Raw genomic sequence first — 288,358 nt, forward strand, 5'->3', positions numbered from 1 at the left:
TTGTGGCACGTTTCACACTTACGAGTGATCTGTGTGACAGTCTCCATGGTCAGGTGCACCCCTCAATTTGAGCCCATCTATATGTTGCATGCCTTCTATGCATCACACAACCATATTACACGGCTAATGCCCTATGGGAATGGCTATAAGAGTGGAAGAAGACCAATTGTCAGAGCAGGGGTAAACCCATCATATAGATACTCACATGCCCCAAAATCATGTCTCTGAAGAACATTGAAACAATGAACAGGAGGAGAAGGCTGTCAAAATTCAAGTAGCTCAAGTGAACCAGGACTGGGAGCATGAGGATGAGTTAATTCTAGCTTGATGAGCCCACAAAATAACGGGACATCTAGGGAGAGATACAGCTACATGATGTACTTTTAGAGCAATAGTTTCTTCACAGACAGTGATGTCCTGTCACAATGAAACAGCCCAGATGGATTTACACTCGCACAGACAATTGGTGTTCTTCCACTTCTGTAGACACCCCCATGGGGCATTAGCCACTTTTCAGGAGTCAGTATAGAGAGACAGTACTAGCCACTTTTTTCATTCAGCAATCTCTAGGGCTAGTTGGATGTCTTTCCCTTCTGCAAACTGACTTGACTTACCTCCTTCAGTGGCTTCAATGACTTGAAAAACTTTTTGTTTTTTTCCTCCCCAAACATTTAATATCTCCTTTGACTGAGATATAATCTTCTTTGTTGATAATGTCACATAGTCCAGTTTCCTGGAACTACACCCATAAGAAAGCTGTGAGTAGGGGAGTTCATGTAAGTAAACTGCTGTCTGTTTTGTGAAAATAATGAAGTCTTGAAATGTTCCAGGGAGATTTCAAAAGTATAAATTAGTATCAGCACAGTTTATGCTAATATGCTGAAGTTTTCTGTTAATTTTTATAATGTTTAACAGTAAAAATTCTTTCAAAATACGTAGAGTTTTTTCCATTTCTTTGTGAGACAAAGACCTCAACTCTTCACAACTTTGAGGCAGATATTATGTGATCAAAGCTCCTGACAGAAAACTGGAAGGATTTTCAGGTCAGAAGAGGCATCATTTAGAGAAAATAAATAGATAACTCGTATTTGAATAAAGCAAACCTAAAGTACAGTGGTTGTTGGAGAGATGAATATACTTCTTTTTTCACAGTCTAAAAGCAAGCATTTTATTTTCCAAACTTACTTTTAACCAAATTGCAGAGTCTGAATTACAACAATCCCTGACTAGTAGTCCCCTCTGGCCATAAGAAGCTCCTTCTTCACCTATGAAGTCTTACAGTTTGTAGTCTGCTCTTTACTTCAGCCTCCTATCTCTTTACAGTCTCTGAAAAGTTTTGTCTAGGCAGGCTCTGTTGTTTCCCAGGACAAGAATGGTCTCCCTTTTCCCTGAAGAGGGTCTACCTGATCTAGTCACCTGAAGAAAAATACAACAACTGTGAATTACAGTGGATGAAATAAACGCTGTGCTTCAGTATATAAAATTAATCTGAAAAACTATGCTCAGTAGAAATACAATATCAATATAATATTCAAGCACAATAGTTCAAGCAAACCCTAAAAAATTAGTAAGTGATATTAAAATTATTTCTACTTCTTTGGACCTTCAGTGTATTCTAATAGATGCATCAACTAAAATATGTAAACTCTTTGTAGAATATGTTCCCAATGTTTGTTTTTGTTTTTTTTTTTTTTTTTTTTTAATCTTCAGTAAATGTATTTAAGGACTAATTTGGATCTGGGACATCTATACACCTTATAATTGATTTAACAGTTTTAAAATATGAACCTTCAGTTTAACTGACTCAAATTTTTTATTTGCACATCTTTTTTTTTTTTTATTTTTGAAATTCATCAGTCCACTTCAGAAAGTTATGTAAAGGAGAACAAAGAGTAGATTTCTGATCCTCACACCAAAATATAAAATGACAGTATAAATCTAACAAAAAATATGTGAAATGTTAATAAGACTTACATAATTTATTATCTAGTGGTGATCCTGGCACCATTGTTGATGGTGGAAAATTGATGATCTTACTGAATTATATAAGGTGGAGCTTTGGTTAATACAGTGAAACATTAATTGAGGAAAAATATTGTTTGCAATTGTTGCTTCTGTTGAGTAAACTGTACAGCACTTTTGGATATAACCCATGTCCTGAGGACAAGGTAGAGAGAACAGTTGACACTACAATGAAACAGATATACAGAAAGGAAATATAGGAGAATAAAAAGTCTTCAAAACCAGAAGATGAAGTATGGTGGGTTAAAGTTTTGCTACTGGATTACTGAAGGCAGTAACAAAAATGTAATGTAGTGAATTCATCTGAATGCAGCTAATACATCTTAGCTCTATTATGTATCATAGTATTAGTTAATTATGTTTATCATATGTTTAATTATGCTGTACCTTGCCCACCTGCCAGATACCCAGTGTCGTGGTTTGAGCCAGGTTGGCAGCCAAACACCACACGGCCACTCGTTCCCCCTTCTCTTCTGGCAATGAGAAGGGATGGATGAGCCAGGTTTGGGATTTGAGATAGGAACGGGAGGGGCAAATGACCCATTATGGTAATGAGCAAAAGGCAGACTTGTTAGAGGAAGAAAAAAAGAACATACATTTATTACAAACACTAACAACACTTAACAGAGTAGGACAGTGAGAAGCATTGCCACATCTTGAGAACACCTTCCCCCTACCCCTTCCTTCTTCCTGGGTTCAGCTCTGCTCCCGATATCTCTACCTCCTCCCCAAGCGGTGCAGGGGCAGGGAATAGGGGGTGCAGTCAGTATTGCCACTTCTTCCATCTTCAGTGGGGGAAGCATCAGGAACTTCTTCCCCCTGCTCCATTCTGGTCCCCCTCTTATAGGAAACAGTCCTTCACAAACTTTCTTTGACATGAGTCTTTCCCATGGGCTGGAGTGTTTCCTTACACTGCTCTGGTGTGGGTCATCAACTTCCTCCAACTGGAGTCCTTCCCACAGGCTGCACCCCTTCCCGAGCTGCTCCAGTGTGGGATGCTCCCACATGCTGCAATCCTCCCAGCATTGAACTACAACAGCGGGTCTACCTTTTCCCACAAGACTGCAGCCTTTTTTGGGCACAGCCACCTTTATCAACCATGTGAAAAACACAGGCCATAAGTCAATGTCTGCTCCACCATAGATCTTCATAGGTGGCAGCGGGGGGCCGCCCTGCCATCTCATCACAGGATACAGGGGGTTCTCTGCTCCGACACACCTCCCCCTTCCTTTCTTCCTCTGTTCCTCCACTGACCTTGGTGTTCATGCAGCTGCTACAACTCCTCCTCACAAGTCTGACTGCTCATCACCATGTCCCTTCTTAAATACGTTATCGCAGAGGTGCAGCTGATTGGATCAGTTTTGGTGCAGAGGTGGAGCTGACTTGGAGCTGGGGGAGCTTCAAGAAGCTTCTCACAGGGGGTCACCCCTATAGCCCCCTCCCCTATTACCAAAAATCCCCACCACTCACTCAAAACCAGGACACCCAGCCTCCCACTCTCTCATTCCCTCTTCTCAGCAGGATGAGAGGAGAAAATAAAATGGAAAATCTCATGAATCAAGGTAAAGACAGGGAGATTACTTACTGATTACCATAATGGGCAAAACAGACCAAACTTGGGGAAAATTAATTTAATTTATTATCAGTTAAAATAGATTTGGATGGTGAGAAACAAAGATAAAATCTAAGATACCTTTCCCAACCTCCTTTTTTTTTAGACTCAGCTTCACTCCTTCGTCTCCAACTCTTCTACCTCTCCACCTCAAAGCGACATAGGGAGATTGGGAATGAAGGGTTGTGATCAGTCTATAACAGCTCCTCTCTGCCACTTCTTCTTCCTCACACTTTTCCCCTGCTTCAGCATGGGTGCTTCCTATGGACTGCAGTCCTTCAGGATAAGCCTACTCCAGTGTAGGCTCTTCACAATCTGTGGTTCCTTCAGGAAACTGTTCCATCCCTCTCTCTACTCAGGTTGAAGGGAAATACCTGCTTCACCATGGTCTCTTGCAGGGGCTACAGGGAAATCTCTGCTCCTGCCTGGGCACATGAACCACCTCCTCCCCCTCCTCTTTCTCTCACCTTGGTGTCAGTAGGGCTATTTCTCACACTTTTCCATGCCTATCTCTGTCCAGCTTGACTGATGAGTTCAGTCTTGGCCAGAGGTGGGTATGCTGGATCTGGCTGAAACCAACTGTGTTCAGCATGGGGCAGCCCCTGGCCACTTCTTATAGGGACCATGCCTGAAGACCCCTGCAGCTAACACCTTGCCATGTAAACTCAATACAATCTGTAATGAACAAATAACAAAAACCTTAATTCTGAACCTGCAAAGCTGGGTCCTCAGGTCTTTCCAAGTCTAAGTGTTATATAACTATTGTTGATGGCCAAAGTAGCTGAAGTACATGCAAACCTCTCTGATTGTGAAACTAAAAACACTTAATTTTGTCTTGTTCCTTTCTTATGAATCTTTTTGCATCTCAAGGATATGTATCATCATGTTTAGTCTGGCTCCATGACACTGTGTCAATCACAATTTGTCAATCTAATCTGTAGTTCCCTGGGCAGCTGTGACGGATTGTGAACAGGAGAAGAAAATTTACCTATCCATTACAAACATGAAGCTTAATCTTTCGTGTCTGTAATCTCAACAAAGCCAAACTAAAAGGCAGATTCTTTTTTTTTTTTTTTTTTTTTTGGCACCTTCATATTGTGTGACCAGACTTGTGCTTATTGTCTCAGTCAGAGACTGGAAACCTGTACATACATATGAGTTGGTGGGGGGCGGTTCAACCAACTGTTAGTATCTGAAATTATATCCTTACTTTATTCCCTCCGTGACTTGAACTTCATTTTTCTTTCCAAAAAAATAAAGAAAATGATAAATGCTGTATTTATGTGTTTGCTCCTAGGAAATACTACTTATTTATATAATATTTGTTAAGAAGCAGTTCCAGCTTGCAGGTTCATAGAGGCTCATATGCATCCCTACTACCAGAAAAGTCCAGGAGTAAGTCTATACTTTCCATCCACTCATGCAATTCAGCAAGGAATTGCTACATAGTAGGAAGAGTAGCAACCTGGACCTGACCCAGGCAAGAAGTCTTTTTGTCTTAAAAAGTCCAGATCCCATTAAAGTCCATTACTTGGCTCGATTAGGAAGAAAGTATCAGTCCTTAAAGCTCAGTATTAGATATTTCTTTATTCTTTTTTAATAACTCCTCTGGAGTTATAAAACAGCACGTAAACAGTTGATGTGTTACGTTTCAGTGCAGTAAGCATGGAACAATTCCTTTTTATCTGTTTAAATGCAGATTATTTCAAATAACACATATCCAAAATGATTTGTCATTTCTCCTAAAATAGATAAAGAAATTAACTTTTTTATTTTCTTTTTTAAATCTATAAGCATGAATGTCCAAGCATATAAGCACATTATTAAGTCAGAGATAGAGTTTGCTACATTAATTTTCACTCTAAAATTAGGTTTTTGTCTCACAAGTCCAATGCTCTTCAAAAACAGGTTGGTAACAGTTCCTTTATATTTTAAATATTGTGTTATCCTTAAGAAAATATATATAAAATAACTAGTAGATAAGGTTATTTAGGTTATACTTAGGGCAGTACTCATCTTCAAATAAGACAATTACAGAAATTGGACATCTTAAACAGAATTCTGCAGAAAACATGTGTCACTCTTCAACTCCCAACTCACCAAAAGTAGTTCTCTATAGTCACTTAGACATTATGATTGGTAAAACATTCAGTGAATGGTCAAATATATTAAGAGATCTTTCATTCTTCTGGAGAATGTGGCTCCTAGTTGGACTGCAATGAACTGAAAGAAACCCAGGATGCAAGGTATTTGGCTTTTATTTAGCTGTAACACAGCAATTAATTCTGAGACATATTCATCACTACTTTGTAAAGTGTGAGGTAAAAATCCTCTCTTGAAGGATTTAACCTGACTGAGGACTGACATTAGCAGTCATAAAACAGGTCTCTGTTGTTGGTCTTCAGACTTTTGCTTGGGCTGTTGTCCTTCATTGTCACACACTGACATTGACAGCTGAGGGGGACTTTGTGCCCCTCTACATGACATTGCCATTCCCCCCCAAGCACATTTATGGTATGCCTTTGCCCACTGACTCCAACTGCAATAAGGTTTCTTAAGTCAGTATTTCCCAGAAGCTCCTGAGACTTATCTGCATGTTTATGCTATACCTTTCTCTCTCTTCCAAGACATCATTTAACTTCCTTTTGGGTAGAATGTTAATCTTTCTTCTGCAGGTTGAGATAACATATAAAGCCTTTGGTGAATCTAAATAAGAGATGTGCTACTAGTAGACAAGTATAGGAAGTTTATCTAGATGTCGTTAGGCAATGAACTAGTCTAGGCAAGGGTGCCAGTCAGCAATCTCTTTCAAAATTGTGTATGAAGATTTCTACTGATTCAGGATCCTTTTGGCAGAAAGTGTATATCACAGAAACAGGATACTCATGACAAATAGGGCTTCAAGAAAAGAGAAAAGTCCTTTGGCAGAACAATAGTTGTTTAGTGTTAAGTAGAGATGGGAGGCATCACAGAAGGGATCAGATATATATAAAGCCTTGCCTGCTGTGAAAGGAAAGTGCTTATCTGCCAAAAAAATATTATGATAAATAACATCATACAGAAACGAAGAAAAGAACCCAGGGAGTACTGCAGAAATGATGTTTTCTTGATTGATTTTATTTTTATTTTTTTCAGTAGTCTGGCAGAGAAAGTAATGCTAATGTTAGTAATGCTTTCAAACAATTCTAAACTATGTTGAATGAGCTGTAGACAGTGCAAAAACATGCAGAAAGACAGTCTGGGAATAAAGACAGAAAAGAGGCAACTGAGTTTTAATATGGAAAGATGCAAGCTACCAAAAGCAATACTGTTAAATCAGGTTGAAGAAAGATAGCAGTGCACAAATTGGACCCATTTACAATATGGTATAGCTTATAAAACTCCAGAATAATTTTGATATGTGCAGGTCTTGTCATGCAGAAAAAAAAAAAAAAAAAAAAAACCAAAACAAACAAACAAACAAACAAACAAACAAACAAAATAGTCTGTTTCTCTCTGGCTTTAGATTAAGCACAATTGGAATATTAAATAAAGTTCCAGACACCTGAGCACTACAAAGATAACAACAAGCAGTGGGATGTTTAGAGTGGTTCTGAAAAGAAAATAAAAAATTAAATGGATTTAGGAAAGAATAAAAGATTCAAGTACGAATTATTCATATTTAGAGATATTTTGTATACTTCCTTCTGGAAATCATATATTGTATCATTATGTGTTTTAAAGATTTGTGAGAGAAGTGAGATTTCATTAGTTTATGTGATTATATTACATTTCTAAGCTATTTTTCATGTATTGTCAAAAAACAATCCAAACCTCATTTTGACTGTGTTAGATTCAGCTTCTCTAAAATATTTCCACTATATGACCTGATTTAATTTCATGTATGCCCTTGCAGAATTGAGTAAACAATAGCAGTCTCACTCTGCAGATGACATCATGTAAACAAAACAACCTGGGTTTTTTGTTTGGTTGGGTTTTTTTAAATAAAAAAGCCACATAAAAAGGAAGATTGAAAAGAAAGATCTACTAAGACTGTGTGGTAGCATATAGTAAGTTGCAGATCTTACTTCTCACCTAAACTTTAATGCAAACTTCTTAAATTGGTCTTCTTTTATCTGTAAATATCTCTGATCTTATTTTTACAATAGAGATAATTACATTTCTGTACCCACTAGGAATGATCAAATAAGATGTATGGTCAAGTATACTGTATTGCAAAGTGGGGACAAACCTTGAAAATTAATGAATTGAATCTAATATCTTGGAGGTTTGACTTTCCCAAGTGTTAGTTTCCTAGAGGTTTCACTTACAGATATTTAGTTGATCTGTAACAATTTCAGCAGTCTAGGTGTTTCACTAGACATGCAGGAGCTATGAAAGCTTGCAGGTCGTGCACTTGTACTGTTGTAATTTAAACCCTATCAGTCTTTCTCTGCCTGCTCTCAAATGTGAGACTGCTTTTACTTTGTAACTACAATTTATCAGATATAGGGAATACTGTACATGATAGAAAATGTCAGCTTCAGGCATTCCCTCCTTTTTCAGTTGTGTTATTCAGTTAAATGGATGCAAAATTTAAAGCTTTTTATTTTTTACAGTAAGGACAATGTCTCTCCACAATCTTTTCGTATACAATAAAAACATAATTCATTCAGCATGAACACACTACCTTAAGCCTAACTTTCTGAATGGCATTGGACAGTTGTTATTATTCTTGCCAAGGCCCTATTTACCTCTGGGCCTGTTTATACTTATGCTCTTTTCATTCCTCTGCAAACAACTACAAGTTTTGGCTGACAGGAATTGAAGGGAGGCAAGTCCCAGAGAAAGCTGACTCTTTCATTTACTTGTGCTGCCAGCCTTTTGTTCCTTGCTTGCTGAAAAACAGAAATGACTCTGATTTGGACACAGTGACAACTTGGTTTTTATCTGAGGTAATCATTCACTGCAGTGAAGAAGGTAGAATATTTTATATCTGTTAACTGCTTCCAGCTTCATGTAAATATTTGAAAGACAAAATAGATTTCCATTCCACTTTTGCATCCCTCTACTGAAAAGAAGCTTACAGACTCTGACATTAGGAAGCTGCACCTGACTACGGAGACCTTTTGGATGTTACAGCAGTGGACTGATGGGCTCTGGAAACTGCTTTTGTTAAATATGAAAAGCATATGAGGAGCAATAGAGTAACATTATGCAAAACCTTGTGGTTTATCCCAAGGTTTTTGACAGAAAATTGAATAAATTATATTATACCTATTACTGAAAAATATATATGTAGAATTTAGGTGATTGTGTCTACAGTAATTGTAACATTATTGAAAGACTGAGATTTCACAACCTCTTTAAGCAAACCTAAATATGGAATTTCACCAAAGGGAATACTTCAGTCCCCCATACATAATTTCTATATTTCTATTGCTCTACTTTCTTGTTTGTGCTAGCACTAGTTTTTATGGTGCCGTATGGGAAGTTATTTTTCAGCTGGATTAATTTCTTAATCCACATGGAAAAGAACAAAAAAAACAAAGAAATTCCAAGAAAAAAAATCTGTACAAATACCACAGCTACCACAGAGGGAGAGCAGGAACTTGCAGATATGTACATGGAGAGACCAGAATCACCATATTCACTTTAATCTTGTTAAGTGTGATGGGAAATTATGATGATGCACAGAAGTGAAATTAAATGTCTGTTTCAACATCTTAACAATGTCATTTTTATGCACTAATTGCTTATACTTTTTTTTTTTTTTGAGAATAATGTCTATTCAGATCAATAAATTTATTACTATATTAGTTAGAAGTGAATCTACTTTATTTATCACACAGATTTGTCCAAGACGTATACTTTAATTGCTTAATGTGACTGTTACCAATTAAAATAATTTATGACACAGGTAACAAGTATAAAGATTCATGTCTTAATGTTTTGGTGAAATATCATGTCTTAGTACTAGAAATAATTTGAAAGAAATATTTTAACTGGATATGAAGCAAAGAACAGCCAAAAATTTTTTACAGTAGTGGTAATATAAGAATATGGAATCATAATGTAAAACAGTCGAGTTGCAATAGATTTAAGTTATTTCCTGGTGACAGAGCTACTGTAACTATTCATGTACTGTTAGCTCACCACAACTGAGGCAGAACATTTCAGTTTAAATAGCCATAACAGCATTTTAATGAATTCTACCTAACAGCTGAACAGACCTAACAGCAACTATGTTGTCATTCATGGCAGCTCAGCACATAGGTCATAACTTCTCGTCAGGTTTTAAAGTCTGGATGTTTAAAACTGTATTCATCTGTGAAAGTGAAATGTCGTAATGGTAAGAATCTACAGAAATTCCTACATCCAGTTATTTGAAGGGAAGTTGTATTAAATTCTGACTAAATTAGCTATCATTTATGAACAGATAAAGATGCTGAGCAATTTTTTCCACATTCAAGAGAAGCTGAGAGCAATTTCTATCTCTCAGAATATTAAAAAAAAAAAAAGCAAACAAATTTTTTATTTTGTTCTAAGTGTCCATTTATTTCTGTGGGGATAAGGGATAGATCAGATATAATAATTCTATGAATTTTAAACACTTGGATATCTTCTAGCATGCAGTAAACTCAGAACTGGAATCCAAATGTATATTCTCTGAAGAACAGATTATCTTTGATACATTACCACAACTGTGTAAATGACCCTTGACAAAGAGTGAATGTGATAGAATATTTCTCAAAATATGCTGTTTATTATAATTTTGTGGTGGTATAGTGTGGACTACAAGGAAAGGAATGCTTTTATTTGAGAGGAAAAAAAAGAAAAAAACAAATGTGATGATCTTTCACATATCTTAAAAACACCTGTTATTACTACAGATCTCTTGAGAAATACCCTGCAAACAGATCAAGAAAAAGAAAAGTCAAAAAAAAAAAAAAAAAAAAGGTGAAGAAATAAGAAAAACTCATTACAAATAAATCATACTAGCTCTATTATGAACAAAACAATATAGGTATTTCCTTACTTATATCAGTGTGGGAAATGAACCAAGACAGTGACAAATAAAGATACGTCATTTTAAACTGGATTTTCAAATGTATCAGTTTCCAAAAACATTATATGAAATCATAGTTGGACACTAAAATATGTAAATTAAATAAAATTTGAAAAGCAGTATCAGGAGTTAAAATCCAGTAATAAAATTTAATGTGAAAATATGGTACTAAATACAGTGTTGTTTTTAAACCAAAACTGCAATTACATTGTCTAGAGCATATTTAAGACCCTATGTAAGTAACTGAAGTTGTAAGCACTGATGACCAAGCAACTCTTACTTGGGCTTTTTTAAATACATTTTTTTATTAATCAAATTTTAAATACATGTTTTTGCAACGTATACATATAGCATAAAGTTCATAGATATCTAAGATCGTAATGACAAATATATATTTGTTCAGGTATCTGATTTGATGGCGAGCTCATAATAAATTGCTGTACTTACCTAAAGTCTATTTTTAGCAAGGTAGAACTGATATTAAAGAAATGGTTAACTAAATTCTGATGAAGAATCATTTGTTAGACATATAACTTCTAACTCATAAAAATCACTAAATCACTTCTGGGATATTTTGACAGTTTCTGAAAGAACTGTTTTGTGATTAGAAGGTTTACAGAAAAGGATTACAGTATCTTGTGCACAGAGTAAGAGGGGAGAATATGCACAATATTAAGTTTTGTTCTGATCAACCAGAAAAGCTCTGGTTTAGCTAATCTACATATTTGTGAAGAAAAGTGTGGGAAATGAGGTTTCTTCTCATGAGTACCAAAACTATACTCAGAACATAGAATGGAATCTATCATTTAGACTGGAACAAGAAGCGCTCCTAAGTGAATTCGAATTTCACTGCTAGCTGTGTTGTGTTCAATATGAAGCCAAGAGCAAAAAATGTTATGGGTTTCAACTCAGCTATCCAGTTAAACAAACATGGAAAAGAAGGAAAAAGTATTCTGTGCTGGCAGCTAAGGATCAATTTCTTTAACAGAAAATGTTTGCTGTTGCACAATACTATCCAGAATCTTTTTACCAGTTCAATTAGCAGAAACAACTTATTACGATGTTTGATCATCTCTCTTAACTAATGAAGTCAATAAAACTCTGAAGCAGCTCCAAAAGTTATAGCCTCAGCTTTAATGGCATACCATTAGTGAAGTATTCAAATCCAGCGGTATATACAGATACCTATACTTCTTGCCCTATTCGTCCAAATGTTGAGAGAAAAATACCTCAGGGGCTTTAAGGATTTTTTTCCATTCCACCATTGTATAAGAGAAAATACATTTGTGATAAATATTTTTGTTTAAGAGAAATATTTTATGCAGAGAAAGCAAGGCAAAACATCTCCTTTCTTTCCTATATCTAAAAAATATTTAACTAATTCACAGATATCTAAACATAATAAAGTGTGTCATCAAAGGGCTCCCAGAATGACAGTCTGCCTTTCATAATGACTGTGGAAAGAGTCAATATAATTTATGACTGAGAAAATGAAAGAAAAAATTACGTAGTGTCATCAGTATTGTTACTGAATATTCATTGCATCTTTTTTTTGTTTAATTAGATTATCTGGTTCAGTAACATCCTTTCCAGTTTAGTGGCTCCTTATGGTGACTCTATTTGATTTTTCCTTTGATTATTTGCAAATTCATGTTGTGCACACTGGTAGCTATGTACCAGGACAGCATAATTTCTGCTCTCCTCTAAGAATGACACATTTAGATTGTGTACCATCACTGTTCATGACGCTAAAATAGTTCTGTCTCTGTTACTCATACTGTTTTATACATTAAAAAATATCATTGTAACAGACACTCAGAGCTTTAATGATATCTTAGTATTGTTGAAACTGCTGATAATGCCTTGAATTAGATATGATAATCAGGATGGAAAACTTCAATTTATTACTCAGGCTTTTTACATCCATTTTGCTTGTGGTTAAACGACACTTGAAGATCTAGTAAATTGTTCTAAATATACACAGAATTCTTTCTTAAAAACATTCCAAATTAATGATATGAAAAAGGATTCACAGATACATATCTAGAGGAAAATCTATTTTTCTTCTTCCGAAAGACACACCATGCCACCAGGCTAGAGGACAGAGAGAAGGATCTCAAAGAAAACAATCTTTATACCATCTTACATGTATGAACCTCTTCCTTTCAGACTAATTTGCACTGATCTGAGCAGCTTTAACTATACTATGTTATACTCTCTGTTTTATATTAGAAAAGTGGTCCTGGTTGACACTGACAGTAATTATCTGCTTGCATATAAATTATACCAACTGACATCTCTCCTGTTTGTTGGACTATGCTGGAAAAGAGCCAATTGCTTCCCATGCTATTTTTCAGAAAAAAAAATGTACCACCATCTCCAGCAAGTTTCTTCACAATCTTTGGAGAAAACTGTGGATCATCTGACTGCTGCTTTAACTCTCAGTTGAAAAGCTCTTCAAAACATTGAAAAATTGTTTGAAGTCTTCTAACTTCAACACATTTCCAAAACAAAGTACAATCTTCTACTTTAGATATTTTTTGTTTATTAAGTAACTATTTACTTAGGACTCTAAATGTTCCTATGGGCGACCCCATCCAGCACCTAAGCACCCACCAGCTCATTCCCCTCTCAGTGGGATTGAAGAGTGAATTAGAAGTGCAAAAGCTGAAAACTCATGGTTTGAGATAAAGACAGTTTAACAGGAAAAACAAAGATATATGTGTAAACAAAGAAAAAGAGGAATCAATTCACTACTTGCCATCAGTGGGTGGGTCTTCAGCCATTTCCTGGAAAGCAGGGCCTCAGCACATGTTAATGGTGGCTTGGGAAGACAAATATCATAACCTCAAACGTCTCTTCCTCCTTTTTCACCTGAACTTGTATTGCTAAGCATGGTGTCATGTAGTAAGGAATATCCCACTGGTCAGTCAGGGTCCCAGCTATGTTGTCCCAGCTATATCCTCTCCTATCTTCTTGCTCACCCCAGTCAAATTACTGTGGGGAGCAAAGTAGGAAAAAAAGAAACTCGACATGGTGCAAGCAGTGCTTATCAATAATCAAAACCTACAGGCTTCTATGTAGAAAATTAACTCTATCCCAGCCAGACCCAGTATAATAGCTCAAAATTATTTCTTTGAACACAAAATGTTATGAATCCACAATAGCAGTGCCATACTATTTGCAATGTTAATTTATTTTCCATTTTGGAATCGATGGAAATAATTCTGTCCAGGACAATGACCAATACAAATCAGTCATTTAGGTTCTTTCTACAGACACATCTAAGTGTCTTATTCTGACTATTTGTGTTACACAGATGGGCTCAAGTCAGGATAGAAAGACAGCTGTAACATCAGAGAAAAGGAGGAGATACTAGGAAGTTTTTATATAATAATTTAAACTGGATTATTGAGTCTACCCTTTTTTAGATTATTTGGTCTACTAGAGTGTGAAAATATGAACTGAGTTAACAAAAAATCCTAAGTCTTAAAAATGTGGTTTTTTCCCCTTTTGCCTGTAACAAGGCTTTGGGTGTAACATGTTAGCTATTTTGTTTATGTCAGTCCCTGATGGGCTGTATTATCTTGCTAGAATTTCTGTAATTCAGACAACATGAATTTGTGAATGTCTAGGTCACATTTAGATAATTTTTTTAACAGATACTGTTTATTTCTGTGCAAGTAATTGACCAGATTGTCCTTCTTAGGAAACAAGTTTTTGCTGCTTGAACCCTTTTCTCTTTAGCTGTAGATATTTGTCTCATTCGGACTTTCATCATCTGCCTGCCTTGCTGGTATGTGTGTTCCCTGTGAGGTTTGGTAGTGAAGAGATGGGGTGGCAACCCTGTGCTGTGGGGTCTGTATGGCCCATCCTAGTCCTGAAGGCTGTGGTCAGTTTGCCTTCAGTCTTTGCAAGGGAGACAAGAAGCAAAGACAAGTTTTCATTGCTCTCTGTGGGAATAGGCCCATGCTGACCTCCAGGTTACTCCAGGAGAACAGGGATAACTGCTGAGACTGAAGAGCTCTAGCTGCGAGGACTGTCTGGGACAGGAGTCCAGTCTTTGAGGACCGGTGGCTCATAGATGGGTATTGTCATTCTCTCAATGGCTTCAAATACTTTGACACAGGACTATTTGGTAATTGCAGTGAAAAGCTCTAAAGGAGGTAAGTTGGTGGGATGTGACAGAGGCTAACATATCATCTGAGTGAGAAGAGAAGGGTTTCTTACACATAAAGAAAGGCCCTTGTCACTAGAGACTAAGCAGACATCTCTTCCCACTATTTTCCTAGACTTTATGAAGGCTGCCTCCACTAAGCAGTGGCAACCACTTACACAGTCTATTTTCCCATTTATCTCCTGCTATGTAATAAAGCAGTAAATAACACCTTGCCTTGACAGCATCCTCATTCCAATATTTCATTCAAATTTCACACTGCAGCACTTGTCCACTATACTCTCTCCAGCAGCCTGTTCAAGTTTAAGCCTGTTAGGTTTTCTGATGGGCAATGGAGGCAGCAGGGAAAGCCACATACTAATATTTAGAGGAGGTCAAAAAGAACATAGAGGGCAAAGTAGCTCCTGTATCCTAAAGGAATAATGTGCATCTCTCGTGCGCAGAACATCTGTGGGTGACCATGAATAAAGCAGTACCTGTACAAAGACTCCCAAAGAAGTCAGTCTGCACGTCTTATACCTTACAGAAAAGGAGGTAAAGGAAGCTGGATGTCAACTCACTGTGCTTTTTTGTCCAGAAATCTGCTTAGCCACCGGAACAAGTTTACCACATCAACATTGGGGGTGATGTTGTACAGTGGATGTTAACCAAACATGGATTAAAAAGGAAAGTTAAATAGCAGGCACCATTTTTTTTTTCTGAAAAGGGCATAAGGAAGAACAGAAAGAAGGCTTAGGATCTTTAGCACCATCTGTTTCAGTCTACTGATCTACTTCTGTTGCACCAAACAACTTACTAATGGACACATATTTTTAGATTATTAAAGCTCATAGAATTAATTTCCCCACACATGACACATTCTCTTTTTCTGAAATTTGTAATAATTCGTATGGTTTTGACCTCTGCAACCTCATTTGTTAGTTTTCTTTCTGGGGAACAAACCAAAGGAAATCTTGAAGTAAAAGAAAACAAAAGTGAAATTGTCCTTAAACTAATACAATATGAGTAGTTTATGACTGTATGTGATGTACAGGGCTACTATAATTTATAACCTTGGACACAGATTCTCTGTCTGCTATCATTTTGTTAAACCAACTAATGTGTTTTTTAACTTTCTCCTGGGGTTGTAAAAATGTAAGCTCAGTTGACTTTTTATTTCACTACTGATCAGGTTAACAGTACCAGATGAATCTTCCTGTCCACAACACTGAGCAGCCTTATAGTTTTGTCCAAGACAAACGTTAAATGTAATCTGAAGGTCACTGGAAATGATGCAGTAGTTGCTGGGAAACACTTTATATCACTTTACTTTTAAGCAGTCCATTTCCAGATGAAACTGAAAGAGATGTAAGAAATTGATTGCAGAGATGAAGAACAGAATATGTAATATTAGCAGCAACACTGTTAACAGGCTACACAGGAAGCTTGTGGTACAGTGTTCCCTCACTCAGTTTAAGCAATTAGATATATAGACAGTAAACATATGAAAGCCACAGTTTTTACAATTTATTGGATAAGGCATCAAACTGACAAGTTTAGTCAAATTCAAAGCACAGAGTTTGTGTCTATGACCTCTTTCATTACCTGTGTAGAAAGCGTGCATTATCCATAAATCTAGAGTAATTTTTCCTTTCTTCTTTTCTAGTTTGTATTTCCATATGACTTTCCCTTTATCCATCCAGGCTCACTTTTTCCCACAGAGCCTTTTTGCAATTCCATCATGAGCTCTTTCCCAAAACCATTACATTTTACGTCACTGATACCTATTACCATGTTCTACTTTTATTCTAACTTCTGTATTGATGAAATACTCTCTCACTATGAGGAAAACACTGATAACTGTTTGGAGTGTAGTTTCTAAAGCAGCGAGTACTTACTTTTTTAAAAAATCTAGATTGTGGTTCTTTAGTTTGCTTTTGAGAATGTCCAATTGCGCAATAAGAAAAGCCTTACTGAAGTCAGTTACATGTTCTGCTGTAACCTGATACAGGTTCCATCTTACAGAAAATAAGACTGTTTTGTCACTAGCTGAACTTTGGCAAAACTACACTGTCTTTTTCATCTTATTCTCTTTCAATATAAATAGATTGATAATAGATTCTGTCCTAGTTCCTCAAGGTGCCATGATCTGTAATTCTTTTACATTCCTTCCCACTGCTCCACCTCTCACTTCTCAATAGTTGATACAGAATTCCACATTCTTGTCCTTTTTCTAACCACCTGTCTTCTATGATCTCTTGGAAAAAATCACTGATGTTTTATCAATCTCTTCAGTTAGATTTTTTTAAGCATTCAAGTATCAATTTACCAGGCTATTATTACTTAAATTCAAGTCGTTTATCTAAATATCCTGTACCCTGCTCTTTTCAAATTTTCCCTGACATACTTATGCTTGTGATAAAACTCGATCTGTGAAGTATCTGGTCAAAACTATCTTTTTTTTTTCCCTTTCTTTCTTTAACTAAAAAAACAAAGAAGGTATTGAATTTCGTCTGTTGTGCATAATCTCTTTTTTGTTCTCCTTTCCTTCTGAATAAGAGACTTGTGCTTCCTTTTGATTTCAGTTTCTATTGTGTTTATAAAACCTCTTCTTTCTGTACTTTACTTTATAGCTAGCCTTTCTGATTATTTTCATGGTTTCATTTTTCTGTCATTCCTTCATACTTACCCTTTGGCAACAGTATTTTTGTCAGCTTGTAATTTTTCCCCATTTTTTTTTGCCTTAATATTATTGTATTTCTGATTAGATGGTAGTTTATTGAATTAACTACCTTTCCTTTGAATTAGAGCAGTCTGATTGCTGTTCTTTTAATACTGTCACTTTCAGGACATGCCAGTTCTCCTGTAAAACAACTTAATAGATATAAAATATACTTTCAGATATATAAAACACTTAAAGATTGCCGTCCCACCTACCCCCTTCAAATTGTGGTCTGCATCTGTGAAAGTTTCTATCCTTACTCTGCTGCCATGGTCTGTCCTTTGCTCTAGAATAATAAAGATTATAGTTGTACAACTGTTTCAATACAAACTATTTTCACCTGCTTAGTTTTAGAAACCACAGAAGTTTCCAGTGAGCTATTATTCTACATTTGATCTTGAGTACCATAAAGCACTACATGACATTTTAAATGCGGTAGATAATTTGGAAGATAGAGTGTACCCCAGTACCTTTCAATAATTTGTATTGCTTGGTACTGGGTTAACTGAAGTGTCTGGCTTTAGTAACTGCAGTCCTTTGCATGGTTCTGTTTCTCAGCATAAGAGGCCTCACCTTTTTTTAAGGTCTGGCTTTTCCAGTTTCTATTGTAATTTTCCCCTATAGTATTCTTTCTATTTTCTTTACATTTTCAGTATTCTATAAGATAAATAATATTTACTTTCTGGTGGATTTCTGCCAAATCTGTTAAACTACTCTTCACTAAGTTTTGGATAGATGTATTTGGTTTACATGTCAAGGTTTTGGTAACAGGGGGCTGCAGGGGTGGCTTTTTTAAGAAGACACCAGAAGCTACCCCATGTCCAACAGATCTGCTTTCAGCTGCCTCTAATGGACCCACTGCAGGACAAAGATGAGCCAATCAGCACCACTGGTGGCACCCCTGTGATAACATACTTAAGAAAGGGTAAAAAATGCTGTGCAGCAGCAGGGAGGAGTGATAAAATGTGAGAGAAACAACCTTGAAGACACCAAGTTGAGAGAAGAAGGAGAGGGAGGAGGTGCTCCAAGCACTGGAGCAGAGATTTCCAAGCAGCCTGTGGTGAAGACCATGGTGACAGATATTGTCCCCCTGCAGGCAATGGAATACCACAATGGAGCAGATATGTAGACTGTGGAGGACCCTATTCAAGAACAAGTGGATATGTCCTGAAGGCAGCTGCAGCCCATGGAGAACCCATGCTGTAACAAGCTCCTAGCAGGAACTGTGGCCTATAGAGAGGGGTCCATGCAGGAGCAGGTTTTGTGGCAGGACCTGTGACCCCGTTGGTGACCCATGCTGGAGCAGTCTGTTCCTGAAGAACTGTATGTTGTGGAAAGGACCCACACTAGAGTAGTTCTTGAATTGCAGCCTGTAGTAAGGACCCATGTTGGAGAAGATCGTGAAGGACTGTATCCTGTGGGAGAGATCCCATACTGAAGCAGGGGAAAGTGTTATGAACCAATTACAACCTGATGGACACCTGAAAGCCAGACAAGGTTAACTGACCACAATAGAACAAGACTGTAGGGAAGGAGCGGGGGTGGGGGGCGTGGGGGGTGTGTTTGTTGTTTTGGTGTTGGGTTTTTTAGCTGAATTTCATGTCTTGCCAGAGGTTGCTTCATGGAATGTCATCTATGAAAAGAATCCAAAGTTTTAATTTTGTTATATCAACCATTTATGGAGTTACACATTAACCTTGAAGTATTTGTAAATCACTGCCAAAGCTTGTATCCTCAACCTGAAGGACTAATAATATCAGCTGTATACTCATCTCATTGATTTACACTAGTAAAGGACTGCCATCACGTCAGTCTTCTATGAGGAAGATACATGACTGTCCAGAGCAATTAGTAAAGTAGCTTACACTGAAGATAAAATAAGGTTTGGCCAAAATGTAGAATTAGTATTGGCAATATTTCTTTAATATCTTTGACTTGGTTCCAGTTAGGCTTGATAATTCCTGGACTGATTGTCAAATAGGATACAATCCCTCAGAAGGAGACCTTTAACTATCTCATTCTTCATTTTTTGATGTTGGAATAATTGTAAAAATCTTCTTAGTATTGAGACATATAGTCTCTCTCATCTGGTTGCTCTGGTCATATTTTTTCTTTTGGTCTCAGTTCCAAAACAACAGTCCTTAGCTTTGAAGGACATGTGACTTGTATGAGTCTACCAAACAGTTATCTTATGAGGTAGATGTCACCTGCTTTTCTACATGCAGAACAAGTGTTTTCCTCCCATGACACTACTAATACTCTCTCAAAGCAGTTATTTTTTTCCATGTTGCATAAACCTATTTGATTAAATCCTCACAAATCTAGACATGGGAGCCACCACAACCTGAATAGGTATACCATCTCTTTCATGTATGCCACCTCAGAGTACATTTCATATCTTGTGCCAATCACCTCTGTGTGTATTTGTTTGAGGTTTTGTTTTGTGTTTTCCTGTTTGGTTGGTTGGTTTATTATGGGTTGGGAAGGGTCAGGGTTGTTCTTTTATCCTACTGTCAACACAAATTCCCTTCCTTTCAGGCTAATTCTCCGGATCTTTGTATGAGCTAGGTCCCCATGTTTGGTGGTACAGCAAGAGCTTGTAGCAGTGTTTGCTGTGCTTTCATTCCTGATTACTTACACAAGAAAACCCATCTAGTATTTGCTTTTGGTCTTCTGGCAAACATACCTACTTGTGAAAAATGATGGCTAGAGGTGGTTTGGTATATATAGCTGAAGAAAACTATTAAATTCAAGAAGCTGGTAGAGTTCAGCCACTGTTTTTTTCCAGGGGCAAATTTTTTAAACTTCCTTAGAAATTATAATCACAATATTAATAGTTAATCTAAATGTGGGGGGGGGGTTGTTATTACAGATTAGAGTGGAATTTTTGCTAGGTTTTGTTGGTTTTTTTTCTTCTCAAACTTCATGGTTTCTGTGCCATTGAAAAAAAAAAAATCTGTTATTTATGTTGTGTTATGAAGCCCATTGTTTTGTTCATAGTGGTGCCTGATTTTGTTCATAGTGGTGCCTATAGTATTCAGCTGCAATGACTGAGTCAGTGTTTAAATCCAACAGCTGGTACTATATGTCAGCACTTGAGGTAAATAACACTCTTAGTGATGTACTTGTCTGTCCCAATAAACATGTTCATTTGAAACTGTCATTGCGAGATGTCATGATTTATTACAGCTTGAGTTTCACTGGAATTTGCATTAAGTAGAGATATACAACAAAATGGCTAGACAGAAATCGTGGCCTCTCTTCTTTAACTTACTTTTTGTTACATTATTTTAACAGTAGGTCATAAAATTACTTGTTTTAGTAATATTTCATGGCAACCTATAGTTTGCATTCTAATTTCTTATATTTTTAAAAAAAACTTCCATGGAAACTTTGGTGCCTGAAAGAGGGTAGCTCTGAAACTTTAAGAATGTAACAATAAATAATTTTATATTCTTTTTTTAAGACTGAAATTACTGAAGATGGAAATAAGCTAGATATTTTTCTTAGCTCACATCTTCCAGGACTCTTGATCATACAATCTGTTTAGGATGACCTTCTATATCGAGCTTGTTTTTCAGAATAAGACATTGAGGGAATTCTCCATTTTAAAAGAACTAAGGTCATAGAGAGTACAACATAATCAGTCTCAACAAAGCTAGTTTATTTATTCAATGGTTTGTCCCTATCCATCTGTTCTTGAGAGCTATGATTCAGGGGAACTGTGAAAATTCTCCAGTGAACTGAGGATGTAGCAGAGAGGAAAAATGGAAAAGAAAATAGGAATTACAGAGGAGGTACTTACAAATATTTTAGAAATAGAATAGAAAAGATCAGTAAGGAAATGAAATAGTTAACAGAACTAATCAGAAATGGAGGAGAGCAGTGAATTTTCAAATGAAACTTTTAAAAAAAAAATATCACACAGATAAAAAGCCCCTTAACCTCTGGCTGAAATACAAAGATATATGAAAAACAAATGAGAATCTTTTCCTGAAAAATGAATACACCAACAGAAAGATAGACAGGAGACTATCATCTCTTATGTGTGTAAATATAACAAATATAAAAAACAAAAAACAAAAAAAAAAAAAAACATGAAATTGATGTGAACAGAACAATTGGTTTAACAAATGGACATGAACAAAAATTATTTTGATTTTTTCACTTAAATAAGCAACTTTAATTGGTAATTTTATGACAGTACTAGATCAAATGTCCAAGATCTTAAAGTTGTATAACAATTTAAATTACTGTTCTTCATTATTGCTGTTTTTCATGTATTTTAATTGCCTAACTATTTTGGAAATTAATTAGGTTTTGTACTGTTTCTTTTATTTTCATCTCAAGTTATACTTCAATTTATCTTTTGATAATGCCTACAGTCTTCTTGGCATGCTATTGTATAAATGAAAAAGTCTCATTATTTTTATGTGACCTGATGCACTGCTTGCCAGAAAACAGTCATAATAACTCAACAACCTAACTTACTGAAAACTGTTCTTTGGCCAGTGGTGCAAGAGGATCTGAGAAAATTAATAAACTCAGAAATGTACACACAAATGAAGAAAGAAAAAGGAGGGAAAATGTTCAGAGAGGAGATACACATTTTTCAAGGTAGGCTTAAGAATTTAAAATAAGTGTCAAAATAAAATCTTTAATCAAATGATACTGTGTTGGGGTATGGGGACAAGACTGAGTAAAATTGTTAATCTAGTATAAATTTGATAATCCGGTAGAAAACCAATAAAAAAGGCTGAAGAAGAAAGGTAGTATCTGTATGAAATCAAAATGTATTGATCCAAGTTTTGAAGATAGCTGGAACTTTCTTCATTACGAGCAAGATGTTGTGGCCAAGATGACTCTGAATCCCTCTTGCAAAGCCTGCAGTAATGGAAGCAGAGGGAGAGCAGCCAGGAGAGGATGGAGGTTCTTGACTCAGACTCCCCTCAGCACACACTGTGCAGAGACCCCTCCAAGTCTCAAAACTGGACACAGCCACAGGCAGATGAAAGGCACAGGGGAAGGCTGTTGCAGCCACATCTACCACCTGGAGCATGGTCATTGCATTGGGCAGTGCTGATAGAAAGTTTACAGTCCTCAAACCAATAAAAGTCCCATGCCTGTATTGGTTTGTACTTATGTCAGACTAGAGCAATCATTTTATACATCTGTGCTGACCTAGAGATTGAAATGCAAGATCTTTTTTTGACTTCTACTACAAGATTACTACATCTGTGCCATGGACATATGTCTTCACAGCTGTGAATTTTAGGGAGAAATGCTGTATCACTAACAATCTTTTTTGAAATCCAAGATCTATTCCTCTTTCTGTACATGTAAAGTATTTGACTTCTTTCAAGTTTTTTTTCTGTAAAGCAATTTAAAATGGCCTAATTCTTCCAAGTCTCTGTAGCTTCTGAAGTAACCAGTTATCTCCAAATTTTTGGCTCAAGTACTTGAACAGTAAAGACAATGTTAAAAATCTCTTTTCATATTTCTACAGAATAAAAATGTTATAATTCAGTTATGTATATTACTGATGTGTCATCTTTCTTTCAGATGTGAAAGAGCTAAAGTTAAAAGAAAAGGTCATTGCTCATAATGATGGAATTAAAACCGAAGCAAAAATACTTAACTAAACTAGTGTATTACCAAGCAAGACATAAATGTAGGAAGCATAATAGATAAAGACCTATAAAAGAAAATTTAAAAATCTAACAAGATAATGAATTTTTTCTTCAAATATTTTGATTCAGCTGGTCATTGAACACTGACTTATATTAACTGTTTTGAGTTTGTTGTTGTACATCAAATCAGAAGCAAAATCTAAGAAAAAAAATGTTTCTGCTAAATGACAGTTATTTTGCTCTGTTCTACTGAAACAGAGTACAAAGGGGTTGTTAGAAGAAAGAAATAATGTGACATTTTATCACAGGTCTAAGTGATGCATCACAAATGTGATACACATCTACCCCTTAAGAATGATGAGCAGGGAAAAAGAAACAGTGTCAGATCATTTTTTCCTACATAAGTCCTAGGAACAAGGAGTAAGAGGGTCACACTTCACTGCCCCAGTGAAAATTGCATACAAATCCTCCACAGGCTAAAGTGCACTTCTGAAATTATAACCCTGGAGTTTCAGTAGATGGGCTTGGTGTGTAGCAGAGCTGAAGACAAAACAAAGCATCTTCTGCTTCTCCTTGTACATCTGTAAAACCTGTCCTTCAATATCCAGTACCCATTTCAGCTACAGCCAAGAACTGCTGCATTCATTTGGGCACCAGCACCGATTTGGGTGAGCCCAGAGGTAATATGCCAGAACTGCTTCATTCAAGGCAAGCCTTGTGCACAAATACTTGCATATGCATGCATGAAAGGAGATGAGACTTCTTCCTCTCCTTGTATGACTTAATTTCCCAAGCTTGTGCCTCAGCCCTTCCCACCTTTATACACAACTAGCCTTCCACAAATCCCAGTTCTCTGCATACCCTAACACTGATCCTGAGTGCTTTGCTGAAATGGAGACTGGAAACCTCAATGTCTGTGTTGGGTTTGTGTGTGGTGGGATTTCGGTAGCAGAGAAGGGGGCTGCAGCAGTGGACCCTGTGCGAAGCTTCTAGGAGGTCCTACTGCTCCAAGTTGGACCTGCCTCTGGCCAAGGCCGAGTCAATTAATGATGGTGACTGTTGCCTCTGTGATAACATATTTAAGAAGGGGAACCAGCAGAGGAGGAGGAGTTGTGAGGGAGGTATCTATGCAAACACTGAAGGCAGTGGAAGAAAAGAGGAGGAGGCAGGGAGGTGTGCTGGAGCAGAGATTCCCCTGCAGCCCATGGTGAGAGGGCAGGCTGTCCTCCTGCAGCCCACAGAGGACCCCATGCCAGAGCAGATGTTTGTGTCTGAAGAAGGCCAAAGCTCTGAGGGAAGCCTGCACTGGAGCCATCTGTTGCTGGGATGATGGCAGCCTGCAGGAAGGACCCACAGTGGAGCAGTTCATGAAGAGCTGCAGCCCTTGGAAAGCCCTTGGAAAAACTGTTGGAAGAGTTTGTGGATGACTGTTTTCCATGAGAGGGACCCCACACTGGAGCAGAAGAGGAGTGCAAGGAGTCCTTCCCCTGAAAAAGAAGGAGTAACAGAGACAATCTGTGATGAACTGACCACAACCCTCATTCCTTGCCCCTCTGCACTGATGGTGGGGGAGGAGGTAGGGAAATCAGGAACAAAATTGAGCCTGGGAAGAAAGGAGGGGTGTGGGGAAGGTGTTTATAAGATGTGTTAATGCTCTCACCAGTTCTACTCTGTTTGGTAAATTAAGTGGTGGTGGTGTTCAAAGTAGATCTATGGGTTTTTTCTTCTCCAGCTAAGTCTGTCTTTTGCTGGAGACCATAATTGGTGAGTCATCCCATCCTATCCTTGTCTCTAATCCTGGAGCTTTTTGTTACATTTTCTCCTCCCCATCCCTCAGGGAAAAGGAGTGATCAAGAGGTTGAGTGGTGCCCAGTTACCTGCTGTTCTTAAAAGACAACAGTGTCATTGAACATAATATTTGATGTGTCATTCACAGCATTTCATAATGTCTTATTTGTATTTTACTGATAGGATTTTTTTCTGATTCACACTTATTTTTACATGGCAAACTTATCCAAAAAGCTGAGGTTTTGTTTTGCTTCTTTCCATAACAGATGTGAGGAGGAGGAGAAAACATATATTCATAAGAATTTTCAAATACAAAGAGCCTTCCTCTGTCAAAGAATAAATATATAAGTGGACAAATTGTTCTTTATGAAAAACAATGCACAAAGGAGTTCTACAGCCAAATAAACTAATGACATATTCAAGAATTGTTTATAACTCAAATTAATTTTATTTTAACATATGAGCAAAGACCCTAGTTATATGACTTACTCTGTTATTTTCATTTTTGTTCTTCACTAAGCTAAAGAGGTTTTTAATGTGCACATATCAGCGAGATATGACAAAGAATGGTACATCAAGTTATTTTCTTATAATTACATGAAAACTGTAACCTAAATTATGAATCAAGGAAGAAGCTGTGATACATGAAAAAATAAATCATATATGAAGTAAATTTGTCTCTCCTGTAGTACATTCATGAAGTGCTAATTCACAAATGAGCACTAACAGTTTGTGTGATGTTAAAAGTTTCTTGCTTTTGTCTTGATTCTAGCTTATATACTGATATATTAATAAAACTAATTGATCAGAAACTAGATAATTTAGCCCATCTGGGGTGTAAGACCTCCCTTCCTCCATTCAAGATGTTAAGTTTCTGGCTAATGTAGCAGATTCCAATGTTGTACTTGGAGATCTCCCACACAGTAGTTTAAATGCTAAATTTTGCATATTTCCAGCATTAACAATTTGCTAGTCAAAGATGTAAATTAATCAGGATTAAAGCTAATAACTCTTGGAATAACAATAAATCAACATAAAACAGTACTTCTTGGTCCTAAACTCTTATCACAATGGTCTTAATGTTTTGTCCTTTGCTTCTTTTATGCGAGTTGTTTATGTGAGTACTTTTTTAACAGCATGTGATGGTTTAGTAAGGACTTACTTTTCAGGATATATCCGTTTTCATTAATATGAATAAGATACAAACATTTCAGTTAGAGACTGTTTTTGAGCAATCTTCCAGCACCCTCAACAGTAGGTTGATTTCCTCTGCTGAAGGCCACATCTTATTGAAATATCCCTTTAGTCAAGTGTAGGTAGAATAACAGGCAAAGCAAACTAGACTATAGAAAAAAGATTTTAAAAAGTATTGCAAGCTCCAAGCTGTTCTTTGAGAAACTGAGTACATTTCATTCCCTTGGTGACCTGTAAATATGAATTGAAATAGACATTTCAAATAAACTTAAACTGGTGAAAAGTGTCCAGCAACTTCAGTGGGTTTTACATCAAACTCTACATAACTGAGATTTCTATGCCTATCCATAGGAATTCTATGAGCCCCATTAACTTTGATATATAACATGACTCTATTAAAAAAAAAAAAAAATGTTATTTTCTCTGTCTGTTGTGACCAGTTTGAAAAATGGTTGGAGAGCTTCTGGTTCATGTTAAGCAGATATCTTTTGCCAAATACAGTTTAGCAGACATGTGGAAAGTAATCTCTAATCCTCAGTGTTTTTAGTTAGCCTTCTTTGAAAACCAAAGCGACTGTGATTTAGAAGTGCAAGATGGGAACAGAACTGGAATCTTCTTATAAAGCTATGATGTCTGTTAACCCTTTTTAAAGAAGAAGTGTTTATATTATCAAATTTAGTAACATTAATATTAATATTAGTTTATTACTGTTGTCTTATGATTTACAAATTTTTACTTTTTTTCTTACATTAAACCTACTGCTGAGAAATTAATGGTATAGCTGTAGCATAGGGGAAGCCATGTATGTAGACAGTGTGCTGCTGTGAACATGGGAATGGTATACACATTACATTACAATTCTCTTGTTTAGTCTGTTCCTTAATGTGGGACCCTGTTTTGATGTGATTAATTTCTGCATTCTGCCACATCACTAGATATGCTGCTTTAGTCTTTTAAATCTTGCAGTTCTATATCAGATCTTCTCTGTCTGGGCATTGCCATGAGACAAAAAATAGCACGTTAGGAAATATATTTAAATGTTCACCTCAGTCAAAATTAAGATGCCAATGTTTCATCAGTACAAGAGCTATACACCGAATTAATGCTAACTCCTAGTATTCTGAACTCTAAAACAATCCAGGATACTATGTCAGTTCTCTTGTGTACATAACTTTTAATTTCCAAGGTATTTCATTATTTGAGGAGAAAAAAGTTGTCAGAATAAGCAAAAATCCAGAACAATCTGCTTGGGAAACTTTGATAAATACACCTACTCTACACTGCTGCTACAGTTCATTGGCTCTGTTTTAAGAAGACATGAAAAAAAAAAAAAAATTAAAACCAACAAACAAACAAGCAAAAATCATGGCTCTGGTCTTCTGCTTTACCCAGAAGACCTGGATGAAGTTGAAGCATCAACTCAGAAGAGTCCCCTGTGCTGTCCTCTGTGTCCTACAGAAAACCACAGTCACTCACCCACCCTCCCCCTACTTGGGAATGGAATCAGAGGGGCAAAGGGAGACTCATGGGTTGAGATAAAAACAGTTTAATAACAGTAACAGAATAATACACTGACAGCAGTATCAACAGGTAACGTACCATACAGCTGCTCACCACCCACCCGCTCCCAGCCAGCAATCCCAAACACAAAGGCACCACAGCCACATTCCCAGAAACACCAGCCCCTCCCACCCCGCTCCTGCCTTTATATAGTGAGCACAATGTCACATGACATGGACTATTGGCCAATCCAGGCCCAGCCCTCCAGCTGTGCTCCCCCCGCCCCCGCACACAGGTGAGGGCACTGGGACCTGGGGAGCCCCTGGGGTCTCAGGGTGCTGCACCTCCTCCCGCTGCCGAACCAACGGGAACTCTAGTCCAGCCCCAACCAGGACAGCAGGAGATAAATCTGTATAGTTGTGTCAAATATTCCTTGAGAAAAGGGGAAGAACAGGACTGTATGGCCTCCACCTTTCTTTGCATTTCTTGCTGTCATGACAACACAAATCACTGATTCTTCACCCAGTTCTGTGTTTGTTCTGGGTGCTATGAGTTAAGAAAATGTGTATTTTGCAGGTTTCTTTGCTATTTTGCTTTTCCACACTTCACACTGTGTGTTAGCTAGGAAATGTACACTTTATGGAATGAGGTCCGAATAAGACAAAGAACCAAAAGAAAGAAGCAGAACAAAAGAGCAATTGTATCCATCCTCAATGGAAGGAAAATTCCCTCCTGGCCCTGCCCTAATGGCAAATTAATTTATCTCCTGAAGGTGAAAAAAAAACACTAAACAAATAACTGGAAGACTTCAATGGCATTACTGCACAAAAGCATTTGATTTCCAGCTGCTGTAACATATAATGCTTCAGAGAAAGGTAAAAGAATATCCCCTTCCAATACAATAATAAAAAAGCTCAGAGGCGAAATTTTACAGTGCCTTGCCATCTAGAACTTAACCACAAGTGAGGGAAAGGTAAAAGTACAGTGAAGGGTGAAACTACTTGGATCTGTATACTGAATCTTCACACATGGGTCTCATTTAATTAAACCCTTTATATTCTTCCTGCTTTGAAAAGGATGTTTTGAGTACAACAGAATTAAAATTACTTATATATCAGTAATAAAAATGAAAAATTACCCTAGTGAAACTAGCTTAATTCTTTTCAGTGCCAGATTTTCTCTGTCATATACTGTGTATCACATTTTTTCTCTAATGGCAAGTGAATGGCTTTTCTGTGAGTTTTTTGAGAAAAATTCTTCTGTGGTTTAATAACTCTTACTGTTGGGCATATTTGTTGGATTTTCATTTTAAAGGTTTTGAGGTTGTTGGGTTTTTTTCTTTTTTCCATCATTCCAGGTAATTCTTGTATACTTCTGTGTAACTTGCTTCCTTTTTAGTGTTTTCATCCTAGGCTTCTTGCTGAATGTTTCCTTGAACATTATTTAATCAGGTACATGTGCTTAGTTCCCTTGCTCTTTCTCTGTAAGTCAGCCTCTCCAACCTCCTAAATAATGTTTTGTACTGTTCTCTCTTTTGTATGTTTCTGTAACTATTAGATAATTAAATCTTCTGAACTAAACACAGATGTGGTCACTAGTCATTTACTAGTTCATTCATCTGTCAATGAACACAAAGAAGTTTCTTGTTTAGTTAACTGGACTTGTCTTAACTTTATATAGTTGGTTCTTACCATGCAACAAAACTTCAGTGACATCAGCTTTAAAAATATTTTTTATATATATATAACAGACAATTAATTTAATTGGCTGTACACCAACAATTCTTAGTTTCTCTCCCTACTTCTTTCTATTTGAAAATCGAATAATATATTCTGTTTAGGAGACTACATGTATTCCTCATTTTCTGTCATATTTCTCAGTTGTTCACTATATTATTTTGTCCCTTGAAACCAATGTACCTGAAAAAAATCACAGTCATGCTGCATCTCTTTTTTCATAGTGTCATTTAATGAAGACACAATAAGACCTAGAAGATTTATATTTGCATCCATTAAACACTTACCTTCCAATGGTAATTTTGCTTTGATCCCCATGTTTAGTCACTCAGCCAAGTTCTTATCGTAGGACTCTGTTCACATAATAGTCACATAAAAATTATTAACAATGAAAGCGCTTCAATATTTAAATATAAATAGGTAATGGCCAGAGGTTTTTGTTCAATGGATCATTTTATGTTGCCATCATTAAAAAAAATGAAGCTTGCTGTGCAAGATGTATCATCAGGTTTATTAGAAGTAGTAAACAGAGACAAACTGTCTGTTCTGGGCACCAGCCTGTTTCTTTTTTTAACAGTAAATTATCCTTTGGAAAGTGAAGTTGTATCATCATTGTACAGAGAAGAAACATAAGTACCAGTCTTAGTGAGAGATTGTATGTCACAGAGATTCCCCATGTATCTGCAAGGGGAAATGGACTGGCTTTTGTTGGTAACCAAATTCTACCACATCATGCAGATTAAATACATTACTAGGGCAATAGCTAAGATATTTGCCGCTCTACTGATTTACTTCACCAGTTATTGCCATGGGACATCTTGACATTCAGTCAGCGATTTCTCCCAACATGTTCAAAAGTTTTAAACTTCTTTGTGAGTGTATATTTCAGAGAAATAAATAAAAAATTACTAAGAACACTGACAGATGTAATCTAAGCCAAATGTTCAAATTTTTTACCATGGAAGGTAACTTCATATTACAGTAGTTTTCTCAGGGCCCCTCATAAGCTTCTGCCTGACCAAATATTATGTAGCACAAATGAATGCAAAAGTGGTATCTCAAGTTGCTTCAAACTCTGAATAAAATGAAAAACAAATCACAAAGAAGTAATGGAAAAAGTTGTGGTAAATACCTGTCCTGTCAATCCAGAAAGGGTACAGAGATCCTTTTGCCAGTAATCTTTCATGTACTTAGGAGGATACATAACACTCAAACTGTAGAAAGAAATATCAAGAATTAGGAAATCAGGCAATTTGTAAATTTTTTGGGGGAAAAAAGGGAAAAAACTCTTCTCTCCCTAGTTTTGACCTATTGACAATAACATATTGATAAAACAGCTAAAATGAAAGTTGTTGCAATGAAATATGTAACTTTAATTGTTCAGGGTTTTTGTTTGTACTTTACTAGTAAAAAGCAAGAGGGGATTTTTTATTTTGCTAAAATAACATAATAAAATTTTGATTTCTTGATATAATTCAACATAATTATTTGTCTTTAGAGAATCATGTCTATTCCAATTTGTTCCAAAGCTGAAACTAGAATTCTCTTGCAAGCTATATTATTTTTTAATTTAATAGAAAAAAGGTTTCATGTGACACACTTCACATGAAAGAAAGACATTCTTGGACCAGTTTTAAAGTGCTAGGAATAGTGCTGTATAATACTACCACTCTGCACGTAAACTAGAGTGGTGCCAAGGGGAGCTTCTCTAATAGCAGTAGTAAAAATGGAAAGAAAGGACAATGCAGAGAAAAGAAAAGGCAATTTGGGTGTTCAGCTGATTGAAAATACCCAAAATGAAATAACAGCCATGAGCACTTTCTTGCATTTACACTTAGCAAAAGTACTGAACTTTTGAGTTCAGTTATGGATCTTTCCTATAATATACTTCTCTTTGAAAGATTAATAGAGAAAATCTATGCGCTGTCCTATCTTTAACCCTCTTTTTAATCTCTCATAAGAAATAACAATTTTAACATACAAAAGAAGCAGGCATTACTTCTGTAATTTAGAAATCTTCTGCACAAAAGCAGTGACAAAAAAGATCAACATTTTGTGTCTGTCAAGATTTACAGGAGACACATCCTCTTCTAGGGGTTCTCATGTATGTCTTTTAAAAGTTCATAATGATTAAAATTTTAGCAGAATATAGCTGAAAAAGTCCAAACTATGCTTAGACTGGCAGAGATGTTTTTTAAGAAGTCAAGAAATAAGGATAAATTCAGTAACTATATACATCAATAACTTCATTAATGAGAAAGTGGATAAAAATGAAAAAGATCATATTGTAAACTGTTTTGAAATCTTGTGCAACATCTGTTAAATGAATTGTCAGAAGTATTAGCACCTAAGACAAGCGTGAATGTTTAATATACACTGAAATAACTCAAATTATCTGTTTCACAACAAATATTTTATTGTGTGAGTCTACTGTGGCTAGCATTTTAAAAACACCTGTAAATTTTGCCGTCAACAGTGACTAAAACAATTACAATCCCAGTTCCCACTGAAATGTAATTGAACTCAGGGTTTCCTGGAGGAGTCAATTTTCATCAGCAAGCTGATGTCCAGCAGCTGTCCTAGAAGAAGGAAGAGGTCCCCTGAGTCTCAGCATCCATGGATGTCCAGCCTCAAAAGAAGAAAGGACTTAAAGCCCTCCTAGCAGACAGTATTAGTGGCAAAGGCTTTTAGTGTGAAGACGTTTAAAAGTTTGCTTCTATTTGGAAGAAATCCTGGGGAAGTTAATAGCTGAATATGAGCTATAAATACTGTTCTAGAAGTGGCAACAGTGGACAATGTGGATGGAGCTTATATAAGCAATGATCTGTATGTGCAGGTATGTGTCTCTATTTAAGAGATACAATTGTACTGAGTAAAGCGGCTATGGAGTATTGCCTTGTATGAAAACAAGTTATGTGATGTGTTCAGGGTCATGTGGAAAAGCTGGAGACTCCTGCATTCAGTTTCCCTAGTTATGTACAATTGTACCTTTGCTCCTCTCCCTTTGGTTTAGGGTCAGAAATTCAGTATCTTGGTTATGCCTGAGCTAAATCAGTATGTTAAAACTTAAGTATTCTCCAGAAGAACCCTTGCTACTATGGTTGTTTTTCAAAGTCCTTTCAATGTACTTGCACTCTCCAAAGATTATCCAGAGATAATAAGTTGTTGTGATTTTTCTTATAAAAATTCATTATTAAACATGACTAGGAAATATCTTATTACACTTAAAAGGGAGCTGGAAATATATAGTTTAAGAAGTGTTACCTGAACTTTAATATATTTCATCTCTAACAATGAGACGTAATCCTTACATCTGATAAGCATTTTGAAAATTTTAGTTAATAAAAATAATATTGTAATTGAATCTTTGTAATTATGAGTCTTTTAAATAGTTGTTGCCTCACAGGTGGCTTGTGTTTGTTTTCCTCTCCATCAATAGTAAAGGCCTGGGATTCTAATATAGAATGTGCAGTAAAATACCTATCTTGGTCTCCTCAAGCGCTATTGGCTAATGAGATTTGACTGCTTTGGGAAAGCCGATCTCCAACAACCTTTGAATGGAATTTTTGGTACTTTTGACATCAGGCAAATATATTTGTGTATGTGGCAATTTAGGTTAATATGTTAATCTAAAGTAACTGCTTGATTTTATTTTTTTTTTCCCAAAAGCCTTTGAGCAGTTAATATTTTCTCTTGGTATCAATGAACGATTTCTTATTAGTAACGTGAAGACAAAGATATAATTAATAATTGATTTTAATTCCCAAATAATTATTTCATTATGTTCTATTTTCTTTAGGAATATATTCTGTGTATGTATACGAAATCTAGTCAAAATGTTTCTGGAGGATCTTTTTTCTTTGATTACTCTGTTAACTGGAAAAATTAAGTCTAAAGTAAACTAAAACTGTAGGGGAATTTTTGTCAAATATGCTAATCATTCAATCCATTTTTTTTTCCCTTTCAAAAGAGTTCTAATTAATGGACTAAGGTTGTATGAAGGGAAGTGTTTAGGAAGAAATGAGCTTTTCCTAATACTTGGGCTGACATGACCAAAGAACCTGTATGTATGAGAATATCTGCAAGGGAAAATAAGAGCTCCTATAGTAAAGTTATAAACGTGAGGACAAAGAATTCTGAGATTTTTCTCTCTTTTTTTTGTTTGGTTTTTCCCCACCTTCTAGCAGAGAGGACACTCACAAATTCTGTATCTAATATATTATTTAATATATTTCCTTACTTTCCTATGGTGCTTCAAAAACACCAGGTATGTATGGTCCGTATTGAAATTCTGGGGATGCTGTATCACAGAGGAAAGCTGCATCCAAACAAGCAGAAGAAGAAACACTTATTTCATAAGAGAGATAAATCTCCATATAGCAATCCTAAAATGGAGTATATGGGCTTCACACTACCAGAAGTCTTTACCCTCCATATAAAACTGAGATTAAAATTAGGGATTAAAACCAAGAGCTAGAATAAGAACCTTACTGAAAAAGTGTGACCAAACTAAATGTAGAGTAGGAACAGAAATTTTCAGTGATTTATATTTGCCTTCAAGCATTGCAGGACTTACTAGCCTCAGTATCAGGTCAGGGACAGAGTTTAGCGTGTGAGAAAGATAGGACTAACAGCAACAGTGGGGTAGATACATAGCGAGGAGCCAAAGGAAATAAGTGCTGTAGACTGTCCTCTCCCAGGAGTTACAATTAGGTTGAACATGTGTGCTGTGTTTGTGTGGCAGGGGTTTTGGTAGTGGGGGAAGGGGCTACTGCAGTGTCCCTTGTGAGAAGCCTCTCAAAATCTCCCCCTGGCTGGACTCCCTCTGCCCAGGGCTGGACCAATTAGTGATGGTGGCTGTGCCTCTGAGAGAACATATGGAAGAATGGGAACCTGAGAAGGAGGTTGGGACTTGTGAGGAGGAGTTATGAGGAGGACACCTATGCAAACACCAAGGTCAGTGGAAAAAAGGAGGAGGAATGGAGGAAGTAAGCCAGAGCGGAGCCCCCCCTGTATCCTGTGGTGAGACGGCAGGGCCGCCCCCCCTGCCACCCATGGAGGTCTGCAGTGAGCAGAGGTTGACCTGAAGCCTCGGTAGGAGCCCACATCAGGACAGGCAGCTGTGTTTAAAGGAAGCTGGGACTCTGAGGGGAGAAGAAGCTTCCACTGTTGTTGTTTGGTGCTGGGAGGACTGCAACATGCAGGGGTGACCCACACCGGGGCAGAATGACAACAGCTGCCTCCTGTGGGAAGGACTCATGCTGGAGAAAGTTCATAGAGGACTGTCCAATGAGAGGGGAGCCATGTAGAGCAGGGGAAGAATGTGTGACATTCCCTCCCCCTCCCCCCCAAGAAGGAAGGAGTGGTGGACTGACTGTCACCCCCATCCCCTGTCCCCTGTGATGCTAGGGTAGAGGAGTTAAAGAGATCACCATCAGAGCTGAGACCTGGAAGAAGGGAGAAGTGGGGGGACATGTTTTGGGGATGTTGTGGCACTTCTCACTGTCCCACCTTATCTGTTAAGTGTTGGTTTTGTTAGTGTTTGAATTAAAGTGATGTTCTTTTTCTTCCCCTAAAGAGTGTCTTTTGTCCATAACCATAATGGGTGATCCACCCATCCCTGTCCTTATCTTGATTCCAGAGCCTTTTCTTCATTTTCTCCCTCCCAGTGCTGGGGGGGAAAGAGTGAGTGAGCAGCTGCATGGTGCTCAGTTGCCCTCTGGGCTCAAACCATGACAGCATGGCAGAGTTATCTGGTAAATATGTCAAGTTCAGGTTAGATTGAGGTTTGCTTTAGGACAAAAAAAATTTGGACAAGGAAAAAGTACAGTAAAATTGGAGCTCATAAGAAGCAACAACAAAGTATATTGACATTTAGTGCCAGGTCTCAGATATGTCTTATGCTTTGGCAGGGGTCTGCAAAATTATGCCAAATTAGGTTTAAATACAAGGTTAGATTTTGAGTTCACAGAAAAACAAAATATACAAGAACAGCCAAAAGAACTGAGAGTGGGCAAAATAAATCTTTATTGAATTATACTTAGGCTCAAATATTTAGATCTTCTGTCAGGCTAGAGTTAAGGTTTGAAGAAATACTGGGTTACAGTGTGAATAGGACCCCTAAGAAGCACCAAATAAATAAATAAATGAATAAAAGGGTTATTAAGAAACATCTTCAATGAATTATACATGAAGCTTTAAAGGTCAAAGTCAGGGTAAGATCTGGGAGAATGAGAAAGAGAAGAGTTTTCATAAGGAGTATGCGAAGTAAGGTGATTATGAGTTATGAATTCTTCAATTAATGTTCTTACAGTTTGGATCCGTCAGGTTTCCAGTTGCCAAATCCTTGTAAATCAAAGACCAGTGATAAGCATCTCTGGTGATTCACAAACAACATGAAGGCATATAGAGCTTTTAGGCCTTTGTCTACAACTGAAATTAGGGTTAGGATATAGATTAGAAGAAAGCAAAGTAGTAGTATGTTCTGATGGACTCTATATGTAATGGTTTGATGTGAATGTCAACAATAAGTTGTGCATAGTTTTTACTGGCATTGTTGGCACCTGAACAATGTAAATAAATAAACAGGCAGAATAGCTTGTTGCATCCAAAATGTTGTATCAGAGGGGTTTTATTATTTCTGATTTTACAAATGTGACTGAAACATTTAAATTTTGATGTCTGGCCAAAAAACACAAACAGAAAATAATAATAAGAATTATGAGATTTTTTTCTGTCTTTCGGTTTACCCTAAAGAATATATTAATTTAATTCTACTTACACATTCAGCTTCAAGAAGTCAGATATGTTCAGGTAGTCACATGTTTTGAAGTTTGGCAGTATTTTCTGTAGCTGACACTGAATTTCAAGTCTATATTTAAAACTGAAATAAGCAAAAAAAAGTCATTCAATGTCTTTTGGAACACATTTTGCAGAATCCAATTTCCAGAGTAGCGAGCTTCCTGTGCACCCTCCTTGCTACCCTTAAGCATCTTGAACTCAACTGTTTCATGGTCACTCTAGCCAAGGGTGCCCTTGAGCTTCACAAATTTCCACCAGCCCCTCCTTGTTAGAGAGAATAAGATCCAGCAAAACACCTCCCTTTTTTGGCTTTTCTCATTATCTAGATATCACAGGCAGATTCAATCTCCTTCACTGAAAGAAGATTTAGGTGCCTGTGTATTTGTGTCAACAAAATAATTTCTCGTGCTCCTGGATATTGTCCATGGTTGTTTCTAGGTGAGGTCTTGCCATAGGCCATAGTTCATCCCTGTGGTTCAGATGGCAAAACCTAAAAATGCAGGAGAACTCTTATGAACTTCCACTAGATACATAGAGCAGACAGTTGTGGCAACTTTAATTTTCTATCTTACAGTTTTTGTTTAGCACAATGGTGAAACAGGATATGCCTTTCCAAAAGAGACATTTTAATATCAAATCCGCTGTCTTGGCATTCAAGTCACTTTGCTATCATTACTTGCCGACTGTGGTTTTAAAATATATTTGTAGCTTATATCTACAGATTTAAACAAGGCAGATATGTTTCCATATTTAAAGATCACTACTGAATTAGATATATTCTGTGATTTTTATCTTTTTTCTTTTCTTGCAAATAGTGTAAAATTATTATGTACAATAAGATGATCACCACAAACCTTATTACTGAGCCACTGGCTAAAATTAAATTATTTCTGTGTGTACAAAAATTACCTTGTTCTTGGGTATGCTGTATTGAACTCCAGATAAGATCATCACAAAGATCAATACTGAACTTCTATTAAAAAAATGTCATCTTACCCCAAATTCTTTATTTCCAAAATAAACTTACCCTTAGGAACAAAGAGTTCAGCTTTAACAAGAAGATGGGTTTTTTCAAAAAGTAAATAGAAGGTTTTATTTCAAGTATGGATTTTCTCATCTCTCAGAATATGACTTTGGTTTATAAACACTAGCAAAAGCCATGGGATACAACTACATTAATTTCACTTTCTTCTTTCCATATGCAAAAGCAACAGTTGTGTTAGAATCAGAAAATTCACAGCTGTACACAGAAATCTATTTGCCTGTTGAACCACTTTAAATAGTAATTGCTATAAAGATACCACTATACATTGATCAGTTGTAGCTAATAAAATACTCTTAAATCCTTGAAACGTTATCAGTAATTGAAGAAGTAGGAAAAAAATGGTTATTATTTTGGTGGCAACAAATGTAATTATGAAATAATACTGTTTCTCTTTTTTCATTCTGAGTAATTATCATGGTTTTGGATTTCAGATCCATAAAACTAGATGTTTGGTTTATTTTCTGTTCTTTCAAGCACTAATTTAAAATGCCTGTTGAGTGTTCTTCCTTACTGAAGTGTAAATTCTTTGGATAGTTCAATCAGAAAATTTGACCTATAGCAGTTTAGTTCTTTAATAAAATTTTTTTGACACTTTTTATGCCTCAAGAAATGCATAGGAACAGCTATTCAGAAAACAGTAGAATTGTTGCTATCAGAAATATTGACACTTCTTCATGAAATAGTACTCAAGAACTTGGTGCCTACACAGGAATATGTGTGGCCCTATTCTTAATCTGAAACATGCTATAAATTCAGTTCAGATCCAAATCCAAACACTATTTCCTTAGCTACATTTTTCATTATGTTGTCTTAAGACTCTCTTGAATATATGTAATTGAGATTGTCACCTCTGATTTTCTTATGACCCGAAAGGAAAACAAAATTGAAGTCAGTGAATGGAAAACAGTATGATATGTTCCTGCGCTATTTGCAGCTAGATGTATTCACTCAACCTTTTGCTATTTCAGAAAACTCTCAAGCATTTTGGTCAAGCAGAAACGCCTTGCATCAGCTATTGTGAGAAATCGTCTTCCTTAGCCAGACAGTCTGCTCATCCAGACTGCACTGACAGTATTTTTTACTCTTGATGTAGTGGCTACTACAAGGACGTTTTTCTGCACTTTAATGTTACTTCTACAATTTTAAGAACCATGTTATCATATAGACAGATTGTAATGAGTCCTTCACTGAAACTTTGACTCCTTTTAAATGGGTACCATGTTGTTATATTTTAAGGATAATTATAAGACCTGGGAGTTAATCTTTGAATTGACAAGATTTAAATGTTCTTTCTTCTAAAGTTCTAGAAGAGTTTTGTTGGTAGACCTGCAGGAATGTAGGTAGTTCCAAATAGATCATTAATCTCAGTACTTCTGCAAGTAGCTGTCAAAATATCAAAATGAAACCCTAGTGTTAGAGTTTTGGATTAAGCATTAAAGTCAGTATGTGGAAGGTAAATACTAACATTGCCATGCATCTGTATTTAAAATTCTGAAATTTGACAGCGAGTGCTATAATTTTAGGTTGCCTAATATTCAAATCTGAATGTAGTTACTTTATTTGTTGGTTTGGGTTAGACATGAAGCTGTTTCTGAGTGTATAGAGCTGGAAAATACAACTTGTTTGTAAGTTTGCTGCAAATTCATCTCTAAATAAAATATAAGCCAGTTCTACTGCACACAAACATCATGGTGTCAGACCTTTTGGTAAATGTATATGTGTTTGGGTTTCTTTTTAAATATTAGACATCTAAAAATTGTTATATTCTAAGAGAAAGAGCCAAGGACATTGAATAAGCCTTTTGAAAATAACAATCCTTTCTCTTTCTGAGCTTAAATTTTTTAATGTTATTTGTTTATATTATTTATAATTGAATAAAAGTGAAAAACACCATCAGCCAGTATGATCATTCCTCATGATTATTCAATGCTTTTCTTTTCTTTTTTCCTTCCAAAGATTTTGCCTGAAAAATCATGTTTGCATATTTTTCTAGAAATGGAAGAGGATTTTATTCTAAACCCATCCTTCTCTGTCGGATGCTTTAACTAATCAGTACCACTCATTACTGCTCTTGTTTTCTGATGATGAACTACTCAAGGGCTCAGATATCACAGTTTGACAACTCAGGTGTGTAATAATTAGACTACATGTCCCATTTCTAAAAATTACTTTGAATCTCTAGTCAATGGCATGAACAAACGTCAGTAGTTTAAATGGTTTTGCCTTTTTTTTTTTTTTTTTTTGTCCACACTGAGAGTATATATTTAAGCTTATCAGTATTCACTTCTGTTTTATGGGGCCTTAGGCCAAGCAAGACTAGTTGATACATTGCTATTGTAAATTAGAGATAAATGAAATTTCATTAGAGATTTTCTGAGAATTCAGTGTTTATTTAATAATTCAACCTGCAATTGCCTTTTGTTAAGATATTAGGAGAGTTAGGGAGTGTATTAGCATTTGGGGGGAAAAAAATAATGTATCAGAAAAATCACCTTTCTTTGAAATTATTAACCTTTCTAAATCTACAAGTTCTGGCTGACCCACAGTGCTATCATCAGCAGTAATGGAGTTTCACAAAGAATACTGTTGTGAAAGACAAAACTTTCTACAATAATTTTGTAAAGTTATATTTCTGCTTGTTCTGTATAAAAAATGAAATGTTGTTTCACTTCTAATAAGAAAGATCAGTTGTCTTTTTATGTATGCTAAACATCCTTCCCTCCATGCTTATTCAAATTCATAGCGAATTGTACTGCAGACTCATTTTATTACGCAGATAGACATATATAGCTTTGTCCTAAATCCTGTCTGGTAAAAATAACTGAATTTTAAATAACCAGTATATTTTATTTAATATGCAGGTCTAGGAACTAACATTAATTGATAACATATCATGCAGATTAAATTAGATATATCCTTCTTAAAATTTGGTAGTTTAACTGTAAAGGTTATACTTATATGAATACAGTGAAGTTGTCTCAGCTGATTTAATGATGAATGACTATGGCTTAGACTCAGGATTGCATATTCTTGGCTTTACTCCCTCTTTCATTATAAGTTAATACATACAGGCCTTTTAGAAAATCACCTTTTTCTTCCCAAATAGCATATGAATTTCAACACATCTTAAAACATATATTGATTAACATCTGAAACTGTATTCCAGGTGATCCTTCCTATTCAATATAGTGTTTGGAAACTGAATATGTGAAAATATGTATTCCAAAGTGTAGATAAGGTCAACTAACCAAGTGTAATAATAGTGATATACCTCATTTTTTCAGAGTATGGAGACATTTATCTTTGATATGTTATCATTATAGAAATTCATGAGCAATCACTTAGACCTATTCTGAAGCAGCTTGTTCCAGTTGTTCTCCACTGTACGATTTATGTTTTTCAGCTGTTAAAATATCTATATATGATTTTCTTCTATGTAGTATACATCTTGTCCTTGAGATACTATGATCTTTTAGTACAGCATTTATTGTGCATTATTAAGGTTGTTTCATACAGTACACATTTCATTAGCTGTGGTTTAGTCATCCTCAAAGTCTGTTTACTTCAGATGAAGCTAAGACAGAAAAAACTAAACAGGTCCAGGATTCATTTCCTATGATAATGATGACAATGACATTTGAAATATACCTCACCATTTCATTTTCACATTATAAAGGATGGATGCTTTTATATACATTTTTATATAATTTATAGTATAATTTATATATTATTAAATTAAAATACTTTTGTAGTTTGTACTTCATACTTTTATATTAATTTAAGATTTTTCTTCAATTCAGAATGTAACTGTAGTTAAACTTGACTTCAGGAAGCATTTATTATCTCTACACTTAAAAAAATCTAAGGTAATAAAACCAAAGTTAGGTTTAGTGCTGGTATGTGTGGTTCTTCAGTCGAGATATATAGTAATTTTTTTTAAGTGAAACATTTTGACCAAAATTGGATATAAACGATTATTTTTAGAAAAATGTCAAGTCATGTAAAAAAATAAAGAAAAGTCTTAATGCAGAATTTTGCTGGAGTCTTCCATGCCAGTTGTGGATCAAGTCCCTCATGGCCCTGTTCTCATCTATGGATGCTCTGTGAGTGAACCCTTTCCTATTGGGATTCACCTTTTTTTTTTTCTTTTAGAAATACAATATGAAGAGATATCTTGAATTTACTGTCATAATCCAGAAGTTTATGACACTTTCCCATATGCTATCTTTCCCATAAGATACACACTAAGGATAGATAACAATGCTCTTTTAATTTATCACACCTTTACTTTCAGTGGAAAATTCTTTTTTTTTTTAACATATTTATTGTTCTATAAACAATTTATTGTAGAAAACTAAATGTTTTTCTCATTCAGGAAATCTTTTAACTGAAAATGTTATTTTCTTCCACTAGAAACCATTGATTTCAAGAAATAATAATTTCAAATCCAATATAATTATATTGTGGGTTTTTTTAATGTGTGGTCTTTGTAGAATATTTCAGTACACATGAAATTTTTGTTAGCATTGTATTTCTGGTCTTATAAACAAAAAACATAATGATCACTAAGAATTGCACTTCTGCTAGTAGTAGTAGTGGAACTTGTAAAAACTCTTTGGTTTGCAGTCCTGTATCAAGAATTATACTTTAAGAGTGCAAAGTAACTGTGACCCAAACTGATGACACTTCCTGAAAGTGAAGTGATAATTTTGACTCTATGTATTTTTTTAACACTATAATAAATGATTAATCAATAGATGTTTTAATAATGATTGCTTTAAAAAAAATAAAATATATTGACATGTATTAAGATCATTATAACTTAGTGTCACCTGACACTACAAAGATAAATGTACCCTTATCACCTACATGTCACTTAGACGACATGTGTCCTTCACAGCTCTAAAATATCTTCCTTAGTTTTATAAAAGTCTTTATATAGCACACCATTTTTCTTTGATTCCAAATTCCTGGTTTTTCTTCAAGTGATTTTGCAGCCTTCTCTCTAGTTCTTTGAAAGTAAATTATGGTCCGTGGTTTCCTGGCTCCTTTTTATTCTCTATTTGGCTTGTATTTCTGTACGGTCTTTTTTTGTTGTTGTTATTTTTTACCACATTATTGTTTATACTTTGTCTAACTTCTAGCAAATCTGTCAGACATTGGTTCCATGTCATTCTGTAGTGTTTCTCATTATGATGAGATAGAGAGAGTGACTGGTTTGCTACGACCTCAGCGAACAATTCAGTGAATCACTATTTATCAGAAAAGCTAGTATGCAGAGAGCCAAATCTTCTCATTATCATAGTATACAATATATGTCATATTCCACTTAATTAGACTAGGTACTTTATTGGCATGTCTCTCAGGGATATCTGCTGACTTAGTCCGTGAATGATAGCAAATAGCAGTAGCTGAGGCTTAATTAGAACACTATTATCATAAATCTCTCACTCCCTTTTTATTTTTAGCAGGGACCACTATGACTAATACCACCTGATTAAACAGTGCTTAATTAGGTGTTAAAAATTGTGATGATTTTATATCCAATAGAATAGATGCCAAATAGCAATGTTAAGAAGAACCCTTATCAAGCAAAGAGCTTGCAACTGGTGGGAACAACCTGTGTTCCTGATATTTAATTGCAGGGATCTTCTCCTTGAAATTAAATGTTCTGAGTAGGTGTTGGATGTGACAGTGTTAAATATTAGTAAGTGAGGCTTCAGGTTCATGCTTTGAGACAACAGCATCAGTGTACAGAAAGTACCAGTTAGTTTTTCTCTTCCTCTATGTGATGCAGAAGACGAGTTGACTAAGAAGTTTCAGTGTTTTTAGTATTGACCAGAATATATTTACAGTGCTGTAACGTCATTTTTAGAAAGCTGAAGGTTTGTCCTGGGTTGAGTGAATGGTGGAGTTTTTTGGTGGCAGGGGAGGGGGTTATCGGGGCGGACCCCTGTGAGAAGCTTCTCGAAGCTCCCCCAGCTCCAAGCCAGCTCCACTTCTGTTTGGGAAATTGAGCCAATCGGCTGCGCCTCTGCGATAACGTATTTAAGAAGGGACATGGTGACGGGCAGTCGGACTTGTGAGGAGGAGTTGCTGCAGCTGCATGAACACCAAGGTCAGTGGAGGAACGGAGGAAGAAAGGAGGGGGGAGGTGTGCTGGAGCAGAGACCCCCCTGTATCCTATGGTGAGACGGCAGGGCGGCCCCCCCCTGCCACCCATGAAGATCTACGGTGGAGCAGACATTGATTTACAGCCTGTTGTTCCTGCTCGGATAATCAAGGTTCTGTGCCCGAAGAAGGCCGGGGTCTCATGGAAAAAGGTAGCCCCACTGCTGTAATTCACCACTGGGAGGATTGCAGCATGTGGGGGAGTCCCACGCCGGAGCAGCTCGGGAAGGGCTGCAGCCGTGGGAGAGAATCCAGTCGGAGGAAGTTAGTGACCCATGACAGAGCACTGTGGGGAACGCTGCGGCCCATGGGAGGAATTCAAGTCAGAGAAAGTTTGTGGAGGACTGTCTCCTGTGAGAGGGGGACCACGATGGAGCAGGGGGTAACAAGTTTTGGACACTCCCCTCACCGAAGATGAAGGAAGTGGCAGCACTGACTGCACCCCCCATTCCCTGCCCCTGTGCCACTGGGGGAGGAGGTAGAGATATCGGGAGCAGAACTGAGCCCGGGAAGAAGGGAGGGGTGGGGGGAAGGTGTTCTCAAGATGTGGCAATGCTTCTCACTGTCCTACTCTGTTATGTGTTGTTAGTGTCTGTAATAAATGTATGTTCTTTTTTTCTTCCCCTAAGAAGTCTGCCTTTTGCTCGTGACCATAAAGGGGAATTTTTCCCCATCCCAGTCCTATCTCGAACCCCAAGCCTGGCCCTCTGTTCCTTCTCATTACCAGAGGGGATGGGAGAGAGAGCTGCTGCATTGTGGTTGGCTGCCATCCAGGCCCAAACCACGACAATGTTGTATACCAGAATTTTGTGTACTAAAAACAAACAAACAAACAAACAAACAAAAACAACAAGAAAACCCCAAACAATTATCTTCTTCATGTCCTCTGAAGTATTTGTATGAAATGCTAGTGGTGGATTTTTGGTTTTGTTTACTTTTTTTTTTTAAAGCTGTTAAAAAAATACTTTACATTATTTTGTCAAAGTGAGAAGTTCACTGAAAAATTGAGATTAGGATTGGTACTGAAATGAGTGCAAAAATGAAAATAATAGTGTCTGGAGTTCCTGAAACCTTTGTATCATTCCTCATATTCACAGTTTACTCTAAACAATCATAGAAAATGGTTTACTTGCTCATAATTTGCATTTGATAACTTAGTCTTAAGTGTAATATTGAAAAATTACAGGAAGACAATAATATAGTTTTACTTTTGATGTTGCTACAGAGCAGGGGAAATTATTTTTGCTTCTTAACAGAAGAATGATTGTTAGCAGTAATTGAGGAGGTAAATATTGCAAACATGACTCTAGGTGTAATTTATTTGCTTGCTGTGGCAGATTTATACTCCCTGGTTAGGACCACTGGTACTTCTGAATTGATGAAGTTCACTTTTAGTAAACCTCGGAAAAAAAAGTCAGGAATTCGCTATGGAAGAAGAAATCACAGGTTTGGATCAAGATTGGAAAGTAATATAGTATGATGTAACTCCTTACAGTAATGGAAGAAAAGAAAGGCTTTACACCTTGAGCTTTCTTAAAGCAACAGAGATATTGCAGAGTAAACAAATGATTTAAAAATACATGGATTTTCAGTGTTATACATTATGATATTATGGAGCTGCAGTTTTAGTATGTGAAGCCATGGTTTATCTCTGCTGCTAAATTAGTTTTTGAGAATTTACATCAATTATTTTATAATAATGATGTGCTGATATGACAAAGGGTAATGGTTTTAAATTAAAAGAGGGTGGATTTACATTACATAGAAGGAATTTATTTTTCTTTATGATGAGGGTGATGAGACACTAGAACAGGTTGCTGGGAGAAATTGAGAATGCCCCATCACTGCAAGTGTCCAAAGTCAAGTTGGACAGGGCTCTGAGCAACCTCACCTAGTGTAAGATGAGGCATAGCAAGGGGTTGGATTGAATGATCTTTAAAGATCACTTGAAACTATTCTATGATCTCTAGTGGGATTTGAATCTGAAGTTAAAAAATGTTTCTGAAAATCCTTACTTAATTCCTAAGGGAATAAAGTATGAGGATAGGAAAAAGCACAGGAGAATTTAGGGGGAAACAAGATTTTTGAATAATACTTTTGATTTAATGAATAATAATAACTTTCATATTGATTGTGTAAAAACCAGTCCTACCACTGTCACTGTAGCTCAGAACTTTTAAAGGGTGGCTTAGTACACCTCAACAGTGTGAGTGTAGCCCTATGCAAGCAGGCTATTCATAAATCAATCCCAAACCCCAGAAATGCAATGCAGAGGCAAAGTCCTGATTTATTAGCTCCCATATAAAGTTAATGTAGCTCTAATGAACAACAGTAGTGTGAACCTGTAGTTGCAAGACGGCTCTTAGATCAGATGGAGTTAATGCTCATTGATATCAGCCTAAAGTAATTAGAATTTTAGGATAAACAACATTATTTTGTGTATATATGACCATGTTTCTGGAGATGGTAAGCCCTACTTCATTATTTAATAAAGAACCCATATGTTCTGTTTTTACTGGTGCTGGAGGCTGAAGTATTTTGTTTATCAAGGGATAAATCTTTTCTAATGGTTTACCTCTGAAAGCAGATGAAGGATATGCATCACTTTTGTGACTTCCTTCATCCATAAGATATTTTTTAATTATAATTTCATATCAGCATTTGTATATAATGTCTAATACAAAACGTGAATGGAAAGTAGATTAAACTGTTTTAGCAAACTGGCTTGTTCAGTAATTTTTGGGGTGGTTCTTGATTTAAATTAAAATTTTTAGGTCAAATTGTCAGTCAAGCATTTAAATTGATTTTCTATCACTATAAGATTTTATACTGTGAAATTCAGATAAACTGTACTTGGAGAAGAATGAGATAAAACTAATGACTAATAAGTTCCCCCTCTTCATATTGTTTTTGTTGTCACTTAAATCTTTATGTGTCTGAATTTGGCTGAAAGCTTTGATGAAGATCCTTCCAGATACTTATGAGCTCCTGATAAATAACATCATGAGCATGCATTATCTCCTGATGAGTTGTGTTTTTTTTATTATTTTCAGATAAATCTTACACTCTAATACACACACACAGAGCTCTACTTGTCCTTACTACTATAGCAGTTGAGAATGATAATAAACATGTTTCCCAGCCCTGTCAGTAGAGCGCTGTGATCCGCTTCCCCAGCTGTGTCAGAACATGCAATTCAATCCCTCCCAGTGCAGTAAGAGTTATAAAAAGGAATACCAATAATTTGGAAAAAGATAACTTCAAAGCAAAAACCATAATAATTATGCAACTACCCTCAGTCTACAGACAGAAAACAGCTTCCTTCTGTTTGCTTCTTCCTTTGGCTAAGTGTTTCTATACATCTCCTCAGACATCACGCTTACTAGCTCTCCTTGGGAAGCTTCTGGTAACTCATCTTCTTCTCAGTACCCTCTTTTTACTTTGTACTATAGTCCCAAATAACCTGTAAACACATAATACTAGCTAAAGATCCAAAGCATAGTAGATCCATGTAGATCTCTGTACCCAACAGCTTGAGCTGTTGTGTTTTATATAGGAAACCATTTATTTGGTAAGTGATCGTAGAATTTCCATCTTCTACTTTTATCTGCTCTTGAATTCATATATTATGGAATATGGAAATACTCTGTGAACTCATTATTGGTTGTATTGTTTAATTACACAGAGAAAAAGGCTGTACATCACTAATTTGGCATGATTATCCAATCACTTCTGATCTAATCCTAATTAATAACAGTTATTAATATATATCACCTTAACTTTTGTCATATTCTTGCTTCCTGAAACTACATCATTTTTGTAGGTTGAAGGTTTGTCTAGTAATAAAAGTGTTTTAAATAGCAATGATATAAAAACTTCCATACTTTTTTAGAGTAATTTTGTGTTGCTTTTTTTTTTTTTTTTTTCCTGGATTTACTAAATTTTAGAAGCATTAGGCATAGAAAGTGAACTTCCTTTTCAATGATGACCAAACATATCTCTTCACACTAAACTGACTAGGATTTGTTAAAAATAGCATGAATCTCCCTTTTCTTTGTATGTGTAGACTCTTATCCATCCACTTCTTATCACTAGCTAATCTTTTCTTGTAATTTTTGAAAGAATGATACATGTAAATCATTCACCACAGATAATCATAAAAATACCCCAAGATCCTTGCTTGCTTCGAGTCAAATCCTGCTCTGGTATCATTAGACTCTTGTGTATGTGTTCCCTAGTACAGTAGTCATTCCATTTATGATGAGCTGTGTACTAATATGTGTGGTTTGGTTTCATCAATTACAGATTAAAATGGAGCTCTCGAGAATGGTCTTTGACACAGATTTCAATATACTGACAGGATGAACAGGACTGTAAATAATATTATGGACTGAGACTTCTTTAGCAAAAAGTGAAGCATTTGGAAAACTATTGCAATAACCCATATTAAAATTTAGATTTTAAGTAGGCTTTCAGTAATAAGATAAATATTCCAGCTGCAAGATACATATAGACTTTTACCATTCCCTTTATTTAGAGAAATTAAATAAACAGAAGGTGGGCACTGCCAATTTTGTAATTATTAGATTATTTTTAAACAATGCACTATTCATTGAGTGTGGAAATTATGATGAATACTAACATAACTCTCAGCTGAATCATTGCAAGCTCCAGCTATAGAGAAAATAACTTTGACCTGTCTATATTTACTATGTATGTTTGGACAGATTATGTTGTTCATATTCTACTATCTGTACACTTTCTTTGTTCATATGGAATAATTATATTGGTAGCAGTTATATTTATGAATTATTTATTTCTTCACATGAAGAGAAACTTTATGTCCATAAAATGTTTCAGATGTACTTTTTCATGTGGAATTAATGAATACCCAAACTAGAAAGTAGTTGACACTCATTTTGAAACCCATCTCAGTCTTAACATGGTTTGAGAGTCTTAAGAAACATTACTACACAGTTGTGTTTCTAAATTTAGATAATGGGTTATCCTTCAGAAATGCTGTTTGTTGTAGCCTAGCACATATGTAGGAGGTTCTTTCCACAACAGTTCAAGCACTTAAAGTCTTGCTAAATCAGATGTTACCAGTTTTTCCGTCTTTTATGTTTGGTTCTAGTCTGTCTATTCCTTCTAAAATAGCAAAATCTCTTTTGAGCATGATGGGGTTTTGGTTTTTTTTCCCTTTATTTCCTCAAGTTTTTCTAGAATAAACCCACACTGCCTTAAATCTCTGTGATGTTTTCTTCCTAATTTTATGATTTTCTTTTTGCTGTTAATCCTATTAAAGATTGTATTATTCAAGGTAATTGCATGCCAGCCATTTCCTGTAACACCTGGTCAATTTTTTTATTACCAGATGGTTGTGATGATGCAGAACAGAACATTGGGATGTTGCAGTAAATATATTTGGGGGGATATTATTAACAAAGTGTTTTGTTTGTTCTTTCTTGACTTGAAACTACAAAGAACTACCTCTGAGACATAATTGCCGGTTGTGGTCACACTACATCTTCCTGAAAGATGATAATCTTGGAATATCATTAATACTGTGTCATATTTTTTTAAGGTTTTTAGAGCAGTCAGTGGAAATAAAAGTCATCTCAAATTTCTCTGAAGTCAAATTTCACAGTTTATGTATTAAAAAATTACAGCAATAAAATCTTTCCCTCTACCCTTTGCCCACTGCTGCATGCAGTCTATTAAAGTAGAAGAAACTTATCTCACTCTAAGAGACTTTGGTGAATAATTACCTTTCAGATGAAGCTTGTCCTTTATAATCTTTTTTTTTTTTTTTTTTTTTTTTTTTTTTTTACTTTGTTTGGAAAATTATTCTGAAATTACTTTTGAAGCTGATTTTGTTACTTCTGGGCACTTCTGTAAATAGGAGTTGCATGGATCAAAGAGACTTGACTTCAAACTAATTGAGCTCAGTATCAAATAACTAATCTTGGCACAGCAAATAACATATTCCCTGATGTGATGGAAAAGGCTTGTGCACACTGCTGTTGTAAAATGTATTTTTGTTACAAGTATATATTTAAAGTATAGCAATCTGCTGCATTTTATAGAGTTTTAAAATTGTCATAATAAAGCAAGGCATCAGGGATTCTCTGTCATTTATCGCCTGTTCTCTGAGTATTTTTTTCAGATAGACATGACATGGGAGACTTAGGGTGAGCTAGCCACAAGGACCGAGTTGTACCATTCAGAGACATCATGTTTTTAATGTAGCTATGAAGGGGGATGTGTACACTAGGTAGTCTGTGATTTCTATTTTGCAGCATGCTTGCACATCTTGTATTGAGAATTTGATCGCACTAGTGTGGACCAGATGTGACTTATGCCATGGACCTCAGGAAAGAGGGTACTTGCTGCCCCTTGGTGTGCCAGGCCCTGCTTGGTAGCCCAGCCCCTATACATTGATATCTCTCCAAAGGGAGGCCAAGAGGCTCCTGTACCATGTCAGGCTCCTGGGCGTGGATGCTCCCCCCATGGTGCTATTATCTTCACTATTGCTTTCTAACTTAGATAGTTGATAAAACTGGTCACATTACCCTAAACTAATCTCTTTGACATCTCCATATCTAAAGCCAATTAGTGGTTATTACCTGGGGTACTAATACCTCCTGATTCCCCCTTGTTCCCCAAATGTGTCACAAGGATGAGAAGCCTGTTAACAGTTCAGCTGTGCTTCTGTGTTTCTTTTATGTGTGCACCTAATGTCTTAGAGCAGGATAGACGCAGGCCAGAGCTTTTGCCTAAAATTTCCCCAAAATAATCATCCATGCTTGGTTTGTTTTCTCAGTGCACACCACCATCCTCTACTAAATCAGAGCTGGACAGAAATAGTCAAAATCTCACTTATCTGTACAGTATTTCACCACAGGATGAGATGAACCCTGTTTTCTTCATGACGCTGTTCATCTCACAAGGTCAGCCTTAAAGTAATGTGAGTAATTTCAGGTAGGAAAACATTGAGTCTCAGGCTTTGAATTTTATACAGAGATGATTTATGCTTTCTCTGACACCCACTTGAAAAGGTACTAGGGTAGAGAAGCACATAGAAAAGAAGAAATTTCCTGTTATACACCATCTGTTTTGAGCTACCTGTCTGTTAGAGAAGTTGTAAACCTGACTGCTTAACACAGGTTTATAGCTTTACATTCCTGCATCATTTTTAAAGTGGCTGGGATAGCGAGCTCAATAAAGTCAATGTACTTGTTTTATAGAAATAAACCTCTTAGAATTGGTCCATGTAGCAGGCTATAATTTTCTTGAGAAGGCATGTCAAAGGGAATACAAATAAACCATAAACTTTGCATCAAGGCCCCTTTTGCTCTGTCACATTGTGGCTCTCAAGGCTGCATGTAGGCTGCATGCCTACTTCCAAGCAGCAAGAGTTCCTGTCTGAATTTGGAAGACAAAAGACCTTTCTCTCATACTTTCTTAGCACCAATAATCTCTGAGATTATGTTAATCAATTCTATTTTAGTAGCATACATTCATTTCATTAAGGTTTGGGCATAAAATGAATGCATATATTTTCTGTCTTGCCCGTTTTTCACTTCCTTGCTGTTTTTGCTACAGTATTATGCCTTTGTAAATCTGTGATCCTCTTTTTTTCCTTTTCCCCTCCATCTCCCCACCCCATTCATTCTCTCTCCCTTTTGTTGATTATTTTGATCCTACACAGTTCTCCCTGCCTCATGTCTGCTGTTCTGCTGTTTAAACAAAACATTGCCTTTCTTCTCATTCAGAGATTCTACCTTCTGCCCACCTCAGTAATATTAATTTAAATTATGGCTCCCTTCTCTTTCTCATGTTTTTCTCTTTCATATACATTGTTTTGTTGTTCCATTCACATCATGATTCTATCTTTGTCACCATAGACAACTCTCCTGCTTCATCCTTCACCCCTGAATCTGGTTCCCCCATGCTTTCTGTTTCTTCCAGAATACTCAATGTAATATTTAAAAAAAAACACTAAAACTTAATCACATCATTTTCTTTTCATCCCCTGTCTGTTACAGGACAAAGGTGGAAAAAATATCAGCAGCAGAAGGTGAAGTTTATGTCTGGAGAACAGAAACATTTACAAGAGGGGAGGTTTCCAATGGTGTAAAATGAAATGTCACACACTGAAATCGTCTCTTAGATGTCCTTATTTCAGAAGGTGTTCTAACATATATTTTCTACTCTGTTGCTTATATAGACTGTTAAATCCAGATTAATGAACAATTCTATAATTAGAATTAATCCACAGTACACACTTGTCCTTAGTTTTCAGTGGAGGTTTGCTACCATCTCTATATACAAATATGATCTTTCATTGCATTTTCTATTGCAATGAAAAAGGAAGAAAATCATGCTCTGTTTTATGAGTATAGTATTCTTAAGAGGGTCTAAGTTGAATTCTGCTCTCTTTTTGCTCATTTTGACTCAGAAATACAGTTTTCTTTTTACCATTTAAACAGTAGGACACAAAGATATGCAGTAAAATTATGTTTTCAATGTCTTCTTAAATTGCCTCTTTCAAAAATTTGAGAGAGAAAGTACTTATCCACTTTTGTGGATACTTCACTGGTCAAAATGTCCATGTAGTGAGACCAGATGAAAGTTTATTCTGACCTGCATATGTCTTACTAAAAATTACCAGCATTTCTGTCAATTTCCTCATGTTGATATAAAGTGCATCGTAGGTTACGTATTTCAGTATATCTTTACTACTACAGAAGAGATGAAGTTTTTGACTTAGGGACAGTCCACAGAAAAAGAGGTATTTGGACTATAAAATGGATACCTTGAACTGTACCTAGAAAGATGGTAGAAACTAGTGAAGATCCTGGAGACCAGGGATGATATGGTCACTGTGAAAGGATTCATGGAAGTAGAGCAGAGGCTGTTGAAGTTCTTAACCAGCAGATATTATACAATTTTTCAGTGGAGGGTTCTATATAACAAAAGGCATTTTAAACCATAGGTGGTAAGATGAAGCCTGTCTTATAGCTTTTATTCACTGTGGACTGTGTCAAAGATTTGAAAAATAAATATTGAAACTGAGGCAGCCAAATGAGACAAAGCAATGGTAAGAACTTTCTCTTTTCAGTGAAACTTTGAAAATCTTTGAAACCATCCTTTTATATTTTTCCTCTTTTCCATTTTACTTATATCAGGTAATTAAGATAGAAATATCAGGCTTGAGTCATGAGCCTGAAGTAAGCTAGAATCTCTTTTGGAAAGCCATCAAAATTATAAGGTAAAGATAACAATGAAGTGATACTTTCTATGAATTTAAAGACAGTCTGCACAACATTTAAAAATATTTACAACCACTGACAATATTTTGTAAGCAATATCTTGAATAATGTTTCTGTCCCTGTTATTGTTAAATGGATTCTGTTGTCTAATGCATTCAAAATGAGCATTGACATTAAATTCCTTGTAGCCATATATGGAAAATACTAACAGGAAGAGAAAGAATATAAAACTATTAAAGCACAAGTTGTACTTTTGAGCTGATGGGAGGAGTTAAACAGTGTCAGTATTTGAGACCAATAAACATGCCCCCTGTACCCCCGATCTCTCCCATCTTTTTTGGCTATTTTGAGCAATGCTTTGCTGGTAAAGGATTGAGCTGGCATCATAAGTTGGTAATATTATTTTCCTTCTGTAGTAGAAAGTTCAACAGTCTTTTTGTGTACCTGTGGTAGTCATCACTATCTTTCTGCAACCCTATGCCACCACTTCCAGAACCATTTACTCAGAAATGAAGCTGTTTCAGTTGCCACCTACATCTAACCTTCCTGGCAGTTTGTCTTCTGCATCAGACAAAGAAAAATATTTGACGAGACATTTTAAATAACTCAGAACTCAAAATAACCCAAAATTTCTTACCAAGACACTTCAATAATTTTTTGACTGACTGGAGGAAAGCAGGATGGGGACAGAGGTAACATATTTATATAAATTTAAGTGTAATGCTCTACTATATCTTTGTTATAATTTGGTCTTCTGCATGGACTTTTTAATCAATTCTTTTGAAAGTTGTTTATCTGTTATTTTCTTCTTTCTTCCTACACAGTGATTATTACTGCTTCTACACTATTAATTATGGTTTAGATTTAATATTCTGGTAAGGGTTTATTAAGAAAAATATTTTTTTTGATCAAACTAGACCAAAGATAAGGTAACCCAGATAAAATACATGCAACTTCCTGTGAAAAGTCTTGTGCTTTTGAAATGTAATCTTTTTCTATATCCATGTTTTTTTTTCTCCTGCAAAACTCTCTTAAGCTATTTAAGAAAAAAAAAAAAAAAAAAAAAAAAGAACAATTCACCATTAAAATGCCAAAATTTAATGTTTCACCTTCCATTTTCCTCTCTAAATATCCTTTTTGCAATGTTTATCCCAAATTTTTAGATAATGAAGTTTGTATTTTTCTACAAAAAAATTACTATTTAAAAATATCCCACAGATATTTCAGTATATACAGGAGTTTTTAGCAGATTTTAGAAAGCTCAGGTGGGCTGTGGATTGAGCATGGAAAACATCTGTTTACAGGTTTGTAGCAGTCTGCATTTTTTATTTGATGTTTTTCAGACTGTTTTTGTGAAACCTAGAACTTTTTGTAATGAAAGCATCCTTTGCTTGTTCTGTCAATTACATGCAACCTCTTTCAATCTTTGCTGTTTGTTTAGCAGAAATGTTATGGCTTGGGTTTTGTCTGTAAAAGCTTTCTTGGGAAGAACGGTCTTCTCTGCCAAACACTCAAAGACAGTTATCTTCCTCATTCTCATCCTGTTTAAGACCTGGAATACCATCTCCCCTCAGCATATTTTGCACTGTGCAAACCTCTCACTATATAGACAGCTTATAAAATGCAAAATTAGTTATTGTAAGAAACAGAGAAATGGTACCGATGACTGGTTCAAACATAGTAAACCAACTTGTGTTCTTTAAAATACCTGTAAGAACTGTCTACTATTTATTGGGACACAAAAGTATAATTTGTTACTGTCTTCAAAATTTATTAACATAACGTTACCTACACAGTAAACATAAAAATTTCATTTAAATATAATTTAAGAATTAAATCCAAATGATATGTGATATATTTGAATTAAACTCCCTCAGTGTTTTCTAATAAAATTCCAATGAAGGAGTCACTGTTCTTTTTTTGCTGCTGGTTTAACAGATTTCTTCTTACTTAATGAAATACAGTTAGAAATACAGAGTTTGCCTTATAGGTGTGTGTGTTGAGTTTGTGTGTGGTGAGGTTTTGGTAGCAGGGAAGGGGGCTACAGGGGTGGCTCCTGTGAGCTTTTTGAAATTCCCCTGGCTCCAAGTCAGACCCACCTCTGGCCAAGGCCAAGCCAATTAGCGATGGTGGCTGCACCTCTGCAATAACATATTTAAGAAGGGCAACAAGCAGAGGAGGAGGAGTTGTGAGGGAGATACCTATGCAAACACTGAGGACAGTGGAAGAAAGGAGGAGGAGGGAGAGGTGTGCTGAAGCAGAGACTCTCATTCAGCCTGTGGTGAGAGGACAGGCTGTCCTCCTGCAGCCCATGGAACTCAGTGGTGAAGTAGATGTCCACCTGCAGCCCATGGAGGACCCCATACCAGAGCAGGTGGCTGCATCCAAAGAAGATTGAGATGCTGAGGGAAGCCTGCACTGGAGCCATCTGTTGCTGGGAGGATGGTAGCCCACGGGAGGGACGCATGCTGGAGCAGTTCATGAAGAAAAGAAGCCCATGGGAAAGGTTTAAGTCTGAGAAATTCATGGAGGACTGTCTTCTGTGAGAGATATCCTACACTGGAGCAGGGGAAGAGTGTGAGTAGCAGCAGAAACAACTGGTGATGAACTGACCGCAACCCCCATTGCCCATCCCCCTGCACTGCTGCAAGTTAGGAGGTAGAGAAATTGGGAGCAAAGATGAGCCTAGGAAGAAGGGAGGGGTGGGAGGAAAGTGTTTTTAAGATGTGGTCATATTTCTTACTGTCCTACTCTGATCTGATTTGTAAATTAATGTTGGTGATGTTCAAATTAAATTGATGTTCTTTCTTCCCAAATCTAGTCTGTCCTTTGCCTGTGATCATATTTAGTGAGTCATCCCTCGCTGTGCTTGTCTTGATCTCTGAGACTTTTGTTTCATTTTCTCTTCCCCATTCCATCAGGGGCAGGAGGAGTGAGCAAATGGAATGTGGTCCTCGGTTGCCTTCTGGGCTTAAGCCACAACAGTGTGCTTATGTTCTGGGGGTGTCTGAATTGATTCAGCAAAGGTACAACTTTCTCATAAACCATGGTTATGAAAACATGGGTCAGAGTTAAAAAAAAATAAATTTTCAGAATCCAAGGTATTCCCAAGTTTTTTCTATCCAGAAGAATAAGAGCTATTACACCTAATATTTTTTTTCTTTGTTATAAACTTGAACATTTCTATAATGTTTTTGTTGGTTACATATTTTTAATTTTTGTGTTTAATGTGCCTTCTTATATTTTCAAATTATATTGACTACCAGTTTTTAATATAATTTTCTGAAATACTGGTCTTATGAGATTATGCTTCCATGTATCGACAATTTTTAAGAAAATTATTTATAGCCCTTTTATTCAAAATAAATATATTCTTCACTTAAATATCTTTGAAACATCAGTATTGTTGTAGCTCATGTACCTGCTTAATTTGGAAATTCCACTTATTTCTGGACTAATTTAATAATTATTATTACCAAAATTACGCAGAAGAAAATGTTTCTATTCACATAGTGAACTGATGTGGCAGTAATGATATGCCTGTCTGCTTTGGTTATAATGTTTGAATGTTCACTTCTGTCTGAAAAGAGAAAGTTATGAAAAGTTGTAACACATTTTGTAGTCCATGCATTATTTACTTAATTATTTTTTAATTTTCTGAATACAGTTGTTTAGTACATTTAATAGTAAGGAACTCCTGCTATTTCAAATTTTGTTCAAATTTTGTGAAGACTCCTGTATAATCATATCTGACCAGATGGGTGGGAGCTTGTGACTTGACAACATGTTAATAATCGTGGCTTTTTAAGCAATTATCTGACAGATAGAAAGTAAGATTAAACTGACTGAGGTAAAAGGGAATTTTTAAGTTAAGTATTTTCTATAAACACACACAAGATTATTGGTGATACCAGATCATTGACGTTTCATTTTATATATTTAATAATTTACCAGTAAATTAAGGAAAGAAAACAAAACAAAACACCTTTCTATTCTATTTGTCAGCCTTCAGTAGACTTGATCATTCTTTTTTAGATTTCATATCACCTGCTGTAATGCAGAAGCAACCACTGCTGGAAGGCTATCTTTGTCTAACTATAAGCAGGCCCTTCTTACAAATTAATAGATATTTCAGGATCTTCATTATTATCTTCATTATATTACCTTTTGACAATCTCATTTAATCATTTAATATCCATTAAACTACACACAGAAATGTGGGCAAAAATCCTTCAAACAGCTTGATAGCTCTCTGTCAATGTAATCTTCGGCTTGGGAGTGATTATGTGAAGACAAAATCTGGAAAGTGTGCAACTACATAGGATGTAGGAGGCATTATTTAAGGGTGTGTGCATGTGTGTGTACCTCTGTATCTCTCTATATAAATAATCTTTATAAATCAAAAAAACTTTCCATTCTCCATTCTCTCTCTCTCATTTGACAGACTGTCACTTTGGTTTACAGCCAAAGTGTCAGATACTTTGCAATTAGACAGTGATGTTTCCTGGTATTTCAGAAATCTAGGGCATTAGGATGACCTTCACCTTCTTTGGAAATGTTAGAGATGTGGCTTTTGTTGTGGATTTTAAGGTCAGTTTAAACTGTGTTAAAGGGTGTTGGGAAGTGATTTGTGACATGGGAGTGAGTTTAGGTTTGGAGTAGATGTTCCTTGAAAAATACCTGCTATCTGTCTGTGAAGTTCTTCCCTTCACAGTTTGCTTTCAGGCTAAAATTAATCACGTTTGTCATCTCCAAGATTTGACTATTTCAATTCATATTCTTTCAGAGTGAATTTCCTGAAAAAAGTCTAGACAATAAAGGATATCTTTGCTGTTGCAGAGCAAAATATTGTGTGCCCAGTGTCACTTCTATACAGAAACCTCTTAGGATGCCTCACTAATTGCACAAAAGAAGGAGCAGTTCACCAGGCAAATGACTGGAATAAAAATTCCATAAGTAACAAGAGATTTTTCATATTCCAAGTATTTAGTATTCATCCTCTCACTTTCTATATTTTTTTGGGTGTGCCACTTAGGAAAAAAAAATAGGTGTTTAAGAGATGATTCATATAAACTGCCTCTTTATTAATGTATCTTGAAGATTTACTCAGCAAGAAATCAAGTATTGCAGACTGTCATTCTTTTTTTATCACTTCCACTTGTTTGAAGGTTGCCATTAAATTTTCCTGTTCAAGCTGTGTATTTGTTAGCCAGTGATCCTCTGTGTGTTATGATGGTTGCATACACCTCTAATTTATCTCTGTATTTGAAATTCACCCAGCAAGAACTGCTTTCCAGTGCTTTCTATTTTTAGCCTAATTTTCCATCTGCCCTGTCAAGCTGAGTGGTTGTATAAACAATGATACGGTTTCCCAGCTTGGCTTTGATTCTCAATTAAAACACAAATACAAGGCAAAAAGCATACTAACTCATTTTTATGAGTTTTTTTTATCCTGAATGTTCATACACTCAAAGTATAAATTTCCTATACAGTTTCCTACAAGTAGGCAAATATAAAATATCAGTTCCTGTAGTTTTTCAAGTAGCATAACTTCATAAATCTGAAATTTGCTTGTAGAGTGAAGATGTGGATAATGGTTGGCAGGACTAGCCAACCAATCTATATATATGGGTTTTTTTCCCCCTCCAAATCTTTCTACAGAAAGGAATAACCAGGGTAGTGGTGGATTTGCTAAAATCTGCAATAGATGATTGATTTGCTTTTGTATTTAATTTTTTGTTACAGTGTGTTCTACTAAAAGGGAGAGATCTTTAAAAGAAGTATAAGTATTAACTATCTTTTTGCCGCTTTCCTACTGTCCTTGGCTGTGTGAAAATATGAAGCAAAATGAAAACACAAGAAGAATTCAAGCATGAAAATGTGACTGCCATTTCTATTTGGCAAGTTAAGGTAAAACATTATCTCCTTGGTCGCTTTTTAATATTGCACTTATTCTTGATAGCTCATGAGTCATAAACTTTCTAGCTTTTGATCTACTATTCACCTCAGGAGCCTTAGCTAGAAACCACTTGAGAACACCCAACTTCAAAGTCAGTTAGTAGGAATGTGGTGCTGTCAGGACCATGTAGAGTAATTGAAAGGGCTGGTTGAGAGGTGCTCTTTGCACAATAGGCAGTATACCTGTCACTCAGTATGACCATGGTTGCCAGGAGGGCCAGAGAAGTCATTACAAATGGACTTGCTGGCAATCAGAGATGTGTCTGAGCCCTTCAAAGCAGGCCGTTTGTGAGCAGAGCCTGCCACTGGCAGTGTAAGAGTCCGGTTGGGGCAGATGGTAAATATAATTGCTGAAAAGATGATAAGATACTGAGGCTAGTATGGAGACCAATGGTGATTAGATACTGCTGGATCCCACAATACAATAGGAAGCTAATCCTTCAATCCTTTTTGAGCGTATTAGCTCATGTTGGTTGGGGTCAAATCAGTAATATATTTACCTTTTACACTGTTGCTTTAACAGACATATCACATTTTCCTAAAAATACAGGAAGAAAAAAAAAAAAAAAAAGCTCTTGCCAACTATGTGTTGATTTCAGTAAATCATTCCACTATAAACACAACTGCAGTCACGATCTGAAGAAAGTGTTTAAAAAATACATCTTTCAACTAATTCAATACAGGACTGTTAGAGATGTTTAGTTTCTACAAATTTTTCTCTGCAGTTCAATCTGGCAAGTAGATTATACCATGTTCAAGAAGAGCTGAGATCAAACAGGAACTTTTCATTCAACAGAGACATTAGTAACGATCTTTCTTTTCTTACACACAGTTAGTAGAGTTAATTTTATTTAGTATGGATGAGGCTTGCATCAAACAGTTGGTTGTTAAATGAGCAATTTTGGTGTAACTAACTAAATAAGCTTCTTGTAAATAACAGTTGAGTGAATAACCACTGTTTCTGTTGAATAAAACACTGAATGATGTTTGACTTTCAGTCACCAAGAGTTTAGGGTTTTTTGGTTTTTTTTTAGGATCAGTATGTTTAATACATTTGGTAGCTTTTGTGTTGCAATGGTAGAAAATTTTTTATAATCTATTTGGCTCCTAACTCCTGCAAAGTCTTTGTGGCAACCTCAGAAAGAGAGGCAATAGGGACAATTTTTAGAGGTGCCAAATGTATTTCAGGAAATTTTCCCAAAAGATAAAGTTATTGGGGTTTTTGTTGAAGTTAGAAAATAATTATTTTCCAGAGAAAACTACTATTATACATTATTGTGTCTATAACATCTTACATTGTTTTAAGATACTGACTTCTAATTTTTTTCACATTTTCTATCACTGGTATAATATCAACAATGAGCACAGTGGTGAGAACATGTAGAGGTGAGGAATCAACTTCAGCCAGAAGCAAATTACCAAGGAAAATAATAATTTTGTTTTGTTTTGTTTAAGGTCTTGGGTGTGGGGGAGGGGTGTTACATTATTGTCTTTGTCTTTTCCATGTACTTCATCAGTAAATTAAGTAATGTCAGGGTTTATTTTATTACGTTTAAATCACCATTATTCAAAAGAGATTTGTAAACATTCTGATGAAGACTTAGACAGCTTGGAGAAAGCAAATATTTTATGGAGAACTCCAGTAAAAAGCAGAAGTTCCTCTAAATAAGAAATCATTTCCTCTTAAGAAAAATTAATTCTGATTTTACATCAAGGTAATAATTGTAAGAAACAACTATTCTAAGAAGTATTTAGCATTTTCATTTTATCTACTTTCCTTTCTCTACATTTTTCTTTTACTAAAATTTTCCTTTCTGAATTCCATCAGAGCGACTATTATACATGTGTGTTCACAGACAATGTAATGTTTCATGTATGTCAATACTGTCTGCACCTGAAGTCACTAGAACACCATCTGTGTAACCCTTCATAGTTTTATTGTTTAAAAAACCTCAAATTTAAGAATATCAAAATCCTCTACAAGGCAGAATTTTACTTTTTCTTTCCAGTGTCAGGCATTATGACATATACCTACTATTACTAAAAGTGGTAGCCATAGTAAAAATTTCAGAGAAAATTAAAACTAGCAAATGTTTTCTGCATAATGACTTAGATGTTAGAGGGAAAAGGGGGCAGATGGCAGCAGCTGAACAGATAAATGTTAATTATATAGTGATCAGTTTTTCCCTAAGGAAAAAATGTTAGTTGAAGGTGAAAGGTTAGTGCTTCTCTTTCCCCTTTCCTCTTTAGATCTTTTTCAATGCCACCCATGGATCTTAGAGGAAAATGAAGAATCTGGTCAGGAGCACTTAGTACTCCAAAGTAATTTAGTGAAAATGATACATATACTACAGTTAGGTTTCAGTTCCTATGGGAGGTGTAAGAAGAGAGCCAATTTATTGAGTTCCCACCTTTTTTTTAATTATTATTATTAACTGAGGTAATATACTATTCTCACTCAATTTATAATCTCTGAAGATATGAAAGTTCAAAATATACCCAGGGATTAAAAGGTTGCATCTAAAATTTGAATGCTGAAAACAGAAAAATAAACCAAGACGACTATTTACAGTACCTGGCTGTAGTAGTAAGAGTGGCTTGGTGTTGCACACATCAGACACATTTATTCCATGCTGCACTATCCAATAGTGATTTCCATGGAGATGAAGGTACACTGCCATTCACTAACAAACTCATTAGGCAAGATCTGCCTTCAGATAACTACACAGCTGAAGTCATACCTTTGAATGACATATGGTAACACTTTGATTTTCAGATTACTAGAAACATTATTTTGAGCAAGTAATGAATAATTTTACTCAGATCACCTTTACAAAGTTCTCTGGCAAATCGAAGAAGTTGCTAGAACATGTTCAGGCTAGCTTTTCTTCTCTCTGAGAATTTATATTATTGATTATATAGAAGTAGGGAAAGGGACAAGATAAAAATAAGTTTGAATGAGACATAAATAATTAGTATTATCATTTGATCTGTTTTCATTTCTTGCATTTTTTCTTTTATTATATCTCTATTGCAAATTGCATCTGATCTATTACTATACATACTGTTCAAAAGGAGTGTAATAAGTTTCACACGTGTGTTAATTGTATCTGAAGTCACTAGAATGTCATCTGACCAATTAATAACATTTTTATTGTTTTAAAAATCCTCCCGTGTCTTAAAAGCATAATATTAATTGCATTAGAACCAGTAGAGATGAAGGATTTAAAACCTAGTATATTTATAAAGAATAGGGGTAAAATGCAATGGAATATAAATAAAATTCAAAGTTATTTTTCATGCTGTTCAATGAAAAATAATCAGTATTTGGATTAGAGATATGAAAGACAACAAAACCAATAACAATTAGCACCCCTGTTATCTTGAAAGAGAAAATGACATCTCTTCTATTGTTTTCATTTGCTATAGGTAAATAATACACTACAAAAAAAATAATATATATAAGATTCTCTTATAATGGGCTTAAAAAATAGTGTTTAAATCAATTTAAAATTTTGTTACACGATATCTTGCTTGAGGATTAGTTAAAAAGATATGTAGAATTCAAAAGCTTAATTTCAAACAAAACTTGTCAGCTCAACCTTCATTTTATGATTCAGAGTTAATGGGATATTAATAAATGATTCCTAACATGTTAAATGTAGAAGAAATTTATGGTTTTCCCAAACTGTGTCATGTAAAACAATGACCAACTCCCTTAAAAATGAAGCAAATAAACCTTACAGGTCCATATCTATACAACACTGTTGATTTGTGTTATGGGGACATGGACTAGAGGATAACAATGTAAATATATGCACATTTACTTATTTCCTATATTTGTTTAATATACCACCACCAGAAAAATCTCTGTAGTTTTTTAATTTCGTTTTTGAAAGCAGCCTTTCAAGTACTGTGTGTACATTCCATGTTGCAATTCACCATTTCTTCATCTCTGATATGTTACAGGGAATTTATCTCCACTTGTAGTTCAATAAACTATTTAAAAACTCCATTAGAGTTGTATTATACTATTTGTGAAGACTTTTCAGAGTATTTTGAAAGAATGTAACTTTGACAGTCTACTTGATCATCACTTCATTGAAAATATTATTAATTGCCAGAGAGTAACAAAGCAGTGATTTTTTAAGAGTTGTGGAACAGAAATAGCCATAGTTCTTGGCTATGTGGTTTTATCTTTGATCTCCATGAGGTCTGTCACAAGCAAATGTATTTGTTTTCTTTGATTTTGGTAGCGGTCGCAGTCGCAAATAGAACTTATCTACACAAAGCAGATAAACAGGCACTTCTTTATTCCAGCACTGAGGACATAACTCCACCAAAGACGTGTTCACCGACAGGTACAATCGCAACATATTTATACACTTTTTCAGCAGAGTCATGGTTACATAAGATCAAAAAAATTCATAAAGTTTAGTTTGACCTTAATAATGATTGGATTTCAGTTACCTCACCTATATATTCCTATTCTACAGAAATCATTGGTCATCTTTACTGATTGATTTGAATAGAATGAGGGGAGGCTAATGATTAGCATATTAATGTTATTTCCTGGAAATCATTATCATATGCAAATGTCTCTAACACATGCTTGGCTATGTTGGATGGGGTTCCTCTGGTGGTCATCGATAGTCTTCCTCACTTTCTCTGCTGATTGAACTCCATCCTTGTGCATGCTCATTTTATCTTTGGCTGATCTACCAAACCAAACCCAGTTTCTTCTGGTACCTATTGTTTTGACTCAAGGTCCATAACCAGTACCCATTGTTTTAATTCAGAGTCCATAACAATTCTTATAATGTTCAAGGCACACACCATACTAGCTACCTATTCCTAAGGGCCTTAGTGTGCTTTATATTCTCATAGCTGCTATAACTCTATTTTAAAATCAAAATCATATTCTAAACTAAAATCAAAATAATATTCTAGGATTCAAGCTATTTTATTAAGGTAACTGCAACAATTTCAATATCTTACTTGTTTTTTTTTAGAAATTTGCGGGGCCTCTAAGAACAGTAAACTGAGACAAAGTGAGTTTTTAAAGACAAAATAGGTGCGTGTCATCCTGTTGAAGGGCTAGAAAGTCTCTTTAATTCAGGCCTGAATAATCTTGAATGATTACTAATATTATTAATAATATCATAGTTCTAATAATGATTAACCTCCTTGTTCTGTTAAGGACCTCAATTTATTGAGTTGCCTTCTTTTGCCTTGTACAAGAAACTAAGATTTATATATCCTACTTTGGGAAAATTGCTTAAACTTAAGGTGGGCTTGTCTTAGCTCCCTGGAGGTAAAGGTCTTCTGATTCTGCTCTATCAAAGACTCTCATAGTTATCCCACTCTTATTGCAGGGAAAAGCAAAAATCATTTGAAAGGAGATAGGATTTAGGATTTTCTAAGTACCTGTACTATAATACAGTAGCATACAGTTTTATCCAAACTGTCATGTCTTAATGCCAGTATTTGCAACTTCCACATATCTTGAGTAAAATGAACTTATTTTTGTATAAATATTTTTCTGAAAAGGAACTATTTTTAATAATTGCTAACTTTAGTATGCAACATATGAAAAACAACTGGTGTCAAACTCTTCAAAGGATGCAGAGAAGACGTAAAGCAAACTGAAGGTGGATTGAATAGTCTGAAAATTTTATTTTCTGTTTTCTACCTCTGTTTTATTAGGCTAAAGTACATGCAATAATTCTAGAAATAAATTAAAATAAACAAGATTTCTTGATACAGGTTATTGTATTTTTTGAAAGCTGATCATTCACTCAATTTTCATATTTAAATCTCAACTAAATCAAGTAAACCATTCTCCAGTTTCTTGTAACTGATAAAAATATTTCTATGTTGGTAAAATGCAGACTAAAATTTATGTATAATTGCTAAGTGGAATTATTTAATGAAGAGGATCTAATTGTTAACATATCAGAAAATGAAGTTTTTCATGTTCCTCTTCTTTGGTATAGGAGCTTTCATTCTACTAGAACAAGAAATTACTTAGACCTCATAGAATAAACATGATCTAGTAGATAAATAAGCTGACTAGATGTGCAGAATGAAAATTAATCCATCTGAGGCCTTGAAAGAAATTATTTTAGGCTTCACATAGACTGGTACCATTCTGGTGTTTCTCAAACTGTTTGGGCAAAAAAACCCTAACAATTTCCACAGTGAACTCTGTCACACTGGAAGAAATTTAGGAAGCAAGCGAGCACCAACAATAAAAAGGTGGTTCTGATTGTCCATAGCCGGGGTCCTTCTGTGTGGTCTCATAAAGGAATGTTACCTAGGTAGAGTGGGAAAGAAAAAGTTTCAGTGTCTTAAAAATGGAATTTTCAGATAATTCTGGAGTTCAATACTGATCAGGTTTTCTATTTCCTCACCTATCATCTTCCTCACAACTCCATTTTTCTTATCATATGTAGATAATAGTATTCTGAAAGCAACATTTCGACTTGTAACTGCTCTATAGGCCTTTGTGCCCTGCTTTTCATTTCAAATTCTTATGTCATTATTATAAAAGTCCATTTTATAATAGATCTAAGTGAATAGCTGCAATTTTCCTGTGCCAAAATTTGAAGAAAAGAAAATGGTATCATAAGTTACAACTGTAATGGAAATTCTTTGTCACCTGTAAATATGGGCATTAGAGTGATGTTACAAGTAATGAAACTATCCCTGAGTTAATAATATAAAAAGCAAAAACTGTATGATAAAATTGACTTAATAACAAATTCTCTGATACTGGTGTACCTATAGAAGTAGAAGGATTTATTGATTATTTTTAATGCATACAAAGGCACAGTGATCTTGATTTAATAATCTATATTTGATGAAAAACCTAAAGAAGTTCTCTCCTAGAAAGTGACATTATTTTTTTCTCATTTAGTATAGATTTTTTTTTTTTAATTTATAAAATTAGTGATCTATAAAAAATAATCTAAGAAATACTCTTTTTCTGACTGATAGAACTGGCTGTGCACTGAAAACTGTTTCAAGATTCTAAGGTTTTTTATAACTAATAGATTTATCACCTTGATAAAGTGAAACAGAAAAATAAGATCAACAGTGCAATCAATAATATGGTGGTTATTTGGAAGATATGATAATTGTTTTAATGTTCTCTACAACTTCAGTGTAACACTTTCTAGTAGAGTCCATTTCACTGTCAACTGTCTTGTGGGCCATCAGCAGAGTTTCTAATATTTCCGCTAGGCTGAGATCTAAACCAGCATGGTTCTGTGGGCTGGGAAACTCACCACTGAAGAACATAATTGGAAATAACAAAATTACTTATTATGATATGCTCACTAAACAGGTAGTTCTTAAAATCTTGCAGAACTGAAAGATAAGCAACAATGAGCACATATGCAAACAAGCTGTAGTGTCCAATGTAAAATGCGAACCTAGATATGACTTTTTAAAGAAATAAAGTATAACTTTTAATGAAATAGTGTATAATTTTCTTGTGGAATAGAACTAAAGAAATGTTTTCAAATTTAGATTATACATTACTCTGTCAAAGTCTATAAAAAGTGACTTTTTGCAGCCTACTGTGGTTACAGTTTTAGCTATTTGGTAGAAATTTCCCCTGGCAGGGTGTAGAAATAAAGAAGAAATAAAAAGCACCTGTGCTTCCTCTCCAGTTTCAGTATGAAGAGCATGCTGGTAGCTGCAAAGATGGAAAAATAATAAAATTAATCCTTTAATGGTAACAATGAATCTCTTGTGAAATCAACATGATGCAGAGAATCTGTGAGAGCAGGGCTGGTGCAGGCTGGCTCACAGGAAGGAGGTCTATCACACACCCAGGTCACTTATAGTTTGACCAAACCTTAGCAATATGTTTTGTCTATCTGATTTTAAGCAAAAATGTGTTTTTACAGAAGAAAAAAAAAAAAAAAAAAAGCTTTGTGTCATGCATTCTTCTATAAAACGCTTTTTTTATATAAAAGTTTGTCATGGGATTAATATTTTGTGCTGACGATGTTTTTTATTATGTTGGTCTAAAATATCCCTTACTTGTTCAGACAAATTAATCAGATAATAAGTTATCAGAGCTTGTATAGGGCTTTTGAGAACGTGTGTCAAAGGATTATGCTGATAAAAGTATGTTTATAACATTTTATTTTAAAGTCATATTACCAATAAAATATGTATTCCAAGTTCTAGGACAGATCTGAAATATCTGTGCTGACATAAAAAGCTAAGGACCTGAAGGCATTTGAGGCCACGTGTGTATACATAATCCTCAGTAGATCCAGTTTTTAAATAGAGACAGTTCATTTTTTAAAGTTAGTTTATTGCTAAGAAATTATTCTCTGCTGACTCATCTGACCTTGGAGAAAAACAGCTGATGATTTTCCCAAACCAAAATTATTTTACTGCAACAGCTAAATTGCTGACCCAGTTTTGAGGGTGGACAATTCTGAATAGGAGTATGTCTGTAAATGGAATATGAAATAGCTTATTTTCTTGTTTGTCTCTCATGAATATATTTCTTCAAGCTAAATAACTTTCCTCTCATGAGCATATACATACAAACATGCACCTGATTTATGTCAGTATCTAATCACAGGTAAAAGACATTGCTGGTTCCCATGACAACTGCAGTTCATTATATTCATTGACCTTTTTTTCATCAGTATTTGCCTTATTATTCAGCACAAAAAAATTCTTGTCATATCAATAAGAACTCTAATACTTATAGATCTTAATGCTTTTCCTCTGTCCAATCTAAGAGATATTACTTTTCAGAAGTCCAGTTTGTCACTAGAAAACTTAATTTAAATGTAAGAAATATTCAGGCTGTTCTTGAGTGTTATTTATGTATGCTGCATCTATTATTTGAACATACAGGCAAAAGATTCTTCTTCCATCTATTTTGACAGGCTCAGCTCTTCAGAAAATTTATTTTATCTTTAATGTGAGAAGATGATTCCACTGGTACTTCTGGCACAAACTTAAAACTCAAAACACAAAGGAGCTAGCATGTATATTTTTGTCTCAGAGAGATAAAATTTATTGTAGAGAAAGATCTACAAAAATATTGTTTGATTTAAAAAAAAAAATCATAGTGGAAAATAAACAAATAACATAAGATGCAATCCTTCACCGTATCACTGTGTAGGGTCTGAACTTGAACTTTAAAATATATTTGCCTTTCATATGTGTTTATTCTGCTATTTGTAGAGCAAATGTGGGCCTTTTTGTTTTACTAGCTTAATCCAGTTCAAGTTTTAAAGCCTCAGGTGTCTATGATTTCTTTACCATAGCATAAGACTATTACAGACTTTGAATGTGGAGTTTTTTTCATAGTATTTTATATGTATGCTTATATTCTGTGTTTGTGTGTGTGTATATAGGACAGTAATTTTATATAACTTTTCTGTGCTTATCCATAAACTAATGGTAACTTAAGCATACTATGTCACAAGCGATCAGGAGTAAAACAGCAAAATACATCTTCATTTGTGTTTAAAAGTGTTGTAAATGGAAGAACACATTTTATGAAACAGTTCTAGCATTTGATATGAGACAGGTAGTTCTGTTTGAAATGTAGTTCAGACATAGCAAACTAGAAGGAACACACAATACAAAGTGACATTATTGTTTAAAATACAGGCAGTGAAGGATTCTTCTGACTTTTTCTGTAACTTTACATTTTAGTGGTCTCTTTTGTAACTCTCAAAGACAACTAATCCATGTTTTGTTACTCTATTTATATTATTTACACAAATTACTAGTGTATTAGAAGAAATTCACAAAACCATGCTCTTAAAAAAAGTCAGATCAGCTCAGAGGCTTATAGATTGGGGTTTTTTTGGGGGGGATTCAAATCATATTAAACTTTCATCCTGTGAGAGTGAAATGAAAATCTTCTTTTTTGAGATTTTTATTACTGTAATTATAATTTTAAAAGAATGATAGCTGATGTTCACTTCATTCAGAAATTTCATGGATATGAATTAGAAAATAGATATGCAGCTAATCATAAATACATTGTGAATTACTGTGTTTTCTGTTTGTTGAATTTTAAAGTTTTCTAAGAAAAGAATCATCTGTTTCAGTCACTTTTCCCAAAAGATCTTCCAAACACTTTCCGAATCCACTATTATGGATCTGGAAATGTCTATTCTACAACTCCCTATTACTGAAGATTCATAAAACTAACTCCAATATAGACAGGCACCTTTGGGCATAAAAAGTTATAATCAGAATAAACCTGAACATGTTTATGAGTTTAAGTAATCAACAGTCTCACAAGAGGAGGAGAAGCAAAACTGATAGGAGACTAAATTTTAAATTCCAAAAATGTGTTATATATGTACACAACATTCTGTTTATTGATCCTTCACTAGAGAAAATGGTAATCGCACTCTGCGTAGTTTACAGATTTGCCAGTACTTCGGGGAGGCTGAGATACTGTTTACTCTGATTGTGTCCTGAGCAGGATAACCTTTCAGGATCTCTGACTCAGTAAATCTTTTCTCCTCTGTACTCAGTAGCTGCCTGTCTTTGGCTGCCAGTCCTCTCTCCTCCATCTTGCACCACATTACTGACTGCAGTCTTATCAGTCCAAACCTCTGCATCCACTGTTCCAATAGGTTTGATTACCAGCTATCTCCTATCTCAGCCAGCCTGGTAGAAGTGAGTATATGCCTGATGCATTTCCAGATTTTTATCTAATATTGTATGTGCATCAATTGTCAGGAGTGAAAAAGACATGTTAAGTGAATTTGAAATCAGACTAGTCACTCTTAAACACAGGAGTAGAATAATAATAAAAAAAATAGATTACCTTGTTGCTATGAAAATGTAATATGTGTAAAAATTTTCTATTTAAATTAAAAGCATTCTTTATTTTAGTCCCCTCTCCCCCACAGTTTTTTCTTGAAAGGAAACACTTTTTTATTAATGTTTTTGGCTCATGATAGAAAATGTTTATTCCTTATATCTAATCATAATTTCCCATATTCCAGCTCATTTTTTTTGCCTCTCATCTTATTACTGTGCACCTCTGAGGAGGATCTGTTTCCATCTTCTCTGTATCCTCTGATTAGGCAGTTGTAGACAGTGATAAGATTTCCCTCAGCTTTCTCCTTTCAAGACTAAAGAGACCCAGATCCCTCAGCCAAGGGTGATCCAGGTCAAATGATTCATTCAAAAAATACTTCTGAACTGTAGATTTGGAGATTTTAGGCTTAGAGATTCTTCAACCATATACTGTTGTATCACATACCTCTTAGATCATATCCTTTATGTTATTTTGAATAATTTAATGGAGAAAAAATGAACGTGTTCTAGAAGAGGTCCAAATGAGAAAAAAAAAAAAAAAAAAAAAAAACAAAAAACAAAAAACAACATTATCAGTTATTCAGCTCAGTTTATTGAATACTAGAGATCCTAGAGGAAGCACTGAGCGGAGAATATACCTCATGTATCTCTAGCTTAGCAAAGTTTATTCTTCTAGGTGTCAGTGTAGGATCAATGATGGATACTAAAAATGTACAGCTCTGGAACTTTTTCAAGTAAGATTGAAATTGTTAACTTGGTTTCAGGATGCAGGTTGCCATTCGAAAATACAGTCAAATAACTTTTGGACTCCAGATGTCCACATCTTGAAATATGTGCTTGTCGTGGTTTAACACCAGCAAGGAACTAAGCACCACCCAGCTGCTCTCTCACTCCCCCCTGCTGGGATGGGGTAGAAAATTGGAAGGGTAATAGCGAGAAAACTCATGGGCTGAGATAAAGACAGTTTAACAGGTAAAGCAAAAGCCATGCACATAAGCAAAACAAAACAAGGAATTCATTCACCCCTTCCATGGACAGGTAGGTACTCGGCCACTCCCAGGACTGCTGGTCTCCATCATGCATAACTGTGGCTTGGGAATCAAAACACCATCACTCTGAACCTCCACCCCTTACTCCTTCTTGCTCCGGCTTCATGTGCTGAGCATGATGCCATATGGTATGGAATGTCCTTTAGGTCAGCCGGGGTCAGCCGTCCTGGCTGTGTCCCCTCCCAACTCCTTGTGCACCCCCAGCCACCTCACTGGTGGGGCGGTGTGAGAAGCAGAAAAAGCCTTGGCAATGTGCAAACACTGCTCAGCATCAGCTAAAACATCTCTGTGTTATCAACACTGTTTTCAGCACAAACACAACCCCATACAAGCTACCATGAAGAAAATTAACTCTATCCCAGCCAAAACCAGCACAGTGCCAGAAATCAAGCTTATCACTTCTATGGTTATGCATTAATATGGGAAAGAATTTGTTAAATTGCAGCTTTGTGTCATTTTTACTTTTATTGTTCAGTAACTATTTCTTCATGATCTTGTTTCATTTCCTTTTAAATAGTTCAAATCCAGTCATCTTTGTAATCAGCCTTACTCCCTGAGGTACATTAAAATAAGGAGAATTGTTTGGAACAGGTTGCTCAGAAGCTGTAGAGTTTCCATCAATGGAGGTATTCAAAACCTGACTGGATATAGTCCTGAGTAACCTGTTTTGGCTGACCCTGCTTGTGTAGGGGTTTGGACTAGATGTTCTCAAGACATCCCTTCCAGCCTCAATGATTCTGTGATTCTGTTTTCTAGCTCATCAGTTCATACTCTGTTATTAACCTTGTATATTTTCCTGTGGGTAAAATTTGCAATATGGTTAAAAAAAAAAAATAAAGTTCCTGTACTTGTAGCTATTTCAGAGCAATAGCTGCATGAAATACAGGTAAATGAAGCCTTTCCAGAACAAAAGAAAGGATACTCAGACTACAGAATCTAGGCCAGTTGCCTTCATATATTTTTCTTTTATCCTAGTGTGTGACCTAGATGTATCATATTTAGTTTGTTTACATTATATCCCTTGAGGGAAGCTGTAATATTTCCCCAGATAAGATTTTTGTTGGTCATGGGAGTTGCAGAGGAATTCTGACAGCAGATTTTCCCTTGGTTAAACACATACACAGAAACTATGCAGAATTGTAGCATTTTTGAAAGACATCTTTACATGTCCACTATCCCAGTCTCAACTGTTACCTGTAACTATAACCAGAGGGTAGGGGCATGAGAATCTGGTATTTTTATGGTAATACATTCAGACATACGGAAGTTTTTCAAATGTTCAAGATCATCTTAAATCATGTATAAAAAATAGCTTGTTAGAAAAGCTGGAATCTAAGATATTGTGTGCTGTATATACAATACAGCAGAATAAATGACAACATTTTTATTAAATGATATACATTCTCCTTCTGAGATTAGAGCACCATTTACTTTAATTTAATCAATTTAATTAAATGGAAATAGTGGCATAATCCCTCAGGGAGTATAAGGTTCACTTATGAAATATTCTGTCAAAAATATTTGAAATGTGAGCATATTTCCATCAGTGAAGAGCATGTTTAAATATGAACTCCCAGAGCTAATGCAATTTCCCAGCTATGTCCAAAATGTCAGCTTTTGTTGTACAGAGACAGGATAAAAAGTGAGCACAGTAAATTTACTTGCGTATAAAGTTCTCTTATAATTTTATGTTATAATTTCACACTGATTTAGAAATTAGTAAAAGCTATGTGATATTAGATAATCACTTGCCCAAATAACACACTAAGTATTACCTTAGGAAATGGTTTTCCATTTTCTTGAGATCATTTTATTATGGAAGAGAGGATAAAGTTCTCAGAGTAACATTTGTTCATAATTCAGCAAATTATTATATAATTTGGGTGTTATTTTCTGTAATGATACAAAAGTCTAAAGATAAAATTTCATAGTTAAGAGATCATTGTTAAGGATGTCAAAATTGTAAGTGTTGATACTTACAGTCTGTTAGTAAGCTGTATGATGAAGTTTTTAATAGAAATTAGGTTTTTATTTTAACATATATAAAAACATTAAATTAAAAAAAAAAAAAAAAAAAAAAAAAACAAACAAACCATAGCTTAAAGCAATTATCATAGAATCATCAGAGAATCATAGAATCCCAGGTTGGATCTCTAGGATCATCTGGTCCAACCTTTCTTGGCAAAAGCACAGTCTAGACAAGATGACTTATCACCCTGTCCAGCTGAATCTTAAAATTGCCCAATGTTGGGGAATCCACCACTTCCCTGGGAAGATTATTCCAGTGGCTGATTGTTCTTGTTGTGAAAAATTTTCATCATGTCCAATCAGAATCTCCCAAGGCATAACTTTTACATATTACCCCTTGTCTTTCCCATGTGATTCTTTGTAAAAAAAGGAGTCTCCATCATCTTTGTGGCCACCCTTTAAATACTGGAACATGGTGATGAGGTAACCCATAAACCTTCTTTTCTCAAGGTTGAACAAGCCTAATTCTCTCAGCCTTTCTTCCTGTGGCAGGCTTCCCAGTCCCCTGATCACCCTTGTGGCCCTCCTCTGGACCCTCTCCAGCCTGTCCACATCTTTTTTTTCCAGTGGGGACCAAAACTGAACACAGTATTCAAGGTGTGGCCTGACAAGTACTGAGTAGAGTGGGATGATGACTTCTTTATTGATGCTGGTGATGCCCTTGTTGACGCAGCCCAGCACCCTGTTGGCTTGCTTTGCTGCTGCATCACATTGTTCATTCACATTGAGCTTGTTGCCTACCAGGACCCCCAAGTCCCTTTACACAGAGCTTCTTCCCAGCCAGGTAGATCCCAGTCTGTGTTGTACTCCTGGATTATGTTTTCCCAGGATCAAGACCTTACTCTTGTCCTTCTTGAACTTCATCAGGTTCCTCTTAGCCTATTCATGCAGCCTCTTCAGGTCTTCCTACAGGGTGGCTGTCCCTTCCAAAGTGTCCGCTTCCCCACTCAGTTTGATATCATCATCAGACTTCATCAGGGTACACATTATCCCATCACCCAGATCACTTATGAAGATATTAAACAGTGTTGGGTCCAGTATAGATGCCTGGGAGACCCCACTTGTGACAAGTTGCCAGTTTGAAAAAGTGTTATTTACCACACCCTCTGAGTACAGCCTGTCTGCCAGTTCCCCACCTACCACACAAATCATTTGTCTAGACTGTAACGCATCAGTTTGTCTAGGAGGAAGCTGTGGAAAAAAAACAGAAGCCTTGGAGAAATCCAAGTAGACAATGTCCACCACTTACTCATCAACTGAACAGGTTAGTTTGTCATAGAACTTATACACAAATTATTTGTAATACTACATTTTCAAATTATTTATATTAAACACAAATTTAGAAAAAGTTGTTCTGCTCAATTATGCTTTACAGCACAAGTGAGACAAACATTGATGTAGAGAACAAAATGAGCAAAGAATTCCAAAGTGAGTTTACAGGAATTGTGATGACTCTGATTTGGTTTAATTAATCCATATAGGCTCTGAACAAAGAGACAGGAAGAGGATAAAGGACTGCAAGGCCCCATGGGTGGAGTCCAAACAGACAGAAGCAAACATCCCTGACATGTAGCCCTGTCCTGTAACCAGATCTCGTCTCTTCAACCACCTAATTTCCTTTGCAAAACTCCAAAGTTTTATTCACAGATAGGTGACAAGGCTGTAGATATGGTGGAAACATATTAGAATCACAGAAACATTTGGGTTAGAAGGAATCTTAGGATGTTTGTACAATTTCCGTCGCAGAGCAGGGCCAGCTTTGACATTAGAGCAGGTTCCTCAGGGTCATGTCTGGACAAGTGCGGTGTATCTCTGAAAATAGGGATTCTACAGCTTCTCTGGGAAATGTGTACCTAGTTTATAACATTCACATGGTGACTTTTTCTTCCTTACATCTAATCAGAATTTCCCTTGCTGACATCAGCCAGCTCCTTTAGCAGCTTTGGGTATGCCTGAGCCAGTCCCTGTTATTGGGACATTCAATCAGATTTAACACATCATTTTTAGTGAAGCAGAAATCAATATGCTGAAGACACAAGAACTTAATATTTTAGTAGTATTTACAGAAAGCATATATTAATACAAGTACATCTAATCCCCTTGACATTCTGGAGATGATTCGAGCTTTGGTTTGTGTTTGGCAATTTAAGCCACTGTGGGAAGTATCTAGTGTGCCATTTATAGTGTCTAATAAAGAAAATCGGAAGTTGCATAACTGATAAGAGAGAGCTTTTTTGGTATCTCTCCTGCAGTCTTAATCAGAAATAAACACACAGCTTTGTCAAAATGCTTGGGGTTTATCTTGCTTATTGTTTGTCTTTGTCTTTTGGAAAATTTTGTGCACCATCTTCCTAAATATAAATTTTTGAAGAGGAAAAAGTACCCAACACCAAAAAATCCCAAAGCTTTGTTCCTAATCATTACAGCAATAAGAATACTGTCATTGTCAATATAGAGGCAAAGCAGGAAAAAAAGAAGTGCAAGTAAAGAGACTATCACAAAAGATTTAGAGGTATAAAACTAATATATACAAAATTAACTCTGCATTATCACTGGATGGATCTCAAACAGGAAAATAGTCTCTGAATAAAACCTGATGATGATATGATGATATTTACCTGATGTATAATGCTTTCTGATTAAGAACGTTGTTTACTGTGTATTGATTTTAGTCTGTATTTAATCAATGTTGTGGAAGAGAGAAAGAACAGATGTTCCTTAAGAATACTAATTGCATATAGGGCTTAAGACTGAGGTAAAGAGAATTGGGACTATGAATTACATGGATCACAGTAATTCCTTTTCCATCATTACTACCTAGGTACTTCTTTTGCTGCTTAGCATTAGCAAGTTTTTCATACTGAGCTTTAAACTCTTTAAGATGTAACATTTAACTAGCAAGTTGGCTGCAGGGTAAGAAGCCCCCTGGTGATCCAGTCCTTGCCTTTGTGTATTAGCATAATGTCTGTAGTGAAATTCTAGTAAAGTGTATAAAGACATCTGTCCATATTTATGAAGGATGTGGTTATGAATTTGCTGTTTGAACCTGAATGGGCAACTTTGGTTTCAGAGGAAATCTAGATTAATCCTCTCTCTGCTGTTCATTTTGTGGGCCTGTTTTAGGTTTCTTATGAGCATTCTTCATATTGGTGGGTAGTGTTTCTGGAAGACAGGAATACATCAATGATTGTTTCTCTTCACTTCTTGTTACTTCAGTGTAGGTTTGATTTTTCAGCACTCCTTTAGACTGTGTCCTGTCTACACAGTTAACCTGTTTGAACTATTTTGTGTCTATAGCTTTCAAAATTTTCTCATCTAAGAATCATTATCAATTTCAGCAGTGAATTTCTTTTTAGATTTGTCTGCTTCAAATTTGTACCTCTGGGAATTGCAGATGGATGGGACCACATATTTATTTGGAATCTCTTGAACCACATATTAGTGTTAAATCTACAGGTGATCATCTATTCAACTGGATTTTTATTTAAGAGCTATATAGGTTATTGATCTTCATGCACATATTCAGGGGCTTTAGATAGGAATTCATCTGCTTTCATCAACATAGCCAAAACCATTGTTTTCTTTTGCTCAAGTGTGGCTGGAAAAAAAATTTTTATTTGTAGAAAAAATGTGGAAAAGTAAGAGAGGCACATTGTATTAAATGACTCCTGCTTCAAGCATATTTCACTACATTTTGACTTTTTAAAATTGGTTATTTTTTCTTTTAACTGCAGATTTTGTTCCACTATCAATTTATTTACCTAATGTAATATATTTAGAACAACTTCTGAATGTTAACATCTCTACATGTATAACACAAACTATGTAAAAATTAATTCTTCATCCAATAACCCTAATTAAGCATAGTCTTGATTTTAGAGTGAAAAAAACCCAAATCAAACCAAAAATCCTTGATAAATATACTCTCCCATTTTTTAATTAATTACATGTTCTGTGTATACTTAAGCCATACAATTTATGGAAAGTAATTTTTCTATTATTTAGGCTTTCTGAATGATGCACGTATTAGTGTAATGGGTGTCATACTGAGATGCTAATATCATTCCTGCAGGTTTTCTCTTTGTGGATAAAATATTTTTACGAATGTTGCAGATTATGCCACTTTCTTTGAAGAGGGATTTTTCTCACTAGGGAAGACTTTGTAATATATTGTAATTAAATGTAAATACATTTAGTTGTTATTAATCATTCATAATTATCAAATTATAATTATAAAATTTATCCCTGATGAAGTAAACAGTGTATCCTCCCACACCATTTTCTCTGCTTTTAACTGTGAAAAAAATTATAAATACTTGTAAGAAAGGTTCCATGACAGGTTAGGAGACAAGCTTGTTAAGCACATCAAAGGCTGTTAAATTGCATTACAAGACCAAGAAACATAAGACGATCATTTGTTGAAGAGAAGATTCTGATGTAGTTCTCAAGAGACATCACCAGCTTCTGCACTTTCCATCTGCTCATCTTTGTGCAGCTTGGCCTTTAATCTCTCATGTGACTTGAAACCACAGACTTGCTCAGCAATCTTTTGTTTTCTCTGGTATATAAACCAGGTAAAAAGGCTTTGGAAATGGTTACAAAGCTCTGAAATGATACTCTAGCTGGCTCTGAATGGACTAGTTTGGAAACAAAATAACCATACAGACATTGTGGTACCCCTTGCAACACATGAACTCCTGAGCTCAGGTATGCTAATTAGACTTATAGGGAAGCAGTGCTGCTTAGTCTGCATGAAATGACCCGGTATTGCTGCTTCTGACACCTGACGTTCAATTGTGTGTATGGTTTGGCTGTTTTGACATACAAGTTTTTTCGTATTAATCTCAAGTGGCATGTATTTTACCTCATAGACAACCTTACAGATTTACTACCTCACCAAACATGGGTCTTTCTTTTTTCCTTTTTAGATCTTCATTCTTTCTTTTTGTTTCATGTGGCTGTCAGTCACATCCATCCACCCTGCATACCCTTTTTGGTTTTTCTTTGGGTCTGCTATTTAACTCTTCTTACTGCAAAAACTTAATGGTATCATGGTTCTGATTGGTTTCTGTTTGCTTCTTCATCAGGTGGACACCAACTAAATCTTTGAAGACCACTGCCCATTCCTTGTCACCAATGAAAGCAGTAAATTACTGGAAAAACTAAAGGTCAGCAACATTGCTTTGCAGGGTCCTAAGAAAGATAATACTCTAGGGACTGCCTGCAGTCTTAAAAGACTAAGTAATCTAAACCAAGATTAGGAAAAATGTTTTTACTGAAAGTTAGCTCTGACATATATTGGTGTATTCACCTTTCATACTGTGTGGAATTATTTGCTTTAAAAAAAAAAAAAATATATATATATTTGTTTTTCATCTGAACAAGTACTGTGCAAAAAAAATAAAAAGACTTGGAAGCTACCTTCTAGTCTAAATCATTAAGATAGAATTCTCTAAACTTCTGGAAATTTTTCTGAAATGCAGACACATCTTAACTAAATCTAATGGATGCTATTATTTAAGGCTAATGGAGGCTTTTATTGTTTTGCTAAGAGCAGTAGAATCAAAAAGCCAGCTAGAACCAAAGGAGAAGGTCAAACAATATCTTGAAAACCTTTTCTCTGTTCTCAATTTTTCAGTAGCCCTACATGTAGTCCAGTAAGGGCCAACAGCACATAAGAAACATAGAAGTGCATTTGAATTCATCCCCAAAACCAGACCTATAGGCCATGAGAAGCTAATCAGCAAAAATTCTCATTAAAATCCATAGAGAAGGAAAAGATCCTTTATAGCATGATTCAGAGTAGCATCCCACATTTACGCATGTAAATATATTCTGGATTAGGCCCACCAAGAGAAAGAAGGTAAAAGGTAATTAATTTCCAAAGCATGTTGTCACCATTTGTCAATAATTATCCATTATTTTACATGTTAATTTGTCAAAAATCTAATTTATCATGTTATCAGCTTTGTAGAAAAAGTCTTGGTGGTCCTGGTGGACACAAGCCAGCAACATGTACTTGTGGCAGAGAAGAATAAGTGTCCTTCCTGGACTACTTAAGGGGAGGAGTGTTGCCATAAGGTTGAGGGAGGTGATCTTTGCCCTCTGTTCCGCACTGGTGAGGCCACACTTGGAGTACTGTGTCCAGTTCTGGATGCCTCAGAGCAAGAGAGACATGGACATACAGAAAAGAGTGCAGTGAAGGGCCACCAAGATGGTTAATGAACTGGAGCAGCTTATTTGTGAGGAAAGGCTAAGAATGATGGGATCGTTTAGACTAAAGAGAAGGCTCAGGGGGGATCTTACCAAAGTATATAAATACCTAAAGGGAGAGTGCAAAAAGGACTCAGACATGCTCTTTTCAGCAGTGCTCAGTGACAGGACAAGAGGAAATGGGCACAAACTGAAACACAGGAAGCTCAGTCCGAACATAAGGAGAAACTTCTTAACTCTGAGGATGAATAAGCACTGGCACAGGTTTCCCAGAGAAGAGATAGAGTCTCCCTCCTTGGAGATATTCAAAATCCATCTGGAAGTAGTTCTTGGTAATTGGCTGTAGGTGGTTCTGCTTGAGCAGAGGGGATGAACCAGGTGACCTCCAGACCTCACTTCCAACCTCAACCATTCTCCAATACTGTGATATTATGACCTTATGGTAATAAACTCACATTTGCATATCCAAAGACAAAATAGAAAGAAAATCTAATTATTATTCTGCTGTCCATTAATCTTTCTGACTAACAAAAGTTCTTAAAAACTTATGTCTGCTACCAGAAGTTCCACTGGCTAAGGAGAAGAAAAACATGATGGGAGTAAGGGGGAAGGAGTACATGAACACAAGTTTCATATCTCAGTTTTGTTGTTGCTTCATCATAAGGGAGATAAGGATTAACACAAACAGTATGAAAAGCCTCCCAGTGGCAGCAGTCTTCTATTTCAGAAACAGTTATGTATGGCAGTCTGTAGAGATGTCACTACAAAGAGTGCCTCAAGCCCTATTACAAGTGACCTCATAAAACTTTCCCTTCCAATGTGTTTCTCTGGAAAAACATCTCCTATTCATTTTGTGTTAATGGAAACAAAAAGGTGTGGATGACACCTGTATGTCAACATGCCATGTTACTTTGAAGCTCACATATGAAGAAATCTCATTGCACCTCAGTTTGTCATACATATTCTGTGTTAAATCAGTATCTGTTTTTTTGACTTCTCAAAATTCAGTGATTTATTCTGTTTTAACTCTGTTTCTACTATACATCTCAATTAACTCCTAATTTTCTATGAAATTAGTGCCTAAACTCTTAATCTAAGAATTTTTGTCTATAGTAGTTTTACCCTCATGGTACTTATGCTCTCTGTCTGTCAATGTTGCCTCCTGGTTTTCTCAGCTGGATTCTTCTCCCAAAGGACATATTGAAAAATGTATTCTCTGTGCCTACCAAAAGCAGTTACTCTTAAAAACATAGTCTGCATCAATATCAATGTTTATCTGATAAGATCTAGAAACATGGAGGATAGGAAAACTTCACATTTTTGCTTTTTAAATATTTTTAAATTACAGTTCTACTTTGGAGATTATCTCTGCTTTGATTTTTTTTTTTTTTTCAGTCTAGCATTACTTAGCTTAATAGTAATAGCTTTACTTCAACATTCCCTCTTCTTTGCATTTTTCTTAATTAACCATTCACACTTGAAGATCCTGCTTTTTTGCAGAACTTACAATTCTACAAAAACATACCTGTTAAAAAAAGATATCAATCTTTAACATTCTTAGTTTTTCATATTCTTCTAAGGAACTTTTAGGAAAGTTATTATTGTTCAGATGCTAAAGTAAGATGTTTTGCAACTGAACAAAATCCATTAAATGAATCAATGACAGAGTTTTGAAATTAGGACTGTTATTGTTTATAGTGAATGAATCAAACTTGTAGGGCTGTTAATTTATTCCAGAACTTTCTTTCTTTTCCCAGGCTGTACTTTCCTCTTAATTACATCACTTACTCTAGTAGACAGTTCTAATTAAGGCTGCTTTGTCTTGATTTACAACATACAAATATCCTCATCTGGAATCTGCTTAAAGCCAAAAATAGTAAATCATAAATCATTATCAATTAACAGTTTATGCTACAGTATGTAATGAGAAAAAATTGATTCCTTAGTGGTAATTAGTAAACACTGAAACAAATGTGTTCTGTAAAGACGTCCTCCTAGCAGTATAATATTGGCATAGTCAATCAAAGCAATATCATGATTTCTCCAATACCCTCAGAAGCCATTTATGGTTCTTCTGCTGATATATAAAACGGGTTAAAGAAAGTGTGCTGTATATATTGTTAGACATATGCAGTAAAAAGTAATTGATAATCTCTCTTAATAGTTTCCACAAAGTCTTTTAATACAGCAAAACATGTAAAAATTATCTTAAAACTCCTGAACATATGCTTAATTTAAAATATATCTTTTGACACATTGATAAATAGATACTTTTCCTGAATAAAATTCTATACAACATGTATATTTTTTTAACCTATGTTCATTAATTATCGTAATTCTCACCAAGCTGAAAATAATTGCTTAGTTTATGAAGAATATATAATATGATCTTTGTATATACAACAAGGAGTTTAGATCTTTTAGATTTTTAATTGGAAGTGGTAAATAAATTTACTCTAAATCCTGACAAAAACTGTGGAAAAATAATAAATTCAAAATCATATAACAGTAGGAGGTATGTGTGTGCTCTCAGAATTTTTCTTTCAGCTCTACTGCTGATGGTGATTTTATTAACTTTCAGGTTGAGAGAGCTAAAACTGAAAGAATTGTCCAGTGAATTGTTTCCTCTGCTCTCCATTTGGTATAACAGTCTTAATATATATTAATCGGTAAGTATTTTTTACGGATTTTACATGTGGCATTATTTTGTAGTCTATAACTTATCCTAATTTTTGAAACCAAGAGATTAAGAGACAAAGATCTATGTACAGTGTTATTCTACCAAAACATGTAGAGGGAGCAAAGAACTGGGAAGTGTTGCAAATTTCTTCTCATCTACATTGTACAGTTGATAGTAAGAAAATACTACCCAAAAGAGCTCTGAAAGGATCTGAGTTCCAGACATATTTGTCCTTTCCATCCACCTTCATAGGTTCCATTCACAACTGGAATAGAAAATCTGATTATCTTGGTGAGAGAGAGTCACTGCAGCCACTTTGTTAGACAGACCTTACTGGCAGTGAACAGAGATATATTTGACCCTGCATATCACATTTTAAGTGTCATGTCATGGGGGAACTACTTAATTTTGGTGGACTTTTTCCCTCAGAAACCTCTGAACCCTCCATAAATAACATTGAATGTGTTTTTTTAAAAGTGATCACCAGGGTATATTAAAGTGACAACACGTTTGGCATATGAGTTTAAAGAATTGGTGAAGACAGGTAGTTTTAATGAAGACATTTGTTAAACAATTTCCTACAGTTTTATCAGTAAATCACTTAAAATATCTATTTTCCAGTTATCACTTGGTACCTTGTAGGTTTAGAGCATGCAAGAACTATTCTATCCTGAACCATCCTGTAGTATCGCAAGAAAGTATGAAAATACCGTCATCTGCACCTGCTGTCCTCTTTCGTAATTCACTTGGCAGAAATAGTGAGTTTAAAGCTAATGTGTTTGGACCTCCACCAGTATTGATTATTAAAAAACTGCATGTCTAACAGTTCAGTGCTTGCAATGTTTGGTTAGTATTTTCTGAATACTACCTTTGTGTGTGTATGTTCTCTTAGCTTTTTATTTTAATGCCTCCTTGCAAGAACTGAGTATTAGTAAACTCCCAGTAATAAAAAAGGATGCTAGGAGATACTATACACCTATTCAAATGGATTTATAATAATTTTTGCTGTTATATTCTTATCCACCTACATTGCTAAATAGTTCAATTGTTAAATCCTGAAATTATTGAAAATATAAGGCTGATGTTTTAATTTCTAAATACAGCACAGTGTAATTTAGCCTCAGAAATCAGAAATTGGATATATTTAAGTCATGATTTATGTCTTTCAAGACATAGGGGGAAGTTGTTTATGACGTTTAGGCCTCCTGGATTACTTTCAGGCATTTCAGAATTTTTTTGGTCATCCTCAACCATCAGACTACTGTACACATAGCAGCACATTTATACACAGTTGTGTTATGTTGGTTCTTCATGATCGAAATGAAAGGAACCCTAGAGAAATGTCAATTGTTTAACCAGCAATTGGAATTTCTTGGATCAGCATCCATGATATCATGCCTAACAACTTCCTGATTAAATCAATATCACTGTGGTCCAAGTTTTGTTACATATAACTGTGTGATATTGTATTCTTTAAGCAATCTCATTAAAATGTAAATCATCATGATATTACTATTTAATTATTTTTTGGTGGTGAAAAGGGACAAAGAATGTTAAAAAGCTTTGAGAAGTACTCCAGTCTATTTCTATCCCAAATGTTTTGTCCTAAAGGAAGTATCTTAGAAAACTGTCATACTGGGTTTTAGTATAAAAGACAGGATATTTCTTGAATCTTAGCTTTTTAAAAGTTGTTGGCAATAACAGTGTTTCCCAGCAAAGATCCTAAATAATAAATGTTCTATTGTTTTTGTTTTTTTTTTGTTTTTTTTTGTTTTTTTTTTTTTTTTTAATTTATATTTCACTGCTTAGTGAGCAACCTAGAAGGGGCAAGGTGGGTAGACATGGTCTCAAGTTGCGAAGACATATTCTCAAGACATAACTCCAGACATTCTCTGATATGATTTTTTTTTTTTTTTTTCAAACAGGTACTAATCTAAACAAGAAATGAAGAAAACAACCTATGTCTTTTGTTTTGTTTTTTTGTTTTTTTTTTAATAAAGAGATAATGAAAGAGATCACTATAGGTGACAAATTAAAATTGTGGGTTTTCAACAAAAACATGCAAGCTTTATACTGCACAAGATAAAAATAATTTCACTTTTTCAGCCATGATCCTATGCAGAGTTTCTAGACATCATCTCAAGTTGCACATACAGGGCCCCCAAAAGATTGTTTTGTCCTTATACATCAGCACAGCATGTTCTTATTTGGAAGTATTGTTCATTTCAGCACAAATGACTAGAGGCAAAGTAGGCATCAACTGGTCTTTAGAGTCTGTTTACTGCCCTCTTCACTCCAGTAGAACAAAAAAGTTCTAATGAAGGGAATGATCCATGTGAATCAAGGTAATATGTACAGTGAGGGGTGTGAGGCTCTGGGAGGAAGAAAGATAATTATAAATAGGGAAATTGAAGACACCCTTCTCTTCCCATCTGCAAATAGTAGAAGAGTGTGGAGGGAGACTTAATGCTTGCACAGGAACTGTGTGGGAGACTAGTTGACACATAACAATTTGCTATAAAATTAATTAAGGTATAATGCTGATTTGCATTGTAGTATTTGTTGTGGCAGTTTGAGATTGTATTCTCAAATAGCAGTGCAACGTAATTATTCCAATGGAGTGTAGGCTATCACCTTAGATATTGTCAGTAAAACACACTCTGATTACAGCAGAATGGTTTTGCTGTGTCAGTCAGGAAAGCAGTAGCTGTCAAGCTTTGCAACATAAAATATTCAACCTCAGAAAATTAACAGAGTTGGCTTAAATTATGGTAAATTATGACTCAATTTTTGTGAAATTATAGCACTACAGAAGTCTAATGAAAACATGTATGATATAGTACAAGAGATATACGTTTTGTTGCATATGTTTGTATGCAGAATATGTATGACTGCACATATTCTCCTATGTGCGGTCACTCCTAGTTACTTATGACCATCTCTGCAAATTTAAGAATAAAAATAACCCCACTGAGGGCTAGTGTGAAAAAATTGTATTCCTATGTACTTCTTGAGTACTGCTGTACTACTATGCTACTACTGTACTGCTGTGTACTACTTGTTCCCTTATCCTGTGGTGGTGGGCTTGTGCACTGTATACATTTAGTGTAAGAAGAATATAAAACTCAGAGAAGCTTTATTGAGAGATATAAAGTTCTGAATGGATCCCACTGGGCCAACATAAAAGCCACTGCTACTCTCTGATCAAATTAAACATCACTTGATAAGTCACATATATATACTAAATATATAAGGAAAACCAAATTAACATTATATATTACTGTACAATTGTCATTACAGTATCTTCTTGTACTCTTTTCTACCCAATAAGATTTACAGAAAGTGAGAACTATTAATGGGGAGCCACACAATGTCCACTCTCTTTTATATTGAACAAATATTACTTTGATTTTAAAGTAATGCTATGTTTTACAGCATGAAATACTTGAAGAATTGGATTATGGCTTCAAGTCTGACATTACAAAACACATGTATCAGAACACAGACTTGTATAAAAAGTCTAAGTGTACCACGTTTTATTAGCACTTTATAAAACTGAATGTGTTTTAGCATTACATTCTGTTACAAGGGGCTGTCTTTTCTCCCCATACAGCTACTGTGTGGTATTGTTTTTGGAGGACAGTGGCCATGTCGGACAAGAGCAACAATTTGGCTACATTGCAAAAGGGACATGAAAAGAGGAAGAACTGAGAGTCTTGTACAGCTGTTGAATGATGAGAACATCTTGACCTTCGTCAGTCAGAAGCCTTGGAAGTAGCAAATAGGAATGTAGAAAAACAAGATAAGGGTGCTGAGCTCTGCTTGAAGAAAACATACCAGGTTACGGTTGATGGGAAACCTCTGGTCGTTTCTTAAACAGTGGAAAGTTTTCTACCTTGAGATAAAACTGTATAGAACATTGTGTTTGTGCTTGTAAGATTTAATTAACCAATAAGCTTTAGGATAGCAGTAACTAACTTGTAGCCAATGAATTGTCTGGTGTATTATGGACAGGGGATAATAACCAATCAAATGTTAGTCTTAGGCATGTGAACAGTGTGTGAAGAATGCATGTAACCAATCAAGCCTTCTGTTTATGTGTGATCAGTTCCTAGGAAGATTTACAAACACACTTGTATCGGCAATAAAGGGATTTCTATTTATGACTTATAGAGTTGCCGGAGTCTGTGATTCTCCTCACTACTGAGCTACTGAGCAAGGATAAAAGAGAAATTCTGATGCTGACTGCTGAACTGAGAAACAGATCTATCCGCTTTTCAGCTTCCATCTCCCATACTGTAATCATTTATGATAGGCAACAGGTCTTCTACTTTGTATGTTGATTTCTCCCTTCCATGTTCTCTTCACTGCCTTCCTATGTGTCATATTGTCCCTCATGCTTCTCAAAGGTCCTTTAAGAGGCCAACTACCAAGCCTTCTATAATACCTACTAAATCATTCTTTTTCCACTGACTGTAAGTCATCTTCGGTTTTATTCTAAAACAGAACATTCTTTAAAGGCATTATTTTGAAAACATAAAATATTTAAATGTTTGATTCCTTTGAGATCTGATGCAGTACTTGCCTAACTTGCCATTTTAGCACCTCAGGCACGTCTGTGTCTGAAAAACCAAAGACAATAATGGCCTTCATCTTCACTGTATGTTAGAAAAACATAGGTTATACTCATTTTGTGCTTATAGATACCTATTGTCTCTAGAGGTCCAAAAAGTGCACAAATAGCCTTTTTAATATACAGAGCATATGAAGGCTCATCATTGATTTCTCAGCAGATAGACCAATTAGTCTGTAATATGTAATTCCCTGTCAACAAAGTTTTCTTTACAAGAATCATCACTAAGAACTTGAAAAGTATTCATCTTGGTTCTGTTAAATCATCCTACTTTGTGCGTGGATATAGCAAGGTTTAGATATTGATTATGCATTACCATGTCACAGTATTATTGATGTGAGCCTGAGTTCTGCTGACCTACTAAGGTTGCCTTTTCAAAAGTCTCAGTAGATTCAGGTTTGTAGTTTCATGAAGGAGTTGGGGCAATTCTATCAAACAGAATTACTTAATATTATCTTGTGCAAAACATTGTAATAAAATAACAAATAATAATAAAAATGAAAGCGGCTTTTTAGATTTTATAGCTTAGACTTGTTCCCAGTGTTGACTAAGATTAGTTACTTTTTGGGTGAGATAATGAAGAACACTGAGTATTTATCCATGGAACAAATCATCATTAATTTTGGTTCAGAATGACTTCCTTTCTTTGCTCAGTTTTCTTTCTGTCCTTGGATTCAAAAAATTCCACAGGCTTTCAAAGTCAATTAATATTTAATAAAACATGAAGCAAAACTTTTATATCTAAAGTTGTTATGGTGAGAAGGGCCTTGATTTCAGCAGGTAGGTACTACCATTTCCCATACTGTAAAAATGATCATAATCAAAAGAGATTAAGACCTTTCCTGTTTACTAAATTTAAGACCCAAATAATATCTTTATTTAGAATGTACTATTTCAAATAATATAGACAGATACACTACCTGTGCCCAGCAATACAGTTAAGTATTTGGCTTTGCCTTTTATGCTATTTCTTTAACTTCTATCATTGAATAAAACAGCATGTATTATCAGCCAGGCAAAGAATATGGTTGAGGTCAGAAATTTGCCTGTGTATTTTGTAGCATAGCAGTAAGTGTAACTTGTTCTGTGGACTAATTCAGAGAGTGCATACCTAATGTAACTGGAATAGAAAATAAAGTACAAATAATATGTGCTACAGCTACAGAAACAATGGAGCAAACTATCATAGTTTCATGTAAGATAAAAACATAAAGATAGGTATTATAACTTGCCAATGATGAATGCTTAATGACAGAACCAATGCTGAAAGATCTTGCCCTTTTTGTCCTCTATTAAGAGTTTTATTCCTGTAGTGGTTTCCCAGTGATAGTATGTTTTTATTTGGGGGGAGGGGTGGTTTTATATTTTGTTTTAATTATTTCATATGGATAAAATAGTAAAGAATTTAATATAAAGTCTATGGCCAATTGACATGTTGTATAATAAAAGTTAATGGTGACTGGAGAATTTAAGAGGGTTTTTTGCAAGGTAAAGAAGAATTTAAATATTGTCAAAATTTTCACTCAGACATGAGACATGCAGTAGAGTTGTTAAGTGTAAACAAATTTGAGGAGTTTGGGCCCACTGAGGGTTGCAGATGCTCACCATTTATCAGGATCAAATCTTAAAGTGGTTTTGATTTACTACTACTTTGAACTTTCATTCTCATGCTCTGTCTATTTTCTGGCCTTTCATGTTTTCTTTCTGTTCTAGATACTTCTTTTTTGTTTAAAAACATTTATACTGATTCTTCCTCAGTTTTATTTGAAAGCTCAGTAAGCTTAATAGTTGTTTCTTCCTCCCTTTTGACCCATTAAACTGAATTTCCACCCCACTTCTCTCTAGTAAGCTATTCCCTGATGTTCTTCCACTCTGGCTCTGGAGATTGACTCCCTCTTTTTCATTTAGTGCTGGTGCAGAAGTCCATTTCTGAGAGCACATTGTCTTAACCTGTTGCAAAATGGATAGAGCCAGTAGAATAGTTTCCATTTGTTGATAATCATACCCAGTGATCCATCCTTTTCATTTTTTCTTTTCTTTTTTTTTTTTTTTTTGTTTCTTTTATTTCCAGGCAGGCAAGGAAGAAAGGAGAGGAGAAAAGAAGAGGAGAGGAAAAGACACTTGATTTTTCTTAGAATTTATTTTCAAAGTTGGTGTGTAATAAAATCCATTCTAGTCTGTCTTTTGTTGTTTTTTAATATATTGTGAAATATAAAACCAGCCGTTACAGCTGCTGTGTTTGTACCCCAGTTTCTGTTTAACAGCAAGAGCTGAATATACCACTCTAGCTTTTATAAATTAAATTTTAAATGTTGTCACAATACTTAATTCTTCATCAGACCTTTAAGGCAGGCAAACAAAAATATGCTGAATAAAAAAGTAGTATAGAATGATACAGGAGAATATTTATAGATCTCAACATCAGCAGAATGGCACTGCTGTGCAACTAAATAATAACAGTTGTAAACTATCAGATTAGGTGTGATGAATTTAATTCATTAATATGCTATGTCTCTTCTGAGCTCTTTCATCAGTGTAAACCAACATAGGTTATGCCAGCTGTGAATTACTAAATTGGTAATCACAGCATAATTCTGATTTTGAATGAGTGATTTCAAAGTCATTTTATTATTGTTGTCTTCTTACTGGCTAACAAGTGACAAAACAGATCTTAAGTTTTAAACAATAAGTTAACTTCTATTTACATATCTGTTCTATTGAATATCAGTTCTATTGAATAAATAACATCATGCCTGACATACTCTATATAAACAGAATTAGTCTCACTGTTTTCCTGTAATTCTCTTTTTCCTTTTGTAAAATATATCTCTGTAATGCTTTTCCTGCTAAAGTTTGTCTATAATATGCAGAGGATATTTTAGAATAAAATCTCACCATCATTATGTACTAAATTGTCTATGCTGAATAAAAAAAATGGTTAGGGAATGTAATGCAAGAAAAACAATAAATGGTGAATAGAAAATAATTCTTCTAAAGCTCCCAGATCATTCATGAGTATACAGATATTTTGACAAACAAGTTCAAATTATGCACCTTTCTGTAAGAACTTGTACAGGTTTTTAGTATTCACACTGTAAAATTTATAATATATGCAGCATTCATAAGGTATGAAAGATACATGTTAACCTTATACATACGTCTGAAAACACCAGTAAAGAATTACATCAAAAACTTGTTTGTGGTTGCTTCAGAGCAGGCAATATTCTTATGCCTGCTTTTCTCTCGGTGGCCCGTAAAGTGAAATACAGTAAACTTAAAAAAAAAAAAAAATAATAATATGTTGAAAGTTTCACTTTCAGTATCTCAATCACAAGGCATAATGCAGAAAAATAGAGATCTGGTGCCTGAAAAATGAAGAATAAAAAGACAAACAACTAAATTAGAGGGAATAACAGGGTCACAGATCTTGCAGAGGATAACCCCTAAATCTGAATTTATGAACAATCCGTAATCAGAACATGGCTTAAGTGCATTCTTTATTTTAAGCATATACTTTGAAATCATTGCCATCAAAGTCATATGTCTCAACAGAAACTTGATGGCCTCATGTAATTGCAGGTCAGCAAAGGAGGTGGTAAAATTTAGGATATTTTAGAATAAAATCTCACCATAATTATGTACTAAATTGTCTATGTTGAATAAAGCAAATGGTTAGGGAATGTAATGCAAGAAAAACAATAAATGGTGAATTTTTATTGTTTAGCCCTTCAATGTTCAAATAAACACTGAAAAAATGTATAATAATGTCTAGTTTATTCTCTATTTTATACGGTTCTGATATTTAATGGAAAAGAAAAAATAAGTAAAATATTTTTTACTTAATCCTGGTCTTAGACTCTCTTGCTACTCAACAAAACAATATGCTATTCCACTGATATAAGTCAGAAAAAACAGAATGGTCTAGTCTGATCATCTGTATACCACAGACAACAAAACATCATTGATTAATTTTTTTATTGTGCCTGATATCTTATGATTAAATAGGGAGATACATTTTAGGAAAAGCATAGGCCTTGATTTAAAGGTCTCAGTGGAATATATGAGTTTATTCTTGGATACTCCCTCAATTATATGATTTTATTTTCTCTCCTCCATTACCAAAAATGCACTTGGTAAGACTTGCTGTTGTCTTGTGGTTACTTAAATTTTAGTGACAGACCAAATATTCAAATTGTGCAAATATTTTTAAGCAAAACTAATTTCTTTATGTGTGCATGTAGTTAAGAGAGGAAAACCAGAACCAGATTATATGAGATTCTACTACAATATGGATATTATTCTAAGTAAATTTTCTGTCTTTACTCATTTTTAACAAGTAAGCTTAGCCAGATTTCTCATCATTGGCTTCTACTGCTCACAGGGTGAAAGAAGTGAAGGCAAAAGCTTACTTCAGGAGGACACTTGACCATTTCTCCACCTCTATCTACTTTTTCATATCAGCAAAACAGACCGGTGCTTTGAGGTCCGCATATATGGAATAGACTCAGATCCTAATGTTTTCTCACTGCCTTCACCTCAAGGTTCCTGGCTACTCTGAGGTAAGCTCCCTCATTTCCTGGTAAAGTTAGGATAGCTTTGAAAATTCTTTTCCAGCTAAACTACATTTTCAAGAAAGTTTGAATTTTAATTTTTTACAAATCAGTTCTTTCCATTAAAAAACTTCCAAACAAGCCCACAAAACAAACAAACAAAAAAAAAACTTTTTTTTTCTGTTCTGCTCTGCTGCACAGCCAGTAATTGCAGCCCCAGTGGTATCCATCCCATGGCTTTTGTTCCCACTCAGCAGGCAGTTCTCTGCTTTGTACATTTCTTTGGTTCATTCAAAGGGAAAAAAGGAAGACTCAGTCTTACCTCTGTGCCCTGCAAGATCATGGAGCAGATCCTTTTGGAAACTGCTAGGGCACAAGGGAAATGAGGAAGTGATTGTTGACAGCCAATATGGCTTCACTAAGGCCAAATCATGCCTGACAAATTTGATGGCTTTCTATGATGGGGTTACAACAATGATGGATAAAGGAAGAGCAATTGATGTCATCTAATTGGAGTTGTGCAAAGCATTTGATACAATCCCACATGATATCCTTGTCTCTAAATTGGAAAAACATGGATTTGAGGGATGGACCACTCAGTGGGTAAAGAATTGACTGGATGGTCGCATTCATGGAGTTGTGGTCAATAGCTCAATGTCCGAGTGGAGAGCAGTGAAGAATGGTGCACATTGTCATGTGTGTATGACTTTTATAATAATGGGGATATTATTTTCCCTATAGACATGTTGCTCATGATGTCAAGCCAGCTTACATCCACACAGTCTTCACTTACTGCTGTCACAACAATCTTGTTTATACCTCTTGCTAACTTTAAATTTGCCTCTCAGCCTCCCCGTTAACGTTTCCAGATATATGGAATACTTTGCTCTATATTCTTGAGCTGTGCACCAATTCTTGCTGCAAAACTTACATCTTTTAACACATAACCTGTAAACACTCTTCTCTCTGCTAGCATATTCTCATCTGCTGTTAAAATATCTCTTCTCTAATTTCTATTGTACTGTCATGTTTCTTTTATGATTTAGCTCTACAGGAAACATTCTTCTATCATTCCATATTAAAAAATCATTCACAATAGCTTCTTTTAAGACATGTTTAATCTGTGTCATATATAAACATGTATACATGTATATTGTTTTGGGCTACTAAGTCTACAGAAGGTACAAATTCTACAGATATTAGAACAATTTTATATATTCAGGATGTAATCAACATATTTTTTCATTCCATCTAAAAAGATGATCACCCTGTATGGAAGCACATAGAAATACTGTTAATTAATACAAAAATATTTTGCTGCTCCCTAATATAACCAACCTTTCTCCTTTCTGTAAAATAAATTGATTTTCTGGTGTTGATTAGAATGATCATTAGTGTACTGTGTTCCATTAAGTAAAAGATTAATTTTGTTTAATCTCATTTTAATTGAGATATTTTTAAAGTGAAAATTTAGGTTGTTTTTTTAGTTGATCCAGTACAGCATGACCCATGTAAATATTCAGTGCATTTAAATATAATTGTCAGCTACATTAAAAATAGGCTCATAGTTCATAGAGTAGGAAATTAATCATCCCTCTCTGTAAAAATATATATTTTGGCATTGTTCTGGATAAGACCTGGATGGAATCCCTTTTCATGGTTTGAAAGTCCTCTATCACTATTTTTACTATTTTTGGTTATTCATTTATTGTATCTGGTTTGCATCATAATGCACTGTTCTTTCATGAATTAAGCTTTCTTTGTCCTGGTGCTGGTATACCAAGCTGTTTACAACTATGATTTTAAAACTCTGATTTTAAATTGGAAATATCTAGCCTGAAAATGGTCAAAACCTGAAACAGTGACTTGGCACTGTTTTTAATACAGCTGATGTCTTTGTAAAATGGAACAGCAACATAAGATGCATTCATGTCATCTACTGCTTCTCACTATCTACTCCAGTTCATTCTGGTGTAAAAACCAATGCCTCAGCTCTTTCTACATGTAGTTTAAATCTATGGGTTGGACTTTCAACCTCCTGAACAGATGAGTGATTTCTCAAAGGGCCTCACACCAATGGAAATATATATAGTATAATTGACTCTCCTCTGCAACTAATGACTTTTTGTGCAAACATTTATTGCTTTGCTCTAACCATGGTGTAAAGCAACTTGTTCAACTCTCCTGTTCCTCCCTTATTAAACTGAGGAGAGGAATGGAGCAGACACCATTTCCTTTGGGGACAATACAATGAGATGGACAGATGCATGGAAGTAATAGCACTGAAAGGAGTTTGGATGTGAAGACAATAAACAAGAAAGATGTAACTAAACAGGAAAGCTAATAAAATAGAATGGGTTCACAATGGTATGGATGGAAAGTTAACTCTGATGTGAATCAACAGGAGGATGTGGTTACAAAATAGCTAGGAATCATATTTGATACAGGAGGTGATAATAACTTGGGAGAGCTAGAGAAAAAGATCTCACAAACATTGGAGGAAAAAAAGCAATATGATTAATATATAATTTAGGTGGCAGACACAGGATAAGAGAAAGAATTGGAACAACTCTTGATTCTGAACATGATGTGGAAACCAGTGCTAACACCAACCACATGCAGTGAGCAAAAGCATGCTCAAACAGGACAAGTTATGATAAAGTTGCACCAATGAACTTCACGTGGGAAACGGAGAAGTTATTAAGGTCCTCTTCTCAAATTTATAAGCTTTCATATATTTTGTCAGAATACACCTTTATATTAGGTCTTAACAGAAGACTGATTTACAACAGAAACCTCCTTGCTGTTACCTGTTACGTTATCAAATGTTTCTTGAGCTTTCCAGTAACAGTGTTTGCTAGTTTGATGTAATACTTCCTCTTGTGACTTGAAAAATTGATTGTTTCTCATAACAAATGTTATGGGTTTTTTTCTTGTTTATAGTAATGGTTATTTAATTGTATTATATCTTTCATTTGAAAATGATAAGTACATTAAAAAATGAATAATAAAAAAAAAAAAGCTTTAAGAACAGTGTATAAGAATAGAAGTGATTGATGGTGATGATGATGATGATGATGATGATGATGATGATGATAATGTTTATGAGACTATAACAGTAGCCCATTTAGGTACAATTTAAAAGCCATGTTCCCAGAATGAGCATAAGATGATAGATTTTCTCAGTTAAGTGTCAATTTTGTGTCTGAAAAAAATAACCTTTCATTTCACGGATACAATAAAAATAGAATATGAAGCTAAAATACATTGTTCTTTGAAAGGAACTAGTCTTTATGCTTTGTTTTGGTTTCTTTTCTTTTCTCAGCAATGTAATTTCATATACCTATAAATTTAGTATTGGAAGATTTAAATGAAACACTGTAGTTTTCATAATACTGAAGACAAAAGTAGAATGATCATATCCCAGATCTGAGTTGTCTGGAGTAACTTCTGCAACTGTCAAGCCTACAATGAAGCCAGCTAAAGCAAACAAAAATAGCCATAAAAATTGCTAGCTTAACTGTGGATTACCACAGGTAGTGTTTCTGCTGAAGTACTGAACATTTTCATGTCATCAGGGCTCTGAGTGATTTCATATCATCTTTTAGAGGAGAATTTGAAGTATAATTCTACCACCTTCAAATACAAACTTTTGGAAAGTTAGTTGGAATTTGTTGGGTTGTTTTGTTTTGTTTGTTTGTTTATTTATTTATTTATTATACTACTATTCTTGTGTTACTGGTAAATTCTGCTTTGCCATATTTTAATCTGCTGCAATGTCAAGCCTAAAATTTTACCACCTCCTTTGCTGACCTGCAATTACATGAGGCCATCAAGTTTCTGTTGAGCCATATGACTTTGATGGCAATGATTTCAAAGTATATGCTTAAAATAAAGAATGCACTTAAGCCATGTTCTGATTACGGATTGTTCATAAATTCAGATTTAGGGGTTATCCTCTGCAAGATCTGTGACCCTGTTATTCCCTCTAATTTAGTTGTTTGTCTTTTTATTCTTCATTTTTCAGGCACCAGATCTCTATTTTTCTGCATTATGCCTTGTGATTGAGATACTGAAAGTGAAACTTTCAACATATTATTATTTTTTTTTTTTTTTTAAGTTTACTGTATTTCACTTTACGGGCCACCGAGAGAAAAGCAGGCATAAGAATATTGCCTGCTCTGAAGCAACCACAAACAAGTTTTTGATGTAATTCTTTACTGGTGTTTTCAGACGTATGTATAAGGTTAACATGTATCTTTCATACCTTATGAATGCTGCATATATTATAAATTTTACAGTGTGAATACTAAAAACCTGTACAAGTTCTTACAGAAAGGTGCATAATTTGAACTTGTTTGTCAAAATATCTGTATACTCATGAATGATCTGGGAGCTTTAGTAGAATTATTTTCTATTTGGACAAGCTCAAGCAAATACTCACTGTTCTGAAAAACATTTGAAACAGACAATTTTGAATATTCAAATTTAGCTGTGACTTTAAAGTCACTACAGTCATTATCCTGTCTCACCTCTTTGTGGCTATGAAATTAGCTTTTAAGTATTGCTGAAAAAAAAAAAAAAAAAAGAAAGAAATTAATAACTTTGAATGTTTTGACTGAAGTTATATCTATGATGTGAGAAGGGATCTTTCAGGCATAGTATTGCCATTGAACCCAAAATCAATCAGCTCAGTGTTAGCAATGTGATTTACCTTAAAATATTGCACCAAGACTCATGCTGATATCTATGTAAGGCAAAAGATTCTTGTGATACTTCCACTGTAGCCTAAATCAGAAAGTCTTGAAAGTCAAATCATAGTTAAATAGGTACATATTCACCTGAATCAGCCCATCATTATTCAAATTATTCAATCACTAATTTAATACTAATGGGAAGATTTGCAGTCAATAAATAATTTAATGAAGAGTAGGTGCTTAGTTTGTCAGACCTACTACTGGTGGAAAATATAAGTCCTCAACCTGACTATTATCTGACCAGCTTACCTGTTTTGAAAAAATGTTATTCACAAATTTTTCATAGTGGTTTAGAAGCTTAAATTTGTCTAATGCAATAGAGATAAATAAAATGTCTGAATCAAACCCAGGATTTGATTTCCAAATTTGATAAAGAAAGTTATTGAAATACTTGGTCACCAAATATTTTAATTTTCTCTTGGCACCATTTCAAGTTTATTTTTTTTGGTTTAAATGATGATTTACTTCTGAACATCCTTATAACAATTTTCCTATGATATTCATATAGATGTTTTCTGTGGAGATTATTTAAATAATGTACAGGTGCTTTACTTCCTAATGCCTTGGAGCTCAACACATCAATTATTAACATGCAGCTTTTAAACAGATACTTTACAAATTTGTGTAGCCAAAGAATTATCCTCTGTTGATATGTGAATTCTAAACAAATTAGTTCATTTATCTATGATTGTAAAAATACAAAATACTTTGGGGATATCTGTAGATGAGAGATGTAAGAAGGTCAGCATAATATTCTTCAGCTAGTGTTAAACCGCAAAGCTTCAGTACTGTGACTCCATGTGTTAGGAAACACAGGAATTAATTCTAAATAAATATGTGCAATAAGTGTGTTAATGAATTTGACAAAGCATTCTGTGATTTATAATCTTGTGTTGATAAGAGTGATGAGCCAATTTTCAGATTAATTTTTCTCATGTTATTTCAAAGCCCTGTAGCAATGTAAATCTGCCCAATGTTTCATAATATATTAAGAATATGACATTTTTAATCTTCACTTTAGGGTGTCATCAAAATTTAGGATTTAGTTAATCTGTCAGGATTTGTTTAACCATTATGAAAGTATTTAAGACCGAATGCAATTATGCCTTTTCATGATATTTAGCAAAGCACATACACATGCACAAATTACTCTGTTCCTTTAACAAAACAAATTCTGTTTTTCTACCAGCTGGCACTGTTTTCCACCAGAAGCTGTTGTTCACATAAGAAAGTATAAGTAAACTAAAACCATTCTAAATTATTATTTTGGTTTTTCAATGTTATTTACCAGTGAGAGGGTTATAATAATATTAAAAGAAGAAATATATAACAACATACTGGAAAGGAACACACAGGAAACTGAAGTTCAATTAGAATAGGAAATTACTGTTCTGCCAGTCTACTCCCTGAAATGGTGTAAAACAATAAAACAGTATAACAATAAAATAGGTACATTAAGTTCAAACTATTTTCTTTTCCCCAAACTAGACTTATTATTATAGATCAGACAAAAAAGCTAACAAATGAAGAAACAATAACTGAAAAAAAAAACAAAACAAAAAAACATTTCTAGTGCATATTGCAGATTTTGTTTTGATTTCACAACAATAATTTAAAATACGTTTATTTCCTGCACCTTGTTCTGCAGGAGCAAAGTCTTGATTTCAGGTACAGTCAGGTTTAGTTCCTGAACCTAGAGCCTTCCCTCACAGCCTGCACTGAAGGATCAGAGCTCTCACCAGTCTACCAAAGCTTTATAATTTACAGGACTCACCTGGGTGCCTTCTACCCAAGTTTTGGCAGTGTAATTTGTGGCTCTTATTAATAGAAGATGAACAGGAGTAGAATAGAACCAGATCAAAGCAGTTTCTTTATGCTAAACCAATGTGAAATCTAGTGCCCAAATCATTTATTGCTTCAGGAGGCAATAATACATGAGGCCTCCTAATTAATTTCAGCTATTGTATCTAGGAAGCAAAATTAACTAACAGCTACAATGTTCCAAAAAAGAGTGAAATGGAAGTGGTATGCGGAATTTACTTCTTAATTTCTTAACTCAGACACAAATATTACAACTGGTTTCCAAAATCTAATGAAAAATCTCAGACAGAATTCATCAAAGCCTCTTCAGCAAAAATCACAAAAACTGAAAAAGATGAAATATATCAAGAGAGTGTGCTGACACTGGGAGAGATTTCATTTTAACAGTATATTTTAATCTCCCTTCTCATGTGATTAAATGGTGACTGACTTACCCAGGTCATACAAAATAAGAGTCAATGAAGTGGCTACCTCATATTTTTACAACTAAACTTCATTCAGTGTCATGTAGAGAATTTTAAACTATTTTACTGGGACTCTGAAGCCTATTCACTGCTGCAACATGCTTTCTTAGTAAAACTACTCAGCCACTGAAGAGAAAGAATAATCACAACCAATAGATTTTTGAAACATCTTCAAAATAAAAGTATCTCAAATTGAAGTAGTACATTATACTGGATCTAAGATCAAAGCAGCTTTGCCCAACTTTCTTAAGAGATTTAATCTGCTATCCTAAGAAAATAAACTCTGAAGAGCGAATTGTTAAAGAATATATAAATGATTTGGAAGCCTTTATCTGTGGACTAAATAACAGCAATAAATTAAATTCTATGAAAAAAATTTTCCAAAAAATATTCTTTAGTTACGAGCTCAGAAGATGTGAATATACCATTTGGCTCAAATTATGTTTTCATCGGTTTTTAGCATTTCCATCACTACAGTAAACTCAGTAAATTAATTCATCTTCCAAGAGTATTAAATTTGTTGTTTCCTCCTACTGGAGATATATTTCATTTGGTTATCAGGTTTTGTCTCTCATTAGTAATACTGGTTTTCACAGTATTGACAGGTAAACTGATCTATTTTCCTCCTAAAACTTCTTTGGATCTCCTCCTTTGTACCTAGAACTAGAATTCTGTACTCTCAGTTGCTCTGTAATTTGAGTTTTTACTGTGTTTCTGGCTATTATGGAAAAGTTAACTTACCTCGAAAGACAGTTTAATTACTTATTTCTTCAACCATTATTATTCCTATATCTACAATGCTTTGTCTTTATCAATTGTATCTACATATTATTATTTACACAGCAGTTTTAATTTATTTTTTACAGAATGTTTCTCCTTGTGACAAATATTTCTTGATTGATTTCCTAATGTGTAGTAATGGTGGTTCACTACAATCTACTTTGGTATAATAAAATATTTATTTGGTATCAGAGCTGAAGTAATATTTTTGGAGAAAGGAGGTGAAAGGCTAATTCAGTCATTTTAATGGGATCAGATACTTATACTTAAAATATTTACTATAAGTGTAAATCTTGAGTTATACTTTTGGTCCCTAACATGGAACCCTCTAAATTCCCATATTTTAATAGCTAATAATTTATTCATAAGTGAGACACAATTTTGTTTATAAAAGGCAGTTTTCATAGACTTTTTATGTTAAAGCAGCCAGATAACTAAAAATAATTCTTCACACTAGCAAAACAGGCAAAGAAGAAATATTGAATTTTCATGTCGATGACGGATGAATAAGTGACAACTAATGTTTCATTCAGTAGACTGAATTGCCATTGTAAACATAGTTATTTATCTTTGAAATATTTATTTATTCATGAAAGATCCATTATTAAAAAGATAACTTTATGAGTTTGGACTAATTTTAGAAAACAGTTGCAAATCAAATAAAATTAAAAGAAATAAATGGGATTTTTGGTTTTGTATGGTCTAGTAAACAGCTGTTCAACTGATTATCAGTGTGATTTTGGAGCATAGCTTATTCTACATTGTTTTCAGTGATGCTAGAAGAACTACTGTGTGATTTTATTCTGCATTCTGGCATGGTTATGATTACAAATTAAAGTATCCATTTTTAATCTGAATATTTATGTTTCCAGATAATAGCAAGACAGGATAAGATGTAAACCCATCAGACAACAGAATCCAAACTGAAAATTATCTGGGCAAATGGAGGGTCATTCTGTGGAAAAACGGGTTGTAACATATATTTAAATTTCCACATTTTGGTAGAAAAAAAAATGACAGGGATGACAGACTTATAGCTAATAAAAATAAGGATGTTATAGTGGACACTCACCAGTTATTCCATGCTTTCCCCAAATAGGCTTAATTCCTTCTGGGACATATAAATAAGTTCGTAGGAAAGGGAAAAGAGAGGAGAGGAGAGGAGAGGAGAGGAGAGGAGAGGAGAGGAGAGGAGAGGAGAGGAGAGGAGAGGAGAGGAGAGGAGAGGAGAGGAGAGGAGAGGAGAGGAGAGGAGAGGAGAGGAGAGGAGAGGAGAGGAGAGGAGAGGAGAGGAGAGGAGAGGAGAGGAGAGGAGAGGAGAGGAGAGGAGAGGAGAGGAGAGGAGAGGAGAGGAGAGGAGAGGAGAGGAGAGGAGAGGAGAGGAGAGGAGAGGAGAGGAGAGGAGAGGAGAGGAGAGGAGAGGAGAGGAGAGGAGAGGAGAGGAGAGGAGAGGAGAGGAGAGGAGAGGAGAGGAGAGGAGAGGAGAGGAGAGGAGAGGAGAGGAGAGGAGAGGAGAGGAGAGGAGAGGAGAGGAGAGGAGAGACCATAAACGAACAAACCCACCAAACCAAAATCCACTCCAACAGCAGTCTTAGTTCCCTGAGCTATCCATAAAATAAAGTTCCTGAAAAATGGTGTAATTTATTCTAAATATGAGAATACTTAGAGATCATTAATAACAGTATAATAGTTGCATGAAGCAATATAAATAAGAATCTCTAAAGTAAAAATAAAATTAAGTCTAGAAAAAAAATCATTTTAATCTAAATTAAAGTCTGACATAAGATGAAAAAGAGCAGCATTTTCTTTATTAAACCAGAAGTAATTTCTGTAAAAAAGTAGTTAAAATATATGTTCCCATATCACATAAGTTTTGGTCTGAAAGTGTTAGATTAAGTAACAGAACTTCTATTAGTATTTGAGCAACAATTATGTTTCTTTGGAGACTTTTGTTTTAGATTTTTTTTGCAACTAAAAAAAAATAAATGCTTGCATATTTCTACATGCTTTTTGTTTGAATACTTGTCTTTCTCTAGTAAGAGAAAAACTTGAAAACTTGTTTTATATTCTGTATGTATTCCTACCATTCATGTAAGATTTGATATTAGTGACAGGTGACTCACGTGAATTTACCACTTTATGACTTCATGTAATTTTCTGTCATGTTTCCCTATCTGTTGCTCTTCCTGAAGACCTATTCATTGACTGATCTACTCTTTGATGATGGTAATGTTTTGCTGCTCTGATCATGAGCTATTATATTAGGTATAATATAAATCCAGAGCAAAATAATATGTCCTGTCCCAAGGACTCAGAGTCTATATATAATTGTAAGACTTTCACACATTATCCACTCCTTTTTAAAATTGTCTTTTCCTTCTGTTTTTCCCTTTTCACTCATGTTTCCCAAATACTGAATGTATTCTTAGGGGTGGGGTGGGAGAGGGGAAGATTACTGGGGAGAGGAGAGTGTTATTTAGTTTGCACATAAAGTTTTTCTCTTGTCTGATATATAGACAGGGAATAAAAGTCATGAATACTATGACAACATCTTTTGACAGTGTTTAAACACTGGCAGTAAGGGACAAATAGAAGAGTTTTATTATTTCAGAAACTAAATTTATAGGAAAATTAAGATAACCCTCAGTATACTAGCTAGGCAGTTTTCACTTCTGGTTCAGTAAAGGTTTGGTTTTTTAAACCTGACTTATGCAAGATGTGTTTTTTATAATCTAGTATCTCTATTACCACCCACTGGGACTACTATAATAAGATCCCATTGAATGTGGCAAACTCCTCAAATGTCAGGAAACTCATTACAGCTTGGCAACACTCAATTTCTTGTGAAATGTTTTCATTGAGTGGATTTTTCTTTGAAAGAAACAGAAGTTGGTCACCATCAGACATCTAATTGCTCTCAGTAACTGCACAAGTGGTTTCACCAGACAAGGTATGTGCTTTAAAGCTCTGAAGCTGTCAGAGCAAAAACTACTGAGATGCTCTGAAAAGGTGTGTTTCTTCTTTTTTATTTAATCAAATCTCATAAGATTTTCTGCATTTATTATGGCAAGTTAGCAAAAGATGATTCTGTCTGTTTTGGTAAAGTGTAACATTTGAAGTCAGGAAAGTGGATTTAGTACCAGTATCTATTTAAGCAATGATTGTGTATGATGCCAAATATGCAAGTAGATAAACAAACCATTTATCAAGATATAAGATTTCCAGCACAAAATCTACAGCAGCCTCAAGAAATATAGCTAAGCTGTTCCATCTGATTTGAAAAAAAACCACATACCTCACTATTTTAGCAGAAAGTAAATAAAATGCCTCCCTAAAGTCATTGCAATTTTATCTCAGTGCAATAATTTATTTATATTTCTTTTCCTCAGGCATAGGAGTTAACCTAAGTTTTTAAAAATTTACTGGAGAATAATAAATGTCTAAAATTAATTTCAATTAGCTGCCAGTATTTTGAACTTTTTTTATGATGATCTTAAAAGTACTGCTGTGGCAATATATTTTCAGTTTCTTATGATGCATTATACTTTCACAGACACAAAAATTAGAAACTTTTAATTTTTCAGAATTGTCCACTCCACATTTCCTGTTATTTGTACCAAAGTTAGAAGTAATCAAAAAAATAACATAGAAAATAGAAAACAACATAACATGGTGTATTGTTCATTTGCCCTAGACTTCAAGAACATTTTTAAAATCTGATAGCCATGAAGAAGAGTTTTGGAAGTCTATAAAATAAAAATAAACATTGGTAAAACCAGTAGGTTAATCTGAACTCACTTGGAATAAGTCGCACAGAAAAGCACAAGAAGTTTTTAAATTAAATAAAATGAAAGCAAAATGAGAGGATTAAATTCCCCATGCTCTTCTATTTGTAAATTCCAGAAGCAGAGAAAAGACATAGTTCACTCACAGTAATATAAACCTAAAACCAACAAACAACTAGGTTTTCCAAACTGTTGTGGAAACTCCCAAACCACATAACAATAAAAACAAACAAACAAACAAAAAAGCAGCAAAATTTATTTTTATACACAATTAATCAACATTCCGCAAACATACAAACAACAGGTCCAAATATCCGTGAGAGGAGAACAAATTATCACCACACAATCTTCTGGGGTTTAACAACTTAAAACACCAACCAGGGGTTTAACGACAACCCAAAATGATCAATCACTCACGTAATAAGAGGTGAGGCTCCCCCCAGGGACTCCATTTATATTCCAGCCGAATCTGACCTGTGGTCAATATCAGCCCCTGTTGGCCAAAGACCCAAACTACTGTAAAATCCTGAGAACAAGAGCACAGGAAAGGTTCAACGGCCAGGGAGCCACAATTTCATTGGGCCGGTGCACCTGCCACACAAACTATTGGAAACTTAAGATCATCTTGGAAATAACAATACAGTAAAATATAATAAGGGTTTTCTTCATAACTAATGCTTAGAGATCACAGCAGAAAACAACCTCCATGCAAAACCTGTCTCTCAGCAAAAAACTCTTTCTTTAATCTGTTTTAGTTTTCAGCTATATAGTCTGTGTCATTGTTATTATTCAACTTTAAAGTCAAATTTTTAAACATATTCCTGCAAAATAAGAATTATAGGTCTCTGGATGAATGTCAGTAATTACTATTTATATACTGATTTAATTCCAACTACTTGAAATGAACTCTTTCACATATTTTAAAGTAGTTTGCTGTTGAGAATTTTTAGGAAGATTAAGATACCAGTCCAGACTAAATCATGACATACATCACAAAGTCCCCCCAGGTATGCTGATTGATGGGCTTTCAATACTACTTTTCTTAACAAGACCCTATTTGATAACGGTGGTGACTGTAAAGAACACGGAAGCCACTCTGATTGTAAAGATTTTCCTGAGGGTAGCTTTAAAGGGATGAAATAAGACTTTGAAAACTGAGTAAACGGATGATTCTTTGATGCTTGACTATGGGGCTCTTGCTAATTTCTGAGACAAATGAGCATCCATTTCTGAAGTCAGCCCTGACTGAATAGGATGGGCTAGGAAGAACAAGTGAATCTTAGTAAGAAGTTCAGTACTGCTGAGGTGTGCTTGAGGATGCTGGGTCAAGAAGAAAAATAACTAGCATGATCATCACAAAGATAGCATATAGATAGGACACAGACACTGGCGGAATTGTCAGTTCCGTGGCAATTTATTTCAACATTTGAAAAAACCACCTTCCTAGGCTCACTGCTCCATTTCTCCATTTCAGAAAAAGATCAGTAAAGACTTTGTTTCTTTCTCATTTCCCTCAGATTCTGACATGTGGGCATGATCCAGCATGTGTAGAAGATCTGCAGGAAAGAAACCATTAGAGTTTTTAGCTTCTCTTTCATCTGCTATTAGCTTAGTAAATTCACTTCAATTCAATCCCTAGAGCTTACCCTGTCATTATTTTCTTTCACTTTACACACATGCTTGTCTTCATTATGAAAGCTGAAGGGAATGAGAAACTTGAATATAAAAATTAAATACTTGTAATAATGTTTGAATATTCTAGTATTCAATTAATATACTTTTTTCCTTATTTTCCTTATAAAATATCTCTTACTTCTTTTGGACTTACATTAGCCATTAATGATCATGTAAAAATCCTTTTTCCTCTTCCTCTTCTGGAGTTTTGTTGTGTTCTTAATGCCTCGATTGTAACATGGTGGTGTTGTATTGATATATACCATATATAATCTAAATTTTATACTCTAGTTTATTGATAGCAGAAGCAGACTTTCTCTGAAGTATGCCTATATTCCCTCTGGAGTGAAATCACATTTTAAATTAAAAGGTTTCAGCATTAATTTTCTAATAATAAATCTCACATCAGCTGTTGAATATTTTTAAAATATGATAGCTCAGAATATTAACAAAATTAGTATCCACTGCTTATTTCCAAAATTAATTTGTTTTCCCACAAAGGGTAACAGATGCAAAATAAAATCTTTAATTCACCTGACAGTAATGTATATCAATATAGAGATGCAGACTACAGGGTAAAAAGAAGATTTGTTTTCCACAAAAACAGAACAACTCTAAAAGGATTATTTCAAATATGTCAGCAATTTCCTCAATTATATCTTCACTTTTAGCCTGCCAGACACTTTCTCTTTTCTCACTCTACTTTCTACATTCCCTATTATGTTGTTGTATTAACTTCTTAAATACATCGTCAAATATGTCTAATTAAAGGATTACATGGAAGGATTAATTCATTTTAGATTCCAGACTCCTTAATTACTCCCAGTTCAAGATCTTGAACATTATCTGTTTCCCAGATCTGTCTCCCTGTGAATTTCAGAGAGTGCCTGATTGTCTAGTTTAGGCTATATGGTGAAAAATCAAGTGAGAAGCAGGCATGCATTTATACATGCATTACCAACAGTGAATTGAAGGAGTCTTCAAGAGATTTTTGAATCAGTGTCTGGCATAAATTGGCAGACAGTATAGTAATCTGGTTGTTCAGTAAACTCCTTTCCTGCTGCTTTTTAGAGCTGCTAGGATATCCTGCCTTATATTAATTAATAACTGATGGTAGAGAATGTAGCAGAAGTTCAAGGGATATTTGTTATTTGTGCAAAAGGAATGCAAGCTACAAACCGGTGCATACCGTAAAATGTAAACCTGGTCTTCAAACCTGCTCATTTTACAATATCACTGGTAAAAGAACCTCTCTAGATCTGACAGAAACGTAGAGCTCTGCTGTTCCTGAAAGGGGGACTCTGTCTTAAGAAGTTAGTATGTCAGCAAAGATGACATCATGGGACTAGTTACCCTCCAGGTTTCTCAGTTCATGTCAATAATCCTGAAGGACTGAAACATACTCTTTTAAATCTGTGAAGCAGTCTGCTGGTATTATATAGTCATATAATCAAATATCTAGAATTAGTTTTTGATAAATTGTTCTTACCCTTAATGCAAACCTAGTTGACATTCAATTATTCTTAGCTTGTCAACAGGGGGTACGATGTTCACTGGCATGTTCTGCTGCCTCCATAACTGCTGCAGCCCTCTTCTGTGCTTTTGCTTCATCCTTTTTACACTCTTAAAGGAAACAGAAGTTCCTGGGCAGAAGGGATCTGGCAGAAAGGTGAAGGATTCTAAGTTGGCAAGTTCGAAGATTCTTTCAAGTAAGAGAGTTTCATGGTCAAGAACTTTGAGGGTTAGAATTTTGTGTGTGTGTGGTAAAAGTGAAGCTTTATAAGCAAGTCACAAAGATAGATATTTTTTTCACAGTTTGAAATTATTTAGTTGCCAAATAGCATTTTTTAAGTTTTCTTATGGGAGAAGATGTTAGTAATGGAAAGTGACCCTTCTGTACTGTTCTATGCAATGTTATGCTATGCTACGCTACACTATACTACTGTGACTTTACTATACTAGTAACAAAATGGTAGAGGGTTTGCTGTCTGTCCCAAAACTCACAGATATAACATGGCCTCTCTTTACAAGGGTAAATTCTGTTGCTCTGCAAAACAGGGTTATGATGTGTGAACTGTCCATCAGAAATGATCCTGGCAAGTGCTGTCTCCCACGTCTGCCTTGGCACTGTTTGTGAAGCTGGCAAGTCCCTGACCCAGGGCTACACTATCAGTCTAACGGTGCAGAGGCCTATGTTTTTCCCCACAGTCAGTTTTTTTTTTTTTTTTTTTCACTCATATAGGTATATCCAGAGATTACACTTGCCTCCTACATGGGTTCTGTTTCCCAGTAGCAGTTTTTTTACTTCCCTAGCATTTTTTCCCCATTGTTCACTGTGTTAGCAGACACCTGTAGACCATTTCTCAGTGACTGCAACCCTGCTTCAGTGACACACTGCACTTCAGCTGCTAAAACTTTAGTCTGATACCGCCAGGTAAGACTGCTAAACTTTTCTGATTATAACATGTGGAAGTGAGAGTGGGATAAATGTGAAAAATTGTAATCAAGTCATACACATATGTTGACTGTCAATGATAAATGTATATCTTTGCTAGAGTGCTCAGTTTTGAAGAATTTCATGAAACATTAGAGTAGTTTGTTTCTTGATTTCTCTCTTTTTATACAAAAAAAAATTAACAAGTACACAAGAAGTCTAGATGCTACAAGTACATCAGCCATTATAACACATTACAATTAAAATTTAATACTGGAATGTTTATTTAACTGCCAAAATATTAAAAAAAAAAAAAAAAGTGTGGTATGAGGAAATTTTTTTTTTATTATTTTGCCAGGAAATATAGTTGAAAAGATAGCCCTCTAATTTATTTGCATGTTTCCATTACACTAAGTCGTTGTAGTGCATATGTTGCAAGTATATAGCAATGATATTCTTTAAACTGCACATCAAGATTTGGCTCAAGCACATGAAAAAAAGAATGAACACTTAAAATTCTAAATTTTGTGGGTTTCAGTCAAATTGAATTCTTACAGATTTGGGAGAGAATGCTCTTAATTACAGGCTGTAAAATTTGAGTTGAGATGAGGAGGAAAGGTATGTTCCACAAATTTTAACACTGCACAAGGGTTAAGAACACTTAGTCTCTCTTGATACCCTTACTATTAAATGATAATGTGATGGATCCTTTTGAGATGGTGAAGAGTTTAGATCTTTCCCCACTAAACCTTATGAGTTTAAGCCCCTGTGATTAGAGTTCTGTACTTCTGCTAACAATGAAAATACCCCTTCATATCAATATAATATTAAAATATTTATGCTGGAGCCCACCAAAGGGGGAGTGCTGTAGTATTAACATAAAAAATTGTACTATAGGATCAGACTTATTCATGGTAAAACCCAGAGAACAGGTTCTGGGGAAAGAATGCTCCAGAATGGTCTCTCACAAGTTCCTCCCTAATATCCTGGTGGAAATGAGATGTGGTCAAAGGAAAGGCAAATCTGAAAGCAGTAACAAGCTAGTGTGCATTTTATTTTGAAATACTTCTTATAGAATGAATTTTCTGGTTTGCAACAGAAATACCTCCTCTACTGGGGAGAAGCCACATCACTTGTGATCAATTTGGGTATCAAAGAAACACTGGTCTGTGACACCTCTTGTTGACTACAGTGTAGTTTTTAGAGGACAAATATTATAGGTCAGGTGATCTTCATGGTGAAAGAAAACAAATGCCATTGCCATTGACACATGCATATAAAATATGCTATGTATAAGTTTAATATGGTTATTTAATTTAAAAAAAAAAAAAAAAAAGAAAAAGAAAAACAAACAAACAAAAAACAAAAACAAACAAACAAACAAAACAAAACAGAAGCATTATTTTAAGTTTTCCTTATCTGGTTTCTCAATACACTTCAGCCATTTTGTGCTTCTTGTCATAAAGAGTCAACTGTTTTAGAATATCTTTTTTAATTTTCTCATGAATGAAAATCTATTTAATATTCCCTCAAGGAAATTTCCAAACAAAAACCGATAGAAGCACAAGTGTTGCCCTGTGTGACATACATAAGAAATAAAAATAATTGAAAACTTAAACTGAATTAAATTGAAATATCCCACATTATAAAATAAAAGTCAGAACTTCAGCATCTTATCCTGACATTTCATGCTTTTCTTCTGAAATGATGACAAATGTTGTGTGATGTTTACTTATCATTTATTTTATAGGCCCTTCAGTATCTTCTCATGTGAAAACAGAAAATAGAATATGGTATCAATAAAACATCAAATTCTGTATCAAGACAGGTATTCAAAAATCTCAGCAGTATGGTATTTCTTTAGAGTGTCATATTTATCTGTTTTTTTAATATCTTTAATAGTGAAATTAAATTCAGTCACAGTTTTGAAGCTTAAGATTATTATCCAAAAAGTTTGTGATCTGCTGTCTTTTTATTTAGTTCTCCATTTTTCCTCTTACCAGGTTCTGCTTCTTTTCCTTTATGTTGTCCTTTTGTCTAATGAATCTCGATCTGATATTCCTCATTCCCAATGGCCTTCTCTTACCAATGATATATTAACAGTGTCTCTTGAAAGTTGTTCTATCAACTTCTTCTGGGCATTTCCCCAGTTCAGAAGTGCCCCAGCATGCACTGCCCTCAAGGCATTATAAAATATGGGGTTAGAAAGAGAGCAGGTAAGTTCTCTCTTCTCATTTGCTTGCTTTATTTTAATATGGCAGATACATTTTAAAGTAGCAGAGGTTTACTTAGCATATACTAAATTGACTTAAAGATAGTTCAACTAAGAATCTGTTAAATATAAACTCTAAAAAAAAATCAGCTGTCACATAGTGTTTCTGTTTATAAACTCTTTGAACATTCACTGAATATATCATTATTCAAAACTAGGCAGCAGGTATTGAAAAATAGTAATTGAACTAGAACAGGCTCAAATAAAGAGAATTCATTTAAATTCCACTCAGTACATATTGCATGATCAAAAATATAATTCAAAAGACAAGCTAAAATAGGACATGCCATAGAGAAAATGTTATGAAAATATGTAATCTTGAAAATCTTTACCCTGTGTAATAAAAAAAATAAATAGATAGACTAAAAAAATAAATAGATAGACCATGAAGATAAAATAACCTTATCTACCATCGAATAAATAGGAGAAATATTATTTCAGAGTGCTTTTATTATATGCTGATGAATGTATACTTATGATACAATAATCTGAAAAGTCTGCAACAGTTATCTGAATCTTATCTTCTGATTTTCAAGACCACTGAGCAAGGATTCATCTTTCATACTTTCATCTAATTTCACCATCTCCTTTATTTCTTTTTCAAAAGGGGGATCCACAGACTTTAACAGGGATCTAATAGAATAATCTATGTCAGTCTATGGACTAAACCCAGGTTATACATAAGAAGATGCAGTTATGCTGATTCATTTAATCTGCTAGTTCCATAAAAGAACTGAATAATGACAGCTTGTTGATTTAATTTAATCGTCCCTTTGATTTCTAAATGGGTAATTTTCCAACTAAATACTCCCTGCTGCACTACTTTAATTTTACAGAATTTTAGATTTCAGATACCTAATGCCCTAACATATATATATTCAGGTTGATCAACCTATGGCTGATCTTTTAATTTTCAATTTTCTCATCAGAAAGTCAAATTTCAAGGAAAACATCTTGAAATTGTTGTTACATAGATTTTTCAATATGTTATAAAGCTAATTTCTTTATAAAAGCTAAAAAATAAAATCATCTTTGAGATGCTTCACTTTCATCAAGTTTAGAAAAAAGACCAAAACAAAATGAAACAAACCTAGGGAAATGAGTTATTTCTTTATGAGGTGTGTGATCTTCTTTAAATTAGAACTGCAATATAGCAAGGCCTTAGTACAAACATATCAGGGTAATACTTGTGTCATATTCATGTTGTATCACATTCCATGATCTCCTATCTACAGATAAATTAAGCTATGCTTCTTCTTACAGCATTGTGTATGTTATAGTAACACCAAAAAACAGTTACAGAAAAACATTAGTTTTCTATCATGGAGTTGTCTAGGAAACAAAGTCAGGATTCAAATTTTGTCTTAATAATTCTGTGGATAGAATATGGATTAGTGTATCCAAAATGGTCTTATCAGGCAGAGACAGAGACTAGAGTCTTGTACCCTGCCTGTTAAATAGTTCATCAGAACTTCTATTGCTCCAACTTTGATACTTTCTACATTAAGAGAAAGAAAAAATAATTGCTTTGTCCTTTATCAGAAGATTCCCAGGGAGATTGATTATATGATTGTACAAAGCACTCCAAATATACGCTTTAGTCTCATGTTTGTGTATGGATTTGTGTATATATATATATATACACACGTACATACAAATATATTCATACATACATACACATTTTAGCAATACCGTTGGTAATATTTTCATTATTTCATGTTCATGTGTCTAAAGAAATTGAAAGGGATTCTTAATGCCTTGTTACCACATCCAGAAGTGCAAGGGTCTTTTAGACCACAAATAAAAATTAATTTAGCCAATCCATGTTAAGAATGTTATTCAAATATTTTTTTTGCTTTACCTTCTGTCTCAGAGAATACCCGATAACCTAAATATAACCAAATAATTAGTTTTATATTTATGGAAAAAATTCATAGCTTCTTCTAAAACACCGACTTTAAAACAATCTTTGTGTTTGTTTTTGTAAAGTACTCGGTGCTATGCAGCATACAAAAGAAAATGTGATCTTATCATAAGCAGTCAAAATAAATGGCACAAATCAGATACAAACTACACCAGATGACCTGTAGACCTCTAAAAAGAGACATATACTTTTATTCTTTGTCATTTTAATTTAATGGATAGGTGACTATTTTTGATAAGTTTCCCAGAAGATTTTTATAGAGTGCAGTCAAGTACATAAATTTATTTTGCATAGGACATCAGATAAAATTGGGGTTTCACAGTTCAAAGTAAGTCAGTATGACAGAAGTAGGTAGGTTCAGGAAGGTGAGTAGAAGACTTATGTAGTAGACTTTCTCATGGGACATTGAGAAAAATGATCAAAACCAGATGAACCAGTGAGGATTTTTAAAAACAACGTTGAGAAATGAAAGTGTGAACATGAAGCATGTAATACCCTTGGGGTTTTGTATGTGTTTTGTACATATGAATGCTATGTTTCTAAAACTAATAAATACCATTTGTAAAGTTGAGGCTCTCTTACTGTGAATAAAATGCCCCAAAACTCTGAGATTATCTCTTGTATAATACCCAAAACAAAATAATGTGGTTCAGGGCTCCCTAGATAAGAGGTCTTTGTCTGTTTTTTGATAGCTGGTCCTTGACCAAAGTAGTCACCTGGGGTAGGTTTTTTGGGGGATCAGGGTCATGCACTGATCCTACAGGGTTTGGATAATCCAGGCTGGGTCTCAGAACAAAAAACTTCCACGTGGTAATCCTGCCCTTGGGGTCACCTGGAAGAGCAAGAATGAGGAAGCCAAGCTGGTGCTTCCTTCCTGTTTGAATGCCTGGATGCACTAACCACAAAGTAGATTTAGTTTGTGTACACGTACTAATGATGCAGACCTATCACAACACTTCCGGGTGCGTGATAAGTGCCTTTAGCCATTAGATTGTAAAGCACAGAGCGTGTGACCGTCTGGCTCTGTATATCTTGGTGCTATTCGGGTAAATAAAGGAGAATGACTTTCGTCACATTGGTGTGAGGTCTAACTCCAGTCTCGCCCTCTGTACGAGGTCCCTCCTACAGTCACCTTTGATATTTTCTTCATTATTATTGTTTATAGTTGTTTCTAATGAAAATAATGTGATTTTAACTTATTAGGGAGGAGGAACTTCCCATGTTTTCAACAGTACATACTTTTCCATAAAAACGTTATCTGGTATGCATTGATTAGTTTACAAGTGTGCCAAATGCAAACAATTTTTCATGGTTAGTTTACACCAAAACAGAACCTATAACCATGTTATTCTTTTTTTCTTTACAAGTACAGTAGTAATCTGACTGGTTTGGAGTACTATACTTTCTTCAGAAGTCTTCTTACTGTTATTTATGTACTATGTCATATGAAACCTTAAATGATAAGCATAATATCTCACCCTAACCTATCTAGCTTCTTTTAGGCTATGACAATGCTGCCCAGCAAATAAACCCCAGTGCTCACAGTAAGTGTAGTTCCTAGTTATTCCAGACCAGTGGATACATTTTTGAGCACAATATAGCCCTCTGTCTACGTACATAGATGAAAATGACATAGCAAGGATAGGCACATGTGATGGAAAACTACATAGCAGACCACAGAGTATACCTGCTTTACAGTATAAGCAGTATGATGCCCTTATCACTTTGTTTCTCAGTGCTCATCACTATTTACGCATACAACAGAATAAAAGTCTGCTCCTTATTCCAGAAGTTCAAACCCAGTCCAAACTAAACTTCTTCAACAAGTGGTTTGAATATTTCTTCGCTATTACCTCATTTTTATTCAGGTCCGTTTTTTCTCATTTCCAGCAGTATCCCGAACCAAAACTGACAAGCGAATATAGGAAAACTTTACTATTTTCACATCATATTTGATCATAAGGAAGATATGACACACACAGTATGTTCACATTCTGTACAAATAGCTGCTGATTCTGAATGTGGCAGAGACTGGCCCTTTGCAAAACCTGCAGAAACAGACAGAAACAGGTCTGAAAATCTCACCTAATAATAAATAGCGATTCCTCTGTGAGGAGGGTAGTTATGTATGAAAAGGTAGATAAATAGCTTGTAAAAGGGGAGAAAACCTGCTAAGAGTTCTTAAAAATTGAGCTGTGTTCTTTATCACTTAAGGGCATATTAAATTTCTCTTTAAGCAAAACTTTTCCTTTGGGTACCTTCCATTCTTCAAAATTAGAAGATATCTGCATGTATACGGGGAGATTATTATAAATATCAACTATTAATAACACCAATGTCCTTTCAACAAACAAAATACACACAAAAGTGTTGAAATATACTTTTACATAATATTTATTTATTCATTTTATAACAACCCTATGATTTATTTCCTCCCTTTCTGTTGTTACTCATCCTATCAAATCTAGCCTTACGGTTCTTCAACAGTTTTATTCTATTATCTTCAATACTATACAGTGGCCTGGAATTTAATCTCCATATTCATACAACATTTTAACTAATTATCACGGTTTAACCCCACACAGCCACTGGATCACTACCCCCCCACTAGTGGGACTGGGGAGAGAATCGGAATGGCAAAAGTGCAGAAACTCATGTGCTGAGTTAAAGACATTTTAGTAGGTAAAGCAAAAGCCACGTGCACAAGCAAACAAAACAAGGAATTCACTCATCACTCCCCATGGGCAGGTAAGGGCTCAGCCATCCCCAGGACAGCCGGGCTCCATCACGGCGACTTGGGAAAACAAACATCATCACTGTGAACATCCCTGACTTCCTTCTTCTTGCCCCAGCTTTATATGCTGAGTATGATGTCACATGGTATGAAATATCCCTTAGGTCAGCTGTCCTGGCTGTGTCCCCTCCCAATTCCTTGTGCACCCCCACCCGCCTTGCTGGTGGGGTGAGGTGAGAAACAGAAAAGGCCTTGGCGCTGTGCAAGCACTGCTCAGCAACAACTAAAACATCCCTGTGTTATCAACACTCTTTTCAGCACAAATTGAAAACAGCCCCATACTAGCTACCATGAAGAAAATTAACTCTATCTCAGCCAAAACAAGTACATTAATAAACTTATTTTTTTGAGGTTTCTTCAAATTTCAAACTTGTTCTAATGCTGAAGGGTCTATGTCTTCAATGATTTCTATAGTGAAGACTGATAGTGTTTAGAAGTGTAACTGAGTAGTCTATTGTTCTTGTCAGAAAATATAAACCAGAATTTTAGATGAGGTTAATGAGTGTAGTTCTACCAAAGTCAGTTAAAGTACATGACTTTATAGTAAACATGCCTAAGGATAAGATTCAAACACCAGAGTATGAAACAAAGCATTGGAGTCACCCAAGAGGGTGGTTGAAGGATAAATCTACTCTGAAGTACAAACAAACTATCAGACCTCACTTGACCACCTTTCTTATTCTTATATTTCATCTGAAAAGAGAAATAAATATTTTACCCCTATAGCCTTTACCAAAGATATGGATCTCATAGATTAAAAAAAATATTGTTACAAATTAAATTGTTCCTAACAGGGAGACATATTAATTTGCATGTATCGCATCTGAATGTATATACACATATGTACCAGGGAATTTGAAATTGCTGTGATGGAAATGTTATGAAGAAAATTTTAAACTGTAAGTTTATTCAATTTGTTTTTTATCAGCACTTTCCTTGCTAGTTGTAAATTCTACATTCTATTCATCATCATCACTATGTATGTAAAATTATTTGTCTTTTACACTTGTATCCAAAATTACTTGTGAGAACACACCACCATGACTCTATATATGGTTAGCACTGATGTCTGGGGTCCTTGGTGGTTCTTAGATGTCAAGGTGGAGGTTTTTTGGGCTCAAGAGCTCCTCAGTGAGAGAAATGAAAACGTAGGTGGGCTTTTCTTCTCTGATTTTCCTTGCTGATATATGATATTTTTATACTAACAAATGAGGGGATGTCATCTGCTACCCACACTGTTCATCTTCTATTCTTTTGTGTTGCCAGTCATCCTTTGCTTTCAGCAGCATGCCCTGCCTATTTACAGTCCCCTGTGCTTATCATCTTCTTTTCTTGCATCTTTCAGTTTCTTTTATGCCTCATATGTGCCATTACTCCCACCCTTCTTTGCCCCTCTGGTGGTCACATTGCTCACAACCTTACATAACACACTTACCTGTAAGTGTTGTCATGCTATACCTGGCTATGCCATCACAGTGGTACAGAATACATACGTACTGTGGTTTGTTATATTTCCTCAGTACACTGATACTTGGGTTCAAAGCAAGTTGTCCTGATGAGTATATTTTTAATTTATAGGTGCCATAGGCCTCTGTTTTGGATACATATGTTCTGTAAAGAGGTACACTATATTCAGACACCATACTGAAGAAGCCTTTTTGAAGCTTTCATACTTTTTTAAATTGACTTTCTGTAATTTTGTCAAATAATTACAATAATATGAAAGAGGTGAATATTCTAGAAGTGTGGTTCACTCTTTCTTCCTCTTGCTCTTACTAATAAAAACTTTTCAAATGCTTGTACACGCTGACAAACCCCCAGTTTCAGAATTCAAACCACATCTAGTTATAGGGTATTTTATATTCAGCCAGTGCTATTAAAGAAGTGTATTTTAAATCAGTCGTATCTTATCAAGGCAATTTATATTGCCCTCCTACAAGTGTAGTAATGATTTATAGTAAGTGTCTTTACCTCATAAAATAGTTAAATGAGCTTGCTGCTTCAAAAGTGCTTAAATCATGTTGCTTTCTTCATTTATGAAACAATTTATGTTTTCAGACACACAAGCATAATGGCATCAAAATCTGTTAATTGTGGTATCTCCTTTTACATGCTCTTTATTTATATCCCTGTTTGGTTTAATCTTTTTTTATTGTATTTAAAAATTATTTTTCACATTATAGTTGTATTTACTGTAGAGAGTTTTATCTACATCATCATTAATGTTAATTAATTGTGAATTGCATGGTTTGCTATGCCTTTTAAGAGTTTCCTTTCTAATGATTGACCTTTCAGGCAGAAACATTAGTGCAAATTTTAGCACATTTTTAACTAGTGTTTGTAAAAGCAGCTTTAACTTGTCACTTTAAAAAATGGGTGGCTTTATATTTCTTTTCTTGAGTGGTAATTAAATTATTGTAGCCTTGGTGGGATACAGCCAAGGACAATATCTTCTTGTGTTTGTTCTTCTGCAAATATCAATTAAATACAGTCTCTACTCCAGAATGCAGACAGGGATGGAAGAAATAAAGTCAATTTCTTTTCTTCCTTCATTCTGAAGATGGAAAATGAGAGCAGAAACCTACTAAGTGACTTTCAGAAGGTCATGTATTAAGGATATGACAGTATTTGCTCTCCTGATTCCCACTTTGATAATTTATCCAGATCACCCTTTGGTTTTCAATGCTTCACCTATAATATGTGACTTGTTGACTTTAACATGGAAAAACTTGTAGTCTCATCAAACACATGAAAGGTGTTGTGTGGCTCTAGAATATGACTCTCAAGCAGAGTGCTGTCTAACTCTCTTGCCTATTTTCTTGTATGTTGATGCTCAGCATGCTTATGTAGAGGCAAGCAGTCTTGTCAAATCAAATGCTTGATGTCATATGTCTTAAACTATGCCACATATTAAACACAGTTTAGAAACAAATTAGCTAATTAGATTTTGCAAGCTTACTGTATATATACATACATACTATATATATGCAGGCAGCATAAACTGCATGGGTTCCATTATCTCAGTGGTAAGGAAAAAGTAAAAATGCTCTCTGCAAGAAACCTATATTAAATGTAAATGTAAAATGTAATGTAAAATGTTACTTGATAATGTTTATATACTGTAATCATAATCCAATTAAGAAGGGACATAAATTTTGTTGTTGTTTGTAGAGTATAAGGTAAATTTTTCTATTTCTGAATAAAGCCATACTTGTCAGTGTCAGCACTTGTTCAAGATTTGTAAATGTCTGATAGACAACACTACAATTTCAGTTACTCTCAGTGCTATTTTAGAACTTTGTATACCTTCCTTCACAGGAGAAAGGTTTATATATTTGTTTAAAATCACCAACATGACTAAGAACAGATGTATTTTGTGCAGATTTAAACTACTTTCTCAGACTGGTGATGTTGAGGCAGAGTTAGTAATTTGTGAATTTTCATACTGGTATTGGGCATACACTAAAATAAGGGGAAAAGAGAAACAGTAGCTATAACTAGCTCATAATGTATGATACTGCATTTTAAGCAAGTGAAATTATGTCAGTACCTTTATACTGACACAGCAAATATAGATTTGATACCACCAGCAGATAAAATTGACCAGCAATGGGTGAAATCACCTCAACCATGAACAAGTATGCTATATAGCAGTCAATACTTTAACATTTGAAGTATAGCTAAAGGTACATTCTTCTGCTGCTCAGTCTAAAAAATTAAACATTATTCACAGATTACTAAGATGCCTTTGTAATATTCACTTTACTAAGTAAACTCTGACCATACAGAAACTATACTTTTTTTACTCTTTGAGACTGAAGCAGGACAGACTCAAAACATCTTTGTCAGAAGTACAAGGGTTTGACAGGCTCAGGACAGTCCTTCAAAACACTTGGGAGCTGTTCTAGAGAACCAGATAGTAGAAGAAGCTTTGTTGGCATCAGTGAGGCAAGGCCAGCTTTTGGTCTGTACTGCAAGCAAAAAAGGGAACTATTGGCACTCTCTGCCTTGTAAAAGGAGAGAGGATGTTTTTCCATGGAAACATTAGTGAGTGTTAATGTACAATGTACAATATGTACATTTACACATACCCAAAATAGCATGCCTTTCTGTTTGGAGGACATCTGTTGCTTAGATAGTCCTAATCTAAGGAAAGACAGTACCTTTTTACTGATGTGATCAACTCTGGGAGGCCATGGAAAAACTTTAAGGACACAGTAGTAGATACTGAAATGTTATACACTTGCAAAAATACGTACATTAATGTGGATCATCAGTTATTTTAAAAGTATCTGGAGTCTTTTATTTATGTATGTTGACTGAAAAAAATCAGGTAACCTTTGTAAATGTATACATGTGAGCTAAGGCATTGCACTTTACAAGTATGCTGAACATGTAAGGCTCTGCTGGCTTTGTCACTTGCTTTGTGAACACCAGACCTGCCTGGGAGCTTTGACAAGTGATATTTTCTAGCAGTCCTAGATAAAGAAATGAACAAAAGGTCCATCATTCCAAGAGTCATACAAGGAGACTACAGTTCCTGCTATTCCTTCCATTCAGGAAAAAAAAAAAAAAAAATGAGGGGGAGAAATGTCATTAATTGTATGTATACGGTTTTTGACTAAATACACACGTCTGTACCACAAGGGAGATCAGCTCCTTGTTATACAGTAAGAGCATATCTTTCCACTATGCTTGGTAGTCACATATACACATTTTATTATAATGTCTGTCTGCATCTACCACATGCCAAACACACGTTCTCCTTTCATTGTGTGGTGAATGCACAAACAGTTAAATATTTACATGTATGTTTGTGCACATGTGTATGAGTGTTCCTGTCCCTTCATCAAATGTGTGTTTTTCCCATGTCATGGGAGATTGCACTTGCTTGCCTGGTTGTTTTAGATGTTATCGAGTGCTGGGTTTCTGTGGTGGGGCTTTTGGTAGCGGGGGGGATACAACAGTGGCACCCTGTGAGAAGCTGCTCAAAGCACCCCCAGCTCCAATTCGGACCCACCTCTGGACAGAGCCAAGCCAATTAGCAATGGTGGGTGCACCTCTATGATAATGTATTTAAGAAGGGGAACCTGAGAGGGGGGTGGGGACTTGTGAGGCAGAGTTGGGAGAAGGATAAACACCCAGGTCAGTGGAAAGGAGAAGGAAGGGGGAGAGGTGCACTGGAGCAGAGACCCCTGTATCCTGTGGTGAGATGGTAGGGCTGCCCCCCTGCCACCCATAGAGGTCCGCAGTGGAGCAGAGGACAACCTGAAGCCTGTAGAGTAGCCCACACCAAGACAGGCCACTGCACTTAAAAGAAGCTGGGACTCTGAGGGGGGAAGCAGCTCCCACTGTTGTAGTTAGGTGCTGGGAGGACTGCAGTATGGGGGGGGTAACCCACACTGGATCAGCATGGGAACAGCTGCATCCCGTGGGGAGGACTCACTCCAGAGCAGGATCATTCAGGACTGTCTCCCATGAGCAGGGAGCCACATGGAGCAGGGGAGGAATGTGCAGTGTTCACCCCACCTCCCAAGAAGGAAGGAGTGGTAAACTGACTGTAACTCCCATCCCCTGCCCCCTGCGCTGCTGGGAGGGAGAAGTAGAGAGATTGCAAGCAGAGCTGAGCCCGGAAAAAAGGGAACATGGGGAAAGGTGTTTTTAAGATTTGGTAATACTTCTTTCTGTCCTGCTCTGTCTGCTAAGTGTTGTATTTGTTAGTGTTTGAATTAAAGTGATGTTCTCTTTAATTCCCCTAACAAGCCCATGACCGTAATGGGTGAACACTGTATCTGGATTGCTCAGCCATTTGCTTTATTTTTCTTCCCATTCCTGAGAGGAGAAGGAGTAAGTGAAGGGCTGCATGGTGCTCAGTTGCCCTCTAGTCTCAAACTACGACATCAAGTTAAACAGGAGGTGCTTGTAGGGGGACTTTTCAGCTAGAGATTGGTTAAATCAATCACCAGAAAAAGTAATCTGACTTAGTACTACTTTTTTAAAAGGTAAGGGTGACTTATATGAAGAGCATCAGATAATGAAGTGTAGACAGGATGGGTTGTACTGAAGGTCATCTGTGGCCCACAGGGCAGAGGTTTAGCATAGTCACCTTGTAATGAAGAGATGATGTTACAGGGGTTCAGGTGTAGTGGGTCTTCTCTGCCATTACTTCTGACCTGTCGAATGAGCTTCAGCAAGTTTGTAAGAGTACTGCAGAGGCATAACATCCATTTTAAGGGCTATTTGCATCTGACATGCTGGCAGATTTGTATGTGGGTGTTTTTATCACTGCTACTTCTTCTTACAGAGTGTGAAATATACTTTTGAAAGCAACTTCACAGTAGACAGATTCTACAGGAATTCTACAGGAAGAGATTAAAAAAGCACTTCATCTTGGAATTTCTGAATGTAAACAAGAATTCTTTCTTTCAGCACCCCCGGTATGATATGTGTAGGTATGGACATTGCTACAGTAGTGAAACAACTGGGGGTGGAAGGAGAAAAAGAGAGGGGGAAGAGAGACTGTAAGCACACTTAATAACTCAATTATGAATGACTGCAATACACTGAAATGTTACTATTGTCTCATTACCATGTTGACATTGTAGATAACTTTCCAGGATGTGATTTACATCAACTCGTATGCCTGAAAGCAAGATTGGTACCTTGCTCTTTGTATTTATGACAGATGTGATATGGTTACATTTTGAGAAACATCATAGTTATACTTTTCAAAGATTTGATGTTTTGTCAATATTGATTTAGGCTTCTCAGTATCAGTGGGGTAAAAAATAATAAAGTTCTGTTGCTGCAGGGACATGAAGTAAAGATGTTTGATTGATTCTTCCATTATCCAATGACAGCTATTATGGAACAGGGAATAAAAATGGCAATTATATTCTTGCTTTATAGAGGAAAAAGAAGGAAAAAGAAACTGTTCTAAGATTTACAGGGTTGATATATGAGAGCTGAAATACACCAGATACAGGAACTAAAATGATTGGTCTCGCAGTCCTGTTTCCAGATGCACAGTATTTAGCCATAATATTTGTATTCAGCAATTAAAATTAATATGAAGTGGTGTTTAGCTATATTGAACAAAAAAGTGCATCCCAAACCAGAAAGCCCATAATGAAATGGTATAGCTGTATACTCATTAAGGTACGAAGTAGGTTTAAAGAGATAAAAAAGTCTGCAGACACTTTTTAAATGTTTCCTTTTTGCTTAGATTAAATTTAATCATGATAAAAAGTTTTCCAAACACTCAAACACAGCATAAGGTGCTGCTTATTTTTGTACCTGCAGACAGTAGTTGTGCAGACAGTGATGCTTTTTTTTTTTTTTCAGTACTTTATTTTCACACACTTATATTTCAGAGACAGAAAGTACATTTGTGCAAAACTTATTTTTCAATCTGGGAGAAAAATATTGCTTTGTATTTTTGAACTTTGATATTAATTCTGCTAAACAGAATTTAAATTGCATCAGATTGAATTTTATTTTGAGAAAAAAAAAAAGAAATAATTTATGATGTTTAGGGCTTTAGACATAAATCCCACATTAATATATATATATTTTTAATTTGCAACAACCCTTCCAACTATGTAATAACATCAGTTAAACAACGTGGGGTGGTTTTTGGGGGGTTTTGTTTGCTTGTTTTTTAAGACAGCCTCCAGATACATAGTGGAAGATGGATGTAAGTATATGTAATATGTTCTTGTTTCTTGAGACAAAGCAAAATTATTTTGTCAAATTATTCTTTTAATTCTATTAAAATATCATCTACGGCTGCAATTTTGCCAAGAAGGTTTGTCTATTTTGGGATTCCAGTGATAGAATTCATATTTTATTTGCTTGTTGTTGTGGTTTGAGCCTACTCAGCAGCTAAATGCCACACAGTCGCTCACCCACCCTTCCCCCACTTGGGAATGGAGAGGCAAAGGGAGACTCGCGGGTTGAGATAAAAACAGTTTAATAATAGTAACAGAATTATACACTGACAGCAGTATCAGCAGGTAACATACAATACAGCTGCTCGCCAACCAACCAACCAACCAACCAACACCCACCTGCTCCCAGCCAACAATCCCAAACACAAAGGCACCACAGCAACACTCCCAAAAGTGGCAACCTCTCCTGCCTTTATATAGTGAGCATAAATGTCACATGACATGGGATATCAGCCAATCGGGGCCCAGCCCTCCAGCTGTGCTCCCCCCGCCCCCGCACACAGGTGAGGGCACTAGGACTTGGAGAGCCCCTGGGGTCTCAGTGTGCTGCAGCACTCCTCCAGCTACTAAAACAAACACGAACTCTATTCCAGCCCGAACCAGGACACTTGTCTTTGTTTTAGTTTATTTAATTTTATTTGTATATAAATGTAATATTGAAAACAATTCCTTAATATAGGTTGTTGATTACACAATCTATTTTAATAAAAGAAAATTACATAAATTTCTCTTTATTTCTCAAGTGATCTAGCTAAAGACAATAACAATGTTACATACTGATGAAGCTGAAGGACAAGATAGAGAAGAAAAACTGCTTGTTATTAGTGACCATTCAGTTGACATCTGTTTTCATAAATCATGTCTTCCTTTGTTCAACAGTGCAATTTCTGCTCTTTTGGGTAGCTCTTTGCAACTTTTGGTAATCTACAATGTATGCTGTTACAATTTGCATTAAATATTTTCCCAGCTGGATAACAGAAACCCCCTCACCTGGTAAAATCTCTCCCTTCTACCATGCTAAAAAACTTCAGTCAAAACTCAAAATTATTTTTTGGCCACTGGGACTTAGACTATCTCTCTCTGTTTTATTGTCAGCAAATGCTACCCTTCCAGCCTCTCACCAGCCCCATAATTCACCCCTTCCTTTGTCTCCACTTCCCATTGTGTGTTGGTTAAGTCATAGATGTGTGGCCTATGTCAACTGGACCACAGCCATTGAGTGCATACGTGCTCCCAGACTGTAAATACATAGTCAAATGTTATCCCACAGTGTGCTTTGTTGATCTTGCACATAGTATTTCAAAAGCCAAATTAACATTATAGCACTATTTCATCCTCTATCTTAATTAAAGTGTACCCTCAGTAAGTTTGACGACAACACCAAGTTGTGTGGTTCCATCAACATGCTGGAGGGAAGAGGTGCCATCCAGAAGGGCCTTGAAAGGCTGGAGAGGTGGACCTGTGCAAACCTCATAAAGTTTAGCAAGGCCAAGTGCAAGGTCCTGTATATGGGTCGGGGCAATCCCAAGCACAAATTCAGGATGAGTGGAAAATGGATTGAGCAGCCCTGAAGTGAAGGCTCAACATGACCTGTCAATGTGCTCTTGCAGCCGGAAAGCCAACCACATCCTGGGCTGCATCAAGAGAAGTGTGGCTAGCAGGTCGAGGGAGGTGATTCTCCCCCTCTACTCCACTCTCATGACACCCCACCTGGAGTTCTGTGTTCAGCTCTGGGGACCCCAACATAAGAAGGACATGGACCTGCTCAAGTGAGTCCAGAGGAAGGCCATGAAGACAATCAGGGGGCTTGAGCATAGCCATCATGAAGACAGACTGAGAGAGTTTGGGTTGTTCAACCTGGAGAAGAGAGGGCTCCAGGGAGAACTTACAGAGGCCTTCTAGTACTTAAAGGGGGCCTACAGGAAAGATGGGGAGGGACTCTATATCAGGTAGTGTAGGGATAGGATGAGGGGTAAGTTTTAAACTGAAAGAGGGTAGATTTAGATTAGCTGTAAGGAAGAAATTCTACACTGTGAGGGTGGTGAGGCACTGGCACAGGTCGCCCGGAGAAGCTGTGGTTGCCCCCTCCCTGGACAGGTTCAAGGCCAGGTTGGACGGGGCTTTGGGCAACCTGGGCTGGTGGAAGGTGTCCCTGCCCATGGTAGAGGGATTGGAACTAGATGGTCTTTAAGGTTCCTTTCAACCCAAACCATTCTATGATTCTATGGACAGTAGAAATAAAATTCCTCTTTAAATGGTAGCTGTCTCTGTTCTCAGGGAGATATAGTTCCTTAAGAGGTTTAAGCTTCCTTTTGGTGGTTGAATTGCTTGTTGACCATCCTCAGACTAGGCTGTGACCAAGCTTTTATGACTAGTGATGTTGTGGTGGCAGACAGATACTTAAACTTATTTTCTGGTGAAACATCTAAAAGACAGGCTGCACATTTTAACTGGAATATTATAACTAGACTAGGAAGACTGAGGAAAAGCAGGAATCACTTCTTATTTCTAGAATAGTCAAAAGGGTTTTGTTTCAGACAGCAAATGATAGCAGCTGGCACATGTACCACACCTTTTACAAGGATCCTAAGAACACTGTAAAACTTTAAATAATTCTGTGGTGTGAACAGTAATCCATTACATTTTATCAAGTTGAATAAGTCATGTCCTAGAACTTCAAAAAAGGAAAATAAAAGTGAAGATAGACATCAGTCAATAATGTAACAATACAAAAGAGTAAACAACTAGCTCTACAAAATATTCTGTCAAGGAAATGCATAGCAATTGTCATTTTTCAATAGATAACATACTCTAATATCTGATCTCTAGCAGTAAAAAACACTAAATACCATGAATGTGGGTGTGTATATCTGACACAACAATTTTCAGAATGGGCATTTTTTTCCTATGTTTCTTCAGTGATACCCCCCCATTTCCTTATGTTATCAAAATGAGAAAAATATTTATTTTAGGTCAATTCTTTCTACAGTAATTAGAAGCTCCCAACCACCTATAATAAAAACTGAGGAAAATTATATATATTTGAACTCTTCATTAGCTAGCAGATGACAAATTCCCTGTCAAACTTTTAATAACATTTTTTTTTTATGGCATGGGAGAAATGTAATTATCTTTTGAGGTGTTTTTTGACGGGATCTTGTAGTGTCTTTCACTATATCAAAAATACTTTTCGGTGAATGTTAGAACTACTAGAAAGCCCTTCACTTTTCCTTTTTCTTCTATTCTTTTCTTTGGACCCCAAAATTTGAAACATATAAAACTATCTGGTTATTTTTTTTTTTTTGCTTAAGATTACAACCCACTTTTCAAGCATATGAATCTGTAGGGGTTTCAGTGAGGTTTTTTTCATAAACTATCTGACATGCACTATACTACAAAAATGTGAAATACTTTGAAATTTCATAAACACTAAGCTGCTAGCAAGAAAAGAAAAAAATGAGGCCATTTTCGGAACAGAAAATCACTTTTGTTCCTTCTTAAAATTAAATGGATATCTAGTATTGCTTTAAAATATTGACGAGTTATAGCTATATGATTACCATCAATTCATTGGTTGAGTAACTAATTATTTCAACCCTTTGTAAATACTGTATTACAGTGTAATAAAATCATTACTCTACCTTCCTAACAAAGAGTTAGTCTTAAAAAATTACCTAAGAAATAAAGTACCAAAAGCCAGGAATGATGGATCGTAACCTCAAAAGCCTGGGGTTGTGACTTGTCCCAGAATCATTAGTCGCCGTGTGTGTAATTTACTCACCATAGCCACCAGAGTCTGTTGGCAAAGGGAGCAAGAACTGTGTTTGAAAGCTGTTTTCAATTTGTTTTCTAACACAGGCTGAAACATGTTTGACTTGTTGATGCAAATCATGTTCAGTGCACTATTGTGAGAACATGTTTCGCATCTTAAAAGTTGTATATGCTTTCTGGATCAGGTACTGAGCCATTTCAACCTCTTTTATAAGTAAGACTTAGGGATTTCCTATTCCATATATCATGCCAGGAGGCCTGACAGCAGACATAAACCTTCACATCTGCCTCCAGCTTTCAGGTATTATCTAAAAGGAGGAGAAGGAAGGCTCAGTTCAGGAGGACATTATAGAACAACTGCTGCAGGACTGCTGAAGAACTGAGTGCAGCGCAGCGGTGTGGTCATGTAAGTTTGTCCTGACAGCGAGTATTTGTCAGAGCTCCCAGGAAAGGTGGAGCATGGCTAGTGACTGATAAAGGGATGTAAGAGGAGGAGTTAGAAGTGTTTGTTAGTAAAGGCCGCATTTCAGATATAAGCAGGTATTAAAGCATGTATGGCATGAACCATTGTCCCCTCGGTCTTTACTGTAACACAGGACAGCTACTTGCAAAATGTAGACAGTAAAAACATTCCCTGAGTAAACTCTTACAGCACTGTGCATTTAAAGTTCTTTGTCCCTCTTGCCTCCATGCAGCTGGTGATGGACACCCTCTTTTACTGACTAGCAAAAACTATAAACAGAACAAAGGGGATTATTATAAGCATTTTTTTGCTGTAGCTACCTCTTACCCTTTATATATGCCTGCTGAAAAATTTTCATTCAGTCTCTGGCCACTGTTTATATATAAATCAAATCTACATGAAAATTTGTATTTGCAAGATATTTTTCATTAATTTAAAAAATGAAAATTGGCTTTTTAAAAATCATAAATATATTCAAGGACTTGAATCTTTTACCAAAAAACCCTTTAAGTTAAATAATATAAATAAAGCTTCCTCCATTTTTGTAATGTTTGAATGGAAATACCATTTCCTGAGCAACTCTGATAGTAGTTCCAATTATTTTCTCTCTAACTCGTTTAGTGGATAATTTATCTTCTCATGCTCTGTACAGTAGTGCGATTTTTCTATGAGTTTTGCAAGAAAACGTGGTCTTCCTTATTCTTATGCCTGGAACACCATCTAAAGTGGTCATATTCCTGGATGTTGTCTCTCCCTCTGTGCATTAATTTACTCAGTCCTCATGGACTGAGCATAACTCTGTGTTTTCACCTGCCAGAATGTGACTGAAGGAATCAAGATGAGTGACAGATAACCAAAATGTGGAACAGCTGCTATTGATGTCAGTTTTTGTTATAGCTGATGGGTTTTATTGTTTTATAACTACAGTATCACTTTTCAAAATAAACTTTCTCACTATGCATGTTCAATTAAATCTTAAAAAAAAAAAAAAAAAACAAACAAAAAAAAACAAAACAAAAACAAACAAACAAACAAACAAACAAACAAACAAAAAAAAATAGAATCTCAATTAAAAGAGGCTCTTCCAACACTTATCATCAGGATTTGATTCTGGATCTATGGCATGAATGTACATACTTTTTTGCCTCTCAAACTACAGTAGGTCTTATTTATTTACGTTTGACTGATATAGATGGGGCGTAGCATGGTGAGAAGAGGCCAATCTACTTGATAAAAAGCAATAGCAGATTTCAGATAAGAAACCATCAGTTCTGTCAGAGGACATAAGGAAGGTGTGTGTCCTAGGGTAAGACAGTCAAACTCACAATCTTCAGTGACCTTTGTGAAATGCAAAACAACTGCAGGGGGGAAAGTTCAGACCACAGAAGATGAAACAGATCAAGATGATGTACTTCTCATGTTGCCATCATTGACTGCCTACTTAATTTTAGGCACTTCTTTTAAATTTTATTTTTTGTAAAAAAAGACATTGTGTTACTAGTATTAGTAAGGGGGAAAAAAAAGAGCTTTGGACTCACGATGTTTTCACCTAAGAGTGGTTGTCACTATGCAAAAAACATATTTTGATACATAATGGGGAAAGCACCAGGGTATGTTTTAACTTTGTCTTTTCAGTAGGCAATTTTTAAATAGTATGATGAAGTAAGATGCCATGACAGCTTGTCTTTAATGCAAAAAGAAACTTCTGCACTGCAGGTAACAAACTAGTGATAACCATACTGAACAGAACTCAGATCAGAAAAGGTAAATATTTAATACATTTATAATTTATTTTAATGAATAATATTAGATTACAAACCCAGGAAGATTGCTATTCCTTTATTCTGAAATTTTTTATGAAAATAGTTATCATATTTTATGCGTTGTGACTTAATTAGTTTCATAGTAAAGCTTAGAGTTTCACATTTCAGAGTTCAGCAAAACTATTCAAAGAGAAAAAAAATACTCTAACATTTACATAGGACATGATGTAAAACAACAAAACCAGAAATCTTTATCTTGTCATCTTTTTTTTCAGAAGCTGTCTACTGCACACTACTGAAGAAAAATACAACATATATTAGGAAAAGAATCAAACTTGTAATTAGCAGCAAACATTGACTGATGAAATTAATATACTCATATGTTATGAGTTACAACTGTTTTCTTCAGCTGAAGCTCTGACCTCTGAATCTTTAGACCATTGGGTGATTTGTCAGAGATATCTGTAGTAACATATTTCATCACACTTTCCTTATTTTTCCACTTACATCTTCCTAAACTCAGTCATTAAGGATAATAAATAACTGTTTCACATATTCCAGGAAGATATTTTTATTACAATATATGATTTTATTGCTATCTCTCTGCCAGATCAATGACAGCATGTTTCCCATCACCCCAATTGATTAGTCAGTGTGGAATGCTGTAATTTACGAAATTAAAAAAATGTTGGCTGTATGGAGCCCTTTATGAAGTTTAGTGATATTAATGTGTTGTAAGAAAGAAACATAGGAAAATTCTGCCTTAATGCCTATGGCACTATATACATGATCTTATCAAACTTAGAAATGCAAACATGCTCGTGGCTTTGTGATGGTTCTTTTCTATGTGAAAGTTTCAGAAGGAGAAAAATGTCTGAAGATGTGAAAAAATGTGGGGCCTTTGTGGAGCATGTTTTGATATTTTGTAGGTTGCCTTGTGAGGTAGATGGAACTGGTCCAGTGAATTAATGGAGTCAACAGGACATCTGCAGCACATAAGGGACACTCATGTCATTAGATCTGCAGAGGGTCATGGAACTGATTGAATGACATGCTGTCACCAGGAGATAGCAGTAAGAAGTGCTGAGAGCTGCAGCAATGAATCCAATGCAAATATTCATTTCAAGAATATAGCTGTAGGTCACACGAGAAAATAAAGGTGAGCAATTTGCATAGCCTTGTCTATAGCTAAGGCTTCGCTGAGCTATTAAACAGTAAGAAAACATAGATTTAAGAGACACATTAGCTGGCAAAATTTGTCCTTTTTGTTTCAAGTTAGCTAATGATCAGTGAGAAGAAACTGACCTTTGCAAGTCACCTAATGCAGCGGCAGACACAGGTGTTATTTTTCATTATTTCTGTGCATCAAATGACAGATACAAATCAGACATAATCATTGTTGAGGGCACAAGTGTCCTTAAATTTAGCCTTGGATTAAGTAATAATCTACCTTGCCCAACGTGAGCTGGAACAGACTCAAGTAAGACTCATTTACATTAATCAAGCACTCTTTGGGCTAACGCATGCAGAGCATTGTCCTGCTTGTGCCTTTCTCAAGTGCATCACTGTTACTGATTTTGGTGCCCTGGGGAAACTGAGAGTACTAAAACCTATGCAAGGGCAGTACAATGATCAACAGAGATTTTCTTGAGCTTAGAGTTTTCATCAGATCCATTTGTGAAGTTAAGGGCATTCACATGCCATCACCTGGCCCTGAAAGAGCAGCAGCTGATATTGATGAGTGCTGCTGCCAGGTCTCCTTCACCACAAGGGAGGAATCTGCTTCCAAAAGGCCTCTGCTGTGTGCAAACTGCTCACACCGGAGTCATCAGTGTGAAGACAGCTGAGAGGGAACTTGGAAGTAATCCTGCAATGCCACTCCTCCATCCTGATTCAAACAAACAATTGTGGGACAACTGGTATTTAAGAGAATTTGGACGTTCAGTGACTAATGCATCTCACTGGGCACCTGAATCGTTGGTACCAAAGCTCTGCTCTGAGATTTTCTAAGTGTTCCTGTGTTCATTTCTTGCCAAGGTCATGAAGAACTGTGTCAGTGAAGGACTTGAATAGAGTCTTTTCATGCTCACGCCAAATTGACACAATCACACTTCCAGTTGGAAACAGCCATGGGATTGACAATGAAAAGGGAGACAGGATACAAGCTAGAAGGTAAAGAATTATGCATGATGTTTTCACATACACGGGCTATCTCTTCTCATGAATATAGCTTTCTTGGTAAAGGACGTTTCTGCTCTTTACTTAGTATAAATCTCCACAGTGGACAAAATTTTTATTTCTCAAGTTTTTCTTTTTTAAAAAAATATCTCTTTAATTGGAAAATATGAAAAGTATTTAAGCATTTATGATGCATAAATATATCTTCCAGGTGTGAAAGCAAAAACTTTAGGAAGTTTTAAGTTGTTGATGCAGCATAAGCAGAATAGCCTTCCTGTCTTTCTTTTATAGCTTACAGAAAGAGATGGACCCACTAGAGAGAACATAAAACATGTCCGTACGGTGTAGTGCTGCTTGAGGGGGCCTGTCTTTTCTCAGGGACCCTAGGGAGGTTATCTACATGGGCTGGTTCTTCGAGGCATACCCTTTTCCCTCCTGAACCCTCATACAGAAATCATTCATTACAGGTGAAACTTAGTTACATATGTGTCCTGGTTCGGGCTGGAATAGAGTTCCTGTTTGTTTTAGTAGCTGGAGGAGTGCTGCAGCACACTGAGACCCCAGGGGCTCCCCAGGTCCTAGTGCCCTCACCTGTGTGCGGGGGGAGCACAGCTGGAGGGCTGGGTCCGGATTGGCCAATAGTCCATGTCATGTGACATTATGCTCACCATATAAAGGCAGGAGAGGGCTGGGAAAGGTCTGCCACTTTTGGGAGTGTTGCTGTGGTGCCTTTGTGTTTGGGATTGATGGCCAGGAGCAGGTGGGTGTTGGTCGGTGGGTGGTGAGCAGCTGTATTGTACATTACTTGCTGATATTGCTGTCAGTCTATTATTCTGTTACTATTATTAAACTGCTTTTATCTCAACCCCTGAGTCTCCCTTTGCCCCTCCGATTCCCTCTCCATTCCCAAGTGGGGGGAGGGTGGGTGAGCAACTGTGTGGCATTTAGCTGCTGAGTAGGCTCAAACCACAACAATATGAAAGCCTTGCTGGCAAATATACCTTAAATGCCTACACATCTCAAACTGTATAGGTTGTTGTGGCCCTCTGAGGTGGTAGTGGGCCAAGATGAGGGCTATGTGAATGACTTAAATTGGTATCTGTCTCTACTCTGTTCTTTTTGGCTTTTAAGTGACGACAAAATATTTTGGAAGGGGAAGAAAAAAAAAAATTGGTATTCATATTGAATGATTACTTTGTCTTGTAAAAATGATCATTTAAGATCCTACATAAAAATATTTCATGCCAAAGAAAATTATCCGTTTCATCCTCTATGACATTTTCTTTATTTTACTATTATTATTTCTTTTACTTCAAATGTCAGTAAAACCTGAAGTAGAATATTTCAACATGGAAGGTCTGAAAGTTTTATTTTAATGACTTATTTTAATGTTTTCCTCACCCTTCAATGATATTAGTCAGTGAATCTGACAAAAATTTGGAAGTTGCTTGTGCCAGCCTGGTTACCCTAATGGTGAGGAAAAAATCAATGAAGAATTCCATGCCTATCTAGCATTTTTGGTCCTCATTTAGAGACATTTGTCATGCCGTTAATGTTTACAAAGCAGTACATCCTCTCTTGCTGGAAAAATCCAACATTGCTGCATTTACCTGTCTAATACACAGATAAACAAGAAGTGTCACTTTGTTTTTGGAAGATACTATCAAAAGCAATGAAAAATTACAATGTATAAATTGTCTTATTAGCCTCTTGCACTGAGCCAGGATGAGATCTCGCTGCTTGCCAGCAAACAAGCCATCGTGTCCTCCCAGTCCCTTGATGTCCCCAGTTGCCCCTGTGAGAGGCGTGGGGCAGGCCTGCTTGTGTGCAAGCTCCTCTGCATGCTCACTGAGGGGTATGGATCTGCACGCCTGCCTTAACCACCCTCAGCCAGCCCGCAGGAGGCATAGCATTTCAGACAGAAGCTGAGAGATTGTTTACAATAGAAAGTGCTTTCGTTTCTGTTTTATTTCTTTGTCGCTGGAATGGGACAAATACATGCGTGTCGAAGACCAGTTCATGCCGTATTTACTTCTGTTACAAGCACAAAAAGTACTGATAAACCACAAAGCTATTATTTGTTATGATCTAATATCCTGCAAATTATAAGAAGTGGGATTTGTTTTGTTTTGGTTTTGTTTTGTTTTCCATGTGAGGATGAACTTCTTAGCTTTAAACATTTTTTTTTTTTTAATGTCAGAGTACTTGAGATTAGACCTTAAGATAATTGTATTATGATTTCTATCTCATTTATTACCCTGTCTCTTCTTTTTTGGACATGTTTTGGGAATAAGCTGGTTCAAACAACAACACAAATCAGCTAGACTTAGAAAACCAGTACAGATGAAGGTGCATTACATTATGAAGTGCCAAAGCTAGAAAAGTCCATTTAATGGCACAAGTAAGCTTGGAATTTCAGCTTTCAGATAGCATAAAATACTAACTTTTCACTCTAGTGTTCAAGAAATATTGGCTGTTAAAATGCATGTGTGAAAAGCTTGTAAGGAGGTTTTATTTGTAGGCCAGTACAAATGTTTTCCGTATCAATATGCTTTTCCAAACATTGCTCCCAGACTACTGATTAGACAGGACTGAAGCAGTGACCTGTGTAATTGACCACATAGGCATAGAAAATCTACAGGAGTGATTCTTCAGGATCACGCCTTGCTGTCTCAGATTACTTTCTCCAGAAACCCAAACATGAGTGTGTATGTACACACACACTCACTCTCTTCTGGGATGGTAACTGTCCTCTCCAACACTTCTTTAGTTGACTGAAGAGCCAAGAGATGCTCATTGATCATCTATATAATCAAGCTACATGTTGTGTTTTCCTGATTCCAACCCCTAACTTATCTTTCAGTGAAGGTATGCTGCTTTTGGCTGGGACTGAGTTAATTTTCTTCACATTAGCTAGTATGGGGCTGCGTTTTGGATTTGTGCTGGAAAGAGTGTTGATAACACTGTAGTGTTGGCTGAGCACTTGCCTGATGAGGGGAAGTGCTGAATGAATACCTTCTTGTGTTTTGCTTGTGTATTTGGCTTTTGCTTTACCTATTAAACTGTCTTTATTTCAATCCACGAGTTTTCTCACTTTTACTCTTCTGATTCTCCCCTTCATCCCACCAGTGGGGAGCGAGTGAGCAGCTGTGTGGGGCTTAGTTACCAGCTGGGGTTAAACCACAACTGAGGTAACTAGACTGATTACACACACTTTTTCCCCTGAGATACAGAGGAGCTGTCTCATGATGCTTTTTGCTGTCTACAACAGGCTACGGTGGCAGAGGAGAGTGAAGCAGATATTTTCTCAGTCCCTGAAAATCTCTATGTAATGTAAGGATGATTTTTCAGCTAGCATTCCATGGGGTGCATAATATAATATCCATTTGTCTTTGAAAGAAGATTATTTAAAAAAAAAAAAAAAAAAAAAAAACAAAAAAAACACACACACTGATTTTAGTATTTATTTTTAAATTAAGGAGAGCTTGTGTATTTCTGACAATAAAATATTTTTTAATGTACAAATTCCTTTCTTTTGAACTAAGCACTTCATACATATGCATCATCCTTTAAAATTTGTATAGATAAGTGATTGTTTTTTTCAGGTCTACACAGTAAAGTTTTCTTGTGATGTCACTTACCTGTGTAAAAGATGTTTTGAGATGTTTAAGCTGCTTCATATCTATTTACTAGGTTATAGCTATGGTACCAACTGAGGAGGTAGACAACTTCATAACCTAATGTACTTGTCTCCATGCTCATAAAAATTGAAAAATTGTTATGGTTAGAAAACAAAACATAAAAATATAGAAATTTCTGAGATCAATTACCTTTTCCATAAAATTAATTCATAAAACACAACAAAAGAAATTAACCAGAAATTCACAATATATTATCTATCAGCATTGTTTATAATTTCATCTATGGTTGATTTACCTCCTATCTGGGTGCTGACAATGATATAAGTAAAATGAAAAACAGTTTTTAATCTACTTTTCAAAGAATGAAGGATTACATTCCTTTGGAAGTCTGTTCCTGCAGATCTTAAGTGATGGTGTTTGATTGCACTTGTGGTTAGTACAGCAAATGCAGTCTCTGATTTTTGAAGCAACCATGTACTTTTTTTTTGACCTTGCCTGAAATATATTATTTCAGTACTTTTTTTTTTGAAGTTATCTCATTCTGAAGTAGTTGCAAGGCAGACCTTAGAAAGTTTCAGGGGCAAAAGAAAAGGGCACGAAATGAAAAAATAACACTTTTTTTTTTAGATATAAATTTATCAGAAATAAACTGATGGGTTAGTTTCTGTTAAGGACTGCTGATTTTAGACACCATTGACTAAATCATTCAGGATTTGGTCAGAAATTTAGTTAAAAGCTCTTTAAATATCAAGCAGTTCAATGCAGGATACAGCCTTTGTCTAGAACTTTAGGTTCTTCAATAGTTTTGTAAAATCTCTGCAAAAGGAATTTACAGTGAATCAGTCTGCCTAAAATGTAAGTGAATATTGGAAACTTCGGTCCTTCTAAACTTCCTTTGTGAAGAGCAACCTAATGACACTAGAGAAAGAAAAAGTCAACTGTGCTGTTTCATGTTATGGCTAAATCAAGCTGCAATTCAAAGCAAACTAATAACCTACTATTGATGAAAAGGGGAAAGTCTTATTTCCTTTCTATTTTCTTTTTTTTTTTTTTTCCCAGCCATGCTATGCCTTCCCTTTCCTCCCCATGTTCCATGTTTGATGAATATTTATCTAATTCAATTTGTTAACATGCCAACAAATACTTTTTTTCTTTTCTTCCTAACTCAGTTTTCTTGCCATTTAGTAACTAAAAGAGGTTTGCCATCTGATTCTTTGAGTGCTGCAGCCAGCACAAAACAAATGACAAAAAACACTGAGAGGGTTAAGAAGACCTCTCCCTTTCGATGACAGCAAGCTGCCGTACCAGCCAAGTCCAGCTGTACCAGCACGATGCCAGAGGTGGTGAGACGGCATCTTGAGACTGTGCTCACAGCTGGAGGATGTCACTATGAGGCAGTACCAGGAGGAAGTCCCTGAGCCATCTCTCCCCATGTAGATAGAAACACGTTACAGATTATTTTCCATTATCAATTATTTTTGGCACAGTACGTGAGCCCTGGAGCACAGTTATGTGAATGCAGACTGGCCCTGTGGAGGTCAGCAGCTTGTAAGAGACTGAGTACAGCACTCCAAGTGCCTATTTGGCTACAACATAGATACCTTTTTCCCTCTATCATCTTTTTAAAGCTGTTCTTTTCTGAGCAGCTAGGTAAGGACAAAAGAATAGGCAGTTTCTTTGAACTTAAGCTCAGTATTTCAGGGATTTCTCCTGAGCAACAGAAGACTAGATTACAACTCTTTGGTGTCAGTAAATACAGGCAAATAACTTCAAGACAAGAGACTAGAAGAGACCCATCTCAGAAGAATTATAGGCTGGAAAATCATCCAACATAAGGACTAGTGGAGGATTCCAGTGTTGGGCTGAAACAGGAAGAGAAATGGGTTTTCACACAGGTGTTATGTTTTTCAGGTGACTATCCCAACCACAGTTTTGGAAGTGTCCATCTTTCCTGTCCATCTTCATCTTTCAAAAGCTAGAGGTTACAAATATAATTTCCAGCTCAGTTTTACTCAAGATCTCCAAGCTCTTGGGTCTTTGCTGAGATTCTGCTGTGCCTCATCTACTGTCCTTTAAATACATACAGGAATTGGCTTCTTCATACCTTTCTAAACAGATAAGTGTATTTGTATCTTCACCTCGGAAACAAAATTACTAAGATTTATGTAACAGGATAATAAAACATAACAAAGGACCTGAAGCTATCTGTCTAAGGGGTAATTTAAACTCCACTTAGTCTTCAATAAAAACAAAATAGCATACCATAACCATTTACTGCATGTACTTCAACACAATTAGCAGTCTAAGTGCTCTGAAGAGCTTCTGGAACGTGTTAACATGGAGTCTGAATTTCATTTTACTGAGGAACAGTGATCTTTCCAATATTTTGGGGGCCAGTGCAAAAGATTTAATGTTATTTTTATGTTCATTTATAAAAGAATAACGTTGGCTATTAATAAGAGGTGAAATTCTACACCTAGTTGTTACTTCTTTTTTTAGGTATGCTGAACTACATACAGCAACCTTTTAACCGAGGTATGCATATATTTAACTATATATATTTATCTAATGTGTTTGTGTCAATTATGGAGGACAAAATTTACACTATGTAAAATTCAATTCATGATAACGGGTTTACAGTAAAGCAAAATATATTTAGACTTTATAACTTACAGTTTTGAGTGTTCAGTCTAGATGTCTTTAAGATCTTTTCCTTTAACAGGAAATATTAAATGGTTTGGTTTCACAGCATTAGGACAAGTTAGAAAACTGTAAGGGATTCATTGCTTCTTTCTGTGATTAGAACATAAACCCCTTGACCAAGAACATATGAGTAATATCAGAGAAAGACAAATATGAAGCTACAATGACAAGGAAAACAAACAGAAGCTAAACACCTTCTTACATCTTGCTTCAGTTTTTTAAGCAATTCTTAGTTGACAAATGGTCTTAAATCAATATTATTTTTTCTTAAAAAAAAAAAAAAAGGTAAATCCCATTTATAAAATACTCAATTTTAAAGGAAAACCAAAGTCTTAGGGATCTCTAGCGACATCAGCAATAACATAGTTTATGTTGCTGTTACTTTCAAAGAAGAAAGCTAGCTGCTTCTATTCAAGGACAGAAAATGCTTTGTTGAGGTATAAAAGTGTGTGTACAAAATGTGATATACTAATTGTAATAGCTATTGATGTGCTTATATTGGGCCTAACTCATTGCTTGAGGCAGTAGGTACAGCTGGCTTCAACAGAGTTGTGAATGGTCTACCCGTAGACCTGGGCACATACCTTTTTCAGGAACAGCAATAATCTTCAAAAGGATAATCAGGTCAAGAGTAGGTGATGGAGGATGTAAACATACATGTTAGTTACATTATTTTCCTAAGTGGTTCCAGAGGTGGGGTTCTTTTTGGCAGTGGCAGGTCTTTTCACCTTCACAGAGATAAAGATTGTAGTAATCATGTTGGCTTAGAATTTGTCAACAGCTCTTTTGCAAACATATACAGAAAAAAAAGATATAGTAAAATCATGTATAACAAAGTTAAAAGCAGTTAACCACAGTCTTGGTTTCTTTTTCATTCTGACATTTTGGAATTTTGTTTAAAAAAGTATTATTCTAAAAAAAAAAAATAGCATAACTATGTGCAGAACCAAATTTGTTTTTTCCAAAATATTCAATCCGTTAATTTTCTGAATCAAATAGCAATATAGTCAGCTTTATTGTGTAAGAAGAATTAAATCTGTGATGGCCCAATGGCAGACACTGGGCCAGACCAGGAGGAGGAAGAGAACTCCTTTCTGCACGAGGTTGGGAGAAACAACTGCAGGCTTCCAGGAGTCCCAGAAGTCCTGGGACCTTGGGGAAATGCTGCATGAGTGAGTGGGACCGAGGGAATGGGATTTTTCCAGACACTCTGCCTGAAAGAAGTGCGTAGCAGTGAAGCTTGGCCTCTTGCTCTCCCTTCTTCACTACTCCCAGATGCCCAGGAACTGAAAAACTTGCCTTTTCTGATGCAGTTCAGTCTGATTACTTCATACTGAAGTAAATAACCCTCCCTTTTCCCCCTACTCACATATTCCTTATTAATCCTATTTTATCCTTATTTCTGGCTACTGGGAGATACAAGGATGATGAGGAACAGGCCAGGTCCTGGCTCTTAAGCAACAAGAGGAGGACAAGGGTGGAGAGAGAACTTCACTGCAGGGAGGGAGAAGCTGATGATGAGAAACTCCAGCAGCCTCTTTAGCAGGAACAGAAGGACATGTAGGGAACCAGTAGGAGTTAAATCAGTCTATTCCCACCTCCTCTGGCACAGGCTAAGGTTTTCCTCTCCTGTGCTTTGCTCAAACTCTGCCAAATATCTGTTCTCAGCAGTGATGAAAGACTAAAGAGCATAAGTTCTATTTTTGTTGTTTCTTTGAGGGAAAGAAAGTGGTCCAGCTTTTTAATGTGTTTAGACTTTTACATTTGAAACATTAATTTCTTACGTTTTCTTACTCAGTATTTTCATTATTTGAAATTTTAAGAAATAAAAGAAAATCACATTTATAAAAAAGGAAAAAAAAATCATTATGTACTTTCTGTTTATAACTTCTTTCCACTTACAAAATGTTCTAGTAGATTTAATTAATTAAAAACAGCAAACAAACAAACAAAAAAAACCACAACAGTCTTCAACACTTCACAGAATGGAAAAATTAAAGTATATGATAACTTGCTCAAGACCACAAAAATGTCTGTCTCAAATATATGGTTAGTAGTGGGTAGTCTTGAAAATATTAATGAAAATTGTTAAACATTTAAGAATGTCTGTGGTCTCCTTGTGTACAGATATTTGTAGATATTGACTATAGTAGATATTGATTTTGAAAAAAAAAAAACAAAAAACAAACAAACAAACAAACAAAAAAAAAAACAAAAAAAAAAAAAAAAAACAACAAAAAAACCACTTACTGTCATGGTCATAAAATGTGTCACAAGTAGAGAAACACTACCATGAAACAACAGTATGTCAATGGTTTTTGAACAATCAGAAAAAAAGAGAATTTCAGTTTCCATGTAGTAATGAGACTAGACCCCAAACTGACGTCCAATCACAAGCTACTCCAGATTGATTAGAGAAGAAGCTACAGAAATAGCATAGAGGCAATACAAATTTACAGGTAATTTTCTTTTAAGTTTTAGAAGTTGTAAACATGGTTAATAATGACTTTTGTATTATACAGCAGATAGTTGTATAAATGGTATTCTTTTTTGATAAACTACACATTTAAGAGCTCCATTTTCTATGGTCTCTGTGAGGTAATATATCAAATTCAGACACATTAATAAAACTGACTAGTACCCAAGAAAAAAAACTGACACAGCTGCTTGTTTTCAGCTCTTGCCAGAGACTCATAAATAACAATACAACCACGGATCTGCCATCAGTAAAATGATTGTATTATCTTCTGAGTAGTCTTCACATCACTGAATCAATTACTAGTTTAAATTCTCCTTATTTCATCTTTTTTAGAAACTGCAGAGGTAAAAACAAATTTAAAAATTGTGATGCAACTGAAATTTTTGTACTTCTAATGCCATGTAGATTGTGCCTTTCCAAATATTTTTTAAATATTACTACTATAGGAATGTGTGAATATTTCTTTAATAAGGAAGTATTTACTGCAGCTCTGTGACAGAGTAGGTGCTAGATTTCTGCTCATGGTCTCTGTCAGTAAAGGTAGTGATGAAATCCTGAGCATGATGCACTTCCTCCCTGGGGTTCTCACCCAGCATAATTTCCTCCTCAGTGACTATAGCCATCAGGACACCACCTCCAAGAAGGAAATCTATAAGAGGAAAAAAATAAAATGGCAATAAACAACAGCAAGGCAGTACAATTACATCAGTATTTCTTGCACAGCACTGTCTCCTGAGGAAATTTGAAAGAAATCTTCATTAATTTAATGGAGAGGGGTATTGAATTTTAATAACTTTGGAGCAATGGTAGAAAAATCCTCTCCCTTAGATACTCTAAGGTAGAGTCAAAGTTTGACTGACTTCAGGCAGTTCTCCGGGCATTTCTCTGCACCATGAGAAATAAAACCAGACCTGTAACAAGGTCAGACTGTGTGAAAAAGGGTTTTGAAAAAAACCTGATTCCCGAGAAGGTATTAGTAAATAAATTGTCAGATGTGCTTTCCACTGTCACATTTTGCTACTTCTCATGTCTCACCAATTCTTTCCATGTGCTTTGGAGAGAGACAAGAACAAATACTACTCCTGGGACATGCAGAGTTGCATAAGGTTTGAGAACTACACCAGTTTTAACATTGACGTGTTATGTATTTGAGGACTTAATTCTTGCAGTTAAATTGAACCATTGTCTGAAATTACCATACTTAGGATTCTCAGGCTTTTTTGTTGTGAAAGAAAAGCAGAATCATGGAAAATCTCCTTTTCTTGAAAATAGATCAAAGAAGATATTTCGGTACAGGAAAATGAAGAAAAGAAAACAAGGAGCAGTTGAGGCAGATTTTAAATTGGGAAGTAGCAGGTAATAGTGAATAGACAAGAAGTCATTTGAATACATAAAGCATTTAATCACACAATGAATGGTTGGAAACTAGGCAAAAAGGAAAAATCCGTGCCAGGCTTGCTGAGATGGTGATGAGAGAGATGACAAAGCACACGGGAAAGGAGCTATGGTAACAGTAACAACAGAATGGTTTCTGTTCTTCATAAACCATAATTCTTCCCATTGCCCTCATCTCATTTCTTGCAAAGTATGGAGCAGTTGTAATTCTCATTCTTACAATAAAAACAAAGTTTGCCTTTGAAGGTGAGGGAGTACAAAATCAGGCAATCATATGCCACTTTTTTTTTGTCTCAGAAGACAAGATGGTACACAGCTGACTTGTACTCACCACTGTCTGAACAAATGGATCTATTAGGAGACTTTTTTGCACATGTATTTACTTTGTGATTATTGTAGTTTGTATACCCATATATAATTACAATTACTATAAACGTTATTGCAACAACTCTCCATTGTTTATGGGAAAAGCCTCCTTGAAGGTACAGTACTGATTAATTTCTATGTAAGAGCTGCACTTGAGGAGGAGGAAGCCAGGAGTTCCTATTGCTATTCTTGTCACAAAGAATAGATAGTGTGAGAAAACACAGCTCTAATGTTCAAATGACCATGGTCTTGAATTATATAAGATTTGACTCCAGGCTTGTAAGGGATATCTGCTATAGCTGTCTTGGAAAATGGATGTTAGATGCAGGGTAGATATCTTCTATTACAAGCTCCTATGAGAACAAGAACTTTGGACCTCCTCTCACACTTTGTAGAACAATCATCATCTGAAAGGCACGGTCAGTTTACTCTGTTTCATTTTTACAACTCTGTTGTCTCCCAAATAGATACTGCTTGATACATCAAGATACATCCTTGACCTTTGCATGGCAAAGCATCCTCTTAAGTTGTATGAATATCAAAAGCAAAGCAGATTCTACAGTTGGTACAGGGGAATACATAGCTGGGTATTTATGCTGGGTTTTATTGAAGTATTTCACATGTACTTTCAAAGCTATTTACTACCTGTGTACATTTAGAGTGTCATGAGCGCTTGTATGTGTAAACCTTCATATGTGCATGTTTATTTATATAAATTATTGTGTAAATAACTGATCTTTTAAATTATAAATGTTTCAGGTCTAGTTTTAAATTCATTGGATTGCATTTTTTACTAGTTTTGTTCTGTGGTTGTTGGTATTACTACACATTACTGACTAAACAGGTTTTTTTTCAAAGTATTTGACACTGTTCCCTATTATTCATATATTCATTGAGTTGAACTGGATCCAGGAGCACTCTACTGCTTACTTGTTTTCAAGATCCTTAAGTTATGATTGCTGTCTGAAGGAAAAGAAGAAATTTCTCTCAAACAGATATTTTAAAGGCTGGGATTTTTTTGGTGGTTGTTTTGTCTTGCTTTGTTTTTTTTAGTGAGGCCCAAAGAAACTCAAAACAAGAGCATTCAAAGAGCATTTTTTAGCTCTCAAAAACAACTGCTCTGCTTCTATCAGTTAGTATCTTTGAGATTCTTAGCCATTTAAGCTTCGTACATTTGTGTCATCTTCTGGGACTTTGTTGTATTTTGTTGTGTCTCAACTTTTCAACTGGTGTTGGTTTGCATAGGGCTGTGCTATTGTTGGGGAGAGGGGAGAATGAAGGCATCTCTACAATCTGATTACAAAACCCAGATATTTAAAATGCAATGTTTCCCCATTTAAATGTGAGTAATTTTAGGGACAAATATTTTTTTTCTGATAAGTTAAGTAAGTCTCCTGAAAACAGAAACAAAGCAAACCAATGAACAATATATGATGATTTAGACTGTCAATTTCTTACCTTCACTTGTCATCAAATAAATTAACAGCCATGTACAGATAAGTTACCACTGAGTTTACAGTCAAACTCTCACAGTTCTCTCAGAAGGAAAATCAAAGCTTGACATTTTTCTTTCACTGAATGACATATTTCAGCAGGATATCTTTTTCAGAATTACATCTGCGAACAAATTAAAATTAAAGCCTTCTTGCATGTACAAATCTGCAGGAATTTTCCACATAAATATAAAATTCTAATCAGAAAATTTGATAAATAACTTTTCCTGTATACTGTAGAGTTTGCTTTTATATACATCTAAACTCCTTTATCCTCATTTTGTACTATTAAACAAAAGCTATTGTTTTATATGGAATATCTACCTCTTAAAATTTTCATTACCCTTGGTATTATTCATAACTATTATATATCTGAAAAGTACAAAGCTCATCTCTGATGCAAATGCAAAAACAAATAAGTTATGTATTAATGAAAATAAATTATTTACAATATTTACAGGGAGTTTAAAATAACTACATAAAATGCATCTGTAACCACATATTTGAGTGCAGAAAAGAATGAGAAAAAATAATGTTAAAAATATAGAGGTAGAGAATATAGGTCTAGAAATCTCTTACACAACAGTAAAATGCAATGCAAATCAACTACTGTCTCAACAAATGGATGGTATGTGAGCATGAAACCCCACCAGAATTGAAATATGTTCTTCTCTATCCTCAGGCTACTTATTGCTATTATCCATTTTTTTTTCCTTTTGGACTCACCTTTCAATTTCAAGTGTTCTTCATTCTTCTCTCACAACATTTCTTTTTCTTTGTATAGCTTTATTCTACCATGGAAAATTTAACAAGACTAACTCATTATTTCATATATAAAAGCTTGCCAAACTGAAAAGATACACATCAGTAGAGCAGAAGATCAAAACACATGGTCAGAATAGAAGTCCCTTTGAGAAAAGAAGTGTTAAAAAATATATAAGCAGAAAGTATAAAGGTTATGATAATTAGCAAAAACATAAGATGGTGGTGATTCAACAAAGATACATAGACAAAACCAAACAGAAACCTAAAGCCATAACAGCAAAACACAAGGAAAAAGCCAAAAATAAGACAAATTAATGTAATAATCCTCATTTCTGACTAATATAAACTAAATTTATTCCAATGAAATAACAGAAGCAAAAACTACTTTTCTTTTTTCCAGTTCTCCAAAAGTAAGACAAAAATTAAATCTTTCTTTTCTTTTTTTAAAACTACAGATTCAAGAACAAAACAATTTTGTATTAGAAAGTACTGACTGACCTCAGATACACAATGTCACCGCAGTCAGGCAATCATTAAAGTCAGCTGACTACCACCTCATGTCTAGCAGTTAATACACCATTATTTCTAACCAACTTCAGTCATATCGGAAACTCTATTTGAAAACAGATTGAGATATATTTGAAAATATATTTCAGTGGGATTTTTATATGGTACTGTAAATTTCTGAAATTATTTAAAGTAGTTCATATTTGCTTTTTCAGTTTATTTTATGATGTTCTCTAACTTCAGTTGGACTTACCATGGATTACAGCTAGATAAATTTCACTTATAGCCATTTTTAAAGCTTTAGTTTATACATGTATGTTTCTTTATAGGGTGGTAGGTAATAAAGGACTTCAGTATCTCTTAAGGCTAAAGAAAATTACTGAACCATCAGAAACTATTGGAAAATGGAAGTGCTAGAGTGGTATTTTCCTGTAAAATTTCAACTACTTATATTTCCTTAGGAAGAAAAACTTTTAGTCTGTCAGGATCTTTGACAGCAAGCAAAAGGGATATTTCTGTATGTTTTATACCTTGTGCAGCTGTTAGGGAGTTGCTGTACTACCCACTGGTGCCAAAAAAACCCCATAGCCAGGTCACTCCTTGTTTCATGTACTTGTAATAATGTTGGTATTAAGCATCATAAAATTTATTTGGGATATATTGAAATAAAAGGTGTAAATAATTTAATCAAATCCTGTGATTACTGATCTTTGAGATAATATTGACCAATGTACTAAAGCTGTTTATATGGTCTGGTGAAAAATTAGAAAATACTTTTTTTCTAGGGGAGCACTGTAAGTGAAATAATAAAAAAGTTTTTCCAGAATTAAGTTTACCATTAAGTTTAGATGTGATTTAATCTTTGGAAAACAGTTTTAAAATGCATTTTGATAAGTGATATATAGAGAAAGATAGGTGTAGATATTGTTAGGTAGGAGATGGAAGCCAGGTAGTCTATGTGGACCCTGACTGAGCTGCTTATTAGCTGTCAGGAAAGGCCAATCCCACAAAAACATCATATATGTTCTATATCATAAATGGTTTTGCCCTTCTGTCTTTGTACAATACCCTTAGCTTCCCTTGTTTATGCTTAGACTTTGTTAGCTCATTAGAAGAAGATTAGCAGTCGTGGAAGAAGCACTAACTTCTATACATAATTGTTTGCAGCTGCATCCCCACTGAGATTTCACAAGAGGTGTTGTCAGAAGGTGGATATGAATATGCCAAAGAAAACCTGGTTTAATGACTTTTGAGCGGAAGACTACTGTCCAGAACTCGTTTTCTCTTTTTTTTTTTTTTTTGTAAGTTACAAAATTTCTTTTAGAACTCCAAACAGTGTGAATGTGAAAGTGGTGGGTATTTCTCTAGCATAGGTGAAATTAATTGGGCTGCCAAAAAGAAAATAAATATTGAGTCTTCTTCTGACTTAGTTTTGGTCTAATATAGAAAAATTGTACTACATGTGAATGGTAGTCATATAATTAACTGTGGTAAGTGCTCAGAAACTAGGTGAAGGAGGGTATGCAAGATTTTTATAAAGCGGAATGGAGAAAAGAGCTAACAGGAGAAACGGGTGATTGAGAATTGTAAAGGTTATGAACAGAAGATCATTAGATGACCACGATTACCACTTTTAAAATTTATTTTCAAAATAATTATGTTAATGTATTTTTTATTTAGCATTGCTTTAAGGTAGAGGTGATGCTAAGTGCTGGAGGAATGTAAAGGACCAATATGAATTTTGTCTGTACTCCACAGAAGGTTGAGAACACATATTTTTAATGGATCGAGACTGATTATCTTCACAAAACTTCACATCACATGTATTGCTGTCTCTTAATATTTCTTTCTGTACCTTGTGTTTAATATCTTTTTGACAGAATTATACCAGGTCTTCTGAAAATGTTATGACTGGTCTCAGTAAACTCCTACTCAGCTGAGAAATTAATGTCTTGCAGAAAGTTCTGCAATGCTAAAAAAGGAACATATCTCATAATACTGACTTTTATTTAGTCATGAAATAAAGAAGAGTTTTTCTGCTCTCTTCAGTAGCTTATTTCCATTAAATTTGTAGGAATGGTACTCTCTGTCAAATCTGTGTGACAGATTAGTGGTAACTTTGGAAATTAAAAAGGAATGAAAGACAGAGGCATTTAAATGTATTTGTCTATACATAAAATTTATGACATGCATTCCACCTCCTTAAAGAAGTAGACTAAGATGTCTTTCAACTAAAAATTAAGGATGAAGATATGCCAGGTTTTTTTCCCCAGCAGAAGTTAGGTTGTACTTACAGTAAATTGAAATCTGAATTTCCTGCACTTCCTAGACTTGTTGTTTAAACTGGGAAGGAAAATTGAAGTATCTAGTACTTTACATTGAGACACCCATAATGCTCTGTTTCAGAACTAGTGAAATTATTTCCTTCAGAACTTTTAACCCAAATAACATGAATGTGAAATTGTGAATATGGGCATTTCACTGCATTTTGTTTGATCTGCCATGGCTCAAATCACATGTAAATGTCATTTGCCTCTGGTGGCATACTGGTCCATGTTGTACTTTAGTCAACTGATGACTGCTTTTTTATCCCTTCTGAATATATTCTCTAGTTGGACTAATTCCAGCTGCACCTGTAATTGACTCCATGTTTAGATAGGAAAAGAGACTGTAGGACATATTTTGGTGTCAGTCAGTGGGTTTATGATATATACCATTGTAACTGCTGTAAAAAAACTGATTCTTCATTTAGCTGAGCAAAATATCATTAAACATGACAGTATTCTTAGCTGAAGTTGTTATGTATGCTTGTTTTGTGTATTTTTATTCCTTTTTGTTGATGAGGGAAAAATAGTAAAGAATAATTTTAATATAATCAGTGCAATTTTCTCAAGGAAGAACAAAAGCAGGTTTCATTTAAGGAACTGCTCCTACTGGCAAAAGAGAAGAAAACAAGCAAACAAATAACAAAGTATATGTCCACATTCTATCCTTTTTCTAAGTATGCATTGTAATACATTGAAACAGAAAGTCCATTTCTGTTCATTTTAATGAACAGAAAAATCTTATACTTTAGCAGACTATTAACTCCCATAGTCCACTATCTTCCTGCAGTGTTTTGGCAGAAACAAGTAATTCAGAAGATGACTACTAGAAAGGTTAACAGTATAATTTAGGGAATCTGATCTTATAATTCCTGTCCACTGATGACTGAGTTCAATATATCCTTTATTTTAGTATAACTCCTCACCTTTTCTTGGTTCCAGGAATCTTCTTGACACAAGACATCATGTACACCAAATTCCACATCCTGATATCTAAATAGATGTATTTTCTGGTATCAGATTTACAACTGTTGATTTTCTTGTCTATTATCATTCATTTAAAAAACAAAACAAAACAAAAAACACCACCACCACCTATATTAAAGAACAAAAACATTTTATAAAAACTAATTTTTTATTTTCTAAAGAGCAATTATTAGTAAAATGTAGGAAAGTATTTTGTCTCTCAGTATGAAAATCAGCATCCATTTTAATGTGACATTTGACAAGTAACTAGGATATGTAATTATATGCATTAAAAGTAGTATGTAGCTGTGAAAAGTGAGATAAAGGTAATTTTTCAGAAACATAAAGAAGGTTTGGTTACAGGTAATATATAATCTTACTTGATAATTTGATTATGATGTTGTTTACCTTGTTAGGTTAGTTTGTGGTTTGTTTTTGGTTTTTTTTTAGGGGGGGAGGGGGGGGGATATCCACCTAAATTGATATATCAGAAGTTTTCTTTTCCTAATTAATTACATAATTTTGAAAAAAAAAAAATCTGCTTTCTGTTTTTGTGAGGGTAGCATGAATTTTTAATTCTTTTTTATTCTGAAGTTCCTATCATAGCATAAAGTATTATTGATTTCCTGTTAAATCATTTCTCTAGTCTACTACCAATTGGGCTAGTACTGAGCATTTTCCAGATACTGATGATGTATGCATGAGAACTGTAGGAAATTAATAAAGAATAGGTCAGAAGTCAATTTGCATTGGATTTAGATATCCATTTATTTATTTTAAAATCTCATTATAATTAGTTTTCCTAATGAACCAAATGAAAGTTTTGTACTATTGCAGTCTTCTAAGACTCCTTTTTTTGAACAACATAGTATGATGCTTACAATTTTAGACCTGTTTACACATGCAAAATCTAAAGAAAATAATCTGTTGCATTCCAAAAGCACTTATGAAAATGCAGTATGTAACATCGCAAAACAGTGGACTAAACCCCTAAATTTTCATATCATATTTTGATTTCATTCCATGCTTCACACCCCACCAGGGCCATATTGTGAGTGGATTTGCTTGGGTATGATGGGTTGAAAGGCGCTATTAAGCAGGTGCCATTAAGCTCTTTATTATCTTATATTGTCTGTCTTTTCTATGGATGTTATTCCCTTGCTCATTTGGTTTGTAATCTTAGTAATAGCTTGCTACTACTTATGCTACTGCTTCAATAATTGTTTAATGTTCTTTCTTATTGTTGTGAATTAGCTAGGATTAATTCATGTGATCATTTAAATCAGACAGGCCTAGTAGTTTTCCTGATGGTGTGTTTTGTTTTATTTTTTACTTTTTTTGTGAGTCAGTTCAGTCAAAACAAAACTTGTTGCCACTAATGAAGATGTACTTGAATTCACAATCTGATTTTATGATGTGTCATGCTCTCAATGGTAAAGGAGTGTAACTGTATAACAGTAGGTCGATTTGTCAGGCAAAAGGATGCAATAAACTGCATAACCATTTTGAGTCACGTGTGCTGTCTTTGGCAAAGCCAAAGGGCTGAGACATGATCCAAAGGATTGACCGTCGTCCAAGGCCGCAGTACATCTATGAGCGGTTCCTGCTGGTTTTACTTGTCTTGTTCTTGTGAGAGCAACTTCATGCTGGGCTGCACAGGTGAAGTCACTCAACCACCTGCATCCCCATCCTGTGTGAGCACCCGGGGCTGGCATGAGGGAAGCACAGGGCTGTGAGGAGGAATGAAGAAAGGAAGAAGAGAGCAGGATCCCTCTGGTGAGCTAGGAGAGGTTAGTTTAGAGTTAGTATAATTTCACTGGTTACAAAGTGTCTCTTGTCTGGGTGATTTGCTGTCCCTTGATCACTCATCGCTCCTTTCTCCCCCCTTGGCAGGGCTGCACCACATGCACAGAGCCTGCATTTGAGGCCGTACCTTCTTTTCCCTTCAGTGGAGTATGTTAGCTTTTATAGACAGTCCTCTTTTCAAGACTTTCAGGCAATACAGACAGATTTATTATTTTCCCTGGAAGTTTACTGTATTATATCCTTGTCCAGAAGACAGTACATGGCTATTTTTCTCAATTAGAACAACATTTTAATTCACTTCCTAGATATGCAAATGTTTCTTTACAAGAGAAGATAATATCACTTATGTTTGCTTGGGTAACTAACAATTCATTGTCCCAAAACTCCATTTTCCCCATTGGACTGTATATCTTCTCCTGATCTGCATGTTAACAAATGTATGTGACACATCTAAAGGAAACATATGGATATAGATTATTATAGGCTCTAGATTTTTAACAGACATATAAATGCTCATCATTCATGCTGACTGATTATTTCCTAGATCTAGTATAGATATAGTGGAATAAGTAGTTCAATAACACATTAAAAATGCTTCTATGCTCTAGTAGTAGCATAATATGGAGTTTTTCAGTCCCTTGAAGGATGTATAAAGGATAGGTCTATTTCAAAATTATCCTATTCTAAATTCTTTCCTTTAGAAAAAGGTTATGAAATAATCTCAGTTCTGGTGACAATATGTATGACCATGAGAAACAGTTTCAAATATATTTATATTTTTATCTCTGGTCATTTCATTTTTTGAATAGATATTAATTTTGGTTTGTTCTTTTTTAATTCTCAGGTTTTGAGTTTTCATCCTTCTGTATTACTTTCTGTCGCTTGAGTAAAAATAAGTTTTATTTACCTTTTTCAAGTTCCTAAATATTTTAAATTGGAATTTTTTTTCTTACTTTTTGTCTTTTCCTGCTCTACCATTTCAAAACCTGTCCATAGTACAATCAGTGGCAGCTAAACAAAACTAAAAGAAAAGAAATTATAAAATTCTGCAACATATTTGATATAAAAATTAAATAAGGAAATATTATTATTGAAAATATATAATTATGTGACTAGTTACAGAGTTGAAGTTATGTAAGTTGTGCTTTTAAGCATTTTACTGGTTTTGTGGATAGATTATTTTCTGTAGGCATATGATTTTAAACTGGCACACAATTTCCAAAGCTTTGAATTCATGATAATGGTTTACCATTAAAAAATTAGACTTTTATGTTGAAATTATTGCATTATTATCTGACAGTAATATTGGTGTGTATATTATCTGCATTGTACAATACTACTGCCTTTGGAAAACTGACTTTTTCACTCATCTTCATTAATTTTACTGAAGAAAACCAGGGTAAACCAATTTAAAAATACATCATAGAAATTAGTATATCTACTATTATTTTTTGGATATGCTGCTCAAATTCTGTTGGGGGTTTGGGCAAGTTTTTAACTTGTTTTCACTGTTAAGTCCCTTCTCACCCAATGCTAAATAAGAATACAAGTGGCAGAAGGTACTTAACAGTCTAGTTGTGTGGTAATTTTCCACAGGTAAGATGTGCCAATGACTAAAATTCTGCTAGAATACTTTATCTGTAAATATTGCACAGGAATTACTGTCAATATATAACTTTATCTGCAGTTTGTTTGGTTTTTTTTTTTTCCTCCTTCTCTTTGAACCACAGTGATTGTTGCAGATTGATGATTACCTTTGCTTGCACATCTATCCATTCTTGTTCACCTATAATTTCATCCCTTCCTACTTAGTTCTTTAAAAATTGGTCTGAAAATTGAATGCTACTCTTCAACAGCAGCACTGGGATCTGTCACATCTAGATCTAGTCATAATAAACGTAAGGATATTTAGAATGGTTTCCTACAAATCCTTTGAAATTCTACTTTGTTTATCATGCCACAACTCTAATTTTCCTGACTGTGAAAATTTATACATTTGTATTTCATCATCAGCTATTATTGCTGAGCTTTAACTCACCACGTTTATGAGCTAGTAAGGTCGTACTTCCACCATGTTTCTGTCAACACTCCTATATCATTTTTCTGTGTTAGTCACAGCTTCCAATTTCTCCTTGTTTGTCCTTCATGCTTCTTGTCTTAGCATGCAGGTATTTTATTATATTTGATCTATGCTTGAAAGCTCTCTGGGATTGATGTACCAGTATCCTTGTGAACTATTTGAAGGTTCTTCTTCCTTGTCTACTGTTAAAGAGCCGTTCTCTTTTTCAGTATGATAAGGAGGAGAAAATAATATTTACTTAATAAATGTAATTGATATAGCCACTGAATTAGTGGCTCAAACCAACCAGTTGATCTGAACTTATTTAGATCAATTGTCAGCTCTTGTCACTGCTTAGAGACAGCAAAACATAAATGTATGCCACATTAAAAAAACATATCACATAAAAAAAAAAAAAAAAAAAAGAGGGAGAGAAGAGTAAGAGACATTGAGAGGGATTTAGGAAGCAGGCTGCTGCCCTAGTATCATACAAGATGTACCTGTCTTATTCCCTAAAGAGTTAACACGTGTGTATTGCTCCTGTCCAGCCTGAAACTGCATGAAAGGTAGAAGAGGGATCTTAACTTATCTCACTTATCTTTATACCAAGAAAAACCTCCCAAAATAAAGACAGAGAGAGAGTCTGAATGCTGATCTTCTTGGATATGCGAGGCTACAAATACCACTTACTGAACACCAGCTGGCAGGGCCAGGCTTCCTGTAGCCCCTTCCAGCCAGGCTGGAGCTGCATGGGAGTGGGTTAGCCTTGCCTTCTTCATGTCCCAGGCATGGGTCCTCACACCTGATGTGAGCAAAATGGGCAATGGGCAGCAGCCATAAAAAATTTGCAAAGGATGAAAAGAAATATTCTATTATCAAGTGCCTTCAAAAGAGAGAAGCTTGCTTCACTTTGGATTGCAATATAAAGTGGAAAAGCTGGGTTATGACCTAATTAGTTTTCCAATAAAAAATACTTACTAATGAAATAAGTAAAAATCACTAATGCACCATGTGAAAATTAATAATATATAACAATTTGAACAAAATGTTGGTGATCTTTATCATCTGAAACCTACGGGCAAAAGTTTCAAAAGCAGAAGCCTCCTTCAGTCATCTAATTGTTCTCAGACTTTGCAATTTCATGTACAGAACCTTCATTGTAGAAATTACAGTTATCATTGACTAAGACTGTAATCTTGCAAATGCAGCCATGTGACTAGTCCCCATTGAAATTAGGCATCTGCTTATCTCAAGCTAGTAGGAGAGTAGATCAGGAACTTCAGATTGTTCTGTTTTGTCTTAGGGGAAAAAGGGAAAATAATTAAAATGATTGTTCTAGAGAATGCAAATCAGGCTGGCTCATAAAATGAACACAATGGTATTTATTAAAATTATCAGGCAAACAGTTTAAAATTAATAAAAGGAAATGTTTTTTAATATAATGAATAATTAGACTATGAAATTTGCTGTTAAGTGATATTATTGATGCAAATAGCTGAGCAGACTATGAAAAGTATTATAGACTGCATATGAATGAAGACTGTATGGGCAATAAAAAAAAGAATATGCAGAAAAATATTAAGTGTTATTGGTTGCCATAGTGCATGTGAGAATGCAACGATCATCAACTGTGGTCAAGAAGAAAGGGAAATTAACTTCTCCGTATCTCTATTTTTTATTGTCACTGAACATTAGGGAAGATTGATGTGCCATTGAGCATTTATTTTCTCTGCCTTGATGTATTCTTTCAGCTAACACATTTTGATTTATAATACCCTTGAAATTCTCATGTTGTAACTCAGCAAAATTTAGAACTTTAATTTGAAAATCTGAAATGCTAAAATGCTACTCTGAGAACTCAAAACATTCATATTAAAATATTTCCCTAACATTAGAGTAAGTATGATCAGTTGCATAGAAATAGCCCAGAAACCAGAGAAAAGTAGGCATATGAAAGTACTGCGATGTCCAGATTTAGATTTGTTTTGTTTTGTTTTGTTTTTTTAATGGAAACAGGAAAAACTATCAAGTCATATGATTCATAGAAGCCTTCCAAAATAATTTTACTGAAGTTCAAGAACAGAGGTTTGCAGTCCAGTCTATAAATCGTTTTGATATAATCTAAAAGACCAACAAAGTGATAAAGTTAAAATGAAGTATTTTTATTTCCCAGAGCACACTTTATCAGAGTGAAACATTAAATTGCTTTGATTTTGTCAACAATATTTTTTATGAATTTCCTGCTTTTGCATACTAATTATCTGATAAACCTAACCATTATCCCATGATTTTTTTTCTGTCTGACTCTGGCAGTGAGATTACCAAGGGATAGATTCATGCATTTTCACAGAGAAGGAACAGAAGAGAGTTTTAGTGATATTTCAGTTGGAAGCATACCTCTTCTTTGCCTTACAGGACTTAGATTATTGTCTATCATTAGGCTTGCTTAGTCTCCCACAGATTTTTAAGGAGAGAGGAAGAGTTAGAAAGCATCATGTGAGTGACTACTTTGAGGTAAGAACTAGGAGGACGATGAAGTGACAAAACAATAAAACCAAACCTGTTTCTTAATCTGTCGAAAAAAAAAAATTAGCACATCCTAGTTCTATGGAACATTCTGGTAAATCCCTCATATTCATTTTATCTCTATTTGCAGATGGATTTAGTCATGAATTCTTGTGTGTAAATTGAATGATATAGTGAATATTATTCTAAGAAACAGGAGTTTATTGCCCAAGCTTTACTATAAATATGTAGATGGTTCTCATCCTCAGTTAAGGTCCATTTGCGTTACTGAATAGCATTGTCTTCTGCTGCAGGTCTATTCAAAATGGAGCATTTCACCTTGTAGTATAAATTGAACTAATGAAACAGTCAGAAAGAGTAGACTTTCTTCTCTGATGTCAGGGGAGGTCACACCTGTGGGCCCCACCTTGTTAAACTAGCAAACTTGTAACATTGGTCCAGACTAATGTATTTTTTGCCCCTGTTGAATCATGGATCTGGTTATCAATAGGAGATGGACCCAGCTGGGAAGTCTGCTGTGATTAATGTTGTCCCTGTATAAGGGGCAGATGGCACAATTCTCATTGGCTTGATAGATTTATTAATTCTGCCTCTGGAAGAGGTGGCTTGCAACATTCCTTTCCCATGCTTGACAATAAAAAGAAATCTGCATGGTTGGGTGTTGAGGCACTGTGCCAACTGAATCTGAAAATTGAAGAATCAGCTACTTCTTTAGACAGAAGCAAGAATTACTGGCATGATACCACAGACGTAACTTTAAAAAAAAAAAAAAAAAAAAAGGAGGATGGAAATTATTCCGCCATTTATGGGAGTAATGGATAGTCTTTTTAATAGAGAAGTTAAATATTCTGCACCCTCTTCTGGAAAGTGTTGTGATAATTAGGTCTGTATTAATCTTTCCATTTGTTTGTTTGGCTGCTGAATTGGAAAAAACTGTCTGGGATCAAATCAATTAAAAATTTGAATGGTTTCAGTAGATAAACTAAGCAATTCCCATGATACTATATTTTGTGTTATAAACATGTATCCTTGTGCATTCAGGGAGCTAAAGAAGACCATATGTTGTAATATTTCGCTGGTTGATAAAAGAGATATACCACAGCCTTTTCTCTCTCTATTAGCTTCCCATTTCTTTATCAGCTAAACTACTTGACCTTTTTCTGAACTTCCTAATAGATTTGGAATGACCCAAACTTCATTTTCTATAAAATGTACTATTTGTAACACAATAGAACAGATATATCTAGCTTTAGTGTCAAGGACAAAAAAAAACAGCAGAGATACCAGAACTAACAGAAACACTGAATGGGACCATAGTCAAGCCTTGTACTACACAAATCAAAATGATTGCTCAGTTCTTCTGGTCTTATCTGAAACTGAATTCTCAGAATTGGCATAGCTTTTCTTCTGCCTGATGTAGTTACCAAGAGAAAGTATGATAATATCTATCAGAAGAGTGCTTGTTCTTGTTAAGGATGATTTTTTTTCATTGGGGAAAAAAATCTTGCATGATGTACATTTTATTAATATCTCCCATTGCTTTGTGATTTTTGTCTCTCCTCCCAGTGTTCTTCCTCTTTTTACTTAGATTCATGACACAGTAACTCCTTAGCATCTGTAAGTAACCACCAACAAGGTTAACAGAGATTTAAGTAGTTGTATTTTTTGCAGCTGGTGAGATTAAGGAAAGTTCTAGGGAATCAAGAAGCTTCTGTGATTATTACACCCACTGCTTTGACAAGAAAGGATGAGAATTGTGTAATGCAGATGGTTTTCATCACTAGCGATAGTAGAATCTGTTCTTTTAGCTGCGGTGAAAACAAAGGTGGGCTTCCCAAAACAGCAGGAGGTATGCAAACACACCCACATAGACCACAGATGTGCCACTGGGAAATCAACGAGAACTAATTAGTTGGATTTCCCTGGCTGGTGTTTGAATGGCTGACTTTATTTTTTTTAATTCTTACTTTCTTTCTTTCCCCACTGTTACTACTGCTCTGAGAGCAGCAGAAGTGCCCAGCCTGTAAAGAGCTGGTTTGAACCACAAACTGTAGGAATGCAGGTCACAGGTACTACAATATCCATATTATTTTTTTAAATCAAATGATAACACAATATTTAAAGGCATATACACATCTTTTAGCTATTACATTTGTAAGTGTATGAATACAAATGCAGAGTCTTATCTTCAGGTCATGTAAATAATTTCAAGAGGAACATGGATACTCAGCTGAGTACCTACGCCATGTCTTTGTCTCTGATGAAGTATCTACTGTTGAGTATTTAAGAAAATAATTTGTGTCACTTTATTCTTCTTTGCTTAAAACAAAGGCATTGTTGTCTCTTAAACTCTCATAGCAATAAATTTTCAAGACTATTGAGGTGGTTGCCTAGAAATAACTCTGAGTAAAAACACCAGTTTACTGAACATATTGCTAACATTTATCAAGTGTTCTTGTCTAATAATTGCTTCATTTGAATTTTTTCTGCCTTCATGCAAATAATAGATCATCTTGCAAGCCCTGGCTGGAAATCCATAACATGGGAGAGAAGGAAGAGATGTCACTTTTGCTCTATCTATGCCCATGTTATGTAATTTATTCATCTCCATCTCAGTTTGGGTTATAAAGAGGGAAAGGATTAAGTTTTGAAAAATCCAGGCTTCATTATTGGCATTTCCACTGGCAGAGGCACTGCAGAAAGTATCATAAGCTTATAAGAAGTATAAAATGAGTATTCCATAATTTATTTCATATTTTATTTCCTTTTTCATCCTGTAAATTATATTTGTTTATATATTAATAACTTCTAACATGTCTTATACATATGTTTAGATTCAGCAGGGGTAATCCTCCCAGATTTTAAAAAGCAGTATATATCTTTATCTAACATGTAACCCATCATGTTTCTTCCAAAGTTCTACCTGACAGAAATCAGAAAATCTACCTCACTTGTTTCATAAAGCCAAATTGATGTATGCAAGTCTCTGACATTAATATAATGGCAACATTGCAATAATGAGATAATATAATTAAGAAACATTTTTCCATCCCCTGCCTATACTACAGCTTAAAATGTCACAACTTTTAGAGGCATTACTCTTTTTTGAATCTTTTAAGTGAGTCTGGGTTTTGGACAACAGCAACACAAGCTCTCAGCAGAAATACTGAAAAGGTCAGCTGATATTCTACATTGGTATTGCTCATCTAGGCTTTATTTTTTCTTAAATGGCTTATTTTCTTTTAAGTACAGTAGAGTTTTCTTTGTTGATCGAGATGGCTGTTCAGCTTAATTACCAAAAATTCCTGCTCAGAAGAACTTTTCAGTATTATTTATGCTATTAATTAAATATTAATGTCTTCTCTCTGAAGACATGCTTGACATGCCCAGCCCAGTTCAGGGGAGATACTATCTTCTATTAGTTAGTTGCCCAATGGGAGGCTGCATCATACCATCCTAGTACATGGTACATAAAGCTGGTGTAGAAAGCAAATCAACAGGAAATAATGAAAGCACTCTGTAGATCTTTATACTCTTAGAAGGACATAGGGATACTAAAAGAGTTTATTTAAACTAAAACTCTATGACCTTGTGGTGGAGTCTTCCAATGATTCAGTTATATTTTGTTCCTAATGTAACTCTGCGTCTTTGAGGATCTCTGTTTGATCTTCTAGCAGATTTTAGTTTCGCCAGCTGCCAGCCTCACTAAGCACCAGTCACCACTCCTAAAAATTATTTGGGGAACATTCCATCTACAAGTGGATTTCCAGTTCAGTATATTCTAATTAACCAGCACAACTTAATCATAGAGATCTTGACATTGTTAAAATTAGTTCCATTTGCCAAATTCTATGAAGTCAACCTTTTCTTTAAGTTAAAAATATACAGACTATATCTGGATCAATTATACTTTATTTCATGCTGAAAGTAAGATTTTTTTTCTCCTGAGGTATTTGATCTTAAACTTGGAGTCTTAACACAAGCCCTGAGCAATTAATATATAAATTAGACCATCTGGAATGGCATTTTATTTCTTGACAGTTATTCTTTCAGCAATAACATTTGTTGTCAAATGATTTTTTTTTGATTTTTCTTCCCTTCCAGGACTGTTCTATTAGCCTTTCTGTTATTTCCCAGGTGCACAGCTTAAAATGCTGAACTTTTAAATACAAATGGCAGCAACAAGACTTGTATGTGGCATATGTTCTGCTTATTTAAATAAATTAATGTCCTCTTGTAAATTTTATTTTTTTAAAATGCTTCCTGCCTAATATGTTTAGCCATGATGAATTTTAGTGACTTATTTTAAGAGGACAAGTGAATCTATTTAATTTCATCTTGATTCATTTGTCTAGTGGAACATGATTGTACTAAGTAAAATATTCATCTTGATTGCCAAAATCTGTTCTATAGCAACCGTATTTATCTCCAATACCATTAAAAGGATCAAAGCATCTATTCTTAAATTATATCCTCACCCTATAATGATAAAAGCTTCTTTCTTGCAGTTCTCATTCTTTTCAGCTTTTATGAACAATAGGTTTATCCTTCCATTTTCTAGGCCATACAAAAATGTTTATCTGCTTTCTGTAAAATAGATGTCATGGATTAATAAATACTTTGTAGGAAAGATGACATTGTGTTAACCCAGAAAACCTTAATAACAGAAGATATATAGCTATATATATTTTATTCAACCATCCTTTACTAATTGGGTTGAACTCCTTTTTCTCCATAATTTGACACACAAACATCCTTCTTTTTCCAAGGAAATCAGATAAATCTTGAATGCTGTAATCAATGAATGCTTAATCAATACATTCTCACTTTGATGCACAGAGTTAGTACAGTCTATCATCAGAATGCTCAATTTAAATTTCTAAGGAAATATTAGGTCTAGATTATATCTCTTGAGAGCTAAAAGGTACTTCTTTGAGTGGGATTTTTAAAATAAAAGGAAAATGTATTTGCAGTTGCAGTGTACTTCAGCTGAACTGTATCCTACTAGAAATATGGCATTAAAGTGAAAGAGACTGTCAACTAGTACAAAATGGTTCCTTAATGGTATGATAAATGTACAGGAGTTTTGCAGTGGACTGCATGTGTGTGTTGGAGGGAGACAGACTGTTAGTTATGCAGTATATTAAGTAGAAAGATTTTCTAAATTCCTCTAATTTACAAAATTTATTTTGAAAGACCTTAGAAACAATAATACTGACATACTTAAGTTTACCCAGTCTCTAGCCAACTGCAATGAGGTGGGGGGTGAGGGGGGAAAACAAACAAAAATAAATAGGATTTTTTAGAAAACAGACAAGCAGACAACTTATCTATTAGTTGGCCAGTCCAAAATATACTTCCAGTTCTTACTACAGGGAAGTCTCTGGGAGAAGTTCTAAGACAAACTTCAGTAACTTGGTCTCTTTGTTTTTCATCTGTAGACTGTACGGAAAGCAGATATTCTAGGTACCTGATTAATACATAAGACAGGAATTGATACTCAAGCTATCCCAAATTTCCCATACATCTTGTATGAAGTTTTGCTCCTAAATCAACAAGAAAATAGAAATATACTGACTTGCAGAGGTAGGGATTATATAATAATTGAATCTATGTTGTGCAGAGCAAGTCCAATTAAAAAACATTATTATGTACAACACAGCATGTAATTACCCAACACACAGACCATGACAAAACATGCCTTTGAAGTGAAGCACCAGATGTATCAGCTGTAATTTGCCAACATCAGGGCACAATGCCGGCCCTCACAACACTGCACACTTTGTTATGCTCAGATTTTGTTAGACATCAGTTTCAGTGTAGGGAAGATCTAGAAAGATTAATTGCTTTGTGGAGACAGAAGTGGGATGTTTTACCAATGATGTTCTTGAAAGAAGAAAAGGAAGTAGCAATGCAATAGAGAATACAGGATTTTTTTCCTTTTAATTTGTAAATACAGTTTGCGATACACTGGAAAGCACTGAATGCTCACACTTTCAAAATCACTGCAGCCTTTGGCCAAACGTCTGTTACTGCAAGATAAATCTAGGGGTTTTTTCTCTGAAAAATTGAGGCTTTTAAAAAATTATCAAGACTCAGACTGATAAGACTAACTTGAGGGTCCTTCCACTTTCTTATCTGTCCAAATCACACAAGTGAAAGGTGCTCACCAGTGTTAAAAATATAACTTATTGCTGTGGTTTAAGCCCAGAGGGCAATTGAGCGCCATGCAGCCACTTTCTCACTTCTCCCCACTGGTGGAATGAGGAATAGAAAATATATCAAAAGGCTCGGGGATAGAGACAAGGACAGGGAGAGATGACTCACCAATTATGGTCATAGGCAAAAGACAGACAACTTGGGAAGAAAGAACTTCAATTTAATTTGAACACCACCACCTCTTAATTTACGAGTCAAACAGAGTAGGACAGTGAGAAACACAACCACATCTTGAAAACATCTTCCACCCACCCCTCCCTTCTTCTGGAGCTCAGCTTTTCTCCCAGTTTCTCTACATCCTCACCTGCAACAATGCAGGGGAATGGACAATGGGTGTTGTTGTCAGTTCATCACCAGTTGTTTCTGCTGCTACTTCTTACACTTCCCCTACTCCAGTGTGAGGTCCCTCCCATGGGAGACAGCCCTTCATGAACTTCCTCTGCTGTGTGTCCTTCCCATGTGGCTGCAGCTCTTCACGAACTTCCCCAGCGTGAGTCTCTCCCATGGGACCCACAACAGACTGCTCCAGCATGGGCTTCCCTCAGAATCCCAGCCTTCTTCAGGTGTGCAGACACCTGCTCTGGCATGGTGTCCTCCACGGGCTGCAGGTGGGCATCTCCTCCACCACGGACCTCCATGGGCTGCAGGGGTTCAGCCTGCCTTCTCACCATGGGCTCTGGCTCTGGCACACCTTCCCAACTCCTCCTTTATTCTACTGACAACAGTGTTCACATAGGTATGTCCCTCACAACTCCTCCTCCTCTGCTGGTTCCCCTTTTTAAATATGTTATCATAGAGTCACAGCCACCGTCACTAATTGGCTCTGCCTTTGCCCAACTTGGAGCCAGGGAAGCTTCTAGCAGCTTCTCACAGCAGCCACCTCTGTAGTCCCTCCCCTGATACCAAAACCCCACCACACCCAGACCCAACAAACTTATGCAGGAGAAAATAAAATGTAAGAAAAATTATAGAGCTCAGAATATCTACTGACTGAAAGAATTTTTTTCATTCTGTGCATTAGTGCTCACATAGACAAACATTTCCCAAAACAATCACCTTTATGACTCAAGAAAACTGCATATTTTTATCATATTTTCTGCTGCCTGTTTTGCTGCAGTTAGGAATCTTTTAATTATGTTTTTAATGGCTTAGTTGAAGAAATATCCCTTCCATAAAATCAGTAGGATGCACAGTAAAACAATTGTTATTTTAGTCCAAGGAAGCAGCCAGACTTCTCTATTCTGTGGAGATGGGCATTGCAATCTAACATGATGTTAAGCTAATGATGGGTAAGATAAGCATTCTCATGGTGGAATTTGAAAATACTGCCAAGTTCTTAATGTTCAGAAAATGCCTGAAAACTTGCATCTGCTCTCTTGGGAAGCTGCTATAACAGTGAATTCTATCCACAGAATATTTAACATTTTTCATTGCTCTTAGATGGCATATGTTCCCTGAGGTAGCTTACATAAGGTATCATATTTCTAACTTGAAACCAAATTAAGATCAGATATACAGTAATTGTTCTTTGCTGATGTTTTCAGTCATTCATCATGGATGGCATATTAACTTACTCTGCTTATATCTTTGGGCACCTAAATGAAGAACACTTCTTTGCTGGGAGTCAATACTTTCGTCAATCCTAAGTTTTTTTTCATTCTAAATATTGCAGGTTCCTGACTTGAAAATTTGTATTTTATATAAAAAGATCAAAAAAATGGGGAGAAGGATGTCACATACCAGCTGAATGAACAGATGGTTAGGAGGGAATTTTTAGAGTCATCATCTGGCTTTGTAGAAAGTGGAAGGGAAGTTTGTGGCTTCTCAGAAAAAAACTACTTTACAGTAGTTCTGAAGTTCCCTGGGATGAAAAACTTCAAGCTTTGGCTGGATCCTGGCTACTTCAGCATTTCATTGCTCTTGTTGAACTCTGTCAAATAGAGGAAAATACTGGCAATTTTTATCTTGTTGATGACTGCTTCTAACATTCTTTAGGCTAACACATGATACTAATACATTTTTCTTCCTCCCATTGTGCATTCTAGAGTATGACAAGTATATGAAGAAATACAGGGGTTTTGTATTTGTTCAGTACAAATGCAAATCAAATGAAGCAACAAATATGATACACATAGGAGTGCTTATGTGAGCCAGTGGATTTTAAATACTTTGGTATTGGGGGAAAGGCTTGATTTTTTGATTTTTGTTTTTTTTTTTTTTTTTTTAACCTGCTGTTAACGCAAAGGAAAATATAGCATTGTAGTCATAATCAGAAAAACAAATTTCATTTAACAAATCAAGATCTTCCATCTAGTTTATACAATCTGGATCAGTTTAGGACAAATAAAATGTTTTTGGTTTTGTTTTGTTTTGGTTTTTTTAATAATTAATTCAAATTGCCTTATTTCTTTGATTTGTAAATCTTTTTCTCTGAAGAATGTTTGTGAGATACCAGCAGCTGGATTGCTGGTTCTTTTTGGACAAAGCCAAGACAGAGCACACTTTCCCTGAGTGGTTATGTATTATGTTATACGTGATTCATTGTAAAGTATCTCACAAATATCTTGACATGTGTTTGGTTACCCATTTCTACTACTACATTGCAGTCCAAAGTGTTCTAGCTAGTTTCCACTAAAGCACAGTAACCATGTATGCTAACCATAAGAGTTATTGTGGTACTTTGACAGATGTCACACTGGCTCTGCTTCACTCTTTGTTCTCTATGTTTGTATTTTGCCTTTGGTTTCTAGGCCAACTCAAAGCCTAAATTGTATTTGCCAAATGTTAGGTGATTTCATTTGTGTTGTTCTTCATAGTTTTGACTAATACAGTTTTTAGCACATGAAGATTCATCCAATGCTGGAGCCCTTTTCTAGCAGATTGTTTTTTTCTCATTTTAGACTTTGTTGTCTTTACTTAAATAATTCTAATATGGCTGAGGGTAGCAATTGTTATACCTGTTTTGTATTTAAAATCAGCCTTGTTCACAGCAACATGGTGTTCTTCATTCAAATAGATTAGACCACCATAACATTATATAACAACCAGGTGGCATCAGCTTGCATCCCCCACGTACAAGCACTGACTAACAGACCTTTCAGTCTTCAGGGTGGGAGAATCTGAACATTCCTTCAGCATCTAGCCTGTTCAGAAATAACTTTCCATGGACCATTCCCTGAGATGGTGGTTCAGATCTTTTTTCATTAGGGAATGTCAGAAGCAGAGCTTATTGCTGTTCTCATGAACAGAAACATACTAATCCTTTGTTTCCAAAAAGCTCTGACAAGTGTAATTTAATCTAAGCCAAGGAAAAGTGAAAAATGCATGGAAAAAAAATATTTTTATAAAAACTGTAAAAAAATAGAGTTCTATAAATGATTGTCTAAGCTGCTACAGAAAGAGGTGCATAACCTTGTGAAACAGAAAACATAGTTAAATGATCACTTAAAACCTGGACAATTCATTTCTCTCATGCTGAATGAAGGAACTGTGTTGAAAGAAGAGTGTGGAGTTTTGTTAGGTTTTGTTTCTGATTTGCTTCCCCAAAATCCGATTAGACAGAAATATCAGTTCTCCCAAGAGGTGAAAACTGAACAGTATGTTTGTAAATGTTTGAAAGGTTCTCTTGCATACCTTCTAGTAAAAAAAAAACCTCCTTTGACCAGATCAAATGTGCTGACACAGAACTATGGCTTTACCCTCTTGAGAGTTTTGTCATGAAGTCAAATGTTCATCTAATTTTGGCCCTTTTCTTAGACATAGTTCCTTGCTTCTTAGTTTGGAAAATACATTAGTCAGTAAAATAGTACTTATATATATATACTTACCACATATAGGTATGTATGGGACAGATCAGTTATGCTTGTAGACTGTAATTTTAACTTCCTTACACAAAAGAAGGTCATTCTTGCAGATAAATACATATCACTCTATGGCTAAAGTAGAGAATACAAGAGAATACAATCCCACTTTTTTTTTTTTTCTTTTCTTTTCTTTGTACTTTAGCTACCCATGTTACCTTTTAAGAAAATATACACAACAATATATAAAGATAATTTAAAATATGTAACACAACTTCTTACAAAATATGATATAATTATTCTGGATAAATATTTGTCTGTACGTTTTTTATGTTAATATTTACAAAAAAATATTATTAAACATTTTAAGACTTTTTCTATGGAAGTTAACCTCATATTTTTTTTTTCTTTGGCGTTGGTTGTTGTTTTTTCTTCTTTGCTAAATGTCCCAGTCCCAGAATCACCTCGTATCATACAGAATTTGTTTATTTTTCATTGTTCCTAATTGAACATAATTTGAAACACCATGTGCCATTATTGAAGTTTAGTATTAAATAAGCCTTTAAATGGTTTTGAAAGGTTACAGAAGAGTTAAAATTAATGTTGGGTTGTTTTTTTTTTTTTTTTAATCTACATATTGTATCTGCCTCATCAACTTTTCAGTGTGTCTGCTAATGAACTACATGGTGTTCTAGCAGACCCTGAGGCAGAAGCTGGGAGGAGTAACAGTCTTATGAATAAATGTTATTAAAATCATTACATGACATGCTATCCTGGCATGATGTTAATCTGTTTGGCGATACAGTTAAGATGTGGTGGCAAGGGAATTTAGTGTTTCAGCAAATGTTGTAAAAAATTAAATTTGAACTAGAGAGCTGTTGTCAGAAAACTGATTTGTTATCATTCATCTTAAAAACTTGATCTGTCACTTGTATTAAAAAGAATAAAAAATAAAAGAAAAAAGAAAATCTGGATACTTGGAAGTTTTATTACTTCCTTGTTTCAGTATCTCAATTATTCTTTGGAATATAAAATACATTTTAAAAGACTGAATTCTGAAAGTAATAAGATGCTAAAAAGCCATTTTCTTATTATTGCTATTATGAATGTATGTCTGATGCCAAAAAGCTCTATTCAGTGCATGTGATACTAGCTGAAGTTTCCTGTGATTTAATTGTCACTTTAGTTATAAGATACATGCCTAGTGCTAAATCTCATGCCTCATCTGAATAGCACCTCGGGGCCCTTGATATGGGCACAGGCAACATGCCTCAAGCCCACTGACCCTCACGTGTAGGGTGTGATGACACTGGAGCACTGTGCAGTGGCTCTGACACTGTGCAGGAGCTGGTAGTGGGCACAGAAGCGGATGATCACGAATACCATGTGTTGTGGCTTCCTCCTTGTCGGAGAACCCACACTGGGAAAGCCTGCTCTCTTGATACGGGACGTGACTCCAAACCACAGCTTGGTCACAATGACCAAACATGGATAGGTCTCTCAGCATGTTCCAAACGTACTCAGGCTCTACCACATTCTTCAGGGGGATCTCTATTATGCAAGTGTTTCTGGTTTATTAAAAATGGATGGTGAAAGGGGAGGAGAGCTGAAGTGGTTTAATCTGTTTGCTCAGCTGTTAGTTTGTTGGGTGAAGTATGGGGAAACATCTCGCAGTTTTTCCTGTAAAACTTCAGTCTTGGTGAAGGCCACTGTTGAACAGATGATACAAGGAATCACAGTAATCAGAAAAAAAAAAAATCACTGACTGTTTGGGGTGAAATTTCTGTCATTACCTGGGATGAGATTTAGCTCTTCAGCTCTGCAAGTATTTTGTTTTCATATCTTTGTAGTCCATGAAGAAAAACTGGCATTTCTAAGGTATAGGGTTATTTTGGTAGTTGTTCTTAGGTAAGATAAATCATGACATATAAATGGTTTTTTGTTTTAATTGATTAATTTAAGAAATAGAAACTGGGGCACCATTCAGGTATTTAAATATAAGTGCTTAGTGTACCTTGAAATGTTATTCCTCTGTAAGAAGCAGAGAGATACAACATCAGATTTGTTTTCAAAGGTGCATTTCCTTACAAAAGGAAATACATCCTTATAAAATAGGATGCGGGATGAATGCCAAAGCAGATTCCCCACAGTGTCTAAAATGTTCTTAAACACCTATGTTTCAGCAGCTGAAACACGTTTCCTAGTTTGCTTGTTGATGACTCCGACATCATTGCTTATATTGGGTCAGTCCCATTTCTAACACTAATGTAAAAAATCATGATTGGTGCATCCCTTTGTTTTTCTTTGGCCCTTTAAAATATAGTAAAACACAATTAGTCTTATACCTAGGTAGGCAGAGCATTGCCACTGTTTTCTGTGTTAAAGTGGATTATCACCATATGTGAAGAATTCCTGGGGTCTTTTACACAGAAGGTTATCACCCTTTCATATATGGCCCAGATCTATAGTGATATAACCCTTCCTGCTTAGAAATCTGCTTGGAAAGTTCTAAATGACATACATTTACATGTGTTTACAGTTCCACTTTAAAAAGGTCTAAACAGTGTTGTTTTTATTGATTTATGTTTTGACTGCAGTTCCTAGTTCCTGAGAGCAGTATAAATTGTTGCGACTTTAGTAAGTGTGCCATCAAACTCGTGCATTTCTTTTAGCACATACAAAAACTGGGCACTGCATTACGTTGTGATATAATGACTTACATTTGAATTTAGTTTTATTGCTTGTGCATTTTCCCCATGAGGTAAATCAGAGCTTGACTCTAAATGTTTATCACAGGCTGTAGGCAGGTTTTGTAGCTCTGTCAATAGATGAGTTTCTTATTTAATTCAATTCTGTTGATTGTAGTATTCCGTATAAATCATGTCAGATAATTAAGAAAGTTTTAGTCTCCAAAAGAGTATAAATATTGATATACTTACCTTTTTTTGGTAAAGTCATAGTTTTATATCAACTGAATTGAACCTTAATTTACAGTGTTTAAGTATTAGGTAATGCATACATTTCAAGATTAATGTGGTACTTAACATGTTGTAGCATATTATCTATGCTTTTAATATTTTAAGGAAATATCTTGGGCATGAATTATTGAAAATTGCTTAACAAAACTTTCATAAAAAAAAATATTTTAAACTCGTGTTTTTTCAGGGGTTTTTCCAATCCAAATATGTTTCCTGATGCTGATAATTTTACATGGATCCTGTACTGAAAAACTATCGTCAGAGCAGGGCAGCTCAGTTTACTGGTATTTAAGAAAAAAAAATTATGCAGTCATAACTCCAAAGTAAAATATAGAAGAATATGATCCTATAGTTACCAAAATCCTGTCACTGATGCTGTTGGTGGGAAAAGAATGAAGTAAAACTTGTGGCCCATTGGTGTAGTTGAAAGATATCATTAGCAAATTACCTATCAGCTTGTATTATGAAAGATTCCTGTAACCTTTTCTTGGGCAAAATCATTCTTTCAGTGACATCTTCATTATTTGCAGCCTCAGTTGACATTCATGGGCTGCTCAGCCTCCTGCTGCAAAAGTGCTGCCTTGTCTCCCCACCCCGCTGCGCTCAGCTGCTGCTGATACATGCTCTCATAAATGCTGCTACTCCTTTTACACACTTTTCTTCTGTAAGGAAACTGTAGCATCATGCCTAGACAATAACTAAGATGTGAGGGCCAGGCTGCCATCACCAGGAAAAATATGTCTTTGCTGAGTGCCAAGGGAAGACAAGCAGAGTTTTGCCTCTTCATAACGACGCATAGCAGCATGGGACAAGACTTGGGAGAGTGGAAGAGGAAGGCATTTTTACCAGATCATCACTTTCTACCTCCAACCACATTTTTGGAACTTCTTGCCTCCTTTGTCAGGGCCCTGAGGGCACTGTCAGCCCTGCCTGCCTCTGCCCATCCACCCCAGAGCTCCCCCCACCCTGCCTACTGCCCAGGACCCCATTTCATGCCCCACAGAGCCATCAGACCCAGCCCCAGCGACACCCACAGCGGGGCCAGTCTCCATCTCCTTACAGCTTGGCCCTGCTCAGTGATGGACCCTAGCAAGCTGGGCCCACCATATCCCCGCCCAGTTCCCGATGCCTGGGGCTGGGGCTGCCCTCGTGCCCCTCAGCTTCCCTGCTCCCGGCTGGGGTGCTGGGACAGGCCCTGGCTGCCAGGCCCTGCCCTGCCACCCCCATGGGGAGCTGCCGGCCTTCACGGCACAACAACAGCCTTTCCCTTGTTCCCCAAGACAACAAGCCTCATATGTTATTGCAATCAGACCTGTAAATCAAGGACTCCGAGTGAAAGTCTGCTATTTCATTAACAAATCCCAGTACACAAAATTTTTTAAATGCTGAATTCCATGTGTAATCATTAGCATGTGCACTTTAATTACGGTATCAGAGAAATATTAGTATTTATGACAAATTTATGTCTTAATCTGTGAACATGTCAGCTGTGCAACAGGCATGGTTGGAGTTTGTGCAGAGGCTCAAAAGTGGCAGCTGAGGATGAGGAGCACAGTTCCTTGCACATAGTTCTCCCGTCTGCAAATGATTTCCCTCTCATCATGTGGAGGAGGGACCGGCGGTGGAAATAAGCTCTCATCAGGAACCATGCTTCAAGCAGCACGTGTCCTTCCTCCCAAGGACTACCCTGACACAAGAAAAATACTGCTAGGAGTGAGGGCAGGGCCATGGCATGCAGCACTGGGGGATATCTTGTCATGAGAAACCTTGCAGCGGGAGTGAGTTATAGGGAAAGTGAAGTAATTCTTATGGTTGACAAGGCAAATAAAACACAGAAAAAGAGATTAAAATGTTACAGAACCTGCGAGCTGATTTTTCAGTATATTTTTTTTCCTTTGCTGCATACATGAGACTTCATCACCATGCATTTCAGAAAATTGTCATATTTGCCTTTGACACACAGCTTCTTGTATGCATTCTGTCCTTTTTTCACCCCTCCCCTCCCCCCCAGCTTTTTAAATTTATTTATTTATTTTATCACTCTTACTTTTTATTTTACCATGATACAATAGAGACATGGATGGGAAACCTATTGTGAGTGGTAGTCCAGATATGGACATACAAATTCAACATGTTAACCTAGTAAAGCTAAATATAGCACAAAGCCTCTCTTTGGGGTTTGTTTGAGTTTTTTTATCTACTGCTGATAAGCTGTCCTTTTCCCCCTCTGTAATTAGGCATTTTGAACAACATGATGTAAAAATGGCTTTTTGGAGTAATGCAGAATGCAAAAACTGGAAGCATTAGAAAGCATGCTATAGTCTTTGCTTGTGATAGTCTGCATTTGCATAATGTCTCCTGCAATACTTTTATTAAGGTTATGATGCCTTTTAAACAATGCAATGCTCCCAAGTTTTAATTTAAAGAAGCCATGTCCTGATCTTCTCATGTTTAAAGCTGATGATAACTGTCTTTATAAATGAATTATCATTGGACCATGACCAACAGTATCTGAACTGAATCCATTAATTTATAGTTCATCTTCAAAAGCAAGTCTGTCATTAACCTTTTTGTCCTCCATCTCTTCTCCTAAATAATTTGCTACATTCTTTATCAAACATGAAGTGCAACAACCTGTACATTTTCAGTCAAGCTGCTGAAGAATTTTTGACTAATAACTTTCATTGAGGAAAGTTCAACAAAACTTGACACTCACTGAGAAGTTCAGCTAAATTTTGATCAGCACTGGTACCTTAAATGTGGAAATTTCTGATTTAAATAAGAAAAAGAGAGGCAGAAAGGTTTCAGAACAGCATGTAACCAAGGAGGGAACAGAACTTTCTCACTAAAAGCTAGGTCACAGTCCCTCTGAGTTCGCTCAGAAACATAAACTTGCTTCCCTTTGGTGTCCCTCTTTCTTTCTGCCTGTTCAACACATGCCCTGTTCCCTGCTGTTTATTTACACTTCCAATCCATCTCTGTGATTGTTTATTATCTGTCTCATCAATAGATAGTGAATGGGCTGGGAATGACCGAGTGTAATAAAAGGAAAATTAAATGTCCTAGGATAAAACATATGTTGGGAAAACAAAACAAAACAAATCAAAACAGCAAATGAAAGAGGAATGGAAGAGGAAAATTAGTAAATTTGGGGGGAAAAAAATGAGGCAGTAGGAAAGAGGCAGAATAAAAGAGCTCTGTGAAACAGCTGAAAACAAAACAAAACAAAACAAAACAAAAACAAAACAAAAAAAATGTAATTTCCATGTCAGCAAATTTGCAAATCCTATCTGTATTATGATAAATTATTTGAGAATAGTATTCATAATTGTATACTATCAGATCAATAACAACTAGATTATTTTATTTATGTAAGCATTTTATACATGTAAGCAGTTATGAATGTCATTATCACTCAGATGACTTGGCAACATTTGCATAATCATTTTTTGTGATGAATACTTCAGTATTTGATGCTTCGTACAAATTTGATTCAAATCCTCTGTATGTACTTACTTGCTGATAGTCAGAGTACCAATGTAGACACTCAGCAAGATGATCTGTGCTTCATTGTCAACTTGAGTGAAATTTTGGCTCCTACAAAACTGATAGGGCTGTACATGAATTGGCAAGAGGTTGGATGAGTCCTAGCAGCAGCCGGGCTAGCTCTGGATCAAAAAGCAGGGTAACTGTGTTAAGTATAGTAGTGCTGTGCTTGAAGAAAGTCCTGTTGAGAGGTGAACTTATTTAGTACATGCATTATCACTGTGTTAATGCGGTTATTCTGCCCTAGGACACACAGTAACACTTCTCTTTTGCTCCCCACAAATAGAGAGAAGTAATAGCTGAGGTAAGAATTAGCATTTCCTATACTGTCCATGACCGTAGATTTGCTGATGTTTTCTAAGGCTTTATGGTTATCAGCAATGTCCCCCTATTGGAGAGAACAAAGAGCAAATTCTGAGAAAAATGTGTCCCATGAAAACAGAAGCTGTAGTCTAGTGACATATATTTGAGCACATATTCATCTCATGTTTCTTGGAAATTTCCCAGCTTTTTTTTTTTTTTTTTTTTTTCCTCCATGGAACACTAAGATGATCTTTTCCCTTTTAATGCTGTGTTTGGCTGATGTCTCTGAAGAGAAGTACATTACTAATACAGTAGACTCCTGTGTTGTAGGGAATCTCCATCTTTATGAAAGCTGTCACCTTTCATAAAAGAAAGTACCTCACACAGCAGGTTACAAACTCTTCTGACTTGATGATATAGGAGGCTGTGGAGGTAACTGTAGCAACAGGGTCAGAAAAGGCTTAGGCGCATTCATGGGCTGCAGCTTCACACTAACAAGTATGGAAACTGTCTTGGTAGAGATATGCCAGCTAACATCCCTAACTCCATAATGGCCATGCTCCTGTGATCTCCTGAATTAACCTCTTAAGTTAAGAAGAAAGTACTATGTGAAATTATTGGTAAATATAAATTCAACATTGTTTCCATATATATTCATATTGGTAACCACATTTAAAGAAATCTGGTCCAGCCAGAGAACCAAAAGATTCTACTTAATCCATTTACCTGGTTTCCTTAAAGAATTTATGATAATTTGAAATAGATTTTTTCTATCTATAAGTAAAACAATATTGGTAGCTCTTAATGAACTACTCTTGTTAGAATAGGAACATCATCCTACAGCTCAATTTAATACAGCTGGATTACATTAAATGTGTTCATGGGACTTATTTCAGAACAAGTATCAATGTAAGATGTTATTTGGTAATAGCTTCTATATATTAATATCTATATGGATTTGTTAATCTAATTTTTATTAATAAATAAACCAAAACAAGTATATGTGATGTTAGGAATTACCAAAAAGCTTGGTTTTCTGACAAAATTAGCCCAACTTTCCAGCAGGACCAAAAATAAGTCAAAATTAGTAATTGGTAAATCTGGAAATTTGGCAGTTGATAAATATGGCAAAGAAAAATTGATAAAGCTGGCAATGCCAAAGCTTTTCAGAAAGCACCACCTTTAGACTGGTCCAAGTCTTCATGTACATAAGACATTTTCCTGAAATATAAAATAACACAATCTTTTCTTTAGTGTAGACAACATAAAATAATCAGTGAGCAAAACTGTATTTGACAAAAAGCACAAATGCCTTCCCAAGACTACAGTTCTAACAAAGAAATTGTACTCCACAAAAAAAAAAAAAAAAAAAAAAAAAAAAAGAAAGAACATGTGGTCTAATAGATAAGAGTCTACTCATACTGGTTAACTGATAAAGCCATACAAATCAAATCAGGCTTATCAAGAGCTCTTGACTTGAAAAGAGAAAAATTACTGTTATCGTTATATTTTAAATATACAGTAAGGGTAAAAAGGTTTATCAGTAACATGTAAATGTTCAACCAATGGAAAATGAATAGATAAGAGTGAAAAACAATTAATAATAAAAAAAAAATACTTTTTAATATGAGACAAAGAGAGAGTTATTCCCTTAACTGAAGCAATCAGTTTGGCACAAGACTGAAACATCTTACGTGTTCTTGACAAGGACTGCAATATTTCTTCAGTGGGATCCTCAGGTCTTTCTCTTGGAGTTATAGAGTGAGGTACTACATATAGTCAAAAGAAGTAAAATCACTTCCGTTTTTCTGATAGTTCTTCTACAGTGACCAATAGAAATTCCTGAAGAACCTAAAAATAAGAATTCAGTTACTAAAGTAGAGTTCACATTGTTCTGTGAAGACCATATCTTACTTGATAGGAGACTGGTCTTTATGACTTGAAACAACATGATGCTTTCTTCTTCCACTGCAGAAAAGACTAAGGAAACTTGCTATCCTGACACCATCTTCTCGAACATCTTTTATTTCACTACCACTGATGGCCTCCCGTCATATTCTCTTTATATTTAGGAGTATAATTTGTAAGAAAGAAATATGATTTGGAACATACAAATTCAGAGCAGTTCTACCTTCTCTATCACACAGAAGACTGGACTAGGATGATCCTGGTATTGACTTTTTGTCTTTTTAATCTTTGAATCTCTGGGAATTTTAATCAGTTGCTTGTAAAGTATGCCAGAGATAAGTATACCCTCCTAACACAATGAACGTCCATATAAAAAGCCTTAACAAACTAATATTTTTGTGTTGCCAAACCATTCTAAGAAAACATTACTGGAAGTCATTCTCAAATTCCTTCGTATTTTGGACAAATTATCATCCACTCATGGCTGCTTGGCTTTTGGTCCTCCTTCTTCCAGGTTTTATTTTAAGTAAATATGGTACTTGATTATACTAACAGTTGCATTAGGGACCTTGAGGTCTTGAAGTGAGAACTGATTTAATATAAATTCAGTTTCATATAGATGGCTGAGCTACTTGACTGTAGACAAATTATGTTCCCTTTTAGAATAAAACAGCAATACAGTTACTAGGGTTATCTTTATTTTTATTGACCATGAGCTACCCACATCTTATTTTTCCAGGTTATGTCTTTGACATCAATTTCTTTGCCTGCGTTTGTGATCCTTTTAATTTTGCTGTTAATTGTAAGTTTGTAAACAGGTGCATCACGATAAAAGACATAATGAAGATGAGTAAAAGGCAATCATGAGAATCCAGATAAATTTTTTTAGCTATTCAGCTAGTTTAATCACATAAAATCTTCTGGAAAGCTTAAATAATGGTCAGAATTTTATCTCTGTATTCATCAGCAGTGTCATTGATTGGATAGTTGCAGTGTTTGAATGGTCTTTGACCATGTGACAGTGTAGTACATACTGATGGCTGAAAATCATAGAGCTATTAGTTACATGATATGAGTCAGGCCCTCAGTTTTCAACAGAATTCTTTCTTCTTGAATGCAAAATAAAAGATAGTTTTTCAAATATCCTAACAATGTTATTTCCATATAAGTTGAATTTAATAAATTATTTTGTTTCAGACACTGAAATGTTATCTCAGTATTTGTTATGGTCCTTAAAAATGAATAAATCCTGTTGAATTTTTAATAACTAAGCTCTGACAAAACATAAGCTAAATATTTTTGCATCTTTTAGTATCATGAGGTGCTATATAACCAAGATGTACTTGTTTTTTATGGTGACAATGAATAAATCCTACCAAAAGTAGGAATTATTTGTGAATCAGCCAATAAGATCATTACCTGAATCCATAATCAGAGAAGACAGCTTTAGTGAAGGTGTGAGTTATCAGACTGCATGCTTCTTTCAGCATTTTTTGATAACATTACTTTCACCCTTATGGCTTCGTGGGAGACACTTAATTTCAGGCAACATTATAGGGACAAAATGATTGTACAATAATAGATTTCTTTGGTTGCATGACTTTGTTCTCCATATTTTTATAACATATTGCAGAGGGGCCAAAAGATTAACTATAGTGGCCAAACCCATTAAAATGTAGGTAGCACATTATTTCTTCTGTAAACTGCAGCACATCACATTGGATGCTGAATTTTTCTGTTAAATCCAGAGAAACACAGAGAATCCCATCTGATTCTTTCCCTGCATGTGAGGCACCATAAGCCTTTTATCCTTTATAGGATAAGCTGTAACTGGGAGTTAGCTGTAACTCATACTTTTAAAAATTTTTGGTTTTGACAGCTGCACGTATGTTAACTCTTTCCTGCTTTTGCATGGTCTCTTGGGTGACAATCAAAAGCCAGACAGACCCCAAGACTTTCTACAGCTTTCCACCAAACTGACAGCTATAGTAATATTCCCTGGAAGAGCATGCATGTGGCTGAGAGTGGCTAGTAACATGCAAAACGTATCAGTCTGTATATGCCAAACTATGCACTCCTGATACATTGGGACCCCAGCCACTAATCTTACTGCAAATCTTATTTTCAATGACATTTAATTGGATGGACCTCGTTCCCTTCAAGTTCATATCATGTGCTAGCACCAAAGGGGGAAACAGTACTGACTTCTTAACCTTCATTATTTAAGTGTCACTGAGATTAATTCTGCTGAAATAACACTTAATAATATAAGACCAGAATCACTGTTCAACAGAATAACAGGCTTCAATGAAATTGTTCCTTCTCTGCATGGGAACTTCAGTGTTGCATATATGATCTTTATATCACTACATTTATTCCTGCTTTGTTGTGCTTTTCAATCTTATTTTCAAGAAAGCAGCAAATATATTGATCTGAATTATTTTCCAGATAATTGCTACATTATTACCTTAATGTGTTGCTGACACTTTATTCCTTATAGGCAAAATGGCAGTCGTCTTTACTGAAGAAACAGTGGCAACTAAAACCACTTTTTCTCATTCCTCACAAATGCTGCAAAGATATCCTTCTTATTATCTACCATCATTAATACTGTAAATCAGCTAGATACATACATATCTTACACTTTAATTAAAATTTTATAAAATTGCTCTCTGTGTCTTTCTAGATTGATTACCTACTACTTTAAGCCACTCCAGTAATTTCATTAAGTATAGCATTTTTGATATAGAATATTTCATAAATGTTTTCAGCATAGTATATTATGCAAAAACTTTAGAAACAGTTACATTTAACAGCTATTATACCCACATGTTGTTTAACATAAGCCAAGTTCCTTCAGGGACAGCTTAACTATCCCTTCTGCTCTTACAGAGCAGAAGGTAAAAGAATCTGTGTATTTCACTGTGTGCTCTGCCAGAGGTAGAGCTCTTCAGACCTTTGCAATAACTTTCACCATAGGTATCAGAAATCATGTCTCTGCATGTTTATGAGGGCAGGATTTTGGGTGCAGGCTGTTATTCACAGAATACTATGTATATTTTTATACAGCACAGAAAAAAAATGCCATTTTAGTTATTATAATCTCTGTAGGTTTGATTTTTAAAAGATTTCTTCTAAATATCAATTTGTACATTTTTTTTTCCTATAACTTATAAACTCTATCACAGTGTTTTGCTGTTCTTTTTTCAGAGGAACTAAAACTGGGTAAAAAGTCTGGTTGGGGGAAATTGGACGAGAAGGACACTTTCTAACAGACAGTGTAGGATATTTCTGTTTTTCACACCTGCAATCTTCTCACACAGAAACTGGCATTCATAAATCATATCAATGTTCATTATTTATAAAATTCCTGACATGAATTCATTCTTCTGAAAACTGTGCCACTTGCTATTCGTTTCACATGGCTGAAGTCAAGTAACCACAAATAGCATCCTATTGTCCCTACTTTGAGAGGCAAGTATAGCATATGAAACTTGTAGGATATTAGCCTGAAACCCATTCAAATAAGTTCTAAAGGTGTGAGACTTCTTCCTCTTGTCTCTAAACCCATCTGGTTTTGGTGTTGCATATTTTCAAAAGTTTTTATATTTTTTTCCAATGGTATAGCAATACCAAATCAGGCTGTCTGATTTATTTCTACCACCTCAAAAGTTAAAGAAAGGAAAATACTAGAATTTCCTATTGTTGGAGCAGCAGAAATATTTTGGTGCCCATAGCTTCAAAATTATGGAAGTAATTTCTTTGAATGTAGTTTGTTCAATATTACCAAGTATGCAAAAAGAGAAATTAGAGTTGTGCAATCACACAACTACAAGACATAGAATGGAAAACACTTGTTTAAGGACACATACTTGTTCTAATCACTCAATTAATTTACAGTCATTTGCTTTGTTTCTTCTAAGTTCCCATGTAACATCAGAAAATTTAGACTCTGAGTAACAAAATGAGGGAAGAAAGTTCTGTTTCATCTTAAGAACGAGGTTCAAATGTGTACCTCTACAGGCTTCAACACACTTTTGTAGTCAATATGCACATTCAGATTCCTATTTTTAAGCACTAATATTTGAACATACTGGCTGTTAGGAATATTTGGAACACAGCAACTGCTATTCCAGTAACAGTGGCAAATGCTGCAGAATGTAACTATTTCTCCCTGCACTACATATAATCTTGCAGTTTTCTTCCATGAGACACCTTTGCCTCTACCTTGTTGGCTATGGTTATACAGTAAAGCATGAACATGAATGCAGAGAAAACTTGCAGTGACATCAGGATTACAATGATAGTCTCTTCCTGAAAATCCTTTGACTCTATGTAACTATGTAGCACAGAATGAGGGGGCATTACGCAGCACTGAACAGGTATTGGAGCAGAGGGTAGGGAAGCAGGCAAAAAGAAAAGAAAAAAAACAGGGCTCTCACCACTGTCTCTGCTCTAACTGTATTTTAATAGAACAGTGGAGGCCAGCGAGCTGTCAGTGTGGCACCATTCATGAGCACAACTGTAAATACACTTTAAAAAAATTGGCCATAAATCATGTTTTGTCACTGAAGAACATAAAGGAAAATTATAGGTTTTCCACTGACACAAGCAGGGGAAAAAAAAAATCGTGGCTCTAAAGTCACCTCTATTCTTATTTTCCATTCTAATCTGGTAAGCTTTTCATTTTGCAGCTGAGCGATTGATTCAGTTAGGCATTAGTTTTCTTGGCTGGCTTGATATCAAAGACTTTAAGCATTTGCAGCCAGAGTGGATTCTTTGTCTGAGCAATCATAGGTTGTATGGGAAACTGCAGTGCCTGCAAGGAGGGAGGGCAGCAAACCCACCAGTAACAAGAGAAACTTAGACACCAAAAAATTGCTTCTACATGATACAAAACCAAGAAGCAGCAATGATCTTGTTAATAGCTCTTTTTCTCCCCTCTTGACCTCAGCTGATTTTTACATGCCCTGATACAGCCTTGCAACCTAATAGTCACCTTCTGCACAGAGGGGATGCTGTTTGTTCCACTGCAGTAAAACCTGTCTGTTGTATGAGGAAAGAGCAGTAGTGATTGTAGAATTCAGCCCTTAATACTCATAGACCAAGCTCTGCAATTGCTACCACTTATGAACAGCACTGAAGCATGAATTTTAAAAATTCATAAAAATAATGTTTATGCCACCAGATCTGTTAATTATGTCAAATGCTTAGATCCAAAGTTATGCTTCCAAGTCCTTATAAGGTACAAGATCTGGATAATGCTCAGTTTTGAGATTTGTTCCCAAAACCTAGTTTTCAGGAGAGGAAAACAGATGTGTAGGCTGAATAGGAAGGACAGTAGCTCTAATATGTTCCAAACCTGGCTGATGAGAGGTCAAGGATTCTTTTTTGTGCTAAGGCACTCCTAGGAAGTTTAATGTAAGATACAGGCAGACATTATTTATCTAAATCCCTTTTTATTAACACATTCTAAGTCACAGGAGAGAAAACCTGGAAGAAATGCACAGTCTAGAGCATGTGACAAACATCTGACAAAAAACCAAAACTCTTGAATGTAAACAGGTCTTCCAAAATGAAATTAAAACTTAAGATTTTCATGTGTCACTGAGACATCAGAAATGGCACAAAATAGAGAAACAACTGTAGTTGTTAAATAATTAACTAAAGTTAATTTCATTGTAGTACTACCATTTGCTTGGGATTCATATAAATGATTCATTGTTAATAGATTTGATATCCAGAAAAATTAAAATAATTCATTTATTCTGAATGAAACACCTAGATTTGTTAGATGAAATGCAGCCATATTATGTATTCATCTCATTCATTTCCTTTAAAATTACAGAAAGCCCAATCATTAAAAAAATAATTTAAAACTATGCCTCAGAAGGCAGAGTAAGGATGCATACTGTTGCATTCCCTCAGGCAGTGTAGCATGCTGGTTCCAGCTGATGACAGACAAACCATACAAAAAACTACAGCAGAAAAATTAAACTAGTGTAGAGGCAGGGTATTCTCTTTGCTCTCACAGACACAGGTTCAAGACTTCCATTTCTTCTCCTTCTGGGTTTCCAGGTAAGGGCTAAACAGCAGCTGGACCTATACTTCAATGTCGAGCACAAGTACCCCATTTATTTCCTGTGTAGTTGATAGGACACTTCGTGATTTGCAGTAAAAGGCAATGTGTCATCTGTACACATGACAGCAAAATTATAACTCTCACAGCTGAGAAAACTACATTAAGGCTTTCCTACTGATATGGAGAGTCAGTAAAGGTGAGAGCTGGTATTTTCACCTGAATAACCTAGTGACTTACAGCCATTGACACAGGTCTTTCCTTTGAGGATGTGATATCCCATATAAACTTTTTAAAAAGCAACATCTGGACAAAGGCACAAAACTCAGATTTTTATTTTTCTCCTTCCTAATGAATTAATAAATTTAATGTTACAGAAACACATTCCATGGCTGATTTAATGACTTCAAGCCATTTTTCTCCCTCTTTCTCTGAATTCTATGTGCCTTTTTTGAAGAGATATATTTCAGATATAAGAAAACTGTAGGCATGACTGTATAATTTAGAAGCAGGACCAACTGAGCATTGAGACTAGGAATGAACCTCTTAAACAAACAGAATTAATTATATTTGTTCTCATGGCTCTCATGTTACACACATACAGATAGATAGATAGATGATAGATAGATAGATAGATAGATAGATAGATAGATAGATAGATAGATAGATAGATAGATAGATAGATAGATAGATAGAAAATGTCAAGTATTTTAATTATTTGTCTGAGGGAATATACCTGTCTGAGGGCATCAATGCAGACAGATTTATGAGTCCTGTTGATATTGACAAGGAGAGATCTCAGGAAATCAGAAAAAAAAAAACTTTTTTCAATTAATTTACCTCAACATGAGTATTTTATCCTGCATAATATACTGAGCAATTTTAAGCCATTTTCACTTTCACTATGTGTCAGTAACAATCTTATCAAAAGTATTGCCTAGACTCAAGCCTCAGATTTTACAATTAATATATTAGATGTCATTTCAACATGTGTCTGAGTTTTGGCATATGGGGTACTACAAAACTTCCCCAGAGCAGCAGGTGACTTCAGTCCTAGCCAGAAGAAAAGCTTGATAGAATCACCCTAGGCTCATAAGTAGTCTCAGCACACCAGCCACATGAAACTTGGACATAAGAGAGGGCAAGAAAGAAAAGGAAACATGGAAACAAAGGATAAAACAAGCACAATAATTTTTAAGAGTGAATTAAAAAGGAAGAAAATGACATTGAATAATATGTTGTAAGTATCTGTTGAACTATCTGGGATTGTATTTATCAGAAAAGAAATGCAACAGAAATAATATTGCCCCCTCCACTTACATGGAGTCACCTTGTAGATCACTTGATCTTCATGATAATCTACATCATGTCTGATATGACTATTCCATTGTGTATGTGCCCATTTCATTCTGCTCCAAATGATAACAAGTCTGGCAAAACAGTCTGTTTTATGATACCAACTCGCAGGTTGATCAATAGGCGAACAGAAATTCCCATATTTTTAGCACCTGTGCTAACATATATACATTTGTAAAATAGAGGAAGTTCACTGCCTCTGACTGGCTTTGTGAAGCCTCAGAAGGTAATTCAGCTTGCATAGAGTATCTAAAATCTTATAGACAGAGAGGTGAGAGAAATAGTGACAGTTATCCTGCTGTTGGATGAAAAAAAGAAGCACATTAATTAGCTCCTTTTTCTTCTGGCATGATATTTTATTACAGAAAATAATGTACATTCCCACACATTTGCCAGGAGGGCTACACAATGCTCTTTCCCACCTGCACCTACTGCTGAAACTTGCTTTAAAACTCTAATGTACTCTGACACTTCTGAGTACCCTGGGAGAGCATAGCTGGCTTCCTCCAGTAATCCAGCCTGTTAGCAGGTGCTGCAAATCTAAAGGCAGATGTTAATTGATTCACACTGACTGCTTTGGCAGGTTCAGCTTGTTAGCCTACCCTGAATGTAACTGCAGTGGAGAGTATTTCCCTGTGCAGAGGAACTGGGGGTTAAGTAGTCCTGGTGTGCTAATAAGACCCAGCCGCAGGAGGCAGATAAGCTTCTGCCTGTTTGAAACTTTGGCTTATAGTGTAACTGGAGAAAGACCAAAGTATGAGGAACATGTAGGTATGGGGGGATGTTAAACCCTAGGTGACATTGGGATTATCTTTTCGTGTACAAGCAACTATGTTTTTTAGCTTTGTTTGCTAATCCTAGTTTTGGTTTATCTCTTACAGTGTGTTGAATTAGAGCTATGCTTTACTATTAGATGTTGTGATTAATATTGACTCTGTCCTTTAGGAGTTGTAGTAAAGACAGTTTCAGAATATGTGGTTATTTCCAGTTTGATAGAATTAAGTTTCTGCATGTTGCTTTTCCATAGCCAGTATCATAATAAAGTAAATAGTGGAAAAAGAGGTAAAGAATCTCATTTTATGAGATGACAAGCACCTTGGGTCACTGAAAAGAATGGGATTCCCTATGTGATGGGATCTAAGTTAGGAAATCATACTGTATTTTTTTTCCTCATGTGAGAGCAAAGATGATAGATAGATAAACCTTCTATATGCCTTTATAGGAAAGTGCAAATAACAGTAGGCTTCTTTTTCACATCAGTCCTAAAATGCTTGTGGTATGCAAGGGCTTGTTTTATCTTAGACCAAATGTGATTTGAAACTATTTTCTTTTAAAATGACTGAGGAAAGAACATTCAGGTCTTACAGCTCTGTATTTTATTTTATAAAACAGTCTTCTCATGAAGCTGAGAGGAAATTCTTTTTTTTCTTTAAAGGTATATTGTACAGTTTCTAATCTTATAAATTAGTATTTCCCCAAGACACACAGAGGAAGTCCCTGTGTTTAGATCTAAGGAAAAAAGTAGCCTAAAAATAGGTAGAACTATCCCTGTGAGTGAAGACACTCACAAATGAGTCCTCTTGGCTAGTGAAGATGCAGCTAGTGAATGTTATAAAGATGAAATTACTGTGAAAAAGAAGTAAGTTATTCTTAAGAAATACCTCAAAATCCATAGTTTAATTTTTAAATCTTGAAATAGTGAGAAAGCAGGTTGGTTATTTTGAAGTAAGTATGGAGGAAACCTGATTTTTTTCACATTATACAAAATTACAGAAAACAGGCACCTTTCAGGTTCTGTCTGGAACCCCAATTACGATGGAGGTTGAAAGCAAGGTATTCTTTTTTCCACCTCAGTTGTTGGCACTGCATACTGATCTTGCACTGCCTTTTCTCACTCCCGCTCTAAAAATGTCCACAGTGTCAGCTACATTATGCACTTACTTTTTTTTCCTGTTTACTTCAGACCCCAAATTGTATGTTCATTTTCTGGTTTAGTAAATAATGATCAGCTAAATCTCTACTCATTCCTTCTAAATTCATAGCAACAAATTTTTTTCTGTCTTTGTGGCTGGGGGAGGGGAGTGGGAAGAGATGCTTGGCTGTTTAAGTGATCTTGTACCATCGTTCAACAGAGATAAATTTTTAATCCACTACAGAGAGGAAAAAGAGCGTTTGTGTGATAGAGGAGATACTAGCATAGTGAGAAAGTGAGATAACTGTTGGAAAAGCTGCCTGAAGGGCCTTTTGTTCTTCCAAGTCACCCAGAACTGGAGAAGCATTTGAAGTGTGATAATTTAGCCTCTGAGAATCCTGGATTTTAAAATTTTTTTTTTTTTTTTTTTTTAATTGAATCAGACAAATGAACCAAGAGGATATGCTTTTGCTGTTTAGGAGGGAATAGGGGGAATGGCTCAGGAAAGCACTGAATGTTTAAGCAGATTTGAGCTATCCAAGGTTGGAATTATAAACGACAGCTTATTTTACCTAACATGTTGTTTGTCTCATATAATAAATGTACATACTTAGTTTTTCTGGCTCAAAACTACTAGCATTTTATATAATATTACTGATATCACAGTTTTGACTAAAGATGTAGAATTTTTGACAGTCAGCTATTCAGCTCTCTTGTAGCAGTTATCACACTGCCTAGACACTCACACAGAAATGATACTTTCCAGTGTCTTAGTAGATATGCATTTTAGAGGCACCAAGTGTATCCACCCAAATAACTGTAAAAAAAAAAAAAAATAAATTCTTCATGTCTCTACTGTAGGACTGACTTGTTTAATTTACAGTGGGCAAGAAATTTAGAAGTTTCAGTACAACAGGAAACCTGTTGCCACATTTCTTCCCCTTAACTTATACTTCCAGTATAATTTCCCTTAAGGTAATGATAACTTCTAATACTTAAAACTGCAGGCGGCTGAAAATCAGCGGCCAGGTGGACTGTGTTGAAGTAGATAGTCCTTACCGCTTCCATTTGCAACCTGCCCAGGTATTGTTCTTTGTCTATAAGCCGTTTCAATACACTTCAGGCAAAAAATCATTTTAGAGAAGGAGAAATTGTTCTTACTTTTTAAAGGTGTATGGTGACAGTGTACTTCAAGGAGTATTTGTCTCTTGTCACAATTCTATTGGAAAAATTTACAGGAAGTAAAAGGTGGTCTTCATTATGCCTGTGACAAATATCGTCACAGTAAACAGTGAGGCTGGAAATACCTAACTTCCCCCTGCTCACTCTACACTCCTATCCCTTGTATTTAAAGGTTTGCTGCTGTCAGGTATGCTGCATTACCATTGATTTAGTTAATGTTACTGGGCAGCATTACTTACTGTAGAGTTACTGACTTCTTGTTAACATTTCCAACTAAGAAATGACCTGTCACTGTGCTGATTGTAAGTAGTTATTGCTCACTGTTGTTATTCTAAGCCTTATTGTACTATTTAGGTCCATCCTTCCCGTGCACCTGACTATTCTTTGACAAATAAAGACCAAAACTGTGATCTAATACACTAATAACCTTCATGTGATAGTCAGTAACATTCCTCAGCACCATGCATGAAAGATTACTTTGGTTGCCATAGTGATGTCAGCATCATTTGTCTCTAAAAGCTGACACATTTTTTTTTCTCAAGCTCTTTAAATGTTTTATTGAAAGACTGACAACTATTTGATATTGATCAGGGAATGACTGAATGCCTATTGCCAGCAACAGCATTGTATCATTCACTAAAATGTGCTTTAATGCACAGACTCAAGCACTTTTATTTTTCCCAACCTTCTTATTACTTTTTTTTTTTTTTTTTTAATAATAAATAAGGATGGCTTTAGTAACTCACCAGAACAATGATGCTACAACTTTCTTGTTTTGGGAGTACTGATGCAGATTGGTCACTCAGGTCACCTTGTGATGGTTGAAATAATCCTTCAAATAGAAGAAAATATTTATGTGTAGTAAGTCACATAGTGCACTGGTTTTGTTTTTTTTGGATCCCCTCTTCTCTGTCCTATGTCTGTCGTTGCAGAGTCCCAGCTGTTGACATTCCTGGAAAATATATTTAATTTTTGCTTGAATTCTTTGCCCTACCCTTTTCAAGATAATATTTCATTCACACTAAGATTTCTCCTCTCCCACAAATCTGTCTCTTTTCCAGTACCCAGCAGGACTACGATTAATCTGTCAAGAAACACCCAGTTGAGATTCCAGCAAGTGAAAGAGGCAGGATCGGTCTTTCCCATTTCCTCAGGAGTATAAAAGCATTGTTGCTCTGATGGACTGAAATTGTACCTTCTCTTAAATATGTCCATATCTTCCTGTATGATTCTTCAGGAGCTGTTTCTGAGGATGCTGGTATTAGTCAGCCATATGATGTTAAGGTTTCCCACTGCATGGAATTTCTTTCTTCTCAAGCATTTCAAAGCAAAATTATTATTTTTCTCAAGGGTTTGTTCCAGTGCCTTGGATTTGTTCATGTCTGCCAACTACTTCTTCATTTGTGTTTAACTTAGTAGAGATGTATAGTTCATGTAAAATGGTAGTTAATGTTACCAAGTAGTAGAGAAAGGAGATGCCTCTAGCTAAGGAGAAATATCTCAACTCTTTGGGCTGTTACTTAGGAGAAAAATCATACTTTTCTTTGAGGGTATAATTGCTCTTGACCACAATAATTCCTGTTCCTTTACTGGTGGGAGACTTTCCCCCTCCCCTCCATGTCCTTTTTGTCCCAGGTGTCTGAGGCTGTAAGGTTTATGTATGTGGTTAGGAAGTGGGTTTTCTCTTTGATCTAGAGCTCATCCCCGAATTACTGCAAGCATTCCAAACTCATGGCTGTGTCTAGTCTTCTGGTATGTGCTACTTCGGACTCTGCTGAGAGTTGGTTAGCAGTAAGAGGCAGCTGTTTCTCAGTAAGCCTCCCATTCCTAACTGACTGTGCTTTTGTCTTTCTGATCCAGAACGTGTTCAGTCAGTGTGAAGTGGAAGTTCAACCTTAAGCCCCAATTGTCTTCCTTCCACTGCGTGCCTTTGGAGATGTTCACGTTCTTCATTAACAAGGGAGAAGCACCACAGGGTACTAACATGAGTGGGGATAAACATGGATGTTTCAGCTCCGTGTGTGTCTCTGTCTCTGGCTGTTTCAGCAGGCTACTGATTTTTATAGTGTTAGTGCTCTGTTACCTATATAATTCCTGGTTTATCCTAGTTTTGTGTTTTTCATATAAATAGTAGTTTTGCTTCAACAACCTAGTAGTATACTTACAGATGGTTTACATATTATAGAAATTATATATAAACAAAAGATTGTCCACAGCTGCAGCTATCAGCACAATACCTGGTGATGATAAAGTCTATGCACAAGCTCCTACTAAGGTGCAAGCCTATATCAGCCTTAAATAGGCCTGTGGCAAGACTTTGGAAATGCTACAGCTGATTTCATCAGTGTTCATAGCTACAACATCAGTGGAACTAGTTTTCAGTGACCTTTATTCACTGCTAAAGTATGTACCTGGACTCATTGAGAGCCGTTTCTCAGGGACTGAGTTCCCCATGATAAAACATGAGAAACAACAGAGAAACTAGGTAGCAGTATGTCTGGAGTGACTAGTATTTACTTACATTGAACCTGTGGAGCTTCCATTTGAATTAGCCTGAGATTTTCCAGCTATTGTCACAGGAAAAAAGAAGAGCCAAATACTAGTGCCACCAGCCACAGGTGATCAGTGTTCCTATATGATCAGAACATGTTTTCCCTATTAAAATGTAATATATATTTTTACTGTTAATGTTGTTGTTAATCTGATATTACCAACATCTGGTGGTAATAACTTTTCAGCAAAGACTGAAATAAGAAACAAGCGGTTCCTGAAGTGTAGTTGAACAAAAAGATGACTTGGCACTAGTCACATGGCATTGCTGTTTCTTATTTATCTTGCATATATGCATCACATTTTCTAAATGTCATACTGAAAAGATCACAGAAGAAATACTGTAATTTATTGTGCTTCTGATTTCCACTCAGTGTTTTCCAGAACTATAAAACATTATTGTGTATGTTCTATGGCTGTGTTTGAACACCAAAGAATTGAATACAAATTCAGCATGGGGATGGGTTTAATATTCTGTTGTTTTAACTCCAATGTAATGTAAGACATTTAATTTCAGAAAGACTAAATGCATGACTACAGCTTTTTGTTGTTGTTGTTTTTTGTTTTGCATATTCCAGAAGCAAAATGTGCTTTGTAACTTATCCTTTATGTGTTTGGTTTGGCTTTTTAACATGCTTTTTGTTACATAGTGTTATTCACAGAAAGGTGCATTTTAAGAACAGAGAACGACAAGAAGGAATAAGGAAAGTTATTCATGCTTAATTCAGTTATGTGCTTAGTTGTTTCATTGAGCTGACTACCTGAAGCTTATTTAAAAAAAATAAAATAATAATAATAATACAAAAGCTAGGAAATAAATCTTAGTGATATATTGCCTCTCTAATTTTAATCTTGCTTGTGCCTTAAATTTATTCCTTCTTGGTTGAAGTTAACAACAACAACAACAAAGTTTGCCACATACCACTGTGCATAATCACATTGCTAAGTATTTAAAATTAAGGTGAGAGCAATTATTCAATCAGAATGACAAAAATGTGGTAAATTCAGTTAAAACAACTTAACATATTCCTTGCACAATGTCATTAATGTTCATATTACTAGCTAATAAAAATGTCATCTTAAATGTTAGATTGTTAGGGAAACATTTAAAATCTAATCTAATAAACAACTCAGTATGTTTGCTTATAATTCTGAAGTAATTTAATTTAGCTGACCGTATAATATTATTGCAGCTAAGAATTGTGATTTCTTGGTAATTAAAGTAATATGTAACACTTGTTCATTCCATCAGATAGTTGAAATATTTTTGAACACTTTGATAAGTAACCTTGTACTTTTAGGAGTAAACGGAAAGATGAGTTACAGTAAACATTCTCAACAGAAAGAGATACATATCTCTATTTTCAGTAGAAACTTTCAAAAATAATAAAAAAGAATATTTAATTTCATGACTAATCATATAATGGTGATTTTCTTTTTCCTTCCTCACTTATTGCCCTTCTAAGAGGAACTTGATTGGGGTTTTTTTGAGTACGTGGTATTTTTGTTGACCTTTTAAATTATTTGCATTAAGATCTTTCTTCAGCATGAGGAAATACTGTGCAATGTAGGCCTTTTTTTTCATTTAACCATCTCAGAATAGCTAAATGTGTCAGATAATCCATTTTTTTTTTTTTTTTTTTTTTTTTGCAACACACTGTTGTTCATTAGCACATCAGTGAATATTTTATGGATATTCCAGAGGTTCAAATCCTCTTTGAGTTATCATCATGCCATCAATTTAACAGAAAAGATTAACTTAATTAAAATACTCATCTCCTGTATACACTACTCATGTATCTTAAGTCAACGCGCACAGCTGATGGGAAAATATACTTATCAAATCAAGAATACTCTGTATTACTTAGTAATACTGAAGAACTTCAGGCTACAAGAGGAACAGTTTATGTCAGTCCTTCCAGTTCTGGAAAATAATGATTTGTCAAGTGATTAAAAGACATAGCTGGAAAGAAAAGTTGGGGGGGTGGGGGGAATTGGGTAACCCACATAAAGTTCAGGTGAAACTCTGGAGCGTGGACTGCAAAGAGAAGTCCTTGGTGATAGTGAGATGGTGGGTTGAATTTGTGCAGCTTTTGCTTCCCACCTAATTCCAGAAGTCACCAAGCTATGGTTCCCCTCACTGGTCTGGGCTTCAAAACCATGTTTCTCTGCAAGTATTGTTATACATTCTTAAAGGACTAACATAATATTATATTGTAAACAGTCAGTTCACCACTTTGCAAGATAGCTGAGATGAAGAATGGATTTGGAGCCTTACAACAAAAATAGTTTTGTCAAACAGGCTGATAAAGGTCAGACAAATAGAGATATGTTGCACAGCACTTCAATTCCAATTAATAAGTAATTAATACTATGAACAGAAGTTTGCATCAGTAAATATAGTTGTTGTGACTGAATTATTGTACTTATTTTCCTAAAATTCAATCTTTAAAATCTATTAGCAGGCCTTCCAGAAAGAAAACATTCAGTCTAGATCATATCAAGTGACCCATTTCCAGCCTGGCACAGTAGTTATGGAAATACATATATATAGAGAGAGAGTAAATTATGTAGACTGAACTAGGAACTAAATCTGATATTCTCAGCAAAACAAGAAACCAAATTATTCAGCCAGTCTAAGAAAACATTTATTGTTTGGAGATTGTAGTTCTAATTTTCCTATTGTTTGTTCCCTTTTATAATATATTTTTAAGGGTATTATTTTCTTTTGAAAATATTACATTAGAAGTTTTTGATCTGTCATAATTTTGATCTGAAAATAATCATCACTGGATGAATGAAAGAATAATGGGGGCTCTATCAAAATGTCACTTTTTCTTCAGTAAGCAGGCTTAAGTCTATTATTTGGAAGAGCACTTATGCATGTTCTCTGCAAGAAGAATTTATTGGCAAGAGTGGGCAGGTGATTAAGACTGTACTGAGCTGTCCTGGGTATGAGTGAGTTGTGGGTTTTTTAGTTGTGGGGAGGGGGCTACTGCGGTGGATCCTGTGAGAAGGTTCTTGAAGCTCCCGCAGCTCCAAGTCAGACCCACCTCTGTCCAGGGCTGAAACAATCAGTCACACTTCTGGGATAACGTCTTTAAGAAGGGACCTGGGAGAAGGAATTGGAGTTGTGAGGAGGAGTTGTAACATCTCAGTGAACACCAAGGTCAGTGGAAGAATTGAGGAGGAAAAGATGTGGGGGAGATGTGCTGCAGAGAACCCCCTGTATCCTGTGGTGAGACAGTAGGGCGTCTCCCCCTCCCCCAGCCATGGAGGTCAATGGTAGACCAGATGCTGATATACGGTCTGTGGGTGGGCCCATGGAATCTCAGGTGACTGTGCCTGAAGGAGACCGGGATCCTGTGGGAAGAAGCAGCCCCCACTGTTGTAGTTCAGCACTGGGAAGATTGCAACATGTGGGGTCACTGAGACAGTAAATCCAAACTTATTTTTGGATGTAATCTCTATGAGCTTTTTCCACCTTATTTTGCAACATTGCAATTGGATTTTGTTTTTACATAATGTATTAAATTATATTGTTGTTGAGAATATATTATTCAACCTTTGAAATGAGATACTTTAATTAACCAGAACTTGAGTAGCTGTATTCAAACAACCCCAGGGATCTTCTGCTCCCCCCTGCCCCACTCCAGTTCAAGTTAAATGTGAGCTTTTACATAATTCACAACCTGGACATTCATTTCGGTACAATTTCTGCCACAAAGGCCTCTCTGGCACCAAGAGCCTGTGTGTTAACATTTCAGTAAAGATTTGAACTGCCTGAAAGTCTGTTTGCAAAGATCCACAGGTATGTATGAATGCTGCAGAAACAACTGTTTAAAAAGACAAGCTTTTGACTGCATGAACTAAAGTGCATGAAATGCAAGTCAGGATGAATACATCTGGGGGAGATACAAACAGAAATAATGAGAAATAGCATTCTGGGAAATGCTCTTAATGTAAACTGGCAACATTTTCCTATTCTCTCCCCTCCAAAATGCCAGTGTCTTTGTAAAGACACCATTCCCATAAAAGTATATAACTATCATAATTTACAAACCATAGTGATCTTGAACACCCTGTTCCTATGGTTTATGTTAGGGGTCTAACCTAAAGACCCAGACTTCTTTAGGTATTGGGCTAGATCACAGCTGCCCAAGTTCTTTCTTTCTGAAACAGACTACTTATTTGGGACACTGCTGAAACATTGCTTAGGCTTACCAGATTTTGGCTGTGATGGTTTCTTAGTGCTATAGTTACTCTGCAATGATTAGTTCCTCAATTTTGGAAGTTTTCCTCACCTGCAGAGAAAGGATAGCTCAATGTAGGCAGCTCTGGGTATGACTGCTGACACCTGATGCCAAGAACTAGAAAATTTTGAAACCCTTTGTCCACTAATGATTCCTGATAACCAAGAAAATTCAAGTAATAAACACTTGTCTTCTAGGAAATCAGAGTCCTGAGACAATCACACCCTGAGAACAAGTGTTTCATAGGTCCTTTGTGCATGTAGCCTCTTTTTCACTTCCCTTATTTTTTCCTCCTTTCTGCTGTTTCCATGCTTCCTGGTATCTTCAATTACTCCATCTTGGTTGATAATTGATAAAGAAGTAAGAGCAGATCAAGAAAATAAGTCTCGGTGGCCTGTGAGGACTTTGCTAAAACAATAACCTAATCAGCTGTTCTCATTCAGCATTTGAACAACAGCTAGATTCGTGCTGGGGCAGGATGGCTGAGAAGCCTGTAGCTCTCCAGTTGGCAACATCAGGCACAGTGCTTGCTCCTACCCCAAGCCACAGAGCAGCATTTCTGCAGAATGCTGCCGCCTTCTCCCAGCAAGCAAGAAGGCACTGCCCCAGCTCTTGAGCTCACAGTGGGGCCAAATCAGAAGAACCACTGAGCTTTCACATGGCACAGGCCAGCTGAGGACTGACAGTGTCTTTTCTGGCTGACAAAGTATTTCTAAGGGTGCTTATAAGACCCAGTGCAGTGGGGCTGTGGTTACCTTGTTCACCTAACTTTCTACAGGGTTTTTATAGAGTTTTTCATCAGAAAACAGTGAACATACTGTTGCACGCAGGGGCGTGTGTGAAATATCTGTATCTGTTCCTCTGTGACTCTTCTACTATTTTTACTCATTTTCCTTTTACCCACTTGGGGGAATTGCACCAGTGTAAGTGTGGCTTAAGACAGACTTAGTTCCAACAGAAGGGTTGTGTCAGTGTTCAGATCTGCCTTGTCAAAGTTCTGCCAAAGTATAAATATATGTGTGTCTGCAAAAGTGTGTGTATGCAGTTGGGGAATCACCCCAAAAGTTCTGATTTATGAAAGAGAATACTTTGTCTCTGAGTTAATAAGATCTATTAAGTGTTGTGTTGTGCTACTCATAGTAAAGAGGTATTGGTGATAAAATTATCTCAGTTACAGATTTTAGTTCATCCTGAACCTTCAGTATCTGCTGGATAAGACTGTGCACACAATACTTAACTGTGTGAGCAAGTAAGTTCATTATGGGCAATACCCTGGCAGCTGCAGGATATTGTAAAACAAGCATTTTCAGGTTCATGTACTAGCTGTTTTTCATGTGCAGTTGTTTCGCAAAGACAATGCTGATGAGGAGCACTTGCTGTTTGCTCCTACTGTATTACATTTTGTAATGATAAATGTGTTTTGAACAAAATGATATTGGGTCCATAAAAAGAAATTACTCATGTGTAAATGGTAGTGGAAGCCCTGCCAAGGGAATAATGAGACTCTAGGAGTGTACTCATTGGTATTCAAAGAAAGGAAAATGCTGAAGGCAATGGTGTCAGCTTAATTTTCTTCTCTGGCCTAAACCTTGAATACTGGTGTAGTCTTTGTAGCTTGCAGAGAATGTGCACAGATTAATTCCATAGGAGTTCTGTATATTGCTTCAGGGCAATATATTTCTTGAGTAAATTCAATTCCTGTAGCATAAAACTCATCACTTGGTATATTTTAATTTGGTATGTTCATCCCAGCAAATGAATTGTTGAGATGATCAATAAGAAAACTCTTTATATGGGTAATAATGTTGAGGGTGATCTGCAGACAGACAAACTGCTGTCATGAGGCTAGGAGGAATAAACACATGCAGATGAGAATGGAAATATTATCTTTATACCGGTACTACTTTCTTGGAGTCCAGTTTTTCATGTCCATCTTCTCTGCTTTGCCAACTTTTCAGATCAAGCTGTGAGCTACTGGATTTTTTAGCTGTTCTTGTGTGCTTTAAAGAAAAGTCTGTAGTTCAGCTGCTATGTGGGAGAGGAGGAAGAAACTTAGGGCTGATTTTATATATGTTCAATGATACATAAATCATTCTGCAAATTAACAGGATGACAAAACCAGCCAAGTATCAAACGTTTTACAGAATTACTTACTTGTTGGGGACTTTATAATTCTAAACAAATATTTTTCTCCATGCACAAGGAGATGCTGGCTAGCTAGGGTTGGGTTTTGGGGGGTGGTCGATTGGTTTGTGTGGGCTTTGTTTGGGGGAGGGAGGAAGTGTTCTTTTTTGGGAGGAGGGGCTTCATACAGCAGGAGCTACCTCTTCTCAGTATTTTCCAGAGGGGTTATATTTTAGATGTATTACTTTTTTGTTTGTTTGTTTTTATTCTTCTTCACTTAGTCACCTATGAACTTGTAAAGCTTGTTAAGCCTCTTAAGTTTATCATTTCCAAGCCTTGGGATATAATAATAAACATTTTCTCAAACACTCAAAGATCAGAAAAATATAATATACTCATGTTTTGTTTTTAAATACAGATTTTATAGCCATATATAACAAGAACATAGTTTAGTGCTTGCCTGTTTTTTTTTTTTGTTTTTTTTTTTTTTTTTATTATTATTATTAGTATTTTGTGGTTTGTTTGGTTTGGTTGAGCTTTCTTAAGTTTTATCCTTTTTCTTGAGGAGGACAGCTAAAGCACAAAAGATACTCCAAATGCCCAAAGCTGGTTTCGATGTCTTGGTTAATTTCCTGGCAATTTACATTAGAATCTGGATTGAAGCTCTAAAGAAAAAAAAAAAACATCAAGTTTAATGGCATGGTTCAATTGTAGCATATACTGGCTGCCATGGAAATTTTCCTATGATAAGATGTCAAATGGCAGAGAAGAAAAGTGGAGGAAATAACTTGGCTCAGACAGAAGCAAAATCCCAGGCTGAGGTGGTGAGTGTTCAGAAGAGCCAAATGCTCGGTTATAAACTTAAATTGTTGGTTTCAGATTAGTAAATCAAGTAGTAGGTCTGATAACTGAAGACTTGAAATCTTATTAATGTCCTGAGTCTATGGCTGTGGAGTTGTCAATTTGTGTTTGGGACCATTTCAGGCTGATATATGGGTACTGTATAACGCCATTCCTTCAATGGGAAACAAGTCACACCTGATAATCTAACCATTTCTCAGATTTTGTCTGGTTTTCCTTGAACACAAATTTCCAACAAGTGGTTTGTAAGAACTGGTATGCTTGCAGATATTTAACAGTGGATTATGGACAAGACTTATTCTATAATGATCTTTATACTTATTTCCCCTCTATTATATAACATTAAAATGATATTATTCAGATTTTTAGCTGTTTCCATCATATTAGGGATCATATCATTAAGCTTTAGCCAATGTGCTTTGAAAAGAGTTTTTAAAAAAGAGTTAGAGATCACTCTAGTAAGATTTAATCTGAACACTATGATTGCATTTAATATCTGGTGATATAGATGACAACCCCTTCATTTCAGCTAGTGAAATTTTTAATTCATGAAATGGTTCCTAATAAGAGTGTAGTCGTATAGGAGAGGAAAGATCACAACCCATCAAAATACATCATGAATGCTACTGAGTAGATGAAAATCTCATCTTTTGTAATGCGTTTTGTTGTATTACTTGGACTTTGCTTTGACCTGTTTACAGTTCACATCAGCACTGGTTTTAGTATTTTTACCACAGTAGTATTTAGAATATTTATGTTTTAATTACAAAAATCTCATACTACAACAACTTTTCAAATACTTTTAAAGATTAATGGTACACTAAAATGGATTAGGAGAGGTGAAAACAAATAAAAATGTGCTCATTTTGTCTTATTTTTACAAACTGGAAACAGCTTCTACTTGTATAAGGTTGTCCCCCCTTCTCTTTAATACAGTTTTTTAATGTCCCCTGTCTTGCAAAAACAAACCTAACAGATTAAAAATTAAGTTAATTTGCAGAAACATGACCTATGTCTTCTTTCTCAATTTACATATTGAAATAATAAAGGCAGCCTTCAAATGGTCTGTTTATATTTCTGTTCTTTTGAATATTGTTTGTTTTACCCTTTCCAAATCACATGTTAAGCTGAACAGAAGGTTTTGATTTGCCAACTTTGTACTATTAATTTCTTAACAGAAAGGTGCTGTATTGAAGCTGGAATAAATTTTCCAAATATTGAAAAGCAATCATGCAAACTATAAGACGGCCAAAAATGACTAACAACTTTTGACGCATTATTCCAAGCACATGACATGATGACATGATGAGTTCCTCCATACATTAGCCAAATTACTCATTCTCTTCCATGATAAACTAAAAATCTGTAACCCTATAAATGGATCACCAAGCCTCAAGCCATCAACACACCTCTTTTACTTGCATCCTATTCTCCAAAGGTGCTAGTTCTGTTTTGTTTTAATGAAACTGCTGTTGGCTGGAAGTGTAAAATAACAGGTGCAGGTCTATCATTATTATAATAATTCTTTCTGTTAATTATTTTTTCCTTGCAGTGATTTTGGTAGGTCATTTAGATTGTAAAAGTATTACTTCTGCCAGAATACTGCAATCAAAGTGCACACTGCTACCTAATGTTTTCTTTTGAAGCACTTGAATATAGTACCAGTATGCTTAAGAGTTTACGCTCGTAAATTAAAAGAATTCCCCATGGCTGCATTGTCTCCTCTTTAGATGTACTGTTATGTTTCAGAAACACTAGCCTGAACCAGATTGTATCAAATGGTTTTTTATGACATAAAGGAAACATTAAAAATGAGGTAAACTTAGTTTTTCAAGAACCCTATTTGCCTTTGTGTGTTCTTATTATAATGACTTGGGCAAAGGGGGAGAGAAGATATACTTCCACAGTAGGAGCTACTCAGCTCACTAATGCAATTTGAATTGTGTATCAACACATTAATGGTAAGGTCACAAAGTTAATGATGTTTAAAACTGTATTGTAAAATTTGCCTCAGCAATCTCATAAAAAGTAGCAACTAATGAACTACCTTTGATTTGTGGTAACACTAACCTTGTTTCTTTAGCACCAAAGCACTAGGTTCATAACTTTAGCTGGAATGCTGCTTTGATTTTTATTTTATTTTTTCCAACTATAATTTCACACCTATTTTAATGGACCAAAGAGAACTTATACACAGAGAAACAACATCCATCCTTCCAAAAATTTCAGTGCTGTAGTCAGTCCTTGGAGCTTTCCCTGGAGCTCTGCACATAGAGCCTCATTTCATGTAAACACCTTGGCATTGTTAAATTTTATAATATTGTTGCAGTTTGCACTGTGTAATAAAGATAAAATTAAATTTGAAATTATAAAATTACTATTTTTATATTTTAGAATTCTTGTTACACTCAACTGGGATAGGCACAACAGGGAACACAGGTAGAATTTAAGAACTTACTGTTAGTCCAATGAACTTTAACAACTCTAATAGTCCAACATGAACAATGCCAACAGAAAAGCCTCATGAATTATGTTTAATGTCTTTGTATAAAAAAATATACCTAGTACCTACTCCTTTACTCTGATGTTATTATTACTCTTTTAATATTCCACTGGGCTCTAAAGTTGATACCACAGTCTTCCCTGGGCAAAATTAAGGAGGGGAAAGTTAAAATTAACTCTTTGGCATCCTGAGGCTTTCACTAGGACAAGGAGGGTGCTCTTAAGATGAGAGTGTCAGAATAAACATGATGTGGATGCTTTCTTCCTCCTGAATTTTGAGTCTCCTTAGAGCTATTATTACTTCTCCCCATCCCCCCCTGCTCCCAGGGGAGGGTGAAAGCCGCCCCACAGCCCCCCTGGACCCCCAGGGCCATTTGTGGGGCAGGGACTGCCTGGGGCTGTCAGCCCCTTCCCCTGGGGCACTGGCAGAGCTGGAGCTCAGACAGGCTGGGCAATGGGCACTTGGCCACGGGGCAACTGGTGACCCCAGCTCAGCCCCGCTCAGGACAAGATCAGAGCAATTCAAAGCCTGTAACCTCTTATTAACAACAGTGAACTGTTGTTAATAAACAGTCTACTTACTGGATTACACATGCTGTTTTGAAGAAGTGGCTAAAGGGTAAGGAGGTCTTGATACTAATACATTGATATATTAAAATACTTCTTTGCATATATGTGTACACGAATGTATTTTGGGTAGTTTGTAAATGACAAGAGGGAGATAGTGAGTTTGAAGATTGAATGCATCTCTGTCTTGTATAGAGGTAGTTGCAGCTATCTAAGGATGAACCGTCAGGAAACTATCAGGTTTCAGAGCTACATCTCTCCTACCTTTAAGCAAAGGAAGCATTTCACTTATTAAATAATTTCTCCTTATATTCCTTCTGCTAGGGTTTAGCCAGTCCTGTTCAAGGCCTCTGGGTTGTATCCTTCTTGCTCTATTTTCTCCCTTGTACTATAAATTAGAAATCTCTCAATAAGGTGCAACTCACAAAGTGGAAGGATTTCATTAAAAAAAAAAAAAAAAACCAAAACAAAACAAAAAAAAACCTTCCTAGAAAATAACAGTATTTTTAAGGATTTAGGTGAAATCCTGTAATTTTTCTCTATTATAATTTCATTTAAAATCAATGAGTTATTGGATGAATAAGGACTAAACAGTCTGGAAAGCAAAATTAATAGCTATTTATAAACAGATTTTATTTTTTTATTTTAGATTTATATTAGCTGCATTCAATCACACTTTACTCATGGATCTGCTAACATATGATTATTCTCATAGGAGTTATGTCCTTAATAAAAAGTGTATTAATATATTGTATGTACTCAGATGCCTCCTTTTTTTTTTTTTTTTTCTCTTTTTTCTATTGTTGTAGCAATTCCATTTAAATTGTGGCAAATATAAGCCCAAATGTATAATTAAATTCCTCTTGAAACCAAATTAGTTCAGCTGCAATGTCTTTTTCATTTCTGATAATAATTACAAACATGGTGCATATATCTGTATAAAGAAAGTAACTAAGACATGCCAAAACAGAGGCTTATAGCTACATACAAATGCAGTCGCAGATAGGGTCTTCTGAGTAGCTCATCAAAATACTTTAGATTTCACAGCAGCAGTGTCTTCAGATAATTATCATCCTTCTTATGCTATTCTTAAATCCAAAAGAAAGTTTCTGTTAGACAAGCTCTCGGCAAGGAGCTCAGACAGGGTGGTGATCGCTCCAGAGACAGAAGACAAGATGATGATCTCTATTAATCTGTCCGTATCTCCATTTTATTTCAGGCTGCAACCAGTACCTCTTCTGCCTGCAAACAAGAACAGGTCTAGGACTGCTCCATAATAATGTTACTGATGGACCTGTGTAGCTTGCAGGAATTATTTTTTTAATTTCCATTGTTTGGCAACTCAACTAGCTATTAATACTGAGACAAATAAGCAATAGAAGATACCTACATTTCCTAGTCACCCTCCCACTGGGGTCTGAACTCTGAAAACAAAAGGAACTGAAAGGACTACTTATGGCATACTGAGGAAAATTCTCTCCAGAAATGCTGTTGACAGGCATCTCTTGGATATGACTGGAGATTCTATGATAGAAACCTAATATCTCATTTTAAGATCCTCTGTTTTCTCTGTAGTATTTTTTTTTTGTTCTTAGTAGTCCAACAAAAGGCAGACTATTTTGATTTTAGAAAGAATTAGAAACATTCAGTTCTGTTTCAAGGTCAAAGTACTGATATTGGTTACTAAAATTTACAGAGGAAGAATTAAGAAATTATTTTGTATTCATATAGGCATACAAGTTAGTAAAATTTGCAGCTGTGATGTGGTATAATGCTTTAAATTCTCTTACATTTATCAGCAGTCACTATGTCAATGCTGCCTAACAATCTGAACGCAAGCTGTATTAACCAGTGCAACTTTTTTAAACCTTTCTCCCCTGTTCCAAACATTCAAACCCTTATCCAAGACTAGTTTTTTTAGAGTGCTTGGGGTATTTTTGTCGGTTTTTCTTTTATTTTTTATTTTAAATTTTACTTCTTTTTCTCCCCCACCTTCTCTCATATAGATCTTTATTACTTCTATTCTAAACTCCTTTAGCCTACTCTTCGAGTCTGAGGTCTATATACCTGTTCTGCACACCCTGTAGATACTGTTCTCCTGTGGTGAGTCTATAAATCCCAGTTGACCCCTGCTCACAAGTGCTTTGGTTTGCCTTGTGTAGCATGCTGAAGGTGCATGATCAGGACACCTTTCAGATTAAACTGGAAAGATGCACCTAAAGCACTTCAGCTGCAAAGGGCCATTCAGACCATGGGACCAAACTCTAATTAATCTGAAGTGTTGCCCCTAGATGCCAACTGTTTGAGTTTTGGGACCCCAGCAACAGGTGTGTTGCTATATACATCTGGTCCAATTGGTTTGCTGCTTTATGTTAGCATCAGTGTATGCATTATTGTGTGGTTTTAATTTCATATTAAAAACAAAACAACAACAACAACAACAACAACAACAAACTAAAACACAAAAAAACCTGCATATTGACATTTTCTGTTGCACTAGTTTCTGACTTATTGTAAGAGACTTCAAAAGATCGACTCAGCTCCCCCAAGTAGTATGGAGATGACTTCTGGTGACTGACTTCATCATTACTTAATCATTATTTTGCTCAGATAAAGCCAAGCTACCCTTTTTCTTTATGTTATTACTTTTCTAACTGTAGGTTGACAATTTACACAGCAATGAAGTAGTGCAAAATTCAAAAGGGAAAAATTTAGCATCTTTTCATAACATCTTTATAGAGAGTGCTGTTTTGTTCTCAGGTACCCAAGATTATAATTTCTTGTCAATTCTAAATCTCTCAGGCTAGGATTCGGTTGAAGTTCCCAGAAAAGATGATCCACAATCATAATCTTGTTCTGGGCAGAAGTGAAAACATTGTGCATATGTTTGGAGCTACAAAGTCATTGTTAGTTCAGTCAATGTTTTAGCAATATAAAGTTGAAATTAACTAATACAGAAAAGCTTCATGAATTATACAAACATATGAAATATTTTTATATAGATATAAAAATATAAATATATATAATCTCCTTTCTCTATCCCTCTGTTCACCCTTCCAATGTTTCCCTTAGTCTTAGGGTCAACAGTTTCTGTATTTCTTAATCAAAAATGGCGTATTTTATTAAACATTTCCAAGGATTATCAGCAAATTTTTTTCTTTATGGAAGAATTAATGTTAATAATGAAAATAATAAATGGTGCCACAGTCATGATTTTGGTGCTTAGATGTACTTTCCCTTTCATGAACTTGTGGGGTTTTTTAAGAGAATTCGAGATAAATGGTCAATGTTGTTAATTACAAGCTTCTTAAGAAGAAGACAATAAAAGAAACTACTGTTGAATTGGTAGAATGAAATACTCAGATAAAACTGTACTAAAAGTGCTATTGGGAACTACCACAAAATTTGAATTAAAAAAGTATGGTTTTGTGACTAACTTTACTTCCACTGTGTATGCACAGCTATGAATGTGTGTGTACTTGTTTCAGTTTCAAGTGATTGTGTCCTTGTAATGGCAGTGCAGATACAGCACTAGCTAAGAACTTGCAATCATTTGTGTGTTATCTCATCTGAGGTGGCAATTTTTTCTAACAAGTTCTTTTTTTAAGCCCTTTTCCTCCTTCATTCTTCTGTATTTAAAATCCAAATCCAGAAAGACAGGAATAGCATCTTACACTTGTGATTGAAATGAAGTAAGCGGATGGGGTTTTTTTAGTAGAGTTATAAGGCACAGCAGATCAAAAAGGTCGATGTAACTTCCACTGCAGAGAAGTTACATTAAAATTAACATACTTTGAGAATTAACTCTATGGAATGAAGAGTACCTGAAAATAAAACTGTCTGGAATCAGAGAAACACCTAATTGTCTAAGTGTCTGTAGCACTGTTATCTTGGGGCATATTTTGCTAGACCAGATTCTGCTTCAGAGTAGAACAGCTAAATGAAGATCTTGTAGCTTCTATACTTTCCAAGTAAAGAAATTTGACAAGAACAGTAATTACGCTATATAATGAAGAACAGTGTATTGTGTCATTTCATTGTACTATTATTAATATCAATATTGTGCCGTCTCAAGAAGTGATACTATCTGAAAAATCTCAGCTCTTCACTTCAACACTTGCATCATTTAAGCTGATTCTTGTAGTAAGGAGGATGAAAAAAATTTTGCAATATGTCAGCTGTCAGTGAAAAATGGAGAGTAATAAACTATCTTGGTCTAAATGCAGCAATATATCAGAAAAAACTATCTAACCATAACAGCTGCTGAAGATCTTAAAATGTCTTTTCTATTTAAACATAGCCCAAGGTTTGCTCTAAATGTACCTATGAACACTTCTAAAAGAAAATGTCTATAGGTATTGTATTCACTTTGACCTCAACAATACCTAATGCAGAACTTCTCTTTCTTGCATTCAGGAAATCCACAACATTTCAGTAAGAAGTTTGGATGACTGATAAACTCTTTGCCTTAAGTCTTCATATGACTTGACTTAGTGCAGTAATGGTCGTTTATAATGGTTGGTTTTTTTTAAGTTTTGTATTAAAAGGAGGGAGGATTGTGTTAAAGGATATAGGAAAGTGAGTCCTTAATTTATGTATTACATAAGTTCATATATAACTAGAGCTGATAGCTGCAGTAGCTGTTGTTACACAGAATTTACCTGAACAATTGGGATGAGACAGCTCTGTATTTGCTCTAACTGCAACACACGAAGCACAGTCAGCAAGGCATGTGAGCAGTCAGTTCATACAGTAAAATATATGTACTAGAATATAGGTAGAACTGATGATGTAAAATTCAGATCTAGTCTGGGAACTGCATAGGTGAACTTATGGCTGTGTTCAGGCTGGTAAACCTGGGCAGAATGCAGGCTCTAATGGCACAAATGGGTTTGTCTGCCCATCTGTGCTCATGGCCAAAAACAATTTTGAGGCATATTACATTCCAAGAGTGATAAGGTGAAGAATTGGCTTTATGGAGTCATTTTTGAGCTGAGCAACCTTATAGCTGCAAAAGTCACAAGGATTTGCTCTTACCTGAGATTCTGACAGGATTTTATTTCAAAGGCAAAATGTCCATGCAGGAGACAGGGTTTAATATTAACATATCTGAAAGTACATGCAGTTTTGGAAAGTGTGGATAGGTAGAATAAAAATTCCCTTTGTCAGCATCAAACATAATATTTGATATGTGAGAACACAGTGAGATGATTGATTAGATTGCAAAGTTAATTCCTGTTAATAGAATGAACTAATCTGTATGAAATTGGAAATAATTATCATCTTGTTCAACTACTTAAAACATGATGACTACTTTTTTTTTAATACTGTATGTGAGTCTCCCTTTGTTATATAATATATAATGCTATATAATAGTGCCATTACTAAAAATGCTTCCATATTTTTGAATGTATATGTACATTAGAAGTATAATTTGGTCCATTTTTGTTTCTGAATATATTGTTTGAAGACCAAACTGATGATTTCATGACCATTTAGGTGTTATTAATAAATTAAAAGAAAATTTATAGTATTCTCATTATTTCCACTGAGAACATCTTAAATCAATGAAACAACCTTTTTTGTTTGTTTGGGGTTTTGTGGGTTTGTTTTTTGTTTTCCTTCACTTTCTAGTATCAGGTATATAAAGAATTGTACCATGGAAAAAGATTGGTTGGAGTAGTCCCTTTGGGAACATGAAGATCTGAAATTCTGAAGTTGAAATTCTATTCAGAAGAAGTTATGTTTTACACTTCTCATGAAGATGACTGTAAGTATTTTTTTTCATGGTTAGATAAAATTTCAATTTGAATGTATCTATTTGGATAAAACTGGTATTTACAATAAGCTTTTTTATAAATCAATAAGTTTCCTGTGCAAATATGAATTTCCCCTTTGGTTTCCACTTATGTCTTCTTGCTGGAGAAATTGCACTGGAAATAACTTCACAAGAACATTTTCACTTTCTTCTTGATTTTGAAGTTATACTTAAAGCAGGGTTTGTGTAATTCTGAAAACTTACTTGGTAAACTTCTGACTGCACTAGGTTTATTTGTACAGCTCTTGGTCACCTTAATATGATTAAGTGTTTCCATGGTTCAATTACATTGCAAAATTCTCTTCGAGAACATAGGTGAGTGATAGCACAATTTCTTAATATCTTGGACAAAAACAGGACTCTGAAAAAGGAGCAAATGTAGTTTCTTATAGTTCAGGAATTAAAAACTGGAATGTATATGTGGTATGTACATGAATCATAGCATTTATGGTATATTACAAAAATATAGACACAAGCACAAAAATGCTCAAAGCCACAAAGATTTAAAAAAACAAAAAAAAAACAAAACAAAACAAAAAAAAAAACTAAAGAAACAAAAAAACCCCAACATTAAATGGAAAAGCAATTGTAATTAGCCTAGGATTTTTAGAAAAGTATCTTATAAGTCTTATATATTTAGGGTTGCCAGTAATTAATGTCTTACCTGTTGAGAGGCTCACAAAATAAACCAGACAAATACTTAAAAATAAAATTTATTTTCAGTACAATCAATTGGCACTCCAGCAATCATTAACAAACTACAAATTCAAATGTCCATAAGAGGAAAACTATTACTACACAGTCAATTAAAGGAGTTCCTGTGATTTAATGACAGTTGAAAATGCACAATCACTCACCTTAAAATGAGAGCTCTCAACCTTGAGGAGTTTCCTTGGGCGGTGTCCCAACCCAAGGGGAGAGTCCTCAACCACAGACATGCTGCTCCGGATGAGACTGTCTCGAAATGGCTTCCTAAGGTGACTCCATTTATACCGGAGCCAAATCTGATCTGTGATCAGTGTCAGCTCTTAGTGGCTGAGGGCCCCAATTACAGTAAGACCTGAGAACAAGGGTGTGAAAAAAGGATCAGCAGCCACTATGTCTCAACAGCCAGGACATTTGTCAGGGTAGGTGCACCTGCAACATTATCTCACTGACTATTTTTAGAGCTAATTTCCTTCCTAGTGTTGCACACAGTTATGCCTGAACCTTTGTGTAGCTGTGGGTTTTTTTGATTTTGTTGTTTTTTTTTACCTCACTGTTTATTTTTTAACTCGTACTGCCAGTGAATATTGTATGTAACTATGCTTGTCTCTACAAGAATAATATGTAGGTGGGATACTACAAGAAGCCTAACTGGTGTTTTCTGATGCTTGTTTTCTACATCTTGGAACTCCAATATTAGATCTCTTAGCCATATCTTCAGCCAAGTAAGGTGTAAGACATAGTGGTTTTCCAGAACTGTTGAAATACACTTCTTGGTCTGCAAAAGAATATTTTTTTCTATTCCAAAAGATCAATGTTCTTTAACCTCAAAGAATTTTTGTTTCTTTTCATTTTGTGAAAGAGACGATTAAACATCCAGTGTCAGAATACCTTGATATTGACTGTAAACTCTTTCTACTACAGAGAAATGTATATAAAGATGTGGTGGTTATATACCATGAATAACCAAAATCTGATTCTACACCCATCAAACTTCTTTGAGCCATGCATCTTCTTCCTCATCTGCAGAAACAGCATATCCCTTTAAGACTTTGGTACAGTAAACAACCAGAGAGACTAGAATGATTTGTTATCACAGCACGCAAGGTTTTATTGTCCTTTTGTTTTACTGGAAAGCCCAAAGACTTACAGACACAAAATTCACTAATTAAACAAATTTATTAAAAGAATTTTGAATAGACTATTGTGATAACAGAATAGAAAAATGAATAAAGAATTAAAGAAAACAGGGACAGGAAAGAAGAACAACAAAGTTGAAACTCCATTTAAAATAATTCCCACATGATCAGGCTTGTATGCCATATTCCATAATGTTTTTAAGAACTGTTGAATAGCATTCTGCAAATAACATTAAAAATGATGTGTTTCTCTACAGAGGCAAAAGTCCTTGAAAGCATTTATGCATGGGTATTTGGGGACTCTGACTTGTCAGCATTTGTGAGTGTTACCTAGGTAATAACCCTTCAAAGATATCCCAGCATCTCCAAGTTGGTAACGCTCAGCTTTATTACATACTAACATCACTCTTACAAGCATTTAAAAGAGGTGTTAAACTGTCAGTCTTTGCAAAAGAGTCTTTGCTTTAGTTCTGCTTCTGCATATGAGCTCTCAGATATGTTCTGGGATGCTTACTTAAGGTCAGGTGGCAGTATGCAGCTCCTTGAACATCCAGTATCTAAATTTTTGTTCATACTTGATGGGAATATATTTAAGAACATTGAAACATTGAAGAAGAGCTTGAACTAAAGTTGCCAGGAGAGGGGAACATCAATACATCTCACTCCTACCAGTTTGATGGCAGTACCAGCAATGGATGCCCAGAACCTGGAGAGGGATCACAGGTCAGCAGGAGAGCACCTGAAGAACAGCACAAAGGAATTCCAGCCACTTCAGCAAGAGAGTCAACTTCATCAGGGGCCCAACTTAAATGCCTCTATGTAAATGCACATAGCCATATCATGGGGAATAAACAAGAGGAATTAGAGACATGCTCATGCCTGAAGGGCTATGATCTTATTGACATCATGGAGACATGGTGGGATGGCTCCTATGACTGGAGTGTTGGAATGGAGGATACAGGCTCTTTAGGAAGGACAGGCAGAGAAGACAAGGAGGGAAAGTTGCCCTCTGTATCAATGACCAGCTGGAGTGCACAGAGTTCTGCCTGAGGATGGATGAGGAGCAAAGCAAGAGTTTATGGGTCAGGATTAAAGGGAGGGCAGGGACAGGAGATGTTATAGTGGGGGTCTTCTGCAGGCCACCCACCCAGGAAGACTGAGCAGATTAGGCCCTCTATAGACAGACAGGAGCAGCTTCACATTCACAAGCACTAGTCCTCATGGAGGATTTCAAGCACCTTGATATCTGTTGGAGGGACAACACAGCGAGGCATAAGCAATCCAGGAGGTTCCTGGATGATAACTTCCTTCTCCATGTAATAGAGGAGCCAACGAGGAGAGGTGCTGTGAGGGGCCTTTTTCTTATCAACAAGGAGGGTCTGGTGGGGAATGTGAAGCTCAAGGGTAGCCTTGGGTTCAGTAACCATGAAATGGTGGAGTTCAAGACCCTTAGGGCAGTAAGGAGGGCTCACAACAATCTCAATACTCTGGATTTCAGGAGAGCAGACTTTGGCCTCTTCAGGGATCTGCTTGGCAGAGTAGCATGGGATAAATCCCTGGAGAGAAGGGGGGCCCAAAAAAGCTGGTTAATATTCAAGGATCACCTCCTTCAAGCTCAGGAGCGATATATCCTGACAAAGAGGAAGTCAGGTAAGAACTCCAGGAGGCCTGTATGGATGAACAAGTTGCTCCTGGACAAACACAAACACAGGAAGGAAGTCTATAGAGAGTAGAGGCAAAGACAGATAAGCTGGGAGGAATACAGAGAAACAGCAGCCAGGGATTGGTTAGGAAAGCCAAAGCCCTGGTAGAATTAAATCTGGCCAGGGACATCAAAGGCAACACGAAAAGCTTCTATAGGTATGTCAGTGATAAAAGGAAGACTAGGGAAAATGTGGGCCCTCTCCAGAAGGAAATGGGAGACCTGGTTACATGGGATGTGGAGGCGGCTGATATACTCAATTATTTTTTTCCCGCAGTCTTCACCAGGAAGGGCTCCAGCCACACCAACAAAGATGCAGAAGGCAAAGGTGGGGACTGGGAGAATGAAGAACTGCCTACTGTAGGAGAAGATCAGGTTCAAGACCATCTAAGGAACCTGAAGGTGTACAAGTGCATGGGACATGTTGAGATGCAACCACAGGTCCTGAGGGAACTGGTGGATAAAGGGCTAAGCCACTATCCATCATATTTGAGAAGTCATGGCAGCGTGGTGAAGCTTCCACTGACTGGAAAAGGGGAAACATAACCCCCATTTTTAAAAAGGGAAGAAGGAAGACCTGGGAAACAACAGGCTAGTCAGTCTCACTTCTGTGCCTGGCAAGATCATGGATCAAATACTCCTGGAAACTATGCTAGGGCACATGGAAAATAACGAGGTGATTGGTGACAGCCAACATGGCTTCATTAAGGACAAATAGTGCCTGACAAAGTTGGTGGCCTTCTATGATGAGTTTACAGCATTGGTAGGTAAGTGAAGAGCAACTGACATCATCTACCTAGTCTTGTGCGAAGCATATGACACTGTCCCACATGACATCCTTGTCTCTGAATTGGAGAGACATGGATATGATGGATGAACCACTTGGTGGATAAGGAATTTGCTGGATGGTCACACTCAAAGAGTTATGGTCAGTGGCTTGATATCCAAGTGAAGAACAGTGACAAGTGGCATTCCTTAGGGGTCAGTGTTGGGACCAGTGATGTTTAACATGTTTGTTGGCGACATCGACAGTGGGACTGAGTGCATCCTCAGCAAATTTGCCGACGACACCAAGTTGTGTGGTGTCGGTGACAAGCTCAAGGGAATGGATGCCATCCAGAGGGACCTTGATAGGCTTGAGAGGTGGGCCTGTTCAAACCTCATGAAGTTCAACAAGGCCAAGTGCAAGGTCCTGCATGTTGGTTGAGGGAATCCCAAGCACAAATACAGGCTGGGTGAAGGGTGAATTGAGAGCAGCCCTGCGGGGAAGGACTTGGGAGTATTAGTGAATGGAAAGCCAGCAATGTGCACTCACAGCCCAGAAAGCCAACTGTGTCCTGAGCTGCATCAAGAGAAGTGTGTCCAACAGGTCAAGGAGGGTGATGCTCCCCCTCTACTCCACTCTCATGAGACCCTACCCGGATTTCTGTGTTCAGCTCTGGAGCCCCCAACATAAAAAAGACAGGGACCTGCCTGAGCAGGACCAGAGGAGGCCACAAAGATGATCAGGGGGCTGGAGCACCTCCCTTATGAGGACAGGCTGAGAGTTGGGGTTGTTCAGCCTGGAGAAGAGAGGGCTCTGAGGAGACCTTATAGTGGCATTCCAGTATTTAAAGGGGGCCTACAGGAAAGGTGGGGAGGGACTCTTTTTCAGGGAGTGTAGTGATAGGACAAGGGGTAACAGTTTTAAACTGAAAGAGGGTAGATTTAGATTATATGTAAGGAATAAATTTCCTGTGAGGGTGGTGAGGCACTGGTACAGGTTGCCCAGAAAAGCTGTGGCTGCCCCTTCCCTGGAAGTGTTCAATGCCAGGTTCGATGGGGATTTGAGCAACCTGATCTAGAGGAAGCTGTCCCTACCTATGAAAGGAGTGTTGGAACTAGACAATCGAAAAGGTTCCTTCCAACCCAAACCATTCTATGTTTCTATTAAAAAGATGTTTTAAGAGACAGATCATCTAAATTGCTAAAATTCTAGATAGTAATATTTTAAATTGAAGAAAGATGAGAAGTATTTCTTGCTTTCTCATCACCTGTACCAGCCCAAAGGCTGGACTGCTGCTGGTATGGCAACCAGTTACAAATAAACATTATTTTTTTCACCCAATCATCTCAATATACAACTTGTAATTATGACTTATCATGATCATCAAACTTTATAGATACAAGGGTCTGTGAATATATAACTATGGAGCAGCTAAGAAAAATATTGAGAATAATCAAATTAAACAGGAAAAGTTTCCATTCAATTTCTTGAGACTTACATTGTCTTGGTGTGCTATGCTGATGATTTCTAACATCAGCAACTGGCTTAACATTTTTTTAAAAGTGTTGAGATAGAATCAATAAAAGCTGCTAACACCTGAGGCTGTAAGGGAGTTTTCTGTAATTTTTTTCTTTCCATCTCCCATCATTGGTTCATCAAGGTATTAACAGTTATAAAATTGCATATGCTATGAAGCAGTCGTGTTTAATTTTTCCTGATATTGATGTAGTTAGATAACAGGATCCCAGACCTAGAGACTGACACTACGTCAGTGCTGTAGACTGTGGAAAACAAAAGGGTAGTTGTTAACTTCAGAAACCAAGCAAAGCACTAGAAACTCTCCTGCATGAGAGATTCCCTTCTCTAAAATGGTGCGAATGGGCTTTAGGTCAGGGTTCCCCTATGTCTCACAGGAAGTTCTCTGTCCTCCTCAGGCTGCAGCTGAAAGGCAACATCCTTGGGTACAGCATGTTTTCAACATTGTTCATCCTCTGAACCCAGAGGAAATTAACTGTAAACTAAGATATGTGGAAAAGGAATATAAATCCATCCATAAGTCACAGTAGTTGGAGCTGCTAGTAGCTCTCCATTGATTTTAGTCATGAAAGGTCTGGGGTTTTGACCTGAGACATGTGGAGCTATGTTATTCCTATGGATACAGAAAGCACTTCAATTTGTGTTTCTTTTTTCTACCAGACTTTGGCTAGAAGCACTTTCACCCTTGAGAATACATCTTGCAATAGGAAGACATTGCTGTTGATCCTTTTATATTACAGCAACACTTTGATGTATTTTAATTTTGAAACTGGATTATCCAATCTAAGACTCATGCCCCCAGAACAAATGTAGAATAGTATCATTCATGTCAGATCAATATCTTTCAACAAGAATGTGTGTGTGTGTGTGTGCGTGTGCCTGTAGCAGCAACTCAAGTCCACATTATTTTTCTGAATGCCTTGATTTTTTTTTTTCTCTAATGTAAGAACAGTTAAATGGATAACGGTGTATTTAACCTTAGAAAAACAAATTTTTGTGCATTCTGCAAAATTTTTATTAAACACTGTTTTTATGTTAATTGTACAAAAGAAGAATGTTCATACACACTGGATCCAAGGAATAGGGATTCTTGATAAATGCTGGTCTAGAGCACAACACTACGTTTCTTAGCTTAGAAATCAAAACATGAAAATAAAATAACTATATTTGCTACTTTACAATAAATTCATAAAAAGCTTTCCTTTTACTCTGTCTGGGGTAAAAATGTGTGCATTCAATATAAAATGAAATTTGAGTTAGTTTTCTTCAATGTAGTGAAAATCTGCAGTGCACTAATTTTACTCATGAAGGACTGAAACTTAATTTCCCTTTCAATCTCTAAGATCTATGTAAAAGTCTTTAGTTATCAATTATGGAAAAACTGTAATAAATTATTTCTGTATTAAGTAGCACCACACAAATGTTTTCAAGTATCTTTTCAGTTGAGTGTATTTCTTGAGTGGCATGATTTTGTCTATCTCTGTTCTTTTTGCTGATCTAAAAACTGCATTTGCCCTTTCTGATCATTTTTTTTAGAATATTCTCTGTGGCCCAATTGAATTCTTAGCACCCTCTCTCTTTAGAAGAATATGTCAGCTCTCAAGTGTCCAGCAGTTCTTTTTATCTGATGTGGAGTCTTTAAAACCCACAAGCATGTCTAGGTTATCAGATTCGCTTTAAAATGCTGCCATTCATCTGTTCAGTTTAATGCATTTTCAGTCGGGAGTTGCTATATTGGCTAAAGGCTATGCCACACTGCAGCTCAGAAAATGAAAAAAGAAAGGCAGCAAGGCTCAGGATAACTATACCATTAACTTTCTTTCAGCCTGCAATACATCAACAGAGCCTCAGACCTAATCATGTTTTTTTATAGCTGCTCTACCACAACAAATAATGATCAGAGATATTTATTCAGAAAGGAATGCTGTTTAGTTCTTTAGAAATTTGCTGTTCTCTTAAACATGATATGTAGTGATTGCTCATTAATCTTATCATGCATTTTCTCTCTACTTTAAAAAAAAAAAAATTATTCATGCTTTGAATGCTAGAGAAAAGGAGAGAAGTGAAGTCTTTACCTGTAAATGGCAAGATAATGTACTTGACTAACGCCACAGAACATCTAACATAAATGGTGTTATGTTGTTTTTCCTGCCAGTGAATACTGTAGAGCAATGTATATTGATTATCTAGTGATGCAAACAACCTCTTCTCTGTGTCCTATTGACTGGATCTATTTTGTACATATTAATACCTAATTGGGTCTCAGGGCAGTAATATTTTTAGTTTATAGGCAGTTTACTTTCATTCCATGTTGATAAGATTGGGTTTTAAATATCATGAGAGCACAATAACCAAAGCTAATCATCTATGAACCTCGAGAAAAATCAGTTTTAGGCAGCATCTCTTCAGAATGTTTAACTACTGGAAGGAAGGAGGATATGTCAGTAACAGCACAAATACCAGTCCACCATGGGATTTGTCTGTGTGTGACTTGTGAAAGACATTGGGTAAATTCATTAAAAATGACAACAGTGAGTTGCAAATGAATTTCAGCTGGAACATGCATTTTCATGGATTATTCCTTAACAGAACTATATATATAGATACCATCTACATAATAGATATTAGTGAGCAAAGGCTGAAATTTTTATTTTAGTTTAGATTTCTACTTCTAATTTTACTTCTGAAAGTAGAAAGTCAACTGACTGTTTTAGAGTAAAATGCAAGGACTTTTCATTTTATTTTGTTAGAATAAATGCGTGAATAACTATCGCCATCATTTGTATAAAATAGACCAACAACCAATATTTTAATTTCTTGCTTTTCAAATGTGTACCTACAAATCACCTGTCTTTATAATGAGTTACTTGAAAGGTCATATAAAACTTGATATTTTGCCAGATGTGTTATGTTTCAGTTGATTGCAGGTGTAAGTAGCATCACTTGAGGCATGCTCTCTCATCTCCTGAAACAAAAATAAAACCAAAGAAACAAAACCAAACACCGTGTGGCTACCAGCCTGCAGGGTAGGAATTCCCGAGGCAGCTCCCATGCTACTCTGTGTGTAACAGTAGTGGGGGACATAGGAATTCCTAGAGACATGGAGACAGGGTGCTGAGCAACAGCTTGAGACCATTAAGGATCAGTCAACCTCCAGCTGTTGCTGCTTCATGTTACAAAATCTGTGGGTGGCTCCTGAGGCAGTGTTCTGGTGCTGCTGGCCAACTTGACCATAGCTGCCAAAAGCACTACAGGAATAGAATGCATTCCTCTGTTTCCACCTGGATAACAGAAAGTCACATCATGGTATTTAACAGGGCTCTCGTGAGGATCAGTACTTCGTGCTAAGAGGGAATGTGTAGAACAAATTACAGAGGTGCCAAAATTATGCACAAACACCCTATCCTTGTTCCATAACTCATTTACTTTTTCTGCATTTGTGGTGTAAGAAGAAAAAACAAGGTACTAATCTGATCAAACTTCAGTCTTGATATCTGTGTAAGAAATGGTCAAGCTAATACAGGTAATTGTATAAGAGCCTTCAGACTGAAAAACATATGGGGATGAAAAGGGATGTATGGGGTTTTTTTGAGGTAGTAGAATTGTCATTTTACTACCATTCTAATAACTGTATCTTAGTCTTCTGTTACTTAATATGCTCAGAAAAAATCTTACATTTTTTGAGGGTTTCCTGTTGTTCCTCCCCCTCGCCTCCCGCACGGCGTAGTTCGCTCTCAGTATGATAAGCATATACATCTCTGTGGCTCATTTTTTCTCCTAGAAAAGGTCGTCTTTCTACCATGGTTAGAGAATACTGACACACTGCTTACAGGAGAACATTCCTCTCTCTCCCCACTATTCTTCTTGATTTTTAGTGCACACTTTGACACTGCAGAAGTTCTTACCCTCTTGGATCAATTCTGCGGCTGTGATGACCTCTGACTTCTTTTGGTAATCATACCCATGAGGCAGTCTTTGAGTGTACCTGCTCTCTACTACATATCCTATCTACAAATTAATTTTGTGCTAATAACTCCTGAACATGTACATGTTTTGACCCCCTTTGACTCTTCCCTTTACACTTTTTTTTTTTTTTCTGTTTGTGCTGATAAAACAAGTCCAACGAGACCTCATATCTGCCTACAGCTGAACAGCTAGGAAAAGTGCTTCTCCTGACTGAAGCATTTTGTTTATGTTCAGCAGCGGTAAAATTGGTAGTATTTCTCATCCTTCCATTTTTGTGCTGCCAGTGTGTGTAGCGAGGAAACCAGAGAGGAGTTGGGAAGGGCCAGCTGTGGAATGTTTAAAAAATAATGGTTTGAGGAAACTGCCAGAAAATGCCAGATTTTAAAAACCAAATACAGAGAGGTCAGAGTGATAGTGAATGACTAGACTCTTGGCATGGAATTGATAGTGGCAGCTCAAGAGCCAGATCTTTGTCATTTTTATGCTCTTCTTCATAATCAGAAACAAGGCATGATTCAGGCAGGAGACCTTCAAGAAGCTGTACAGCCAAACTTTTCCATTTTTTCCTTGATACTTCCCCAGAACTGGGAACCATATAATCAAGGGTGCAAAAAAGTCTCCACCTTAACAACAACTTCAAAAATCCTAGTGTTCTCTGTTTGAACTGTTTCCCACAATCTTGATCAATTCCAAAGAGCACCTGGATCTAAGACTCTGTTTATTTACCAAAGGAGATCTAATAACATTTCCAAGCTGTTCCTCTAAATGGATAGGAAATGAGACTGGGATGGGAAAATATGGACATCAATATGGCTCATGCCATACTGAAGTGAAAGTATCTTCTGTTTCTGTGCCTTTCTTGTGATAGCCACTGTCATGAACATCTTTATTATCTCTCAGTTCAGTACCTGCTCATCTTGTTCTTAGCTGGGAGCTCTCAGTGCAAGTGGAATTAAAGTAATACATACCTGCTTTGCTGTGTATTCCCACTGAGTTTCTGCGAGATTACTTGCAGTAGTCAGCACTGTGGCTATGTGTTTGGAGATTTGATCTTTAATCCCTTGCCTGAATCTACCCACCATGCAGCTGGAACACATGGTGATTTAAAGGAGGCTTTTTCTGGAGGCCCAAGAAAAGTAATGTAAGGACAAAATGTGAATAAAAACCACTTCTGTATTTATCACATGCATTACAGAAAGTCCATTTCTCAAATCTCCACAGAACTTATTGTTTTCAAAGAAACTCTGATTCCAAACTGAATTCTATCTTCTCACTTCAGTGCATTCACTTTTAAAGCTATTGAAACTTCTAACTGGAAGTAAAAACCTATATATGATGTTACATCTTTCTATGTTTTTAAACAGTTGGCTCTTTTTATTTATTGTACTAAACTTAGCTTAAAGGAAAAATGTTTTATTCATGCAGATCACTTATGTATCATGATATGTTTCAAATAAATATTGAATAATTAATATTTCCTCAGTTTAGTATGTAATTCATCCTGGAAACATTTTCCAGAAAGAAATTAGATAGTTATTAGAAAGCTTAAAGAAGAAAACAAAGCATCTAATTGATAGTTTATTTTTAATAGCTTGCTCAAAGTAGTATTTTGCTAAGCTTAATAAGAAACACTGTTGCATCTTTATTTCCTCTATATAGCCTCTAGTAAAAACATGGTTTAAAAATGTCAGCTGAGAAGATCTTGAGAAAATAACTTTTTTGTGCTTTACATATCTGCAAATATAACCTTTTGTACATGTGGGAACGGATAGCTAGGAAGAAATCTAGAAATCTCACTTCATTATGGTAATGAGAAATCACACAAAACAGTATGTACACATTTTCTGTATGATTCTTTGACTTGTCAGAATAACCTTGTGGCTCATTCACATTGAGAGTTTTCATCACACAAGAGATATCTAAAGGATTTCAGTGGCATTATTATCTTCTAAGAGAATTGGTGTCAGTACTTCATATGCAGGCTGTACCTTATCAGACAGGCTAGCAGGGAGTAAAAGATTGATTTGAAGAAATGCTTGAGGGAGTGATATTTGTAATACAGTGATGTATGTTTAATGAGAAGGCTTATATGACTTGCCAATAAAAAGCTTAATCATATCGCTGCATTGCTTAAGCATTATTGTTCAAAATAAATTAGATTAAATTATTGACTATCTTTAATTATCTTTAAAGAAAATAAATTTTTCTGTATTCCTCATGTATTTTTATAGTCAATAGGGTTAATAAGTTTGTCTTATTGGTAAAGAAGCAATAAGTAGCTTATTTAGTAGCTTAATGCAGTTTTAAAAGAAAAGATTCCACAGCAGTCTTGCCATAGTTAAACAGTGACAAAAATCTCCAAATTCAAAGGGAGAAAATGTACCTCTAAATCCACTATACTTGATGTATTAGGAGTTTAGTGATCCTGAGAAAGACAGGCTTGCTAACTTCACAGTTCTTAAACATGGTCATTACTCCTAAAATAGTGGGTAAATTTAAGAAAGTGCTGAGAAATTTAATTGTAAGAGGTATAATCTCTGCTCCCTAGCCATGTCATCTTGGGAACCCTGCCTTTTTTTGCATAATTGAAAGCCAGCTCCTCTTACCGTGGCACATGTGCTACTCATGGAAAACACATTCAAACTCTATCCTTAATTAAATTTCCATGTGGCCAAATGTTCTTTAAAGATACTTATATTTCCTCTTGGAGAATCTGTATTGTGAAAATGTTGTGTAGTGTTGAAGTTGCTATATGAAATGTGGTTCTGTCATCAGTATGTTTCCTGTGTTTTATAAGGGTAGGAATAGCAGAATGTGGAAGAGAGGAACTATATCTATTTGGATGCTTCATTCCCTTCCTTTGGGAAACCATGTGTTTTTCAGGCTCTGCTCTCACGGCATGAATTCCCAAAAATTAATGAGATGGGTTCTGACTAATGCTGATTAGAGCAAGAGCTCTGTTATTGCTGCTACCTTTGCTGAGAACAAAGTAATAGTGTGCTAAAACCACAAAATTGAAAAAAAACAAAAACAAAAACAAAAACAAAACAACTTTTATTTCAGTAAGTCTATTGTTTAAGACAAACATTTTTTTTATCTGTTGTTGAAGGCTCCTAATTATATCAACCTAACCGTTAACTATGGGGCCACAATACATTTTTCATTTAGTAAACATTTTCCCAAGCCAACAGAACTATAAATTATGAATAAACCTTTAATGAAAATACATTAATAGGTAATACCAGCTACAATCTCATATTATTAGCAGCATAAGATATTGCCTAATGTTATATTTAAATTATGCAGATTTGTAATTTGGTATATCTCAAGTGATAAATTATATTGTTCTGTACCACCTTAATTATATCTTTTGACATGAAAGAAGCCATCTGAATACTTTACTAATTAATCTTGTCACTCTTGACCCAGAAACATACTGTGTGTGGGTTGTTTCAAATTGCTGTGGTTAAAAATATTAAATATAGAAATTAATTAATATAGATATTAAAAAGTAGTGTAAATCCATCTTGCTGTCAATGAAAGTTTAAAAGCTGATTGTTTCTACACCATTGTGCAAATGATAGGGGTGCAGAATTTATTTACTTCTTATATAAGGTTATTTACTTTACTATTGTCTCCACTTTCTATTGCACTGACTGGTCATTCTTTTTGTCCTATCAGTGTCTAAGATGATCAAGCAACTTTGAGTGTTGCAAGCCTTTGCTCATGCCAGTATATCACATGAAACAAATCAGCAGCTTTACAGCAATTCTTCCTTCCTATATAATTTATATTTTTTTAAATATAATTTAGGTAGGATCTCCTTTAAGAGGTGGTACTTTTCCAAAGGAAGAAGCTAAAATATATGCATTTTAACCATAAAATGCATATGCATAAACCAAAAGCTGTATCTTTTCTCAAGCTTAGAGAAAGTAAATGGGAATGCATCTTCAACTTTAAGCACTCATTATACTGTCAATAAATCTAACCATTTTTAAGAACTTAGTTGCATAAAACAAAAAGGATGGTACTTAATGTATCCAGGGCTCCATTAGCTATGAATTATCCCCCCAGAAACTCTGGATATGAAGCAAGTCCTTGTTGCTTTTCTCTCCTTAATGCAGAGAATATGTTTATGCTTTCACTGAGGTTAATAGCTCTTTCAGTGTCATAAGGATTCATTTATGCATTCTTGCAATATATATAAATGCACTTTTAAATGTAAATGCATTGTTACAAATGGCTTCCTTGCCAGAATAGGTCAGTTTAAGATTCCTCAGACAAGTTCTAGGGAAGATGGTAGTTCAGGCCATTTAGGTGTGTCACTCCTTGCTACACAGTGGTGTGTCTGTGCTCCAGTGTAATGCAGGCAGCCCCAAAAACATTTAGCATATGACAACATAACTTAATTTACTAGTCTAACTTAAAATTAGCTTGCTTTGAAAATAAGTGGAGGAGGGATTTTATTTTATCTGTGGAAATATTCAAAACTTTTTACAGTAGTCTAACAACTTGCAGTAGAAAATCAGAAGAATCAGTGGATTGTGTGGAATTATATTCAACCTCTTTACACCTGGTTACAAAACCTAGTTAACAGCTTGGTACATTCTTGACTGGTCTTGCTACTTTTGCTCTTTCTTTTCTTACCAGAAATACTAACACCTCCAAGTTTTTCAGTGAGAAACATTTTCAAATGTAAGGATAGCAAAACTGTCCATGAGACAGCTGTTGTCGTGGCATCTATTTGGTCATTATCAGATTAGGTCAACTAAAATTATTGATATAGAGGTCTTCTCATGTTGTTAAATACTTCTTTTGGTGTAAATTTAAGGTTATCAGACAACTGAACACTTTATTAAGAAATGCAAGGGATGGACAATAAATCTTGTATTTTTTGTACTTTTGTTTTCTAGAATTGGTTTAAATTCCTTACATAAGCTATCAGAAGTGTACACTCTCAGATCTTAAATACGGATTGACTTCTATAAATTTGTCATGTATCTCCCTCAAACTTATAAATGTATTTACCTTAGAGTTCTACAGAGATCATCTTCTGCACAATAAGCCATGAGGTAGATTCAAATGTGTCATGATCCAAATTGACCCAAGATATCATCATTATGTCCAAACTCACCATGTTTCACTTTTTTTTTTTTCTTGGTATTTCATATAAGCATGTTTCTTAAAGGGGGGAGAGCAGGGGGGAGGAAAGATGTCTAGTAGGAAGGGGTGTTTAAAAAATATTTTTAAAGGTCTTTAAAATAGAGTCTTATTTCCTGACATTAAAAAATTTACCTTTTTACTTGAAGCATCAATAGTTAGGCACCCAAACTAGTCAAATAATTTTAGTTTAATAAAGTGAAATAAAAATGAAATCATGAAATAATAATAAAGTTAATAAAATTAATAAAGGAAAGTTGAACATCCAAAATATCCATGTGTATTGCTAATATACTCTATTTTAAAATACTGAAATCACAGAGTATATTTAGCACCTACTGGACTTTTTCATATGTACTGTGATCATACTCTTTGTTTGTTTCTTTGCTTTTCTGTCTTTAGAGCAGGTGCTTGTTTCAGAATTGTATGTGTTGGTAAGTGGAATATTAGTCTTTTCACAGGTTTAAGGAAAAATGATCTTGCTGGAAAAATAATTTTTAAAAAAAGCACCAATAACTGTTCTGAGTATTTCATTAATTGCTTGATTTTTATGTCATAACTGCATAATATTTTATAAATTCCAGTAATACAAATCCCAATATTGTATTCAAAAACATTTTAGCCAAATGAGGATCTCAATGCAGCTAAAAACCTATGAAACCTAGCTACGTAAATTTTATAAATCATATTGTACTTAGCATATAGCTTAATACTTATTGGTTACGCTTTTACATTTCATTATATTTCATTGTAAGATAAAATTGCCATATAAAGAAATCTTGAAAACATTACCATCAAGATGTTATTATTTTGGAAAACTAAGTTTCTCTTAATAAAGGAAAAATGAGTCCCTAATTTTTAGTGGTCACAAAAAAATTGTGTAAGCTATAGTCAGAGTTTACTTCAGTTCAGTAATACAGTAGCCATTCTTAGAAAACATCAGATTGCAATAAAATCTAGTTTTTACAGGGAAGTATCGTAAAATAGAGCCAGTAGTACTGAAAAGGGACTGGTAAAATCAAAATGCGATACATAATGAAATGAATGAAGCTCAATCAGGAGATTTTGATAATCAAAATGCTTAATGGTTGTGGCCAGTGGTTTCAGAAATGCTGGTTTATAAATGAGCAATAATTATTCAGTTTATTATTTCTGGGGGGACTATTCAATTTTGCTTATAGCTAACATATAGCTTTATGTTTCATTAGTCAACAATTTTAAACATCTAACTGGTGACTGTAAGGCTTTCCCAGTCTGCTAAGTGGGAGTGTTGATTCTTTCCTGTTTCTCCAAATATAATACATTTTCTTACTGGTGTTTGTTGGGCATACTTAATCGCAAAATAGGATATACAATGCTTTTTTACTCAGATACTGAAGCTGATCCACTTCAGCATTCCATGATATATATATATATAAGCAATTTTATATATATATATAAACACTGATCTATGCACAATTATTTATCTAGAAAAAAAAGAACAATTGCCCTGAAGTAATCATGTCTGTTTAAATACCTCATTAAAAAAAAAGCATGCAAGAGGACCCCACAAACACTTTTTCATTAGTACCAAGATGAAGTTGGAGATATTCTTTGAATTTCCAAATGCAATCTTCTTGTCAGAGGAACTGTTAGCTAAGTTCCATAGTATACCTCTTCCTAGAACAACATAAAAAAATACTCTAAATCAAGCAAAAAAAAAACATCTTCACTTGATAGCCAATGATAGAGTGACATTTTAGTCAATGGGTGCCAAGGATGTTATGGGACCGAGGTCAGAACTGGGTCAGTCTTTACCTTCCTTTTTCCTAACAATACTGAGAATATGTGGAGGAAGGGAAAATCTTGTGCTCCAAATAAAAGTAAGTGATAAAATATTGCCCTGAAGACTTCCCTCAAAATACCAGAACTGTCAACTATATTAAGGGCACATTGATAGACCATCCTGGAAGCCTGGTCATCTTCACTTCTTATAGACTACAATCCCTTAATTATTCTGCCTTGGCACAAGTTTATTAGGAACTGTGGGCATCCTCATAATTGCATGCTTCATTGTTTGTGTTATCCTTAAGTGTGCAATGGCATCTTGTTAGTATAGTTCCCCCTAGAAATTTAGGTTTTGTTAGCTAAAAAAAAAAGTACAACAATCAAATTACCTTTTGGAATAGAGCAGTCAGATAGAATGCAGATCCATCTAAGTTATGTTTAAGCTAATTTATCAGAGTGAGAAGGTTCACAGAATATCCTCTGTCAGTTGGTTTGAGGTCATCAATGTTTTTACCTCTCAAAGGAAAAAATTATTCCTTTCTTAATGTTCAATTAAAATTTTATACTTTTATATATATATATATATATATATATATATATACATACATACTTGTAACCAAGGAAAAAATTTATTGTGTTTTAAACATATGATGATCTGGTCATCTTTCCAATGTTCTCTTAGCAGAAACTGATTTTTCCATATGCTCATTTATTTAAATAATGAAGTTATGTATGCTACTGAATGGTATAATATGGTTTAACTGGAATATTTTTTTGTAGTATGATGTAGTGTTTCAGTGACAAGTGTCACCTTTTTCTATCAAAAATGATGGTCAGAATATTTCATAAAGTAGGAGCTCAGTAGGTAGAAAGAGCATCCTATAGAAGGTATTATTTATCTTAAATGTTCATTACCTTTCTCCATCTTCATTTTCTCCCCTCAAACACACAAATATTCTCTATTCTCCATATAATTTGTTTTTCATCTTGTTTTTCACAGTTTCTTCTAAATAGGTGGCAGTAAAACTTTCCAAGTCAGGGAATCAGATCTAGTGTGGTCATAACTTTGGTTAAATCAAACATAAATCTTGATCCATGATATTTGACCTGTCAACAGATGAGACAGTATCACCTATCACTGGTTTGTGGTCAAATTATTTTAAAATATACATGTCAAAACTTCTTAAAATTTATGAAGTATGAGCTCTTTCTTTGTTATAAACAAAGCATTAAAAAGATGCTCACAAATCAGGATGAATATGGAAGGAACTTTCTCCAAAACATTACATAAAGGCTGAAATAGAATTCAGAGTTTTAGGTATTTTCTTTTTTAGTAAAGCAGAAGGTAATCAGGTGTGCTTGGTGAGAATAAGCAAGGATTTTGTGGCTTCAGGCTTTTCTCAGGCTGTATTATTAAAAATAAATCAGAGTGGTACAAGCAAGACATTTTAAATAAAATTTCCACCTCATGGCAAATTTAAACACTTTCAAATTTTCTATGATTCAAGATAGTTGCATTTTCAGAACTTTCAGAAGGAAAGCAGCTTATGCATAATATCAATATAAACATCAAAATAATAAAATTTAATTTGCCTTTGATACGCAGATTATTATGAAATGACCTAACCAAAATTGTTGTCAAAGTATTCTGTTTCAGTATGTGTTCCATGGATGATATACTGGATATGATGATATTATTCTCAGTTGATTTGACTGGAAAATGTGGTCTCCAAGGGAAAATTTCTTGCTCAAATATTTCCAGCAGTTCAAATTATACTGACACATCATAATTTAAAACATCCTGTTTCTAGGTATATCTGGAATAAAATAGCCTAATTCTTCCTAGATATTTTTAAAAAGAAACATAGTTGTTTAAACATGATTTATTTCTTTTTGGGTGGGTAGGGAGGGGACAAAAATGACACATAACAGGACAGAAACTGTCAAGACAGTATTCTGGATACTACATTCTGCTTTTACATTTCTGTACTCTTTTGTCATTGACATAGTTAATATTGATTCAGATGAAGTGATATAAGTGCCCTTTACTGGACATTTACACTAACTTCAAAATAGTTACATAGTCCTGAAAGCATTACAAATTATAATGCAATGAAATCTCAGTAACCCAGAATTCTATAATTATCTGGAAACATCCAGAAGATTCATAAAGTTGAGGACAACAGTTCATAGACATGACAGAATTATTTTTAGAAAAATAAGGAATTTTATTATAGAGTTAGCTTTCTAAGTTTTCTGCTGCTTGATCAGGTTTTCAATAAATAGTTAACCTAATGAAAAATTGCATTAAGCACATTTTTCTCCTTTTAGGCATCCCTAAAGTTTCCATTACAAATGTGTATGACATTTTAATCTACATTCATCCCAACAGACTTTAAATACAAATTCCACAATTTAATCTGAAAAAAAGATAATTCACATTAATAGCATGTTAATCTATATGGTTAACACTTGTCTTTGGTAATAATTGCTGTTTAGTTTTATAAAACATTCAATAATTGTCTTGCTAAATTACATAAAGATCATAATAGACATTTAATGGATGCTTTTTAAAGTGAAGTAGAAATTACTTTAGATTATAAGTAACTGTAGGTTTATAGAGCCATCATTATATGTCTATTAAGACCATTTAACTTAAGTGTTCCATAATTAGAGAAGAGACAGAATTTTAATTGCACATTTGCAAACTGCTAGCTAGCACTTCTGAAAACAGCTCTCCTTTTATCCTAGCCACTGTTGAAGAGTTTGCACTTTCTTCAGGTCTTATTTCTAAAAGTTTGGGGTTTTTTTTTTAATTTGCAAGTAATACCCTACTATACTATAGTCAATGATATGGGACAGAAATAAGAAGGCACCTAATAAACAAATATTTCCATAAAAAATATTTTTAATAATTGAGAAAATAGTTATAAGGTTAATTATTTTTGTTAACTGTTAAAACTGAATCTGAATGGGAACTGTTTGGCCCAAAGTATTGCCAAGGGGATGCAAAGTACTTTTACCTCTGTATAATTAGCTGAAAGCAGACAAGAACAGGCAATTTTGCCCAAACTTAGTTTTTTTGGTTTAAATTTGCCTCTTACGTAGCTGTCCAAATCATAAAAATATACTTGTCATTGGTTCTCTTGTACTCAGCATCACTGGAGATGCTAAGTAGTTTTTCTTTTAATCATGCAGACGTAAAGTTTATTCAGCTCCCAGATATACTCCAGTGTGGAAACAGTGTTCTTGAGGACGCCAACACAGTCCAAGTCCATTCAGTTCCATTCTTAATTCAGTTGTCAGACCTCAATTTTGTAACAGCTGAAACTCAGAATTTAAAATGTTTTTCCACCTTTGAATAAAAAGATATTTTTTTACCTAAAGTCTTTATTTTAAAAAAATTATCTCGTACTTTTTCTTTACTTTGATATAAAGACAAAACAGGCCTTCCACAGCCCAGGAAATATGTACAAGCCCATTGGTGTCTCATTCTTATCAGAAACATAACTTCGAACTTCATGATACATCAGATTATATTTCGCAAGATGGACTCAAAGCAGAAGCAAAGTATTTGCATTTGAGTAGCAGAATGTTAGAAATGGAAAAATGGCATCAATGGTTAACCTTCATCTCACACCCATCACTGTTCTCCATTCTGCTGCATCTATTTCCTTTCCATTACCCTCAATTCGAGGCTGGCAAAATTACATTTTCTCTGTTCAGTTTTGTTATGTTTTAAGTCTTGCATCAAATACACTATTTTAGTGTCTATGGGCCCCCAAGAGTGAATTAAATGATTCAGACAACATTTCTGAAGGCCGTTTTCTGTTAGAATCTAGTTCTTGTTTTCCTTCGTAATTCTGATTGGTTGACTTTAACAGGTCTTTCCCACAAATACATCTAGCTTGCTAGCAATTTTATAGAGTATACAAGCATTATACTCAAATAACTGTAGTTTAATTTCTAGTCTGAAGTTGATCTAATATTGCATAGGTGGGGGAAACCACAGGAAGCTCCTTTTCCTTCTTTTTAAAAAATCTTAGTTTTTGAGACTAAGAAGTCTGTCAGGAAATTCAACTACTCTGTAAACTGACTGTATTTCCTTCACCTCTAAGCTGAGGTTCTTTAAATGTGAGCCCTGGTCAAGTAGTACTCCAGTCAAGGGTCAGTTCCCTCCTTTAGCACAGTCACAGACATACAGATCTATTGCAGGAAGTAAGTTCCAAATAATATTATTCTGATGTAGTCTGGAGTACCTTGCCAAAAATTTTGTTGTTTTGTTTATTCTGGTAAGAAGAGAGACAATAAACAGTATAAGGAACTAGAAAAAAGAGAGTGATATATAAGAAGACAATATGGCAAACTGGTTAACAACTAAAGATGAAAGTGGAAAAGAAGTAATAGTGGAGAAATAAACATATGCAGAATAATGTGATACTAGGAGAAATGGAAGATAAGATAAAAGCAGAAGATGGACCAACTAGGAGAAAAGAGTTAAAAAAAAAAAAAATACTACATGAAGTCCATAGGAAAAAAAAAAAAAAAAAAAAAAAAAGAGAAAATGTAGTTGGGAAAAACAGTTGGAGATTTAGTCAGGTAGCTGCACTGGAACACATTTAGCAGGAAGTCCGGCAAAGAAAGCAGCCAGACTGGATTAAATCCCCCAAATTGAAATAATATTATCAGTTAACAGTTGCGCTTTGGGAAGGTCATACTTTGCCCTGAAAAGCAGTGTAAGAGAATCACTGTGTTCTAGTATACATACTGGTAATATACTCTCACATGGGGTCATGTATTGTTATAAAAAAGCAGCTATAAAGACCTTATTTTTCTTACTTAAAACATTACAAGGACCATGCCTGCTGGAGTTGGCATTTAAAAGGAAAATGCTCACCGGCACTGCCTGGGGTCCGTCTTGCTAAGAGAAACCTTTGAGTCTGAGTTGCTTTTTCCTTTGTGCTTAGAACAATTTAGAATTTTGTATTATCTTAGACATCTGACTTCTGTATTTCAAGTCTGTTTCTCTGATAGCTGAGTTCTTTGGCTTCATTTAAGTAACAACCCTAGAAGAAAACCCTTTGTTTTCTGAATTCCATGTTTAGATCACGGTTGCTTGATATTTTAAGCACATCAGTATTTATTCTACTATAATATCTCAGTGACACAGGAGTGTTCCAACTTTATTAATCAATGAAATTTTAAAGCAGTATCCTCCTGCAGTAACAGTATTCTACTGTTAACCACAAGTAAAAGGTTACAGAAATCAAGTGGTGCAGACAGCCTCATAATCATAGCACCAAAAATTGTTCTTATGGAAACTGAGTTTTCCAGGACACACCTGCAGATCTTAAAATATTTAATCTTAGCTTGTAGCTAGAAGTTTGCAGCTGCTCTATACTTGCAGTATAAGAATTTACCAACAGCTTTTTAGCCACCTGTGGTATAACAAAATACACTGCAAACTATTAAAAAATTTCTTTCGTCTGAGAGTCCAGCAGTATTTTTCCCAAAATGTTTTACTACCTTGTCCAAGACATTGTTGCTGAATAGAAGCATAGCTTTTTGACAAGTGTTCTTAAATACATCAAGGAAGCACTGACTTGTGACTACTGTAATAAACTCTGAAGTCTATGACCCTTTCTTTTAAAACTGCAATTCTCAATTGTGACATGTTTCTAAAGTTCCCTAATTTTCACATGCATGATATGGATGCCATACAGCATTAAACTATTTGTATTAATTTAGCTCTTAATATATCAACTAGCACATTTATTCTCTCTCAAAAGGCAGTACAATGGAAAAAATAGCAAATGACAGAGTAAGCAGCTGACCATATACAGTGATTTCTTTTCTGGGAAAGGATTTGACAGTCAATATTTGTACCCTTTAATTTCAATGCCAGAATTCAGCTGGGTTTTTTTTTTTGTTATTTTTTCTCTTCCAAATGTCATAATTTCTCTAGAAATAAAAACTGTGTTATATATACAAGCCTACAATAGACTGTAATATCTGGTCTTGGAGTACATGAATATTCATTAGGCTGTAAATATTAGCTGATACTTATGTGATATGTTATAGTAAAGAGGCAATAAATAGGATATGAGAGAAAATGCCCTGAGGCAAAATCTTGGCTTAATTGAAAATCAGTGGCAAATCTCCTATTCCCCATCAGTGGGACAAAGATTTTACTGTCCATGTGAGAACTGAAATAGAATTTAATTTCTCCACTTGTGAGAACTTGTATTATGTGATTATTTTATTTGGGTTTAATTCTCTGTTATTTCTTCAGGCAAAGCTCCAACTGAAACTTCCTGTCTCTTGCAATCAGTGGGAGTTTTTCATAAGGACAACATTTTGCCAGCACTGCACAATTTGTTCTTTTTAATTGTTTATCTTTTGTCCATTTTACTGTTTATCTTATGGGAGAATAAAGGAAATAGGCAGCTTTTTGTGACTAAGTTGAAACAGAAAAACAGACCACAAAGAAGTAAAGATAAAATAGAGTTAATGAAGGTTAAATTTATATTGTGGATGTGGAATTAGGGCTGCCTCACTTGCATAAAGGTTCCGTCATTCCTTTATTCTTTTTCAAAGGAATATAAGAAGGTAACATAGCAAAAGGCTTGAAGGAGTTGGCCCTTGAGTCTGTGTTCTCCTCAAAGACATTTCTTCCTATTTCTTCTGTGGCTTCCTGCCACACCAAGTCCTCAGGGCAGTCTCTGGCACCCAGCTCCCAGGTAGCTGCCTCTCCTGCTGGTGCCTGGGGAAGGGGCTAGATACCTGACCCGTCCCCACTTTACCCATCCTATTTTGCAGCTCTGGCTGCAGGCACCATCCTGCCTTTCCCTCATCCGTCACCGTCCTGTTAGGGGCTGCCACCGCTAATGGGTCCCTGTTGTCTCTCAGATGCCTTTCCATACCCCTCACCAGTGGCAGGGGGGTAGCTGCCTGCAGTGCCTCAGGGATGCCGATCCCTAAAGGGAAAGGCTGCCGCAGGGAGCCCACAGGGACGCACCAGCACTGGCAGAGTGCGTGAGGAGGAGGGGGGAAGGATCAGCACAGGGCGAGGAAGGCACCGCTGGCCTGCGTGGTTTGCAAGGGTGGGCATTCACCCCCACAGGCCTGTGGGGGAGGTGGCTGACAGACAGTCACACACCATGCTTGGGGGAAAATTATTGGTGTCAAGTAATTTCCTCTTGCTATCTGTAGCATTTACCTTTTAAGTTGCACAGAGCTTAAGAACAGAGCTGGGCTGTCCTGTGTGGCACAGATGTGACCTGCCCATGCTGAACTTCTGTTCTCCCTCAGAAACCTGTGCTATGGAGCGTTGTGGAAGTCAACTAACCTTGATTTTGACACTTAACAGGGAAAGAGCTTATTCCTTGGTAGCTAGTGGAGTAGTTGAATTGTCCTTGTCATTAGTGTATCTAGTTGCTAGCATTAGCTTGCCTTTACCTGCTGGAGTAAAAATCCACCTATTAATTTTTTTTCACATATAAATATTTGTAGGCTAAGATCAACCCATAATAGAAAGACTTTTCTTGCATATTTTAAATATAGATTGAGCTAAGGTTTGTAATTATAGGCAGGTTTTAAAAATTCAAGTCACTATTATAAAGTTGGAGTGCCCTATTGGTGTGTTTTGCATTGTGTCCATCAGAAAAAGATGCTGTATTTACGTAATAGCCTCACTATGAAATAGGTAATAAAACCTATCTCTTCGGGATTCATCCAGCCTAAGGTCTATGTTAACTTTATCTCCATCACCGCAAAGAAAGTACAGTTATGTTAATCATTGAATAATTTCTTACAAACTCAACAAAATATGCTTGCTAATGTAGGGTTGCAAGTCAGCTATAACTGAAAGCCATCAAGAAAAATTGCAATAGAATTTACCCTCAAATTACCATAAGACATTTAAATCTGTTAGCTTTTTTCCTTCATCTCAGAAAGTTCATATTTGTGCTACTGTTTTAATAAATATCAACAAAATGCATATCTAACAAAATATTGTAACGGTTCTAAACAGTGTAATAATGTAGATACTCTAAAAATCACATTTTTTTCATATCTTTTGTATTTTTCTCCTATGGTTCATCTTTTGGTCATCTTTGTAGCACATGTCAGAAATATAAATCATTATAGACTTTTAACTGCAAAGATTTTAAAGCTACTTCCAAACTAAGGGTAAGAAGTTTCATCTTTGCATTTCCTGTTTCATCCATTTAAAATATTGTACATTTTTAATATTAATTTAAATATAGTCTAATTGGTGTCACTTCTTATCCCATGGAAAAATGAAAAATGGTGATAATAATTTTAAAAAACAAATCCATCCTTTTCTTATATACTTAAGACAGGCAAGATCCTGAAGAACTAGAGGGGAGAAGCACTTTTACTTCTAGGTTGTGTAATTGTTAAGCAAATCTTCCACCGTTTGTTCGATTCTGGTGGGAAGAACTGGATCTGGGATGGTGCCATATGTCCTAAGGGCTAGCTGTAGGTACTAAAAGAAATAGTAAAAGCTGTTTCACTCTTTGTACACTGTTAGAAGCAACCAGGGGAAAAAAAAAAAAAAAAAAAAAAAAAACAGCCTCAAAAAGTGAAGGGAACAAAAAGTATTTCCCTATAGTATCCATATATTTTTCAGCACAAAATGATATAACTCCAATCTTTTAGCTTTTGCATTCATGAAAGAAATTTGGGGAGGTTCTTGGAAATAATAACCTTGCCTGAAAAAATAACTAAACCTATACAAGATTTCCAAATTGCATATTAACAGAAAATTATGCGTAAACACTATAAATAAAATAAGAATGTGATATCTGTGTAGCTGTATAATACATCATATACAGCTAACATCAGCCATTCTCATATGATAAAAAGAGATCATTCATTTTCAGGTTTTCAATGATGATTTATTTCATATGTATGATCTTGGGTTACACGATGATTTTCTGCTAAGCTTTTCCATTGTTGATGGTAAGACTCCAATACCTAATCAGTATCAGTCAGGCACAGTCGTTATTAAATACCCTTCAAATTAATTTATAAAATAAGACAATAAAATATCATCTGGAGAGAGCTGTAGAAAACAAAGAAAATGTTGAGTTTCCATATATAATATATACATTGTATGTGTGAATAAAAGATATAGTAGCCTTTTACTAGGTGTGTTTGGACAAATGCCCAAATAATTATGTGTGAAAATAAATACAGGACAATTCCACTGCATTTTATATAACAGCAATTATTTTTTCTGTTAATGTGTATTATTCCAAAATAATTGCAAAATTAAGAAATTTGCCTCTTATAACAAGTAATTTAAAGCTAGTTTTAATGCTGGATGTGCAGAACAGGTTGACAGCTTTGGTTTTTGGCTAGTATACACTAGCACATCAATGGAAAATATTTACAAGACTTTTTTTTCAGTAGAATAGTTGAACTCCATGCCAAAAACAGCTAATGAAGGACAGAGGGAACAAAAAAAACTACATAAATATGGTTGGTGTTTGATTTAAAAAACCTGTGCATTTACTGATTCAGATTCAACTCTTTAAAGTCAGTGTTGCTTATAACTTTAATATTATGCAAATTATATCAAATATTTCAAGAAATTACAATTTTTTACCTGTTTCAAAATTTTGTTGTATTATTAAATTACTTCTGTTTTTTACAGGGTTTTCTTATACCTATTATCAGCATCATTGTAAAAACCTACATTCGATATGGATGAAATCAGCTGTTTCGAACTCCTATGGCTTTTCTTTTTTCTTTCTTTACTTGATATCAGATGGTCTTAAGACAACTTTTTTTTTTTTTCTTCTCTGCTAAACCACTAAAAAGGACATGTTCCCCATCTGATGCACTGTGAAAACAAGAGGAGAAAACCTAACATGACAACAAACAAGTAGTGAATCCAGGTGCAGCCAGACTGTTTCCAGAGTGCCTTGCTGCTGTACACAAAAGATGGACAGTGGAGAAAACAGATGTCCAAATATGACTTCTAAGACTTTTAAGGTGGGTGGAGAAAATGTGACTCTCCACTTAAATTAGCTTTGAAAATATACCAGTGTTTCAGTTTAGAAGTTTCACCTAGTATCAGAATACACAGTGCAATGCTTCAGTAGGTTTAGCAAGCCAGGCTGTAACCTAAATCATGATATCTAAGAATTAAGCTTAGGTGAAGAGACAGGCTGTATACAAAGCCCAGACTACCTTTTTTTCCATTATGTTTTATACACATTTTAATTCCTTAGCTAGTTCACAGATGTCCATTTCAGCATGGTACAAAAATTTGCTAAAAATGCATTTCACAAAGCTGAATGTAATAGGGACTGAAGTGCATTTTTTAGACCAAGTGCTTACATTATACATTTGCTCACATTTAAAGCTGTGTTAACTAAATTATTAAACACTAATTTATAATAAAAAACACAGTATCTAAAAGGATTTTATTCCTTTTTGCCAGACTGGAGAAGCCAGCTGATTCTTATTCTACTGGCAACACTCAGCACTTGATAATATTTACATCTCAGAGTCAGTCCAGTGGGAATATTTTTGACATTTTTTAAGAAAAATTCTAAACCCTGTTCCTCACCCTCATTCACTCACAGGTGACCAGTGAAAACAATAAGACCTTTCTGGTGCCTTGGATATTGTTCCTGGGATCAAAAGGCTACTTCTGGTTATGAAATTCTGGAGTCTGAAAAGCTGTTGTGTATTTCAGAACAAAAGGTTATGCTTCACTAAAACTTCATCTTGGAAATAAATATTCAGAACTTGAAAGAAAAACAGGTGATTACTAATAAAAGTGACCTAGAATATTCTGAATTATTATTATTTTTATCTCCCACATCCCTGATTTAGCATGACCATTCCTATTCAATAAGCAAGTTGCACTGTAAAAATAATATGCAAGCATAGAAACCTCCTGTTATCTCTTTTTGCTATCTCTTTTAGCTCTCACTTTTAAATACATCTCTTTTACATATTTTCAATGTATTTTCTCATTCAGCACAAGCAAACTCATAGGTCAGACTGAGAGCAAAGCTTGGCCTTAGGTACTGATTTCATAGAGGTATCTTAACTGCTTTTAGCATTTGCATTTAGGATCACAATGGTACAATATACTTTTATTGGAACACTTTTCATAGTTGCTTTTCTTCATGTCAGTCAGGTCTCAACCCCTAATCATCAGGGTTCAAGCAAGGAGTGTCATTAGTAATGTTGTGAAAAAGTATTACCTTTTAGAAATAAACTTCAAATAAAATAATATTTTATTGTCAGAAAAGCCTTCTTAGGATCTTCCACTACCAAATATCTGATTGGAAACAGACATAGACATACAAATCCATTTTTTTCAGTTAACCCTAATAATTCAGAGTGCACTTCAGAGTTTATGCTAGATTTCTGTGGGGTTTTTTCTAGTTCTACACCTCTTGCAGAAGACCAGGTGTCTGGTTTGTTGGGGTTTATGGTGCTTGATGGTAAAAGAATGGCATCAAAATACCATTGACACCTCTGAGCTGCAAGACAACTATATAGGAAGGAAGTGCTCTGCCAGGTTTTTAAAGAAACCTTGGAGGCAGACCTGTTGTCAAACTGTGGTCTAACACTTCTACGTCTATCAAACAAGAGAGACAAGCAAACTAGTTCCTGGTTTCATGTCCCCTATTTTTTATTTGCTACCCTTGTGTCATTGAGTCCTATGACAGAACATCATTGTGTCAGGTACTGTACAAACAACGAACAAAAAGATGGTTTGTCTCTTGAGGTAACCCAATATGTGGCTTCCTTCATTCTGTAGAAATTGTTTTTTTCATGCTTCATGAAGTGACTAGTGTTTTAAATAACTCTCACCTGACTGTCTTTCTCCTTTCCAAATCCTACCTGAACCTCCTAATCAGTAGGATCCTGATCATTATTTGGTATCTCTTTCTATAGATACTGACCTCATTCTTACTTTCCTTTGTCCTTGTGTTTTTTTCCCTCAGATTACAGTTTCAGAAAGCTCCAGTCTAGTTGTATTTTTGAAGCAATCAATATACCAGATAATTGAAATACTTAAATGGTTGGAATATCAAATTAATTAAAATACTAACATCATTACTTTTTTTCTGCTATTATTTTACCATATGTACCTACTCATCAAGTTCTGATAAATTTATTTCATGAAGCTAGTGTCAGACTGATGTAGAAACATCAGCATTGTTAATGGTAAAAAAAATTTCTTTGAATTGAAAATAATTTAAAATACATGCATGATCTTTATGCATTATGCATCAGCAGATATATCGCATCATTTGCCCCACTGATGGGGTGGTGAATGCAACTTGGTTATATATGCCGTAGTGCAACACCGAGTCTCTGGAAAAACTACAGGTGCGAGCAGGAGGATTAGAACGAAATGGCCAGAAATATTATTCAGGTTTACTGCCTAGTAAATGTAATTATTTCTGAAACTTGAATTTTCCTATTTTCACACATACACAGGATTCCTTTTTTTTTTTCTCTTCTCTTGATCAAATCTCTGCTATAACTCAAACACTTGTAAGAACTCACTTATCCATCTTCTGACTGGCTTGACTGGCTATATGAGAAGAATCATACAATTTTTTTTTTTCCAGTAAAACATGTTGAAATGTGCTGCTTCTGACTGTTCTAACCGTTCCCACAGCAAACTAAAAACATTATCAGGTAAATTGGGTGTCACACAGTTAAGGGGAAAGGATAGTTTACTTTTTTTACATGCAAAATTGATATTACATATTGTTGTGCATATAAAGAAAAGCAAAATAAGGAAATGAAGAGAAAAAAAAAAAAAAAAAAAAAAAGAACTGTACAGAACAAGGGTTTATAACATGAATGCAGAGACTTCTTTCTCCCAAGACAGACCCACAGGCTGTTTGACTCTTCACAACTCCAGTAGAATTAATGGAATGATGCATGTTTACCACAAAAAAACCCTCTGGTCCAAGAAGTCATGTGAATATAGTTATTCTTTGAAGAATTAAACATTTAAGAAAGCTATGCAAACCTCTAACGATGATATAAAGTAGAGGAGTACAGGCTTGGTTATAACAGGTCTCCAAAGCAGAGGCACGGGATGCAGTGTAAAGGAGTATAGACATGGGTTGTTAAGAGATGGGGCAGAGACTGGCACCGGAGGACACCTAACTACAAACTGCACTCCAGTGACCAGTTAAAGAAACACAGACCTGGAGCTGGGAAGAGCTAGTTTTAGGTAACAAAGAGAAGAAAAATAATGTTTAACGTAAGTAAAAACACCACATATGTAGTAAATTTGGGTGTTACATGGAGTTGCAGACCACAGAAGAAAGATCATGGTGAAAAGCTTGTTACCAAACATTAATATGACCCAAAGCTTCTTCCTCACCCTGGGATTTGAAAGCATTAACTTAAACATCATATTCCTCCCAGGGGAAGTCTCAAGATGCTGACATCTCACCGCACACATCCATAGACTGAAGTAATTGACTTTGGGACCCAGGGGATAGTGGAAGATTAAGCGTAAAATCTGAGGAAGCCGCAGATGCCAGGAAGTTTTTCTCCAGTAATTTTAACTATATTATTGTGATATTTTTCTTCTTACTTCTTTTTCTGTGTAATACTAATTACACAGAAAATCTGAACTAATTCTGTGATTGGATTGTTAAAATTGCAATTACACTAACAACAAATCCTTGGCTTTACATTTAAGCTGTCTCATTTTTGCCTATAACAAGACTTTGAGAATAAGAGATGGAATATTATCAGTTTCCTAGATGCATAGTAATGGAACTAGTTACTTTGGAAACAAATTTCCAAGACAAATAGTGGGTTTTCCACCTCTTCAGTATTTTCAGATCACCATAGTATGACTTTCCAGAAGACACAGTTTCATCAAATGCAATGTATAAATTAATTAAACACAAGTTATTGGGTTCACTACAGAGATGATTATATAAAAAGTAGCAATAATAAAGAGGATATCAGAATGTATGATCTATCGGTCTCATCTGACCTTAAATTCTATGATTTTATATATAAATGGTTTATGTTTCTCCAGTGGGAACTTCTCCATCTCCCTCTTCCATGAACTGCTGTACTCTCCCAGGCTCCTGTAATGCAAACAGTTCATCCTGAGCAACACCTGTGACTGCTGGAATTCTGAGACTTGATAGCACCAGAAAGCTTTGGGCTTTGGTCCATAGATTGTATTCTTGTAAGAAGAATTGTATAATATCATTAATGCATTTATTAAAAAAAAAAAAAAAAAAAAAAAAAAAAAAAAAAAGGAAATGAGATAAATAAGATTGAGAAAAAGTATTTTAAACTGTATTTTTCTCTAGATTTCCCTAGTCTACTTAGAGGTAAATGCAGGTAAAGGGGAAGTATGTGTAAGCTTAGGTGTTTCTGAAAAAGTTTATTATTAGTTGCATTCTCATCCACGTAGAATATTTATTTATTATCTTATTGGCCAACTTTTTCGTTGGCTGGCACAAGCATTTCTGGAGTTTTTGTGAGGTTTTTTTTTCCTTTAGAGACATCTTTTCAGACTACTCTTTGATGTTTAGAAAACAGATGGTATTTAATAAGTTGAACTCTAATTGCAATCAGGAATGAATGATGATCTTATTTAAAATTAAATTATGTTTGCAGAAGTATCCTGATATCTTCTTTTGTAAAACATTATATTTCTTCTTTGTTAAAACCCTAGCATTAATCAATGATGACTGAATGTGTTTACTATTAAGTTTTACATAATTTCTGAATTGTCCTCAGCTGAAAACAGTATACTGTGGAATAAGAATTGAGAAAGAAGGTTAATCTAAAAAATGTGCATCTACTGTAAGTATAGTTTTCATGTGACTATAAAATTGCCTGTGGAATTTAGAAGAATTGTTCTGAGATCAGTATTATGATGGTAGTAGTTGACACAGACTCATCTGTTTCCAGTCTAGCAGAAGAGGGAAGAGCAAATCTGTGTTAATACATTCAGTCTAAAAGGGAGTTGCTGACAAAACTAATATGGATAATATCCAAGATAGTTGTGACACAGAATTAAATTTAGTGTTTGTAAGAAAACTTCATAGGTCATACATCTTGCCGGCTACAATGGGTTGCTTATTTTCCAGAGAATGTCACAAAAATTGCAATTGAACTAAAGAATCCTCTGCTCTGTTACCCAGGCTATCTTCTCTCCATAGCTGCTTCATTTCATTATTTCTAAATCATCTGTGATGGATGTTCATACCCCATCTGAGTATTTCTAGCAGTGGCAATTCTGTGATTTTCTGCTAGAATCTAATTACTTGACTGTCCATTTTGAAAGTTTATTGGCTGTTTCATTCTGCTTAATTGAATCTGTTTTTTCAACTACTTTTTTTCTTTTTATTCTTAACTCCCTTCTGACATTCTAAACAGCATAGGAAAATGCTATGTAACTGTAAAGATCAGCAAAGGGATGAGAGAAAATTGAGCACATGCTTCTTTTTTCTCATGATATATAAAGGTTTGGCAAGCAGAACATACAGGTCAATTTAATAGAAAGGAGAGATTAGGAAATGGAGGAAAAACATACCTGAACACTTAGTTAACAAACACATAGAATTACATATTAGAAATACTGATGAAACGAAATCTGCATAAAGGTGAATGGAGATTCAAACTGTTAAAATCTGTATTTTGCTGTCCCTTTTTGATGAAGCATCTTATTATCCAAATGAAAAATTTATTTCACAGATATCTTTGAGTAATCGTTCCTGATTTAAGGAGTGGGATAAGTAGCTGTGTGGGAACATACATTAGCTAAGCTGCCTTGCATTGAAATTCTATGTGCTTATTAGAAATAGAGCTATGTAAACATTCAGGGATGACTTTCTGTCAACATTCTCAATGTGGACATGTTAAGGGACACCTCTGAGTCACACTGCTTCTGAATCTGACAAGAACAAATACCTTAGGAGATGAAGTGGAGAGACGAGTAACACAGAATTGTGGTGGGTCAGACTTGGCAAGCAGCGAGAAGCCCACCCAGCTGCTCAAACAGGACAGGGGGAGAAAACAGGATGGAAAAGGTCCTGGGTTGAGATAAAGACAGGGAGATCACTTGCCAGTTACTGTTATGGGCAAAAGAGATTTAGCTTGGGGAAAATTAAATTAATTTCCAATTAAAGAGATTTGAGTAGTGATAAAGAGAAAAGAGAAAAAATGAAAACAGCAATTCCCCCCCCAAACACTTTTTTCCAGGCTCAACTTTTCTCCTCATTCCTAACTCCTCTACCTCCTCCATGCCAAGGGCAAATGAGGAATTGAGGGTTGTGGGCAGTCCTCTCACAGCCCCTCTCTGCTGCTCCTTCCCCCTCATCTCATGCTTTTCCCTTTCTGCTGCGTTGGGGTCCTCTCCGTGGGCTTCAGTCCTTCGGGATAAACTTACTCCAGCGTGATGTCTCCATGGGCTGCAGAGGATCACTCCTGCGGCAATACCCCCCCCCTCCCCCCCCCCCTTCCTCCTCCTCCTCTCCCCTGGAGCTCTCAGGGCCGTTCCTCACCCTTCTCCCCTCCCAGCCGGGCACCGTTCTGCCCTCCCTCCCCGCGGCCGCGGGGCCCACCCGTGCCCTGCGGTGGGTGGGTTGGAGCCGGCTGGAACCGGCTGTGTCCGGCCCGGGGCGGCCCCGGCCTCCCCCCACAGCCCCCGCCCGCCAGCCCCGGGGCACCCGCACCCGGTGCAAGGAGTCTGGGATTAAATTTAGGTTAAACCCTTTTTACTCAATCCATGAGAAGAGGCATCACCACCAAGGCTCTGGTGAGCTGACCAGAGAAGCAATACAAAGCAGGAAACCTCCTGGTAGCAGCTTCGCTTCTAAATCTCAAATGATGAGTTTAGATATTTAATTAAATATTCACAAAGGATAGGGTAGAATAAAAAATATGAGCAGGTTAACTAAATACAGGCAGAAATGAGGAGCAATACCTGAGGAAGCTGCTTTGCAACCGTTGGAGACATGAAAAATACATTATAGTAATAAAGTAAAAATAATGACATAGGGCTGTTATATGACTATTTACTAATTTCTACTTTTGCTATGAACACAGAATAATTACTTTTTAAAATCCTCATATCTTAAACTGTATTTAATTTTAAAGCTGTTTGGTTTTACAGTTAAATTTTCATCTATGTTCTCAAAATCCACATCTTTAAAAAAAAAAATCTAATTTACAAACATTAAAACCCTAGCCACTGTAAAGGAAGTAGCTAGAGACTTAACCACCTGTTTTGATAGTCAGACTCTCCTTTATTACACAGCTGCAGATGCAAGAGTGACTTTGAAGGTAGCTGGTACTGGGGCTGGAATGAAGACAGAGAAATAAGTTTTTCCCATGGTACCCATTGGCCATTACCTCTCTGTGATTTGAGGTCAGGTAGGGACTTTTCTGCTCAGTCGAAGTACCTGTCAAGAAGATCTACACTTAACACAGCATGAGAGAAGAGCTGGCCAGCATACTGATGTAAATCTACTACCTTTCTAGTGGCTGCAAAATACAAACACTCCTTTGTTTTGGTCGTGACATTTTCCAAGTGTTTTGCAACACTTTTGGGAGGTACGCAACTACTAGCCCTACTAACTTCCAGAACTGTTATGAAAATGTATATACTAAAGGCAGGAGAATGCTACTCCAATTAAAAGACCAAGACTTTTTAAAGCTGATGTTGCATTGCCATCTGCTTCACAGATCTGGTTCCTCTGTGAAATCAAAGGCAATGTAAACTTGTGCTTTAAATTATGCTTCACTCAAAGTCTTTTTAGTGACAAGAGTTGGAGGTTAAATTTGCAAACAGCTGTCTTCCCATTTCTGAAGCTGTAGCCCAGTGAATAAGGAACTTGGCTATTCTCCACCTTGTCCACAGTGAAGAGTGTGTTATTCAAAATGAAGCTGTGAGGCCTACTTGTAAGACATAAAAATATTTACTGATGTACTCATGCAAACTGAGGAAGTATGCACCTGTATTTTTGTAAGCCTTTTTCTTGAATTGTGTACTTTACTGTCCGATCATTTATGTTTATGTAATTGTGCTTTTATTTCAAGAATTCTTAGTCTTCAGTCATAGGGCTTGGTATCTTTAAGTAGAAAAAACAGAGATGGCTGGAAATTTTAGGTAGAACTCTGTCCAATTTGAAAACACCAAATATTCAAAATAAACACATTTTTACAGGAAAGTGTGGAAATTTTGCAACCTGGAGAATGTTATTGAGGTGAATGAGAATATTAAGAGAATAATATTTTTCTTTTAATTTTTCATATTCATTCCTAGAAATACCTTAATTACTTTTAAATATTCAGAATGCAAACCTTAAAATCTTTACATTAAATTGTTCATAGAACACTCCAATATAGATTGAGAACTTTGTGAATAGAACTGCGGAAGAGAGATAGTGATGCACTAGAACAAAGGAATGGGAAAAATCTCTATAGCAGAAGAGAATCATGCTTGATATAAAAATATTCAGAAAATTATTAATTACCCAGGAAAACTGATCCAAGATGTCTATCATGATTATAGAGGGTTTTTTTGGTTTTGTTGGTTGGGTTGGGTTTTTCTTTCCGAAATAGGTTATAATATTCTAGAATTACATTGCTTCTCTGTAATAAACAGTTAATGCTTGTTATACTAATGAATGAAACTGTCAGAGATGCATTGCACGTGCTCTTTGTGTAATACTTTTTTCTTAGGGAATATATACTCATCCAAAATGTTAAGAGCAGTCTCTGGGTCATGTTTTCTGCAATAGCTAGGCTTTGAAAAGTTAGTCAAATCAGTTTCATAAAAGATGGACCAGGACACCAAATAATTTCTAATTACTGAAAAAGTTGCAAACATAATCTAGCATTATGGCTGTAAATTTTTGTAATATACATGGTTAAACTTTTTTTTCCTTCCTTGGTCACATGTTAAACTTCTTTTATGCATGCTTTTTGTCATTTGCTGAGTCAGTATCTTCCATAGTTTTGTCTAATAGAAACACTTTAAATGAAAGAAAAAAAAATCACAATGATGCAATCAATACTGGTGTATTGTAAAATTAATAATTATGAGCTTTAAATTAAAGATTTGTTTCAGATATTTCTGGCGTAAACCTATTAATTTCAGAAAAGCACATATAAATGGAGAGTAACCACTTATCAGAGCTATTTAAAAAAAAAAAAAAAAAAAAAAAAAAAGGAAAAAAAGTACCGAAATGTTTCATGGATGAAAAAACAGCCTGAGAAAAGAAACGTAAGTCAGAGAAGAAAAACACTCTACATGCAAATATCTTGTCTGAGGATGCAAATATCTTCTTCCAAGCCATTCTGAACTTCTGTGTAACTGAAAAGATAGAAGTCTGAGTAAACTGAATAAAAATATGTATCATGGTTTGTTTCAGTATTTCAGTTCCTCTGAAGCCATTTCTGCTGCCTAAAGAGGAATAGAGAATGTATCACATTTCTATTTTCATGACTGTTCAATGGAGTTCCTCATGAGTCTCATGTCTTTTCCAGCCATTTTTATCTATGTGGTACAGTCTGGGTATTATATAACCATGGCATATCCCAGTGTCACATAAAATAAGATTACACTGAAACTCAAATAGTTTATCTCATCTAAAGTCTCCTCTGATTTGGGATCATTAGTCTCATAAGCAGGTCTTGATGGACATCCATCAGAGATAGCTGAGCTCAGGTAAATCAGCGCAGGTTGCAATGTAGCTGCCTGAAGTATATCGACAGTCACTCGTGTGGGAGATGGTGGCAGTTTAGATGAACAAAGATTGACATGAAGATATACTTTAATCAACGAATGCAGAAACACTTGCTTTTGATAAAAAATATTGTGGGTTTTTATTATGTGAAACTCTTGCTGCTTCAGTTTCTGCCTTGATTCATGGCTGAAGCAAACCTGATAACAGGAGGCATTCCCAGAGAAGGTGATTCCCAATCCAAGCTGTACAGGCACAGCTGTTCTTCAAAATATTACAGCCAGGATTTTACTAACTGATCACTCGTCTGTTAGGATTTTCAATATGAATTAAGTAAACTTGATCTTTAGAAGGAAATAAATATGCATACTTGAAAAATTCTCCCCTTTGAGCCAGTTGTTGATCAGAATCAGCTTTGGAAAAGCCTGATCTAAAACGCCTTTGAACAAAATTCCAAAGATGAAAGCTAAAATCCTGTAGCTGTCATTTTTCTCCTATTTACTGGCATGAAATATAGCCTCAGAATACTAATAAACATTACAGAAGGAATTTTTCAATAAACTATGTTCTACAGTAACAAGTGTGCATCCTGCTGATAAAATCTTGTAACAAGTTTCATTACATGGATCTATTTATTATTTATTGTTTTGGAAACCATTCTTCTGGAGAAAGTCACTAACAGCTGGCTGTATTAGCGTGTGCATATTAGTTGCTATTAATGGTGCCAATGTATAGCCTCATCTCTTTCAACTTTTTTGACAAACTATAATTAATGCCTCAATTTCCATTACAATCTTAACAGAATAATGATCAGAACACAAGTCAATAGCAGTACAAGTAACATTAAAACCAGCAGTTTCTCACACTTGAGCTGCTGATAAACTAATGAATGTACTCTTAACGTTTGATTCTGCAGCCACCAGATTGTGGCTTCAAGGATATTCAAATGCAATCTTAAACTGAGGTTCCTGCATATCACCAGCAATGGGGCTGCAGTGGAAGGTTTTCTGGGTAATCTCAAATTATCAGTTACTGACCAAAGAATTACATCTTTGCTGCTAAAGATGACTTTGTTAGGTTGTCTTAAGACCAAGCTCAGCCCCATCTTGCTGTGCCTGGGTGCTGGAGCCTTTGTTGTCTACTGGCCTAGAAGTCCCCACTTAGGGAACTCCTTCCTCATCTGGGAGTCTGGAGCCTTCTTGTGTCTTTTTCCGGACATTCAAATGTTTGGGTTTATATGAAGTTCAGAATAAGTGACTCTGGCTAGTCAAGTATTGTTCAGAAAGGTTGTATAAGAAACCCAGTATGACTGATAGTGCAAAGCATGCACATTTTGCAGGTGTAAAACTTTTCACAATATAAATATACTGTCAAACAAGGATAAAACTCTAAGTCTTCATATTTCATAAATATTTTATAGCTTCAACATCATAAAATGAGAATAACAACCCTATGCAAATGAAACAAAGTAATGCAAACTTAGTTGTTTTAGCTGTTCACTGAAATCTAATTTATTTACGTGCAGATGCAGGGTCTGATTAAGCTGCAGAGGTGCTCATATACATCTAGCATTTTCTGGTTCTGAATTATATCTTAAAAATAGATATTTTGAATATATGCTTATATGCAACTCTAAGTTCACATTCAGCACACAGTAAATTGCCTTTCTGCCTGTGTCGTGGTCTGTAGCACTGTGTACCTTATCAGATGCATTTCAATTGGCCAGGGATTACTCATGTTAAATAGTCTATAAAAAAAATCTGTAATGTAAGTCAGAGTCCTGGAACATTTATAAGGCAGCGGGCAACTTTTATGTACAGGATGATAAAATAAATCTGTTTGCTGGAATATCTCTTATCTTGTAATTCTAGTCTACTTCTGTAGAATATTCCCAATAGCATAGAGCTGATATTAGAGCCAGTTCTTGAAATCTTATTTCTCCCATCTGAACTAATAACAAACTAGTCATAAATAAGGCATTCTCAGTAGAGAAAAATTGAATGAAAAACAAAACCAAAAAAAGATAACTTTCTAACATTTTCTTTTTATTTCACAAATTAAAGCTAAAATAACTGAAGTATATTTTTTTTTATTCAATTGTGCAGTAACAGTAACTAATTGTATATGACTATGTACATGTGCATATGTTGTACTTCAAAACTCACAAACAAATTTTCTAAAGATGTTCACTTGTAACTAATTCAGGGATGATTTCCTCTACTGCTAAATTTACTTACTGAGACTTCAGGTTCAGCCCTACACAGGAGACTAAGCCTATAATCATGACAAGCCATTTCAGTCTAAGACCCTCCAGGTTGTCTGGCACTGATATGCCATCACTGTTGTATTGTGGATGCATCACCATCTTTGAGTTGACTGATACAGTAACACCAGCTCAGAAACTAGCACTGTGTACTTTTAATGTATTATGTTTTAAAGACTTTAGCCCTTAGTGGATTTCTGTAAAATGCTGATAGACTCAACATCGTTACTGTCTTATATTGTTAAAAAAGGACTGAGATGGAACATTTAAATCCAAAGATACAACTCACTTGTAACCTAGGAGCATTCATTTTATCAAATCACAGTTCTGTCTTTCTTTCCATTCTTTCCTTTTTCAAGTCTATGTGACTTGGTTTGTTTTGTCCTCAGAACCCATTTCATCCCTCTTGGTATTCTAGACTAGATTTAATTTGGAGATACTGGTACAACTTCCCTATAAGAAAGTACCATTTTAAATCATATACCTGGGGATCTAATTAGAATAATTTGAGAAGTGTTAAAGCCAGCCGAGTATTTCAGTTCTTCTGAGTCACAGCAAGATTCATTTTCCAAGACCTATTACTAAAAGGGTATTAATGGTTCCTTGTGCTGCTGAAGCTTGGTCACTTGTCAGGCTTAATAATCTGCTGGAAGCAGTTGAGTGTCATTCTAAGTCCCTGCCCATCAGATAAATATATTTGTCCATGTATGTCCTTTTCCAAAGACTGAATAATAATTTAGAAATGCAAAGAGGAACTGTTGGATTCTGAGTCACTTAATACCTTTCTGTAAAGGGATATTTTACTCAAGTATGGAAAGCGATATTTCTTCAGAAATTATGTTCAGGTGGTTTTTGGTATGTGTTCAAGATGATTTAGGCTTACCCTTTTCGTAAGTATTCACTAGCAGAGTCCGAAGCTCTATATTCTTGGCAACAGTAGTTGCAATTTGCATTAGTTTGCAGATTTCTTTACTTATTTTCCCTTCTGCTTGTTATCATCTCACATCACTTTTATTCAAAGTCTTCTTAGATAAGCTATCAGCAGGTACTAGGGCCATGTAGGAAACATGACCTGCTTACAAATTACATCTCATCCTGTGTAGATGTATTCTTTTGACACCACAAAGTACACAGAATAAGACCTTTCTATTTACCTCAGGGATGAGCAACTTCTGCTGGGAAAACAAGTGTAAAGAAATGAAAGGATTCAAATACTTTGTAGAAATGCCTCATGCCCAGTTTGAAGCCAGGGAATCTTTAATGCTGTAAGCATGACAAATCTCTGCCGCCATCGCAGCGCTCTAGCAGTGTACATCTAATCACAGGTGGTGGGACTCAGGCTAAATGAATTTTCTCCTTTCAAAATCACTAACCCAGATTCAGAGGAAAAGCCTAGTGATTCCCTAGCAGACAGGGGTAAGGGCTTGGAGTCTGTCTTGCAGGGTAAAAACTGTAACATAGGGATGATCCCATTCAAAATATCCCCCTGCTATCTCCTGGGGGCTGTTGGAAGGAGGCCTGGGTGGTGTGGGTTGGGATAAGATCAGGGTCTGGGTGGTGCCCAGCTCAGTGGGGCCCAGGTCTGGGCAGGGGCAGGGCTGACGTGGGGCCAGGCCCAAGGCATGGGCTGGCAGCAGCCATTAAAATAGGTTGGTTTTGGTTTTGTTTTTCCAGCAAGTGCATCACTCTATCATAGCAATAATGAAATTTAGAACAAATTGTGATATTTCACATAGTTGTACAAATCGGGAACAATCCTACTGAGATGATGTAATTGCCTGAGATTAATAGAAATTTAAATGTTGATTTGCTCTAGATTTACAATAGTGAAGCTGAGATTACTCTCTAATTTTAACACATAACTTTAGTCGGGTGTGTGATACATTTTGATGACTAATTTAGTTATGCATACAATTCTTATTTAAAAAATCCACATGTACCTAGTATGTTTTTAAATTCCCTTTTTGGGCTAAGAATTCAATTGATTAAGAATTTTTTAGAAAATAGTTGCATAAATTTCCACTAGCTGTACACAAGACTACTCTTTTCATCATCCAAGCTGATGAAAAGGCATGGCACGAAGCTGAAGTAAATATACCTAGCATTTATATGGGTTTATTAGCATATTAACTCAAATGTAGTGAATACTAATCACATCCGCATAACAATCAGTCATGTCAAAGACTGGGCAGAATGGATAATTCACCTGTTTGAAGCATGGCAGAGAGAGGCTGGATCCAGGAAAGATTAAATTCTTCCACTGTATACATTGAGTATTCAAAAAGAACTGCATAGAGCTGCATGGCAACTTTGCTTTTTTGATTTTCAACATCAAATATTTCAGAATGTTGCACTGAGCTCCATTTAAACTGAAGGCATCTATTTAGCTTTTATTTCTGTATATCACTCTATGAATTTCAATTGACTCAAATGTCACTTATGTTGGAAAATAGTTTGCCCCAAGAGTATCTATAGCTTACAGAATGCAAAACATTTTCAGAGTATCTCCTACAACTGAAAGCTGAACACACGAATCAATCATCACTGAAAAGCTTTTGCTCTATCTAAACTAATTGTGAACTCCTTTTATCGGTCTGACCTCTTCACAGAAACGAGAAAGCCATTCTGAGCTACTTTGTACAAAAAAGCTACATTTTCTAAGGTCCCTACTATCATTTTCTTTACTTTCTCCAACAAACTTAATGTGAATTAGATATATACCACAGCTTAAAGTAAAATTACAGTGAATAAAAAATAATGTTTGTTTGTTTGTTTGTTTGTTTGTTTTCTATTTGGTAGGCTACTACAAGAAGCCTGAGTTAATTCATAAATATTTTTACTGAATATTTCTGCACTGAATATTGTCTCTGTTTTGCTTAGCAACCATGTATATGGTTTTGATAGACCTTATTCAGATCTCAACACAGTATATATCCAGGGACAATTTGATTAAACTTGAGGGCATGTCATTTGTGTAGAGCTGGCATAATGGTAATTACTAGAAGTTATAATATACCAAGTTAATTTAATAGTACTGGTACTATTGTTTTGTTTGGTTTTCTCCTTAGAAAGGGTGTATTCAGATCAAATTATCTTGGTTCTAAAGCATAAATTATTGCAATACTACTATTGTAAATTGTTCTTAATCTGTAATTGAATGACTAATCTGGTTCTGGATTTCTTCATCTTTTTCTCCCAAGCGACTACTTAACAATAGAATAATAAGTACCAGATGTCTTAACAGCAGGCCTTGAATGAAATGTGCCAGCTAAGCCCAGCTAAAACCAGTGCTTTAATATCAGTGCATACTGACTTTGTAGTCAGGAATCTCTGTATTACACATAGCACTGTATTTAATTTTCCTTTCGTATGAAAACATAACAAGTCTAAAATCTGAAATTTGCATTTTCTTTTAAAAGTATAAGACTGAGGAAGTCAGTTGCAACAAAAAGCCAGCTCATTCTTTGCCTGAAGTATGTGAACTATGTAAAGTAAATAAACTCAGGTTTTTGGCTTTTACCCTGAAGTCTCTAGGTAAGCACACCTATTTAAATCTTTTTGGAAACACCTGTAATGAAAGTAAAAGCATGTTTTTAATCCATCTAATTTGAGTTTTACTTTGTTATTAAAGACATAACTTGTTAGACACTTGGTTTTACGCACATATCTGTTATCACCAATCTGTTATTTACATTATGCTACTTAATTGTACTCAATTTTGCAAAACATTTTTTTTCTTAAGATTTCTTTTCTGATGCTGTTGTAGACCAAAAGTCACCTGCAACCTGCAGTGACCAATGCATGTATCAGAAAAATATTTTTTCATTTCTTGTCTACATAATATGAGAATTACAGGATTCTGGATGTGATAAAACAAAAAAGAAGCTTTTAATTTTGCTCAACATTTGAAAATTTGATATAGCACCTTCAACTCTTCCATTTATTGTTTAAAGCTATACTTTTTCAACTTTGAAATCTATCCAAAAAATACGCTTAGGATATTTCTTGCTTGGTATTTTCTATACGTGGCAAAGGCAGATACCTGCACCCAGGGTGGACTACAACCTCCAGTAGGATAAGCTGGGAACGTGACTGGCTGGGCGGCTGCCCTAGCTGAAGGTTGGTGGTCCTGGTGGATGGTCAGCTGAGCAGGAACTAGTAGTGCGCTCTGACCGCATCCTGGGCTGTCTCAACTGGAGCGTGGCTGCTGATTGATTATTTCCCTTACTCAGTTCTTGTTAAACTGTATCAGTATTACTGAGTCCAGTTCACGCCTCCCTTCCCTCCCAGCAATGAGAAGGGACAAATGAGCCAGGCTTGGGGTTCGAGATAGGACTGGGAGGGGCAAATCACCCATTATGGTCATGGGCAAAAGGCAGACTTGTTAGGGGAAGAGAAAAAGAACATACATTTATTACAGACACTAACAACACATAACAGAGTAGGAGAGTGAGAAGCATTGCCTCATCTAGAGAACACCTTCCCTCCACCCCTCCCTTCTTCCTGGGCTCAGCTCTGCTCCTGATATCTCTACCTCCTCCCCCCAGCAGCACAGGGGCAGGGAATGGGGGAAGAAGTCAGTGATGCAGCTTCTTCCATCTTCGGTGGGAGAAGTTTCTGGAACTTCTCCCCCTGCTCCATCATGATCCGCCTCTCACAGGAGGCAGTCCTCCACAAACTTCCTCCAACTTGAGTCCCTCCCATGAGCCGCAGCATTTCCCTACACTGTTCTGGCGTGGGACACCAACTTTCTCCGACTGGAGTCCCTCCCATGGCTGCAGCCCTTCCTGAGCTGCTCCAGCATGGGACACCCCCGCATGCTGCAATCCTCCCAGCGCTCAACTACAACAGCGGGGTCTAACTTTTGCCACAAGAACCCGGCCTTCTTCAGGCACAGACACCTTGATCAGCCATGTGAAACACCTCACAGGCCATAAATCAATGTCTGCTCCACCGTAGATCTTCATGGGTGGCAGAGGGTCTGCCCTGCCATCTCACCACAGGATACAGGGGGGTCTCTGCTCCGGCACACCTCCCACATCCTTTCTTCCTCTGTTCCTCCACTGACCTTGGTGTTCATGCAGCTGCAGCAACTCCTCCTCACAAGTCTGACTGCTCCTCACCACGTCCCTTCTTAAATTCATTATCTCAGAGGCGCAGCTGATTGGCTCAGTTTTGTTGCAGAGATGGAGCTGACTTGGAGCTGGGCGAGCTTCGAGAAGCTTTTCAAAGGGGGCTACCCCTATAGCCCCCTCCCCTGCTACCAAAAAACCCCACCACTCACTCAAACCTAGGCCACCAGAACAATTAGCTTCTAACTTAATGCTTTACGTTAGTTGGGATAAATCTGGACTAGAGAGAATGACTAGATTGCTTCTTTAACCTGACCTACCTCCATTATCTTCTAATCTCAAGAGAAATATTTTCTTTATCAATTAATCCTCAGGGATAGAAGTGGCCATCCAGTTTGGATTTATGACATAATTTAGAGCAGCCTTTGGAATCTCTAAAAATTATTGATGAAAGTTTTTGTTTATAGGCACTGTGACCTATTCACATCCTCTCTTATATCTCATATGGTTGTGGTTGTGATGCCATAAGAGCAATTATGGTCTAGTGAAGATGTCTGTAGTGAATGATCTGTGTGGTTTTTTGATCATTGTTATCATCCCTTTCATTATAACTGTTGAGATCACCCTATCAGACAAGCTAGGGAACATAGCAGATCCCTCCTCCCTTATCTCCTGGACCTCCTATGGCAGTTTCTAGTTCCCAGGTTACTCCTGGTCCAGCTCCATCCTTGGTCTCTCCAATAGCAAGGCTGGGCCCATATTCCCAACAGGAAGTTTATACATATATACATACACATATATACATATATATGCATATATACATATATACATATATACAATATGTATGCACATATATACACAGGTGGCCACATAAGTAAGACACAGAGCACTCGCAGGAACCGAGACAGCACCAATTGTCTCCTCGTGCTCCCCTCTCTGACTGGTCAGGATGGATTTCTACTAGTTAAAGTAAATATGTATATGCATATATATATGTAGAAGGAGGAACTCTCCAGTAGCACGGCTCAGTCACTCAGTTTGCCCTCTCACTGGCCCTTGGACCCCAGTCTCTCCAGTTTCTGGCATCTGGGCATACAAACTCCTACAGCCACAGCCCCACTGTGGTTGCTTGTGCAGACACCCCCACCTGCCCACCTCTCACATGCACACACACACACGCCAGGCCTCCCCTAGTCCCAATATCTTGACTGCCTGTCTCTTGTCCGTAGAGATACACAGGCTCTCTCACAACTCAGAGCTGTCGCTCAGAGACCCATATAACCTCTTGGCACCAAGACCACTACACCTGCTTGCCAGCTCATCTGGCTTGATCTTTGCTAGTCATCACATACTTGCACACCTATGCTCACTTCAGTTACTGGCACCACAGACCCCCATACACACAGGAAGCAAAGACACATACCACCACCCCCCACCTCTGGAAAACAGCTGAAGGTGGAGTTTCATAAGGAAAAAGAACATATTGTGGTCATGAGGTGCTGGGCATGGCCAGACAAGCATGCTAACCAGCAAACTATTTACACATGACAACCCATTTTATCCCCTTACCCTTCTGTTTTCCCACATTTGTATCTCCTCAAATCACCTGAGTCTGTCCCTTTCCTCACTTTGGTTCCTCCCTGAAACATCCCATAAAAGATGTGCAATCCCAAAATGTTCTTCCCCTGAATCCCATGGGGGTGATGAGTTTCTGCTGGGACAGCCCTGAGAGAGGCCCAGACAAGGCATTTGTTCCTTCAGAATCTACAGTTTGGGTTCCCACCTGCCACTGTGCCTCTGTGCTTTTCTGGGGTTTGGGGGATGGGTCTTTGATGAGCTGGTGTTTCTCCTGTGATGGGCCTGAGAGCAGCTGAGTCAGGTTAATCAAGTTACTCCTCCTGCTGTTGTTCCTCTGTGTTTTCTTTGTGTGCAGATGGATTTCCTATCATTGAACCTAAGCTAACTAACCTCACAATGCAGTACTTGCCAGAAAGGAACTCCAAATGTATTCTCTTGGCAAATATATGCCACCAAGCAATTATTAGACACCTAATTGTATTAATTTTGCTGATTTGGAAAATTAGAAATGTTCATAAATTGATGAACTAGTATTGTGGGAAATAGAAAATTTTGGTGATGAAAGAAGTGAGAGTTTGTCCATTTTCCTTGAGAGTGCTCATGATTTCCATCAATATATATTTCCACTATGATAGTCTGAATGCTATCGGCATTTGTTACTAAAAATATTAATAGGAACAATATATTTGAGCAAAATACACTTGCATTTAAAGATATGTTCTCAGTATCACTGAAAGCACACAAGGAAAAGCTGTTATCTAGAGGAGAATAAAAGAAAAATAGAATAGATTAATAGATAAAGTAAGAACAAAAATATAACTTAGTTTAAACTGGAGACTGAACTCCTAGTCATATTGTTTTATATTTGAAGATAAAACCTCTACAAAGCAGGAGCATGTACACCACACATTTTTCAAAGTGACCAATATTTTGTGAATCTAGATTACTTATTTGTTCATATTCCTTGATCATAAATATACTTTTGAGCTGATCATTGTGTTTTCCTTTAAAAGAAGGAAAAGGTAAAACAAACAAAAAATCCAACACTTGTATGAACGTCTCATGGTGTAAAGGCACCCGTTATTATATAAACAAAAAAACAAAATTGTTAAGAAAAAATTATGAAAAGGATAGCATATTTTGTGATGCTACTTCTTCATACCTTGCAAAACTGTATTTTTTACTGTAATGTCATCCATAGTCTCATAAATGTAGCTGAATGACTTTGGATGTCAGATGATGTCATATGTCACCCACAGAAGAATAGCTAGGAGACTGTACTTCAGCTTACACAGTCACCTCTTCATGTAAACTTGTTTTATTTTATCTCTGTATTATTGGCTAATAACAGGTTTCCATTCACATTTACATAAAAAAGTGTTCCTTAAGGGTTTTTTTTGAATGTGCAAGACAATTGAACAATGTGTTTTAATCTAAGAGCAATATTTCTCTCAAATAATGATGCAGTTCTCATCTTCTGACTTTCTTTAGGCTTCCCAGCCTTATTCAAAAAACATACTACATCAAAATCCTTCCTACCTCTTTTCTGCCTAGATCTCACTTGCAAAAAGTGATAAGTTTTCTCAAGATCCAGACCTTAGTTTAACCTCCAAATGAAGATGTGGCAGTGGAAATAATTGGCAGCCTTTGTTCCATTCCTCTTTGTCTGGAGGGCCAGAAATATAATAATTCATGCTGACTCTGATGTGGTACTTATTTTCCAGTACACATATAAGCATCCAAAGGAGCAGAAAGTTTTAAAAAATTCAGATTAAAAATATCTCCTTCCTCCTTACAGAAATAGGATAAAAATTCAGTCTTCTCTGAGTGATTACACTCAAACCCATATGTATGTCAAGCAGATCCACTCCCCATACCTACAATGTGTGTGTTTTAGCTCAGAACTGTATAAATTTTAGCTAACATATGGTTCTGATTTAGGCTGAATTTACTAAGCATGGTCTAGTTAGGAGATTGATTTTTCAATCTAGTATTTACCACAGTAATTATTAACAGCACATAAAGTCATTGGAAAACATCTCATGAGAGAGTTTATGAAGACTCAAGGATATGTTCTTGTCCTGGGTTTGAGTGAGCGGTGGGGTTTTTTGGTAGCAGGGGAGGGGGCTATAGGGGCATCCCCCTGTGAAAAGCTTCTGAAAGCTCGCCCAGCTCCAAGTCAGCTCCATCTCTGCAACAAAACTGAGCCAATCAGCTGCGCCTCTGCAATAACGTATTTAAGAAGGGACGTGGTGAGGAGCAGTCAGACTTGTGAGGAGGAGTTGCTGCAGCTGTGTGAACACCAAGGTCAGTGGAGGAACAGAGGAAGAAAGGATGCGGGAGGTGTGCCGGAGCAGAGACCCCCTTGTATCCTGTGGTGAGATGGCAGGGTGCCCCCCCTGCCACCCATGAAGATCTATGGTGGAGCAGACATTGATTTATGGCCTGTGAGGTGTTTCGCATGGCTGATCAAGGTTCTGTGCCTGAAGAAGGCCGGGTTCTTGTGGCAAAAGTTAGACCCTGCTGTTGTAGTTGAGAGCTGGGAGGATTGCAGCATGCGGGGGTGTCCCACGCCGGAGCAGCTCAGGAAGGGCTGCAGCCATGGGAGGACTCCAGTCGGAGAAAGTTGGTGTCCCACGCCAGAACAGTGTAGGGAAATGCTGCGGCTCATGGGAGGGACTCAAGTTGGAGGAAGTTTGTGGAGGACTGCCTCCTGTGAGAGGCGGATCATGATGGAGCAGGGGGAGAAGTTCCAGAAACTTCTCCCACCGAAGATGGAAGAAGCTGCATCACTGACTTCTTCCCCCATTCCCTGCCCCTGTGCTGCTGGGGGGAGGAGGTAGAGATATCAGGAGCAGAGCTGAGCCCAGGAAGAAGGGAGGGGTGGAGGGAAGGTGTTCTCTAGATGAGGCAATGCTTCTCACTGTCCTACTCTGTTATGTGTTGTTAGTGTCTGTAATAAATGTATGTTCTTTTTCTCTTCCCCTAACAAGTCTGCCTTTTGCCCATGACCATAATGGGTGATTTTTCCCCATCCCAGTCCTATCTCGAACCCCAAGCCTGGCTCTCTGTGCCTTCTTATTGCCAGAAGAGAAGAGAGAGACAGTGGCTGCATGGTGGTTGGCTGCCAACAAGGCTCAAACCACAACAGTTCTGCCCTATTTATTTTTATCCTTACAAGATATTTTGACCTTTAAGTTATGTTTTCTATACACAGTTATGGATTTTATGTTTATGAGATACACAACTGTACCTTATCTATAGAGGTTCACATGAAATTTTAAACAACCTATAAAAATTAGATAATTTTTAGTAAATACAAGAGTAACTACAGAACATCTAATTTTGTCTATTTTCCCTGCATTCCTCCTTAGTTAATCTTTATTGTAGCTACACAAGCAAATTATTAAATTCCCCAATAACCTGAAGGCCATCCAGGTAAGTCTATTAAAACTTTCAGCCCCCATCTGACAACTTAGGTAAGAAGAGTAAGTTCAGCTTTGGACCCACTATTTTGCCACTGTCACGGGCTGGACTTGAGAGAGCTGAGCCACTTAATCCACACAGGCAAAGAATGAGAGAAAAAACATTCCAAGGGATACCAAAAGCAGATTTCAGGTGATGTAACCTTCCACATTCTTCTGTATGGTTTAGGTCCACAGGGCTACAGTGACGGCAGCTGCTCAGCTGGGAAAAAAATGCTAAATAAAATACTTTCAAGTGAAAATACACTTTGGAGAGTAAAATGGCATTTAATAAAAATTTAAGAAGTGGTCAGGCCTTTTCTTAAAGCAAAATGTTTGAACACCCCTATAGCTGAGAGTGTCATGGACTTTGTGCTGGAGGGGATAACTCTGCTAGGCCTCCTAGGGCTGCAGTTTGTGCAGACAGCTAGGAGCAGTTCACTCCCTTCATCCTCCTTCCCCTGCCAGGAAGAGAGCTACAGCTGTGGTTTGACCTCGGGTTTGCGCTGTACGAAACCCATCACTGGAAGGGGTAGAACTCACTAGTCCTCATGTCAGAGGCTTCGTTTTTGAAGCCAAGACTTTAACAAGATTCTGAAAAAACTAGAAATTTATATGGGTATTCAGGCTATCATTTCCCTTCAAGATTTAAGGTGGAAGATTAATCCATGTTTCCCATGGGGGTCATATACTGACTTCTGAAGCACTTAAGCTATTCTCAGCATCATAAACAGGATACAGGGTTCAGTGAACCCTGGCTTTGATGCAGTATAGTAATTACATGTTCCTCACTCTTCCCCAAGGAATCAAGGTGCCTCACTGTGACCCTTACAATGAGACAGACTCACTGATACATTATATCCTGGTCTGAAAACATCCTATATAACTGAGATAACTGCAGGGTTACAATTAAGCATCTTTTTTGCATGTTCAGATTGCAGAACCATGACAGAATGGCTTGAGGGACCTGCTCTAAGTAGAAGTAACTCCAGCCATTAGGCTGGTGAGAGTCTGTTCTGCTAACACAGAAGTGACTGGCAGAAGAAGAAACAGAAAATTTACTCTTTAACTGTAATAAATTACTATTTCCAGACCTGACAATTGCATTAAAAAAAAAAAAAATAAACAAAGAGTTCTAGTCCATTTTCAAACACTTTTCTTCCATTAAAATCCATTAAAATCTCATAGTCCTGCATCTAGAGCTGCACATTTGAAAGTTTACAGTACTCTGTCTTTAAAAAGGAAGAATTTAGAACAGGTGCAGCATCACGGTCTTTAGAATGTTATTATGGAAACATGAATAATGTCATTCAGAAGGTTAGGTTAGCCATCTGCTTTCTGAATATCTGTCACTGATGCAGCAGCAGCAATGTAAAAGTGATACACGGGGATGTTTCTGCAATGGATTTAATAGAAAGCTTGTGCCTTTTGTGGAGAAAAATACGTTCCATTTTCAGTTTGTTTTTAATAAGCATATGTAGAGTATGTTTTGTAAATATCATAAAGGTGACTATAGTGTGGTGCCTTTTACTTGTGTAATTTGCATCCTATTTTGCTGAGTTTTAGCACAACCTATTGTGCAAGATTGAAAATAAAAAAATCGACATTTTTGTGATTTAGGGTAATTTTACTAAAATGTGAGTATTTACAAAATATATAATGTTAAAATGAGGGTAGCATAAATCTTAGATACTAACTACAGATAGCATACTTCTAGAGCATCAGCTATGACATGAGTACTAAGTTAACATCCGAGACTCTGAGCAAGTGCCATCTGACAAAGAAGGGAAACATGAGAGGGCAAGCTAACTTCAAAAAGCAGCAGATTCTATCAGTAGGAGTCAGCATTTACAGGAGCACTATTATACCAGATTTATTAACAAGTTTTTTGAAAATGACTGAAATACCAGCTCTTAATGTTGTGATAACAAGTAAATCTGTCTTTACAGGGACAAAACATTTTCATTATGTCATAGAGAATGAAATCTTCCTAGAATCTGACAGGAAACAAGAAAAACTAAATAACTGCTTAGAGACATGCAGCAGAAAAATAAATTTTAACAAGGTCAAGACAGAATTCATATCGTGCTGTAAATACCACAACAAAAAACTGCAGACACACTGCCGCTGCCAGGGATACAGCAGTCACAACTGCCCTAAACATGTATTTACCACACAGAAACTTCTAGAAGTATTTAGTGAGTGATAATGAGGGACCATTTATATCAAAGGGCTTCAAAACTTATATCAAACACAATGTCGGTGAGCACTGGAGTGACAGTAGAGGAAAAAAGCCAACTGTGAGTGCGGAACATAGAAATCAGAACACACAAAGCAATTTGACTTGCTCAGCTGGAGTAGAAAGACTTCAGGGGGAAAGCAGTGAAATTCTTTTTAGGTGACTGATGAAGTGCTCTGCACACAGTCTGACCATAGAGATCAGCTCCCCGAAAGGAGGGCTTACCTCTTGTCATGTTGTACAGACAGAGAGGGAGTTCACCACTTGTGTGATCAGGGCCCCAATTACTATAAGAAATACCAAATGTACCTTCTGCAGGGAGCTTCTGCTGTGAGCTGTGGTGGAAAAAGTACAGACCTGAGTGCCCAGGAGCACGATTCACTGCTTTGCTGTGGCCTTTTTGGGTGTAGGGGAAGAAGCCACTCACTATATGGGCATGGACTTATCTGTTGCCATGAGGGAAGCGATCAAAACAAGATCTGACCAGGGCACTACACATGTGTCCTGGGGCTTCAGACAGAATGACAGGGAAAAAAATAAATTTCAGCTACAGTCCCAAAGTAGATATGTTCACTATGTGAAGCAAAGGTGGGACAGTGCAGGGATTGTGTAGTTATCCAAAACATCATATTGCCTATGCATGAGGGAGTTCAATTAAGGTTGATAAGAATAGAACAGTCTGACTTTTCCTTGTTATGGAGTGTTTGGCTGTTCAACTTCAATACTACTTCAATGCAGAGTTTTGTTTGTATAATTTATTTTGGTTGCATTTCTTTATTTCTACTGCAGATAAAATTGCCACCAATCTCTAATTCACCCCTGTACTGAAGAACGAGGAGATCAGTCATGATGAAAATTAGAAGTTACACTAGTAAATAATTAGCTGACAGATAGGAAGACTACTGCTTAGCAGTCTGAAACAGTTAGGCAAGGAAAAGAATTCACTGCAGTGTACTGTTGAATTTCCCTTCGTTTGGATGAGAAAGGACTCCAACCAAGAGTGCCTTACAAATTTCACCATACATATCAGCATTCCTCTTCTGTACAAAATACAGGATTAAAATTAAGGATTAGAAACACATTATTTAATTAAGAATGATAAAATTGCAGATCCATTACTAAGATTCACAAATCCTATCCTTACCAGTATTTTATTTCTGCAGTTCCATGGTAGTGGGGCAATATTTTTTTTTAAGCTTAGAGTTAAAAAGTGAGAACAATGTATGTGTGAGGCTTCTAAACTGCAGAGGAGTAAACATCTACAGTAGAAATGTCACGCAGAAGGAAAACCAACCCAATCCACAATAACTGAGGGAACATTTGGGCCAACTTGGGCAGCATTACAAGTCCCATGTGCAAGTAGTCACTGATGCCTGCTTCTGCCTGGGCTTCACTAGAAGTCAGGACTCACACCATATATAGAAAAACTAATCAACAAGGGTCCTGCTTACTGAGATGTGTGAAATGGAATGAAAGAGGCCAAGTAAGTACAACATTTTTTGAAAAACATGCCTGTGCATTTCCTTTTTTTTTTTTTTTCCCCTCAACTTTGTAAATGAGGAAATACTTTAGATTCTGGCATGCAAATAATATGCTTTTTGCATGCCCACAGATACTACTCTCCTATACCTGTGTTCTGGGCCATTCAGTCAGTTTAAGGTTTACCTTATTTTTCAATTCATTTACATGATACAAATTAATCATTATTACATTGCACAGTCATTATTCATAGATTTATTGGAAATATGCCCATAATTGTCATGGAGTCCCTCTGCAGTCGCTCTTCAATGTAGTTCACTCTAAGGCAAATATTTAGAAGAGGTCAATGTGAACAGTATTTTAAAAAACATTTAAATGCATTTCTACTGACTACACAAATATTTTCTTATATTATTATTATCATTTTCATTATTATTTATTAATAGTATATCAGCTTCCTAGTTTCTTAAGAGAAAGGAAGTAGTGAACCTGGAAGAAATATTTAAACTGAGATGTAACTATGGCCTCTGACTGTCTTTGGTCAGGGAAGCCATTTGTATGCAAACGCAATAGTGGTAAACAGGTAAGGAGCATTCTGACTTATCCTGTAGACTAAAGAACTTAGTAAGAAATTAAAGTTTGTAAACAAAAGTCTAGAATGTAAGAGAATCTTTCAAAGGGAAGGAAGGTAAATTTGAAAATCCCAGGAGAGAGTTTTAAAATTTGGTGAAAAGGGAGTAAAAAGGTAGGAGGAATGGTAAGCCTTAAGTCAAACTTTCATGTTTTTTTTAAAGATGATAATTTAATGAATTTTGCCAATCTTTTTCATCCTGTCTCTGAACTGTGTTCATGCAAAGGACTGTTAATAGAGACACAACCATCGCCACTAGGTCCTGAATCTTAAATCATGTCAAATGGTCATTGTCCATCATACTTTGTTAGCCTAAGAACTTTATCAGGTTTTGACCAATACAATACAAATACAACTTTGTGTCCATGCCGGATCAAATGCATATCATTAGGACAGTAAATACAGTGCTGTGAAACTGAACAGTTTCTCTAGTATTTATTTGTATCCCAAGTATAGAGTTATACAATTTGGGAACACTTCATGACGTTACTCCAGGGTCTGTATGACACCATCAATAAAAATTATGTGTCAAAGGTTATATATATATATATATATATATATATATATATATATATATATATATATGTATGCATGTATGTATGAAGCATTTAAAGATAGAGTGTTTGATGGATCGTATTTTGTAATTTCATAGTATGTATATTTTTCAAGACTAGTTATATGTTTGTAAGTAGCACAAATGCAACTGTCTGTATGTGACATGAACTATAATTATTTACAATAAAATACGTATCTTTTCAGATCTTTTTTTTTTTCTTTCCACAGAAATTCTTAGTGGGGGCTGTGTTGGGTTTACATGACAAGGTTTTGGTATCCAGAGGGCTGCTGTGCTAGGTTCTGTAAGAAGACACCAGAAGCTGCTCCCATGCCTGACAGAGCCAGTTTCAGTCAGCTCCAAGACAGACCTGCCACTGACCAAAGCTGAGCCCATCAGTGACATTGGTAACACCTTTGTGGTAACATATTTAGGAGACGGTAATGAATGCTGCATTAATGAGAGAGAGGAGTGAGAAAATATGAGAGAAACTACCCTGCAGACACCAAGGTGAGAGAAGAAGGAGGGGGAGGAGGTGTTCCAGGCAGAGCAGATTCCCCTGTAGCCCATGATGATGCAGGCTGACCCCTTGCAGCCCACGGAGGACCATGGTATAGCAGATATCCACACTGCATCCTGTGGAGGACCCTGTGCCAGAGCATGTGGGTATGCTCTGAAGGTATCTGCAGCCTGTGGAGAGCCCATGCTGGAGGAGATGCCTGGCAGGAACTGTGGCCCATGAGAGGAGCCCATGAAGAAGCAGGGTTTGTGGCAGGAATGGTGGCATGTGAGGGACCCACACTGGAGCAGTCTGTTCCTGAAGGACTGTACTCTGTGGAAAAGACCCACATTGGAGCAGTTTGTGAAGAACTGCAGCTTGTGGGAAGGACTCATGTTGACAAAGTTCATGAAGGACTGCCTCTTGTGGGAGACACCCATGCTGGAGCAGGGGAAGAGCATGAGGAGTAATAAGTGGCAGAGATTAAATATTATAGACTGACTGTGGAACCCACTTCCCCATCCCCCTGAACCATTCAGGAATGAAGTTTAACCTGGGAAAAAGGGAGGCATGGGGGAAGGTGTTTTTTGGTTTGTTCTTATTTCTCACTGCCCTATTCTGTTACAGTTAATGGGCAATACATTAAATTAATTTCCCCAAGTCAACTCTGTTTTGCCCATGATGGTAATTCATAAGTAATCTCCTCCTGTCCTTATCTGAATCCAAGAGCGTTTCATTGTATTTTGTCCTCCTGTCCAGTTGAGGAGGGGGAGTGATAGAACATCTTGGTGGACATCTGGTGGCCTGCCAAGGTCAACCCACTGAAGAGCTTTTAAAGTACTATTCTGCACAGTAATACTGAAATACTTTTTTTACCTTGGGTTATACAGAGTAGTTGACTGTCACTTTAGGGTGGTTAACTGAATTTCTGTCAGAAATGGGATTTAAATCCCATAAAAGTAGAGAGAGTTTGTTTTTTGTTTTTTGTTTTTTTTTTTCCTTCCCAGGAGATGAATTCAAACACAATGAATTAGGTGATTCTTAAATAAAAAATGAAAGAAATCACAGCCCAGTTTTGTCCACTCCATAAAAAGTAGCACAATCTACAGTTTGTTTCAAAGTGAAACATTTTGTCTATTTGTTTATGAGTATTTCGGTGAGTCTTATTTTTATTTCTCTTAGAAGATGCTTAAATGTAAAGGCCCAGTCCTATGTTTCTAAAATACTTTAAATTATGGACTGGGTGTGTCTATTTGTTGATTATGCTTCAAAGATACTGTTCTAAGGTATTCTTTCGTCACCAGCAAGACCAGTTTAAGAGGTTTCTCACTTTCTAGCTTTCCTCTTCCTGCTGAAATATATATCCCCTCCAGCTGAATCAATGCAGCTCTCTCTGTGGCACCTTCTGCACAGGAATTTGTCACTTATTCATTTTACAGAGTATTATCTAGTGTGTGATAAACTTACTGGGAAAAGGCAAGGTCTGGAAAAAAAGTGGTCAGAAATCTTTTAAACAAGATTTGCCACCGGAGAACCTGTGACATGAAACTCCACCATGGGGGCTCCTGCTCACCCTCAGTTACCATCCACCATGAGAGCAATTGGTGCTCAGCGTTATTGATGAGTAGAGTGTGGTGTCAAATCAAAGGGACAGGAATTTTCTGTGCAGTTTTTTATTAAATGACCCCAAAGGACACACATTTCAAAGCTGCTGTCAAATTTGTGTCAAATGCAGCTACATATTTACTTATATTTACTCATATCTAAACATGATTGACTGTTTATGAATCCCTTCTACATAGAGAACTAGATAGTTAAAGGGTAGCATAGGAAAACAACAGTGTGTATATTAGAAAAGAAAAACATATACATTGTTGCATACCCATGCTTGTTTTAAAATTAGTCAATTTTGTCTGCTCCATTACACATATTTTGCTTATCAGATAATTGTTCAGCTGTCTGAATCCAGTCACTCTTGTTATTAACACCATTTAAATTGGAATTAACCTTGTTCCAGCCCATAGTCTTCTATAAAGAATGATCTTCATGTCTGTAGACTAATTACACTGAGAAAGTTCACTGCAAAGACATAATTAATAGTCCATAATGTTTGGGAAGGTGACATTTCCTACTTTCTTTGAACTCTCAGTTTGGTATTTGAAAGCCAGTATAAGGTACTGAATCTAGGATATTTAATCTGGAGTGGTGTCTAGTTGGTAGTTAACTGAAACTGCTTCCTTTCCCCTAACAGCAATAAACCAGAAAGGACTAATTACCCCTTTTTATAGGTGCAATTTGAACTTAAAACTCTAGAGAGAGCATGAGTAGTAAACCACTGTTATAGTCAATTTCACCATCTGCACCTTAAAACTGAGACTGTGGAACTAACAAAAGATAGCATTTAACACCAAAATCTAAACAAATTTTGTTTTCTTGTAGGGAAAATTTTCAGAAGGCAGTGATAATTCAGTAGTATTTTCTGATTCCTTTTAAAATCACTTTCTTTAAGTAAATACATATTCCACTTAATCCATTATTAGTACTTAATTGAAACTCATTCATCTAAAGATGATTGTATATATTGATATTTTTGTGAGTTTAATGAACCCCACTGTGTGAATATATTTTTGGCTTCAGTGTTTCTGAAGAAAGAAGCCTTAGGAGATTCCTCTAGCAAGAATGGCAACCATCACTTTTCTAAATCTAGAGGAATTTATTACTATATTTTTGTTTAATTTTGGTGGTTTTTTTTTTTCTATGAATAGGCAGGATTTATTAACTTCAATATAATTCCTTAAGCTTAATATTTTTTATTACTTTTATTTTATTGCTACATTGCAAAGTTCTGTATGTTTCTGTATCTTCTTAGTTAATTACGTAAATGCAAAACTATTTAATTTGTTTGTGGTTTCTCAAAAATGCTTTTTTGTTAGTTGTCAGAAAAAAAAGTAAGTTGTATGAATGCCAGCTGAAGAGTTGTCCACTTTCAGCATATTACCACTCCTTCTCTCCCTTTACTGCAGATTTTGGAGTCTTTAATGGGGTGAACTTTGCATTCATTGTTTTCAAAATTTCTAGCTCTCACTCACAGATTTTGTTATGCTTTTGTACTGTTAGTGTTACCAAGCCACCTCATAAGCATCTCCTGAAACAATGTACACTTCTACAGCACATACCATAATTGTGGCCCCCTGATGGTATAAACATCTACTTGAATTGTCTTACCATCTAGAACTTCCTATCCTGAATCTGAGCTGCTTAAAAAGAATAAAAACTTCATTTTGGACAATATTTTTTCTCTTTTTTTTTTTCCTATTTTTTTTCCCAATTAGTTTTTTGCTGTCTACACTTCCCTGAAATAGACAATCCAGAACTATATCAAAAGAGAAAAGATAGAGTTTGACACCATTTCTCTTGACACAAACTGTTGAGCATTTGGAGAAAAGGCTTGTTTTGCTTTTGGGTTTGTTTTCTTTTTTTAGCAAAAGATCTCTGAAATTTCAGGGAAAAACATATAAACAATAGCTATAATGTTTTAGAGGATAAAAAAAATCCCACACAACTTCCAAGGAGTTATGCTTTTCTTTCTGTGAAAGTATGTGGGTGGAACTACTTTGTTCTATCTATTGACTTAATACAAAGTCCAAGAAATGCCTCTAACTGTGTGTTTTTCTCAAGTATTCCTGTAAATTAAATTAAGCTTCAAAGGAGGTTTAACTTCAGTCAATAGCCTGAAAACTGAAAGATAGGCTCTTGATTTTTGAGATACCAGCAAAAGTTTCAAAGCAATTTTACCAGAGAGGCAAAAAATAAGGTAAATTTATTGCTAGTGCAGGGTAAACTTCTGAACAGACAAAATGCAACTTGATTTTAAGCTGTTTCTGCAAAGCATAGCTTTTTGGGGGGATGGAGGAGAGAGTACTTCTTAGTACTTCATGAAGTCATATATTTGCACATGTAGCTGTTGCTGTCCATAAAGTTGTCTCAGTTATGAATGTCCTTAATTCAAACTGAAAATTTTTATATATAGTGTTTTATATACATACACATATATATACAAAAGCCATATAGAGGTGATCTTAGATGGCTTAAAACCAATACTTAACAAATGACAATTTGACTAGAATTCCTCTAATATATATACATGCAAGGATTAATTTGTCATTTTTTTGAAAAGAGGTCTCACTGACCTGCCTCAAATTATCTCTTAAACCTGAGTATATAGAGAGAGTTTGAGGTCTATTTTGCATGTGTTTAAATCATTAGATCAGTTAGCTTAAATACATGGTGTCTTAACACTCCATGTAGTAACCATAATATACAAACACATATGAAGGATCTCTGAAAAAATAAAATAAAAAGATTGATAAATGTTCAAAGTTCTTGAAAATCTTTCTTTAAATAATATGTTGTTAGAATAATACCTTTACATTTATTTCTTTCATTGACTATAACTGATTAGTTAAACATAAAATTCACAGAAGTAAAAATATGTAATTTTGTTTACAAAAATTTTTCATTGATCCATCAATCTATTGTTTGTGACTTTGCAGTAATAATAAGTTCTGACAATGTCTGACTGGGGATGGCTGCCATTTCTAAATTTGTTAGAGGACAAATTTTCTAAGAATAAGATAGGTTTGTGAACATTAAAACAAGATGACAACAGAAAATCTTGACAAAATTGCATGAATTAATTGAGATTTGAATATGGATAAATCTTTTTACTTAATAAACAGTGTTCTTTTAAAATTCATTTGAAAGAAATCAAAATGTGTAATCTGGAATCAGCCCCATTTTTTTAGCAGGAGAATCTATGAAAAATGTCAAAAGTCTTTTTTTCTAGTGGATTTTTAAAAAAACACAAAGGTTCCTGAACCAGAAGGCAAAATCTTGGTCAAACTAGAAAGAACATAAAAAACTGATAAATCAGTTTCTTAAATCAGTATTATTCATCAGATTTTGGCAGATCAGGGGGCAATAAATGACAGACAGCAGAAAACGTGACACTGGACCTAACATATTGGAGATAATGAATTTTTCCGGGCCCAACAATGTTCTTTTCTCTTTTCTGTTGCATCTCTAGACCTTCCAGAGTATTCCTAACATCTGGCCTGGGACAAAGCTGTGTTTCTGTTGATTTACATTGCCTCAGAGCACTCTGCTTGCCAATACTGTTGGCTGACGTTTCCTGCCATGAGCTGTAGTTCTAATGTGATGATATGTCAGGAGATAACAAAATAAAATTGAGAAGCTAGACAAAGAAAGAGTGAACTGTTTAGAAACTTCGGCCTGAACTGTGCTTTTCTCCTCACACGCACACACAGTCTGTGCATGCAGAGATTCTCTTATGTATAATTTTCATGACAGCACAGAAGGAGATTTAGAAGCCTGTTTGGTATAATTCTCCACTTTTCTGAATGTTTTTCTTGAGGTTTGGGGTCTGCAAGAGCAAGAGTGAATTGAAATTGCAGCCATCCCAGCTGGAGATTGGATTTGTTATGTGCGAGAGAACGTAAAATTCCCCTCTAGTCAAACATACAGACACAATAGCATAGCCTCAACTCACGTAATCTTCTCTGTGGTGCCTCTCATTTGGCTAATCACCATTGAGCTGGCTCAGCAGGAAGGCTTTGCCTCTACAAATTCATCTTCTGTGGCCAGAGACAGTGCAAATGCAATGATCATTTGTAACAGCTATTTTTGAGAACTGTCTGGCTTGTTGTGTCAGAGATCAAGGAGATACCTTGGAGTATCTAAGATGTCTGTGGTGGAGGAGGGGTGTCCTGGGACTTTCTGTCCTAGTGAGAGAAGGCCAGAATTATTTGCCTTGTTTAGAGCCAAGAACTTGGTTTTAGTAGAATCCTAGTTGGTCAGCATGTTCCACTTGTGTTATTATTTTTTTCCTTTCACTTGCATAGTTTAGTTAACTGTTAGGTAGAAATAATAACAAGATGTTTTGAAATGTGTAACTTTTCTATGAGAAAATTTAAGTAGATCTTGAGGTGGTTCATTAAGCTTCCTGAGTACCCCCAATAACAGGGGTCTAAGATGCCAGTGTCAAGATAAGCACCTGCGAATTAATTAAAAACTGACCTTCTTGGAGCATCCTAGGGCCAAAACATAGATGAGCTAACTACATGACCAAATATGGTCAAACAAAGACCAAAGTTCAATCATCAGACTCTGTGAGGAAGACTATGAACAACCACCAGAGAGGGAAAAGACCCTAACCCTAATTTTATCATGTATGCTCGGACTATGTAGATAAGTTCTAGGAAATCTTATGTATATGTAGATTAGTTCTAAGAAATTCACTGAATATGTATAATCTCACAACATATATTCTCTGTGATTTTCCTGTATCTTCCCTGGTATATGTAAGGGAAAGTGTAAAAGAGTGCAGGTGGAACTGTTGCATTTGAGCTTGTTACTGACTTTGAGGCTGTGCTTAAAATCTCCATAGACCAGTACACATTTTGTGTGTGGAGAACACTCAGTGACATGCAAGTTGAGCAGTGAGACAATGGTTTGAATACATCGTTTCCCCCATCTTCTTTTCTCTTTAAATCTGGCATAGGAGAAGGCTTAAAGAGATGTGAGGAGTGTTTGTAAGTGGAGATTGTTGAAGGAATGTAGTAAATAGCAGCTAGAAGGAAGACACAGACAGCTCAGTATCTTATTTGCTTGCCTATTAACAGCAATACTGTAAGCACAGGACTGAAAACCCCACGTGAATTGCTACACTGCCCACAATCATGTAGCAGGCTCTTAACTCTGAAGAGTTCCTGGAATATGTACTGCATTTATCTTCCAAAACCGTCTACCACATGTAAACTCCTCCATCAAGGAATAATCTACAACTATACAAACTGAAGGAATCCACAGGGAGAAATCAAGACCAGTATGCAATGTACCAGATGCCTACTGAGTCAGGAAGTCTATTGGGTAGTGATAACAATCCTTGGAAGCAGGCCACCAACTATGCCACAAATAAAGGTGTGGGGGGAAAAACAACAATAAAACACCAACAGTCTTTTCCAAACTAATGTGGGGAGATATCCTATCCTGATTTTTAATCACCAGATAAAATAGTAAAGGGGCAGATTGAAAGGGCTCATGTTTCCATGCTCCATGAATGACTGACGTTAGAGAGGTAAAAGCTCTTTTGTCCTAGAGTTTTTTGGGGGGTTTGTTTCTTTGTTTGGTTTTTATACACCAATCCTGAGCTGTAGTAAGATTAGCTGTTTTGAGTAGGGGCACTGAATTTCTTTAGCGCAATCCCAGGCAACTTGTATGAGCTCAAGCTCTGACCTCAAGCAGTGCTGCTGTTACAGTGAGACTGTGGGGTCTAGCTTCACAAGTAGTATCTGTAGGATCAACTTAGTCCTTTCTATTAATTGACACTGGAGCTATCAGTTGCTCAAGAGCTATCAGTACTACAGGTGATTCTAGAATAAAGATGGAGCCTGAAATGAAGGGTTAGAAAAAGTATTCCTCTCTACTTGTCTACTTGCAGATTTTTGCCATTCAAGGTGATACTGGAGCCCAGTACCTTTCTTTCGTGTTGAACTTCCACAACTGACAGTGAAAGGCAGATGGGAAAGCACCATAACCCCTAGTCTGTCACCTAAATACTTTTAAAATTCCAAAATAGAGACAAGCCATTCCCACCACCTGAACTCTGTTCCAGGGCTCTCCTGCGTCTTGGGTGAGGGCTTTACCAGTCTAAACAGGAGATTAATTAACCTGGACTTTGTGTTCATTTTGAATAGATATGCCTTGGTATTGCAGACCCCAGCATAAATCATTTATCACATAAGGTGTCTATCATCTCAGTATTAACCATCTTTCAGGGCTATACAGGTCAGCATTTTCCCTGTACAGGTGCATACCTGAAGTTCACAGTCAGTCCCCAAGTAAACATCTTTAATGGATGCTGGGGAAAGTCACTGTAATGAGGATCCTCAAAGATACTGCAACAGCACTGGATATTGTAGGAACTTCTGGATGTACAGACCCTTTGCAGTTTCATTAGCATAATTGGAACTGGAACTTACTTTAGTGCTACTCAAATTTGGATTGATTATATAATTGGATGATAATACTAATGCTTAGCACTTTAACAGTACTTTACATGGTCAGAGAGCTGTGCAAACATTAACTAAATAATCTTCACAGTGCCCCTGTGAGGTAGTAATTAGAGGTGGAAAAGGCCCATTACTAGATCATAAAATTCCATTCTCTTGCCAGGGCAGCACACATTCACCCAGCAGAGGACATAGCAGATACTAAACTACTGCTATGTTCATTCTTTGCTCCCTTTGTGACATTATTTTGTTCTGGGACTTCCCTGAGACTGTAAAGGGACTTTACAAAGTTTTTTAATAGTGTTGTAACTGAAATGGTTCTTTTTGATGAAGGTAAAATAGAATTTTACTGTCCTTCTCCTTTTCTACTTTTCAGTGTCAGTGGAAAGCAGTGTACTTGATTCTCCTCAAAAGGAATAAAGAAAAGGCTGAAGCTGTTTAAAGATGGGTTAGCAATATCTTCCTCAGAATAAAAAGAGATAGGAAAGACTCCTGCCTCTCCAGAATAAACTCCCTTAATACTGCTTATCTACCAAGAGTTCAATACTGATCATATAAAGGTGAGACATTTCATCACTAACTATATAAAATCTCTTTCTGCTACCAGATGCTTTGATACAAGCACCACTCAATGTTTATATCCTGTATTTCATCAGGTTTCCAAGGTTGCAAAGCTCTTTAGATGTTAATTACCTGCTCAAAATACAATAATCAATACGATAACCTTCACCACTATCAATCTTTGTCTTTTTAGTGTTGCTTTGACTGACTGTTTCCCTTGACAGTTTCTATGTTTTGACTATAATCGTGACAGAACACCTCTTCCAAATAACTGCTGAAATTGTAGCCGTAAGATAACTTTCAGCATATTCAAGGCCATTTTATGTTGTTTGCATGAATATCCATGCACTGTGTAACTCATTGCATGAACATGGGAAGTGCAGGTCTCAGGAGCACACGTGCTCTATTTCTGATGTTTGTGGCATTAGCCATAGGTCTGTTCAGGCACATGAGCCAGGGAAAACTGAAGCAGTTGCTGTTAGTCTCTGGAAGACCAGTTCCCTTACCTGGATCACCATATGGTTTTCATAAGAGCCAGTAGTGTCTGAGGAGTAGCCTAGGGAATATGAATCTGAGGTGAGACAATAGGGTAGAAAGTAACATTTTGGGAGGGAGAAGAGGGGGGAGATAAGCTCGCACCACTACATCTAGTTTATTTTATTATATTGATGCATAGGGAACCTTAATACAAATAAAAGGGAAAATATGTACTAAACATAGATTGCCTATTTAACAGTAAACAGTGTTGACTCAAATGGGGTTAAAGAGTTTATTTTCTTCACTCTTGGTCAGAAGGTGGACTTCAAACAAGTTTTGGCAAATTATCTTAAAGCAGTGCTGATTTCTTAATGGCATGTTTTTAATCTAAAAAGGTTTAGATGACAACCTTTATCAATTAACATCTGGGCTTATGTCTGTCTATAGGGATTTCTTGAACTTTTTTGCTTTTTACTCCTATCAAAAATGTGGGTGTGAGTTCAAATAAAACATCATACACACTAGATAAATTTCTCCTTGAGTTTGCCACTTTCAGACTATTAGTTTTTGACCCATATTTGCAACTCTAAAACTCCAGGCAGCCAGCTCTAGAAGTTGGATAACTAAGTCTCTTGGTTGGTAATTTTCCAAGAAGACCAGGCTGGAAAGTGAGACAAGTGGAATCTGGAAAATTGAGGGCACTTATCTGGTACACTGTTACGCTCATAAGCATGAAAGCCTTGGGTACTTCTTAGTTCCTTCAGCTTGTAATTTTCAAGAAATACTCATTATAAAATCAACAGAAATCACTATCTGTGAGTGCAATAGCACTCTTGTAAACAAAAGGCTTGGGTTTTCAATTATCACAGGTTTGCTGTGGTTTTGTTATCAATCAGAAACATTACTCTTTATCTACTTAGGTGTAACAGTGGAAACACCTGAACTATTAAGAATCAGAGGAAAAAAATCATACTTGAGTCACATTTATATTTAGATAGAATTACTGTAAGGGAAAGAATGTTGTTGTTGCATAACAAGCCTGATAAGAATAAGGGGAGCAATTCACTAGAGCAATTAACAAGATCGATTCACAACCACATAAGTCCCTAGCCTATGTCTAGGAGATAAGTGGTCTTTTTGTCAACTGTGATGACCCAGTAGTTGGAACTAGTTTTAGGTGGATGGAGGTACCAAAAGGCTTGGGGAACATGAACATTCCAACTTTTCATCTTAATACACTCGCATGATGAGCTCGTGCATATTAACTTCTCCACCCTGGGGAGATCCAAGGCTCATTTCCATGAACACGCGACGTATGAACACATACATGAAGGGGCTTGACGGTAGGTGGTTCAGGAAGTCTGTACCCCCTGTAGTGCTCAGCCAGTGAGGAATCAGGAGAGGGAACATGTGGTCAGGAGAAAGGGATATAAATCATCGCATGATGGCTGCTAGGCGCGTCCACCTGGTGGGGCACCCGGTCTTGCAAGAATGTAGTAAGAAGAGCTTCACAACCCATCCTGTCTGAGCCATTGATCACTGGCAATTGAGCATTTCTCGCATTACTATAGTATTAGTTTCTATGTTAGTGTGAGATTCTTTTTTCCCAAACACATTTGATACCAAGAGCTCATTTCTGTCAATCAAGTTTTATTGAATTAATAATAACTGCAACTACCCTTTTCCAATGTTAACAACTGTCTTGGTGCCCTAATTATTGCTAAATAGCTTTGAATAAAAACCAATCACATCTGTTTCATAATTGTAGTTATTTTTCATTTTTAATATTAATAAATAACTTTAGAGAGCTTTGATTTAAAAAAAAATAGTAAAAAGGAAAACAGAGAAAACTTGGTTGATGAACATGAACTGAGCGATTGCTTATAAACATTTCAGTGGCTGTATAAACATTGTAAAGATACTAAAAAAATTGTCTACTTTTTTTTAAGTAGATCAACAACAAAAAAATATGCTTTTTATCTTTTTAAATGCATCTAGCTTTGAGTCAGCTATGGATAAGTACAATTTGAGGATATGATAGATTGAAAATACCATTTTCACAGTGTTTTTGTAAGAGTAGCCCTGATTTTATGCAGAACTTCTTTCAATTACTAAATGAAATGTCTGGAAGCCTTGACTAAAGTTAGACCACCACTGTGAAAAGTGTTATTCAGATTGAACAAATAGGTGGCATGGTTTGAAGAATGTAAAATGTCAGTATTTGTGAATTTAAATATTTAAAATATACTAGCAAAATAAAAGGATCATTGACAAATTATGAAATATTTTAAATACACTAGATTTTTTATTATCTGTTCTGATTATTTTAGAAATCATACTTTCAACATTTTTTTGCAGCCTTAATAAGAATGCCTAAGATAACAAAGCCAGAATTTAGACCATTGAAGTTTATATCATAGAATCATAGAATGGTTTGGGTTGGAAGGGACTTTGAAGATTATCTAGTTCCAACTCCCCTGCCACAGGCATGGACACCTGCCACCAGACCAGGTTGCTCCCAGTCCCGTCCAACCTGACCTTGGAGGGGGCAACCACAGCTGCTCTGGGCAACCTGTGCCAGTTTCTCACCACCCTCACAGTGAAGAATTTCTTCCTTATAGCTCATCTAAATCTACCCTCTTTCAGTTTAAAACTGTTACCCCTTGTCCTATCCCTACACTCAGAGCGTCCCTCCCCATCTTCCCTGTAGCCCCCTTTAAGCATTGGAAGGCCACTATAAGGTCTCACCGGAGCCTTCTCTTCTCCAGGCTGAACAACTCCATCTCTCCTAGCCTGTAAATATCTGCAGATCAGATTCATGCCAACAGTGCGTGAAAGTTGGCAACTTAAACGTAGCAAAATGAGGTGGTGTCTTAATTCACCAAGTGTGTGACTGATAAAGCTATGAGTGTAACTCAGGCCACCAAGGTGTCACTCTGTTGCCATGCTCATTAGACTGCCTTAGCTAAGTTTAACATTTTAAGGTGGAGCTTTACCAGTTTAGATGCCTTCTTTCTTCAGCATATCAGAGGAATATAAAGATAGAAACCTCCTTCTTAAACTGTTCTAGTAGATATTAGAAGTAGATAGAAGATGGTAAGGGCCATGCCAATATTTTTATCTTGGAAAAGGAAATTGCTTTTGTTTTGTTGTGAGTATTGAGCTAGCTAACTTGGTAATAATGTGTAGGAAAAACTTGGCCCTGCACTGGCAAGTGCAAAGTAATTCTGTGGGAATAAATTTATATATTAATGATGCAAGAAATGAAAAACTTGAATAAGTTTTGATAGACTAGAATAAAATAATCAGTTAGAATTGGACCTTAATACTGTAGCCAATAAGGGCTACCATGTTTTATAAAAGTACAAAATGAGTTATACCAAAGTCATATCTCATTGTTCTGAACTTAAATTATCCTATAAAATAGACTGGTCTTATTCAAAGCATATTTTAAATAATTGATTAAATTTGGATATTTTCAGTATTTATATTAAGTTTATCATATCTGATGGATGAATTTGAAGATAAATTCTGTGCCTCTATTAGCAAATTGTAGCTAATCTGAGATACAACTGTGTAATCTGCAACAGGAGAAAGACTATGGGTCCTGCCTTCTAATTTCTGAAAAAATCAATTCCTGAAGCATTTTTTATTTATTTCCCTTCTTACTTTTGCTGACTTTAATATATCAGATTGTTCCATTTCTTTCATTTTCTGAATTGTTGGTTGAACCAAAATGGATACAAATTTGAATGGATCTGCAGCTGTTTTAAGAAAATGTCACAACTACAAGCAACAACGTAAAAGATGTTTAGTTTCAAAGTATTGATGAAATCTGCTCTAGTGACCTATGTATGTAAAGCCACAGGGATAAGAAAAAGATGAAATCTGAGCATACTGAATCTTATAAACTGACTACTGAAATTTTTTCAGCTGTACTGAAGGATGTACACTGGGAGGCAAAATTTCTGGAGGTTTGCTTAGCTTTTTTTTGTTGGTCAATAATATTTAATATATTTCAATGAATAATCTGATTATGTCTATTAATGATATAATATGAGGACAATTACTAATGATCATAAATTAATACTCTGAGGACATATTTCTGATTAAAAATTTATTTGTCAAGATACTGAGGGGTATTTGCAGTACAGTGCCTTTCTAATGTAATAAAGGACAATGGATTTCCAAATAGGAACTCTTCTATACTATGCTTGCAACTTTGTTTTCTTAAATGTTTTGTGAGTTTATCTATAGAGTTATCATGCTCTTCAGTTGTGTAGGACTCTTCAGATGAATACCTGTCTTGATTTTAGTAGCTGGATGGGCTCTGTAGCACACTTCACCTCTTGTATAGATGAATAAAAACCTGAAGATATTCAACTGCAATGCTCAGAACAATGTCTTCTTACATTAGATTGCATTAATATCCATTGCCGTGATTGTAAATGTGTTGCTCTCAGAGGGTTGTATATTAACTTAATATCCTGTAAAGGATAAAGCTATTCAGATGTTTAAACTTTTATTGAGAAACCATGATAGCTACCCATGACACCAGAAATCTGGCAACCAAAACTGTTTCCTTCTTCTCTGAACACAAGTCTGACCCAAGGCCATTGTTTTAAACTTTCCTCCTCTATGTACCACACAGACTTGTATTGCAGTGTTGATGAAAATCAGAAGAAGTTTGAGTCCACTAGTGAGAAGGACTACTATATTTCTCTGAGATCACAAATGTCTGTCATTCTTAAAAGGAAAACTGTTTTGGCTTTCACTTGATAAAGTGCAGTTCGCTCTCTGCAGATTCAATTCTCTCTTACAGAAATTAATTAATGGGGATCCAGCTCCAGCCTCATTAAAATTTCTCTTTGGTTTGGACTGTGATCAGTATTATAACAGTAAATGAAGAATGACTGAAGACATACTGTCTTTTGCATCTTTCTTGCAGCTAAGGTAAAGGTTTTATTGGTTAATCTGTCCAACTGCACTGTCTGCTATTTGATCTTTTTGAGCTATCCAGAAGATGTCTTCCCTCCCAAAGAACAGGTCTTGAAGTGACTTCCTTTAATGAAGTTTCTCTGCTAGCACGGAGTACAGGGTAGAACCTGATGTGGTATAGCTTGTGATATGGTTTAACAGATCAAAAAATAATGAGTTCATCATCAAAAATGATAAAAACCCCCTTCTTAAATACCTTTAAATTTTATATCACTTAATTTGGAATGACAAGGGAGATGTTTCTTTCCATAACCTCTGGTTTCTAAATCTTTAATCCTTCTCAGCTGAGTTCACATTAGAAAGTGTTGGTTTTAATTGAAAGCTCACATTCCTCCAGTCTCCTGGGTTATGCCGAAAGCATGAGCACTGATAATGCTCCTGCATGGCGGATACACACAATAGCTGCAACTATGATTCTGTCACAGTGTGTAGGATGTGGTGCTGCAAGTAAAGTCGTTTAATATAATATTTTCTTGACTGTGCATGAAATGTTACACTTGAAATCACATCTGATAAATGATTATATTTTAGAAAAGTAAACACTAAAAAATGCATGTAGAATAGGAAGTGACCTGAACAGAAATTGCATTGCAAAGATGTCAGCATAGTGTAGCAGCTCAGTGATAAGTTATTTCCTGCCAGTATTTATACATTCATTGGTTTTGCTCTTAATAGAACTTCTAAAACCTTTTTCCTCTCTGACATCCAGCTGTCAGTAGTGACCACCAACAGTATTTCATTGTATCATTTTTTTCTTATTATAGCAATAATTGTGCAAACATATGTAGATTAAATGAGGGATTGGACATACTGAACAGCTTTTTTGAATTCCATTTTGGGCACTGCTTATGATAAATTCCCAGAAATCTCCACAGGGGTTTGAGCCTTTTCTGTGGCTTACTAAATATATTTTCTGTTCACTCCTGACAACTAAATGCTTCAGCAAAATTCACTCTTGGTTCAGTGAGGGTGGAGAAAATATTTTACAAGAGTTTATGCAAGGGTGATTGGAACTAGCAGCAAAGTCACTGCTGATATCACACATGCACAGATGTTTTAAGAAAATAAATACTTTGAAGCATACATGTAATTTTTTAGTAATTGATGTGGTGGCAATCACTGAAAGCAAGATAAAATTTTAAAGTATTATTTTATATATCATTGCATTGACACATACAAAATTTGTGGTAGCATGATTGTAAACAAGATTATTTCCCAGAGAGTACACAAACATGCCTTCATATATTTTCAGGCAGTCATCTGTTGCTTGTTAGATTAGTATATATTTTTTTTACCTTAATGATTCCCCAGCCATTATCCTCCCTGAGTATTCTAAATTATAGGCAACAAATGAGCTATGGGAAACATATCCTATTCCCCAGACCCCTGTTAGTGCATTTGTGGAACTCTAACTTTAACCTTTGGATTTGAAGCCCTGAATCATTGGCATAGTGTCCTAACTTTTGTCTTTTCAAGCTGGAAAGCACTTGCAAAAAGTAACCATCTGGCTTTGGCATAACAGATTGAGACACTCCCTGCTCAACAAAAAAGATGGCTGCCAGGTCTAACTCAGCTGTGCAATGTAATTAAAGGTCTCAGAAGTGAGCAAAACTATATTATAAAATTTCAAAGCTGAGGATTGGCTCCTGTTTATTTACATTAGCAGTTTACTAAAACTCCTACCATGGGATTGTTTGGTTATGCTAGTGTTGTAAGAGATGTATAAAAAGCTCAAAAAAAAAATAAAAACTTCACCACTGATAAACTTCTAAGCCAGAAAAAAAAATTACCATATATTGGCTACCTCTAAATCTTTTCTTAGGTCTTTGGGTTTTTATCATGTGCAAATCATTAATTTATTGAGAAGATTAATATGGGAAAGAGGGTCCTTGACTTTTTTTTCTTTGTCCAGATGATTACTAATTATTTTACTTTCCAAAAACACTACAGTCAGCCAGCACAACAAAAGGTGACTTCTGCATCACCATACTTGTAAGTTTTCAGTTTGAGGGATTGGATAATGAAAATATTTCCAAGTATTAAGAAGAATTTACTTTTATTAATATAACTTAAATTAAACTGAAGAAAGATTGCAGATGGAACTTTCCCCTGACGTGCTCTTCTTTGTACTCAACATGAGAATAATTATCAAATGCCCTGATAATATAGATAGTGATATTACTTGTGGCTCCTCTTTTTCCTGTGGAATGAAAAGACATCCTGTACTTTAAATGAGATAACTGCCTGGAAATACAAAAATGATTGAGACTCAAAAGCTTTTCTTATTTTGTTTCCAGCTAAATTCCAACATTTTGAGTCAACAAAGGTAATTAACCTAATACTGACAACTCTGTATTCTTATTGTGATCCTGATAGACCTAATTTACCACTAGACAGTACTAAAAGGATTCCCCATTTAGCTTGTTCTCCCATTTTCCTGATAACTCATTAGTGAGCACTGGCTTTGCTTAATGCCTGCAACACAAAAAGTAAATTTGTTTGCATAAATCATTCACTACCCTCAAGGGACAAAATATTTTGGCATACTCTGAGTTCATATTTCCTTGATTCAATGGATTTAGAGGTGAATTTTACATTTTCCCCACAGGCAGACCCTGCGTCTAGTTTGGTATAGAAAACACTAAATTTACATTAAGATAAGGCCATATTACTAAGCAAAGTGTTTAAATATAGTCTGTCATGAAATAGAATTGCACTTGTGGAATTCAGAAGTGACTGGAGCAGCCTGTTCACCAATGCACTGAACTTGACTGTCATAATTGTCGTCGTCTGAGCCTACTCAGCAGCTAAACGCCACACAGCCGCTCACCCACCCTCCCTCCACTTGGGAATGGGGAGGGAATCAGAGGGGCAAAGGGAGACTCAGGGATTGAGATAAAAACAGTTTAATAACAGTAACAGAACAATACACTGACAGCAGTATCAGCAGGTAACGTACCATACAGCTGCTCACCACCTGCCGATCGACCAACACCCACCTGTTCCCAGCCAGCGATCCCAAACACAAAGGCCCCACAGCCACACTCCCCAGAAGTGGCAGCCCCTCCCAGCCCACTCCTGCCTTTATATAGTGAGTGTAAGGTCACATGACATGGGATATCGGCCAATCGGGGCCCAGCCCTCCAGCTGTGCTCCCCCCGCCCCCGCACACAGGTGAGGGCACTGGGACCTGGGGAGCCCCTGGGGTCTCAGGGTGCTGCAGCTCCTCCCGCTGCCGAACCAACGGGAAATCTAGTCCAGCCCCAACCAGGACAGTAACAAACACTAATGATAATAACATCTCTACATGGAACATCTTGCATTTTCTTCTGGATATTATCAGCTACTCAGAAAATATCTGCATTTCCTATTTCAACATACAAATACTTGTAATTTATAAAGTTAAGTAAGTTTTAAATAGTACAGGCTGATGCTACCTGTTACAACAGAGAATGCATATAAAGCCCAATTAAAATGATGGCAAATTCTTGAAAAATGTAATTAATCAAAATAATAAGAAATTTCAAAGTGGCTCATCATCATTGAACAGAAAAATTAGCTCAAGTTGAATCTGCAAACATATTTTGGTGCATGTTAAAATCTTTAAGTACTTTTTTATGATAACACGGAAGGCCTCTCAAATTTGCTTTTGTTGTAAAATGTGGCTAAGTAAAGTTGAAACTAAAGTGAGTTTCTCTCCTTTATTCTCTAATTTTCCTTACTTTCGCCACATGATTTTATTCTATTATTCAAATTCCAAAAAGGTGATGTCTCCTTTCCTTCCTGTCCTCATCTTGTTTTTGGCTTTGCTAGTCATTCTTCTGTTGCATTTGGGAGTAAGTTCTACCTATTTATAGTCCCTTATGCTTAACTCATCCTCATTCTGACAATTTTGGTTTGTTTTTTGTTTTTAAACTTAGATGTCTGTGACATGTAACTATGCCTGTCTTTTTTGTGTCTTTAGTGGTCGCATTGCTCGCACAATTAGGCAAAATTTTACACAAAACTTATATGCTGTTACCTCTTACACTGTTTTAGTATGCTTATATTTGAATTCAGTACAAGGTAATATTAATTACAACCCTGTTTATAATTTATAGGTGTCACAGGCCTCCAATTTGTTTATAGCTCTCAAATTACTTTCTGATAGAAAAATGCATGTGGGAGGACTTTCTGTGGTGATTAGGGATTTCCAGACATATGATAGTTCCTGTGCAGTTCATCTTGACATCCTTATGATATTTTTGGTTGTCTCCGTAATGTGCATGCAGACCTACTATACCGCACATGTGGAGCACGTCTAGAAACACTGGATTTATTATAGATGATTTCCACAGATTGTGCATGCATCTTTCTATCTGAAATCTAAGAAAAACATCACTTTATCCGTCAGTTGAATAGATTTTTTTCCTGTTCTGTTGAGGTAGCTTTTTTGAATCTGAGTTACAGTATTCACATGACTTAACTCATCTCCATATGCATGGGCGAGGATCATATGTACATAGGGATAATACATATAGGGATGTAGGGATAATATATGATAGGATACTGCCTAGTGTAGTTTGGGTTACTGAAGATTCACATTCACATATGTGCAATCATTTTGTTTAAATGGTGTCCAGACTTCACAAAAGCTCAAGAACTGAGGAAACAAACTTGAAAGAAGAGAGCCTAGAGCAATGTGATATAAAAGCTTAACTATAAATGCCTCCTATGATCAAATGTACTGAGGTTCACATGGCACTACAGTGACAGCACTACCGTTGTAAATGAAAGTAGTAAAACATTCATAGGGCCTCTTGGGGAAAGAAATAAAAATGGAGTATGCTTTTAGCAGGAAAACCCTTATTCAGGAACAGAGTCTCGAGAAATGCCACAGGCAAGTAAATTATATGTTCTCCTAAGAAATATATCCATTTGTCCACTAGGGCTAGTGAATTCCTTCACTTTCAGCTTCTCACTCTGAGTCAAATGCTGCAGATTTGGAGAACTGTGCAGACTTTGTCTTGCTGCTACAAATGTGAGTTGTGTTATTGGGTATTTTATCTCAAAGCTGAAGGGGGTGGGAGCACATTAGCAGCTAGTGCTCTATAAGGCAAGTGGAGCTATTTCTATGAAAATACGTAAAGGAAAAAAATCTAAACAACTCCAAGGCCAATAAAAATAATGAATGAGCTCTGCTGCCCCATTAGATGCCTTTTTTTGTTAGCTAAATAACATGTTTACACTTTACTGTTTCTGTTTGGTTTTGCTTCCTCCCAGACCATCAAGAAATCTGCTGACAAAAGGGAAGACATTTTTCTTTCTTCCCTAGGCATATGGCATAAGACTTAAAGGGAGCATAAAGAAACTTCCAAATAATTTCTTAACAATACCTTGTACAGCATTAAAGAGAGTAACACATTAATTTCCTTTATGACTAATGTGAGTCTCTGCCTGTCTCCCACCCCAAAAATTAACAACTTGTTAAAAAGAGAGCTCAAGATATTTATGTCTCAGATGCCTCTCATTTCATTCGCATGGGCATCTGCCTGCACAATGAAAGCTGTATTGATTACCACAGTGATCTACCACTCATTTTGAATAGACAGTAAGCTTGAATATCAGGCAGATTAAATTCTTTCAACCATCAAAATGAAACTTTTTAAATTGAGACTCAGTATTGTAAAAAGATTATAAGCAGCCTGAATGTCTGTCTGAAATACTGAATATAAAGGAAAGCCCCTGCATTCTTAGGGAAATTGGGGAAATAAAGGGGAATCTTGGATTATCCCCAAGCAGAACCTTTTCTTTTTTTTTTTTTTTTTTTTTTTTTTTTTTTTCCTGAGCCACATAACATATGTTTGAAATGTCCATATTCACAGAGATATGTATGAAAGAACAATTCAGTGAGGGCTCTCAGCATACAACTGTACTTTATGATCCTTAAACAACTGAGAGTAGCTGAAAGACTTTCAGGCTTTGGACTGTGACAGTGTACTAGGTAAACTACTCACAGGCTGAAAGTGTAAGCAGACCTTGATGTCCACTATAGTTGATTAGGTAAGAAGTGTTTACATTTTTTTTAAGACTTCTGTAATCATCTATTTTTATAGACAATTTCTTACAGACTAGATTATTCCTAATTCAGAAAATATCAGATTTTTGTAGAAAGCAGTCATTCCTCCTCTAGCTGATGTTACAAACTGCAAAAGTGCTACCCTAGGAGGGTGTAGGGGAGGGCTGCTCCAGAAAGGAGAGAGTGAAATTAACAGGAGAAAGAGACAAAAGACGATAAAGAAAGAGGCTCCTGCCTGTTGGAGGAACTGGTAGAAGATGGGGAAGATCCTTCCTGTCCTCCGAGATCTAGGAGATATTTTGGAGGTGCAGAAGAGGCTGAGAGGGCTCATTTAAACTTTCCCTCAGCTTTCCTTCACACATATGTATTTTAAAACATGCAAATCATTACAGAGATTTTTTAAATGTATGACCCAAAGTTCTTATGGGTAAATAGATGTAAAGTCATGGCATCTGTTTAACTCACAGGCTGTAATGGAGAAAACAGTTTCTACTGAGAAAGCTTGAACAATTTTTATATTTTCTTTTTTATACAAAAACTAGACTATGCTCTAGTAAAAATTTTAAAATACCAAAAAGAAGCAAAATGACAACAAAAGCTATGCTGTCCCACTGTCACTATTGCCTGATTCATATGCCAATGTAATTTTTTCCAAACATTCCCCTTAATCAGCATAAAGCTTGAAATAAAGACTATATCTGATTATTAGCCTTAAATCTTAATGTCCTTCCCTTGTCAGGTCCTTGCTATTTCTTTAGAATGCTTAAATATAGATTAATAGAAAGAAGGCATGTCTATCCACTGCAATCATGTGTCTATTCGCAAATATCTTAACAGCTCAAACAGAAGTGAAACCTAAAAGAGACAAAGTTTAAATTTAGAGGAATGCAATTTTCAGTTTAAGTAAAAACAGGTGTGACTACTACCTCACTGCTTATTTTGCTGAAGATTTGTAGTGGTAATTAAATGATGACTTCCAAGTTGTGCTGAGTATCCATGGAAATAGAGCCTCTCTTTGTAGACACAGAGATGAAATTAAGGTACTTGTGAAGTAGGCATTTATTTATTTCTTAATTTAACTTGTAATATTGTGGGAATATCTGTCTTAATTTAAAATATTTGTTTATTTGCAAGTCCTGAGCTTTCGTTTTTGTCATGGGAATAAATCAGACTTTTAGGTGTTTAAAACCCACAAAACTTTAACGGCTCTTTTGCATTGCACAGTGACTTCAGGTGATACTTTGAGTAGACTTCAGTCCAGAGACAGTTATAGACTGAAATTATCAAGGTATTTGCAAATTATGGGCTAAGATCTTCAAAATTATCCCTGACTGATGTCCATTAGTTTTCAGTACATTATTCTGTCAGAATAACTCTCTTGTAATTGAAGAATAGCAACTTTTCTCTCTGTTATTCAATTATCTTTCACCCTCTAGTTCTCTTCTCCATACTTTGACCATTGTAGTAATAGACATGGTCCTTGGATATTTGCATGTTGAGTACAATGGTACAAATCAGGATTTTCATTTGACTGGATTCTCACCATTTAATGTGATTTTTCATTAAAATGCTATTCCTCTTTCAACTGGATAAGGCTAGGTTTGATCAGAAAACTGGGGAAATTTCCATTTTCTCCTAAAAACAAAACAAACAAACAAAATAACAATAACACCCAAAAACATTAGGAGACGTGATAGTTTATGTTCAGAACCAAATTTTATGCTTACTTTGTGTCACTGTTAGTGCCTCTGACTGCATATGGAGTACTGCTGAGAGAAAATCCATCCTCTTCCTCAAATTAGCAAAGGGAGAAAAAATAAGTGGCTAGTTTATTTTTCTGGCTCCCATCTGAATGTAAAGCTTCCTGGGCATGTTGAGACCATTTTGATACGATTGTTGTCCTGCCCTCTTTTAATTTCTCATAATGAATATGCATCAAACAGTGTTTCCAGATTTCTGGATAATCTCCTGATTCAGGAACTGGTATTTTTTTTTTTTCTTATTTTAAGGCTACATTGGCAGTGTCTTTCAAAGAATCCACAAAAGGTATTTCTCCTTATAGCACTGTTGAGGTTTAAGTTAAGTAACAAAGAATAGAAACAAAGAATAGAAGTAGAAAACATGATGCTGAAACATAATTAAGAATGCCTCCATTGCCTGCAGTTCTGGCTGGGGACAAATTATTCTTGTAAAGAGCGGGCAATCTTTTTTTTGTTGTTTTGTTTTGTTTATTATAGGGACTTTCCCTTTTGTTTCCTCTTCCTTCAATAAGTATGAAAGGATAAAGGTATTCAGAAGTAAACTAAGTGTAAGAGTCAGGTAAAGGAGAGCCTGACTCACTGCATTTTGTTTGGAAACCAGTGCCAAATGTTGGATATCTTTACATGGATAATGCAAACAATAGAATGGCCCATTTTTACAGGCTGACAATCAACTCTTTTCTTATGCCCATAATTGACTTTCCTCTACTAACAACCACTGTTAGGCATGATGTGCTAGGTTTAAATGCTTCAGATCAGACTCTGGACGCCTCTTCTGTTTCACATTATGTTATAGTGCGGTGGCTGTTGCTAGGAGTGTAAGGTCGTGGCTGAAATGCCATTACTTTAGCTATCCACACTCAGTTATTTTCATTTGCTGATGAGGATCCGAGGGTAGTCAAGCAATTAAACTAAATGTAAAAATAATTTTGATGGCTCAGTGATTTCATCACAAGAGTGTTATCCTATTTGGCCAAACAGTTGAACAGACATAGCAGTGCTTATATGCAGTCCGACTAATGGGTACTTCTAGGTGTTTCCTAGGGATTCAGGAGACCAAAGCATGAACAACAGCTTCTCACTGTGGTTCCAAAACACTGCAGTAGTGATGTTACTTGGTAGAAATGAATGACACTTCTGAGTCAGGATCTGGTAAGTGAGAAGTTTTCATACTATAAAAAAAAAGGACAAGATCTTGGAGGTGAGAGCGAATACTATACAATTTCAAAATTATTTATGCTTGGTTAAAAAAAAAAAAAAAAAGTAAATGTCTAAAAATGTTTTAATACAATATTTATTAAAGTATAGTAAGTTCAGAATCAATCAGATTGATCACACATTTGGAACTAATGGCAAAAAAAAATATTTGGAATGCTCTAGGTTTGTGTTTTGCTCTTCTTGTTTGTCTTTGCGTATATAACTGCATAATATTTGCTGCCATGAGGGTCATCCAGGGCTCTAGCAATTTTAAGAACAATCAGAGCAGTAGATCTCCCATGTTTTAAAGTGCAAGTTTTCATTTACATTTCTCTTCCACCATAAGCCAGCAATGCAGTTGTGGGAATACCTCCCTCATGTCTGTGTATGTGACAATGACCCATGAAATGTCACCCATGATTGTAACAGAGGTCATATTGAAACCTCTCCTGACACTGGATCAAGACAGGTGCCTAGCCTGTGGTCTCCATAGGCTGACTGACATGTCATCAGGACAATTGATCTAATTTTCTGCCTATTCAAAGATACCTTATGCTCTGCTAACAGCTATTTTTTTCCCAAATATAATAGTTGCTCACAGCTGCTATCCTTTCTAGATGCTTGGCAGTCCCTCTTCTCTCATGCTGAGAACACCTGGTCATATTACTGAGAGGCTACTGGACCCTTTGGAAGGATGACAACTAAGCACCAGCTGTAATCACTAAAACAGTTCATCTATCTTTCATTTCTCTCCTCATTATTTCCTGAAATGCCTAAAGGAAAAAAAAGTGACCAAGGGTGGGCTGAAGTAGTTGTTCTGTTAGTCACAGCCTACTCCTAGTTGCCTTATTTCCACAGGGAGTTTATAGCATATGTACACTAAGACAGTTGGGTTTTGGGAGAAAGTGCTCTTGCCACACTTGTACAGTATAGTTTAATTTGTACAGGTTAACCAGGGCCATAACATGTATACATCCAATCCTGAAGGCTGTGTACACTGTATAGTTAGAAAGACTGGATAAAATTGCTCTGTTTTGTTCTAGGTCTTAAGCTGTTTCTATTACCTACAATGCTAGAGAACATTTATTGCAGTTTAAACTTTCCCTAAAAAATATCACATTTCTAACAATCATCCAGATCACTCAGGTGTCAACTCTAAGCAAGCCCAGCTTGTCAGGACTGATATATAGAAAACTGGACAAGGATGCTGTTTTAAGTCATAGTTAATAAAATGACATCTCAGGCCTCATCTTGAAACTTCAGGAAAGCTTAATTACACATTTTGGGTTCACTGAGCTGATTTTCTCTGCTTACTAATAGCAGTCAGTTTACTTAACTTTCTCTGTTTTATCAGAGTAAATGAAAACATCCTAAACTAGACAAATACAATAGCTATCTTACACACTATAGCTATAACTGTTTCACAGTCCACTTCTCTAATGAGATTATAAGGCAACTGCTAAATCAGATGGTTGCTTTCCTTCTATCATGGAGTATTCATCTCATTCATAGTTTGCTCTTCTCAAGGTTTTGCCTGATACTAAGCCCTTATCTAAGCTGCAGCTGATCCTATGCCGAGCTGTTTCTCTTCTGTCACCTATTCCTTACTTCTCACACTTCTGTCATGTTTGGTTAGCCATTCCCTACTCTGCCAGTTGTTCCTTGCTGCCTCTTCCCTAATTGCTGTTTGCTCAGTGACCTGTTTTGACTATTACAATTTTACTTATAATTTCTGTTAATTTAGCTGTTAGAATACGAACATCACTGAGGGTTGACACAGCCTATGCAACATCATCTATCCAACTTTGACTGCTTTACTGGAAATTCTTTAGTAAAATAATCCATTTTCTTTTTTTCATAGCACGTAACTTTGCATCCACAGCACTACAGAATTTCTTCCTAAAGTGAACATTTACCTCAGAAATAGACTTGTGAGTTGGCCTGTATTTTTGTATTTTCTTACAGCTCCAGACTTTCCTCTGGTTATCTATGGACTCCTTTTCAATAACTACTAAGCACAGTAAAATAGCATATGTTTAAAAAGGTCATATTTTGTTAGTCACTTTCATTTATCTTCTTTTCTCCCTATCACATATGCACAGAGCACTCTCCTTGGGCTCCTATGCTCTCTGAAAATCTCCTGTGATTTTCTTTTAGGATCCAGCCATCAGGTTTAATTCAGAATGCATAATTTCCACTCTGTAATTGTAAGACTACAGTACTGTATGGAATAGGATGAACCCCATTCTCTAATCCCCAAATTATTTTTGAGCCATCTGAGTGTGGAATTTATTTATCTGCCCTTTTCTTTGACTGATTTATTCTATTTAAAATTCAGAAGACGTCTGGTGCACAAGTAGGTTTCCATCTAATAGTAGTTAGAAAAACAGTCAGAATAAATTACAAAACCACCAAATTCAGGCTACACTTTCTGAATTCCTCACTAATCTCAATTTAATCAATAGAAGTAGAAATAGTTGGTCAAAATGAAGAAAAGTGAGCAAGGAAAGGAATCCACTTCAAATCTATGAAACAATGAAGGAGGAAAAATCTTGATTTTAGGAAGATTAAACATGGCCATTCAGTGTTGCATCTGATTGGTCATGACATATTATAGTCTGGACAACCAGTAATATTAGTCAGTTTAAGAGAAATTAAGTTCAACAGCATAACACCACCCTTCTCCTTTAACAGCTTGGTGTTCTCAGCATCGGTAAAAATACCCTAGCCATATGGGTACCACAAAACACCAGTTTGTTATCCCACTGACAGTCAGCACAGCTTGGTCTGAATAAAAGTAGTAACTTTGTTCACTGAGGAAACACATTCATTTTTGAAGGTCATTAGCTTTCTCCTTCAAATTTGTGTTGCCTGGGTTGTTCTGGGAAAATCGTATTTGCCTTCCTGGAAAAAGAGTAAGCACTTGCTTTTCATACAATTCCATAAAAATCTCAGTAACTCCCATTACTACTGTGATGTATCACAGACCTATTTGGTACTCCCTTTCAAACAGCCTCAAACCTTTAATGGATTAAGATATTTACAGTTCATCAGGCAGAAGTAAATTCCCTATCTATGTTGAAGCTCAGAACTTGCTGCTGGGTATTATACATCTGGCTGTTTTCACTTGCCATGTCCCCTGCACTGTTAGCTGGATATACTATTTTTTTCCTTTCTTTCTCAGTAAGAGGTAGTCTCCAGTTTCTGTGGATCTATTTTTTTTTGTGCTGGAACTGACTGCACATGCTGTGAAGAACGTATCTGTTAAGTTACCTTCGAAGTGAGAGCAGGGAGCTCCGGATTCACAATAATGGTGGTGATGTTCTCTACCTCAAGCAATCTTCTTTTCCTGAGAGATCTCATAATTCACATGCTTTCTAAAGGCGTTGACTGGATCCACCTTTTTCTTGGTGGGAGTTGGCTATGATAACCATGGGCTATGAGCAATAACCCTGAAAAGGCAGATGCTTCTGTCAGTCTTGAGAAAGCACAAAAGCGCTGGACTGACCTCCCCTCAGTGCTGACAGAGGGACCGCCTCATAGTGTGAGCTCAGGGTAGAGGAAGACCTTTCAGAGAAAAAACAATGTATTGTGTAGACTGCTGTGTGCTGTTTCCATGCTATGTAAGAAATAATTACAAGAAAGCCTACATTAGCCCGGAGAGTGCTGAGGTTTAAAAATGGACAGGCCCCAGTCTGATCAAGAAAAAGGTGTACCGTGCTTTATATTGTCTTTCTAGATGTTTTATTATCTTGAAGCAGCTGAGTCTCACCCAGAATCTGGTATCTTGCAAGCAATGTACTTGAAATGAAATTTAATAGATTGTTACACAGATACTACCAAATGGATGTGTCTACCATTTGTGCCAGGGGTGCCTTGTAGCTTCTATGGAGTGGCAACAAAATACTTACTGTAATTCTCTCAAGAAATCTCCTAGAAAAAAAAGTATTTAAGCCAGTTTGGTTTTGGCCCTTCTACTAGTGAGTGCTATGCTCAGAATGGGAGCCTGGCACTAAAGAAGATATTTGGTATTATACATTCAAAGGACACGTGATCAATCTTCTGGTCTGAAATGACTGACAGTAGGCTGAGGCATTGAAGTGAATAGGGCTTTAGTAAAAGTTTCTTGCAAGCAAATCATACTTCTGGTACACCTGTGATGGTACCTTAAACGCTTTAGTTAACAATCTGTTTTAATATGCAAGTATGTTGAAACTTTCTGTCGGAGGTATTGACAGAAACTGCCTTATATGATGCCATTAATGTCTTGTAAAATGGAGTCTGGTGTTTAAGTAAAGCAATTTCTGCTGAGCTATATATAAATTGGTTGCGAAGCTAGCTGTGAAGAAAAAATATCTCCTTGAAGAAAATGTTTCTTCTCATTCTTCACGAAACTCTTGCCTGTTGAGATCTCTTCTTCAGCATACTTGAGGTAACTGAGTTTCTAAGAGTAATAAATATGTTTTGTTGAAGATGTGAGACTTAATAACCATTTAAAGGTAAGTTATATTTGTACTATAAATATGCAGTATGACACAGGTATTTTAACTTGACTGCATCTCCTTATTCGGAGGAATTACTGTTATACAAACAACAAACCTGGTAATTCTTACGAATTGACACTTATTCAAAGTAAATAAATAGTCACTGCTATGTACATTTAGCTAGTATTTACCATGAATCTGAACATGGATTTCCCTGTAGTAACTTCTAGGTTGCATACCATTTTGAACTGGAACTCTTTCAGCAAGAGCTCCATTCGAGTTATGCAGCAAGGATATTTAACAGACTCATTCACAGTGCTCTCACAAAAATATAACTCCTGATCAATTACTGCCAGCGTGACCTTGAAGTCTTAATTATTAAATTGTTTTATACTATTCCTTGCAGAAATGACACTTACTCATTAATTTCTCTTCATTCCTTATTCTCAAGATATTTTTCACCAAAGGACTAGCAATTTTATTTGGTTACTTATCTTGATTTACAGGTTGCTTATATAGATTATAGACTGCCTCTATTTAGGGCATTAAAATTTATCACTTAGATGCAGAAAATAGCTACAAGTGTGTGGTCGTTTACTGTCCTGTAAATGATCCTATTTGTCACAGCAGTTAGATTGAACTGGGGGGATGTAACCTCTGAATGCTGCATGCTTTCCACAGCAAAACTTGTTAACAGAACACAACTACCTATTTTTGCCTGCCCTGAATGGATGTGGTTACAGCATTAATATCCAGTAGCTGCCTAATATGATGTTGTTTGTATTAGAAAAATGGGAAAAGAAAAAGGAATTGTGAGTATACATAAAGAAAGACATCAACTCCAATCTTCAGATGTGATTTCTTTTAACTCTATCTGTGTTTTTCCAGGAGTTTACAAGCACAGGAGGCTTGAGAATTATGTTCACATGAAGTATATGTTGAGTTTTCCTTGGTGGCCAGTATTATCTGCACTCCCTGCTCTATGAATCCTCCTGAGCAATATAGGCAGGGATGAAGTCACTACTTCTTGCCTGCTGGTCAATATCAAATAGTTCTGTTCAAATGGTTTTCTCTCTGAAACCTCTGTATTTACTCTTCCACAAATTCACTGCTTATTTTAGTTTGCAGAAATGTCTCTTTCTTCATTTTGCTGGGCCTTAAGTGCTCCTTCTTCAGCATCCAAGGAGAGGCTAGGGACCCTGGACACCCCCAAGTAAGACTGTGTTTTATCCTAGGCTAGGCAAAAGGGCAAATATAGGGCCATCTACATGCATTCTTTGTTGTATTCCTTGTCTCTCCCTTCTGCATTACAAAAGACGAATCACCGCACATTAATCTCAAGGCATTATTTCATCATCATCCTCCCCACCCCAGAGACTGAGAGAATTGTCTCAGGATGTCCAGGGAGAGGAAGCAAGACATGGTCAGACCTTCATCCTCCAATAGGACAATGCATTCACTTTATCTTCTGGAATATGAGCTGGAACCAGGACTCTTGCTTTATTCATATACAGCATAAATCATTCTGGAATTGTAATAATCTCTCTCTGCTTCTTCCCTAGAAGATTTAGTTGCTTGTTCAGATGAAATACTGTATTTGTTGAACTTCCCTATGACTGTTTCACTGGGTGCTGAGGTTATAAAAACTTCTTACCTGCACTTAATAAAGGGCATTTGCAGTCACTTTAAGAGTATCTTGGCTATTCAGGTCTTGCCTTCTGAATATATTGTGGGTATGGAACAAACAAATATGAATTTTCCTTTAAAGTTTCATCAAAGATGTAATTCTCAAAAGTCACTATTTCTTTGACAGTCCAGGAGTGCCATCCACAGGATGAAATTCATATTTTTGTGCCACTTAATTTCTTTGATACTGTTGTTGAAAAAAAATGGTCTTAAAAAAATATTTGGTTTTGATATCACTTAATCATTTACATTGCAACCAAGTAGAGAAACCTTTCTTTCAGTTCATCTTCCCCTTTCTGCTGGAATTGGCTGACAGGCAAAAATATGATTTAGATATTTAAACAGTTGATAATTGATTTGTAACAGTTTATGGAAAATTAATAGTACAAATACACTAGTTTGTTCTCCAACAAAAAAAACTTAGCTATGTTATATTTTATTTCAAAGACTGTCTGTTGTGTTTTAACCCCAGCACCACCCAACCACTCACTCACTCCCCCTGGTGGGATGGGAGAGAGAATCAGAAGGGCAAAAGTGAGAAAACTCATTGGCTGAGATAAAGACAGTTTAATAGGTAAAGCAAAAGCCGCACATGCAAGCAAAGGAAAACAAGGAATTCACTCACCGCTTTCCACTGGCAGGAAGGTGCTCAGCCATCTCCAGGACAGCTGGGCTCCATCACACGTCATGGTGACTTTGGAAGACAAACACCATCACTCCCGATGTTCCCCCCTTTCTTCCTTTTTCTTCCCCCCAGCTTTATATGCTGAGCATGATGTCATATGGTCTGGGATATCCCTTTGGCCAGTTGGTGTCAGCTATCCCAACTGTGTCCCCTCCCAACTTCTTGTGCACCCCCAGCCTACTTACTGGTGGGGCAGTGTGAGAACCATAAAGGTCTTGGCACTGTGTAAACACTGCTCAGCAAGATCTAAAACATCCCTGTGTTAACAACACTGTTTTCAGCACAAATCTAAAACACAGCCCCATACCAGCTACTATGAAGAAAATTAACTCTCTGCTAGCCAAAACCAGCACAGTGTCCTGTGATGTTGATACAGAACATACTGCTTCTATATTTGTTGAAATCACTAGAGGAAATATCCCTTTGACCAAGGATAGTTCATTGGATATTAAAACCATGAACTTCTGAAGGTCTGGGTTATCTAGATAGGATGATGGTATATAAAAGCCAATTTCCCAAACTAAGGTGATGTTCTCTGAGGTGACTGCTTAAATAAGGAAATAGTAATTTCTTCGTGTATGTTCCATTATTGAGTCTAATACTGTCTTAATAAACTACAATAAGAATAAAAGAAAGGATGGAGATTTTGTTAAATGTAGGAGGAAAAATTTACCTCTCAAGTAGAGGAAAATCTATAATTATAATGGAATATGTTTCTTAAAAGGGAACTGCAAAAACTATTGTAAATCCTCTGTCATACCTTTCAAAATACCTGAGTTAATATTTCCTTGAATATTTTCATAGTGTGAGTCCACATAAAGAAATTACTTTAAACTATGTTTTTTTCAAAATGAGAAACCATTGCAGTGCAGCTTCATGATATTTTGTCCAGTGGTAGTAGCCACAGTGAAAAAAAAACAGGCTCTGGTTGGAAGTCATAAATTATTTTCAGGGGTCTTGTACCATTAGTGGTAGTTGTACCATTGTTTCGGAATTTCTGGCCTGAATTTTTTCTGAGACTTCTGTTATTAGTTGCAATGAAACAAGAGATGGACAGCTCCTCAAAGTGTCCTTATTATCAGAAAAAGTTTTCCTTGTCTTCCTTTCCCTGTTCTTTTTCCCCCATTTCTGTTTTCTATGCCTATTATGTCTTGCCAACTCACTCTAAACATGCTTTCTTTTCTCCCCTCTGTGATATTTGTCTGGTTTACTACCTTTTCTGTTTCTGCTTACCACAAGGCTATGTGCTGCTCTGAAGACATAAGTATGAAAAAATGAATGGCCTCAAGTCAGTACTTTCTGAAGCTGTTTGTTCATTTCTTTGACCTTGAATGTACTTTATTTTAGTACAATTCCTAACACAATAAGCGTAATTACCTCCCTACTGTCTGATTTTTCACATACTCTGTGCTTTTTCTGTAGTTAGATGGAGTGCATCAAATTTTGTTTCTAGTCTAAAAAAATATGTTCCAAAAGGCTCCCAAGCAGAAGTGATTTTGATCCAGATATCATTTTGGTTTTAGAAGAGAGTGGGATTGATTTGATTAGAATATTTCTGCAAAAGCAAAACCAGGGAAGCTAAAGACCTGTAACCATTTCAGCTCCTAGTATACCCTGCAGAATTAACTTTCCATGATCAACTAACTTTCTGTGGTCTCAGATGAAAGTAAAGTTGAGTGGGACGGGAGTGCTTAAGTGCAATTGCACATACATATAGAAATATAGTTACTAGGACTGATCCAAGAATACACTATCCAGACAGTCTTATTTCTAGCTGAAGTTGCAGGACTTTCAAATTTGTTTATTAGGCAAAGATGACTCAGGAAGGAATTTAGAAAAAATCACTATTGGTCCCATAATCTTATTGTACAGAACAGTATTTCAGAATATCCTCCCTGCAAAGAGTGACCCAGAAATCCATGCTATTTTTTTTATTTGTCAAACTGCTGGTTACCATTGCACAGGTCAGTGCTTAAATAATGCATCACTTCAGGGGTTATTCTCCCTGCTTCATTTCTCTCAGAGAGTAAGTTCTGGTATCATGGGGGTTCTTTGTTTATGCTATTAATCTCTATTAAGTTCACTGCTGAAAATGGATAATATTACTGGACTGTGAAGAAAAAAAAATCCCCAACAGTTTTACGCATTTTTCTGGGCTCCAGATATTTTTCAGCATTTTTTTTTCATTGAAAAATCTCTGTGATGTTTATTCACTAGGATAAGAGCTCCTCATATCTGTTTCTTCCTTCAGCCTCTGCAGTCTTATTTTTTGATACCCAACTCTGCAAACAAATGGTTTTTTTTAGAGTATTAAGATCTCAGTGTGTTGTCATCAACATGTATTATGCAGACCAAGCCATCTCATTTTCTCTTCATGTTCCTATGTCTGTCATTACTGACAGTCTCATACTTAGCCTGGAGCTTTTTATAACTTGAGAACTATTTTCTGTATTTGCATGGTATTTAGTTAAATGGGATCTTGGACCATAATTAAAGATGCAAAAAACTACAGTAATATAGGCGATGGTTAACACTAATAAAACAACCATTCTCAGAAATAGGTACCTCTTCCAGGATCATAGGGAATGGCTAGAAAGAGAGAAATATAACTGTTCATATGTACAAGACTTAAAGCAGGGGTCTCTCTATACAAAGAATGTATAAGGGCTAAGAGAACAGCGTAGCTTCTGTTGTATCACCAGTACAAACTAAAATGTTTTGCTATCATTTTAGCATACAGAGCATAATCACTGAGAATTCTTCCAGCCTTAAATTACTGAGAAAGCTGCATTTATTGCCTGATCAAATATTGGTATGATAAGAGGTCATGCTCTTTTCTGAAATCCCATTAGTAACCTGTGTACTGGGGAGCTGAGGGGGATCCAACATTATTTTTAAGCTTGATCACTTTAGAAATTCTTGGCTATCTATAAATAATAGATATCTTAAGCCCAGCCTAAAAATACCAAATTCACTCTGAGCTGCTGATCTTGACTGAAAACAGATTGTGAATGGTGGAGGAGGTGTGATTTGTTCAGAATTCTTTTTCGGGACAGCTCACAACATTAAGGAACAGAAAGGCTGATGACTTCTGGAAGGTCTCATTTAAGAGTTAATCTTCAAAACTGACCTTCCCAAACCTGACAGAGGAGATGATCCCATTGAAGATTAACCAGCTTCTGAAGTGAGGGCAGGGACTGCTGGGTGAAGGTCTAAGGCGGCAAGGGATTGTCATCTTTGTTTGCAGGGTTTAAGGCTGAGTAAGTGGACAGGAAAAGTAAAAATTAAATTGCCTGCTAGGCCAGTGACAGATTTATTTACTCTACAGGCAGTATGGAGCATGGTGCATTATAAGCATGTTTAACAGGCTGCTTGGGAACCATCTCAGACTTTTATAACATGATATGTCAACCTTTGCTCAAATTTGTGCAATACCAGCCTGGATGCAGCTGTTCCAAGGGCTCCTTATCTTGCCTTCCCACCTGGTCTATGAATGCAGCAATCATTAACAACTTTACTGACCCCATGGCTCTTGCTACTAATGGTAACTAACAATAAAGTTAATATGAACATTCATAGTATTATTATTTGTTCTAAACACAATACCATCTATGCACCAGATGAATGTGAGGTCTTATTTTACAGAGTATTATAGTCACACTCCATTTGAATATATCAAATTTACAGGACAGTATACTCTGTAAATTAAGCTTTATTTTATGAAATCATTAGGAAAAATAAAACCAAACTAGACAGAGTCTCAATTTGGTTTGTGCAGACTTTGTACATGTGAATTCACTAATTCATTATTTCTTTAATTCAATAATTCTCTTACAAGTTCTCTAATTCCCAGCTCGCACGT

At 35.9% G+C, this 288,358-nt stretch overlaps 1 long non-coding RNA gene across 1 annotated transcript; it reads right to left on the reverse strand.

Moving 5' to 3' along the window:
* Positions 1-64,935: 64,935 nt before the first annotated feature.
* LOC116960892 lies at positions 64,936-70,577 on the reverse strand. Its single transcript, XR_004406659.1, has 3 exons — positions 70,509-70,577; positions 66,318-66,360; positions 64,936-64,974 (listed from the first exon to the last, which is right to left on the reverse strand). It is a non-coding gene; the product is annotated as an uncharacterized LOC116960892 (long non-coding RNA).
* Between the last annotated feature and the right edge of the window lie 217,781 nt (positions 70,578-288,358).

The sequence above is a fragment of the Tyto alba genome, unplaced genomic scaffold, assembly GCF_018691265.1.
Source record: "Tyto alba isolate M040663 unplaced genomic scaffold, T.alba_DEE_v4.0 Super-Scaffold_14, whole genome shotgun sequence".
Classification (NCBI taxonomy): Eukaryota; Metazoa; Chordata; class Aves; order Strigiformes; family Tytonidae; genus Tyto; species Tyto alba.